Source organism: Mirounga leonina, unplaced genomic scaffold, assembly GCF_011800145.1.
Source record: "Mirounga leonina isolate KUSES-001 unplaced genomic scaffold, KU_Mleo_1.0 Mir_166, whole genome shotgun sequence".
Taxonomy (NCBI): Eukaryota; Metazoa; Chordata; class Mammalia; order Carnivora; family Phocidae; genus Mirounga; species Mirounga leonina.
The window spans coordinates 13954013-14242370 of NW_023270418.1; the positions used below are offsets into that span (position 1 = coordinate 13954013).

Consider the following 288358-nt stretch of genomic DNA (forward strand, 5'->3'; position numbering starts at 1 on the left):
CACCTACCAATCTGGAGTGGTCTGCCTCTTTCTTCCATCTCTCCTTATGCTCTGTGGACAAGAACCAGTTTTGAATTTTACCCAGGAAACTCCTGAGGTTGGGAAACAACAGACACAAACATTCAGACTAGGGCAAAGGCAAGAATACCTTTCATCTAGAAACATGGTCGTAAGGATTGATTTTAATGTCCATCAACTGGCTATATCATGGGTTCCTTAATCACTTCCCCTACTTTGGAATACTTACGTTGTTTTAAAATTTTCACTCTTATAAATGAGTTGAGATAAATATCTCTGCACACAAAGTCTTTTCTGTGGTTAAGATTATTTCCCAGAAGTGCAGGTACAAGGTCAAAGCTAAGAACATGTACTTGGCTCTGGATCCTATCACCCGATGGTTTTCCAAACTGGTCCACTTCCTGTCAGTAGCCAGCAGCTTCCTGACTGGGCTTGGATGTTCTTCTCCACTTGGGGCTGGGTGGGTCCCAGGAAGCTCTATTTTTACCAACCCTCCTGGTGGGATTCTAATGCTGGCCAATTGTGGGAATGCTTGACCTATCCAGTGTCTTCCTTTTCCAGGCAAACATTTTGGATTTTGTAAGAGCTAACTCTTTGCCACTACCTTCAAAAACAAATTCATGAGAGTACCTCCAATTAAACAGAAGTGATTGCAAACACTAATTCATTCAACAAATCCAATAAATGTATATGGGTGCTGACCTAGGTGCTGGACACACAGGGGTATACAAAACAATGTTCCCACTCCCACAGGGGTCACGTTAGGGTGTGACTTGGCAGATAGTACACAAGAAAAGAAATAAAGGAAGAAGGTGATTTCAGAGAGCAAAATATGCTGTGGAAATACCAAAATGGAATAATGTGATAGCGGTGTGGGGACACGGGAGGCAGGTACTTTATGCAGGGTGGTCAGACGTGACACTCCGTGAAAAGAATGATGTGCAGACCTGCCAGGAAGCATTCCGAGCAAGAAAAACTGCAAGCTTGAAATGTAGAAGCAACAGAAGAAAAAGGCCAGCTTCTCTGTAGCTAGGAGAGTAAGGGAAGGGAGCCAGGGTAGGATGATGCAGGCCTTGTAGGTCTTGGTAAGGAGTGATGGTGCTTGCAGTCAGGACACCCTGGTGTGACCGAAGCAAGGGAATGATGTGCCAAGATGCACAGTGTTAAAGGGTCCCTCCAGCTCCTGGTGGCAGGAGGGAGTGGATGGGGCAAGCGGCAATTAAGAGCTTATCCAAGAAACTCCTTCAATTCCAGACAGGAACTGCTGGTGATTTGTCCTAGAGTACTGGGTCTCAGGATGCAGAGAAGTAGAGATCCCAGCTGTATCTGGAGGCAGGGGGATTGGGGTGCTCCATGAGAGAGCTAGTATCTCATGGAGCTTGAGCTAAGAGCGGACATTACAGGAAATCCCCTGGATGAGCAGACTGAAGCAGAAAGTCTTGGGTTTAGCTCCAGACCACCCTGATGATCCAGCCAGGTGACCTCGAACAAGTCACTGTATGGCTCCTGGCCTCACTTTCCAGGGTTGAAATAAACACGTAATATCACTTCTGTTTCTAGCATTTTCCTATCGATTTTTTGATGTAATGTGTTCTACATAGCTCTTCCTTAAATAAGGTTTTGCTGAGTGCCTACTGTATACGAGCATTGTAGTCAGTGTGGGTGGATTAGTCCAACACTCAGTGTCCTCTGTGGAGCTGATAGGCTGGGAGAGGCAGCTGCTAGTAACAAATACTTGTGCAAGGAACTGTGTAATAGCTATTGTGTTTAAGAACAACTAGGGAGAGTGACGGGGGACACAGCTTGACTGGAAGTAATGGAGAGCTTCCCTAAGGAAAGGACACTTGGGCTGAGGTGTTTGGTGCGGGCACTTTTTATTGAAGGCAAATCAAAACCGTCCTAGGCTGTGTCATGTGAACTTGGACTCTGCAAGCCCCGGTCATCTTTATAGTCAGTGCTGGTGAGACAGGTGACTCCAGCCCAGGCCTGCCACAAGGGCCACGTGGCTCTGGGTACATTCTCTCTTGAGGTCAGCTAGTTCTAGTTCGGCAAAGCCAAACATTTTCCCTAGAATCCAGTGTCATCAGGGGGCATATTCTATGGCACGATGTCATGATACCCCAGAGTGAAAGAGGCATCTGGGGACACACCAGGCATCTCGTTCTCTTTCTCTTCCTCCACCTAGGGTTCTGGGAGGGAAGACCAGTGGCTGAGAATCCTGGGGCCGGATTTGGGCCATCCATTTGGAAAATAGGCACCCTTCCCCATTTCCAATTTCAAGGACCATTTCAGGAATGAGTTTCTTCAGTAAGAGGCAGAGAAAAGCATTTCAAGTTGTTCTGGTCATTTTTGGAAGTGATTACTCCCATTTCTCCATCCGTCCCCCGGTCCCCACCCAACTGTCACACAAAGACACAGAAACAAAGTCTTTACTAGGGAAGGATCTTGGGGCTAATGTCCTGTCTGCCTTAGCAGCAGGAGCCAGAAAGTGACCACACTGCTTTCTTTCTCTTTGGAGGATTCTATACAAGCTCTTACTCTGGATGGATGGGATCACCCACTGGCTGGGCCCAGGGTGTTAGAATCCCAGCAACACGGCAGAAGAAGAAAACTTTTTTTTGGGGGGGGGGGGAAGCTGAAACAAGGACGACTAGGTCTCTGTCTCCAGGGCCTGGCCCCCAGTGAATCAAGAAAAGACCACACAGCCCATATGAAGATGAGGGTGCCCTGTTCTCCAATTGATTCTCTCTACTCAGGAATGCTGAAGTCATTTTTAAAAAATCCATCGTTATGAGATATTTCCCTGACTCTGAATAAGAGCCCATGGCTTCACATGCTCCCCCTGCCCCCAGCAAGGCAGTGGGGTGCAACGGTCCAGTGAACAGATTCTGAGGCCAGAGTGCTTGAGTTCAAATTTTAAACCTTGTGACTTCAGGCAAATCATCCTCTAGGCTTAACTTTTCCACATCTCTATATAGAACTGATAAAAACACACAGATCATGGGTCAATTTTTTAAAAATTGTGATATAATCGACAGATAACATTATATTAAACATAATTTTAAAAAAAGAAAGAAAGAGTTGCAGATGGGAAGCAGGACATCTGCTGCCCCTTTTCTCTGTGACCTTGGCCAAGTCATTACATCTGAAGACCCAGGGCCTGCAAATGAAAGAATTCAATAAAACGGACTCTAAGATCCTAATTAGCATGTTATCTTTTCTCAGGAGGGCTCCTATTGGTCACCAGAAGGAAGGTAAAAGCTCCACATTACCGATGTGCTTGTCGGGGCTTCCTTTTCCCTTCCAGCACCTTCATACCACAGCACCCCCCACCCCATGCTTTCCCTAGGCCTCCCAGTATGAGGGGAGCACCTGCTCATGACATACTGAACACCGGTGGTATGAGCCACTCTGGAGACACTTGTCCTGGCTTGCTTTCTTTGCAGATGAGAAAACATAGGTCCAACGATGGGCAGGGCTCTACCCACGGTCACACAGCGGTGGTGGGTCCCAGAGCCGGGACTGGAACTTGCTTTCTCTTACGCTGTTTGCCACACTCACTGCTTCTTCTCTTCTACCCCGTAAGGAGTCGAGCACAAGGGAGGAGGGACCCTTGCATGCCTAACATGAGGAGCCTTGCTTGGAATCGAATGACTTGAGCAAAGGTAGTTGGGAGACCTGTCTAGCTTCCAACTGTAGCCCAAGCTGGCTGTGTTTTGAGTAAACTACCTAATTGCTCTGTGCCATTTCTCCACCTCAACCCCAGAAAGCTTGACTTCCGCCCACCTTACCGAACATTATACAAAAGGGCCCTAAGGGGATAAAGCCTTGTTTTAAACACAAAGCCACTCAGAGGGATGGCTCAGCCCCTGACTTCTTATGGAGGGCGTCTTGTTTGAAGCTTTATGCCCGGTTCCCAGAGTTTTGTGCTCAGCTTTGGCATTTTCTCTTCCAGTGAGCGAACAAAGCCCATTTAGAAACCCCAACCTACCCACCAGCCCCTGGGGTCTAGGCCCAACACCTGGATTTGTGTGGCCCAGAGAGGAAGGTGCCTGCTGCCAGATTCAATGGGCCCATTATGCTCAGCTAATTCCATAGCAGAACACTGTGTCTTTGAGGGCCTGGCAGCAACTAGTCCTACCTGTTTAGAGTCAGTACTTTCTGTTTGCTGGAGGGATGAAGGGAGAGAAGCACACACCACATCTCATCATCGTAAATGTCACTTCGAGTTAATTATTACCACGCACAGTAGTGCTGTAGTCAAACTCTGCACGCACCAAGTGCCCTTCCCGTGGAGGCTGGCGGGCAGCGCATAAGGGGGTCATTGTGTGCGCTGGGCGAGGGAGGGAGAGACGCAGAGGTGCCTATGGATGCCAAGTGTGGTCTCATAGCTCACACACTCAGGAGGGGGGAGGCTGGCACACTGTGCTGACATTTTCTCATTTTCCAAGACAATCTATTTACATTCACTATTGACATTGGGGTACTGTTACTGAAGGTGGAATTTGTGTCATTTGATAAAATAACCCCATCAGCCTAACCTGACATTACAGAACATCAACCAGATCCCACACAAAAACAGTCCCCATCTCTGGCCAGAACCACTTCTTTTGTAGCCAGAGCCGTCCTCCTCCTGCTGGGGAGTCGTGTGGGCCTGTCTGCAGACTGACAGTTGGAGGGAGGGTGTTTCTAAACGCCTGCAAGACTGAAGTTGATGGCTATCAAGCCCCAGCCAGCCTCTTCTGTCTGCCGGAGACAAAGCAAGAATGTTCCCCTCCTGAGGTCTCAGTTTACAGGCTTGTCACACTGGTAATGAGGCAAGGCTCGCCACCTGCACTCCTATTTAGAGGTTCCTCCCAAGACAGTCCTGACATTGCCTTTAATCAGCCCAGCTGAGACTCCACCTGTTTCCACGGCCACCTCCAGACAGAGGGGATTGCTCTAGGGCTAGAAGGCTGCGAACTTGGCCAACTTTGTGGGTCAGCAAACCAGCTGGATAATTTGGCAAGACCAAGAGGATCCTTCTCTCCTAGGAAAATAACGTCTCCCCCCAATGCCTGAAATTCCATTTTTTGTGCCAAGCATTACCCTCTCCGTTGCAATCCTCATCTTAAGTCCAAAAAACTCTGGGAGGGGTAGGAATATAAATGTTTAGCATCGAAATACATTTACCAGACAGAGAACGGTGGCATGAAAATCTTGGTTGTTGGAGGTGGGAGAGCTGCATGAGAAACGGGGGGAGGGAGTTTAAGAAGTTAAAGCACCCGGAGTGCTAAAGAGGGGGTAGAGCACCACAGGCACAATGAGAGTGTTTCCTGAGGGGCCAGAGTTATGGGTCCTTGTTTCCTCTTCCCCCTGAAAGACCAAAAAAAAATTTTTTTTTTCAAACCCATAGACTTTCATGCATACGACTTCATAATGACTATGGCGGACGCTGTTTGCCCATCCAACAAAAGCAACATTCCCCTCTCTTTAGGGGACCACCTTCCATCTTTCATGCCCATGTGGTTCAGGTGAAGCTGACTTCACCCCCACGCTTCACGCCCATCCTTTAGGCCTGGACCGCCATATCGCTGCACCCCACGGTCCCACTGGCTACCTTCACTGTTACATGGACAGGCAGGTATGTGGCCAGTGCTAAGCCACCAAAACTCAAATGTAGGGCTTTTACTGAAGCTATAGGAGAAGAAGAGCCATCTCTCTGCCGGTGGTGCTAAGCTGATGGGAAAGAAGCCCAGACCAGCTAGGGGTCTTCTTACGACGGCACGCGGGGTACCTGCCTGGGAGTGAAACCAATTCAGAGGAGTACAGAACGAAAACTCTCAGAGAGCCATGCTGCTTATGATAGCATCCAAACACCTGGCTCTAGCTATGCCTGCAGCCAGCACAAACTCAGCCTTTTCAGGTGCATGAGCCAAAACACTTCTGCTGCTTCCTTAAGCCAGTTTGAGTTTCTGATGCAACAGAGCAAGTTCTAAGTAGAACGCAGACTTTATCGGATTGCTTGCAGTGCTGCTGGCCCCCCAGCCGTTGGCAATGTTCTTCTCCACCTGATTCTGCCACATTCTAGTGAACGTGGCTCAAACCTGGGCCTTGGTGTACTCATCAGTGAACTGATTACCCAGAGCAATCATTGGACAGATGAAAAGGAGGGAAAGAGAATTACTGATATGGAAGAGCTTTGCTTCCCTTGGAAGAAACATGCTATAGAAATCCTCAGTCTTGTGTGACAAAGGTGGACGTCCCATTTTGTCCTTGAGAGGACTCTGGAGCTTTGCTACTCAGCGCGACGTCCCTGGACCAGCAGTGCGCACGTCACCGGGAACTTGTGGGAGCTGAAGAATCTCAACCTTATCCCAGACCTAGGAATCTGAATGTACGTTTTCACAAGACCCTCGGGTGACTGGTGAACATAGGAAAGGTGAGGAAGCATTGCTCAAGAGACTCCAGAAGGGCAGGGCCCCAGAAACACTTGTATCCATTTTATATGCAGGGGTCTCCTGCATAGTCTCAGCTCCCTTGATTTCAGAAAGTTTGAAAAACACCCATCGCTTCAATCTCCACATTTCACAGCGGGGTAAACTAAGGCTGAGAAATGAAATGACCTGTCCAGGGTCAGAATCAGCTGCTCAGTCAGATGAAAAGCACGGGTTCTGAAAATCTCTGTGACTTTGGCTTAGGCAAAGATTTCGCTACAACACCAAAAGCATGATCCATCAAAAAAATGATAAATGGGACTAGCTCAAAATTAAAAACTTGTCCTCTTCAAAAGATACTGTTAAGAAAAAGGAAAAGACAGTCCATACTCTGAGAGAAAATATTTGTAAAACACCTATTTGATAAAGGAATTTTATCCTTTCAAACTCAATAATAAGAAAACAATCCAGTTGAAAATGGCAAAAATATTTGAATAGATACTTCACAGAAAAAATTATATGGATGGCAAATAACCACAGAAAAAAGCTGCTCAACATCTTGAGTGACTAGGCAAGTGCAAATAAAACCACCATGAGGGGCTCCTGGGTGGCTCAGTCGGTTAGGCGTCTGCCTTCGGCTCAGGTCATGATCCCAGGGTCCTGGGATCGAGCCCCGCGTCGGGCTGCCTGCTCAGTGGGGAACCTGCTTCTCCCTCTTCCTCTGCAGCTCCCCCTGCTTGTGTTCTCTCTGTCTCTCTCTTTCTCTCAAATAATAATTAAAAAAAAAAAAAAAACACAATGAGATACCTGTACATACCTACTAGGTTGGCAAAAACAGAACAACAGACAACACCCAGTGCGGCAAAAAGAACGCAGAAACCTAAAATGTTCACACGTGGCCAGCAAGAATGCAAAAATGGAAAGGCCACTTGAGAAACAATTTGGTAGCTTCTTACAAATGTAAACATACAGAAATCATATGGCCAAGAAATTCCACCCCTAGGTGTTTATCCAAGAGAAATGAAAACTTACATTCGCGTGAAAAAAAAAAATGTATGTGTGAACATTTATGGGCGCTTTTGTCGCAATAACCACAATGTGGAAATGACCCAAATGTCTTTCCCCTGGCGCCTGGATAAGTAAACTGTGGTACATGCAGAAAATGGAATACTCCTCAGCAATAAAAAGGAATGGGAAAAAAAAAGGAAGTGGGTGAATCTCAAAAGCGTTGTGCTGGATGAAGAAAGGTAGGCTCAAGGCTATGCACTGCATGATTCTGCTCACACAGCCTTGTGGAAGAAGAAGAACTATAGGCACGAAAATCAGATCAGTGATTGCCAGAGACTGAGGTGGGGAGAGGTGATTAGAAAGTGGTCATGTTTGTCGCTAGGGCCACTGTAACAAAGTGGCACTATTGGAGTGACTTAAACAACAGAAATTTATTGTCTCGTGGGTCTGGAGGCCGCAAGTCTGCAGTCAAGGTATTGGCAGGGTTGTTCCTTCTGAGGGCTGAGAGGGAAAGACCATTCCAGGCCTCTCTCTTTGGCTTGTAGATGGCCATCTTCATGTTTACGTGGCATTCTCTGGGTGTGTATATCTCCATATTTCCCCTTTTTGTAAGGACACCAGTCCAATTGGATTGAGGCCCACACTAATGACCTTATTTGAACTTGATTACCTCTGTAAAGACTCGATTTCCAAATAAAGTCACAGTCTGAGGTGCTGGGGGTTAGGAGTTCACCGTATGAATTCTGCAGGGACACGGTTCAAACCACACTGTCCTGTCTACACTGTGTGCTCCAGGCATCTGTGAGGGGAAATAATTATTTTTCCAGAAGCCCCAGTTGCTTTCAGCTTTACAGAAAAGGCTATTTTTCTGCTATGTGTATCTATCTATATGCAACGTTCTAGCAAAGCATAAAGATCCCATCACATTGAATGGCCCGTTTAATGAATTGCCCTTGTGGAGTGGGATGAAGCAATACAAAGTGAGGGTTGGCTGGGACTTGCCAAGGTTAGCGGGAGCTGGGCTCCACCACCAGTAGGGAGAAGCTGCACATTTTGCCCACAAGCCTCTGGAGTCTCAGCCCCCACCTGAGGCCACTCAGAGGCCACCTGCGGGAGAGCGAGACAGGAGATCAGACATCTGGATACATGGCAGAAGGGAGAAGGTGGCCTCCTTTCACAGGAGGGGCAGGGGTGAGGGCCTGGCACCACACAGTTCACGGGCGGGATAGGGGGCTATGCGTAGGTTAGAGGCATGCACACCTTGTTTCACGAAGGAGGACAAATATTCAAAGAGGTGAGAGCTAACAAACCTTGGAGCCCTTCCCACACCCATCTCTGGCAGCGGCCCCTGCCCCTATGCATTGTCTGTCTTATTCTGACTTGTAGCTTCTGTGTGCGCGCGTGTATGTGTGTGTAAAACCTAAGTCACCATGTACAGGGATGCCTGGAGAAGAGAAGCCATGTTTCTGGAAGGATCTAGAGCGCAGTACAGCCTATGCCAATTCCCCAGCCCCCAGCTTTCAGGGAAGGTGTTCTCTCTGTAGACAGCTCCTTCTGAACACCCCGACTTTGTCAGTCTACACAGGGACAGTGGGACTGAGCCTGGGAACCGGGGCCAACTGGGGCCGACAGGGAGCCAGCTCTAAAGAAGGGAACTCGGAGCCAATCTTCTCAAGGGGCTCAACCAGGACCCCCCAAGATGTGGCCGAGCCAGGTGAAGGGACATGGAGCTACATGGCGGTGCCCAGGGCGAGCCTGCGGCGGGCACGCTGGCGGGCGGCCGGGCCAGGCCTCCTGAGGGTCTGACAGCCTGGCTTGTTCTTTCCGGTTACCTGTCACAAGTGAGCTCGCTGTTTTGCTAACCTTCTCAGCCTGCACATTTTTGGGGCTGCTCTGTCTAGCTCCTCTTGGGTCTGGCCCCACTCTTTTGTCTCTTCGTGTTTTTATTGCAGGTGCTTTATCTTTTTAATCTCCTGAATTTTATTTCCCCTAATTCCACTTCCTAAGTGGAAGCCAAAAACCCTTCCATTTCTCTGGGCTTAGTTTTCTTGTCCATAAAGTGGGGGTAGGGGAAGGGCGTTTCTTTCCATTAGTTCTGTGTTCAAAGAGCAGGAGGTTTGGACTCAGAGGGTCTGAGTTTTCAAGGTTTTTCCCCCCACATATTTATAGATTATTAGGGACCACGTGCCACACTCTCTTCCTCACTGAGACTTCAGCACAACCCTTCAGGGTGGTATCGTTACCCCCACTTTACATATGAGGTAACTGAGCCACAGAACTTAACCAGACTCCCCCATATCCCATAGCCGGTCTGAGGCGGCAGACAGGCGGCTTTTGAGCACCGGGGTTCATACTCTTTCTCCCCGCAGCTTTACTGAGGTGTGATTGACATGTAACATTGTGTAAGTGTAAGGTGCACAATGGGATGGTTTGATGCGGGTGTATACTGTATACACACTGTGTGTATGCTGTGAAATGGTCACCACAATAAGGTCAGTTGGCATCCCTCACCTCACTTGGTTACGTGTGTGTGTGTGTGTGTGTGTGTGTGCGTGCGGTGAAAAAGTCTACTCACTTAGCAGCTTTCAATCCAGTATTGTTAACTATCATCACCGCGCCGGGCATCGAAGAGCTATCCACACCCCCAGGTTCATTGCAGCATTGTTTCCAAGAGCCGAGACATGGAAACACCCTGAGTGTCCATCCAGGAATGTGAATGGATAAAGGAAATGTGAGGGGCGCCTGGGTGGCTCAGGTCATGATCCCAGGGTCCTGGGATCAAGCCCCGCGTCGGGCTCCCTGCTCGGCGGGAAGCCTGCTTCTCCCTCTCCCGCTCCCCCTGCTTGTGTTCCCTCTCTCGCTGTGTCTCTCTCTGTCCAATAAATAAATAAAATCTTTTTTTTAAAAAAAGGAAACGTGATATATAATGGAATGGAGTATAGGGATATAATGGAATATTACTCGGCCATATAAAGGAAGGAAATCCTGTCATTTGGGACAACATGATTGGAACTTGAGGGCATTATGCTAAGTGGAATAAGTCAGATAAAGACAAATACTGTAAGACCTCACATGTGGAATCTAAAAAGTCCGGACTCGGGCACCTGGGTGGCTTAGTTGTTAAGCGTCTGCCTTCGGCTCAGGTCACGATCCCAGGGTCCTGGGATCGAGCCCCGCATCGGGCTCCCTGCTGGGCGGGAAGCCTGCTTCTCCCTCTCCCACTCCCCCTGCTTGTGTTCCTGTTCTCACTGTCTCTCTCTGTCATATAAATAAATAAAATCTTAAAAAAAATAAAAATAAAATAAATAAGATAAAAAGTCCAGACTCATGGAAACAGAGCGGGTTGCCAGATGCAGGGGTGGGGGTGGGGGTGGGGAAATGGAGGTCAACAGTATAAGTTGCAGGGTTCATACTCTTAACCAGCCCAGTATTTCCAGACCAGTTACACGTCTCTTTTGCTGTGTGGCCGCTGAAGCATCGTTTGGACTCTCTGGGCTGGACTTTTCTCATTTGGCAGAGAGAGACGTTTGCAGGGTTCCTGTCAGAAATACTGAGTGGCCATGTGTGCAAGCCCTTTAGTGGTTAAAGTGCCCACGGTGTTCGCCTTCCACAAGCGCTCTCTGCCCATGCTTACCTGTTCTCTTTCCTTGTCTCCATGTTCGCAGCTTTCTGGGTGATGACGCTACCCTTCCCTGAGCATTCTACGCAAGAAGAGCTAAATGTTTGGAGCTCTAATTACACACCAGCACTGGGCATGCTTTGTTTTCTCTGCCTTTCGTTTAACCTCACAACAAACCTGGGAGGCAGGTGCTACAATTCTCTTCATTCCACAGGTGAAGCTGAGGCACAGAGAGGTTGAGTAACTTGCCTAAGGTCATGCAGAGAGTTGGTGGAGCCGGCACTCAGAATGAGACCTGTCTGACCCATCCTATTACCCAACAATGCTGTAGCACCAAGATGAGGGTGAGGGCAGGGGGGAGGACTGTGGCTGGAATTGGAGGCATCTTATAAGCTCTGCCCATAAGCAAGGACAAGGATTTAAGTTGGGGAAAAAATTCTCACTTACTTTACTTTTTAATAATCGACCCTGTCACCTTTTTCTGTTCACTCATGCTATCGGTCAAGAAGTAGACGTCTCTAAATGTCCAGACACCAGACAGGCGACTCTTACATGAGATTCTGGATGTGAGCATCCAGATGAGTAAGGATGGAGAAAAGAAAACAAGGTAAGTGATTGCTCATAGCCTTTGGTCTGTTTCTGAGTTAAAAACAAGATTGAAAATACTGCTGCTACTGGATTTAGATGTCAGCTCTTCACTTTCAAATCCCTGCTTCGCACTTAGCATTGCCCTGGGCAAAGACAAGGTCCTTAATCAATTGTTCTGGGTGGCTGAATTTTTCTAGCCCTTCTTTCCACCTGCTACTGAGGATCTGAGTTACCTCCATTCTGGAAAGGGAGAAGGCAGAGCCAGGGGGAATGGCCTAAGATGAGCGGTGTGGTGGGCTCGGCTGGGATCCCAGACCCGTGATGCCAGGGAGCACGGGGTGGGAGGGAGTTCCCAGAGCTGAGCAGAAAGAGTCAGGGCCTCTCTCAGGAAAGGCCGCCGCCCCCCCTCTCCCCGCCCCCAAGACATAAGATGGATAAGTCTTGCATCAATACCTGGCCAGTCTGCCCTCGGAGGTGCCTCTCCAACCCCCATCATCTTCTGACTTCCCGACACTCCTTCCCTGACTATTCCCATGAGGCCTTGCTCCCTATTAACTAATTTCTGCTAAGATGTTTATCTGTGACTTGCCTTACATGGACTAGCTACCTGACTGTATTTGAATTCTAATAGAAGATCTTTGGAGATCCAGGAGACAATCATCAAATTACAGTCTCTCAGAAGGGAGGGGCTGAGCCATCACCTAATCCAGAGGTTACAAACTCTCAAGTCTGGGGCAGGCTGGTAAATGCAGATGCCCCAAGCAGGCTCATGACCTTAGGGAGTGGTGACCGACTGTCTGTCGCAGCAAGGAGAACCAGGTGCCCCTCTAAAGACATTCAAATTCCAGCATTTGAAAACACTCTCCAGGCAAAAAAGCAGACACAGCAACAAAGTAAACTAAGCAAATATGAATAGCTACACCTTAAATGTGATGTGGTATCCTGGCTTGGATCCTGGAACAGAAAAAAAGGGCATTTGTGGGAAAACCAGTGAAATGCCAATAAAGTCTGTAGTTTAGCTCAGAGTAATGCACCGACGTTAATTCCTTAGTTGGCAAGTGCACCGCGATTGTGTGAGATGTTACTATTAGAGGGAGTTGGGTCAAGGGTACATGGGAACTCTCTGTCCTATCTTTGCAACTTTTTTGGTAAATTAAAATTATTCCAAAATGATAAGTTTATTTTAAAAAACCAGCTACATCCATAGATGCGATCTATGATTACAGCAGCTGTCACGCATTCACAAAGGAGGCTAACTGTGTCTAAGAGTTTTATAGATTGTTGCACAATTCTATCAGAATCATCCTTTCGATAATAAAATTGTTGTCCTCCTTTTATCGATGAGGAATCTAAGGCACAGGCAGGTTAAGTATCTTGCCCAAGGTCACACAGCTCTACCATGAGGTAGAGCCAGGCTTCTAATCCGATGCACAGTATTTTTCTCCCTAACCAGCCCACCTATCAAGATCAGAGGCTCACGAACATCAACTTGTGACCAGGGGGCAGGGCGGGACTGTAGGGAGGTGAGCGAGACACCTCCTCGGTGCAAAATTGAAGGAGTTCTACTACCTCATACCCATTAGGATGGCTACTATTTAAAAAAGAAGAAAAAAGAGGGGCGCCTGGGTGGCTCAGATGGGGAAGCGTCTGCCATTGGTTCAGGTCATGATCCTAGCGTCCTGGGATCGATTCCTGCGTCTGGCTCCCTGCTCAGCGGGGAGTCTGCCTCTCCCCCCTGCTGGTTCTCTCTCTCTGTCAAATAAATAAATAAAAACTTTGAAAAAAAAAAAAAGAGAAAAGGAAAAAAGAAAGGAACAAGTGTCGGCAAGGATGAGGAGAAACTGGAACCCTTGTGCACTGTGGGTGGGCATGTAAGGTGGTACAGCTGCTGTGGAAAATAGTGTGAAGGCTTCTCAAGAAATTAACGATAGAATCACCACACGATCCAGCGATTCCTCTGCTGGCTAGCTACCAAAAAGAATCGAAAGCAGGGTCTCAAACAGATATTTGTACACCCACGTTTATAGAGGCGTTATTCTCAAAAGCTAAAAGGTAGAAGCAACCCCAGTCCCCACGGATGGATACACGGAAAAGCAAACGTGGTACACACACACACACACACACACACGGTGGAGAATTATTCGGCTTGAAAAGGAAAGAGGTTCTCACACAGGCTACAACATGGATGAACCTTGAGGACATCATGTCAAGTGAAATAAGCCACTCACAAACAGAAATACTAGAGGATTCCACTTAGTAAGGTATCTAGAGTTGTCACGGTTATAAAGACAGGAAGTGAACGCTGGCTGCCAAGGCCTGCGGGGAGGAGGGGATGGGGAGTTGCTGTTTAATGGGTACAGAGTGTTTCAGTTTGGGAAGATGGAGACTTCTGGAAATGGGTTCTACTGTTGGCTCCACAACAGTGTGAATGCACTTAATGTCACTTAACTGTACATTTAAGCTTACACTTACACTTCCCAATACTTAAGACAGTCAATTTTATGTTATGTCTATTTTGCCACAATTTAAAATATAGTAATTTAAGGGGCACTAAAAACCTTGGTCATCAAGATAATATTCTAATGCAATATTTTAAAAAATAAAAATTAGTGCAAAAAAAGAGTCCAAAAGGAAAACACACCAACATTTTAAATTAAGACAGGATCAGGGGCAGTGTTGTATCAAACTACCCTGGAATCTGCCTCAGGAGGAAAAATCAGCAGCACAGATGCCGAAGGACACACTCCCTCGAGAGCTCGTGGGAATCTTAAGGGTAGATGGGCCATGGAGTTCCCCGATATTGAAATACTGAAATATTGAAAAAGCTCCTAGATGATTCTGATATTCAGCATTCTCTGCCCCATCCCACCCACCCCACCCCCCCAAAAAAAGGAAAAGAAAAATTTCAGCATGTATTGGAGAAAACTGAGGTCCAACGCGGTTAACTTGGACTTACTGGAGGTCACAGCTAGTTAGCAGATGAATTCCTGGTGGAACGCCTGGTTGCTCAATGACCTGGTTGCTCAAGGATGCCTCTGGGAGCTGGATGCCCTGGTGTCCCATTCCGGGGCAGTTCCGCCTCAGGGGCCCTGTGACTCAGCTTTGAGGTGCCCTTTTGGACACCAAGACTGCACATCTGTGGCCTGAGCTTTTGGGCAGTTTACCCACCTTCCAGCCCCAGGCTGATTTTAAAATGTGCTTCAGACCTAACCTCCCAGCACCCGGCTGCCCTTTGCCAACTCTCCTGGGAAGTCACAGATGGGGAGGCCTCAGACAAGTTTGTGCAGCAACACCTGGGGTTTAGGTGTCGCCATTAGCAATGCAAATGCAGGGGAGTGTCAGCTGATTTATTAAATGGAGCCCTTGGAACATCCTCATGCCCTACTTGGGTTCATCTGTCATCCCCTCGGCAGCCCTGGGAGCTGGGTGGATGGACTGCATGTGCTAACCCAGCTCCATTAATTTCGTCTCAGGGCTCCAGATTTATGGAGGCTTTTTTCTTTTGGGATCCCAATGATTAGAGTCAGGAGATCCTGTCACGAACCCGGTAGGCTCCCACCCTCTCTCTGCATCTTTTCTTTACCGGGGAGGAGACCATTCATTTCTTTCTTTCTCAGCCCACAGGGTCTGGCCCTGCCTGCTTCTCCGAGGGCATGGGCAGCCCCTCCAGCTGCACTGCCCCCCACCCTGGGCCTTTGTGGTTCCTTCTTGCCGACACACCTTGCCCTGCCCTTTTCCATTCCCCAAGCCCCCGGCCTCTTCCCGTTGTTCAGTGGATCTCAGCTGGGGGTGATTTGGCCCCGCAGGAGACATCTGGCAATGTCTGGAGACACTTGGATTGTCCCAGCTGGGCCGTTAGGGTGGTGTTATTGGCATCTAGTGCGTAGAGGGCAAGGCTGCTACAGATGGTACGGTGCCCAGGACGGCCCCTCCCCCTGCACTGAGACAAAGAATTAACTGGCCCCAAATGTCAATATACTGAGGTTGACAAACCCTGCCCCAGTTCACCAGACCCACTAGCTGTAGCTCAAGCATCACTTCCTCCCCCGGGGAAGCCATCCCTATGGAACTTTGTTGCCGTCTTCACTCCCCACCCCCACCAGATGCAGACCAGACTCTGCCATTTTCAGGGCATGCCCCTTCCTCCTTTAGAGTACTTATCTTAACTGGTCATTATTTTTCTGTGCTCCTGTTTGATTATGTTCATCCCTGTGCTCTAAGCTGCACAAGGTCAGGGACATTGTCTGTTCTCACTCACCTGAGTATCCCCTGAGCAGAGCAAGTTGCTTGATGCATAGTAAGTCCTATTAGATTTATTGATGAATCAATGGATACACCCTACTTCTATACTCCCCATGGAGGACTCACCAGGTTCAAGGCACCCCGGGACTGTTGGACGGAAATAGTTCGGAAAGGGCTCAACTGGTGTATACTGCTGGGAGTTGGGTGTGGGGGGTATGGGGATGAAGGGCTCTGATCAAGTCTCTCCCTCCCACTCCATTTCCCCCTCCCTCTCATACCTCCCCTCCATCCTCCTCACCCTCCCCTTCTCCCTTTTCCCATCCTTACCCCTCTCTCTTCTCTCTCTCCTTCCCTCTCCCCTCTCTCCATTCCTCTCCCTTTTTCTCTCCCTCTATCCTTCCCTTTTTCCTTCCCAATAAACCAAATGGTTGTTGAGCACTTACTGAATACCAGGGATGATTAGGTATCAAGTATATGGTAACGAACAGGACAGACACAGAACTCAACTTCATTGACTGTCAGTCTATTGAGAAGATAGTCATGAAACAAGTTATCACACGTGTGATAAATAAATAAATAAATAAAGGGGAAGGAAATGGGGTTATGAGCAACAAGGCCAGGGGGATCTTAAGCAGGACAGGGAACAGCCAAAACTGATTTGATTTGGACTTCTGTTATGATTAGATTTTAGTTAACACAGAGTCTGGGTTTGGAGCCTGGCTCTCAAGGTTCAGATACCAGTTCTACTGCTCACTATGTGAAATTGAGCAAACTAGTTAATTTGCCTCATTCCTGTTTCTTCATCTATAAACTAAGAATAATATGACACTTACTTCATGGAATTATTGTGACGATTAAATGAACTAATGCATGTAAAGTGCTTAGGACAGTGTCAGACATGGTAAGCACTCAACAGACGTTACTCAATTTCATTAACCTGCATGTTTTTTTCATCCCCCCAGGGAAATAGAGGACTTTGGTTTTTGAAATTATTGCGGAGCCCCTTGTATCAGTTAAGATTAGACTTGACTGTGAGTAACAAAAGACCTGAAGTAAGAGGTAGAAGTTTATTTCCCTTTTGTGGTATGCATTGCCAGCTAGTGTGGCAACTCCACAGTCTTCAAAGTCCAAGAATTCTAGGTTATTGCTCTGTTACCTTCAACATGAAGATCCTACCTCGTGGCCCAGGCATAGCTGCTCTAGCCCCAGCCATCACATCTACATTCTAAGCCAGTTGGAAGGAGGAGGACACACCCTCTACCTAAAAGAACATTTCATGGTAGTTGCACACTTGCTTCTGCATCCATCCTTTGGGCCAGAACTTAGTCTCATGGTCAGGCTTATCTCCAAGGGAGGTGGGAAATATAGTCTTTATTCAAGGTAGCTGCATGTTCAACTGAAATGTGACGGGGAATCTATTGCTTAGGAAGAAGGAGAAAAGGAAATATCCCTTCCCTGAGGACAGTTAGCCATCTTTACCAATTGTCCTGACTTTGCTCTTAACATTGGAAGGGCAGGAAGGCACAGCCCGGTACCCAAAGTATTTCACTGATAACTAATGGTGAATCCAGAAGGACATATAGAACTCTTCTCTCCTTTGGCCTGAAGCTGTCCCTCAGAGTCCGCCTTTGGATTGAAATCTGGAATGGATTCTGACTGAGCCACCTGTTGAAGGGTTTCTCTCCTGGTGCCTTAGGGAACCACTGTCTTCTGGGCAGTCTCTTAATCATACAGCCCCCCTGGGTCCTGGACCCCTTAAACTCACCTACTCTCTTCCTCATTCCGCCTTTTCCCTTCCTTGGCCTTTAAGTCGGGTTGTTCAGCCACTCTTTATCATTAGGTTTTTAGTCTTGTGGTCATTTTCCCTGGTTGGAGGTAGAAAGCCTTAGGATGGCCATACTCCGGAGAGGAGGGTGCGAGGGAAACCAGACCCCAAAGGCCAGCCTCTGCCAGAATTCCTCAGATGCAGATGTGCCAGTTGCATGGGGGTTGCCTCCTTTAGCCCCTCTTGTTGTCCTGCAAGGCCATCTCAGGCTCTTCTCCACCTCGGGGTACTTTAGACAAAAGCCCCCTCTTATTAGCCTGTCCTGGTGTGTGCCTGCCCCAGAAGGACATGGTGGGTTCTCAGCTGTTCCAGAACAGGTTCCCCACTGCCCCTCAGGGACCACTAAGGATTGCAGCTCCGAGTTGAACATACAGCACTATGGAACCCTCAGGATCAATAGACTTTGCTCTTTATCAAGGCCCAGACAACTGCCTAGCCCCGCCAACTCTCGTGTGACCTTTTACACTCAGAGAGGTTGAGTAACTCCCAGAAAGGTAGAGATCTTGAAAGTGGTGGAGCCAGGGCTAGAATTCTGTTCTGATTCCCAGACTTTGTTCTTTGTGCTGTAAGAGTTGCCTCTCACTTCAATGTATATGATTAGTCAATGGTGTGGGGTGGGGGGAGTGAAGAATCAACAAAATTAATGGAACAAGTATTTACTGAGCCTCTACTAAGTGCCAGGCACTGGGGACACAAAAATGAATAAGACACAGCCCTTCAAGAAACTGTTTATGAGGAGTAAGACCCTACTCTGTGCATAAGCATGTCAGTAAAAAACTAGCCATTAGCCAGTCCTCCGTCTATGATCTAGCTTCCTCCTGAGAGTTTCTAAAGCATTTTGGTTTTTTTTCTAGGTTTTTAAAATTTTTATTTATTTTATTTTAATTTTTTATTAACATATAATGTATTATTTGTTTCAGGGGTACAGGTCTGTGATTCATCAGTCTTTCGCAATTCACAGTGCTCACCATAGTACATACCCTCCCCAATGTCCATCACCCCAGCTACCCCATCCTTCCCACCCTCCTTCACTCCAGCAACCCTCAGTTTGTTTCCTGAGATTAAGAGTCTCTTATGGTTTGTCTCCCTCTCTGGTTTCATCTTGTTTCATTTTTCCCTCCCTTTCCCTATGATCCTCTGTCTTGTTTCTCAAATTCCTCATATCAGTGAGATCATATGATACTTGTCTTTCTCTGACTGACTTATTTCGCTTAGCATAATACCCTCTAGTTTCATCCATGTCGTTGCAAATGGCAAGATTTCATTTTTTTGATAGCTGCATAATATTCAATTGTGTATATATATATATATATATATATATATATATATACACACCGCATCTTCTTTATCTACACATCTGTTGACGGACATCTAGGCTCTTTCCATAGTTTGGCTATTGTGGACATTGTCTAAAGCATTTTCTTTAGGTGATTGTCTGTCTATGAAAAGCACCCAAAATAAAGTCAACTGCATAGAACCAGTGACTAGTTCATGCGTTCTCGGACATTTCAAAGAATCGTCTCTGAGCTCTGGAAAATGCAGGACGCCCATTTAGGTAGAAGAACCTCAGATCCAACTGAATGTGTGTTCATGTGGCATGACTATAATGAATATATTTTAAAATTGTTCTTACATTTTGTAATTATAAATTCATATATGCTTATTGTAGAGAGGTTGAAAAATACAGAAGACAATAAAGAAAAATATATAAATGATTTATACTCATAGTTAATGGTTTAGTGTAACATTCTCAAAGTGTGCCACAGAGTCCAAATTCTTTTCATAATAATTCCAAACCACTATTTGTTTGGTTTATTCTTACTCTCTCATGAGTGTACAGCAGAGTTTTCCAGGAGGCACATAATGCATGATGATATCCTTACTCAGAACTGCACAGTTCCTGTGCTTGTGCAGAACTTTGTTTTTCCATTTTCTAATGTTAATTTTGAAATTAAGTATAATAACTATGTATAATTATAACTCACATGAACAACAGCTGTCTGTGATCCTCAATAATTTCCAAGAGCATAAAGGAGTCCTGAGCACAAAATGTTGATGGTTTAACGGTTTACTTTTTCCAGTCTTTGGCCTATGGGTATGGCTAATCATAACAAATTGGCACCACGTCATAGGTATAGTTTGTATCCTACTTTTTCAATTAGTTAATATATTATATATAAATATTTATATAAGCATTAACATATCTTTATGTTGTATCTCCTCAACAATAATAATAGCACTGCCATGAGCTGGGCCCTGTTCTAAGTACTGCACATAGCAACTTTTTGAGATAGGAACTATGATAATTTTTCCATTTTAAGAAAATTAATTAATGTTAATTAACTCACCCAGGGTTATAAAGTTAGGGAAAGACAGAATTGGAACTGGAATCCACACCTAGGTAAACCTAAAGCACAGTATTCAATTGTTGGGATGTTCCAGCATTTATAAATTCATTTTATAATTTTTTAACATTTAAGATTTCAATTTTTCACTGACATAAAATAATACTAGATGAGTACCTGTGAACACATAGCTTTGTTGGGATCTCTGATTATTTCCTTGTAATCAGTTCTTGGAAGTGAACTTATTGGGTCGAGGGAGATACCAATTTTTTCACAGTTTTGAAACATATTGCCAAATTATGTTCCCAAAAGTCGATACCCATTCACACGTCCACCCCAAATACTTGAAGACTGCCTTTCTCACTTCATCCTCACTAATAGTTTTGCAAACATGATAGGCAGAGGAAAGAGAGCGCCTTGCTTTAATCTCGAGGGAAGCTGAACACCATTTAAAATCTGTTTTGGCCATTTAAATTTATTCTAGTATAAATTGTTCATTTTTTATGATCTATTTTTATCTAATGAGATGAACCTGATTTTTATCCACACATTCCTGAGCTTATGCCTCAAAGTGAGTGTTGCCAACATTAATCATCACTCAGAGACTTGATCTGATAATAACACCACTTGATAAAAAATATCCAGAACTCCCTTATGGGACGTGCATGCAAAGTCATTATAAGCCACAGAGGAAAGAGGAAATTCCTCGTAGAAAGCATTATCACTTTTTAAAAAATTTTATTTGTTGTTGTTTTAGCCCACAACACTATATATTGCTTACTAAGCTTATTTACCAAGTTGGAGCCAAACAACTTTTTGGCTGTCTGCTAATATCAAGTCTTCTCTCAGAAGACTAGGAGTTATTACAGAAGTTATGTGTAGTGGAAACTGTTGGTCTTGTCTAATTTCCCTTCACCCGGCTGGTGCGCCCGTCTCCCAGGTGCTGTGAGCAATGCTGCTAATATCCAACAGCTGCCCCTGCCTCAGAGCATTCCCTGCGAACAAGAGTAGCTAAGCCCATAGGTTAGACACCCCCTCGTCCCCTAGAGACAGCCAGTAGGCAATGACTGACATGGAAATACGATAGGCTGACATCTTTGCCTCAAGGGAGACCCAGCCATGTGGTGCAGTTTGTGCTCCAGAACTTTCTGTGGGACCAGACAGACGCTAGTCTTTAGCTGAGACCACATCCATACATGGCTTTTTCTTTTCTCCTACTCTGCTTCCCTCATTTCTTTTCTCCTGAGAGCATTTTTTTCAATAAATTACTTTCATGGGAATCCCCACCTTAAGCTCTGCTTTCAGGGAGGTTTACTTATGACCGTCGGTACCAATAATGGTCATAGGAAAGAGACTCTAAAAATGGGGACCTAGAAGTGAATCACTCACTGACTGGATGAGAGCAAAGAACCTCCCTGGCAGTAGGCATGAGTATTGATAGCCTCTGACATGCTATAGCTACCAGGGGCTAAGAATTCCACTTACGGTGAGCTGGGGGCTGCATTAGTCAGTGCAATGTCTCTGGCATCGGAGAGGTATGGAGCAAAGAGTAAATCTGAGATTGTAGAGTTAGAGGACTGGTGCTAAGTGCCATTGATTCACTGAAGAGAGGAAATGCAAGTATTAAATATAAGTCAGCGATTCAAAGCTGAGAGCCTTTTGCAGCCAGAGGGCAGGTGGAGCTGAAGAGGAAGCCCAGAACTTAACTGTAAGGATAGCAGGGCTTCAGAGCAGATGGAATTCAGAGTTTAGGTGAATGTCCTATGCCAAAGACGGGACCCTGATAGGAAAAGAGTAGGACCCTAAGACTTGGAATACAGATATCTGAGGACATGCACTTGATAACCTTGAACCCCCTTGGCATGCATAAATGGCCCCACATCCCCTTGTCAGAAGATAGATTCCCCCTTCCTTTTTTTTTTTTTTTTTTTGAAGGTAATACTGAGCCTCAAATGAGGCTAGAGCCTTATAAAGTAATACTGGCCCTTCTTAAGGTCATCTACCACCTGCTCCCTCCTGGCCTCCAGACCTATAATTAGGGTCGAATCTCAGCAAATGCCACCAGAAGTGCCAAGCCTGCAAAGAAGGGAGAGGAGTTATATGCCAAAGATGGTTCAAGAACTGGTTACTGTGTACAACAGGAATTGGGTGGGCATGCCTAGGAGTGGGTCACGAGGATGCTGGGAGGTGGGAGCATAAAGGAACGTAAATATGGGTTAAGGGCCTCAGGAGACATGTTTAAGATATGGCTGTGGGAGTTGTTAGTATCTTAGAATAAGTGATAGATTGCATTAAATGAGATAGAGAGGCCAGACTGCCTGGTAGACTGTGGGGAAGAGATGCAAATTCTCAGAGAACTAAGCATGCTAGACTAGGTCATCTACATGGGACTGAAAATCACAAAGTTGACTTTGTTCTTCCATTTACCAACATGAAAAGGAGTGCATTGGGAGGGGCTGAGGGAGGTACCAGTACTATTGAGAAGCTCTGTAGAGGCCAAAACCAGGTTCCCTAGTAGCAATGATAATAATGGTGTCCCAGAAAAGCAGAGGCCAGATGGTAACACTTAACTATCAGAAGCCAGGGTCAATGTAATTCCTGCAATGGGCAGCAACATTGGAATGGCGCCCAGGGAGGTCAACCTGAAGTTATCTGTGAAGGTGGCTAATAGGTCATGTTGTCCCTAGAGCCAAGATAGATTATAGCCAGTAAGAACATTTACTTAACAGGTGAAGTTGAAAGAGATCAAGAATGGATGAACAGAAGCCTAGGGTCAAACCTTCCAAAAGAAAACCAGGGTTTCTTGCCCACACTGCAGACTTCCGTCAATTCTCAGATCCAGAACCCACTGATTGCACAAGGGGTTGGGGTCCCCATGTGAGAAGGTATGGAAGCAGTGATTCACCAGGTCCTTCTCCAAAAAGACCTGTAGGTCTTTTTTTTTTTTTCCTTAAGATTTTATTGATTTGTCAGAGAGACAGAGAGACAGAGAGACAGAACACAAGCAGGGGGAGTGGCAGGCAGAGGGAGAGGGAGAAGCAGGCTCCCTATAGGGAGCCCGATATGGGACTCGATCCCTGGACCCCGGGATCATAACCTGAGCCGAAGGCAGACGCTTAACCGACTGAGCCACCCAGGCGCCCCAAAGACCTGTAGGTCTTTACACAGGTAATTATACACTGGGGAAAGGGAAATATCTAGTTCTTTCAAGTGTGTTGGATACAAGTTCAGAGGTGATCCTGATACTAGAGAACCCAAAGTGTCATCAGGACCCCTTTTAGAGTAGAGACATATGCAGGCCAGGTAATAAGTTGAGCCCCGACCCAGGTTTGTCTCATAGTTGATAAACTGAGTCCATGAATCCACCCAGTGGTCATTTCCCCAGCTCCCAAATGTATACATGGAATGGACATTCTTAGCAATTTACAGAATATTTATACTCGTTCTTTGACCTATAGAGTAAAAGCAATTGTATTAGGAAAGGCCATGTGTCAGTCTCCCCAAACCATACCCTTTGGTGAATTTTGTATATCCAGACACTCTGCCTCGTAGGGGGAAAGGCAGATTGCTGCCACCCTCAAAGACATAAAGGATGTAGGGGTGGTAGTTCCCATTATGTCCTCATTGAATTTACCGGTCTGGCCCTTGAAAAACTGAATCATGGGGTATAACTGTGTACTGCTGAAAACTGAGAATACCCCCTACTTCAGCTGTTTTTCACTAGAGCAGATTAACACATCCTCATGTGTATGGTAGTCAACTATGACCTGGCAAATATGTGGTCTTAAATACCCATCAGAAAGGAGGATCAGAAGCAGTTGACATGTATATGTGATGAACGACAATACCCATTCAGAGTTTTATCTTAAGACCACATTCACCTTCCTCCTCTCTGTCCCAATGCAGTCCAAAGCGTTGTGGACCATCTGATGATTTTGCAGAACATCACCTCTGTCCACTCTATGGACAGCATCATATTAACCAAACCCGATGAGAGGTGACAAGTTCTTTGGATAAGTTGGCAAGATATGTGTGCTCTAATAATTCAGGGACTTGCTACATTGGTGAAGTTTTTAGGGATCCAGTGATTTGGATACGATATAAAATCCACGTTGGACTATCCTATCTAAGGCAAAGGTCAAGTTTTTGTGTTTTGTACCTTATACGACAAAGAAAGCGTCATAGTGCTTGATAGGCCTCTTTGGGTTTAGGAGGCAGCATATTCCACACTGGAATAGTGGGCCATTTATTGGGTGACACAGAAGCATTTCATGGGGATTGACTGAACAAGATATTTATGTTATAGAACACATAGCATAAATCAATAAATCTCTAACACTGTATTTCCCATCTCAGGTTCTCCTTCTAAGGAACCCAACACGAGACAGCTTCTTCCAAAGAGACCAAGTTGTCCAGGGCCAGAAGATGGAAACCTAGCTCTTGGTTCTATAGACTTTTCTCCTGACTGAATGGTCTAGGCATGTTTTCTGCCTCTCTAGGCCTCCATGTTCTTGTACACAAAGTGTGGGGTTTGTGTTAGTTCAGCGTTTTTTCAGCTTCTGCCATCAGATAACAGATAAGATTTATGGGCATGACACACTCCCACGGGTGTGTCTCTGGGTGCCAGTAAGAGAAGCTACGGTTATGGGCAATTCCCAGCAGGCTGGCTGTAACTCCATCCCATTGCTCCCACTCAGAAAAGAATATTGGAATGCAATGCAGTGAAAGGGGGGTAAGATGGTAGGAATAACCTTGGCACCGTTCCAGTTCGGTTTTTGAAACATCGGTCACAATCTATAATACTATCGTTGTGTTTTAAAAATTTCACAATGTCTTGGGGCGCCTGGGTGGCTCAGTCGTTAAGCGTCTGCCTTCGGCTCAGGTCATGATCCCAGGGTCCTGGGATCGAGTCCCACATCGGGCTCCCTCCTCGGCGAGAAGCCTGCTCTCCCTCTCCCACTCCCGCTGCTTGTGTTCCTGCTCTCGCTATCTCTGTCTCTGTCAAATAAATAAATAAAATCTTTAAAAAAAAAAAAAATTTCACAATGTCTTGACAACATGGTTCAGAACTGGTGGCTTCGAACGCTCTTTAAGATTACTTTCCACCTCCGAATTTTTAAATTCTGAGAATGGATCCCCCACAAAAGGAGTTCCAAAGCCTTTCTATAGTATCAAGTGTCACTGTGATACTTGAAGCAAGAGCACTCCTTTGTACACATAAGTTTGAATGTAAGTTGCATGTGTATTTGATACAACCTCACCTATCATGGCTCCTATATATGGAGTCATTCACCCCATATTAATTGATTGCCTACTCTTGTGCTATTTCTAAGATTTTAGAAGGGTAGGTTGGGAGGAGTTGTTTAAAATTCACTCCCTCTGTGGGGACTCACTGAATTCATCTCGAACAGTACAGTTTAATGAGAAAGAAAGGGGTTCTGTGGCCAGAGAATTCTAGGTCAGTTAAAATTTCTTTACCACAGGGGTGCCTGGGTGGCTCAGTTGGTTGAGCGTCTGGTTTCAGCTCAGGTCATGATCCCAGGGTCCTGGGGTTGAGCCCCACGTCAGGCTCCCGGCTCAGCGGGGATCCTGCTTCTCCCTTTCCCTCTACTGCCCCCCCCACTTGTGCGCTCTCATTCTCTCTCTCTGTGTCAAATAAATAAATAAAATTAAAAAAAGATTTCTTTACCACAGTCCTTCTCCAGTCCTTTAGTCCACTCTGTTACTATGCCTTGTGAATCTCCAGGGGAGAAATTTAGTCTGCAGTGTTTGCCAAAGATTTTGAACATGGAACTCCATAGAATAAACGTTTCCAGGAACGCACTTAAGAAAAGTCTGCAATACGAGGTTTCAACGTTTCCCGAGTAATTTGAGATAATACTGCAGTGACACCATCCACGCTGGCTTACCCACCACCAACAGAGTTATGCTCCTGAGTAATTGACAGAGCTGTCTCCTAAATGTCCTTCACTCCCTTCCCCATCCCTTCTTTCTTCGTCTTTAGTCCAGATTCCACAAAAGCCAGCAGTGGTTCCATTCTGGAAAGTGTATTGCTACCCATCTCAGGCACTGACAGACTTTTGTCGGGTAGTGTGGACCAGTGGTCAAGATATCTAGTTCCGGACCTTGCTCTGGCACCCAGTAGAAAGGTGACCAGCGGTGGGAGACTAAGAACCAATGAGAGAGAATAATTAAAATACAAGTGCTTTTGTTTGTGAAATGAGCTGACACATTTTTAATGTTGTTTAGAGATGTAGTTTTAAAAATAAAAGAAATTACCTGTCACACTTCCAGGCACATAGTCTATGAGCTTCTCAAGGATAAGAACCTGGAAAGTAATATTGTGAATGGTCCCATTTATTGAGTACTCTATGCCTGATCTATGCTAAATATTTTACATTCTGATCTTTGTTCATATGCTACCTCCTCAGAGAGGCCTTTCCTGACTATCCTATCTCAGATAGCCCCCATCACTCTCCGTATGCTAATCAGGCTCTATGCTTTATTGAATTATCACCACCCAACATGATATTATTTTTCTGCTTACTATTTGTGTCCCCAACTAGAATTTAAGCTTCATGAGGACAGAGGTTTTAGGGATTTTTTTCTGTGTTGTATCCTTAGTATCTAGAACAGTGCTTGGAACAGGGCAGGCCCTCAATAAAGTATTTATACAAGGAATACATAAATGAATGATCTTGTGGAATTCTAACCACAACCCTATGAGCTAAGTCCTATTATTAGCTCCATTTGATAGCTGAGGAGAATGGGTCACAAAGAGATTAAGTCATTTGCTGAAGGACGTAATAAGTAGTAGAGCCTGTATTCAGATCTAGGTATGACTGACTCATCTTTAGCCACCAGGCTATCCTGCCTTTTAATGAACACAAGCGTTGCTTCTCAGAAGGTCATCTCTGGCCTCTGTGGGGACTCACTGAAATGCAGATTTCTGGGGTTCACTCTGATATATCGACATGAGTGGAGGGAGGTCTGGGGGAGAAGAAGGTGAGGAAAGGCAGAGAAGAGCATCATGTCTGTTTGAGATCTCCATTCCCACATGGACCAGTGTGACCCCTTGGGAGTCCTGTCTGAATTCTTTGAGAGAGAAGGGATGCCGGAGAGGCAGAAGGAGCTGTTTTCATGAGGGGCTCCAGAAGACCTGAGAATCTTGAATGGAATGGAAAACAAATGCCGGAGGACGATCAGCTGGAGACTCCAGGAACCCCTTGGAAGGTGGGCAGCATTTGCTAGGGTCTGAGGTCCCTGTTTAAGCAAGTGCGGGCAAGGGTGCGCTACAGACATGTGAATCGCTTTTGTTATAGTGATTCTATTAGTACCTTCAAATGTTATTTTTCTGCTTCCAAGGTTTCTATTTTCCTTTGTCTGGTTGGGTCTGGGTGGTTCTGCTCCCTTAAGTCTTGCTGGCCTCCTGGGCTCTCATCCTGACGTTAACCAGAGGACAAGATGAAAGTGCAACGTTGATCCTTTCCTCCCTGGGACTACCTGTCATTCTTTGGTGGTTTTAAACAGAAAACAAAACGAAAAAAAGGCTGGAATAAAAACTACATGGGAGGATTCAGAATCAGCTCTGGAGTCCCACCCCTTGGCATCACATCCTTCTGGACATGGGTGAGCTCCAGAGAGAGAAAGGAGGCTTTTGTCCTCCCCTTGGTCCAGACCCAGCCACGTCGCTGTGCCTGCATCCTGCAGTATCACAGGATGTGAGTGAAGTTGCCCTTAATTTCCAGCAGCCGAGCTTGCTCGCAAGCGCCGCACCGCCGCCCCCCCGCCCCAGGATTGAGCTGTTAATTCACCACTCCTTTGTTTACACGTTAGTTAGATGAAGTACACCCACTCAGATTGTGAAACACCATTCATTGTTTTTGGCGAGTTACTCTTTAGGTGTAGTCAAGAAGTCTTATTCGGAGGGGTTCAAAAGTGTTTCATAGCCATGTCAACTCCATAGTTATGGCCCTAAGTAAAAACCTTGACCTGAGAAACAAGTTAAAACTCCCAATAGGTGAGTAAGTAATTAAGCAAGGGGCTGCATTTTATTGTGTAAATTACACTCTATTTACTGTAAAGCTCAGCTTCCAATAACCCTTATAAAGTCCTTACAGGTAATGACTTACCCATGAATAGTGAGTTCTAGGGCTGCAGAACAGAACATGTTTGTCCTTTAAAAGCTCTTGGGAAAGAGAAACTAGATTAAAATTGAAAAAAAAAAAAAAAAAGGCCGTTTTCCCAGTCTCCAGTCATTGAAGGCTTGGCGTGGGTTCAGGGGTGGAATCTTGGTTTTCCCCCCAAACCTCCCCAGGACAGGGTTATGCAAATCTTAGGTGTAGCAAGAGTTGGGCATGAAGTCAATTGGCAGTTTTGGAATGCTTGTAGCATATAGGCAAGTTGGTAGGATATTCTCTCTCTTCTCCTGGACCATTTTGCTTCTCATTTCCCTGGATATGAGAGGCATGTAATCATTGCTGTCAGGCCCACAAGATTGCACAACTCCACATGTGAATATTGCAACCCCCCCAGGGTTGTGTAAAACACCAATCCTTCTTCCTTTCTAATGGGGCCGTTCGTATCACTGCCTGCCAAAAGTGATGTTCATATCCAGCTGGATATTCCCTTCTAGCATTCTTTTCCCACCACCTGGTTCAGGTTAAGTGATGTTTTTCAGCTTGGTCTATTTTTACCTTTTCTTGTTCATCATTCAAAGATAAGACCTTTCAGCCAGTCCAAGGGATGGTGATATGTGTCATCTGGCACAAGGGAGACCTGGGTGGGTGAAAAAGAAAAGAGTCTAAGGTATGTGCCAAAGAGGCTGGGACATTCGTTCTGGAAAAGGTGTGAGAACTGGCTTGTGACAGAAAATAGTAGTTTTGATCCTGGATCTTGAATCTGGTGTTGAGTGTTAATAGACTGAGCTGAAATGAGGGCATATGGCATCATTGGCAGATGAGGAGAAGAGTGATGTCTCCCCTCCAGCCCCACCTCCCAATCGAAATAGGTTTTTTTGTTCTTTCTGCAAGAGGCATTTACTTACAAAAACAGCTGGTTCCCTTAGGAAGGATGTATCCAACTAATCCTCCACATAAATACTTGGCTTCAACACAGAAAATACGTTTGCCATATTCAGCATAAAGCTTGATTGCGCTTGCCTCTAGGACTTTGAGCGAGCTGGGCTGTTCTGCGCATTAGACACTATGGACATAGAGCCTAGGCTACCCGCAAGAACATTTCAAGAGCTAATTAAAATATCTGAGACCTGGGGAAAAAAAGAAAGAAATGTTATGCTTCCAAACTCTGGAAATTGTGAAATCCGAATCTTAAAATGTTTACTGACATCGCTACAAATTACTGCACATGTCAACTTCATCGACTATTAAATTTGATATTCATAAGGATCTCATTACAACGAAAAGCAATGTGCGGATTGGATTTTCTGACTTAAAATTTCTCCTGGGTACCCAACGATTGCTGAGAAATCATAATGAGTGTGAATCAAAGAAGTTACCCGTAGAAAAGAATTTTGAAAGCCAATTTAGAAAATGCCTTTCAAATGTTTTTGCCCCCAAACTGTGATGGATGTGGATACATAATAACATGTTTGATGAGAGCTGCCTAGGACTTACGAGGCTTGAGTGGCCCCATATGGGGGTCACTTCCCCTTCCTGGGATCCTTTTGAATTGTTTCTACAATCCATATTCTTCCACGGACTTAAACCTTTACAAGAAACGTTCCCACGCATCTTGCTTGGTTCTACTCCACTTCTCCAACCATTCCCACAGCAATCGCGCATGGAAGGACTTTGTTGAGTAAAGCATAGTATCCGGCCCTTTCCTTCAAGATGTTCACAGTCGAGAAAGGAAGACAGACAGGAAAGCAGATAAATTAGCATAGAGCGGCCTTCTGGAGGCTTACTATCTGTTGCTTGAGAGGCAGTGTGTTCAATACGTTTTTATTTAATAAGCATTTTCTGTGCATCAGAGACTGTTCTCAACACAGGTGCTATTTAACAGTTTGGCAAATATTAACTCATTTAATTCCCAAAGAAATCCTATGAGGTATTATTATCAGCCCCACTTTACAGATAAGAAATTTGCTCAAGGTCAGTCACACAGCAAATAAGTAGTCGAGGCACAATTTGAACCCAGACAGCCTGGCTCATGAGTGTGGACTGCTGGCGTTTTTAAGGTCAGAACCAGAGGGGTTCATAGAAAATGCTACATCACCTATTGTATGGTGACTAACATAACATAAAAAATAAAAATAAATAAAAAAATAAAAAAAAATGCTACATCACTAACTATGCACAGGTAAGATAAACAGGCATCTCACAAAGGAGATGATATTTGAATTGCTTTGTATCAAACAGGAATTTGCCCAACAGTCGAATCTGGAGTACGGGATTAAGAAATATGTTCCAAAGTAGAAAGAAGAGCCTACGCCATCATCTGTATGTATAAAACAAACAAGCCGATGAGATGATTTGTTTTGGGAGATGAAGATAGTTTACAGGGCTGGAATTTAATTTAATGTGCCGGGGAGGATTTATAGAGAGGGCACTTGAAAGGGAAGCAGGGAAAACATAAATATGTGGGTCATTTTGGGGAATTTGGCTTTTGATCGGTTTTGACTTTGGTCCGTTGAATGTTCGTGGCCTCCCTCCACTTCCACCCTTCCCAAACCACAAAAGAACAGCTTGATTCACTGGATAATGCAGGATAAAAATTTTTAATGTGCATGGAAGGAAAGGACACCGAGTCAAAAGTCAAACAACACACGAGGATGAAATATTTGCACTGCACAGCATGGTCCTTTTGCTCAATGTACTAAGTGTATTTACAAATCAAAAAGGGAACTCCGTGTGGTGACGGATGTTACCTAGACTTATTGTGGCGGCCATTTCGCAACCTATACACATTTCAGATCATTATGTTGTATACCTGAAACTAATGCAATGGTACATGTCAATTTATTTTTTTTTTAAGATTTTATTTATTTATTTGACAGAGAGAGACATAGCGAGAGCAGGAACACAAGCAGGGGGAGTGGGAGAGGGAGAAGCAGGCCTCCCACTGAGCAGGGAGCCCGATGCGGGGCTCGATCCCAGGATCCTGGGACCATGACCTGAGCCGAAGGCAGACGCTTAACGACTGAGCCACCCAGGCGCCCCTGCTTTTTTTTATTTTTTTAAAAAAGATTTTGTTTATCTATCTGACAGAGAGGGAACACAAGCAGGGGGAGTGGGAGAGGGAGAAGCAGGCTTCCCGCGGAGCAGGGAGCCCGATGCGGGACTCGATCCCAGGACCCTGGGATCACGACCCGAGCCGAAGGCAGACGCTCAACGACTGAGCCATCCAGGTGCCCCGGTACATGTCAATTTAAAAAAATAAGGGAAGGGGCGCCCAGCTGGCTCAGTCAGTGGAGCATGCGACTCTTGATCTTGGGGATGTAGGTTCAAGGCCCACATTGTGTGTGGACATTACTTAAACATAAAAATAAATAAAAATAAGAAAAATAAGAAAAATTTTAAAAATTAAAAATGAGAAAAAAGACCAACAAATCAAGAGACAAAGGACATGAACAGTTTAAAGCAAAGGCATCTAAACATTTGTGAAGGCACTCTGCCTTCTTAAAAGAGAAATGCAAAGGCAAGCAGGAGTAAGATATGTCACTGTTGATTTGGCAAAGATCAAGAGGTTTGGTTACCCACTGGCCCGGCCAGGGTTTGGGAAACAGCCACTTTCATACATTGTTGGTAGGAGGATAAATTGGCATAAACTTTATGAGGGTAATTGGGCAGCGTCTCTCAAAACTACACATGTACAGATTTTTTTCACCTGACAATTTCACTCCTAGGCATTTATTCTGCGAGTATAGTCATGCATGGATATGGTGTTGTGCAAATAGGGACATGTATGTTATAACATTGTGATAGCGGAAGATTGGGAGAAAAACTAAATCTTTTTCACTAAGAAACTGGAAGTCCATTATGGCGCAACCATACCATAGAGTTCTTTGCTGTCTTTAGAAAGAACAAGTCTGTCCCATACCTATTGATGTGGCAGAATCTCCCAGATATAGTGGAGCAGGCAAGGTACAGAATATTGGGTTAGGTTTTTGCCATTTGTCTGTGCATGTATGTTTCAGGAAATGAGTGTATATAGGCTTGAATATGCATTAACACTTCTGGAAGAATCGAAAGTAGCTGATAACCCTGGGTGCCTCTTGGGAAGGAAATGGGGCAGCTGGGGAGAGAGGGATTATGAAGATCTATTTTTTATTGTATAAGTTTGGTGTCTTCTGTTTTTTTGCCATGTGTTTCCTATTTTTTATTTTTATATTTTGCCTTGTATTATCTGATTCTTAATTGCTAAGTTTTAAAAGGTTGGTTGCCCCCCCCCCCGCCAACCACACACACCATTGCGTTGTTTTGCATTTGGTAGAAAGATCAACTGATAGATGTTCCATGGATTTAATTTCCCAAAAAACTCCAAACTAAATTATCTTCCCATAAGAGGGCGAAGAAGGAGGAGCTTGACCGCCATGAGCTGGAGCTGCAGGCTGAAGATGGCCTGGGGAGCAACCTCATCGGTCTACCCCTTTGTGCGACGTCAGGTCATCAGCCTTCCCGCAGGACAGGCAGGTGGGAGAGATGGGGTGTCTGGGCGAAGGTGTGCCGCGGAGCTGGTTGGAAGATTTCTGTTTAAACACCCTTCCAAATGTTTGGCTTTCTGTGACTTAAACCCAGAGGAAAAGATTGTGAAACTTCTGTCTAGCCACAGTTTGGGTTACAACCCTGGGTTTATATTCACGAACGCTTTCTAGCATGTAAATAATCATCACTGGCCCAAATCGAAGCAAAGCTTAGTTTTGCTGAAAGGGATGAATTTGTATATCTATTTTTAGTGAAATATCTGGTATCAATGTGCTCTGCTTTCCTAGGCTTATGTAACCACCGAAGGACAGATTTCTTCCCTTAATATGGACGAGTGCAGAAGACCCAAGTGTCCATTTAAAAGAGACTGTGTTTAGACCTCTCAAGGTATAATTAATAAAGAGAACAAAGGATCAAAAATTATTTCAACTGACAAATCCAGGCCCTTCTAATTAGTGACAACTGCCCAGTGGCCTGGCAATATTTTCTTTGTCAGGAGACAGCTCCTAACCTAAATGTTTAAGTGACTTCTCGTTGAGCTGGTTTCGGAGGATTAAGCTCAGTGTAATTTCATCTTTCCCAGGTGTGAGGCACTTGTGTGTGCAGTAATATGATTCTGTCCTGTCAGGGAAAACAGTGTGCCTTTGTCAGCACTGTTTGACAGAGTCAAAGCCCTGAATCATGACCTCACTCGCGGCCGGCCTAAGTCCTATGTGGTTACCACTTGCCCTTCTGCCAGGAGATGCGAGGGATCTGCCTGCTGGCCCGTGGACATGCCAGTTAGCAGAGTGCAGATGATGCATGCCACCAGCCCATCTGGGCTTCAGCAAGCATTTCCTGTCTGATTCCTTTGGAATTTGCTTTGAAGGGCTGACAAATAGTGTCTCTGTTTTCATCAAGGGTGAAAAGCAAAATGCTGGGTCGTTAATTTGTGTTTGCTTCAGCTAGTAGTTAGGTCAGTTATTTTTCTGATTCCTTGGATAATGTTCTCAATAATGGTTTCCTGATCAGTGTTTGCATTTTGATGTATAATGTGGACTCTGATATAAAAAGTATTATCTACCACGTATTAATAAAAATCGCTAACTTTTCTTGAGTTCTAACAAGAGCCAGGGACTGTTTTATGAGCTTACATGGATTATTGCATCTGATGCACACCACTGTGATTATCATGTCCATTTTGCAGATTGGGAAGTGAAGTTCAGGGCAAGTTAAGTAAGCTGACCGAGGACACGGAGCTGATAAGAGGTAGACATGGGATTCAAACCCAGGTGTAGGAGTCCAGCATCTTAGCACATAACCACAAAGTTATCTACTCCAACTTATTATATTCCAGACACATGAAAACTCTGAGACACGATGATTGTCATCCCCATTTTACAGGTGGGCAAATAGAGTCTCTGAGAGCTGAAATAAGCTATAAGCTACTCAGGTCACACAGGTATTAAAAGGCTATGGCGAGCTAACTTGGATCCAAATCTGAGTTCTTTTTTTTTAAAGATTTTATTTATTTATTTGAGACAGAGAGAATGAGAGAGACAGAGAGCACATGAGAGGGGGGAGGGTCAGAGGGAGAAGCAGACTCCCTGCCGAGCAGGGAGCCCGATGCGGGACTCGATCCCGGGACTCCAGGATCATGACCTGAGCCGAAGGCAGTCGCTTAACCAACTGAGCCACCCAGGCGCCCCAAATCTGAGTTCTTAACTCATGAATCATCTGACCAAGAAAGGTGAATCTATTCCTTTCTTGACCCACATGGAGGCACATGTGATAGACAGACAAATGTGGGCCGTATTGCCATTTGTCTGCATGTGTCCATAGAGGGAGGCATAGGAAATGAGAGACAGTTGTACTCTGAGCTGAGGATTATAAAAATTTGTTACTGTAAGTCTTGCTGTCTTATAATAGCAAGGGATAGAAAAGAGTCTTGAAGGATGGAACCTTAAACATTATAGGTCAAACCCCTAATTTCACAGATAGTGAACTATTGCTTCAGAGACAAAAAGCAACTTATGCAAAGTCTCAGAGGAAGTATTGTGGTCTCACCGGAGTTAGAACCAAAGTCTCCTGATCCAGTCTAGTGGTCTTTTACACCTTTTTGTTACTGCAGAGTTTCCCTGAACCTCGTATTGCAAAAATACCATTTCGCACCATTTCTCATCGTGTGGTTTAAGATCAGCCCTGTTCTCTAATGTCAGCACTTTAAAGTTCTTTATCTGGAGTCTTTATACAGTTAGTCCAAACCATATGAATTTGCTGCAATTATGTTTCAAAAAGATTGAATATGGTCAGTGTCTTGTGATTCTATCTGATATGTTTTCATTTAGAAAGTAGCAACTAGCATAGTCAGCCTTGAGTTTAGTAAATCAAGAAATCATGTTCTTTAACTGGATTACTAATTTATCCAAATGTACCCCCTAAACCTGTGTGGATACTTTATAGTCTCTTCTTTCCACCCAGAAAGAAACAGGGACAGCCTGAGAAGACTAGAGGAAGGACTCCATAACTAAGACTTTCCCAAGGCTACCAAGTGGGATTGGCTATTAATGGCCTCTGTGTTCTTGGCAATCAAACTTTAAGAAGTGCCCTAACTCCACCCTCAGTCCCACCAAAAGCAGGCCAAACTTCTTTCCCATACATTCTCATAGTACCCCATAGCTCTCTTTTGTAGCATTAAACTTTTCTATTTACTTGTAAGATGATTTGCCTAATTTCTTCCAGCTCTCTGAGGGCAGGAGCCTGACGGGTGTTGCTCACACTGCATCTCCAGCACTTAGCACCATATCCAGCACATAGCAAATGCTCAACAAATACATGTTGAACAAATGAATGAACAAAAATAAAAATGTAATGCTTTGTTTTATTCCTATCCTCACCATCCAGGAACCTAATGTCCAAATTTTTTATTTAAATTTAAATCCAGCAGTGGAAATCTGTAGAAACATCCCATTTTATCACTGTGATAGGCTGGACTGTCCCATGTCAGCCAATGACCTATACCAGGTAATTGGCTGTGCTCAGAAGGCAGCCCTGGCAAGGACTTAAAATTTCTTTGTATGGTCATGACGCTAATATGGAGATTAACATAAAATTTGGACCTTAAGCTTTAGGGGGCTTTAAAATCTCCCAGCCAGACATCACTATAAACCCCTGTTCCTCATACTTTCTAACTACTGGGGTGAACATTCTGGCACAGATGCACACAGAGCAGGTCAAATGTAGGCCTGGTGGTAAATCTAGCCATGTGAACATGGGCTGGTAGAGCCACTTCGGTAAATGAGGACAGAAATGGAAGGTCCAGTCTCCCCCAGTTCATTAGGGTCAGAGTTAGGACCAACTGGAATATAGTAGAAGATGCTCTGGAATAGATTTGGGATGGGAGGGAGGTCTTAGGAATTTTCAGCCAAACTATAGTCTTCATCCTCCATCACTGACCAAGTCTTCTTTGAGAAGATGATCTGACCATAGAGTTAACCCATAGCCCATCAGTGATTTGGAAAGCCACATTTGGAGATGACCAAGATGCTGTTCTACCTGAATTCCAGAGTGGGAGCTGACATAAAACCTGGTGTCACTATAGGGAATGGGACTGTTAGTGATTGTTTTGTTTGCCTAAGCAAAGGCATAGAAAGAATGAATCTTCCCCAGTTGGAATAAGGACAGTGCAGTATTCTGGGAAAGAACATTATCTGCAGACTGGGCATACTGGAAGGTAGAGTCTTCTCCACTGACATCTCAGTAGGGATTATGATCCCCTCTGCTTATGGAACATGAGAAAGCCAGGTCCTGGGAAATAGCTAAGACAAACTGCTTGTTTGAGAAGCCAACTCATCCAACAGGACTTAAGTAATTGGTCTAAGCTTGGGCTGAAGTTGACAGCAGCACAGCCAGAACTCCCTGGGTCTGTTTTTGTGCTACCAAATTTCTCGAGTGTTCTGTGCATGCTTCTCAAGGTCTTCTCCTTAAGCCTCCAACACCAGGCTTTCACTTTTCAGTCTTCCCCAAGCTGGACCATCTCCCCTTTTGGATCTGTGTTTGTCAATGCTTTCCAAGGTTGCCCTGCTATTTCTTTTAATGGTTCTCTGCTACTATCCCTGCCTGCAAGGTCCAAGTAAGGACAAGAGAAAAATATTTTGTAGTCTTCTAATTTGGGGTGAGTCTCATGCTGGATTTATTCATGTGCTACACTGGCTGTGTGAGATAGAGTCCAATTCAGTCCCAAGTTCTGAGTTGTGAGAGGCTGGATATAGACTTTGCTTCAATTTCCAGCGGTGTGACTGACCACATCCTCTGAGCTAAAGGGTTGAGGCATCTGGGTACCAAATGGTGGCCCTAAATTATTATCACAAATGTCCCCTGTATTGCCCTTCTTCCTACATCTTATCAGAGGGGTGTGTAGTGGAGGACTGTTGGTCTGAGATACACAGACACTGGAAGGTTTTATGAAGAGTCTGTTGGATTTTATTTATTTATTTTTTATTTTTATTTTTTAAAAATATTTATTTATTTGACAGAGAGAGATAGGGAGAGAAGGAACACAAGCAGGGGGAGTGGGAGAGGGAGAAGCAGGCTTCCTGCAGCGCAGGGAGCCCGATGTAGGGCTCGATCCCAGGACCCTGGGATCATGACCTGAGCCGAAGGCAGACGCTTAACAACTGAGCCACCCAGGCACCCCGAGTCTGCTGGATTTTAAAGTTTAAGGACTTCAAGGAAATTTTTTAGAATGCACTGATTCTCCTTTTCACCAATTCATAGGTGTCAAAAAAAAATCAAAATAAAAAACCAAACTTCTATTTATTAAGCAGTATGGACACTTTTCATACATGATCTCACTTATATCCCCTTAAAGGAGACATTTTAATCCCTGCCAAAGTCACATCCACAGTAACCGGACTCAAAATTTATTTTTCTGAAGTTAAGTCCATGTTCTTAACAATATCATGCTATATATTTTTTTTCTTAATCTTACTCTTGACTTTTCTGCCTTCTCTTTTCCTTTTGAAACTCTCACATTTTAAACTGAATGCTATGCTCTTCTGGTTTCCACATACTTCCTCTTTCTCTCTTTCCTTTGTTGGTTTATTTTCTCTCTTCTAGACTCTAGAATGTGCCCCCAAAGCTCAATCTCTCTCCTCACCTTTGGAAAGATCATCTATACTCATGGCTTCAATTAATCCTTCTATGATCTCACCAGATTCTAAGTACCAGGACAACAGAGACCAGATCTGTCCTATTACTGGAAATCTCAAGCATCTTGCAGAGTGCCTGACATATAGTAGGTGTTCAATAAATATTGTGAAATGAATGAATGAATGGGTGAGTCACTGATCTGCTGACATCTTCAGATACTCTTTTCCCAAAGTCTAGACCCATATTTCCAGCTACCTTTTGGATATTTACCATAGTGCCCTGCCATTGCTAATGAAATGGTAGTAAGAGTTTAGTAGAATAACTGACAACTTGCTAGGGTAGCCACACCAGTTGGACTCTCATGTTTTCGCATTGAAGGCAGCTATATAGACTTTCTGTAAGGGAGACTAGAAGGTTAGTTCCTTCCAATGATGTGAGCTCCTTTGGGAGGATGTCAGTGCAGCTACTGGAGTCCTTGCTAAGTAGGCATGGATGAAGAAGGATCACTGGATCCGAAGCAACCAGTAGCTCATTTGAAGGTGACAATATCACCACACTCATTGGGTAAATGCATCCTTGTATTGAATGCCCAGGGAAACTTAAGTCCAGGTCAAGTCTAGGCATGGAAGAATAATGAGCTCACAACCATGAAGAGTCATGATCCTATCAGAGCCTCCAGATCTGTCCCTTGGTTACCTCTTCCTGCTGTGAGTCTTCAAATATTCTCATAAAATTTGGCTGTGAATGCTAAAGTTGGTGGCTGGCCTTAGTTACTAGGGGTGTGGTCCACTGAGGATTTGTTCATTCTTAAATAATTAATCAAACAGTTTGTGGGAGGTATAATCAGAGAGAGAGACTTAGAGGCTGGATGACATCTACTGGCTGAGTCATGCTGTCCACTTGTTTCATGCTTCTATATTATGTACTTCTGGTGGGCGTTACCACATGATCCAAAAATCTGCACACTTCATGCCTGCTATCATGCATTTACCCTCATGCTTCCATCCCTGACCAATCTGATCCCAATTTTCCCATCTTCCTTCTTCCAGGCACCTGATCAGCCAGTCAGGCCATTTGCCACTGCTGATGAGTCTGTATATATTCTAATCCTGGGCCACTTCTTTTGTCCCTGCAAAATAGGTGACAAATTCATCACTGGATACTCTGCCAACTGGAAGAATTTTTGCCTCACCACTGTCTTTCAAGGCCACCCCTGGGTGGGAATAGAGTGCAGCTGCTGGTCATTTTTGGCTTTTATCCATATGCTGAGTTGACTCATGCATAAAGCAAGCCCAGGCTTTTTCTTTCTCTGTCAGTTGGCTATAAGGAATCCACCATGTGACCATAGGTATGAGCTAAGGCGGAAGCGCTCATGTGACAATAATACATGGCACGAAAGGCTGAGCTATCTGCTATGGCAGTTTTCTTGTGATGTTTGACCTGGTCCATGCTTGACCTCAGGTGTTCACTGTTGTCTTATGAATTGTGGCTGGGCCTGTCTGCACTACAACTTGGTGGGTCTGAAAAACCCAGCACGATGATGGATGATGGGTGTTCTGGATGCATGGTCATGTGATATACTACTCAGGGTTCTCCGGAGAAACAGAACCAATAGGAGAGAAACATTGGTTATATATTGTATATGTTATACACACACCCACTCACACACTATATATATATATTATGTAATATATATATATATACACACACACACACACACATATGGAGAGAGAGATTTATTTTAAGGAACCTGGTTCATATGACTGTGGGCTGGCAAGTCCAAAATCTGCAGAATGGGCCAGCAGCCTGGAGACACAAGGAAACATTAATATTGCAATCTTGAGACTGAAAGCAATCTGGAGGCAATAATTTTTACTCCTCAGAGCACCACAATTTTTTCCTTTAAAGCCTTCAACTGGTTGGATGAGGCCCACTCATATTATGGAGGGTAATCTGCTTTACTCAAAGTCTACTGATTTAAATGTTAATCACTTCTAAAAGAAATACCTTCAGAGAAACATCTAGACTGATGTTTGATCAGATATCTGGGCACCATAGCCTGGCCAAGTTGACACATAAAATTAACCATCACCATCAGTGTCCCATAGATAAATTGTACATCTCTACGAAGACCCAGGAGCACACAAAAGTTTTTCAAAAGGCAAATAATTTTCCACTGCAGAAGCCCAGGACTTGTACTGTGACTCTCACAATGAGACATGCCATAAACTATCCATGACATCTTTTCCACCACAGATTCCCAATACCATAGGGTCTTCTGGGTCATGTGGCCCAAGCACCAGGGCTGCCTGAACCACAACCTACAGCTGCTGCAGAATTCTTTCCTGCTCTGGGTCCCAGTCAAAGCTGGTGGCCTTCCAAGACACTCAGTATATAGACTGGAACAGTATTTCCATGTATGGAATATGTTGCCTCTAGAACCCAAAGGAATCTACAAGGCATTGTGCCTCCTTCTTTTTAGTGGGAAGTGCAAGATGTAATAATTTGTCTTTCACTTTGGATGAGGTATCCTAGCATGCCCCTAACTATTGGACCTTTAAATTTTCCCCTCATGTGTCAAGCCCCAGAATCTAGTTTATCTCCCATCCACCGGAACAGAAGCTAGCTACTTCTCGATCCCTCAGCTCATTTAGCATAATGTCATTAATGCAGTGGATCAGTAATATGTTCTGTAAGATACACAGAAAGTCAAAATCTCTTTGGACTATATTGTGGGAGTGAGCTAACACAGCCCTGGAGGAAAGCTCTAACTGTTGCCCATTGCGCATGAAGGCAAACTCTTTCTGATGCTCTTTTCTGATACAGACATCAATGGCTCCATAGTATCCGAGGCCATGTTAATCCTCTCTAGCAAAGATGCTATATCTGGTATGGCAACTGCAGTTGGGTTTGTGATAATCCATTATCATCCTCCAAGAGATCTGCCTAATTTTTACAAGGGCCCAAACTGGTGAGGTAAATGGAGATAAAATGGGGGACCTCCACCTCTGCTTCTTTCAGATCCTTAAAGGTAGCATTGATTTCTGTTATCCCTCCAAAGATATGAATTTGTTTTTTATTGAGCATCTTGGCTGGGGGCAGGACAGGAGTAAGTGGCAGTTTCAAAGACTTCTACTTGGCCTTCTGTACTATGATTGATAGATTTTACCTCACAGGCCAAGGATCCGATGTGGGGGTTGTACCACTACCAACTGTTATCTATTCCAATTATACATTTGGAAATGACCTGTAGGTGGGTCCATGGACCCTGTGGGCCCTCAGTGAGCCAGAACTTGGTCAGCGGTCCATTTATAACTTTGCTCCCTCTGACCTCACTCTAACAGAGGGCCATGATGACACTTTGGGTCTCCAGCTGTCAATGTCACCTCAGACTCTGTGTCTAACAGTTATTGAGTGCTTGGATATATCCCCCTTTGCCAAGGAAAATAAATTAACTCTCCTATAACCAGCTTTATGTCTCAGCCTTACATCCTTAGAATTCATTCCCACAGCACTTCCCTGGCTCCTGCCTATGCCTGTAGCTGGGTGTTGTGGCTTCCTGAGGGTCCCTTTCCTCTCGTATGGGGCCTAGCACAACCTTGGCTGGATTATTCTACAACTTAATCCTAGTTATGTGTCTCATGGCCAGGAGGAGAGGTGGGAGCAGATCTTGGGGGATACTGTCTTGAGAAGGAGTGGCAAGCAGGAGTGCTAGCTCTTAATAGGAAGCGAAGTTGACTTTTGCAGGCTCAGAATGTTCAGGGAATCTGGGAATTAAGATTTTCAGGGACATCAGTGCTGATCTCATTGTTGATTTCCTATCCAACATGCCCAGGTCTGTCCTTTCCTGACAAGAACCTTGACCTTGTGATGGCAGACTGCCTGAGCTGGGAGTTGAACATGTTTTGCATCTCAGATACTCTGATAATTAAAACCTGAGCCTACTCTTCAGCTTTCTGGGTTCTTCTACTGTAGGAGATGAGGGTCTCTTAGCTGCCAAGGGGGCTTCTACCAGTCACTGTTGGCTTCCAATTGTCTGTTAATCACTGTCAGCCTTCAGTTATCCTTTACCAGAGCCATGGTCACAGGAGCCATCCAATCCCACTGTCCATATAGTGACTACCACATCCACAATTTTCAAAAACCTGCAAAACTGTGTATGCTAGTGTTTTCTCTTCCTTGGTCTATTATCCCACTCTACCATCGGTGAAGGTTTTCACAGTTGGACCATCCCCTTGTGCCAGGGACTGTTGGCTCCACCTACTGCTAGACGGGGTCCCCAGTGTCGATGCCGGCTTGGTGATGAGCTTCAGCTCCCCATCTCTATTTTACACCTGCTTTCTCAGTCCTCTCTTGCTGCTCTCACAGGCTGAGTAGCCCAGGAAGCAGACCTAGAGACTGAGTTTAGTGTACAGGGTGTTAATTTGGTAGTGTCCTTGGGATCAACACATACAGAGAGGGTGACCAATTTATTCTGGTTTTCCTGGGACATATTGATTGTAGCACTGAAAATCAAGCATCCTGGAAACCTCCTCTGTCCTCAGAAACCAGGACTATTAGCAAAACTCCCTGTGGAAAGTGGGGTGCAGAAGCAGGGTTAAACAGAGGGATAAGTCAAGCTGTAATGCAGGCCTCATGGCCTCAGCTGACCTCATGGAGAAAGAATTATGTAATTAAACTCACCCATCAGAAATGTCCAGTATCAGGCTGAAATGGCCTTCTTCCTCAGTCATTTGATGTGGACTGCCCTGGGAAGTTCATGGCTTTGGGTGAGCAGCTCTATAGCAGAGACAATCTCTGAATGGAGCTGACAGCTAAAGGCTGTCTGTGGACAGCACTCCTAGGAGCTGGAGCAACAAGTCCTTCCACGGAAAGCGATCCCCGTGTCCAACAAGAATGTATGTAGACATATTCTCATATTTGCGTAACTGTCTGTGGAGGGATGCACAAGACCTTGGTTAACTGGTTGCCTCCAAAGAGAGGAAGTAGACAACCAGGAGAACAGAGTGAGAGGAAGAAATACACCAAGGATATACACTTTTGTACATTTTGAATATTTTTTATCATGTTAAATGTATATGTACCTTGCAAACATGAATTTAAGTTGAAAATCTACTCAATCAACAAAAACATGGAATTAAATTAAGAAATAATTCAAGACCTAAGGATATATAATGTCCTTTTTAAAAAGATTTTATTCATTTATTTGACAGAGAGAGAAAGAGAGCACAAGTAGGGGTAGCTGCAGGCAGAGGGAGAAGCAGACTCCCTGCTGAGCAGAGAGCCTGATGTGGGACTCAATCTCAGGACCCTGGGATCATGACCTGAGCCCAAGGCAGATGCTTAACCAACTGAGCCACCCAGGCGCCTCATGTCTTTTAAAAAAAAAAAATACACTCATTTGACAAATATTTATTGAGTGCCTATTACGTACCAGGATTCTCAAGCTCCAAAATGGAGAGCTAGATAAAACCCCCATACTTATGGATCTAAAAGTCTACCACACCTCTTGATAACCAAACGGGTAAAAATATTTAAATTCTACCAAGTGTATGTTCTTATTTTTCAAGCTAAATCAACATAGCCAGCTGGGCAGCACGAGATGAATGGTAATATTAATAAACTGAGTTGTTATGGAACGCCACCTGATTTTTCACAAAATCTGAACAGTACATCCACCAACACTGGGCTTTAAACATTCATTTTGTTTTAGCCTTAACTTTACCCTTCAATGTTAATATTTATATTTCTTCCTTTTTCTCCCCTTTCATCTTATTATGTAAATTTTTATATGGTCCTCAATCCTTTTCAGAATGAGTGTAGGTGTGTATATTATATATATGGCATATGGGACCGACAAGCCTGAGGCAGACCACCAAACATGTTATCATGTTTGTGGGACCATGACACCAGAGCACAAATAAAAATAATAATACCACTAATAAAAATGCCAGCACGGTTAGCTCTCTTCAGTGTTCACACTGAGCATCACCATTAGTTAACCATTTATTTCCTTAGAATTCCTTTAAGATGTAGTTCTTATGAGGCATTTGCTTCTAGAAGACTCTGTTTTCATCATATTTAAAATCTGATCCCGTCTGAAGCCTCCCTCATGAATCCATTGTTTTATGTTGGGGGAAATTTCTTGGGTCTTCATGTACACCTGCCCCAGCCAATGCAACAAAGTGAAAACACTGACAGCTTGTGAGATCATTAAACCAGCCCCACTCTAACCAGCACCCCCACCCCGCCACCTTTTTTTCTTTGCATTCAAGAATGAACTTCTGTAGGTTTTTCAGCTTTTCCCCAAGGCTTTCATGTATTTCTAAAACATTCTCATTAGTTATGAGAGTTTGCCCTGGTTGCTTTAAAACAATGTGTGGAGAAAAACTGTGCATGAACCAACCCAGCTTCCAAGCCACACTGGGACACGAACAGCCTTTCTCTGTTTGCCAATTCTCTATGAAGTCATGCGCACAGAAGCCTGCATCTCCTCAACATTCAAGTGAATTGGCCTTTCATCTCACACGATTGTGTAGCTTCTGCTCTTAGTCAGACATGGTATCAGTTGAGATTCTGTTATGAAAGAACCCATCTCGAAACAACTGAAGTTTAAAAAAAAAAAGCATGTTTGTTCATCCCTTCTGACTCAAAAGGCTGAAGGCAAATTCAGAGGCACTGCTGAATCCAGGTACTGAAACTCACTATTCAGTAGTGAGTAATGAGTAGTAATATTTCTGTTGGACCTCTATTTTCGTATCTGCTTTTTATGCTTCTCTTTGTGTGTTGGTTTCATTCTCTTCAACTAGAGACAGATTTCCTCCGTGTGGCAGGAAAGATGGCCTTCACAGCAGCTCTCCTTGAGTCAAGAGACTCAAACTTGGAACACTCCCTGTGGGCAGGAGAATGGTGTGCCACAACCACCCAGGCCTGGGTCAGGGGCTGACACCTGCAGGTAGGACTTGGGGACTGACTGTTGTTCCAGAACTCCATGGGGTAGCAGGCAGGGTGGACGTGGGACCAATGAATGAGGAGAACAGGGCAGATTCCAACAGCTTACCACTCCCTGCAAACCACGACCTGAGTCCTGAGGAGGTACTGAGTATAAGAGAAGAGTAGCTGAAGTTAGTTAGAAGATCCTTAGGAAATGTTAGCTAAACAATGGAAGAAAGGGAAGTGATTCTGCTTAAGGTCAATGTAAAATATTAAAAGTGCTAGCTAGCACAAAGGCTGAGAATATAAGTGTCAGTATAAGTCAAGACAGATGAAAGGAATAGAATAAAAGATATATGTTCAACGAATAAAAAAGAAGAGAAACAAGAAAAGCGCCCCCCAAAAAGTGTGTGTAGGGGGGAATAAAGCAACAAATAAAATCTCCTTTATTGATAATGGATGGGCAGAAGAAACTAAAGAAAAGGAGAACACGCAGGAAAGCCTCATTCTCAGGGTGTGAAAGCATTACGAAAGATTCGAAGTCATATTGTGGATTTGGTGTAAGGGTCAAGTTTTCATTTCATATTGGGACTGCAGGTGGTGGTTTGTTTCTTAAGTAAATAGGAAAAATGCCTGAAGAACATGTGAATGGCATTGAATGATTGAAGATTAACAGCTAGAAGTAGTTAAGGCCTGGGTTAAAAATCACACTTACTTGTAAGCGTGGTGAGTCAGAATCATTGTAAATGCAAAAAGGTAATTCTTAGGAAGTCACCGGGGGCCAAAGTAATATCCTTCACAGCAGCCGGCTTTCACAACAGAGTGAGGTTTTTAACAGTCATTCTTGGCTGGGGAGGGAAATTGGCAATGCGCTGTTAGGAGTTCAATTTTGCTTTCTGGATAAAAAGAGGCAAAAGAGAAGATTACAGGAGGTTCTGAAATTTAGGAGAATGGAGGAAAGGAGTCTTTTTCAGAGCATTTCTATAAAAAGCACACAGTGATTGCTATGACATTGATGAACGTAGATTGGAATGAGTTCATTCATTCCATTGTGTGATAAGATCACCAGTTGGAGATGCCATGTGATTAAATTAACTGCGGTAATTGCTGTGAAGAGAATTTAAAGGGCAGAATTTGATCTGACATCCTGTAAAACGAATGGCTTTGAAAGTGCCATTGGAAAGTGTCCCTTAGGTGCAGAACCTTTAGAAGTTTGAATTTAAAACAGAATCAACACATTTCTAAGTTACATGAGACAGAGGTTATCAGGATCCTCATATCCGTGAAAAAAATACTAGAACAAAGTAGGAAGAGCAAAAATGCGCAGACTTACTAGTTAGTGTAAGTTTATTATTAGGAATTGTAGAGAAAGAACATAATTGTTTCTTTAATAGCATCCTAATATTCTAATATTGTGATGTTAATCACCTCTATGAATATTATTAAAATATGCATGCAGTTTTACTAAAATGTCAGAAAGAATATACCTGAAATTGATATAAGGAACAAAAACAGATGTCAACCTAAAAATGTCCCTATGTGCATTTTAAGTCTTGAGCAATGAAAAAATGTATAAATCAAATGCATATAGCTGTATTTGCTGAGAGATATTTGTTCATCCAGGTTGGACAAATGTCACAGACTTTAGAGCCAAAGGCTTAGGACAAATTCTCACCCCTGCCACTCACAGATATTGGGCAAGTTAACCTTTTGAAACCTATGTTTTCATTTGTAATATCGAGGTTTACATTAAAAAACAAGCCTTTTGGGGGCGCCTGGGTGGCTGTCATTAAGCGTCTGCCTTCGGCTCAGGTCATGGTCCCAGGGTCCTGGGATCGAGCCCCGCATCGGGCTCCCTGCTCCGCAGGAAGCCTGCTTCTCCCTCTCCCACTCCCCCTGCTTGTGTTCCCTCTCTCGCTGTGTCTCTGTCAAATAAATAAAACCTTTAAAAAAAAAAAAAAAACCAAGCCTTTTGGGGGCACCTGGGTGGCTCAGTCGGTTGAGCAGCTGACTTTTGGTTTCAGCTCAGGTCATGATCTCGGGGTCTTGGGATGGAGCCCAGCATTGGGCTTGCTTGAGGATTCTCTCTCTCTCTGCCCCTCCCCTCTGCTCTCTCTCTCTCCCAATCTCTAAAATAAATATACAAATCTTAAAAAAAAAAGAAAAAGAAAAAAACAAGCCTTTTTGATTTTCTGCTATGTGTGGGCACAGGGCTATGGGAATCAGTAGGACAAGGTGCTAGTTCCCCAGAAGCTTCTATGTGGGGGCGGATGGTGATAACAGTGCAACCACAGGGCTGTTGAGAAGATGACTAGGAGAGTGGAAGTGTTTGCTAAACTACAAGATTTTATGTAATTATTGTTATTAAACATAGTTAATGAATAAAGTGACTCATAGTTTGCTAATGGGAAGACTCATAAAAATTAAAGATATTTCCATAAGGATATATTAGATAAGCTTTACTGACTCAAGATTTTAGAATCCTATTCTTTCTAATCTCCTTTTTTGTGATGTAATATATGACTGATTTGTTTACCCATAACTCCCCCTTCCAGTGCTGTCCCAAGCAGGGATTTAAGACTTTCCCAGTCCTATCCATTAACTACCATGACCAATTATGTTCATAATATAAAAGCTAAAATGGCATTCATTCTTCCTAGGCTCATTTCTCTTCTGGTGGTACTGGGACAAGGAGGTGAGGCAGATATTTCATTTTATTCCTAATTCCTATCTCCTTTAATAGTTATGAGGCAGGAAGCCAAGAGTCATTCATTCAACATCTATTGACATCTACTTACTATCCTAGGTTTTCAGCCATATCATTTGAAGGATCAAGATTTCCCACCCAGTGTTGGGCAGGAACATTCGGTGCCCTGGGGATGTCTATTTCCTTCCTTTGCTGTATCCTTCTTGTGGTGTCTTTTAGTTCATTTATATCAAACAGGTAAGTTGACAGATGGCCATCAGTGCTTCAACTGGGAGAGCCTTACATTGGACACCAACAGAACTGTGTGCTTCCAGAGAGAACTTATTATACTAATATACTATATTTCCTTGGGATAGGATACTTTGTTTTCTACCCAGTTTTTTATAAAATAATGGAAGCCAAAATGAGCATAAGATTACACACACACACACACACACACACACCTCTTTATATTTAGAGCCTGGGAAAGAAAAGTTTATTAATTGAATAGTTCATTCACACCTAAGGAAAGAGAAGGAATCTTAGCTAGTGAGTTTCAGTTACAGTGGTATTACATCATGTTCAAGTTAACTTAAAGGGGTTGTATATCAGGGCAATATCCTTTTTTCTTATATTAAAAGTGATAGATGCAATGAAACTTGAAAGCAACAATGAACATTTATGAAACCAATGGAAAAAATTTTTGAGTGATTTTAAGACACATTACTCAAATAGTAGATGAATGGTTGTTGATTACCTGGTCCATATCCTCAAGATGGGAAATAGGTATGATTGAGGGCCATATGTAAATACTTAATATTGAAAGAATGAAAAAAAAAACTAGGCTAAATTCACAAATCACATATATAATATTATACTTTATGGGTGATTGAAAGAATTTTTAAGGTAATTTTGACTACTGGAAATTTTCACTTCATTCATTAACTTTCAAACCTAAGATGTAGCTCTACTGTACATCAAGAAAATGATTCCTTAGTTTTGTTTGCAAAGTTGTGGCCCTTCTTGAGATAAAAATGATAAGAAGTAGGAAAGTAAAAGGTACTTAGTAAAAGATTAATTAAACTAATAGAAGGAATAGAATACCATATTTATATTTAAAGGGATAGAAATTAATCACACAGTTGAATAATAAATGGAAACTCAATGCATCATCAATAAATGGTCCCCAAAGAAATTTTGGAAAGTATTAGGTCAGTAAAGCCAAAGATGTTTCTTTGTGAACATATTAAAAGTTCTTAGATTCCTAAGTCCCTAATGCCTATCTCAGAAGCCATATATGCTTTAAGAGGCAAACTCTCTTTATACCCATAAGAGTAATTTATATTACATTGACAAGATAAAGTTAGTTAATGTGGAAAGTACACAGGGCTTACTGAATGAGCTTGGTAAATTTTTTATTTGGGTAGTTTAACCTCTGAATTTTATTTTCTTCATCTTTAAAATGAGGGGTAATAATACCTTCAAGAGTTACTATAAAAACTGGATATAATGTACTTAAAGGTCCTTACTATATATGTCAACAAACTGGGCAATCTGGAAGAAAATGGACAAATTCCTAGAAACATACAAACCACCAAAACTGGAACAGGAAGAAATAGAAAATTTGAACAGACCCATAACCAGCAAAGAAATTGAATCAGTAATCAAAAATCCCCCAAGAAACAAAAGTCCAGGGCCAGATGGCTTCCCAGGGGAATTCTACCAGATATTTATATATTTTTTAAATTTATTTGAGAGAGAGAGGAGGGAGAGGGGCAGAGGGAGAGGGAGAGAAAGAATCTCGAGCAGACTCTGTTTGGAGCATGGAGTCCAACTTGGGGCTCAAAGCCTGACATAGGGCTCAATCCCACGACCCTGAGATCATGACCTGAGCCAAAATCAAGAGTCAGAGGCTTAACTGACTGAGCCACCCAGGCACCCCTCTCCCAGACATTTAAAGAAGAGTTAATACCTTCTTTTTTTTTTTTTTTTAAACATATAATGTATTATTTGTTTCAGAGGTACAGGTCTGTGATTCAACAGTCTTACACAATGCACAGCGCTCACCATAGCACATACACTCCCCAATGTCTACCACCCAGCCACCAAACAGCAACCCTCAGTTTGTTTCCTGAGATTAAGAATTCCTCGTATCAGTGAGGTCATATGATTAGTCTTTCTCTGATTGACTTATTTCACTCAGCATAATACCATCCAGTTCCATCCACATCATTGCAAATAGCAAGATTTCATTCCTTTTGATGGCTGCATAATATTCCATTGTATATATATACCACCTCTTCTTTATCCATTCATCTGTCGATGGACATCTTGGCTCTGTCCACAGTTTGGCTATTGTGGACATTGCTGCTATAAACATCGGGGTGCACGCACCCCTTCGGATCCCTACATTTGTATCTTTGGGGTAAATATCCAGTAATGCAATTGCTGGATCAGAGGGTAGCTCTATTTTCAACTTTTTGAGGAACCTCCATACAGCTTTCCAGAGTGGCTGTATCAGCTTGCATTCCCACCAAGAGTAGGAGTGTTCCCCTTTCTCTGCATCCTCGCCAACATCTGTCGTTTCCTGACTTGTTAATTTTAGCCATTCTGACTGGTGTGAGGTGATATCTCATTGAGGTTTTGATTTAGATAGCAGGAGGGGAAGAATGAAAGGGGGGAAATTGGAGGGGGAGACGAACCATGAGAGACTATGGACTCTGAAAAACAAACTGAGGGTTCTGGGGGGGTAGGGGGATGGGTTAGCCTGGTGATGGGTATTAAGGAGGGCACATTCTGCATGGAGCACTGGGTGTTATACGCAAACAATGAATCGTGGAACACTACATCAAAAACTAATGATGTAATGTATGGTGATTAAAATAACATAATAATAATAAAAAAAGTGTTAATACCTATTCTCCTCAAACTGTTTCAAAAAATAAAAATGGAAGGAAAACTTCCAAACTCATTCTACAAGGCCAGTATTACCTTGATTCCAAAACCAAAGACCCCACTAAAAAAGGAGAATTACGGGCCAATATCCCTTATGAACATGGATGCAAAAATTCTCAACAAGATACTAGCAAATCAAATCCAACAGTACATTAAAAGAATTATTCACCATGGTCAAGTGGGATTTATTACTCAGCTGCAGGGGTGGTTCAATATTTGCAAATCAATGTGATACACCACATTAATAAAAGAAAGGATAAGAACCATATGACCCTCTCAATAGATACAGAAAAAGCATTTGACAAAACACAGCATCCATTCTTGATAAAAACCCTCAACAAAGTAGGGATGGATGGAACATACTTCAACATCATAAAGGCCATATTCAAAAGACCCACAGCTCACCATTGTATATATATACCACATCTTCTTTATCCATTCATCTGTCGATGGACATCTTGGCTCTGTCCACAGTTATCATCCTCAGTGGGGAAAAACTGAGAGCTTTTCCTCTACAGTCAGGAATGTGACAAGGATGTCGACTCTCACCATTACTATTTAACATAGTGCTGGAAGTCTGAGCTTCAGCAATCAGACAACAGAACTAAAAGTCATCCAAATCAGCAAGAAAGAAGTCAAACTTTCACTATTTGCAGATGACATGATACTTTATACAGAAAACCCAAAAGACTGCACCAAAAAATTGCTAGAACTCATATATGAATTTAGCAAAGTTGCAGGATATAAAATAAATGTACAGAAATCTGTTGCATTTCTATACATCATAATGAAGTAGCAGGAAGAGAAATCAAGGTATCGATCCCATTTACAATTGCACCAAAAACAATAAAATACTTAGGAATAAACCTATCCAAAGAGGTAAAGGATCTGTACTCTGAAAACTATAGAACACTTATAAAAGAAATTGAAGAGGGCACAAAGAAATGGAAAGATATTCCATGCTCATGGATTGGAAGAACAAACATTGTTAAAATGTCTATCCTACCCAAAGCAATCTACACATTTAATGCAATCCCTGTCAAAATACCACCAGCATTTTTCACAGAGCTAGAATGAACAATCCTAAAATTTGTATGGAAACAAAAAAGACCCTGCATAGCCAAAGCAATCCTGAAAAAGGAAAGGAACGCTGGCGGCATCATGATTCCAGACTTCAAGCTCTATTACAAAGCTGTAATCATCAACACAATACCGTGCTGGCACCAAAACAGACACCTAGATCAATGGAATAGAATAGAGAACCCAGAAGTGGACCCATAACTATGGTCAACTAATCTTCTTCAACAAAGCAGGAAAGAATATCCAAAGGAAAAAAGACATTGTCTTCAACAAATGGTGTTGGGAAAACTGAACAGCAATGCATAAAAAAATGAATCTGGACCACTTCCTTCCCTATACAAAAACAAATTCAAAATGGATGAAAGACCTAAATGTGAGACAGGAATCCATCAAAATCCTAGAGGAGAACACAGGCAGAAACCTGTTTGACCTCGGCTGCAGCAGCTTCTTCCTAGACATATCATCGAAGGAAAGGGAAACAAAAGCAAAAATGAACTATTTGGACTTCATCAAGATAAAAAGCTTCTGCACAGAGAAAGAAACAATCAACAAAACTAAAATGGGAATGGGAGAAGATATTTGCAAATGACATATGCGGTAAAGGGATAGTATCCAAAATCTATAAAGAATTTATCAAACTCAACACTTGAAAAACAAAGAACCCAGTTAAGAAATGGGCAGAAGATATGAATAAACATTTTTCTAAAGAAGACATCCAGATGGCTAACAGGTACAGGAAAAGATGCTCAGCATTACTAATCATCAAGGAAATACAAATCAAAACTACGATGAGATACCATTTCATATCTATCAGAAGGGCTAAAATTAACAACACAGAAAACAACAGATGTTGGTGAGGATGTGGAGAAAGGGGAACCCTCTTACACTGTTGGTGAGAATGCAAACTGGTGCAACCACTGTCGAAAACAGTGTGGAGGTTCCTCAAAAAGTTAAAAATAGAACTACCCTACGACCCAGCAATTGCACTACTAGGTATTTATCCAAAAGATACAAAAATAGTGATTCAAAGGGGCACATGCACCCCAATGTTTATAGCAGCATTATCAACAATAGCCAAACTATGGAAAGAGCCTAAATGTTTATCAACTGATGGATGGATAAAGAAGATGTAGTATATATGTATTAGCCATCAAAAAGAAAGAAATCTTGCCATTTGTGACAACATGGATGAGCTAGAGTGTATTATGCTAAGTGAAATAAGTCAGTCAGAGAAAGACAAATACCACATGATTTCACTCATATGTGGAATTTAAGAAACAAAACAGATGAACATAGGGGAAGGAGAAAAAAAAGGGAGGGGGACAAACCGTAAGAAACTGATAAAGATAGAGAACAAACAGTGTTGATAGAGGGATGTGGGTGGGGGTGGTCTAGATGGGGGGTGGGTATTAAGGAGGGCACTTGTGATGAGTACTGGGTGTTCTCTTTCAGGGTAGTGAGAAGTTCAAAATATGCCATAATAAATTCACTCATCTATACAAATTAAAATTTGTTGAATTGTAAAATAAAATAAAATAAAATAAAATAAAATAAAATAAAATAAAGGTCCTTACCATTGTGCTTAGGCTCCTAAAAATACAAACTGCTATGATTACTAAAATTGCACTTGGCCTTTCTAATGACATGAATAAATTCATTTTATCCTCAAAACCTTTAGTTGTAAATGAGAAAGTTTTGAGAATAATCATACAGGAAATTAACATAGTATTTATGATAAGAATTGCTTTGCTTATTCTCTGTCTTCTAAAAGTCCAATAATGAAAAACATGTAGAATTTTAAACAAGGAGACAGTGTTAAATAGAAAACCACAGGCCCCAAAACCAAATGGTGTCACTTAGGCCAAATCATCAAACCCGGCTTAATACCTAACCTAATTTCAGTTTCAACCTCCCCAGAAATGTAGTCTTAACTAGTCAGTCAGTTCTGATCAGCATCAATGAGGCAATCTGTCACTTGGACCCTCCCCAACCTGGTAAGACCCACTGCCCTTCTCCCTAAAGAAAGATGATCTTGCCTGAAACAATCCTTTCCTCTTTTTTTTTTTTTTTAATTCAATTAGCCAGCATATAGTACATCATTAGTTTTTGGTGTAGTGTTCAATGATTCGTTAGTTACCTATAACACCAGTGCTCATCATTTGCAAATAGCTTCTTGCCTATCCTTCCTATATGAATCATTTTCATACAACTCCTGAGCTCCCCTCTACTTGCTAAATGGGACACTGCTCAATTCATGAATCGATTAATAAAGCCAGTTAGTTAGATCTTTAAATTTTTCTTGGTTGAATTTTTGTAATTTAACAGTATTAAATGGAGGAAAACTATATCTATTTCCATTTTAAGTCGTTTATTTAATTTTCAGAAAATATACTTTCCAACAACAAAATTACACAATTAGAACTGTGACAGGGCGCCTGGCTGGCTCAGTCAGTTAAGCGTGTGCCTTCGGCTCAGGTCATGATTCCAGGGTCCTGGGATTAAGTCCCTTGTCAGGCTCCCTGCTCAGCAGGGAGTCTGCCTCTCCCTCTCCCTCTCCCACTCTCCCTGCTTGTGTTCCCTCTCTCGCTGTGTCTCTCTGTCAAATAAATAAATAAAATCTAAAAAAAAAAAAAAAGAACTGTGACAGAGTAAGAGATGAACACTTCTTACAACTTATAACCACATAAGAGGATACTTATTTCAGTGATTATGAACCAGAATGTGATGATTTGATGATTATATAGATTATCGGTCAATGAAATAAAGCCAAATTCTCTTTCTGTTTTAAAGAAACTTGGAGGGAGAATTCTAATTGCTTCTCGAAAAATGCTACCAATTGTGAGCCCCATATCTGACCACCTTGACTAGAATCGCTGATGAGATATCGGTTTTTTTCATCCAAGGGGAAGTATTTGAGCAAATTGAAATACAAGATGAAACTCTCCTTTAGGTTATCACTTTACCTTTCTACTTGTCTGGGATATTCTCTGGGGAACTATATTATTTTGAGGTACTTCTCACAAAAGAGAGCTGAGTGAGACAAAACAGCTCTAAAATCAGTTGAGAAGCAGATGATATACTCTCGACTAAAATATGTTAATCCCTTATTCAATCTGAGAGTGAATGGAATGTCCTGCACTTAATGAAATAAAAGTGTTTGATCTAGATCGCTTACCAGTTTAATCCTTCATTTGTAACCAACGTTTCCCCTCCTTATTTAAAGAAGTAGGAATAATTGAGAGAACAACAGTCACAAGGGCATTTGAAGAATGCCTGTTGCCCCCCTGGACAAATATTCACTCAACACCCATGTGTCAGACGATGAGAATAAGCCCTCCCACAGCTGTATTTGTATTCACTTTTGGACCTCAGCTCCTAGCAATCCACATTGTAGGGATCTTAAAAAAAAAAATTAACTGGGTGATACAGACTTCCAGCAGCCATTTCTCCACCTCTAAATCAGGTTTTGCAAATCTTTTCTGCACTTCCAAGGGTGAGAAACACAATGGGAGAGGTGCTACAGTGCAGCAGGACGTCAATGACTTCCTTGCATTACAACTATCTCTAGGATAGCTAAGTGAGAGCTGTTCAGGAGAGAAATTTTATAGGTTGAGTTGAATGCCTTGGGTGCGTTTATAGTTTGAGGCACTGCGGTAAGACATTTACATACTTTTTCTTATATTCTACATAGTTATTATTCTTATCTGAGCTTCAATTTCCTTGTCCAAAAAAAAAAAAAAAGGGACAATACCTACCTCAAAACACCCTTATGAGAATTCAATGGGACTTATAGAAAGAAGGGTAATTAATATTTATTGAAGTATTGAATACCTACTAAAGGTCAAGCTCTGTGGTTTGTTCTTCTACGTACTTTATCTCATTCATTAGCTTCATTTTAAAAATGAAGAGAATGAAATTAAGCTGAAGTAACCAAAACTATAGAACCTAGAACCCAGAACACAAATAGTTAAAATGTGTCAGGCATTTTTCTTGGCTGTAGTGAACAAGACAGGTCTGTCTTAAAGAGATCTTTAGCATAAGCCTCCAGAAAATGTTTGGGGGTGGGGAGGGGGAGGGTGATGGCTTATAGGGAAGAAAAATCAATAGCAGTTTTGGGCCATGATGTGTTTTAGATGCCTATTATACATCCAAGGGGTGAGGAGTAGGAGGTGGAGACAAGTCTGGAATGTAAAGGAGAGGTCTGGGCTGGAGATAGAACACTGAGTCATCAGCATGTAGATAATATTTAAAGCTGTGGCACTGAATGAGATTTCCCAGGAAAAAAGTAAAGACGGAGAGCATGGTTAAGGGCGGACAGCCCTGGGGCCCTCCAACATTGTGGTCTGATAGGAGATACTCAACAAAAGAACCGCAGACATGGCCAATGAGGTGAGTAGAAAATGGCATGAGTCTGGGGTCATGGAAGCCTAGAGAAAAACATTTGAAGGAGGGAATAATCACTAATAATGCTACTGTAAATTCATGCAAAATACAGAGAACTAATCACTAGTTTTGGTAAAAAGTTGCTCTTTTATTCAACAAATATTTATTTAGTGCAACTCTACTAGATATGCTCAAGGGACCAGTGCACGAAACAGACGAAAATCCCTGTCCTCATGGGGTTCATATTCTGGTGAGGGGGGGGAAAGGTGAACAATTAAATCACTGTTAACTGTAAAAGTAAAAACAGGCGGGTATTTTACCTGTAAAAGGTTATTTCGGGAGAAAAAAGAATTGCAATCTGGGACAAACAAGCTGCAGCAAAACCATAGGCATGTGGGGAGGGGGAACAAAGGAGAGGCATGCTTCTTTAAGGAGAACAGGGGTAATTTGGAAAGGCCGTTAGGAACTAAAAGTCCACTGCAGTAACCTGGGAGTTCAAAGTGTGGTGGCTTCTCATTGGCTGAGCTGTTGCTGGGGGGATAAGGAAAGCTTGTCCTCCTCCAGCTGGAGCAGTAGAATAGTATCTACGTGCAAGGTGAAGTCCACCTCTTCCCTTTTGGGTCGCAATTGACTACTGAGTGGTAGGTGTGATCGCTCCTCCTGTGGAAACCTCCTGACTTTATTTTAGTGAGGCTCCCCCTTACTAATTTTCACAATAGCATGCTAGTTGGTTATAAGCACTTTACAACTAAAACTAAAGCAAGGAAGAAGAGAGTTCGGGATGAGGGGAATAGGGCAGGGTTGTGATTAAAAGAGGATGGTCAGGGAAAACCACACAGGTGACATTTGAAGACCTGAATGAGTGGAGGGCATGAATGAGCTATACAGGTATCTGGAGGAAGAGCATTTAAGGGTGGGGAGAACACCTGCCAAAGAAATTGCCTGGAAAATTTAAAGACTCCCTAGGAGACCAGTGTGGCTGGAGCAGAGTAAGTGGGGAGGAGGGAAATTGAATGAGGCAATGGGGGTGTCCAGGGGAGGCTGTGTGGAGCCTTCACTGTGAGACAGGAAGCCAGAGTTTTGAGCAGAGGAGTGACACTGGCTGACTTCCATGTTGACAGGATTGTGCAGGCTGCTGTGTTGAGAATAGACTATTGGGGACAGGAGTAGGGTGCTGAGCAAAGGGTGAAGTAGGGAAGTTGGTTAAGAGGCAACTGCAATAGTTTAGGTGAGAAATGGTGACCCCTGGGCCAAGGTGGTTAACAGTGAACCTGGTGAGAAGTTGAGCGATTCTGGATACACTTGGCATTGAAAGCAGATAGGATTTGCTGATTAGCTGGATGTATAGCCTGTCAAAGAAACCACCAAACATGATAGCGAGATTATGAGCCCGAGCAACTGGAAGGATGGCGTTACCATTAACTGTGTTGGGGAGGACTTCAGGAAATTGGAAATTCTGTCGTGGATATTGTCCTTGCATGAGAAGGGGGTGAAGATCTCTTTACGTGAAGAGGCTAGCCTTAGTGGGAAGCATGGACAGCTCATCATCAGAGTCCCAGCAGAGAGGTGCAAGCCCATGCAAGCTCTTTTGTTTAATTATTTTTTTTAATTTTTTTTAAAAGATTGTATTTATTTTTTGGCAGAGAGACAGTGAGAAAGGGAACACAAGCAGGAGTGGGAGAGGGAAAAGCAGACTCCCCGCTGAGCAGGGAGCCTGATGCGGGGCTCGATCCCAGGATCCTGGGATCATGACCTGAGCCGAAGGCAGACGCTTAACGACTGAGCCACTCAGGCGCCCCTAATTATTTTTTTAATTGAAGTATAGTTGACACCAAATGTTACATTAGTCTCAGGTGTGCAACATAGTGATTCGATAACTCTGTACATTATGCTACGCTCTCTCATGACGGCTTCTATTTTTTCAATGAAATAGCACTCAGGGTCATCAGCCAAGAGTGAATATGCAGGGAGGAGATGTTTGAAGTTTGAAGAGACACTTGTCAAGGAGAGTGAGGGAATGAATGGATGAGGTAGTAAAGTAAAATTCCCTGGCAGCATTAAAAGCCCACTCAACCTTAATGACCTTAACGTGGTTATGTGTTTCCCTTCAGCCACCTTAAGGCACAGGTACAGGTGTGGAGTCAGAAGACCTGGGATTAGCTGTGACCAAAGGTTTGCTGAGTACAATGGAATGAGAGAAAGGGAAAGACATTGAATGTTCAAGGAATTCACTCACCCCATACCTAGGGGTAGAGGACGTGAGAACTACCACTACTTGAGGGGAGAGCCTCGGGGGAAACTGTGTCTTGGGAGAGACAGGTTTCATTCAGAGCAAAAAAGTAAAGGAAGCATTCAAGGAGGCTGGGGGTGGGGGGGTTGTTACTCTTGGTAAATCTGTTTCAGTGGAGTGGTGTGGCCTGATTGGAGGGAGTGGGTCAAGGAACAAGTGAGAGAAGAGTTGACAGAAAAGTGGACAACTCTTTGAAACATGTTTGCTCTGAAGGTGCTGGATGAGCTGAAGGTTGAAGGCAAAGTTTGTGTGTGTGTATGTGTGTGTGAGTTTTAAGATAGATGATATTTTACTATGTTTTTATACCAGTAGAAGAGATCCAGTTAAGAGAGTAAAAAATTGCCAATACAAGAGAAAAATGGCATACATGTGGGGATCCTTGCAGAAGCAAAACCCTTGAGGTCAGAGGGCATTGGATTCCAGGCATAAGAATTGGCCTTAGAACCAACTCGGTACAAGGAAAGTGGCAAAGAAGGCTGTAGGTAGGAAGATTGGTGGAAACGTGAGCTGGAAAGGTTAGTTAGTTCTCTTTGGAATGAATCTGTTTTATCTCTTCAAGTATGAGAGGTTGTCATCTGGTGGGGGCGGGGAGAATGCTGGAGATCTGATGAAAGATAAGGGTGAGGAGAAACAGTCACAAGGTTGGGAAAATGAATTTACTAAGGAATTATAGGAAGTTTGTTTGGCAGGATCGAGTGCCCACCTGAGATCTGTGGTCCTAAACCTGAAGTGAGATCAGTCAACAGAGTTGTGTAACTTTTCCCCATCAGGCCTTGCCGCATGGGTGCAGGTGCCAAGTAAGTGGCTTCACAAGGACTGAGGGCTGTCCAGGTGCTTGTGACGGAGGGAGCACGGCACAAGGGGGTTGGGATGCTTGCCATGGAATGGTGCAAATAGGGGCTGTCATCTAGGCTTCATAAGGGAGGAAGCAAGGACAGGAACGGGGTCTAGATAATGACAAAGGGTGTGACCCAGGAGCTGGAGTGAAAGACCTGGGGTAAATGAACTCAGAGAGTAGAGGACGGGAAACTGAGAGGGGGTGTATGAGATTTAGACTGTGGAGAGAGTACATTATTGATTTTTCTCCCCCAACTGAAAAGAGCCTTCACCAAGTGAAACCTTTATGATCAAGGTGATGTTGCTTTTGGCTACCCTAAAGAAAGCACTTTCTGATTATATCACTGGTTTGGCGAGGAGAGTGGGAATTAATGGGAACTTCACAATCAATTCCAATATAAAATGAGTGCCTTACGTTTTATAATAGGGAAGCCCTACAGCGTATAGGGGAAATCTATAATTGCTTTGACATCAACATTGAGAGATACATTTGGCCTTAACTTTTCACATAAATGTTACGATGCCAATACTAAAATAAGAAAATGCTCATTTCGTAACAAATGGAAATTTTCTCATCAAGTCTATATTATCAGTAACTTTAAAGAATAAGAGGAATTCTCTGGGAGTACACATAAGAAAGGAATTTAAAGGAGAATATTTTGCTGTTAAGGATTTAAAAGTAAACGTTAAAAAAAAACCATTCAGGGGTGCCTGGGTGGCTCAGTTGGTTAAGCGACTGCCTTCGGCTCAGGTCATGATCCTGGAGTCCCTGGATCGAGTCCCGCGTCGGGCTCCCTGCTTGGTGGGGAGTCTGCTTCTCCCTCTGACCTTCCCCCCTCTCATGTGCTCTCTCTCATTCTCTCTCTTTCAAATAAATAAATAAAATCTTTAAAAAAACAAAACAAAAAACCATTCATTATGAAATATTTTATTCCACTGCATTGTCATTTAAAATTACAAGAATATAAGCAAATAATGTCCAATGTCCAAACAGATTCAGGGTGGTCATCTTCAGCACTTAGTGACAAATTAATAGTATCACGGAAATGTTCAATTCATTAAAAAGAATAGTCGAGTTTCATTTTGGTCATAATCAAGATAAACTTTGTGTATATCATTAAACTTTCATTTGTCTTACACGATTCCATTTTCTCCAACTGGAAGCTGTGTAGGATCCAGCCCGACTTTCTTCATTGATACAGCAATATCAAACAAATAGTCATAACACTCACACCTATAAAAGAAAAAGCAAAGAATTGAAGGTCTCAGTGAAACAGAGTTCTCCAATCCTACCAATCACATTTCTCCTCTCTATCAAGCCAACTCTGTTCCTCGTGCATTTTTTTTTTCTCAATTCCAGGCCAAATTTTTCTCCTTTTGCCCCCAGCATTATTAAAACATGGAAAGGAATCCTACTGAATCATGCAATCATATTACATGCTTCTCAGGAAATAAAAGGGAGTTTAAAATATACTACTTACATAAATTTAAGTTTCCTACCATGTGTCACTTTTTGAAATAAGTGTAGCAAATCATTATATAACTTGGGTTAGCTTTATTCTTCCTTCTAGCCTTAAACTTGGAGAATGAGATCTGTATTTCCTTCTTTGTCAAGTGCATAGCGCCTTGCCAAATCATAGCTTGTCCAATAAATATTTCTTAATAAATGAATACATAATACAAATCAAATATCTAGACCTAATAAGCTACTTAAATTAAACCAATCTGACCAACAACACACACCCACACACACACACACAAAATCCTACTTCCTTTCAAATCATAAAACATACTCCATTCCCTTTCACATTTACAGTGTGGTGATTTGTCCCAAATGTCCTGTGATTGTTACTTACATGGTTTTAGCCTTCTCCCAGGTTTCTCCCCAGACGTACATGCCATGACGCCTGACTAGGACCGCGCAGGAGTCTGGGTATTCATTTATCGCACAAGCCATTCGTTCTTTGAGGTCTTTCTCCTCGGGTGTGTTCTCAATAATGGGTACCACTAACATATCATCATACCTATAGGACAAAACAAGCCATTTTTTCCCCATTAAAACAAACGTATTCATATGTAAAGTTTATAATTTTTTTTTCAAGTGACCAGTTAGACATTCTCTTTATTTCTGAAAGCCACTCCAAATTATGGACAAGATGTTGCATGTTATTCTGTATATCTTGCATAAACTGCTGTATCAAAAGACGTCTTGGGAATTTGGCAGGTATTATTCTAAGTATAAGTGGCAGAAATTTGTATAGGATACCAAAACCTAAGAAAGAAATGATCAAGATCATACGAGTATTTCCTTGAAGCAGAGACAATCACAATATTTTCAACAGGAGATGGGAAATGATAGATCGGATAACCAGAAGCATAGAAAGGATTAACAATTTAACTGCTTATTAAGTATGAATTTTCCAAAGATACAAAATCCTTTTCTTTTATCTCTGCAAGACCCCAAAGTGTGTCTCAGGCAAATAAATAAATACAGATGTGGTTTGTGGCACCGGGATAGCAAGAACCTTCTGGAAATAACTCTTAATGGTGTGATAATATTTTCAGAACATTCTCAAGTCTGTGGCATTAGAATTCTTTTACTTCCGTCTTGTTTTCAGGAAATACATGTGATAAAATCGGCATAAATAAGCGTTTTCCTTTCTGCTCATGTTGAACTTAGACACGTTTTCCCTTTTACATGGATTTCTCTTGCCTTTTAATGTAACATCTGCTTTTTTACTACCTCTGTAATGGCCAAACGTAACAATAAAAAAGTTCTAGGTATAGTTTTATCAAAAGTTGCAACTTCAGGACAGGTATAGGTTAAGTAGCTCTCATGTATGGAGATGTTTATTTATTTATTTTAAGATTTTGTTTATTTATTTGACAGAGAGAGACACAGCGAGAGCAGGAACACAAGCAAGGGGAGTGGGAGAAGGAGAAGCAGACTTCCTGCCAAGCAGGGAGCCCAGTGCAGGGCTCTATCCCAGGACCTTGGAATCATGACCTGAGCTGAAGGTAAATGCTTAATGACTGAGCCACCCAGGCGCCCCTTATTATCTCATTTAAGTAAAAGAGAAGTAATTAAAAAATATTCTTAAATATGGAAGGAATGAATTGCTAATCCCAAATCTTTCCTAATATTGGCCAAGAGAATCACAAACATGTATCTCCCTCAAGCCTATACTGAATAGTCAGACATCTTTTTTGGGGTACAATAGTATCACAGCAAAAGAAGACCTGAAATTCAATCCGATCACCCACTTTACAGACAAAACACTAATCCTTCTGAGTTAAATCAGGAACAGAGCCAGGATGGTCCTTTGATCATTAAACAGTTCTTTTCACTCTACCACCGGCGTGTTGCTGCCAGGAGAGAGGACAATTACACTTACATATGGGAACCTCCCCTGAGGAGAATTAGGTATGTATTTGAAAGTTTTTGTTTTTCAAGATGGACTTAAAAAAAAAAAAAAGATATATCTCTGCCTCCTGAGTGGTGATAATGACCCTGTTACTGATTTCCAGGCTCAAAGAGAATTGCAAAGGACATTGCAAAAAAGTTTGTATTCTTTAAGTTCTGAAACATTTAAAATAATATATGAAATGTGTATGTTATGGTGCATAAGAAATGACATCATTCATGACATTCCTTTCCCCCCAGAATTCCGAAGGCTGTGGAATTCTACTGTGCTGTTCCTCTAGGCAGCTGTTCACGCCTCCTTCCGACCTACTTTTATCTCTTCACCAAAGGAATCAAGTGCTGAGGAAATTAATAGCACACATAATGCCTCTCCTTCAAGATCCAGAATGGAAAAGGCAGTGTGGGGCTATACTTTCTTTAGTATGTACACTTTCATAATTTAAACATTAAACTTTTGTAAATAGGTAGTCCACAGTGCTAACGAATGCTGTAGGCATACAATAAATATTAACTAAAATTAAATCATAAGTAAGTTCTTGACACACTAGTTTAAACTTGTACATTCTACGACGTGGAGTAACAATAAGATATTGCTGTCAGAACACTTTAGAAAAACTGGCACCCATTTCCTCTAAGCTAGATAAGGTAGAATCAGGCCCTTTAGCAAATTAATAAGCTCAGAAATAAGAATGCCAATACGTTCAAATGAAATACTTAGCTTGTACCTGAGCACTGAGAACACGTTTCTTCCCATGTAGATTGGCAAATAATTCTACATTTTGGTGGGCTGGTGGATTTATTTGACTTTATCTAGAAGGTTCTATACCATCTATGCCACTTTCCATACTGAAAAATTATAAAAATACAGAGATCTACTTAATTGAAATAAGTGTACAACTTTTATAAATACGAAAATGTTCTAGAAATACTAAATTAAGTCAAGATGAAGTAGAGACTTTAGTAAGGGCTGAAGCTTCCCGGAGACCTAGTGAAGGTGAGGGGATCTTGCTCTCTGGGTGATTCCATACGGAACATAATCTTTCTGTCTCTATAGAAAGCTCAGCCAAGGGTTTTTCACCTTACTCTGACAAATGTTTCATTATTTGTGTTGCTAATAATTTACCAAGTTGGGGTAGGGGAGGAGGAGGGGAGGCATCTGATTTGTGTCACTGAGAAGAAATCTGTATAATAGTAATAATAGTAAGTGGGCTATTATTTAACGTAGATCCCACAACATCTCATTAAAGGCATAGAAAGATCAGTAGCTTCTTTATCAAAAGACAGAAAAATACTTTTCAAATTACTTAAGCAAAAATAGAAAAAAAATACCTATAATACCCTCCTGAAGTACATTTCCTTATTCCTTTGATCATCTCTTGATGGGTAATTTTAAACTCTCGTCCTGGAAAGAGAAGGGTGGCCATGACAGCAGCTTTTGAGTGGGTATGAATCACTGCACCTGCTCCTGGAGGAAGAAAAAAAAGTCACATGCTCAGTGAAAGCAAAATGTTACTTTTTTTTTTTTTTAAGATTTTCTTTATTTATTTGAGAGAGAGTAAGAGAGAGAGAGCACAAGATGGGGGAGCGGGAGAGGGAGGAGCAGACTCCCTGCTGAGCAGGGAGCCTGATGCGGGACTCGATCCCGGACTCCAGGATCATGACCTGAGCCGAAGGCAGTCGCCCAACCAACTGAGCCACCCAGGCGCCCCCAAAATGTTACCTTTTAAAGAAATATATATAAATATATATGTGTGTGTGTATATATATATAAATACATTTATTTGTATATGATTTTGAACTTGTTTTTCTTGGCATGGAATCATTTTTTCTTTTTCCCCCCTCTATACACATATATAATATGTGATTATAACACAATCATAAGTTGGCAATAGACAGGAGGGTAGGAAGAGAGGGAGGGAGGAAGAGAGAAATGGTAATAGAGAAGCTGGAAAGTAAAAGGCATTTAAGCTTTATCCGCATCAGGACAATGCACAATACTTCACACGTGCTCAAGAAATAGCTTTAGATGGTCTGAAGTACAGCTGTAATAATCATGGAGACCATAGTCAAAATGGTACCATTTAATTAGGGGTTCCTCTGTGCCAGGCACTGGACAAATCCCCTTTATATGTTACCTCTTGCTCTTAAGTCATCACGACAACCATAGACAGAAATTCTCTCTCCCCAACTTGATGGTCAAGGAAGTGGGGAGCTTGGAGATGTGAAATAACTTGTCTATGTTCACAGATAGTTGTGGCAGCACTTGGATTTGACTTCAGGGTCAGTGTGACCCGTAATCAGTGAGTTGGGTTTCATAGTGCAGGCCGTGTCTTGGTAGCATAAGGGGTGGTAGGGATTTTAAGGTATAATTGTAATGGATTTACCTAAAAAGGATTTGTATGCTATAAAATTCAGTAATGGCTATTTTTGCAATTGGAAGTTTATTTAGCTTTTTGCTGGGAAAGGGGCTTCATTCTGTTAGAATCTGTTCCTGAGGTTTTGCCCTCTTAGGAGCAGCGGACAAAGTCCAGGAACAGAACATAGCATGATCACAGACTCAATCCTGATTTCATTCAGTGGCTATATTAAAGCACGGTTCTAATGCCTTTATTGCTATGGTTGAGCCAGTTATAATTTTCTATTTTCATACTGTCCTCTAGGTTCAACCTTTCCAGACTGATTTTCTACTGCAAATTCTGGGAATTAAAATAAGACTCCTACTTTTATTGTACAGTACATTTTTTAAAAAGATTTTTTATTTATTCACTTAAGAGAGAAAGAGAGAGAGCACACCAGCAAGGGGAGAGGGAGAAGCAGACTCCCTGATGAACAGGGAGCCCAACGAGGGGCTCGATCCCAGGACCCTGAGATCATGACCTGAGCCGAAGGCAGATGCTTAATTGACTGAGCCACCCAGGCGCTCCTTGTACAGTACATTTTTAAAAAAGAGAGGACCAGTCCTACTAAAGTAAAGGCCACAATTTCCCCTCATTTATAATTTGACTTACTTCTACTACAAGTTCCCAGAGGTTTAACTCTAAACTAGAAGTGGGAATCTGATTGTAAATATAGTATTTAGTCAATTTGACAATCTAGTGGAGTCATACTAGGTTGAAATTCTGGCCCCAATACTCACTAGCTATTTATTTTAGGAAAATCTCCCAGATCCTCTGTCCTTTGGTATATAAAATGGAGTAACAATGGACCTTCCACTAGGCTGATTTGAGGTCTGAATGTGTTAACATATTTAAAGGTGTTTTTTTTTAAGATTTTATTTATTCATTTGAGAGAGAAAGAGAACACAAGCTGGGGGGGAAGGACAGAGGGAGAGGGAGAAACAGGCTCCCCACAGAACAGGGAGCCTGATGTGGGGCTCGATCCCAGTACCCTGGGATCATGACCTGAGCCGAAGGCAGACGCTTAACCGTCTGAACCACCCAGGTGCCCCAACATATTTAAAGTTTTTACACATAGTAGGTATTCAAGAAATGTAACTACAACAATAATTACAATTATTTAGGGAATCTACTCTGTAGCAAATATTCTTTACGTTCAATCCATTTTCTGCCTACCTCTCATTGTGTAAGCATTCATGAAAAGAGGAGTACACTGGCTTTTTTTAAGATTCTTACACGGCGGAGGTCCACTTATGTCCTGTTCATTGATGTCACAAACAAACATGTCTTCAGGCTGTTTATAGAGGGGGAAAAAGAAAAAAAAAAGGCTTATACAATATCATTTAGAAGTGTCCCTTTTCTTGTGTGTGCTAATATATATGTATGCATATTTAACTCCTATTTTAAATATCCATATGTAGTTTCTCTTTGAAACTCTTTAAGCCATTTTGAGAAATAAAAAAATGTTTCTACTAATAAAAATATTCTCAAGAGTTAAAATTCTTCCTTTAGAATTTGAAGAAACAATTGATATGGAAAATTTCATATGTATGTAATAATATTGCTGTTTTCATTCATGTAGCTTCTTAGATTTTCCCTGCAATTTCACAATTATATTTCAGAGAAGCTATACAAAGAAATCATCATTTTGAGATGGGTGCTACAGTTCTTTTTTTATGTCATGATATGAGGAAAAATATAGAGTTGAATTTCTAATCTCCTGAGAAACGTTTTAACTGATACTCAGAAATGTTCACCTCAATAAGGTATATTATTTTAAAGTTCAAGCAGTTAAGCAGATGCAGATTTTTCCTAGTAGTGAGTGCATACTTCCAACTTGTGACTTTCCCTTGCCAGGGCTTATTACAAACTACAATCTAAATGTTTCATTAATGAAGCATTATGCCTTAGCTAGAAGTTAAGTGTGAGATGTTTGTTTTAACTAGCTTTTGAGTCTCCTAAGCATTAATATGGAATGAGACCTCTCAAAAATTTGAAATAAAGTTTTATAACTTTAGATTGGAATAGCTTTGCTATTGTTAAATATGAGCCAGTTTGGTCCATTTGAGACTATCAATGTGACTACCCTACTAGCCTGATAAAGATGCTATAATGCTGCAAAATTATAATCACTTTGTAAAGATTGCACTATTCCCTTGTGCCCTCTAGAGGTTGAATGAGAATTCAAAACATATTAGTTGCATGGAGATTACTTAATCACCTTAAAAAAATGGTTAATAGTTACTTATCAAATGTTTATTGATTATTTAAATTATAACACTATAACCCCCCCTTAAAACTTTTAAAATTAATTCCCTTTCACAAAACAGTAGTCAAGTAGAGAAGAGAAGGCATTTGGAGTTAAGAAGGATCCCTTTAACATACCTGAATCCGTTCCTTTTGCACTCCTGAAGGAGCAATGTAGATTTCATTACTGGTAACACAAAATAAAGAAATTGGCATTTATTTAACTCTTCTGCTTTTGACCAAGGACAAGTGTATTCTTGCAGTCCAATCATCAATATTCTTTATAAATCAAGTCACACAGAAAGCTGCTTGATTTAATTAATGGTATATGCTGTATAGAAAGAATACCAAATTACTGGTAATGTCTTTATAGTGCTGGTGACAAAGTAAAATTTTGATAGTTTTCATATATATTTCTTTATTTCTTTTTACAGTGCAAAATCAAGGATAATCAGAATTATCTGGTTAGGGGAAATACAACTGTGAAAACACAAGTCTTTAGCATCTTTAAGCATGAGTAAGCAGTTTATCTTATTATACATGGAATAGTTATTATAAAATCCAATCAGAAGAAAATATTCTCATGAAGAGTAGATCTCTGTCTTACAAGGGATCGAGTTTAATTTTATTGCTTGAAATGCTCTTCTTATAAAACATGAAGTTCGGCGACCCCTGCTGGACAGTTTATTAAATTACAGCATTAACACAGCTACTTTTTGGGTGGAATATATGCTTCCTATTTGAAAAGCATATCTTTCTTGTGAAAATATTTGGTAATAAAGCTAAAACAACTGCAGAAAGTTAAAAATATAAAAGGCATGCTTACATCTGGAGATCTTTCTGTTATAGAATGTTGTGCTAAGGGAGATGCTATAATATACCATTTATCAGAACGTACTCTCAAATTTGATTTGGAAATTAATTTCAAAATCTTCTCTAAAGGTCCTTATCAGTTTCACTTGCTGCCAGAGGGTTTTAAAAGCTGCCACATACAAATGAAGGAAATCCCAGCACCTGCACGCTCCAGCTTTTGCCCCTGAGCCATGGATAGAGGGAGACTGAATATTAACTGTTCCCCAGTGAAAATGAGGATGATGGCCTATATTGAATCAAGCTATCAATCCTGTTGGGATTATTAATAAACCTATAGATTTGTAACTGACAAAAATGAAAGTTTCTTTAAGGGTCCATTTGTAAACTAAGGTCTACAAAATAAATGCCTGAAAATGGGAGAGAAATCCAAAGCACAGCAAGCTATATCCAATCATTTGTTTTCACAACGACATAGCTCACTTTACATAAGGCTTTGTTGCATAAGAAAACATGGAGTGGCATTCCTCCGGAATCAGTGGAATTGGTAGGGATCATATTGTTAAAAAAGGGCCCTTTGCAAATACCAGGGATCCAAATCTTTTGTCCTTGGGTAACATGGAATCATTTCGAGAATCCTGTGTGGTACGAAGTCAGTGGACTTGTAGGGTAAGTCTTGTGTGTGGAGAAATTTATGCAATCTGGGAACAGACCCAAATAAGTTCAAAACAGCCTGTTGGTAAATAAAATCCATCTACAAAGTGGAAAAATCCAGGGTATTCTGTTTATTCAAATGATTTGGTAATCTAAATCTGTTTTTATTGCTGCCTTTCTGAAAACAAAAATCAGTTTGGACTGATCACCTTGGGTAATTAAAAGATTAGCTAAATAGATTGTGGAAAAAATACATTTTCACCTACAAAGAAGGAACTATCTGGATAAAAATAGGAAGATAATAGAGCCTTTATTTTACAAGGGAAATATGCCAAAGATTAGAAGTGAGGTCTTTACTTGGTGCTGTAAGCTGCAATCAAAAAGCATTTTGAATTTGAAGGCATTAAGTTTTTGAATTTCTTTCTCCATACTCTCTGCTCTTTGACTATTTGGTAAGGAAGAGGACAAAACTCAAGAGTTCATAATATATCTGTGTTCAGTTGCTTCTATTTTTTTTTTTTTTTACTGTCTAGTTATTTTAAAAAATGTAAATCTTACTATATGCCTCAGTTATCTTGTCTACAGTATGGGTTGATTTTCATTCTAGTAGCATGCCATAGGATTAGTGTCTCTGACACACGACGATAACATACCATGAAAACAGGAAATGCTAAATATGAATGATAATGACCCAACCTAAACACAGTGGCTGTTGGGTATCTTGGAATTGCTTATGATTACTGTCATTTTCTTGGTCTTCCATTTCCTCCTTCTGATTTAACGCTCATATGGATCTTAAGGTGTCTTTTATATACATCTTTTGTGACTACACACAAGTAGCATAATCTAGAATGGTATCAGCCAAACCTTGGAATCAGTAAATTTTATATTCCCAAACACAATCTATTGGGTTTATCCTTCATTCCAAATTTATTTGCTTTAAGCTTCAGACAAAGAAAAGCAAAATTTCACTAACAACACGAGAATAACATAGTGGATAAAGTTAATGATGGGGGTTTATGAAGTCATTTAAATATTAGGAAAAAAACTGGACGTTTTACTACAAATTACCCATCTTACTCTGTAAAGCACAAAATTAATAAAATTCCAATGCCATAAAATTGTGGTTGTTTCCACCTGTGACCTCCAGGAGGAGCTCCTTACCCATTAAGAATCTAACTGAGGGCAAAGCATTTTTTGCTTATGATGCAATGTCCCCATAAATTGATTGTAGTGCTGTAAAAACCATTTAATTTTAAAAGGTGCCAGTGAGTGTTTTAGAGTGACCACCCACAATTTCAGTGCCTGGGTTAACAAAATTCTTCTAGAAAGAACACAGTCTTTTATGTCTTTATGATAAAGAATGTGGCTGTTTTTTAAAAGAGCCACTTAGAAAATGGTTATTGTAACTCAGCTGGGTAGAAAGCTCTATTTTGTACATACATAAACTTTCTGCATATGCGAATAAAAAGCAGTTAACTAAAGGCAATGTTTAGAGTATGATTTATCATAAATACAGCTGAGAAACCAAATTACTGGGAACACAACTAAGAGGATACATGAAAATGTTATCTTAGGGCCTTGTTCTGAACAGGTCAACTTGGAAGTTTTGGCAAAATCACCTGAAAACTGGCAAAGTACCGAAATGACACAGGAACACGGGGTGATGGTAAGAGAGGAGGCACAGAGGATGTACGATGTCCCATGAGGAACATGACCCTTCCAGACAGAGGGCATCCCTATACACGTAACTGCGACAGTTAAGGCCCCCTAGTGTTGCCCACAGTTCAATTAATATCCCGTGAGTTACTTGGTAATTTGAAGCAGGTGAAATTTCACTGGCATCATCTTGTGGAATGCTGAAAAACCCCTTTTGTTCTAGATGTTCTGATTAAATTTTACGCTCCATTCCTTTCTAGGAAATGGAGCCTCCTAGAGGGTGTTACTGTATATATTCAGTATCATACAAGTGTTATAGTTACTCAATTTTGTTAAAGAAAGTGAATTAGGATAAAGAAATCAAGTTACTCAGTTTAACATTCAGCCTCCAGACAATACTATTCCTAAAACATTTCAGGAGAAAAAAAATTCATCCTCTTCCGGAAACACTGAAAAGAATGAGGTTCCACAACCTGTATTTTCATTGTTAGGTTATGTACTACCTCATCTTCTTGGAGGAAAGACACTGAATAAATCTCATGAACAATTAAATAATATTCATTCCTTCGGTTTCAGCCAGTCCCTCTTGTTTTGTCCTCTGAGCAACAAAGACCAGCAGGTGCTGTCCATTAGTGATGACACATGATGCATTTAGAAAGGCATATTGCCTGTCTTTTGACTTAATAAAATGTATTTTTTTAGTATTTTTGATGGTTCGTCACCTGTATTTAAGTGACTTTTAAAATATGTCTCTAAACCTTTAAAACAAATCCTGTCCACCTAGAGGGGACCTTTTCTAATTCCAGCCATATAAACATAGTTGGCAACATGTTATTTAACTTTGGTACTCCGAAGACTGAGGACCAAATTATTCTGATTAGAAATTGTGGTTCTTAAACCCTTAGGTATTTATTGTATCTACAATTTCTGCACACGTATTCAGTTATGCAACTATTCATTTCTCCATTTAGAAACTAAATATTTTCAGTATCACATAAAACTGGGCACCAGGTATTCTTTAGACATAACACATATTAGGCTCTTCATTGGGCTACTTATATAGACAATTCCCAAAATGAAATCAGCCCCAAACTTACCCATGTTTCAAGCTAATTCCTCCTCCAGTCCCAGTGACCCAACCCAAATGGTAAAACTGTTTGCAAAGCTCTGGGATCAGGTATCTTGGATGTTCCTTGTCCTTAAAAAGAAGATAATGATTTTTCCAATAGATATTATATTATCAAGTGACTTTTCTAGCTGACATCTCTGTTAAGAAGCCCATGTAAGGGGGTGTGTGGGTGGCTCAATTGGTGAAGCATGTGCCTTCAGCTCAGGTCATGATCCCAGGGTCCTGAGATTGGGTCCTACATGGGGTGAGGGGTTCACTGCTTATAGGGGAGTTTGCTTCTCTCTCTCTCTCCCTCTGCCCCTCTCCCATCCCCCCACTTGTGCTCTCTCTCAAATAGATAAAATCTTTTTAAAAAGCCAATGTAAGGAAGTTTAAGAAAATCTACCATAGAGAAGGTACCATGAGGGAAAATACTATTATAAAACATACTTTGTTTTTAATGTTTAGAAGGTAGATCTACTATGTTATTTTGGCAACCTGAAATTATTCAGAATAGGGCCATTTAGTCCAACACTATGGGACAGGCTGCAAGAACAAGGTGGGGAAACGCCTAGTATATATGTGTCTATTGCAATGGCTGAAACAGTATCTAGTGCTGAGAGGAACATGATTCCGTCTGTCCAGCGAATTTCTTTACACAAAACATCTTATTCAATTAAGTCATGATATACATATGACAGCTATGTATTCATATTCTGTGTTGGCTTCAATTTTATTTTTATTCTAAAATCTTTTTTTCCAGTGATTACATTGTTTTCTCTTACTACAAAAGCAGTATCTACTCACTATGGAATATAATTTCAAGAAAATAACATGGAAAGGACTCACTCAGAAGCAATCATAATGAATACTTTCTGGGCTCATTTTTATGAAGATATGTGTGTACAGGAACAAATGTATGCATGTTGGGATAAATTTTGAGCTTTATGTATTTTTATTGAAGTAGAATTGACATATAACATTATATTAGTGGATAAAGAGTAGATATTTGTCTATATTGTGAAATGATTAGCACAGTAAGTCAAGTTAAAATAAGAGCTTATTTTTATTAAGTTTAATGATTACTTCTTTAGGGAAAAAAAATCAATGTTTCCCCCATTTTTTAAAATGAAAATTAATGAAAACAAAAACAATAATAAAGAAATACACTAAATTCTATTTTTGGCAGTATGAAATACTACTCTTAACTTGAAAACAACTAAAATTACTGAATAAATTTTTTAAAAACATTTCAAATTAAATTGCGGAGCTGGCAAGAAAGTAAGGTTTGACAGTATCCATAAAAGAAACCAGGGTGAATCTACCTGGGAAGGAAGCTCTGAAGTCGTAATTTCCCTGAAAGTATTTGCAGAACACTGGTGAGCTTAAGCTCCAATTTTATAGCTATGCAAGCCACTAGAAACATGAGATAAAACACAGGATGTGCTCAGAATGGGGTACCTGATAGAAAAATCCCTTCACAGGTTTGAGACCAGACAACAGGCTATACCCTCAAGGTAAGGGTGAACAAGACATAGACCCTCTGTGCACAAAAGCATAGCAAGGAAGCTTGCCTAGATAAATCTTGGCACTGAGTAAAGGGGAAAAACATCTCTGAGTCCAAAGAGGATGATTACTGAACAGACCAAATGTTCAGGTATTTAACTGGCTTTCGGAAATTATGGTGTTTTCCAAAATTCACTGTTAATATTTTACATATACATTGTATTTTATTATAAATGATAATTTGATGGAGTAGACTTCAAAATATAAAATTAAGAACATGGGAATGTTAACATTTTTTAAAGTTCTGAATCAACACAGGCTTTGGAGTTAATGGACATAAAGTCAAACCTACATTATACCATTTATTGCTTATATGACTTTGGGTTTCACTTTACTAATCCATAAAATGAAAACATTATGAGGGTTAAAATGAGATACAGTGCTATAGGCTTCCAGGTATGGGATGAATAAGTTTTTTAAAAAAGAGAAAATAATGAAGATAAAGCATCCAGGACAATATGTGACACAGTCAATGTTAGTTTCCCTCCCATTTTTTTTCAGTGTTACATTAGTTCGGGGGTCCAATATACTGTATTTGACAGTTCTATATATTACTCAATGCTTACCACAATAAATATAGTTGCCATTGTTAACATATAATGTTATTACAATATTATTGACTATATTCCCATGTTGTACTTTTCATCCCTGTGACTTACTTATTTTATAACTGGAGTTTTGCCTTCCTTCCCATTCTTAATGTGTTAAGAATTCTTGAATTAAAAATAATAAGAATGCTGTGTTGGCTTTCCTTATATCTGCCCTTATAAAATCTAGCCAGAATTATCCATGCCCTGTGTCACTTGCTATTTCCTTTTTTAGTGATATAAATGATATTTTAATTATACATTAAAGTACAGCTAATGAGAAGACTCCTACAGTCTTCCAATCCTTAAAACCATCAATTTGCATAGCAAGTTGCAAACATTATAGAAAATGGTCTGTTATTATGGGTCTCTCCCCTTTTCCTTTTGTCTTTTCCAGTACTGAGTTATTATAGCAATTAGCCCGCTTCGTGCTACCGGAATAACAATGATAAGGCAGCTGTTGTTAATAAAGTTTCATTCAACTGTTCAAACCCACAAAATTACAATTTCAAGGAAAATAATCACTGAGCAGTGGGAACTAACAGGTATACTGGGTAAAATGCAGTCATCTAAATTGTTCAGAATGGTAAGGAAGAAAATATCAGAACATACATTTCAATAAGAATAGACAAGAAGGAAAAAGGTTAGTTAACATTTACTTCTCCCCTGAATGTCAATAATACTACTTGTCTGTTACTGTTATGTCTGGCTTTTCAATCAGAGTAAAAAGGTTGAAAGACATATCTAAAAATGGATTATAATCAATTTCTTACAGTAGAGGTCCTATACTGTGAGGGAGAAACATTTAACAGTATTTTGTGTCTATTAAAAACATTAAAGTCTAAAAAGCAGTTGAATCAACACTTTATTTTTCCAATTTTTCAATCCAGTTGTTTTAAGGAAATCAACTCTACTGTCACTGAGACACCTGCTCACAGCCAACAATGACTCTAATCCCCTCCCCCACCTTTTCTTTCAATTTAAGCATGAGAGAGACATGTACTGCTTGGACAGAGGTTTTCCTGGGGGACTCTCACACAACTATAAAATAAACGTGTGAAAGAATTATTTAACCCATCAATTAATGACGGAACCAGAAAGATGATACAACTGTGTCCAAAGAGAATGCAAAACACACACCCCTATAAAGTAATCAGGAATCCTAGATTTACAAATAAGGAAAAACTGGACAATATCTTCCAGGCAGCAACAAATTGAATGTCCAGAATACAGCTCGCATTTCTATGACCAATAATCATCTGCACTGTGTCAGCATTCTACAGTTTACAGGGTTGCACAATAGCTCCAAGATGGCCCTAAAACACCTAGTGATCTTTTTTTGCTCATTTCAGTCCTTCAAAATTCTTGACACTGGCCTGAGGAAGGGACTGGATGCAGGCACAGCCACGTTGTCAGCATTTTCTCAGTCCCTGGGCTTTGTTTCTCTCTGTCTCATTCTCCTCTCTGTGCATACTGGTTTTCTTTGCAATTTCACCTCCACTCAGAGCCCTATTTCTCCCTTTCGCCTTCACCATACTTAAAAACTCTTCTTCACGTCAGCTGAGCACTGCCTAGAAGAAATGAGAAGACCTGAAGCTTGGCTTCAGCTATGACCCTCCACTAGCTGAGTGCCCTCAGGCAAGTCAGTGACCTTTTCTGGGTATCAGTTTCCTTACGTTAATAATCTGTATCCGTGATTTCCAGACTTCCCTAGATAGGCCAGCAGTTTGTTGTTGTTTAAATTTTAGGGACTGTCATAAGGTTGCCAAGTTAGAACACTTATTACATTTAACCATCTATTATCACCTTCTTCAAAAAAATGCATTTTTAACATAAAAAAGTAGGGTCATCTCAGAATAAAAGGTAGTCCTTCAAACTGAATGCATTAATTTTGTGAAATTCACTTTTTCATTATCCTGAGTTTTCTATTTTGCAACAGTTGAGTAAAAACTCTTTCAGGGACTCACATTTGGGGAGGAATAAGGTTATCTTTCCCTATTTAGTCTCCTTGCCTACAATTTCTTCTTCCTCTCCTTCTTCTCTAGCTTAGCCTCCATTCTCCTTTTGGTACTAAAAGAATATACTACTTTGATCACTGAACCCCATTCCTCCAATCACAGAATGCACAAATGCCACATCCATAGTCTGTTACTTAAGTCCTTCTGCTTTCTTGCCCCACTTTACCTTTTCAAATATTTTCTTTCAGTTTATGTTTATATAAATCTCTCAGTTCTGTTCAGCCTAGTTGTAGTCAACCTCCAGGATGGCTCTCAATGGTCCCTGCCTCCTGATATTCACACCCCGGTGTGTAGTCCTTCTCACATTGTATGGGGGCGTGCGTGACCAACAGACTAAAGTATAAGGGCAGAAGTGATAGTAGGTCACTTCTGACATGAGCTTATAAAGCACTGCAGCTTCTGTCTTGGGTGTTCTCTCTTGGCTCACTTGCTCCGGGGGAGTGAGCCAGCTGCTATGTGGTAAGGGTACTCGGCCTACGCAGAAGGCCATGTGGTGAAGAGGTGTATGCACAAAAATCAGCGAGGAATGGAGGCCTGCCAACAACCACATGAGCAAGCTTGGAAGTGGACCCTCCAGCTGCAGTCAGGCCTTGAGAGGACAGTGGCTCCAGCAGACAGTCTGACTGCCACCTTATGAGCAACCCTGAACCAGAACCTTGAGCCAAATGCTCCTGGATTCCTAATCCTCAGAAACTCTGTGAGACAGTAAGTGCTTGTGTTTTAAGCCTAAGTTTTGGGGTATTTGTTATGGAGCACTAGCTAACTAAGACTTATTTTCTTGCTAAGCAAGTGCATCTTTTTTTCTTTGCACTGTTAATGCTCATGCTGGATTTTCAATTATCCCAACTCTAGCTATCAGACTCCTGCTTGTAGGCCTTTATACCACACTCCCTACCCACTTCACCTGGGATTCCTTCTGTCATCATCCCAGCAGGAAATGATCACTCCCTCCTCTAATCCTGTGCCACGGCATTTGCTTTATATACTTCTCCTTTGGTATTATAGAGCCTTCTCATTCATTCATTCAGAAAACTTTTACTGCAAGCCCTGAAAAAATGAATATTGAGTAAGATAAAAATCCTTACTCTTGAGAAGCTCACTCTAGTAAAGAAGTTATGAAAGGACAAAGCAATACAGAATACAAGACAGTCCAAAGAAGCTACTGCTTGGGGGGGCAGAGCTAGTGGTGGGAAAGAGCAGGAGTTGGGAAAAGCTTCAGAGAGGAGGGGATGGCTGAGCTAAGTCTTAATGAAGCACAGTGGGAGTATGCCAAGCATTTCCTGGCAATTTGGCTGTGAACTCTTGACCAAGTCCCTGCGCTAAAGAAATTTACATTCTGGAGGGTAGTTTTGAAAAAGCAAAGAGAGGGCGCCTGGGTGGCTCAGTCGTTAAGCGTCTGCCTTTGGCTCAGGTCATGATCCCAGGGTCCTGGGATCGAGTCCCACATCAGGCTCCCTCCTCGACGGGAAGCCTGCTTCTCCCTCTCCCACTCCCCCTGCTTGTGTTCCTGCTCTCGCTATCTCTGTCTCTGTCAAATAAATAAATAAAATCTTTAAAAAAAAAAAAGAAAAAGCAAAGAGAAGAATAAATTATAATAGGTAGGAAGAAGGAAACAAACTAGGAACTTATAGAAACATAGCAGAGATTGACTTGATTGAGGTGGTTAAGGATAGCCTCTCTGGGCACGTGAGGATCTAAGGCCTACAAAGTGTGAAGAAAACAGTGTGTGATAAGTGTGTTTGCATACGCAGGTTTTTTTTTTTTTTTTAAGATTTTATTTATTTGAGAGAGAGCGCGCACGCAAACAGAAGCAAGGCGGGGAGAGACAGGAGAGGGAGAAGCAGACTCCCCACTGAGCGGGGCTCAATCCCAGGACTCAGAGATCATGACCTGAGCAGAAGGCAGATGCTTAACTGACTGAGCCCCCCAGGTGCCCCTCACATGCAAGGTTTTGTGTTGGGGAACAGCAAGCACTCCACCCTAAGAATACAGCAGATGTAAAGGCCCTGGAGTGAGACAGTGCTTGACATGTTTAAGGAATAAAAAAAAGGCCAGGTGGTCCGAGCAGAGTACTGACAAGGAAAGCGCAGATGAGTTTGCAGGGGCCTGGAAGCCATGCTGATGAGAACGGTCTTGCTGAGAGGGAATGGATTCATGGTAGGAGAGACAGGGAGAGGGAGAGAAACAACTTCTGGATGTGAGAGGGGAGGGAGATCCTGAGCACAAGTGGAGGGACTGGGCTTCTTCCATCTTGAGAACTGAGAAGATGGGTTCAGGTTTAGGCAGATTGGTAGGTTTTGTGGTAGAAGGGAAGTTCATATCCAATGTCTTCTATTTTCTTAAGTATAAACAAAGTCATCAGCTGAGTAACAATGTGAGCACAGGGTATGGGAGGTTTGAAAAGATAATAAAAGGTATAAGTCAGTCATCTCAGGGAGTGGGACAGTAAAGTACTGGGGAAACCCAGAATGGTTGTTGGGCAGTGTTAAGTGCCAATCTGAGGCTGACATGTTGAAGATGAAGCGAGGCTGGGCAGTGTAGTTGTGTAGTTTTCTCTAGGAATGCAGCTCAGTGCAATCACAAAAATCATAGTTAGTAGGGTTCATCTTAGGCTGGGGTTTTGCTAGGCCAACTGTATTTGTAAATTAGGTCAACCATGATCTTAAGTAAGAATTGTTTCAATAGACTGGGTGTAGAAGCCAGATCTCAGTGGGTGAAGAAGTGAATAAAACTGAAAGGCAGAGAATTCTAAGGACTCTTTCTATAGTGTTGCAGTGGATAGGGAACAGAAGGGGAAACTAGTTAACATAGAGTTTTCTTTACATGCTAAAAGGTAAAATTAGGGAAAGGGGAGAGATTATGGCATAGGAAAACAAAAGCCTAATAAATAGGTCAATCTTTGCTGAGACAGAGCAGTTGGAATTAGACCCGGGAGGTATTTATCTTAGACAGGAGGAAGAAGAAAGATGCAGGAAAATGTGTAATAATACAATTAATAACAAAAATAGTTAACATTTATTGAATACTTGTTTTAGAACACATACTAAAGGCTTTATATGCACAACTTAGCTTAATCCTTATAACAACTGTGTTACACTAAGAAAGATTAATGTGTCCAAGACCACTCGGATGGCAACTGGCAGAACCAAGATTTGCAAAGGCAGTCAGATTCTAGATGTCTTGTTCTTAACCTTCACATTATAACGTAGGTGGTAACAGGAAGAAATTGAAATTAAGAAGTTCACACCTAATAGCTTCATTTTCTTTGTGATTTTGGAGGCAAAGTCATCTTCAAAACAGGCTTGGAGGAGAGGATGGGGTGAGATGGTGAGGTTTGGGGATAGTCACTTAAGGTAATGTGAAGGGAAGCTCCTCAGGGGGCTGCCATGAGGTGCTTAGGAGCTAGCTGCAGTAGGACTCAATAGTATTTGTATATGTCAAGTGACACCCCTCCATCCCTTGGGGGTTCTGAGTGGGAGGCATTTAAGTAAAGGCAATTATTTCTAATACAGGATGGAGGATCCTATGATAGAGGCTACACACAGAGACCTGTATGAGTAAAAAAGAAAAATCCTTCACCCAAAAAAGTGTGGGCTGAAGGGGTAGTGGTTGGGCGGGGAAGGATATGGCCGTGGGAATGGGTTGCTAGAGTGGAGGGGAGGGTGGAGATCTGATGAGGTCAAGGAAAACAGAGGGAAGGATATTGGAAGACCTTGTGTTACTATAATATCAAAGCACAAATATTTATTATTCAGGGTTAACACATATAGGACACTGTGATAGGTAAGGTATAATTAAAAAATAGAAGCAGTTCTTGGTTTATTTCCCAGCTAAGCCTAGCTCCCTGAAGGGCAGGGAACATGCTCTTGATATAGCGATATACTTACCACAGTGCTTTGTTCAATAAACACTGACTGGATTAAGATCACATCTACATTAAGAAAAGTCCTATATCACAGGTTACAAACTGGTGGCCCAGGGGCTGAACCAAGCTTACAGGAAGTGGTTTATTTAAGTGCATATGCAAATCTGTTGTGAGTGGTGGAGCTGTGGTAACCTGGCAAGCACATTTAGGTGGTAGTCACTAGTCAGCTCAATCTAGACCCCATGGAGGAATACAAGCCCAATGCCATCAGATGTTCTAAAGTTTTAAGTGTTCTCCATTTTGAAAGGTTGGCTCAAATTTTTTATGAACGAGTGAACTAAACATGCCTGTTCACCGAATTGTCTGTCAGCAGTGTTTGGTTTGAGAATTTTCGTCTATTCTCAGATGCCTTGATAAAGGGATTGCTTTTAGACTTTATTTCACCACGATTTATTTACCTGGGGCATTAACACATGGGCTATTGAAACATCTTAGCAACATTCTACTAACAGGTTCCCTTCCTCACCTGCCACACACACCTGCCTAGCTACCTGTCCTGTATCCAATGTCTCCCCCCTTCCCATCCAACTGTCCCTGTCCAGCATTCCATCCTCACAGTCGTCTTTGGTAATCTGGGGAGTTACTTATTCAAACGAGATTGACAAGTATTCTGCAATAAAATCTCCCATGTGTTATTACTTTTTAATTCGGACCTTCAGTCCTAAGAAAGAATAACAGGGGGAATAAGAGGGCTAATTTTGGGGTGGGGGGCTTTCCCTGCCTCTGAAGCAGGGCTTCTCACATTGTATTGTAATTGTTTATTCGTCTGGTTTTCCTCCAGACGCCAGGCCATTTGTCTTAATCATTGCTGTATCCCTGAGCACATTGGTGTTCCATTAAACTGTTGGTGAGTATACCCAGTGAATGAAAAGCAGATGCGGCCCGAGGGTGCATTTTCCTTTGACTCCTGCCCAAGGAAGAAAGCTTCTATGCTCATCCCATAATCACTCTAAACTGAGGCAGGCAGAGCGGGAAAGCGCTGGCTACTGCACACAGCCCCGATCTGGCCACCGCTTCCAGAGCGCCTACTGCCTGCCAAACGTCGGGCTGGTCGCCAAGGGCGCAGAAAATAAGCTCGGGAGCAAACAGTCTTAGCTTCATTTCCACTCAGTGCTTCCCGTTGCCTAGTTTGGCCTTATTGCCCCCCAAAAGTTGTTTCAAAACACACTCGAGATTCCCGGCGCTCTCCTCCGTTATTTCCCCTTTAAAGTGTCTGGCGCCCGGCGCTCAGCGCCCGCCGTCGGAGCCCAGCCCCGGGAGCAGGACCGCGGCGGGGCCGTGGCCTCGGGTCGGCCTGGGGAGCCGGGGCGGCGCAGAGCGGGGTCGCGTCCGCACGGGTCCCGGGCACCCCGGGCCGGGGCCCAGCTCCCGCCGCCGCGTGTCACCAGCGCCTCACCTCCCGGCCCCGCCCCTACCTGCGCGCCGCGGCCCCGCGAGCCGCAGTCTCCCTCCGGAGCGTGACAGCCCGACATGGTCCGGATGAGGAGAACCACGGCCTCCCACCTTCGCGCGGCTTCGGGACCCGCGCTCAGTCTGGGCTCAGCCCCCTCTGTGGTGAGGCCACAGCTGCAATCGGGCGGCGCTGAGGGCAGCCCGGGGGCGGGGCGGACGAGGCGGAAGGCGGGTCTCGGAGGGCCTCGCGGACGGGAGATCCGGAGGCGCAGCCGCCGGGCCGGGAGGTGGGGCGAACGAGGTTGGAGGCGGGACTAAGGAGGGCCTCTCGCCTCGGAGACTCACAGCACCGCCGGAGCCCGGAGGCGTGGCCAACATGACAGGGGGCGGGGCCCGGGAGGGTCTTGATGACTGGGCGATCAGGCTGTGCTGCGGGCAGCCCGTGACAAGGCCGGGAAGATGGCGGCCTCCTGGAGGCTAGGCTGTGACCCTCGGGTGCTGCGCTATCTCTTGGCCTTCGGGGAGTGCCAAAAACTGGGGCTGGTGAAGGGCGCTTCCGGGTGGTGTGTCGGCCGCGGAGTTAGTTGGAGATGGCTTCACAGCACGCAGCGGCTGCGGGGTGAGTGGTCGGGGTCGCTCAGTTGCTCTGTGTAGCTGAGTAATGGGCCTGGGTCAGGGGCTTTTTGATTCAGGCCCATCTGGGTGTGGAGGTGCCCGGGGCTCCCTCTTCCTAAGGCCTTTTCGTGGGGAGGAGTCCGCCGACTTGGCCTAGTGCATGCCGCGAAGGGTTTTCTTGGGAGCTGGAAAAACTCGGCCCCTGGTTGGTATGGCTTCTCTGTGACCTTGCCTCGGAATTTGGGTTATTTGTGACGCGCGGAGACAGGTCCTAAACGCTTTTCCTTCAGGCCGCTTCCCAGTTATATCTCAGGTCCCCCTAGAGCTGTCAAGCTGCCCAAGGTTGCTGAAATTCAAAAGCCACTGGTAGCAGTTCGTATTCATTCTCTGGGCCCATCTCTATGGGGCGATTTTTCTTCCAGGCCTCTCGGGTTGCCCCGCGCGACGACTCGCAAAAGACTTAATTTGTAAATGCCTAGGGCATCACAGACATAGGTCCAGAAGAATATTTTAAGCAAAATATGCGCTTAAAAGAGTGGCAATTTAGGAGGGGAATCACACCAAGAAGTTATTATATAAAATTGGCATTAAGTAATGATGTTAACACTTAATGATATTAACACTCTTTTAGTATTTAACAGGATGCAATATAGTATGCCGGGCATTATTTTTCTTTACATGAGGGTGGGGGGATATGGCTAACATTTTGTGTGAGTGATGTATTACCTGCCAATCATCCTGGCACTCCACAGTATGAATTTTAATATAAAAAATTAGGTGCAGTAGCATTGCTTAAATATTCTGAGCTACCTGAGGCTCAGAAAAAAAAAAATGTTACAAAGAGTCACACGGTAAGATGAGTGCACTGATTTTAAGATTTGGTAATGAGAACAATTTATTTCCGTTTCTTCAGCTTGGTATTTAATAAAATACCTGTTGGAGTAGTAGTTTTTTTTTTTTTTTAAGATTTTATTTATTTATTTGAGAGAGAGAGAATGAGAGACAGAGAGCAGGAGAGGGAGGAGGGTCAGAGGGAGAAGCAGACTCCCTCTGTGGGACTCGATCCCGGGACTCCAGGATCATGACCTGAGCCAAAGGCAGTCGCTTAACCAACTGAGCCACCCAGGCGCCCTGGAGTAGTAGTTCTTTAACTGTGTATAGAATTCCCTGTTTTCCCTTTCCCCATTTTGTTAAATATTGAACTTTTCCTATAGCTCTCAGATATTCCATATGGGGTGGAGCTCAGCCATCTTCATTTTACAAACAACCTTTGGTGAATTTTGATGTTTTGTGTTGGTGTTTGATTGGCTACACTTTGAGACTCACTACCTTAGAAAATCATGAAACAGTACAAGCTCAGTGTTGGAAATAATTTAGGAAGAGTGTTCTTTTTTTTTTTTTCCAAATTTTTATTTAAATTCTAGCTAGTTAACATATAGTGTAATATTGGTTTCAGGAGTAGAATTTAGTGATTCATCCCTTACATATAACACGCAGTGCTCATCATAACAAGTGTCCTTAATACCCATCACCCATTTGGCCCATCCCCTACCCATCTCCCTCCATCAACCCTGAGTTTGTTCTCTATAGGTAAGAGTCTATATGGTTTGTTTCCATCTCTTTTTTTTTTCTCCCCATATGTTTATCTGTTTTGATTCTTAAATTCCACATATGAGTGAAATCATGGTATTTATCTTTCTCTGATTTATTTCATTTAGCATAATACACACTAGCTCCATCCACAGTCAGTGGACATTTGGGCTCTTTTCATATTTTGGCTATTGTTGATACTGCTCCTATAAACATCAGTATGCATGTGCCCCTAGAATTTGTATTTTTGTATCCTTTGGGTAAGTACATAGTAGTACAATTACTGGGTCATAGGGTAGCTCTATTTTCAACTTTTTGAGAAACCTCCATACTGTTTTCCAGAGTGGCTGCACCAGCTTGCATTCCCACCAACAGTGTAGGAGGGTTCCCCTTTCTCCGCATCCTCGCTAACATCTATCATTTCCTGACTTACTAGTTTTAGCCATTCTGACTGGTGTGAGGTGGTATCTCATTGTGGTTTTGATTTGTATTTCCCTGATGCTAAGTGTTGTGGAGCACTTTTTCATGTGTTTGTTGGCCATTTGGATGTCTTCTGTGCAGAAATGCCTGTTCATGTGTTCTGCCCATTTCTTGATTGGATTCTTTGTTCTTTGGGTGTTGAGTTCGGTAAGTTCTTTATAGATTTTGGATACTAGCCCTTTATCTGACATGTCATTTGCAAATATCTTCTCTCAGGGGTTTTCTTTAGACCCAGTTTAAGGACTCCTGCCTCTGGAAACTCACTTAGGCAATCCTCATCTGACGCATCATGACATTTTGCCTACTCCCCTGCACACCGTGAGCAACATGTCTACCTCAGCCTGAACGCCGTCTGTAAGAGGGAGAACACTATATCCCAAGGAAGCCATCTTAGTTTCCTAGTTCCTCCTCCTTTCATGTATAAGGATCCTGGTGATTACATTGGTCCCACCAGGATTCTTTCCCCATCTCAAGGCCAGCTCTTTAGCAACCTTATTCCCTCCTTCAACCTTAATTCCTCCTTGCCATGTAACATAACATATTCACAGGTTCTGGATGTTGGGATGTGGGACATCTTGGGGGGTGGGAGGGAGGGAGGCAAGGGTATTATTCTGCCTACCCCAGTAGCTGACTGTGTTGTTAGGTAGCTTTAAATGATTTGGAAATCTTGGGGTTTTGTTTGTTTTTTTTTTTCCCTAATGCTGAGCTCAAATTTGTCTCCTGACTTTTCACATACAGGTTTTTGTTTTGCCATGGTGAATGCACGTGGCAGTCCTTGAACTATTTGTTCTACAAAGCATGAATTACATGGTGTTGGCTCATTTTTCACTGAGCTTGGTAGAAATTAGCAACTATTCGGTAATCTATAGACTATATGAATTAAGTACACTTACTGAATGATTTCCACATTCATACATCCATCCAGGATCTTAAAGTCTGTCCATGGGAGTCACACTTGGAGTTTTGGTTTCCTTAAATGGTGTTTGTTGGCAACATTTTTATGAGTAATGACCTATGCCCCATGCTTAGCACTGTCTATGAATTAGGAAGTGGACCCTCATCAGCCATCGCGCCACATCTGCCAGCATCATGATCTTGCACTTCCCAGCCTCCAGGACTGTGAGAAATAAATGTTGTTTATAAGCCACCAGTCCCAGGTATTTTGTTTTAGCAGTCTGAAGGGACTAAGACGCTGAGCAATGGGGTCCCTTACTCAGAGCACATGTTCACAAGAAAGGCATACAATTGAACAAAACTTGGTCTCTTCCAGCAAGAAAGAAGTTGGGGGAGTGGGTTTGACTATAACAAGTAGCACCGATCGCTTACTATGTACCATGCACCCTTCTCAGCACTTTACACGACCTAACTCATTTAGTCCTCATAGTGGATAATGCTGTGCTCTGGGGATAGAACAATTTCAGCCCAGCTCTGCCTGACAACAAAAGCCTGTTTCCTTAACTACAGTCCACCTCAGTGTCTGTGGTTGCTTGGCCTTAGCCATCAGCAGAACAGTGCCAGCATGCTGAAGCTTTGTTCACCATATGTATATTGTGTGTGAACACCTCTGCTTTTTTTTTTTTAATTAAGTGAGACATTTTAGTAATAGCTACATTGTGAAATAGTATTTCAGCAGTAGTCCTGGTAATCATAACAGTTTAACAGTTACAAGTCTAGACTGTGTATAAAGGGTGGCCGAACCATTTAAGAGAGTTAAAGTGTAACCATTTAAGGGAGTTAGAGTGTATGTTAATGTCCTCCAATCTGTAAGTTTCTAATTGATAATTGATACACAGTTGACCGTTGAACAACATGGGGATTAGAGGCATTGACCCCCCAACGCAGTTGAAAATCCATGTATAATGAACTTAAGTCCTAATAGCCCACTGTTGACCAGAAGCCTTACTGATAACATAAACAGTGGATGAACACATATTTTGTGTGTTATATGTATCATATACTGTATTCTTATATATATAACTTTTTCTTAAATGTTTTGGTATTTCTAGGCTACATGGTTCATCCATGAGTTTTTTCAAATTGTTGCAGATCTCCAAAAAATTTCCCAATGTATTTCTTTTTTAAAAACCTGAGTATAACTGGGCCTGCAGAGTTCAAACTCATGTTGTTCAAGGGCCACCCGTACTCTTAAGTGTGACCTCTTGTCTTGAGCTTCATTTCATTTGCCTTTTACAGCAAAATGCGTAAATCCCCAAACTTATGCATGTGTTCATTTTTTTGCTAGACTCGTGAGTGGTGGTTTCTTTTTGTCCTGTTCCAAGATTGCAGAATAAATGGATTCAAGTAGAATTTTAATTTTATAATTTAATCGCAAGAAGACCAGTATTGCAAGCTGACATCTCTTGTGTCGTGTTTGGTTTCTCCCACTTAGAGGAAGTAGTTCTGCAGCCACAGACTGGCTACCTAAAGTTCTCGCTAGCTTCCTTACATTTGTACCATTGGATACTACGTGTACGAAAGAATCAGCAAGTCCTTTAAACAAAATGGAGGCAATGGTGATTTTATTTTATTTTATTTTTGTACTTGGTAGGCAATACATTTACTATATATAGCTAATGACCTACTCAATACTTTGCTGCAATCAAGGACTTGCTTGTATTACATGAAAAATTTTAGGGGAGAATTAAGGTTGGCATATTTATAATTCAGGAGAGCTTCCTTGGGAATCTACTAGTGCTGGTTTTTAGGGGGGCACAAATCTATTTGAAAGCTGATAAAAGTTCCACCACTTTTCAAGATAAATGTGTACATGCAAAATTTTCTGTGTGGTTCCAGGAAACTCGTGGATCTCCCTGTAATTTATCTATAAACACTGCCTAGTCTCCAGCCTATTTCCATAAACATTTCTGTCATTTCCTATAGAAAAAAGGGCCACTTTGCAAGGATATTTACCATATCTGAGAACAAGAAATGTATGTTTTTTATAGGGGTTCCCATTATAAACAAATGGCTAGAGAATACATTTAAATAAAGCCTGCAATTTGGAAATCTTGATTCATACTATTTCTTCAAATGGAGTGACCTTCCCTGTGATTTGAAATTTTTCTCATTACTTAAGTGCTACCCTCCTAAGTCTTTCTGTAGGGTCCTGGCAGGGAATAGATGGCAGTCTAAAAATGGCAAATTTGAGGAGAGTTTACTAAGTGACTAATTTCTGTGAATTCAGGGTATAGAGGTGGTATTGTACTAAGGGGCTATTTAGAGCAAGATGCTGTCCCCACTCCTCGGCATGAAGAGGCATGGGAAGGAAGCCGTTGCCAGAGCTAGGAAGGATGGAGCCTGAGGGGAGGACCAGTGGTGGAGGTGTAGTCCTTCAGTTAAAGGATCCAACCAACCCCGGGTGATCCCACAGGGAGGGAGCTGGGGAAATAGATACCCTGACCTTGCTCTCCTTTCTCCCTTCATCTTCTGCTTATGCTGCCCATTGGCTGAACCCAGGTGGATACCTGAGCACAGGGAAGCCTGTTTGTTTGTTTGTTTTTTTAAGATTTTGTTTATTTATTTGACAGAGAGAGCGAGAAAGCACAAGCCGGGGGAACAGTAGAGGGAGAGGGAGAAGCAGGCTCCCCGCCGAGCAGGGAGCCCGATGTGGGGCTCGATCCCAGGACCCTGAGCCGAACCAGACGCTTAACCACCTGAGCCACCCAGGTGCCCCAGGAAGCCTGTTGTTGAAGCACACGCAGTGGTATGGGGAAAGCTGATGAGTAATAGATTTAGAAGGGTAAATGGGAGACGTCTCCCCTACCTTCCTGACTCACGCTTGTCCGTCATTATACTTTATGTTTCAGGTGAGCACTGAAACAACCACGTACTGTATTGTTTAAAAATATGGTGGTTCTCATACTACGAGGGGGGAAAAGAGCGAGTATAATTTTTATACTTGGAAGAAGCAAGTGTGGTTTCCCTGGATTGTGGCCTAAGGGCCGGGCACAAGGGTAAGCACAGGGTCTATGTAACTGACCTGTTGTTTAATGGGATTTTTCTGTAGGCATTTGAACAGCTGAATAGAAATCGAGTCTATAGTTTTTAAGGCTCTTTGGGCACTTTTTATAGGAAGAAAGATTTTCTTTTTGGAACTGTGACATCTTATTTTGATTTTTATTTCACTTGTACTCATGATTAGAGCCATCCCTGTCTCCTGACTTTCATATGGCACATCCAGTCTATCAGAAATTCCTGTTGGCTCTAGCTTTTTTTTTTTTTTAAAGATTTTATTTATTTATTTGACAGAGAGAGAGACAGCGAGAGAGGGAACACAAGCAGGGGGAGTAGAGGGAGAAGCAGGCTCCCGGCCAAGCTCCCTGCTCGATATGGGGCTCAATCCCAATGACCTGACCCAAAGGCAGACGCTTAACGACTGAGTCACCCAGGCGCCTCAAGGTTTAGCTTTTAAATGTAATCTGACCACTCCTCACCAGCTAGCCTGGTCCAAGCTACCACTACCTCTACTCTAGATATTGCAGGAGTGTCCCAGGACATATCCCTACCATCACCCTTGGCCCAGTACAGACTGTTCCCCGTAGAGCTTTGAGTACTGCTGCTTTTCTTTCTTTTTTTTTTTTTCCTTTTCTTTTCTTCTCTTTTTTTATTTTTTATTTTTTATTTATTTATTTTTTTAAAGATTTTATTTATTTATTTGACAGAGAGAGAGATCGCGAGAGAGGGAACACAAGCAGGGGGAGTGGGAGAGGGAGAAGCAGGCCTCCCGCGGAGCAGGGAGCCCAATGTGGGACTCGATCCCAGGACCCTGGGATCCTGACCTGAGCCGAAGGCAGACGCTTAACGACTGAGCCACCCAGGCGCCCTCTTTTTTTAGTTTTTATTTATTTATTTGACAGCACAAGCAGGGGGAGCTGCAGAGAGAGTGGGAGAAGCAGGCTCCCCACTGAGCGTGGAGGCCAATGTGGGGCTCAATCCCGGGACCCCAGGATCATGACCTGAGCTGAAGGCATGTTTAACAGACTGAGCCACCCAGACCCCCCACCCCCTTTTTTAACGTAGGCTTCACCCTGGGCCTACTCATGACCTGAGAACTCATGACCCTAAGTTCAAAACCTGAGCTGAGATCGAGAGTGGATGCTTAACCGACTGAGCCACGCACCCCCAGAGTGCTTCTTTTAAATTATAAATCAGATCGTGTCAGTTCTCTGCTGAAAACCACCAAGACTTCTCATTAAACTCAGAATGAGATCTGAAGTCCTGATTGTGATATACAAGGCACCATCTTCCAGAAATGCCTCTCATTTCTCTCTACCACTGCTAGAATGAAGGCCAAACATTTGGAAGATCTAATGAAAGACCCTAGGTGCCTTTTCAGTCTCTCAAGTCAAATGGTCTAAGTGGATAAAGGAGAATGGGTAACAAATTCATGGGTAGCTTCACTTGGTACTTAAAATCCTATTATTTTAATTTTTCTGTGAAGTTTATAATTGCGACCATCTCAAAGCATGTGCAGTTTTTTTTCTTTCTGTAAATTATAGATTTGCGAACATAAGCCGTTTATGTGGAACTGCAAACAAGTTCAGTTTTTAACTGTGGTTATTTCTCTTGCTCAAAATTTTTTTCATGGTTTTCCATTGCTGTTTAAATAACATCAAACCCATTAATGAGGTATTAAAGTTAAGTTACGATAGTACTGTAAGGTACTATAGACAACTAGAAGGTAATAGTCCCAACTTTTTTTAATTTACATGCTCACTTCTCATTTTAATTATATCCTACACTCCAGCCAAACTAAGCTGTAACTCCTGCCTCCTTCTTTGCAAATGATGTTCCCCTCATCTGAAATATCTGCTCATTCTCTCACCTTGTTTTCTTTGCCTAGCACACATTTTTTAAATTAAAAAAAAATTGTGGTAAAAATACGTAAAATTCACCATTTTAATTATTTTTATGCATTTGGTTCCATGGCATTAAATACATCTATATTGTTGTACAAGCATCACCGCCATCTATCTCTAGAACTTTTTCATCATCTCAAACTGAAACCCCGTGTCCCTTAATACATCCCTTTTCCCCGCTCTCTCCCCAGCCCCAGGTGACCACCATTCTACTTTCTGTCACTGAATTAGTCTATTCTGAGTACCTCCCAAAGGCAGAATCCTACAACATTGGTCTTTTTGTGTTTAGCTTATTTAACTTAGCATAATGGCTTGGGTTTCATCTGTTCTGTTGCAGGTATTCGAATTTCATTCCTTTTTAAGGCTGAATCATGTTTCATTGTATGTCTCTATCACATTTCGTTTATCCATTCATCTGTTGTTGGACACTTGGGTTGCTTCCACTTTTTGGCTGTGGTGAATAATGCCGCTATGAACATGGTGTGCAGGTATCTGTTCAAGCTCCTGCTTTCCATTCTTTAGGGTATATACCCAGACATAGGAGGCCTGGATAAAATGGTAATTGTGTGTTTAATTCTTTGAGGAATCATTGTTTTCCATAGCAGCCTCACCATTTTACTTTCCCACCAACAACACACAAGGATTCCAATTTCTCCACATCTTGCCAACAGTTGTTTTCTGGGTTTTTTATAATAGCCTATCATATTCTAATGCATATAAAGTGGTACTAGCACAGATTTTTCTTTTCCTTTCTTGATCAGCTGGAATCTCAGCTCTCATTGCTTTGCAGTGTCCTATGACATTTTTATCTACTACGCTCTAGTACTTCTATATATATCTTGACTGCCCATTTAAACCATAATCCTTTTGAGGTCAAGATACTGGTCTTGTATTGGTCTAGGGCGGGGATAACAGGAGCCCTAGAGGCATTTACTGAGGGCCTAACTGGCTCATTAGCTTTGATAGAGAATGTTATGACAGCACCACTGAAGATAAAACATTTGCTGATGATTTATTTTAATGAGAGTTTGGTTTTCAAATGTGCACTACAGTTAAAATAGAGATCAAGAATTAGTGTACTGTAGCTGTGAGAACAAGGCCGGATTAGGTAAAGGAGAGAGTAGAAAGGAAGCCTTCACCTTGAGGCCGGGGATGTGAAAGGAACTGTGTGAGTCCATCTTCCATTACTTGAGGAAGGAGTTGTAAAGCAGGATATTGTGATACATCTAGCCATCTCTGGATGTCTGCAGAGTCCCCCCTCTTAACCATTTCTACACCGCCTATCAGTAATAAATAGCTAACGTTTTTGAGACTGACTGACTCTTTGCCAGGCTCCACTGTAAAGACTTTGCATGTGTTAACCTTCTTTAATCCTTATAAACTCTGTATTTTACAGAAGAGGCAGCTGAGGCACAGAATGGTTGAGTGAATTTTAAGTGGTGGATCTATAATTGGAACCTAGGCAGTTTGGTTCCAGTGCCTGTTCTCTGAATCACCATGGTCTGCTGCTGCTTGTTAAGGATTTTATAAAATTAACTAACCATTTCATTAAATAATAAAATATTTACCTTAACACAGTAATATATGCATATAGTTTAAATAGTCAAGTAGTACTAACAATAGTACTATTAGGATACTGCTAGGGTTATAACGATATAGTGGATCTCTCCCTACTTCCCCAGTCTTCTTTCTTATAAGCAATAAGTTTTGTCTCTTAGCTTTGTTCCAGCATTTGCTCATCTCCCTATTTCTGTTTTACATATTATCTGTGGATGAGTGATAGACAGTGCCATCCCCTAGCTTTTCCCTCTCTTGTCCCCATAGTGTAGTTATTTTGCAGGTCGTGGTTAAATCCATATTCAGTATTTACACTCAACAAACGTCATACACAATTTGGGATTGTCGTATATTGTCCCAAATTGTGATCGTTAGCTTTCTTACTTTTTTGCCTTTCCTGACATTGTTGCCTTTTAAATTTTTCTCCAGTTTCTTCTGTAACTATTGCTGATTCATCCCATACCATCTAATAGCTTCTCAGCATAACTTTCTGTATTGTCAGTCACATCAGATAATCTCAGTTCATGTATTTTTGCAGTTTCTGTATACCCCCAGATGTGGAAGTTGAACCTCCATTCTAAAGGTTTGGAGAACCTCCACTCTAAAGATCTTTTTACCTTCTCCAGAGAAACAATCTCCAGTGTCCCAGTCTTCTGTTGAATGAGGGTGGGTTGTTACCCAGCACTGGACTGCAGGAGGGGATTCCCGTATCTGACTGCATCCCAAATAGCATTCACCCAAACGCCCACCCCCATTCCCCAGTTCCAAAGATCCTCAGGACTGCCAGTTCCTGGGCCTTTGGGTAATTCTGTTGTATGAACAGGTGATTAGCCTGGCTTTCCCCGAGCTGGCTTAGGATTCAGCTTTCTAGAATCTCTTCAGTCAATTATTACTCATCTATTTACTTTTCTACTTCCAAATTTGTGTGCTATTATTCCTTCCTTTCTCTCTGTCCTTGTGGGTTTGTGTCTAAAAATAACAAAAACAAAACTTTTTTTTTTTACTTAGTGTTAGATAAGTTTTGGGCAGGGAGTGAAATTGGATAAACTTACTGGAGAAAACTACTAACATGTAGATTATAAGAAACAAAAGAAATAAAAAGCACTTATATAATATCACCAACCAGAGAACCACTTTTGCCATTTTGGAGTATATCCTTTCAGTCTTTGTGTGTGTACAAGCTAAGCAGGTAGGAAATAGATTATGCCACATATAGTGTTTGGGGGCCATCTTTTACCATGGCAAGACCTGTAAATGCTGTTTTTACAAACTATTATGCATGCATTTTCTGTTGTCCTTTGGCATTTTCAGTTTATTCTTACACTGGTAATACACCAAAATCACTGTTTGAATAAAGAAGATGTATAGGACAAACACTCATTTAAAAAAAAAATTTGCTTTAGCCGCCTTTATTCAAAGCTCAGTGTTAATATTATTTTGTGCCCTGGTGTTGATTTTTAAATTAGCTGTACTTCATTGTGCTTTTATTTCATCCACCCTGCAGATGGCAGAGTTGTTTTATTTTTAACAGGTATTTTAAAGGTTAATTATATTTAATGAGTTCTTGCATTGGACAGAGAGGTGATTAAATGAACAGCATCTCTTCCTATTAGAGAAGAAGCAAATTAATGTGAAGAACAGGGAGGCACACTAAGAAGGTATTGGATAATTTACTTCTTCACTTGGTCGATCTTCACAATTTTTTATGTATTTGGATAATAGTCATATAAATGGACGAGAGCCTGATGCTCAAGCAGTATCATATATAAACTGCTGAATTTCCTTAATTTCTTTAGTCACAGTAATGGAACTTAGATCTGTTTCATATTAACCACAAAGCAATTTGTTCTGCTTTTATATTTTAAAAGTTTGCTTACATATATATATTTTTAATCTGGAGATCTTTTAGAATTGATGTATAGAACATCAATTTAAAGGTTTGATATAATCGATTTTACTGAAGTATGAGTGTTTTATTCTTAGGGTAAAAGAAATTCTTTAGGGAACAAGTAGTAGAATTAGATTAGTATACCATATTGGAAGTTGAAGACAGAATTATTCTGCAGAAAGATTAGAAGAGCAGATTTGAAGAAATTGTAGGAGTTGCTTAGAGAAACTTGTGAAATTCAGTGATTGGTGGATTGCTTGTGTGCTTGATGGGACAAGCAAAGCAGCAATGCACTAAGCAAAAAATTTTAATTTATTGTGTCATTCTGTCGAAGAAAAAAAAATTAGGACAGTTCTACTGATTTTGGGGACTCTACTTTTAAAAATCATTGTTTTAAATATAAACTGGGAATATACATTGCCGTAGTCATCTTAAAAATTTTATATATGTTTTTAACTACAGAAGGACAGACTTTATAAGCCATTAGCTATAAGTTGTTAGTTTGCTAGAAAAGAATAAAAGGCTAACATTAAAATAACTACCAAAGAGTTAAATTCTAACTAAAATTTGGGTGTATTTTTGAGTATTAATTGAAATAACTGATATGACCATGGAGAATAAAACACATTGCCTTTATTCTTTTTTTTTTTTTAAGATTTTATTTATTTATTTGAGAGAGAGAGACAGAGAGAGCATGAGATGGGGGAGGGTCAGAGGGAGAAGCAGACTCCCTGCTGAGCAGGGAGCCCAATGCGGGGCTGGATCCTGGGACTCCAGGATCATGACCTGAGCTGAAGACAGTCGATTAACCAACTGAGCCACCCAGGAGCCCACATTTCCTTTATTCTTATTCATAGTTGTGCCAGGTTATTAGTAGGAAATATAATTGGTGCTCATTTCAAGGCCTCCTCAACTTGACAGGAGGAAGGTAGTAGGACAGATGTACTGCTTACTGGAATGAAAAGGGAAGCTATATTTAATTTCTGTAATAAAATTAAAAATATTAGGTCTAAGCCAAAATTCCAAGAAGTCTAGAAAAAAACCCATACTATCTGAATAGAATTGACAATAGCCATAGAGGGCAGATATTAATAATGTGCAGCCTGTCATTCAAAGCTGATATGATTGCATACTTACTTTCCCACTGGAAAAATACATTTGGAAAAGATATGTATAATGTTCCAGTCAAAAGAGACTATACTAGAGTGAAATATGTACCATTATTAGTAAATTAATGTTTATGTTTTGAAGTTATTTTCTGGCATGAGAATCCAAGGGTAGATTGGCTAGATTAATCAGAAAATGCATTGCACATTTTACTTTCTACAGTAAGCTAGTGTAATCAATCAAGAGATAGTACCAAATAAGAGAGATGTCCAAAATGTCTTTCTTTGGTTTTTGTCACTTTCATTTCAGAGTACGGATAGTGATCTATTACAGAATTTTTATATTTTATTGTCATTATTCAGAGAAGCAATTTCAATTCATCCTTGAAGGGTAGCTGTGTGAGGAATGATTATGTCTTTTTATTTTTAAAATATGAAAATTTTTGAGTTCTTGATGTGGTAATTTGGAAAATAATAAATACAAAAGTTTCATAATACAGTCCTTAATGTCAGGAATAATGGAAATGTGAAGGTCTCATAGGTGAGAGATTATAATAAGAGATAGAATCATAAAATACTATGAATTGTATCTTGGCAGCTGGAACCAAGGTATAAAAATACTGAAGCGAGATTTTGTTTTGAAAGACTTGATTTAGTGTTTGTCATAAATTGGAATCTGGACATAGAATCATTGAAGTCCATTTATTTTGTTGCTTTGAAGTGGAACTCTATTTGATATAAATTTCATATGTATGTGATTATGAAATATTCTATCTCATAACACCAGCCTTGAACTTTTTAATGGAAGCAATATATTCGGCCTTTTTTTGAAGCTGTGTTTTTCAAAAAGAGGCTGACCTCTTATCATGGTGCTATTAGAAGGTAAATTTTTTATTTGCTTTTTTTTTTTTTTTAAATCCCATTTGTCACTATGAGCTTAAAAAAATTAAATGCGGAGGCTTGGACTTGCTAAACATTTTGAAGGCAAATGTTTTTATTTGTTTTCTACATCAAGCCATGAGAAAATGAAAGTGGCACATGCAACATAATGTAAGGGATAAGAAAGCTCATTTTATTGTTTTTAAGTGGGGTTAGTTTATCAGGCTTTGAGCACTTTTCATGAATTCTTACAATAAGCATAGGCTTGTTACAGTTTGGATTTGGAGATGTATCACTAATGTTAAGTTTGCCTGTGTGTGTTGTGTTTTCCCTAAATGTACGTCCCGGAATTCTAATTCAGAGTGGAGGGGGTGGGAGGGATGGGGCGGCTGGGTGATAGACATTGGGGAAGGTACGTGCTATGGTGAGCGCTGTGAATTGTGCAAGACTGATGAATCACAGACCTGTACCTCTGAAACAAATAATACATTATATGTTAAAAAAAAAAAGAATAATAAGAAGAAGATAGCAGGAGGGGAAGAATGAAGGGGGGGAATCGGAGGGGGAGACGAACCATGAGAGACGATGGACTCTGAGAAACAAACTGAGGGTTCTAGAGGGGAGGGGGTGGGGGGATGGGTTAGCCTGGTGATGGGTATTAAAGAGGGCATGTATTGCATGGAGCACTGGGTGTTATACGCAAACAGTGAATCATGGAACACTACATCAAAAACTAATTATGTAATGTATGGTGATTAACGTAACATAATAATAAAAAAAGGAAAAAAATAATAAATATAGATAAACTATGGAAAAAAGAAAAAGAATCTCATACTCTGGTGTTGTATGGATGGCACTGCACTGAGGTCCTGCATAGTAGTTTGCATTCTTTTCTACCCATTCAGTATCTTAATGTGCCTGTTTTAGTCCACGAGGACTTACTTTACTAAAGAAAAAAATGCGATAATGTTTTTAAGCCATATTACAGTTATGGTTTGAATTTCAACTAGATGGAGCTGGGAAATTAAATGAAACTGTTGAGGTCATTACACAACACATGAATAATCTGAGGAGAGGAAGTTTTTGAGAGACATAATGCCCAGGTGTTGATGGCCCGTGTTTACCAGTCTCTTCTGCGCTGTGTTTTAACAAAAAATCAGGTGTTAATAATAAATACATGGCTTATTAATGATACATTCATTATTAATAAATCTCATTTATCAGGAGTTAGGAAAGTCATTGTGGCTATTTTTCCTCCCTTATTTTCAAGATATCATGCACTTAATGATTACCTGCTTTCTTCTACATTCAAAATATTCATTGTCAGTAGTAACTAAAGTGGTTTCTTGATACAGGAATTTTTTTAAGCCCAAGGTAGGGAAAGGACTCATTCGGAAATTTGACTGAAGATATGTTCACATGGATTTGAGATGTCTGATTTGCTGTGTTTGAATTTCTCGGTGAGTAGGCTATAAATTTCTGGGTGAGTAGGCTATGAATAACCAGTGATTAATTGATCCATATTTGTAAGGATGAGAAGTAGGGCAGTGTAGTAGAGTATAACCTTTAGAGTTAGGCAGGAGGAATTCAGATCTCTTAATCAGTGACTTGTAGTTGTCTCATTGATGAAATGGATGTGTTGACTTAGAGTTTGGTTTGAGCTCCACCATTGTTGGGGTATTAGGAGTGAAAATTCTACTTTTCTGTCCTTCTTAGAGTTTGGTACCCATTGAGAGAGAGGCAAAAAAGTCAGATGGGGATCCAAGTCACAGTTTCAGTGTGGTGGTTTTGTTGGATTAGAGGATGTGACTTAGATCTGTGGCCTTCTACGTTTGGGCTTCCCAGCATAACCCCATATTTAGACTTTGGGCTTTTGTTTGAGGAGAATTCATGTATATAAAGCAAACACACATACCTTAATTGTTTCCTCACGCCCAGTGGGCCCTGATGGCAGGAACAGAGGTAGGCCTGCTATCTATCCGCCTTTGAAAGGCAGATCCACTTAGGACTTGCACAAGAAAGAGCTGAAAGGAAAATGCAAGTTCCTTAAGGCAGGCAATTCTTTTTTTTTTTTTTTTTAAGATTTTATTTATTTACTTAGAGTAAGAGAGCACGCTAGAGAGAGAGAGAGAGGGAGGGGGCGCCCGCACGAGTGGGGGGGAGGGGCTAAGGCAGAGGAGGGGCAGAGGCAGAGGGAGAAGCAGACTCCCCGCTGAGCCGGGATTCCCAGGACCCTGGGATCATGACCTGAGCTGAAGGCAGACACTTAACCGACTGAGTCACCCCGGTGCCTCGAGACAGGCAATTCTTTTTTTTTTTTGAGATTTTATCTATTTATTTGTCAGAGAGAGCACAAGCAGGGGGAGCGGCAGGCAGAGGAAGAAACAGGCTTCCCACTGAGCAAGGAGCCTGATGCGGGACTCGATCCCTGGACCCTGGGATCATGATCTGAGGTGAAGGCAGATACTTAACCCAGGCGCCCCTGAGGTAGGCAATTCTTAAGAGAAAATGAGGAAGAGGCTGAGGCAGGTATGCGTGCTTGGTGGAAAGAAGACAGAAGCTTCTCTCCAAATGCTTTGGAGATGAAATTCCTTTACCATGAATGTGTAGGAACTCTCTGCTTGAAGTCACAGTAAATTAGTTGTTTCTCAAAGAAAGTATTTAACATCCTTTAACATTAGTGTTCAGTTCCCTTGCTTTTAACCCTAAAATGTCAATGGAAAAAAAGAAACCCTATCCTGTACTCCTCCACATTTGAAATATATTAGATGTGCTTTATAGTGTTTTGCTTTTTTGGGTCAGAGAGTTGAATAATCTGAGGAGAGAATGGGTTCTGTGGAAGGTTTCAGGGAATGTAATTTCTTACTATGGCTACTGCTAGGAGCTGGTATATGCTATTAACTGCTTTATTAGTATAAACTTTATGTGAATTTAGTGTACAGCTGTGTGCTCTTTGAGTGTGGTCCTGGGCACTGGGCGACTTTTGGGAAAGCACATCTGGACAAATATAGAGAGTGTGTCCTTTTTTGATATATATCCAAGGAGAAAGTAGCTGTGTTTCACTGAGGGGTCACCCTGGTTTGAGTCTACCTTTTTGGATACCTAGTTGAAATGTTGTATGGAACACAATCTGAGATTAATTTAACTATGCAGGTTCATTTGCCTAGTCCTCTTTGACTAGGCGAATCTTTTTCTTTCACGACTACCAGCAAGAACCTTTGGTTCTTGAATAGTGTAATAGTAGAGGAAAATAAAAAATACAATCAATTTCTTAAAGTCTAATCTTGATTACTTTGTTGTAGGTTATCAGAGTCCTAGTTTTTTTTTTTTTCTTTTTTTCTTATTTGTCTTTTCCTTTGGTCATTTTACTTGTAAATATTTTTTTGCAGTGACAAATGTGAAGAAGGTGAAACATAAATCAGGTTTGTTTTTTTTTTTTTTTTAATCTTGCAAGCATCTGGCTTGAAAATACACATGACTGGGGAACTATGAAAAAGGAATTGAAAGTATTCCAAAAAGAGTTTTATTTAAAAAAAAAAATGACAATTCTGTGTTTCCATACTGTTTACTGGACACTTAGTTGACCACTTGGGAGTCTTTCAGATTTTGGAATATTTTCTTTCCCAAATTGAATTTGATTTTAACGTATTTGAACTTTCTATTGACACCTCATGAGGTGCTTTTTTTGTGTGTGTGTGTGTGTGTGGCTGATCTTTCCTTTTTCATTTTCAGCTGATCCCATTAAGATACTGATGCCATCACTGTCTCCTACGATGGAAGAAGGAAACATTGTGAAATGGCTGAAAAAGGAAGGTGAGCAAGTACACTACTAATACCTTGTGTTATTTCATCGTTTGGGGGTCTTTTCCAATCAGCTGCATTACACAGCACATGAAATAAATCACATCCTCCGCTAGTTAATCTAAGTTTGTTTAAATAAACTTTCCCGTGGTAATGTATAATGTAGCAAAGGTTTTCTGGGTTCAGCCTGTATCTTTTCACAAGCAGAGAATGGTAAAATATTTTGAGGCTTTTTTTTTTTTTTTAGTTTTAGTTTTTATACTTAGCTTTTAGTGTCAACATCATAAATTTGTTGAGCTCCTTAAGTTAATTTGTGGTTTTATGATGATGCTGTCTGTGTGTGTGTGTTTCCTGAGGCTAAGCAAGTTGATTATAAATTTCATTGGCAAGAACAAATAATAATAATAGAGAAAACTCTCAAAAGAAGAGCAGAAGAGAAGGATTCCAGCCCTACTAGATAGTGAAATGTATTATGCCTCTATAATACAGAGGGACAAAGGAACAATTAATGTGGAGGCATCTGGAGAAGGAGACTTTATATTGCTGGTGGCTGCTCTCTTTTCCTTTTCCCCCCCACTCTGGTCGTTGCCACGTGTTGCGGTAGAGTTACCTTCCCCCGTGCAGGTATTGACTAGGGACAGCTTTTTTCGGCACTCGATGTAGCCGTCTTGCCCTGTGCTTTACTCATTCTGCAACATGTTAAACTTTTGTGGAGGAAAGAGGATGAATCACCAGTCCCTATTAGAGATTACAGAGAAATGGACCAGATGAGTTCCCTGTAGCCATTATTACGCTTCAGCTTGAAAAATGGTGAACCAGGTGTTAAAAACAGAAAGAGGGGAGCTTATGGATGACATGGCTTAGAATGCCATATCTGATTCCAGAGACTAGCCCTGGCGAGGACTTGTATGTGACTCAGTGGGCACAGATGTCATCCAGGCAAATGCTGGTATTGAGTGGTCAAGTCTAGTGCTTGTGAAATAACACTGAAGAGTTTAGGCAGTGGGCAGGAATTCAGTCTGACACTTACGCTGTGATTCCAGGGGATAGAGCCATTCATGGTATCACTTTTGCCAGTGATGACAGATACAAGGATTGGGAAGAAGGCTACAAGTATTTACTTCTGAACCGTAGCCAAATGAGCTTGAGAGTTTAGGAGAAGGCCTCAGTTCTTTGAGAGAGACTGAGGTGCTAGGAAAGGCAGCAAGATAGATTACAAAATGGACCTCACAGCAGGAACTTGGGACTATGGATTAGATCAATAGGCAGGTTAGGAGGTGTGGTACAGTGAGGCTATCCAGATGACCATGACTAGTTACCATGTCTGGTTGGAAGCATTACTTAATTCTGTTCCTCTCTGGGGAATATGTCTTGATCTGTCTCCTTTCCCTTTTATGACTAGCATAGTAATTGGAACACACCCAGCAGCACAGTAAGTAGTTGATCAGTAAATATATTGGTGGGGAAGAGTAAGCCAAAAGCAGGAAATATGACAGGGATCTAAGAGAGCTTTGCAGATGAGGTACTGTTTGACCTGGTCCTTGTAGAATACATGGGTTTTGTTTAAAAAAAAAAAAAAAAAGTGTGAAAGGGCATCCTGGATAACATAAACAATTCAGCAAAATCTTGGAAGTGAGATGTCATGACATATATTTTGGCAATTGTAGGTAGTTCAGGCTGCATTAAGGGCATAGTGTGTGTGAGGTCAGATAGGTTATAGGAAGGATCTTGAATACCAGTCATCAGTTTGTCAGTCTATAAGGGTCTTTATCCTGAAACCAAGATGTATCCACACTCACGGTTATTTTATAGGAAGTGGTTTCTGTGTGCTTTCTTGAGCCTTGTTAGTAGCATTACACTGAATGGAGCAAGCCCTGATGGCAATCTGGTATCAAGAGCAAACTATAAGTCATTTAAGTAGCCCCCTTTGCCCACTCACATTTGAAAAGTCAACCCTGAGGACTTTCAGTCACTATGACCATCTAAGCAGTGGGGTAAGGCTTCTGCTCACTACTGGATAGAAAATTATAAAGCAAATTTCTTAATGGTAAGTAGTGCTTAAATACAAGAAAGGGGACTCATCAGATGGTAGCAGCATCTACAGTGGTGAGTAGGAGTTGGAGCCATGTGCCACACGGGGGCCTGAGCTGGAAGAAGAATAAATGAGATTGGGAACAGGTATTTTTGAGGGGAAGAGGAAGGGAGCAGGGGGAGGGGAAATCAAGAAGTTAGGTTTAGGCTTTGATGTGGTAAATTTGAGATGCCTATTAGACATTGAAGCCCAGGTGTTGAATAGACTATCGGTTGTAGGATTTGAAGTTCCTGAGTGAAGTCTGACTCGGAGATAGAAATTTGAGAGTCATCAGTATATGGATGGAATTTAATGCCATATGATAACAGGCAAATTCATTTTTTTGACTTGAGATCTCTATGGAATAAGAATGCCTACTCCCTTGAAAATTTGCTTTCATAGTCCTGTCCTCATGAGGCTTTGAGGTTCACATCTATAGTACTTGCATTTTCTGGGAACCCACAAGCAGAGGTAAAGTGGTTCTGGGCTGATAATCTTCCTGGGTTACCTGGCAGAAGCCATTATTCTGGAAAAACTCAGCCTCTAGTCCAAGCCATATAAGATTCCCAGATAAAGTCCTACTTATGAAGAATTCACAATCTCAAATTTAATAACAAAACAGGTCTAGATCTATAAGAACTTCAGTTAATTGGAATTACTAGATACATAAAACTGTTTGAAATGACTAAACATGTAAGAGAAGGAATTGAAAATCTGAAAAGAGGCAGACACTCTCCAGAAAGTCTAGGCAGATTTGAAAAGGACAAACAGAACTTCTAAGAATGAAATCTTTTATCTCTAAAATTAGAAAACGAAAAACTCAAGGTTGTGTTAAAGTGTAACTGAGCAAAGAATTAGTGAACAGAAGTTCAACCTGAGAAAATTAGTTTGCATGTAGCCGAAAGAGATAAAGCAGTAGAAAATATGAACAAGAAGTTGAGAGATGGGGAATAATACGAAAATCATCCAGTAATCCAACAGCAGGAATTCTAGGAGGAGAAAGAAGAGAGAATGAGAAAAAGGTAATATTCAAGGCAAAAGTGGCAGAGAATTTTCTAGAATTTGAGGAGGACATAGATCACATAAATGAAAGAGCCAGTGCTTCATTAGGAAGCACTCTGAGCAATTGGCTCTGCATGACTGCTGTCTTTTAAAATAATCACCAGTATCTAAGAAAGTTTCACTTTTACAAATATAATCAATTGGAATGTATTTTTAGGTTTCTTTTTCCTGATGAATTACAGAGCTTTGGCTATTTCCACATTCAGTATGACAGAGTGTTGGTGTCATTACATAATGATTCAGACGCAGAACAGCCTTTTAGGGTTATTATAAAAAGATTAAATTTTTTCACATTTTGAGGCAAGTAGATAAGGATTCTTTGGACCACATTTATCTTTCAGACTTCTAGCTCACTGGCAACCTGATAACTTACTCACATCCATTAGAATAGGGAGAGTATGATGGAGAACCAGGAGACATACGGTCTCATCATTCTGTTCTTTTTTCCTTTTCATGACAATGTGCTATTTTCACATAGGACAAGCCAGGATACGCTGTAAGCCCTTGGAGCATGTTTCCCTGAAGGTTGTTCTTAAAATTGTGTTCTGCCAACTGAAGAGAAATGTTCCTTTACTAATATACTATAAATAATTGAGAATAATCTTAATCTTTGGTGCTCAGTAATTCACCATCTTCTTACTTTAAGTTGATCATGTTCATGATTTCATTGTGATCTTTTGAGCATAACTTCTTTTCATTAACATTTATGTACAGTATGCATGTGACTATATGTCTAAGTATGTCTGGGGCTTGATACATTTATGATAACTTGGTTCAGTCATTCTATATTAAAAACATTTCAATTCTTGCATCAAACCTTATGTATACCATTTTGTCCAGCTGTCTCCTGCAGCTTTTTTAAAACTGTGTTTTAAAAAAAATTGATCTTGAGATTTTTTAATGCATGGTCATTGTTATTTGAAACAATGAGTTTAGACCTTCAGATGTTCAGAGGATTGAATTTTTGTTCATAAAAAAGAACAGTGTTATATCTAATTATAAATTTAGTTTATTTTTAAGGCTAACGATCTTAAAACCTTTAATGGATAGCAGTTCGGTCTTACAAACTTTTAACGATTTCTTGAAAATCGGAGACTCTGTAATTCACAACTGTTATTACTAATGCTTTGGGGGGGTGTTGGGGGGCGTGTTTTAAGCAAAGGTGATAAAGGTGCAGTGAAAGGAACTCTGGCCTGGAAATCACAGTTTGTCTTTTGGGGTTCCCACTCTGCCATGAAATATCTGGGGGTGAGTTGAACTAGTTAAAATCTAAGGTATATTCCTGGCTTTAGAATTCTATGGTAACTCAATTTTGTTTTGTTTTGTTGGAGTCTCGGAAATATGCAATAATATATACATTTCTTCCCATCCTTGTTGATCTAATGATTGTTAACAAAGCAGCTTTATAATGAATAGTACAATACTTAATTTCAGTCTGGGATTAAGTAAGGAGTATGCATTGTAAAATTGGTGGAGAAGACACTTCAAAAGTGATAGGTAACATGTACAATGTCAGAATCTCTTGAAAGGTGAGCTGAACTGTAATTTCACATCTTTTTTACAAGTTTGTTATTTGGAGAGAAAAATGTGCTTCAGATATTTTCAGTTTAATGAACATGGATATAGCTTATTTTTTCATCAATTGAAATCAAATCTGTTAAAATAACAAAGGGAAGAAAATATTCTTGTTTCCCCGCTTTTGTGAGAGAATATTTGAGGGTATGAAAAACACTGTTTTCTCTCTGAGATATTTTAGAGCATACCATGAAATGCTGGAAGAGAAGTTGGTTGAGGTAGTCCCGCAAAGGACTTACTGAGTGTGTGGAACTTCATCAGTGATGTTTGCTGCTGCCACTCTTGATGTTCTCCCCCAGAGACTGCACTTGATGTGGACGTTCCTTCTGTCATGTGACTGGGAACCGCCACTATCTCAAATAGCTTCTGTACAAGTCTTTAGACTAGATCTCATTAATGTGGATTATAGAGGTCTGAAGTAAAACTGTTCGGAAGGAGTTCATCACTGTTGGAAGTGTTATCACGAGGTGCTGTTGTGGAGTCCCATGGGTCTCTGGATTCTGCTGAAGAAGAGCTCCCGATGCCTGTTGTTATTTCTGGGGATTTGTATCCATGTTTGTGGTGCTAAAATGGAAAACTTTTGAAACACGCATTTCATAAATAGCTTCACCATTTTTTTCAGTCTATTACTGTTTTAGCAGCTTTATTGAGGTACAGTTTACATACCATAGATTTTGCTGATTTTAAGTGCACAATTCCATGATTTTTAGTTAAGTAGAAGAGTTGTGCGACATCACCAAAATCCAGTTTCAGAACATTTCTGTCACCTAGAAGATCCCGGGTGCCTGACTGCAGTCACTTCTTTCTCCCATCCCTAGTGTGATCTGCTTCTGGCTCTAAAATTTTGCCTTTCCTGGGCATTTCGTATAATAGAGTCCTATAATGTGTTGTCTTTTGTGACTGGCTTCTACCATTTAGCATGCTGTTGAGGTTCATCCATGTTGTAGCCTGTATCAGCAATGCCTTCCTTTCGTTGCTGAACAACACTGCATCTATGCTTTTTACATTTATTGTTCGTATTTCTTATCATGTTAGGATTTTAGAATTGGCGGGTGCAATTACTGATTGCCATTTTATTTAATAGAACTTTCTGTGGTGATGGAAATGTTCTGTGTCTGCCCTGCCCCATATAGTGGGTGACCCCAAGCCGCATGTGTGTTGAGCACTTGAAAGGCAACATAATAAGATGTTAGGGGCCAGAAGGATGTAAGGGAGGTTAACTTGGCCCAGCCATTTCCTTCTCAAACTGCTACTCCTGCCTTTAGTTAGCTCTCAGGTCAGGACCTCAGATGGCCAAGGAGCACAGTTGCTGGGGGTCTTTGGTCATGCAAATAATATTTTTTATTTGTGTAATGAGGTGAAAAGGGTTGACAAACACTGACTAGGGGCCCCTCCTCTGTCTTCCCACACTGCTGTAAGCCCTCATTGGGTGGGAAGGCCGTGGCCTGCTTGTTTGTACTCTTCAGTTACGTTAAGAACTTCTTGAAGCAGGTCTGTCTGATTTTATTTTATTTTTTTTTTACCATACTGCCTTGTACAATGTCATTTACGTACTTAACTAGTATTTGTTGTGTAAACAATTGAATTATTTTTCTCAAATCATAGCTGTCATTATGCTCCAATTTAGCACTAAGAAGAGGTTTTTTTCTTTAATGTTCTTGGTCTTACAGATAAAAGCTAGCTCTCCCCCACCACTACCACCATATACACCTTTTATATAAAGACTTTTATTCTTAACTTTTGCCAGGACAAAATTATTTTGTTAAAGTCACAGGATGTATTTACTTCATAAACATGACCGTTGTGTTTGATCAAGACTATACTTCATACCCAGAATTTAAAAAGAGAAAGGGAAGCCTCTGTAACTCCAGGCCTCAGCTCCGACAGCCGCCCATCTGGACAAAGGAACCAACGATGATGCTGGCTTCGGTGCTGGGGAGCGGCCCCCGGGCGGGCCTCTGCTCTGGCCCCTCCTGGGGCCCGCACTCTCGCTCCGGGCCCGCTCCACCTCGGCTGCTGACATGCACCACGAGGAGATGGGGCAGGGACGCTACAAAGCTGCCGTCTTCTGCAACACGGGCAGCTGAGGGTCTGTCACCCCCCGCCATCCATGATGCTCTGTCCTGGCTTTTCATTTTCAGCCTTCTCCTTTGGACTACAAACTCTTCTTGTTGTGCTTGTAACCAGTGCTTAGTAGAATGCCTTATATATTAATGTATACTAATTGTTGAATGATCTGTTTGAAGTGAGAGTATGGGATAGGGAGTGAGAATGAGTCCTGGTTCTTAATGGTTCTCAATAACATACCTAATGTTTTTATCTAAAGATGTTGTGAAGTGTTTGAAGATGTATATGAAGAGTTAACCTAACATTTCCAGTTCCATGATCTTTTTTTTTTTTTAACACCTGTGCATTCAAAACCTAAGTAATTTGGTCAAGATTACTTGTGTCAGAGCTTGGAATCAAACCTGTGTCTGAGTTCTAATACTCTGTTTCACAGCTTTTCTCAATTATAGCACTAACTTGTTAATTAATCAAAGCTAAAACTGAGGATATTTAGAATCATCATGGCTTATTATTAGTCTCAAAATTTTCTTTTGGTGTTTACATTATGTTTGATTATTGATAGCTAGTACCTTAGTTTCATAAAATTAGGGGTAATGTGCCCTTATATAATAATGCGATGTTTTAAACTGCTATGGTTTCTGGGGAAATTTCACTGTGTAATGGATTGATCCTTCTCTAGGTTTCTTTCCATTCTCTCTCTCGGCATCCTCATATAGCAAATATATATGTCTGTGTTATGTGAGTAGGTGTACATATAATTAAAACACCATAAAAAGGAAATAGGCTGCCCGAGATATTAACTGTTAGAAGCATGCTACAAATCAAATGTTAGAACCAAACGAAATATAATGATAGTTTGATGTAAACCTTATGATGACATGAGGATTTGTGAAATTACTATAGTTTTTTTCCCTCAAGCGTTTTCAGCGCAAACTCATTATGTGTGAAGCACTAGCTGGAGTCCAGGGTAATGAGGTAGAATGTAAAACACTTAAGATGTGTCCTGTTCCTGTTGTGAAGAAGCTCACAGCCTGGTAAATAGAGGAAAACCCAATTGAAAAAAAAAACAAATAACAGTAGCTACCTAACATTTTAGAATGCAATTTGTGATTCATTTCAAATTAATTACAACTGTTGTAGGAATTCAGGAATAGGAACAAAGTCATCTAGATTGATCGATGGCTGTCTATGGTTTGTTTTTTTGTGGGGTTTTATTTTTTTATCTATGGTTCTTAAAGGGTGTTTGGAATTTGTGGTAGGTGGACACAAGTGATAAAACGTCATCTTACTTTTTTCTTTCTTTTTAAATTTCTTATTGTTATGTTAATCACCATACATTACATCGTTCGTTTTTGATGTAGTGTTCCATGATTCATTGTTTGTGTATAACACCCAGTGCTCCATGCAATACGTGCCCTCTTTAATACCCATCACCAGGCTAACCCATCCTCCCACCCCCCCTCCCCTCTAGAACCCTCAGTTTGTTTTTCAGAGTCCATCATCTCTCATGGTTCATCTTCCCCTCTGATTCTCCCCCTTCATTCTTCCCCTCCTGCTATCTTCTTCTTCTTTTTTTTTTTTTTTTAACATATATTGTATTATTTGTTTCAGGAATACAGATCTGTGAATTTTACTTTTTTCTTATGGGCAGAATTTCTAGGTGTCTAGAAGTATTGCTAGGTGGCCTAGTTCAATTGTTTTTTCCATGGTTACAGAGAAACATAAGGGTGTGATTTTTTTTTTTTTCCTTTTGAAATACACTCTTTTTTTTTTCTTTTTTTTGAAATACACTCTATTTTAACTATGAAAACATCTGCCATTATAAAGAAGTATGTAAGATGATATAATCTGCTTTCTCTGTGGGACGTACAAGGTTCCTTTTGGGTCTGATTTCTGCTTACCTCACCAGCCTAATCTCTCATTGCTTCTCTCAGGTACTATTACCCAGCTCCTCCAAAGTTTCCTGTTCTCTTTTGCCTCCTGGGCTTTGGGTATGTTGTGCCTTCTGCTTGGATCACTGCTTCTTTACCTGATTGTCTTCTCGTCTTTTCAGGCTCAGATTATATATATGTATAAATAGTATGTATATAATATACATAATTATGTAAATATATATATTCTTTTTTTAGGAAGCCTTTCACCTTGCAAAAACTAAATTAGATACCCCTCCTGAATGTTCCTATGGCATCCTAACTTCACCCGATCCCACCATAATTTCCAGTTAATTGTCACTAGGTAGAAAGCAAGCTTCTTGAAGTTAGAATGTTAACTTCCCTTCCCACCCCCCCCCCCCACCCCCGCTGTATCCTCAGTACCTTAAAGCATTTTTAATAAATATTTGTTGAGTAGAAAAATCTCTTCAGGGTTAGTTAGGCCAACAGTCACCTTTTAGGTGTTTCATAAATATCATCTAACAGATAATGTTGATTTCATTAAAATAGTTTATATTGACAGTTCCAGACTGTTTTAACCAAAGATAATATAACCATCTATGTGACCATCTTGGTATACAGGGAAGTAGTTTCTGTACAGTAAACTTCCAGAGCATATTTATTGTAGTGTTTTAGATTTTCCTTCATGTTCTTTTATTGAGTGTGCCTATGAAAACTGCAGTACCAGCTATTTTTGGTATATGTGTGAGGGAGTGTATTTGTATGTTACATGCTTTTCTATACTTGTATTTTTATTCTGGTTTTGTTTTAGGTCTGTCTCTTGTAAGCCACATTTATCCAGATTTTATTTTTTTGTAATCATTTTGATAATTTCTGCTTTTAGTAGGTTGTTTTAATCCGTTTATTACAATTACTGATACATTTGGACTTATTTCTACAATTTCGGTGTGTTTTTTATTTTTTTCTTTTCATGTGTCTTCAGGTGGGTGATAGTTTTTATTTAATGTTTCCTCTGCTTTGCAGAATGCTGTAGATAATATTTCTATTTTGGGGGGTGTACATCATTAATTATTTTGGATACATATTTAATTAAATTTTGCCAATAAAATCTAGAGTTATTTAGCATTTTTTTCTGCCTATTTATATCAAAGTTCTTTTAATGCTTTAACTATCAACTAAACATTTCCTTATCCAGCTTATTTTTTTTTAGAGTTTGAGTTTTGCATTTTTTAAACCCTCAGAAATTAGCTTTTAAATGATTCATAGTTACCATTCTATCAGTTTCTGTAGTAACTTGTTTCATGTAGTCCATGGGTCCCCTCCTGTGTCCATTTTTCTTCTTGATGAACTGCATTTTTTAATAGCTCATCGATAGGTGGTAAATTTTCTTAGCCTTTTATGTGTAAAGAATCTTTTTTTTATGAAAGGGAAGGTGGGAAGGGCAGATGAAGAGAGAGAGAGAGAGAATATATTAAGCAGGCTCCACACCCAGAGCAGAGCCCGACACGGGGCTCGATTTCACAGCCCACAACCCTGAGATCGTTACCTGAGCCGAAATCAAGAGTCAGACACCTAACTGACTGAGCCACCCAGGTGCCCCCCCTTTCCTTTATTCTAGAATGATGGTTTGGTTACATATAAAATTCTAGACAGTTACTTTTCCTCAGCTTTTCGAAGATACTATTCCATTGTCTTCTGACCTTTATTACAGCTTCTGAGAAGTATGCTTTCTGTCATTCCATTGATGTAATCTGGTTTATTTTCCTCTGATAGGTTTTAAGATTGTTTTTATTGTATGGAATTTCACTACAGTGTATCTAATGTGAATTCATACAGTCTAATACTTTTTTTCTGCTTATTTTTTTTTTTTAGTGAAGTATAAATTGAAGAAAGTGTAAGCTCAATTAATTTTTACATACACATATAACCAGGTTACCACCACCTAGTCAAGATTCATAATTCATATTTCCAGCGAGCTACAAGGCTCCCGGTGCCCCTTCCTAGTCAATACATCATAGGTTACAATTATCTAACTTCATTCAGAGCTCTTTCATGTTGAGGATATGTATTTCTTTTCCACTGTAGACAATTCTCAGCATGTATCTTTTCATGTATTGCTTTTCAACTATTCCCTCCAGTCTTCCCTTGGAAAATCTATTAGATAAGCATTGCAGCCTCAATCTGTGTCTCTTACTGCTTTCTTCTATTTTTAATCTTTTTTTTCTGCCTGTAGTAAGTTCCAGGGAGTTCCTTAATGCTGCCTTTATAATTCACTTTACTATGTCTAGTCTAGAATACATCCCAATGATTGTTTCTTTTTATTTCAATGACTATTTTTCATTTCCAAGATTTCTAATTAGGTTTTCCTTCCTATGTGATGTCATTTTGTTTCATTTCTGTACATTGTTTTTTATCTCTTGTTCTTGTGATGGATCTTTTACCTTCATTTATGTTTCTGAACATCCTCAAAATACTTACTTAAAAATCTCTGGCAGGTTGCACTAAATGAATTTCATCTGAAATAAGTTTGTTTCCATTATTGGTTTTGTGGTTTTCTTTCTTAGCATTAAATTTCTTCAAATGTTTTGGAACTTTGTTTGTTTGTTTGTTTATTTATTTATTTAAAAAAGGCTTTTTGTTTGTGTTTCAGTGTCTTCCCACCTGCCCTCCACTTTCCCTTTCCCCACCCCCAGTCTAGGGATTTTGCTATTGATATTGCAAATAGATGCGGTAATGGAGCCAGAGGGTGGCTTGGCTCAGATCCTGGTACTGAGGTAGTGTTTTTGTTCCCTACCTTCCTAGACCTACAGTTCTGGTAAAAGCCATAGTCCTAGTCAGCAGGTCTTGATTGCCCCCTTTATTGGCCTTCTGTTATGACTAGAGTCACTGACCCAGCCCTAGCTTTAAGGGGAGATTCTGATTTGCATCCCTGTCTGCAGCAAATCACTTTTAGTTCTCTTTATTCCAAAGGAAACCACTGCATTCTCCCTGCTAACCTCCTCCCACTCCACCTGTTTCTAGGTTCAGAAACAGCAAGTCAGATCTTGCTCAACATTTTTGAGTTTCCATATTGTTTCTGTTGCACAGAAATGTTTCTTATTTGACCTCAGTTGTGTCTTTGACATTGTCTCTTTTTGTTTAATATGCTTTATTTATTTATGCTCTGCAGTGCCAACAGGGTTTCTGAATTTATGCTACAATGTTAACCAAGAAGTGCTATTAATTGTAAAACTTTTCTCCTCATGGAATAATAGTCAAAACATAATAAAAAAGAAAGGAATAGATCTGGAATTGATTTGTTTGGAAGAGAATATGCATTCATTGCTATTGTTTCTAGAGTGTGATCTCATTATATCTGTTCAATAATCTTTTGTAATTGTTGTTTTTATTATAACAAATGTAGTTTATGTCCATTATAGAGCTTTTGGAAAATACAACAAACCATACATAATATACACACATGCAAACACACACTCACATACACAATGAAAATTACTTGTAATTCCACAGCCCAGAGCTAGGTACTGAATATCTTGGTATTCATTATTCATGTTTTATACACTTAAACACACACTCAAACCCACATACTAACATTCATATTTTAAAAAACCAAACAAACCCAGTCTTGTTTTATAGGTGAAGCTGTGAGTGCTGGAGATGCCTTATGTGAAATAGAGACTGATAAAGCTGTGGTTACCTTAGATGCAAGTGATGATGGCATCTTGGCCAAAATAGTGGTAAGTGTTTATTTTGATTGTCTTCAACGGGATGAAGATCTCTTAAATGTGAAGTTCTTTGAATTAAAGTCACCTTTTATTTTTACCACTGTATTTATAATGTCATGTTATCTGTATCTACATAATATATTTTTATTATTTTTTATTGTATTTATTTATTTATTTTTAAAGACTTTATTTGAGAGAGAGAGAAAGAGAAAGCACAAGCAGGGGGAGGGACAGAGGGGGAGAGAGAATCTCAGGCAGATTCCATGCTGAGCATGGAACCCAACCTGGGGCTAGATCTTACGAACCTGAGATCATGACCTGAGCCAAAACCAAGAGTCAGATGCTTAACCCACTGAGGCACTCAGGCACCCTGTGATTGGCAAATTCTTTAACCTCTATGGGCCTTTTCCTTCATAATAAAGTAGAGATAATAATAATATCTACACCATGGAGCAGTAGTAGAGATTGAGATAATACATACATACTCATTAAGGCTTGTCACCCACCAAGCATCAGGAAATATTGCTACTCTAATTATTATTATAATTACTCACTCAGCTCTTGGTGACCATTAGCCCCTATGTCAATCTATATGTTTATCTAATAATTTGTATTGGTTGTTTGCAACTGAACAATAAGTATCCATTCATGCCTCTGTAGTTTGATTTGTACAGAGACGCTGCATATCTGTTATAGTCCATTGTTGATACGTTTTTAATTCTGAGATGCCAGCTCACCTCTGTTTTGGGAATGGATAACAACACCTTTCTTTGTACATTTTATCCAAAGACCACAATTTGGAATGTTATAATCTAATTAGATGTAGATCTATACACAGTTTTTCACTCGTGTTTCTTACTGAAAAATCCTTTTCCCTTTTTTCATCATTCATATGCAAACAAATCTCCATGTTTTTTACATTCTAATTATCAAACTTCCTTTACTTGTCATCTACATTATTAATAGCCATGTTAAAACACCGTGTTGAAAATACTTCTTGGAGGAAATATGAATGGAAAGCTAAAATTTCTATACCTTCATAACAAGGAAAATGTAATTATTCTCACCAAAAATAGTTTCTTCAACTAGTTTGTGCAGCATTTTGAAAAAGGAAAAGATTGTTTGAATCACCATATGTAATAAACCCAGCTACGTTTTATTGTGTATGCTTTTGGCAAGCTGTGTTCTTGGCCCTAGCTCTGGATTGTTTGACTATGAAAGTCTCCCAGAATTGATAGCTTTTCCCACTTAGCTGCTTCGTAATGCATTTCAAATTGCTAACAGTGTTATAGGTCAGTAGTGCCTATTCATCTGGCCCCTAATGCTCTGAAAAGCTAGGGGGCTGAGGGGGAGATATGATTAATAAGGGCTTTAGCAGCACAAATGGTTACTTCCTTGCCAAAGAAAAGATTGTATGTGTATTTTAGGGCTTTATGGCTTTATTATTATTCCACATGCGTTTTGAATAATAGGAATGGGAGTCTATTCATGTCACAATGTAACAGTTTTATGGAGGAAAAAAATCAGGGTGATATTAGGTGACATCACTGGGGTGTTTTAGTCTTTCACCCCTCCCCACTCTCAGCTCTCTCCATTCCATGCAGGTTACACCTTTGTCTTTCATTGTGGAATAATTCTCATATGAGCACACATAATAAACTGATTTTAATAAGAATACTTATCCGAGATCTTTACTTTCAGAATCAAGGAGGTGGAGATTGATCTTATTAAAAGGCAAGTGATGATATAAAGCTCTAGTTTTTAGCTTGTGCACATTTTTGAAACCATTAGAAATTATTACCTATCTTGCTCTTCATGGAGATTTGTTTGCATAGTCTTGGAAAGGTTTTTGTATTCTTCCTCTCCCCCTGCCCAATTTCATATCTCTTTGTTCTCATTCGTAATTTTTGCATCTGATTTCCATTTTATATAAAATAATACTTATTATATTTCAGTTAGAACCAGAAAAAAGCTTAGAAGTTTTTAATAATGTTAAAGAATAATTGCTGTCAGTGTAGATAATTTTATGATCCATTTCCAGTTTAGTTCAGTTAATGAGAAAATTGTTAAATTCTTATTTAATCACTAGTAAATTGTACAGAAAACCTTAAATTTTTACTCAGGTATTAGTTCATAAGCTTAGTCTTAAATTTATTCAGCAAATTGGACAGCAGGCATTTTAAATGATGTTAATAAAGTAGACTATTAGGATGACATATTTGGGGGTTTTGTTTTGTTTTGTCTTTAGAGGGGGAAGGGGAAGGGCAGATGGAAAGGGAGAGAGAGAATCTTAAGCAGGCTCCATGCCCAGTGTGGAGCCCAGTGTGGGGCTCTGTCTCACAACCCTGAGCTCAAGAGCTGAGCCAAAATCAAGAGTCAGATGCGTAACTGATTGAGCCACCCAGGCGCCCCTATTTGGAGAATTTATTAAAGATTGTCTGGTTTGGCTTCTAACATTTTAGGGTTACTATATGATTTGTTACAAACCAGGATACTTTAGAGGGTGAAAAGGGTGTAGGATATTAAGATTATTTAAACTTACATAAATTTTTGACATTTTAATTTATTGACTGCAAAACATTCATTGATAGATTTTTATTATATTGGTAGACCATTATTTTTCAAAATAATTTTCAAGACTAGAATTCTTTCTGAAAACTAAAATCCATGGATATTAATGCAAAATTTTAAAAAATACTTCCTTTAGGGGCACCTGGCTGGCTGAGTTGGTGGAGCATGCGACTCTTGATCTCTGGGTCGTGAGTTCAAGCCCCATTTTGGGAGAGCTTACTTAAAAAAGAAGAAAATGCTTCCTTTTGTTGATACTCCTAAAATTAAAAAATAACAAAGAATAATTATTTTTGGTACTAGTCATGTTCTTCAATCAATTTCTTAGCTGTATCTTACTCTAATACTGTGTCACTAGTGTTTCTCTAAAGAATGTATTCTTTTCTTTTTCAAGAATGTGTATTTTTTCAATATGATTTTATTGTTAGGTCCCTTTCCCCCCTTATTTTTCATTAAATTGCCTGAGTCACCTTCAAAGATGCATTTCACTGTTCCCAAGTTTATGGTTGAAATTTGACGTTGTGAGACCTTCAATTGATTCCTCTCTGTAGACTATAACATTTTTAATTGAGAAAATAACCCTCAAAGCTCAGAGCAAATTGACTAAATGGGAGATATTCTCAGTTCTAATATTTTCATGTTGAAATGGGTAAATGACGCATTAAAATGGTAAATGAGTCTGTGTTCCCTGTGAATTAAAAGCTAAATGAATTATAACCCAGTCTATATCTTCTCCCCTTTAAGCTTGTTTTTTAAAGTAGGAGCATGATCTTGAACTGCTGTATGATCATTTTGGTCCTGTGAATGCAGTTTACAGATTTGGTACTTGGTGTGCTGAATGCTATCTGTAATGTCAGACTGGATTTGAATCTTGGCTGGATACCTCCTGGTCTTATGATCTTGAGCAAGTCCTTCAACCTTTCTGTGCTTCAGTTTCCTTAACTGTACTTGAATAATAATAGCACTTACCTCCTAAGGTTGTTAGGAGAATTAAATGAGTTGACATAGTGCTAGAACAGTGCCTGGCACTTGACTGCCAAACTGTTAGTCAAGGACTTAATGAGTGTTTTTTCTCCCCCTCTGCATTTTTAACTTGTCATTGATTTGTTTTCAGCTTCAGTGTTTCTTATGTATCTTCCTTTCAGACCAAAGTTAATTTGCATATAAGTTAAAATGTTTATCTTAAAGAATATAGACAGTTTCAAACCGTTCAATGGTTGAAACCATGATAGAAAAGTTTTACTAAGTTTTCTTTTTTTTTTTTTTTTAGATATCTTGTCTTAGAGGCTTTATTAACATATAACGTATTATATTTTACTAAGCTTTCAAACCCAATCAGTCATGTGACTCTGCTCCTCTCCATTAACCGCCGTGCGCGCTCCTTCTGTGTCAGCAGCTTTCACACTGTTTAACTCTTACAGAAGAAACTATTTAACTTACTGATTATTTTTTAACATCACAATCAAAACAGAGTTTTTACCAGCACCTTTAATGGAGTGAATCCCCTCAAACTATTTCTCTGTTGGGAGTTTCTGCTGTACAGATTTTGTCTCTCGACTTCAGCATCTCACATCCTCCGGGGCGCTGGTGAGCTTAGGTGGGCAGTCTTTAGCACATTTGCAGGTGATTCATGTCAGCCTATGGGAATGTCTCTTGTAAAGAAAGAGGCTCTATCCTAGGGGTCTGTGCCTTGAGATGGAGTTCAGCCCGTGCATGGGTGTCTGGAGAAATAGGTGCCACAGGTTTCCCATTTGTTGTCCCATGTTGCTGTCTACTCCCCAGTTCCGCCAGCCTCATGCTGGGCCTTTAGGTGCCACTTTCCAACCCTTACCAGTGGACATTCTGAAGGTCCACTCTTGATCCATGTTGAGTGTTGTTTTTTTTTTTAAACAAAATTTTTATTTAAAATAATATTAACTCATCTTTTTGACATAATAGTAAAAAAAAATGAGTAGTACATAGAACTAAAACTTTTTAGGATGTGACAAACAGCTAAACAAATTGTTCTTGGGCTGTTTAGTTTTTTTTCACAGCTTGTAATTCATTACATGTCCTTATATTCTGTACTCATTTCTTATATATATATTTTGCTTCACTGAAGCATTATTTCTGTTCTTCTCCATCAGTAATTAGTAAACTTACAAAGCTTCCTAATTACCATGACTTATGCCTTATTTATTTTTAGAATAGTGCACATACTAATAAGCATCAAATTTAATGTTAATCAGAAATGTCAAGTCCATTTTAGGAGTTATGTTCTTACTTACAGTTACTATATTAGTGAACATCCTACAGCCTCTCATTCTATTATTCATTAAATTACATCTGTAATGAACTTTATTTAATGTAATTGAAAGAGAATAATAAAAATTTTAAAGGAATGACATTTTCTTCCAGTACTGAATTTAAAAACATTGTCATCTGAAGGTCCCCTAGGGACTTCTCTTACTAAGTAAATAAAAATCAGCCCTTTCTTTAAAAGCTAATGCTGCTGAAATATTTGAAATACGTATGTTTGTTTTTTTAAACTTCAATCTTATTTATCCTTTTAATTGGCATTATCTATGAAAGATTGATTAGCTGAGACACCACCGTGTCTCTGATGTACTTACAAAAATTCATGGGGTTTTATTTCTCAGGTTTTGTAAATAGATACATATGGAAAAATTAAGTATAGGGAAAGACAGAAACCAACATTAACCAGAGTAGTTAACCAATTCTGTTTATATGATGGGATATACTTTTTTCCAGAGACTAAATTTACTGAATACATTTTACATTAAATTAATGTTAGTAATAGGACTAATTTAGGATACTTAATTCATTGTGAGCTCTTGGAATTTCTAAGCTATTATAACAAGAAACTATCTGGGAAAGACAAATAGTTGAAGTAAACCAGTCTCCTGTTTTTGATTTGTACTGATTGACATCAAAAGGAAGATGGTAATGATTGCTCTTATATATTTGGAAGCTGTCAGAGGAGAATTTCTAGATTTTTTTTTCAGGATATAGCATTAATAACTGGGATGGGAAGAGTGGTGAAGGAAGGTATACGTGGGGGAAGGTAAGAAAGGACGGTGGTGGGTAGAAGGAGGAGGCAGGCTGACTTGGAAGCAGATTTTAGCTCAAATTAAGAGATCTTTCTAATCAGTACAGAATTATTTAAACTACTTCATATGGTCACGAGCCTTTCCATCTCTGCAATTATTTTCTTTTTAAAATACAGGTTGAAGAAGGATCTAAAAATATACAACTAGGTTCACTAATTGGTTTGCTAGTTGAAGAAGGAGAAGATTGGAAACATGTTGAAATCCCCAAAGATGTAGGTCCTCCATCACCAGCTTCAAAACCATCAGTGCCTTGTCCCCCACCCGAACCACAAATTTCTCCTGCTGTCAAAAAGGAACACACATTGGGAAAACTGCAGTGAGTATGCTTATTTGGATGCTGATGTTAAAAAGAAAAAAAGAAGTTACAGCAGCTTTTAGGATATTTCAGTCATTATATTTAAAACATCTTTGCACCTTATGTAGGAAGTGGCTGATATTCCCTTTTTTTCTTAGGTGACTGAGGCCTAGGAATGATTCTTTTACTGTCATTGTTCATTCAACAAACAAACAGTTATTGAATACGTGTCATGTTCCAGGTAGTATGAAAGCCCTGCTCACCCGGTGGAGAGCAAAGCAAGTAGTCTTTGTCCACGTTGAACTTGAAGTAGGTTTTAGGATTACAGGATGGAATTCAATATACCAGACTTCATATCATGTTTCTGTCCATGGAATTCTAGTTACCGTAATGTGAATTCCAGTTTTAAATGTACAACTGACATAAAATGGAATTACCATCTTAACATGCATTCCTTTACAACTATATTGCATTTGAGTGTCCGACACAGACTAGAGCTCAATTTTGTCCCTATATAACACCGATACTTAGTAAACACCATTTCACTTCAGCCTTACATAGCTTTAATTGATGGATTCTGAAAATTTTAACAAGTTCATTTATTTAACATTCTCTATAATTATACAAAATTACTTTTTCTTTATAAGAAAAACTTCTTCATTGAGAAAGGTCCTCTTAAGAACCACTTTTGAATTTAAATAAAAATGCAGACCCTTACCATTTTAAAATTTTTTTCCTTTAGTTTACCAGTGTCAGTTCTTGTCAGTGTTTTTGAAGTGCTGAGTTGTAAATTTCCATGTTGATGGGGATATAGAGAAACTAGAACCCTCGTGCACTGTTGGTGGGAATGTAAAGTGGTGCAGCCACTATGGAAAACAGTATGGCAATTCCTCAGAAAAATAAGAATAGAATTACCATATGACCCAGCAATTCCTCCTCTGGGTATATACTCAAAAGAATTGAAAGCAGGAACTCAAGGAGATACTTTACAGCCATGTATAGCAGTATTATGCACAGTAGCCAAAAGGTGAGAACAACCCATGTGTCCAAAATATGCTATATACATACAACGGAATGTTACTCAGCTTTGAAAAGGAAGGAAATACTGACACACGTACCATGACATGGATGAACCTTGAAGGAATTATGCAAAGTAAAATATGCCAATCACAAAAGAACAGACATTGTGTGGTTCCACTTATGTGAGTTACCTAGAGTAATCAAATTGGTAAAGACAGGAATGCTAGCTGCTTGGGGCAGGGGGTGGGGCAGGGAATGGGGAGTTATTGTTCAATGGGTACAGAGTTTCAGTTAGAGAATGAAAATTCTGGAGATGGATGGTGGCAGTGGTTGCACAACAGGTTAATTGTACTTAATGCCACTCAGTTGTATGCCTAAAAATGTTTAAAATTGTAATTTTTTTGTATGTTTTACCACACAGAGAAAAATGAAGGAACAGTATAGTTAGTTCCTTATTGATGTGTTGGATGAAGAGCCATGTGAAAAATTATTAATCAAAATAGAAGCTCTCTCCTTTTGAATATTTACTCTTATTAAAGGAATATTTTGAAATAGTAACTAATTAAATTTGTATGAAAATATTTGGTAGTAAAATAAACCAGATTAGTACAGATTAATTTATTTGTGACTATGGGAATCATTTTAACTTTATTATAAATTTTTATTTTGCTAATTATCGGTAAAACTTGATGTTTTAGGTATATTTGATTCAAATTATGAGTGTTTATTAGTTTCCTTAATCTTCACGTTTTTTTCTTAGGTTCCGTTTAAGTCCAGCTGCCCGTAATATTGTGGAAAAACATGCCCTGGATGCTAGCCAGGGCACAGCCACAGGTCCTCGGGGGATATTCACTAAAGAGTATGTTTGTGCTTTTTGTAACAACCGATTCCATTATTTATCATGATCAGCTTTTTCTGAAAGTATTTAAAGAAGAGCTTATTCAGTGTTAAGATTTAAGAGGACATATACCGTTCTTTTGTATTTTCAATTGCTTTTGTGAGTGCAAAATTATATTCTGTGCAAGGGTTGTTTCAGAGTAATTACAGCATTAGTGAAGAATGGTTCTAATTTGGTAACTAAGCCAGATCCTTAGAAATGGTGATAAATGCAAAAAATTACGTGTAGAGTGCAGAGTGGTGAACCTTTATATTGTTTTACGTTTGTTTGAAATAAGCTTGTAATCACATTTAATTTTTTAAAACCTGGAAATATACTTTCAAAAATAATTTCATTCTTATCTGTTTGGATTTTAGTCACTTGTATGATCAAAGTGATTTCCATATGCAGTTGGCTCTTTTTGGATTTCCTTTTCTGGTCAACTGTCCATGAGTTGGCACCATTGTTTAGTACCACACTCTTAATTATAAATATTTTATAGTAAGTTTTAAAATTTGATCGAGTTATCCTTGTTCTTCTTTCTCAATAGACCAGTTTTCTTGGCTGATTCTTATTTTATTATTTTTCCAAATGAATTTTAAACAATTCATTTGCCCTACTGGTACAGGGGAATGATGGTGTTTTTATTGGGATTGTATCACATTTTACAATTAACTTGGGGAAGAATTGGTATCTTGATGATCCTGAGTCTTCCTATTCAAGAACACTGATGTTTTTCCATTTGTTTACATTTTGTTTCTTTTAAGAGTGTATGAGAACAGATGGCCCCTGCTCTATTGAAACTTAATCAGTGGGGAAGGCAAAGATTAATCCTTTAGACATTTGACTAATGTAAAATTTCTGTAGAGGTATGTGTTATTTTAGAAAGAGAGAGAACAGGGAGAAGGAATGGGGCAGAGGGAGAAAGAGAAAGAGTCTTAAGCAGACTCCACACTGAGCATGGAGCCCAAAGCGACACTGGATCTCAAGACCCTGAGATCATGACCTGAGCTGAAACCAAGAGTTGGATGCTTAACCAACTGCACACCCAGGCACCCCTGTATTACATTTCTATTGGCGGTAATGTTAAATTCTTCAAATTGAGCTAACATTTTAAGGCAATATGCTTATTCCCCATTTACTATCGATAAAAAGTGATCAGTAATACTGGCTAAAATTTTTTAAGTTGAGATGAGCAAAGGTTATAAAACTATTAAGTGGCAGTGCTGGACCAACGGAAATTTCTTTTTTTTTCATTGGGTTATTTTACTCTTCATTAAAGCATTGGTTTAGGGCACCTGGGTGGCTCAGTCAGTGAAGTATCTGCCTTCGGCTTAGGTCATGATCCCAAGGTCCTGGGATTGAGCCCAGCATTGGGCTCCCTGCTCAGCAGGGAGCCTCCTCCTCCTCTCCCTCTGCCCCTCCTCCCCACTTGTACTCATTCTCTCTTTCCAATAAATAAGTAAATAAATAAATAAATCTTAAAAAGAAAGCACTGGTTTATTTTGGGGCATTTCTTTTATGGCGAGCAATCCAGGTTTAATTCTTAGCTAACCTCATTTATCTGTATTACAGCCTTATTGATTTGTTCATCAGACATGTGTATGTGGTTCTCTTAAACACACACTGTGAGTCCTGCCATATTACATGAGTTGGAGATCAACTGTCCTGACCTATGACTGAAAAGTAGTATTCTAGATTGTGAAATTTTAGTTAAAGGGCTTAAAAAGTTTCACTTAGCCATAAAATGTTAAAATTAAGTATCCTCATAGCCAGTTAAGCCTAGTTTTTCCCCCACATCCATCCTATTTGTACCTTGATTTTATTAATCTACCAGTCTATGTTTTAGTAAACTCTCCATAAAAATGGGATAAAGCAACTTTCTTTATAACCAAATAGACTTACCTGTATTTCTGAGGGATAGGGCGGAGAGTCTGTACTTAATTCATTAGTCATTGATCAAGATTTGGTGACATCTTTGGTAAAGTAATCATAGCTGTACCTTAGAAGGATTAATTTTGCATATTTGTAGAAGATACATTGGAGCAGAAAAAAACCTGAGGTTAGGAGATAAATTAATAGGCTTATAAAGTAATTCAGATAAAAGATAAAAAAATGCTTGAATGTAGGTGAAAGAAGTAGAGATTACTGATCTAGACAATGTTATAAGGACAGAATCCAGAAGCTTTCATGAAGGATTGAATGGGGAGCGTAGACCAGGATAGCAACGAATCAAGGAATGAATTTGGGATTCTGGTCTGGACGATGAAATTTTGGCTCCATGAACACAAATAAGGGCTTTGGGAAAGTATTTGTCTTGGTGGAGTGAGTGATATGTTAGCTCTGAAGCCTGTCGTCAGTGCTGACAAGCCCACAGGCATCAGGATCAGTGAGGTGACGGTTACTTGCAGGAGACAGTTCGGGACTCGAGAGGGAGGTTTGGTAGGTAGTAGAGCAGTAGTTATAATTGAGATAATCAGGAGGTAAACTTTTAGAAGGCAGCTTTTCTTGTGTTGGAGGATATCTAGGAGCTGGATAAAAAGTTAAGGAACGTGTGATCTGAGAAAAGTCTTTTGAAGTCGGTTACTAGGTGATATTTTAGAAGGCAGTTCAGTGGTGTGACAGCAGAGGAATGAAATAGCCCTTTCTTCCTTTCTCCCTTCTCTTTCCATATGTGCTTACTATATATATGATGAACAAATAGCACTTTTTTTTAACCTGAATTGAAGTTATAATAGTAATGTAATATTTATTAAGGAAAACGAAATAGTATTGTCTTGCTGCATACCCAAAGGAAGCACTATTAAAATAGAGTTATATTTTTAATATTTTTGCCATCTTCCTCCTCCTAATTTCCAGTTGTCTTTCCTATCCTGATTCTTTAACTCTGCACCGTAAGAGAGTCAACCTTTGGTCTTCAAAATCTGACATATTACAAAAGATTTCATGAGAAAAATCGATCCTGAAGGCATGCATTATTTAGGATTTTTAATTTGTATACTACTAAAGATGCCTGTGTTTTAAGTTTAATATTAAGGTGGACCTCAGAAAAAACTTTGGCTTACTGTCGCCTACAAAAATGTCATCTTCTGATGAGATTGAAAAACTGCAGGCTGAGCTTCCCCCAAAATACCTTAGCACAAATTCTTGAAATTTGGAGGGACATCCTTCCTTCTTTCACTGTCAACTAAAAATGCAAGTAGAATAGAAAAATCAGTTCCAACTGCTGAGGAAGTGCCTCTGATCCAGTGTGTTTATGAAGTAAATCCTCAGTGTTAGGGTTGCTATTTTAAATGTTGCAGTAGAGCAAACATATTGCCCAAACATATTGCTCAGAATGTATGTTGCGCAAAAGCATATAGACTTGACTTTGCCTGTGTATGTAACTATTTTAGGAAAGCTAGTGCTGGGGCCACAGTTAGAGACAGAATACATTTAAGTTCTTTGCCAGTAACCTAACATCTTTTGTGTATCTGTGTCTTAAATCATAGCTGTAGTTAATGTTTGTATTCATATCACAGCATCAAAACTGATAGGTGTGACAGGTGAGCGTCTAGCAGGTTTGCAGTATTTCTTTTTAAAACTAAGTTATAGGGGTGCCTGGGTGGCTCATTCCTTAAGCGTCTGCCTTTGGCTCGGGTCATGATCCCCAGGGTCCTGGGATCAAGCCCCGCATCGGGCTCCCTGCTCAGTGGGAAACCTGCTTCTCCCTCTCCCACTCCCCCTGCTTGTGTTCCCTCTCACTGTGTGTCTCTGTCAAATAAATAAATAAAATCTTAAAAAAAAAAAAAGAAATTATTTAAATAAATAAATAAATAAATAAATAAATAAAACTAAGTTATAGCCCACCCAAATGAATTACTCTTTAAGGGATCCTGGTAAAGAAGGTTCTACCCTGAGTGAACTACCAGGGTATCTTCTGCCTTTATGCAGAAGTGTGACATATTTGTTTTTCTCCTAATTTTTAGAGCTTTTCATGCCCACCTCATTCTTCAAGTAGAATCTGATTCATTATTTCATGGACAGAAATCATTAAAAGCATTCTCTGCATTATAGAAACTAAATTGTTGGCTGTTATTAAACAGTAATTAACATTTATACTTTATGAGGTATGTAAGTGTAAAATCAGCAGTGAAAGTTTACTGTGAAGCGGTGGCCAGAACTGATTTTCTGTTTACTTGGTAATGATTAATGACTTCTCCTTACTTTTATTCTTTACCAAGAGCAGTTTTACCCAAGAATCTTAATTACTACAAGAATGAAACTAAATTGCCTATTTCTTGATAAAATAGTATTAGTTATGCTGATAATGAAATAAAAATGTGTTTAATGTGACCGATCTTTTCTTAAATAGACATATTCAGGCATTAATATTTTAGTATTTATGTTCAGTTGTTATTTTTGTTTGTTTATTTTTAACTGATGCCTGAGAGTAAACTGGTGATCCCCATATAAAGAAATGGATGTGTTTTGGATATGTCACTCTAATGCTAAACTTTAATTTGATTTAAAACCCAGATTAGTAATAGGTTTTATTAGATGTATTGAATTACCTTATATAATAGAAAGGGACTAGTAATGTTAGGCTATGACTTGTAAGAGCTCTTAAAAGCTAAATATCTTTTGTTGAAGGCATTTATTCTGAATCAACAGAAAAATCAGTGCTCATTTTTTAAGATTTTATTTATTTATCGGGCCTTTCCCGACCATCCGTCCTCTTTTCAAAGAGCCCCTCCTCTCACCTGTCACTGATGTCGTTATTCTGCTTTATTTTCTTCATAGCACATCACTACTGTCATTTGTTTGCCTGATTAATATAGACTTTTCTGTGGGATAAAGTGTCTTGTTTCACGCTGAATCCTCAACACCTGCAGTAGAGGAGGTGCTTGAGAAATACTGACTTACACTTAGAATTTAACCTCTTTAAGCCTACTTACTCATCGATGGATTGGGAGTAATAATACCTCCCTCACCGGGCTGGTGTAAGATTACATAATTAACATAAGCACAGTACAGGCTGAAGAGGCTCATTTTCTCCACTTTTACTCCCACTTTCAGTGCTTATCAGGGATCCAAGATGGTTAAACATTTAAGAGTTCTTCCGTCAATCTGACCTCTCTTGTTAAATGTCAGCTCTTTAATTTTGAAACAAGTAAGTTCATTGTTCTTAGTGTTAACTCCATGGACCCCTTTTTGGACTGGGTATAAAGCATGGACTCTCCTAACTAAAAATGGTATCAGTACTATGGGGGGGTTCCTCTAATAATGTGCCCCAGGTTGGAACATGCTTGCCTGGGTCAGTTTTCTATTACTGCATAACAAATTACTACAAACTTTTTCTAGGGATGTAATACATATGTGCAAATAAAATGGCACAATGGGGGAACAAAAAAGAAAACATTTTTTAAATGTAAAATTTTGTTTTTGGAAAGGGTTCTTTTGAATTGTCAGATATTATAATTTTTGCAAAAGCCATTTTGTTTAATAAGAGATTGTATTACTTCATACCCACTATAACTTAGCATAGATTGAAAGCTTGATATATGTAGTAATCTAATTAAATCCTTTTAAAAACTAAAGATACCTTTAATGCAAGTTAAGTCTATTACTAGTTTAGTTATCTTTCATTCTGAATGATGCTGTGGGTTAGGTTTATTTCATTGGATGGTGCTGACAACATATTGAGCAATATAAAATGGTGTGATTTCCTGGCCGTAAAAAGGGTAATTTGCACTAGAAAATCCAATGATTTAGTAAATATCCTAATGAAAGTTGTAACGAACTTGACATTTTCTGAATGCCATGTGAAAATTGACAAGTATAAAAAATAAGACTGTGGTTTAATTTATGAATTGTTCATCTATCAGATGATACCCCCCTCAAAAAAAGACTAGTTTCTTTTTTAAAGATACCTACACCCAATACTTTGATAATTTTGAATTGTTTAGTTTTTGAAAATGTCCAAGTATTGTAGTGGGTGAATAATGTGAATCAGCAGACCAGATAAGATTTGCTTGCTTAACTCAAATCATTCATTTTGCCTTATTTTAGCCTTAACATCTCTCTAGTTCACTACCTTCCCCCCACACCTCATCTCTGCTTTCTGAACATTCTGTTCCTTGTTGCTAATCATGGTTCTCTATCTGTAATCTTCAGGGATGCTCTCAAACTGTTCCAGTTGAAAGAAACGGGCAAGATTACCGAATCCAGACCCACCCCAGCCCCTCCAGCCACTCCCACAGTGCCTCTGCCCGCACAGGCCATACCTACGCCACCTTATCCACGGCCAATGATCCCACCGCTATCAACTCCTGGACAACCTAATGTAGCGGTAATATCATTTGAGTAGATTTGGGTTTTTTTTTTCAGATTTCAGTGAGAAAGAAAACAAGAACCATTACTGTCTCATTTACAAGTGGTTCTACCAGTCCATTTTAGTAGTAGCTGAAAGTGATAAAGAGGAAATACTCCAAATGCTTTGTTTTGCAGACTCCTAGCGCAAACCCGATTTGTTTGTATGGTGCTAACTTCCAAATTCAGTGCTGTATGTGTGTGCTCTGTAATTATGGTACTTTTCATGTAGCTTTTCTTGGGTGTGGTACTATTAATTGGTAGCTGCCACTAGCCCTCTTCTGTGTCTGTTTGATTTTGACTGAGGGAATGGATAGTCTCACTATGAACAACTACAGAGACTGCACTGCTAGACATTCTTTCTCAGATGCAGGCAGTGTAACAGCCCCTTATTTGTTGTCAAAATATTCCATTTTTGCCTCTTTTTACCTCCTTCTCCCAGTATCTTTCATGTCATTTGCTTCCAATCAGAAGAAATGCAGGATAATCAGGTTCATGTAAAACTGAATGGGCACTTAGAAACTAAACACACAAACCTATCCTGCTCTTTCTCATGGAGAGATATATTTCAGTATATTTTAAAATAGTTGCAAACAGTATAAATTTCATGGGAAACAAAATTTTTTAGTGTAAATTCATGATTCATGACTGCACATACAAAACATTTATTTGTAATCAAATCTTACATTTTTAAGAAGTAGGTTATTCAAATTAAGAAGATAAATCTGACTTTGAAATTTTAATGGTATATAGTGAGTATTTATTCTATTTGAACAAGTACTCTGCCAAAATAAAATGTTTAGTTTCCTAAGAAATCACGTGTATTTTTAGCTGCTTAGTTATTATTCTGAAGTGATTGTGATCTGGTCCCAGAATGGAGCGAAGGACAATGAAGGAATCACATGTAGTTTAAGGTCCATCCTGCTTTTGTTAAAGGTTCAAGGAACAGAGTGGAAAAGCTACAGTAGAGTTACAGGAAGATTTTATTATCTCACCTATACTTTATATTGTGAAGTTTTAGGAAATAGGGTACTCATGTGATTTCTTTTTTAAATTAACAATCCAAAATAGAAATAGTTTGGCAGATTATCCTATAAATATATTGAATTATCTTTTTCTACTGCATGCCATTTATAAGTAAGAATTGTCTGTTGTTGGTTTGTTGAATTATTGTATGCTTTGAGTTTTATTAAGAAGTGATATTTGTAATAGAAGCTGCTTACAGGTGGTATGTGTATGTGTCTGTCTCTCTGTCTCTGTTTCACACACATACACACACACGGGAGAATTATTCATGACTTGGAAGATTTCTTTTTGATCATCTTAAACATAGTAACATAAGACAACCCATTTATAACTAAAACATGAATTTTACTATTTTCTACAATCATGTACTATAAAGTTAAAACTCTTTGGATTTCTTGGGGCGCCTGGGTGGCTCAGTCGTTGAGCGTCTGCCTTTGGCTCAGGTCATGGTCCCAGGGTCCTGGGATCGAGCCCCGCATCGGGCTCCCTGCTCGGCGGGAAGCCTGCTTCTCCCTCTCCCACTCCCCCTGCTTGTGTTCCCTCTCTCGCTGTATCTCTCACTGTCAAATAAATAAAATCTTTAAAAAAAAAACAACTCTTTGGATTTCTTATATTCCTCCGTATACTAAGAATTTTTACTAGTACTTTTCCTATATTAATCTTTAATTATTACCAAAAGCTAAATCACTGAGACTAGATTTTAGCTATGGAGTTTGTTTTTTCCACTTCCATATTTATGGCTTAATGGACAAATTGCAATTTCTTTACAGGGCACATTCACTGAGATCCCTGCTAGCAATATTCGAAGAGTTATTGCCAAGAGGTTAAGTGAATCTAAGAGTACTGTTCCACATGCATATGCTACTGCTGACTGTGACCTTGGAGCTGTTTTAAAAGCTAGACAAAGTCTGGTCAGAGGTTAGTAAAGTTAAATTTACTTAATACAATACACATAACTGTCATGAAATCCTTTACTTGTAAAGGCACACTGTATAGCTTTTTATTTCAGTTTCATCATCTGGATGTATTTTAGTGCTAGAGAAAAGAATTGGCTCACTTTTCCTGTAAGAAACAAACTGGTTCCCTAGTACTGAGTAAATCATGCTTTTTGGTACGATACCTGAATAAAGCAGTCCTTATTAACATTCTAGAAAGTACAAAATCCCAAACTTAATGTTTTAGATATTATGTATATCTTAGATATTCCTCTGCTTTATACAGATTTTAATTTTGTATTTATTCTTCAAAGTGAACTTTCAGGTTATGAAATTTGCAGTGTACCTCCCAGCAATCAGTTAAAACTAAGGTTGCTGGGAGACATAACGAATTTTTAGCATGAACGGATGTTTTCTTTCTTTTTTCCAGTCTGTGTGGTTTTTATTTCATTCTCGTGCTTTGTTGTGCTGGCTAAGACCTCTGGTACAGTAATGAATGTTGTGGTGAAAGCGGACTTTTGCCTTGTTCTTGATCTTAGGAAAAACATTCCATCTTTAACATCAGCTGTAGGTTTTTTGTAGATTCTTTATTTTAGGTTGAGGAAATTTATATTCCTAATTTGCTGAGAGTTTTAAGCATAAATGGATGTTGAATTTTATCATATGCTTTTGTGCATCTTTTGAGATAATCTTTCCTTTTTCACTCTGTTATTTTGGTCAGTTATATTGGTTGATTTCCAGATGTTGAATTAACCTTGTATTCCCCATATAAAACTCATTAATCATTATTTTTCTCATCTATTTATTGATCTCATTTTCTAAAATTTTGCTAAGAATTGGGGCGCCCAGGTGGCTCAGTCAGTTAAGTGTCTGCCTTCAGCTCAGGTCATGATCCCAGGGGCCTGGGGTCGAGCCCCACATCGGGCTCCCTGCTCAGCGGAAGCCTGCTTCTCCCTCTCCCACTCCCCCTGCTTGTGTTCCCTCTCTCTCCCTCTGTCAGATAAATAAAAATCTCAAAAAAATAAATAAAGTAAATTTGCTAAGAATCATTATACCTGTGCACATGAGAAAACCCTGTAGTTTACCTTTTTTTGAAGATACTTTTTTCTGTGTTTGTTACCAGATCTCACAGAATGAGTTGGAAATGTTTCCTTCTCCTTTATTTTCTTGAAGAGTTTGGGTAGAATTAGTTTATTTCCTTTCTAATTGTTTGGTAGAATTCACCATTGAAGCTATCTAGGCCTGTGATTTTCTTTGTGGGGAGATTTTTTAACTATGAATTCAATTTTTAAAAGTAAGTATAAGTTCTCTGTTTGTTCTTGAATGAGCTTTAGTAGTTTTTGTCTTTCAAGGAATTTGTTTATGTTATCTAAGTAATGAAATTTACAGTAGTCCCCCCTCATCTGCAGGAATACATTCCAGGACCCCCAGTGGATGCCTGCAACCCCTGGTGGTACAAAATCCTGTATATACTATGTTTTCTCCTATGCATACATACTTATGATAAACTTTAATTTAAAAATTAGACACAGTGAGAGATTAACAATAATAATAAAATAGAACAATTATAATGATATGCTGTAATCAAAGTTAGGTGAATGTGGTCTCTCTGTCTCTAAATATTGTACTGTACTCACCGTTCTTGTGATGCTGAGATAACATGCCCACATGATGAGATGACATGAGGTAAATGACGTAGGCATTGTGACATAGCATTAGGCTACTCGTGGCCATCTGACAATAAGTCAGGAGGATCATCTGCTTCTGGGCTTTTGACCACAGGTGGCTGAAACTGGAAAGCAGAACCGTGAATAAGGGGGTCTATCGTATTGGCATAAAGCTGTTCGTAATGTTACCTTATTATACTCCTAACATCTATGTAATCTGAAGTGATATCCTCATTTTCAATATTAGTAATTTGTGGCTTCTTACTTTCTTGATCAAGCTGGCTGGAGATTTATCAGTTTTATTGATCTCTTCAAATAAGCCATGTTTGATTTCATTAACTCTCTCCATTTTTATAATTTTCTTTTCATTGATTTCTGCTCTTAACCTTTATTCTTTTTTTCTGTTTGCTTTCAGTTTAATTTGCTCTTTTGTTTTCTAGTTTCTTAAGGTGAAAGCTGAGATCAGTATAATAAACCTTATTCCTAACATAAGCATATAAGGCTTTTAAGGTCCCTTTTGGCAGTGCTTTAGATGAATTCCACAAAATTTGATGTGTTTTATTTTTCTTTACATTCAATTCAAGATGTTTTCTGTTTTTCCTTGTGATATCTTTTTTGATCCATGAATTATTTCGAATGTAAGTATAATTTCCAAATATTTGGGGACTTTTCAGCCTTTCTTTTATGATTTCTTCCTTAGCTCCATTGTGCTTAGAGAACATTCTTTGTATGATTGAAATATTTTTAAATTTTTTGAGATTTTATAGTCATAATATGGTCTATCTTGATGAATGTTTCATGTGTATTTGAGAAGAATGTGTGTTCTACTTTTTTTTTTTTTTAAGATTATTTATTTATTTGAGAGAGAGAACGCAGAGCAAGCAGGAGAGAACATGAGTCGGTGGGGGGGCAGAAGGAGAGGGAGAAGCAGGCTTCCTGCTGAGCAGGGTCCTGAGATCATGACCTGCACCAAAGGCAGATGTTTAACTGACTGAGCCACCCAGGCACCCCTCTACTTTTTTTTAAGATTTTATTTATTTATTTTGAGAGAGAGAGCCCATAAGCAGGGGGAGGGGCAGAGGCGAGAGGGAGAAAGAGAAAGAAAGAATCTCAAGCAAACTCTGCACTGAGTGCAAAACCCAACGTGGAGCTCAAAATCACAACCCTGAGATCATGACCTGAGCTGAAATTGAGTCGATGCTTAAGCGACTGAGCCACCCAGATAGGCCCTGAAAAGAATGTGTATTCTACTTTTTTTATTTTTTAAAGATTTTTATTTGTTTATTTGAGAGAGAGAGAATGAGAGACAGAGAGCAGGAGAGGGAGGAGGGTCAGAGGGAGAAGCAGACTCCCTGCTGAGCAGGGAGCCCGATGTGGGACTCGATCCCGGGACTCCAGGATCATGACCTGAGCCAAAGGCAGTCGCTTAACCGACTGAGCCGCCCAGGCGCCCTTTTTTAAAGATTTTATTTATTCATTTGAGAGAGAGAATGGGAGAGAGAGCACGAGAGGGGGGAGGGGCAGAGGGAGAAGCAGACTCCCCGCCGAGCAGGGAGCCCGATGCGGGACTCGATCCCGGGACTCCAGGATCACGACCTGAGCCGAAGGCAGTCGCTTAACCGACTGAGCCACCCAGGCGCCCTGTGTATTCTACTTTCGAGGAGTGTTCTTTAAATGTCAGGTGAGGTTGGCTGGTAGTAGTGTTCATGCCCTTTATATCCTTACTGGTTTCCTGTGTGCTATCAATTCTTGGAAGAAGAGTGTTGAAACTCCCAATTATTATTATGGATTCGTCTATTTCCCCTTTGAGTTCTGTCAGTTTTTACATCATTTTGAAGATCTGTAATTAGGCACATAGCACACTTAGGGTTTTGAAAATGTGTTCCTGATGAATAGATGTATCATGGAATGTCCCTGTCCACTCCTGGTGTAATCTTTCTTACCCCAAGGCCTTCCTTATCTGATATTGATACAGTTAGTCCAACTTTCTTTGATTAATGTTTTTATATCTTTTTATATTTTTTTTTACTGCTAACTTATCTGTCTCTTTATATTTAAACTGACTTCTTGCAGACAGCATATAATTTTTCTTTGTTTTTGTCTAATCCTATACTGTCTTTTAAGTATTTAGACCATTCACATTTCATAATTTTGTCCTTTCTTTTTGCTTTGTACTGTTTTCCTTTGTACCATTTTGTCCTTTGTTTTTACTTGTCCCATCTCTTCTTCCTTTTTTTTTTTTCCCTGTTTCCTTGCCTTTTTTTGGATTGGTTTTTAAGTTTTGATTCCATTTTATTTCTATTTTACTTTTCTCTCTCTTTTGTGGTGGTTTCCTTAAGGTTTACAATATAATTCTTTAACTCATCACAGTCTACCTTCAAATTTTTATCACATCCCTTCATGTGTAATGTAAGAACTTTACAACAGTATATTACATTTTCCCCCTTCTATCCTTTGTGCTGTTGTTGTCATGTTTTATTTCTACCTATGGTGTAAGCCCCAGCATATATGTTTGATGGGTTTTTTTTGCTTTAGCAAATCAACTGTGTTTTAAAGAATTTTAAAAATGAGGGGCACCTGGATGGCTCAGTAGGTTGAGCATGTGACTCATGATTTCAGCTCAGGTCATGATCTCAGTGTCATGAGATCAAGCCCCATATCCAGCTCTGTGCTGAGCATGGAGCCTGCTTGGGATTTTCTCTCCCTCTGCCCTTACCCCCTGGCTTGTGCACTTGCTTGCACATGCTCTCTCTCTCATAAACAAACAAACTGTGTTTATCCTGTTTGGGTTTCTCTCAGCTTCTTGGATTTGTGGTTTGTTGTCTTTCATTGATTTTGGAAAGCTCCTAGCCATTAGTTTTCACTATATTTTCTGCTCCATGTGTTTTATTTTTGGAACTCTGATTATAAATGTTCAACTGTTTGAATTGTCCAAAGCTCTTAGATCCCGTATTCTTTTTTTGTTCATCCTTTTTTTTTCTCTTTGTGTTTCTGTTTGGATAATTTTGTTGCTCTAGCTTCAATGTCACTGACTCTTTTCTCAGCTATGTTTAGTCTGTGAAGCTTAACGAAAAATTATTTATCTTTGATTGCATGTTTTTTTCCCCTAACTCTCCATTGGAATGTTTTTAGAGTTTCCATCTCTCTGCTGATATCCCCATCTGTTCATGTGCATTGTCCCGTACTTTGTCCCATATTTTCCCATACTCTGACAGTGGTTAATCATTTCATGTGTTTGTCCTTCTTCAGAGGGGAATCCTTACCCTTGACATTCAATTCACTTGTTTGCCTTGTAACCTCGACTCCCTAACAGACTCAAGAGAAGTTATGATTTTGTAACTTCTCCTGCTTTTTCCCCTACCCTATTAGGGTGGGAAAAACATTCTCTTGTGGCTTTCTACATCTTAAGAGACAGCAGGACTGGTATTTCAGTTTAAATACAGACTTTGAAGAATTCATATGAAGACAACCTGACAGCTTTTAAAAGTTCAAGGAAATAAATGGAAAGCTTACTTCAGAGAAAATTAACAATATTCAAAAAGTTAATCCTGGAAGCTCCCCTTATAGGTTTTAAGTGTACTTGCTTAGTCATGATACAGAGATCATTAGGGGAATAATTTTCCTGCTTTCTTCCTTTCATGAGGCAGAAGAGAGTACTATTTCAGTGGAGAGATGACTTAGTTTAGTATCTTTTCATCATCCAAGTTTTGTATGTCCTTGCAACTAGGAAGTTTCTAGGGGGTCTCCAAAGAGCCCACATTATTTATCTTCAGTCCTCTTTCTTATATAGTTATATAACATTCTGTAAGCATGTTTACACTGTTTTGTAATGATATGCAAATGAAAATATTTAATATTCCCTCAGAAACTATTTCCTATTCTTCTCAGTGTCACCAAGTCTCCTTACTATATATTTGAAAATTTCCATAATAAAGAGTTAAAAATAAAAGATCTTGAAAAAAAGATCTCCCTTGTACTTTTTTGATTTTCAATGCCTGTTAGAAATGTCATGTGAGAAATTGGACATATAAGTCTGAAACTCCTGATGCATCAGGATAAGAGGTAGCATTTGAAGGAATCATCACCATATGAATGGTATCAAAACCCTGGAACAGAAAGTTCTTGCCTGGGAAGATGCCACCATTAAGAGGAAGGGACGGCGCATCGGGCTCCCTGCTCGGCAGGGAGTCTGCTTCTCCCTCTGACCCTCCTCCCTCTCATGTACTCTCTCTCTCATTCTTGCTCTCTCAAAAATAAAATAAACCTTAAAAAAAAAAAAAGAGGAAGGGACGGAAAATGAGTGAGTGGTAAAGAGTGGAAGAAAACACAGGAGAGTACAGTGACATAGAAGCCAGTAAGAAGAAATGTTTCATGATGAAGAAAGTGATCAGCTCCAGAGTACAAAATGTTGGATATGATGAGGGCAGAGAATTTAGGTGAGCACTGTGGACTCCGGCAGTAGATAGGGAATCATCAGCTGGTGGGTGGTGTGGGAAGTTTTCACTGTGGCTACCTATAGATGCTAGATAAAGTGCGAAGGAGGTTGAGGGAGCCATGAAAGGTAAGCATAATGGGTTCATCAAATATGTCCACATACTTGAATTTATGCAGACCATATCTTTTGTATGTGGTTATCATTAAAATTCTGTAAGCACTGGAAATCCACTTCTATTTCTACTCCTAAAGGGGTTTTAAACAAGCGAACAAAAATATTTATATCTGGAAATCTGGATTAAAAGAACTAGGAATTGGATGAGCAGGTGGTGGTTACTATGACAGTTTGACAGTATTTGGATTTATGGTAATACATCTAATGTCTTTCTGAAATCCCCAGCGTGCCTTTGGAATGAGCTATCGTTCATGTAAAATTCCATGATACTGTAGTAACAGGCTTTGTGTATCTTGCCACATACCGTTGACTAGATCTTGATCTTAAATTTTTTTTCTTGAAGATAGAGAATCAAGTGTAGTTTACATTTTTCAACACTTTCCTACCCACCGGGAAAAGCAAAAGTGTAAATCAAGTGCTTTCATTATGATCAGCTCGGTGGGAAGGGAGGGGACCTTGGCTTTATCTTGAAATCATTATGTATACTGGAAGGAAATTGATTCAAATGGAATCACCATAAAACTAGACAGAAAACCTCATTTTGTTCATTGCACTAGGGCCTGTGCCAACATTGCTTCATCTTTGGCTTTGCTGTATCCTGTTTCGTTAAGTGACAAAGCAGCTCGGTGGTTGTAAATTTTTTTGGTCCACACTCCATTTGTAAAAAATTGCTCTCTCTAGATAAAGGTAGATATGTAGATAGATACAGATATCTTTAAAATGACTGTATGTTACCACTGTTCTAGTATAATCGATATATTATAAAGCATATGCAGAATAAAGACGTTTGAAAAGGGTGAGAGGAAAAAATGAATCACCATAGACCATTTGTGTTTTTAGAGACATAGGAGTTGGTTCCTTTCTTTCTAATTATGGTTATAATGTGCCCTTCAGGTTCTCTTGTATGATATCTGAGCAATTTAAAAGAATTGTAATCAAGGCGCAGAAGTAATCTTTTACATTTATGGTTAATATTATTTATGCAGAACCTCATATAAGTTTTTCTAATCAGGGGACTCTTACTAAGTGAACCAGCAAAAACCTATAATATTTTTATGATAATTTGTTAATGAACAAGCTTGAAATCATAATGGCCAATGTTAAAGTTTCATTATGAGCGCTAATTTTGATACGCTTGGTTTTCTTTCAGATGACATTAAAGTATCAGTGAACGATTTTATCATCAAGGCTGCAGCTGTTACCCTTAAAGTACGTAGCAGACCCCAAATCATTTCGGCTTCTACAGTGGTCTCATGTCTTGGGATTTTCATATGATAAATAGAACTGTCATTTTTAAGTCACAAAAATTGTATAATTTTATTGCTAAAAATATTATATCATTTAATCTCACTCCCTCAGTTTTATAGACGAAACTGAGAATCAGTGGGCCTTACAACTAATTATAGCAGAATAAAGACCATTTATTCAGCAAATACTAACTGATCCCCTGTCATGCGCTGAATACATTATAGGCATTTAGAGAAACAGTAGGAACAAAAGCCTACATGTTCTCTGCTCTCCTGGAGATTATAGTCCAGTTGAGAGAGACCAATATTTGTCAGATAGTCAAAGTGCTGAGGAGGAAGAGAAAGACCCTGCTACAGAATAGGAGGGGTGTCATGGTGCACACAGTTAGGCAAGGAAGGCCTCTCTGGCAAGGTGGTAACTGAGCCAAGGCCTGGAAGAGAGGGTGTGAGCCGCAGAGCTATCAGAAGAATGCACCAGACAGAGGGAACTGCAGACAGAGGCTGGGGAAAGGGGACACTGCCATTCAGATATGGCGCCGGGGATACTGTTTCTGGAGGAAAGAAGGTAGCGGATGAGATTAAACAGAAGAAAGAGAGAGGAGTTACGAGGGCCCCGAAGCCGGTGAAGCCTTGGCGACCATGGAAGGACTGGGGATTTTATTATGAAGGAGAAGGAAGCCTTTGGAGGGTTTTGAGAGAGGACTGACATCCTACTTAAATTTTAAAAAGGAAAAGACTGTTCTGATGCTTTGTGGAAAACAGCCCACAGGGAAGCGGGGGCGGGGGGTGGGGGGTTGGGCAGCAGTGCACTCTCCGGGGAGGCTATGGACGAGGACAATGGTTTGGGGTAAGGTGGCAGCTAGCGGTGAAGCTGGGGTGAAGGTGAGATTTGGGATACATTTCAGAGGTAGAGCCAGCAAGATTTGCTGATAGATTAGATGTGGGGTGAAGAACCAGGACTTTGGCCCAAGCAGTAGGAGGAGTGGAGTTTTCCACTTACTGACATGGGGAAGGTGGGAGAGGAGCAGGTTTGAGGTAGGAGTCTAGAGTTGGATTTGGATCTGAAACCCAGCCTTCCTGCCTTCTTGCTCTGCACCATTTTCTGTCCTGTCTTTCTTTCCGTGACTAGGCTATTTTTCTGGATCACTGAGTGTTAGGTGCTATATTTAATGTATATTTATAAGGAATTTATTTTTATTTCTTGAACAATACAGTAATAGAAGTCATGCATTTTCTTAGCCATTCATATAATGTGTTTGTATGGCTTTTGTCTTTTGATCAAATAATATTTTGAATTATATTAGTGATTTTCTAATTATGAATCATTCCTGTCCTCCTTAAGTGAATTTCTAGTGGTCATTACATTTCATTTCATAATTTTGTATCAGGAGCCATAAGTAATTGTAATTTACATTTTGTGCTAGTTTTGTCAGGCTTTCTTTTTTTAAATCAGTGGCTTCTTAAGTGAATTTGGATTCTTCCCACCCTTTCCTTTCTCTGTGCTTATTTCAGTATTATAAAGGCTTTTATTTCTTGAAGCTTTAAGGAATTCACCAGTAAAAATATCTGAGTCTAGTTCTGTTTTGAGGAGGGAGCCTTGGCAACTTTCTCATTTTTCCCCATAATTATTGAGCGGTTTAATTTTCAGCTTTTTCTTGAATCGATTTTGGAAACCTGTATTCCCAGAAAAATCACTCATTTCATCTGGATTCCCAAACTCACTAGCCCAGAGTCATTTAAATTTGCTTCTTATAATATTTTAATATTATAATCCTCAATGCTGGCATTCTGCTAAACTTTGTCTTGCTTTTATTATTGCATATGGGTGTTCTCAGTCCATTTATATTGTTGCCTTATGTATTCCTTCCGTCATTTCCTTACCTTTAGATTGGAATTATATTAGACTTTGGTTGAAAATATTTTGTTAGGAAATGTGAATGTGTAATTATTATAGTTATGAATATGAATAAGAAGGTTTAAGTGTATGAATTTTCCTCTGACTACAACTGAGGCTACATCCCATGGGTTTTTGTTACATAGCTCTGTAATTACATTTATTTGCCAGATATTCCTCACTTGGGAGGGTTTTTTTTCCTCTTTTTCTTTAGTGTTCTCTATAAAGAATTTAAAATCTTCTGGGGGTTTGGGACTTCACTGTTAATTATTTTGACATAAACGAGCTCTGATTACTTTGAATGAAGGAGCCTTGAGAGATGGAGAAGTGCAAAGAGCAGATGGAAGCAGTGCAGTGGAGGGGCACCTGGGTGGCTCAGTCGTTTGAGCGTCGGACTCTTGATTTTGGCTCTGGTCATGATCTCAGGTTGTGAGATTGAGCCCCATGTTGGGCTCTGCGCTGGGTGTGGAGCCCACTTAAGATTCTCTCTCCCCATCTCCCTCTGCCTGCTCCTCCACCACTCGTGCACGTGCTGTCTCTCTTTAAAAAAAAAAAAAAAACTATGCAGTGGGAGTGAACATAGCAGGACGATGAGAAGCTCAAGTACGGTGGGGAATGCATCTCCAGGGAGTGGTCAGAAGTACAGTTAGGTAGGCTGTTAATCAAAGCAAAGAATTTTTGAGAAGAGAAATTTGTTCGTGATTTCTGTTTTTCACCATCAGTTTCTCTATGATATTTGGCAACAGTGTCGTACATACTGTCTCCAGGCGTTTACTGATTTCTTCTGCTCTTTTCATCCTCCATGTAGTTGTATGTGTGTTAAATACAAGCATGCTCAGACATTTATCATATGTTTATGAAGCCTAGGAAATCTTTCTTAAAGAGGGAAGTCACTTATTAAGGGTTGGATGGATCTCCCAGGGCTGCACTAGGAAATTGGGCTTTCTACATTGCCACCAGAATAGTATGATTGAATCGTTACCCCGTCCCCTCCCCTCCTCTCCTCAAGGCCATCTAGGTCAGCATATGAGACAGGAAGTATAACAAATGTTAAGTGCTTTTTAGCAATCAGGTTTAACAAAGGGAGACCTTTTTTTAACCATGATTTATTGTAAAGAGATCAAAACATGTACATCAGCGTTTCCTCAAGCTTGCTTCAAGAAGCGTGGTATGGGGGGGTGGGAGGATGGGTTAGCCTGGTGGTGGGTATTGAGGAGGGCACATTCTGCATGGAGCACTGGGTGTTATGCACAAACAATGAATCATGGAACACTTCATCTAAAACTAATGATGTAATGTATGGGGATTAACATAAGAATAAAAAAATTAATTAATTAAAATAAAAAAAATAAATTTAAATAAATTAAATTAAATTTAAAAAAAGAAGAAGAAGAAGCGTGGTATGTTTATTCTTCCCGAACACAGAAAATGGCATTTAACACAGAGATCCAAACCATTGTTTCAAACCAAATCTTCATTTATTTGCTTCTGTCTACTATACTCACTTCCAAAAATGCATAATAATGCTATTTTTCTGTAGCCACTTTGGCCTAAAGCTGCTTTTTAAAAAAATTGAGAAAAAAAAAATAAAGCTGCTTCTTTAGAGTAACATGTTTTTTCTGGTTCTGTTTCCTAGCAAATGCCAGATGTTAATGTAAGCTGGGATGGAGAGGGCCCAAAGCAGCTGCCCTTTATTGACATTTCAGTGGCTGTGGCAACAGATAAAGGTTTAATTACACCAATCATAAAAGATGCTGCGGCTAAGGGTATACAGGAAATTGCTGACTCTGTAAAGGTATGTCTTAAATACTATGCTTTCAAAATGTTAGTATTTACTTTCCGGTGAAGTCGTGACATCATCGAGTCACACTATATGGAGATTTTAAGTTTTAATCCAGGTATGACCCACTTTAAGAACATGTAACATTCAAGAGTTCCGGAAAAAACATACGGTTAAATGAGGATCAACTGTATTCAAGTTATAGGTGAATGCTTTATTTCCCAAAGTCTAGAATTCAACTCTAACGATGGTTTTAACGTTAAAGCTGAAACCATATTCCTGTGCAGGTGGTAATGGAAAGACCTCACTGTTCACAGCGTTTTATTCTTCAAAGTTGTTCTATTTTATTCATTTCCTCTCTAGAATTGAGACCACTAAAAGTACTTAATATTCCAGAAGCAAAAGTACGGTTTTCCTGAGTTTCTTTCTTTCTTTCTTTTTTTTTTTTTTTTTAATTTTTTTTTCTTAAGATTTTTTATTTATTTGCGAGAGAGACAATGAGAGACAGAGAACATGAGAGGGAGGAGGGTCAGAGGGAGAAGCAGACTCTCTGCTGAGCAGGGAGCCCAATGCGGGACTCGATCCCGGGACTCCAGGATCATGACCTGAGCCGAAGGCAGTCGCTTAACCAACTGAGCCACCCAGGCGCCCCTTCCTGAGTTTCTTTAAAAGCAGTTTTTATAGCTCTAATTGGAGGAGTCTGATTTTCCCCCAAGTATTCCATTGAATCAGCAGGAACACAGGCAGTAGGTCGGCTCTGACAACCACTATAATTTCCAAAGGTACATTTTGACAGAAGTCTCATGGCTCTTATAAGAGTGTTAGAATTAAAAAATTTTAGGTTCATTTAAGTGATTCTTTTTTTTTTCATTTACCAAAGACCAGTTGTATGTATAGTGGATGAACCAGTTATAAGGAGGAATTAAAGGTAGAGCATAAGATTTCTTTGGAGAGCTGACAGTATATACAGATGCGATAAAGTTGCCCAAAATACATGAACACAAATTAATCTACTTTTAAAAGCACACCCTTGGAATCTTCCAGTTAGATATAATTAAGGGTGACCTTAGTGGAATAGACATTTTTAGGTCTTCACTCCTCTTTGAAAAGATTTGCAGTGTGTTTTTATAGATAAAAATGTAACTTTTTCTTAATTGAGTGGTGGTATTAATTTGACTGGTTCAAAAGTCAAAGTAATTAGGTTGGTTTACTAAGGTAGTTATATGCCTTTTGTTCATCAAATGTTTTCAACAACAATGAGAATTCGTGTATTTTAGTGTTTTTGTGAAATTCAAATGAAATTACATTTAACTATAGAGTTAGAATTTTCATATATATTCTTTATATATTTTTCTTATTTTTAATATTTGTATATTAAATTTTTAAAATTAACCATTCCAGGAAGGTTTCTTTGATTTTGATCAATTTACTAATTCTACTATGATAATACGTAGTCTGTTCCTTGTATCCTGGAAGAACCTACGTTGAGGTGGTAAGGAGGCAGTGTGAGCAGCCTCTCAGCGATGGGAAGGGCAGTCTTAACCCTTTGGAATGTTCCACGGCCTCTGGTGGTCCTCGAGGCTTTCCTCTCATTCCCAGCAATCCTTAAAGTTTACTTCGCTCTGGCTACTCTGTGCTTCCCATTCTCCCTGCTTCTCTCTCCCACCCTGCTGTCTGTGATGAACACTCCACTCTCTGTTCTTAGGATATACCAGCCATTAGGCTAAGCATTTTATTTAATCCTATTAGCCCCACATTATAGTTGAAACCTTAATTTCCCCATTTCAAAATTGAGGAAACAGAGTTATAGTACCTTTAGGAAATTTGCCAAGGTGATGCATCTAGAAAGCAGTAGAAGTGAGGATTTATTTAAATCTGGGCATTTCTCAGTTCAAATGCCACTTTCTTAGGCCTTCCATAGCTAAAGTAGCTTCCTGACATTACCCTGTTTTACTGTCTTTATGCAGTTGATCAGTCTTTGAGGTTACCTTGTTTATTTGTTGATCCTTCTCTCTTCCCTCCTGTCTGACATTGAGGGTCTTGTTCTTGCCATATAACTAATTCTACAAGAGTGCGTGGAAGATCATAGATGCTCAGTGAATTTATATTTTTAATTTTCAATAAAAAATCTTACCAAGATTAATTTTTTAAGAAGTTTGTGGCTCTCTGGAACTCCATCTGTGGACCCAGGTTAGAATACCTGCACTAAGTTTTTACTTCTTGACCCTCACAAGCCTCAGGGATGTCATTGTGTGGTACTAAAGGCATGCCTCAGCTGAGTTCAAGTTTGTATTCCCTAAATATAAAGTAATATAGTAATAAGCCTTAGAGCCCATGTTATTCTTAATTCTTCATTAATTTTAACAGTCTTAAAAGACAGAGGTAAAGTTTTCCTCTATTTACGCAGATTTTTTAAATGAATTAATAAAGAATGTAACGTATTTTAGAAATATTTGCTGGTCATCTTATATTTCATCCTTTTAGCTGGAGGCTTCAGGTAGCTTGTGCTTTGATTTTAAGTTTATATTGCTGGGAAATCCCAGTGAGAATTAGCAATTTTCAAAACCAGTAGTCCTCAGAATTATTCTTATTCCAAGCTTTTAGAGTTCATTGGTAGAAATATCCTGCTGATGTGTTTAGGGTCTACAGAGGTGGTTTTTTTTTTCCTTTTTTTTTTTTAATGTGGGCTTGCAATCCAGTTTTTTAAATGAATGTCTGTGTTATTTGTTTTTAGCCTCGTAACTCAGCAAGATTGTTGAGATCATCTGCCTTTAAAGAAATGCCTTTCAAAGTTCATATGATACATGCCTGTTTATATCATGTGAACAGTCACATTGCTTAAGGCAGAAAAAACACAGTTGTAGATTGTCCTTTCTATTTCTGATAGTCCAAGGACCACACAAGTCTAAGTTCATCTTTTCAGTTTTCATTTTGGATCCAAGTAGTTTTATAAATAACTACATCCAACTGGTATAAATATGTAGTTTTCTCAACTCTCAGAAAGTCACAGTGATATGTTGAGATCATTTTTAGACTTTTAAAGAATGTTTTTATTTTTCAAAAATTAAGTCCTCTCTGGTTTAAAAAAATTCTTTTTAGATTTTATTTATTTATTTGAGAGAGAGAGACAGAGATAGAGCACAAGTGGGGAGGAGAGGGAGAAGCAGGCTTCCCACAGAGCAGGGAACCTGATGCGGGACTCGATCCCAGGACCCCGGGATCATGACCTGAGCTGAAGGCAGACGCTTAACTAACTGAGCCACCCAGGCGCCCAAGTCCTCTCTGGTTTAAAATTTAACAGTTGTCGGGGCGCATGGGTGGCTCAGTTGATTAAGTGACTGCCTTCGACTCAGGTCATGATCTCAGGGTCCTGGGATCGAGTCCCGCGTCGGGCTCCCTGCTCAGCGGGGAGGCTGCTTCTCCCTCTGACCCTCCCCCCTCTCATGCTCTCTCTCTCTCTCTCTCTCATTCTCTCTCCCTCAAATAAATAAATAAAAATCTTTTAAAAAAAATTTCACAGTTGTCAACGGTGATTGTAATTGTACCTATGTAAGCTGTATAGTACCGAAAATTAAGCCTCAGATTTATTTCATCTCCCCAAATGACAATAGTTTCATTTTTCTCTTCCACTCATAAATTAGTTCATTATTAATTTTTCATATGTAATGACTCTACCTCCGTTCCTTTGTTTTTGAAGCATTCAAAAATAAAAATTAACGTAAGTGTGGTTAATTGCAAGTGCAAGTAAAGGAAAATTTAACTACTTAGTGTCACTCTCAGAGTGTCATCTGTCTTTCCCTCTGTCAGTTTTTAGAAATCAGTTTTGCCAATAGTGATATGAAATTACTACATTCTTCTATTTCTCATGGCAGTGCAAATTGGACTAGCTCATTCAGGAAATGCCTCGGCTGTAAATCAAGAACCAAGAAAATGTTTATGTTCTAGGGCTTTATAATTCCACTTCTGAAAATTTATATGAAATAATTGAAAAACCAGTGAACCAAATTAGAACACTGGGGACACGACTGAATTGTGGCAGATGTAGTCTTTAGAATGTTAAGCAGACATTAAAAAACCATTTATAAAGACTAACAACCCAGAAGATGCTTATAATATTGGGAGTGAAATACAAAATTCTACTTTTTTTTTTTTACAACTCTCTGAAGTTATATATATGTATATGTTATATGTAAAAAAGAAGTGAACACTGAAAGGTGAAAACTAATACATTGGTTATGGGTTTGTTGCCATTGGACAACTATTTAAAAGCTACCGGGTTGACAAGAATGGCTTCTTCTAATATTCTGTGTCTTACAAGAAAAGACTCTTATAGACAAATTTCACTGTATCTATAGAAAACACTGAAACATTCTGCATAGTAATGGCGTACAGGGTAATTCTAATACTTGAAGAATTTTTAAAGGGAAGTAATTTTTGTAGAGTTTCGATTTACATCTTCAGCTTCTTAGACTATTTGTGCTCTAACTTGTTCATTTTTTAATTGTATTAGAGACAATAAAGTCAAATCAAGGCACATGAGAGATGAGCATGTATTCTCTACAAATATTTTAAGTGACAAAATCAGGCTGTAACATGGTATTGGTTGTCATGCTGTATTTGTATTTTTCTTTCCCAGGCTCTATCAAAGAAAGCAAGAGATGGAAAACTGTTACCTGAAGAATACCAAGGAGGATCTTTTAGGTAATATTTAAACTCTTAATTATCGGTAGCGTCAAACAGGTATCAGACCTAGAAGTCTGTGTCGATCTGTTTCATTTATTTTTTGAAACAATTTTTTTAATCGAAGCAACGTATCAGGGCTAGTAGGAACCCATTAGGGTTAGCTAGTTAACCCATTCAGGTATTTCAGAATGACATCCAGGTTCTGAAACTTTAAAAATATATATATTTATAAATACATTTATAAACCTCAACTTTTTCTACTTGTGATCTCTTATTTTAAGGTACTTTGGAGGAAAACATTAATACTTAGACCCTTTAGTTATCATCAGCTCTGTTTTTAAGTGTCACTTATACACGGTGTAATATACTGAGTACAGCATGAATGTTTCAAAAAGCGGAGAAACCTGTGTAACCAACCAAAGCAAGATATAGACCATTACCAGCATCCCAGAAGCTTCCCTTTACCCCTTCCTAAGTATCGCCCTTGCCAAGGTAACCACTCTTCTGAAAATCATCACCATAGATTTGTTTTGCTACCTTTTTCTATATTCCTTAGTGTCTGACTTCTTTTACTCAATATTAATGTCTGTGAGATTAACCACATTGCAGTGTGAAGCAGTTTATTATTATTGCAGTATACAGTATTTTATAGTATATTGTATAAGTATGCCAGTATCCATTTTACTGTTGGGCATTTGTCATTGTTGACAGTTTGATGCTATGACAAATAATGGCACCATATTATTAGCATCTTATGGTGAATATATTTGTTGTATAGATCTGCAAGTGAAATCCCTGAATTAAAAGCGTTCATGGATATTGCCAAACAATTTTCCAAAATGGTTATACAAATTTATACTTCTAGTAACAGTGTATGAGAATTCTCATTGCTTCATATTCTCACCAACACTTAGTAATGTTAGGTTTTAAATTGTAACAGTTCTTGGAGTGTGTAGTGGTACTCTTTGTGGTCAGGGAAATGCAAAGCCTTTTGAGTATCTGGTAACTTACCAGATAAAGTACCTGTTGATGTCTTGTGTCCATTTTTAAAAATGATATGTGGGTGTTTATTTTCAAATACACAGACCTTTATAGGATACATATTATTTCAGATATCTTTTCCCACTCTGTTCCTTGCCTTTGGAACTTCATGGTGTTTTTTTAATGAACACAGTTCTGAATTTTAATGAAATTCTATTGTTTTTTGTTTTTTGGGTTTTTTTTTACAGCTGGTACTATTTGTTCTATGTGGAATTATTGCCTATCCCAGAATCATGATGTTATTTTTCTGTGCTATTTTCTAGAAGCTTTATAACTTTTCACATGTAGATCACAATCCATCTAAAACTGGATTTTGTGTGTGGTATGAAGATAAAGGTCAAGATTCTTTTTTTCCCCCTATGGATAGTACATTGACCCAGCATCACTTATTGAAAAGCTTACTCCATAGCACTGAGAAAGTGACTGTGTATGTGTTTGGTCTGTTCTGTGTTCTGTCTTCAGTTGGCCTGTTTGTCCATCCCTTGCTCGATACCACTAAGCAATAACTTTTGATATCTGGTAAGGAAAGTCTTCTAATTTTGTTCACCCTCAAGATGGTCTTTCCTGGCTCTTTATATTTTCAAATAAATTTTAGAATCAACTTATCACTTTCCATATACAGACACATAGATAGGAACCTTGCTGGAGTTTTGTTGTTGTTGTTGTTTGTGTTTTTTGGGTTTTTTTTTTTTTTAAGATTTTATTTATTTATTTATGGAGGGAGAGAGCACAAGTGAGGGGAGGGGCAGAGGGAGAGGGAGAGAGAATCTCAAGCAGACACCGCACTGAGCGCAGATGGATGGCTCGAGATCCCACGACTCTGAGATTATGACCTGAGCCAAAATCAAGAAACCTTGCTGGAGTTTTGATTGGGATTGCATTAAATCTTTTGATCAGTTTGAGGATTCAGTCTTTACAGCATTGAGTCTTCCAGGCAGTGAACATTGTTCAGTTCTTTGGTTCCTATCAGTTCTGTTTTATAATCTTCTATACAGAGGTCTTGCATTTTTTTCATTAGATGTATTTCTTAATATTTGGTTTTTGCTACTTCTATAAACGGTATTGTTTTAAAATTTCATTTTTTAACTATAGCAACCTGTATATAGATATAAAATGGATTTTTATATTGACATTTTTATCTAGTGACTTAGCTGAATTATGAATCCTACTAGTTTATAGAGTCTTAAATTTTCTGTGTACATTCAGTTCATCTGCGAATATTGACTGTTTTATTTCTCTTTTTTTCTTTTTCTTTCTTCTTATATTTAATTATTTCTCTTTCTTGTCATAATCCACTGCCAAGGACTTCCAGTTCATGCTGAATGAATGTTTGTATTAGATACACTGCTTATATGTGTGTTGTTTTTTTGATACTATTGTACATGGTATCTTTGGTCTTTGAATAACTTGGTATAGGGTTCCGTGTCACCATTTTTTAGTAGAGTAAACACATGCTTCTGGGAAAGGGTTCTTTGACTGAGGACATGCCACCTTCAGAGCCTTTTGTTTTCCCCTAGTATTTCCAACTTGGGCATGTTTGGCATCGACGAATTTACTGCAGTGATCAACCCTCCTCAGGCCTGCATACTGGCCGTTGGGAGATTCCGACCTGTGCTCAAGCTGGAGCAGGACGAAGAGGGGAATGCCAGGTTGCAGCAGCACCAGCTTATAACCGTCACGATGTCAAGTGACAGCCGAGTGGTGGACGATGAACTGGCTACCAGGTTTCTTGAAAATTTTAAAGCAAACCTGGAGAATCCTATCCGACTGGCCTAGTCCTCCAAGATAAGAAGTTGGTCTTGGGCTTAGTTTATTGTATAGCTGTTACCAGAATCTACACTATAGGAAAACAATTAGGTATATAAGCGTGAAGTGGGTGAGTTGTTTATTTATTCAAGGTGAACAAGTTTGGCCCGAGTTGTCTTCATTTTCAGTTTGGATTTAGTGGTATAGAAATAAATAACAAACTGTAACTAATAAAAGAGAACATTTGGTTAGATCCATTTTTAACCTCTGGTGCTCGATGTAGATTAAATGTTTGGCTCATTTGAGCATTTTAGACTATTGAAAATGTATGATAAATTGTAAAATTGAAAAATTGTTAGAACTAATTATGTTGAAATTAGAAGTGATCTTCAAAGAGAAGCCCATCAATTTAAGCAGTGGGACCTCACTTTTTATAAGCACTGCTCTAGATATACTTGAACAGTTTAATATGTACAGTTTATTCTGGATAGTAGTAATAAATAAGGATCACATTGTATTAGGGGTTATGGCAACATTATTGAATTTTTTATGTATATAAAGCCATAGGTCTTAGAGTGGTTTCTGTCAATCTTATTTTTTACTTCTATGACACTGTGAACTTCTAAAGAGGAAGAATTAAGTCAAAAATAAGAGAGACCAAAAAATTTTTTTCAGTAATAAACTATAGTTAAAATATCTAGATTTTCTGAAATAAACTGTTCACCTTCATATTAAGTTGGAATATATTAAAATAAATTATGCTATTTCCTACCAAACATTTTAAATTAGTGTTACTTTAAGCACAAAATGTTGGGGGTTTTTAGTGCATTTTAATCAAGTTTGTATTGTGCAATAAAATGTGAGAAAATATAAAAATTTCTATTGTATTTTAAATGTTAGGACAAAGAAGTTTAGCGAAACCTTGAAGTAGGTTAGTAATTTGCTTGGAACAGCTTATAAGGAATTCTACAGGAGGAAAGAAGGAATTTAAACTTGATATGACATTAGGAAAACAATGGATATGGAATGTAAAACTTTGAAAGAGAGTGGAAGGGAGAGCTTATGAAGTAGGCAAGAACTCTCCTTTTTATTCCATCAGTAGTATGAAATTTTCACTAATTAATTGTAAAAGTTCGAAGAATTTATTTCTCTCTTTTAACAACTTTGCTACAGTTGGCAAGTTAACTGTACTGAAATTGGGCAGTTAAATTTAATTAACCAGTCCCAGAAAGGCTTGTGTTGGTATCTCCTGCCGGAAATCACCAGAAAAAAAGACCCATGTGGTACAAGGTGTATGGTATGACAGCACGCTACTTAGTCCTGAACCAAAGAGCTTCTAAAACAATTAGAGCCCCAATACATCCGTTGTTAAGAATATGCTTAACCCAATTACTCAGTTTCAACAAGCTGTTTTTCCAAAGTAGCCTTCAAAACTTTTGTTACATTTACAGTTACACTGAAAATTATAACCAAATGCTATTTTCAAAATAACTTTTATAAGTTACATTGCTTTCAGTTTTAACTGAAATTATTTGTTTTCCTAGGTTTTTTTAAAGATTTTATTTATTTAGAGAGCATGAACAGAAAGGAGGGGCAGAGGGAGAGGGAAAATCTCAAGCAGACTCAGAGCTGAGCTTAGAACCTGACGTGGGGCTCTCTCACAACCCTGACATCATGACCTGAGCCGAAATCGAGTGTTGGACACTTAACCAACTGAGCCACCCAGGTACCCCGATTTTTTCCCTAATTTTTATATCTGAGGAACAGAACACAAGATAGCCATAAATAAGCCTTGGCTTGGAGTTCTGTTCTCCACAGACTGTTGTGTATCAACAGTAATGTATCTGTTTCCCTGTCAGTGAAATGGGTGCTGAGATGCACCGCAGCCTGCTTTATAAAGCTATGAACTGCACAGGGGAAATGCCATATACATTTAAGACATTTTGACTTTTCATGGGTTGACCTTTCAGCTTTTGGTACAAATGCTCTTTCATTCTGACTAAAAGCATTTTCTCGAATATTCATACTGATTATGTAAGGAAATTGCTGTAACACTGATTTGAGAAAGAGGTACAGTAAACTTGGTTTGGGTTACTATAGAGAACAAACTATGTGCTGCACGGGCAGTCTCCCTCCCCCATTTTATTTATTTATTTTTATTTATTTATAAATATATATATTATTCTGTATCTGTATAATAGATATTTATTTGTAGTACTGACAGTTATCACAATGAGAGAATATAAAAATTAAATTTTATATTTATATTCTCATTTAAACAGGGAAAATGAATAAAATATGGGGAGACTTCTAAGGAAAAGGTGACACACATTTCAGTTAACACTTGGGCATGAAAATAAATATCCGTGAACATCAGAATTTATAAGTCAAATGGTCCTGCTCCGATTGCAATTTCTGGTTGACATTTACAGATAGAGTTTGTTCACTATATTGTGAGATCGATATACTGCTCGCCCAGCTCCTTCGTTTGGAACATTCCAGTCCATATAAAAGACTTACATGGACTGGAACAGGTACCTTACATGTGGTGTCAAATGGAACTGTTATTTTTAGAATGTTTCTTTCTTTTTTGCCTTTTGGACTTAATTTCACACTAAATTGTATAGGCCAGGCGTTTGAGCATTGTGTTAAAAGTAAAGCTAGTTTTCCATCCTTTTAATTGAAAGATAGGTGGTGCTGTGAGTTAAGGGATTGTAGTTAGAGTGTGGGAGAAAAACTAAAATGGCATTTAAATCTTCACGTTCAAGGGAAATGGGTCTTCATTACGCACTGCCTCACGATGGACTTTGTCTCAGGTGACGTGAAGAAGTAAAAGAACTAAGTATGTTGCAGGTAAGAATTAACCATTAATTTAAATATGATCTTATTCATGGGACACGTCTGTTGAATTTTGAAGAAGGAAGTAACAGTGCAGAATTGCTGTGAGGTTAGTCTCTGGCCACAGTGTGCAAGGCAGGTCAAAACAGGGCAAGGACAGCGGGCAGCAGGAACCATCTGGATACTTTTGCATTAATGAGAGCGTGAGTTGACTAGATTCTGCACTAGGTCAGGGGATTTTAAAGAAGGGAGAAAATGAAGACTATTGTACATGTCAGTTTGCTGTGGCATATTATGAATATACGGGGCGGGCGTGTACAATGTGGCAAGAATGATGAAATTTCCTGGGCCAGATCACAGTCCCCCACGGCCCGTGCATCGCCAGTCTCCAAAAGGTTAGTTATGTACAGCAGATGGTATATCTCCATTTAAACTTTTTATAAATGGAAAAAGCAGCAGTCTTCCAGTAAAATAATTTTAAATAGTTTTGTGGACTTTTACATTGTATTTTCTAGTGCTTCCATTGGTTTCAGCAGATGGGGACAGGCACAGTGTTGGAGGAAAGGTGTGGTTTGTCTAGACTTGTAATATTGAATGAAATTATAAGGCATAAAGATGTGTTTTGAAAAATGATGATTAGCCTCTGTTAGTAGCCGTCTTTTATTTCTTTGGTCATATGTAAAGCTTACTTTCACATTTTATCACTCATCTGTATTTTTTGCAGCAAGTTCAAGCAGCCTTTTCTTCCTAGGAAAGTGGATACTTTTAAACCTCTAACTTACCCTCTACTACATATGACATATACAAATAAGGAAACCTGGACTTTTATTAAAAGTTGAGAAATTATTCACAAAATCGTGAATTAGTCATGATTTGCCTTTATTCACACATAAAATTTATTTTTTCTGAAATTTCTTGATTTATGAAATTCTTTATTACTAAAGAATTTTTATCACTAAAAATCAGTCTTTTATTTTTTTATTTTTTATTTTATTTTATTTTTTAAGATTTTATTTAGTTACTTGTCAGAGAGAGCGCGTGCACAAGCAGGGGGAGCGGCAGGCAGAGGGAGAAGCAGGCTCCCTGCTGAGCAAGGAGCCCGATGTGGGACTCGATCCCAGGACCCTGGGATCATGACCTGAGCCGAAGGCAGCTGCTTAACCAACTGAGCCGCCCAGATGTCCCTAAAAATTGTTCTTCTGAAGAGAAGGCTGTTGTGATCAGGTGAAATACTAGTCATAGCACTTTATAAAGCATGGAGTATTCTGTAAATGTAAGTTGTTAAATGTTTAATCACATAAATTGCATTTATTCTATACTTCTTTTCAGTGGCTCATCCACAGTCTGTTTGGTAAAGAATGGCATTTGTCAGGAAAGTATAAGATAGCACTTAATAAGTTACTGTCTTCAACAGAACTGCTGGTCTTCAGTACACACTTTGTTGCCCAAGTTTGCACACTTAAATCAAGAACATTTTAGCCTGCTTTCAGCTTTATAAACTACTGTGCTCTTGGTAAAAACTTCATTTCTGTGCCTCGGTATTCTTACTTAGAAAATGAGGAAACAGGAGGGAAAATTAACCATGGTATTGCTGATCTTGTTTAATATCTTCTCAATTCTCTAAAGTACTTGTATCCGACTTGAACATCATCCTTGCAAGGCAGGGCAATGCAAGAAACTCAGAGATGATATCATTTGGCCAGAGGCACACAGCTCAGATGCCACAATTGGGATTCGAACCCAGGTCCGTGCAGCACCCAAATTCAAGCTCGCCACAGTGTGGTATAGAGCTTTGTAGATTGTAGTACTGTTGCTGAGTTAGTTCCTTATAACACATAGCATTTTCCACTTGGAATAACTGAAGGTCCTGCTCCTCAGTCCTAATAGTGATGTGTTTGCTACATGACCACTCTTAAATCAGTTCATAGTTTTTCTGTAGTACTTCTCCTGGTGTCTTTCTGGTAATTGTATGCAGAAAGTGCTGAGGGATTTTTGTTTTTATATGGACAACTCCTGTTAACCTGAAATGCTGAACTTAAGTATTATAACTTCTCCCTCTGAATGGAAGGCTTAGAAAAATATAAACTTAAAACTAGGGGCTTAGTTCCTTTGAGGATAGAAACATGATATATAGAACATTTCACTTTTAATAAATACCTTAGAATCAGGTCCAAGTTCAGAAGCAAAAGTAGTTATCCCATTTTTCCTTTGGAGGCTCCAGACTTCTTTGTTGACAACCATCTCAGTCAGGGTCCAATCCCATATATTGACCTTATCAGTCAGGGACCACTGGTTGCAGTTCACTGTCTGGTAGTGTCCATTGGGTTGTCAAGGCCAGATCTCTCCACATTCGCCAGGGAAATAGGAAGTGGCCCTCCAGGGCACAGGTGAGCCTCAGCCGCTGGGCTGGTATACTGAGGGGGTCAGGGTGCCACAGTGGGTGGGAGACCTAGAGCACATGGTATCTAAATATTGAGAGGGCCATTGGGACATGGTGTTGGGAGAGCCATTCTGGACATATGGCAGGGGCAAAGACACCTGCTTGTTCTTTATGTGTCTTCTGAGAAAGCCTAACATCGTTCTTGCTGTGAAAGGAAAAATGCTTAAAAGAACTGCATTGTTTTGGAGCAGGCACTGAAGGGTAAATTTGAAGCTGAGAGACAGTGAATTAAAACTGGCATAATAAACCCAACCAGAAAGGCTGGGAAATATAATGTGATGTCATTTTTGAAATAACACCAAATAATAAGACAGCTTAGACAGGCATAGCAGTCTATATGAGACCTGCTTTGTGAGTAGAAATCTATCTAAACGAGAGATAATACTGAAAATATTGTCACTTCATTTCAAATAAGTTCCCCTATTTCATAGGTGAGACAGTTATTAAAGTGTGAAACAAAAGTAAAATGTGAAATTCAATATTCATTCAGTAGTGGTGAGCATCTCCTGTGCATCAGCACTGAGTATTTATAGCTAATGGCCCTTACCCTCAATGAGCTTAAACTGCAGATACAGGCAACTCAGTCACTTCTGTATTCAAAGTATATGCATCAGGCCTGGGTTGAGAGGTAGACTTACAGAGCAGGTAACATTTGAAGCAGGTTTTGACTGGTTTTAACCCACCTCCCCTTTGTCTCTGACTTCTCTAATTTCAGTAGCCAAGTATTTAGCACCTTTTATACACCTAATGTACAGGTATCAGCAGTCCATCTTTGTATGGCCTTGACCCAGTACCTGTACATATCCTTCTAGTAACTTTTTAACTCCAACAGAGCTTAGAAACTTAGTTGGAAGGAAAGCTACTCCATGGGGACCGTTCGTGAGCAGAGAAAGCTTTACACCCCTTTACCTGCAAGAAAATGTTCTTGCCAAGGTCATCATGCCTAAAGAAAGTTAAGTTAGTTTAGGAATAAGGGCTTGTGTCCTGTTTAATTGAAATATATTTTAATATTACTTCCATTCCCTTACCTCTTCTCTAACCTCTGCTTTTTGGAAGATGAATGTGCAGATGCCTTCTTTTTTTTTTTTTTTTAAGATTTATTTATTTATTTATTTGAGAGAGAGAGAATGAGAGACAGAGAGCATGAGAGGGAGGAGGGTCAGAGGGAGAAGCAGACTCTCTGCCGAGCAGGGAGCCCGACGCGGAACTCGATCCCGGGACTCCAGGATCATGACCTGAGCCGAAGGCAGTCGCTTAACCAACTGAGCCACCCAGGCGCCGGCAAATGCCTTCTGATAATGGAATAAGTCATCGGCCAGGACAGATACTTCTTTAGGTATCTCCAGGCTCACTGTTTCACATCTCAAGGGACCATCTGTTAAATTTATTTTCAGAGAAACGATCATCTTTGGGCTCTCTGGCTAACTGAACAAAACGACAGGTGCAAGTGAAAATCAAGCTTTATTTTTACCATTTGATATCTTTAATGCTAAGTATCAAATTAGTAGGTTCTGAGGCCAACTTCATTCGCCCACTAGCACCATGCCGCCCCCTCCCTCCCTACCCCCGGTTAACTTAATTTCATTACTTAATACATTATGCAGTCTGTGGGCATTTCATTTTGACACCAAATCATCTATTAATTATTGGGGGGGCGCCTGGGTGGCTCAGTCATTAAGCATCTGCCCTTCAGCTCAGGTCATGATCCCAGGGTCCTGGGATCGAGCCCCGCATCGGGCTCCCTGCTCCGCGGGAAGCCTGCTTCTCCCTCTCCCACTCCCCCTGCTTGTGTTCCCTCTCTCACTGTGTCTCCCTCTGTCAAATAAATAAATAAAATCTTAAAAATTATTGGTAAATTAATAAGAATGTATTTTATCTCAACCTGTTAATTTAAATGCTAATCAGAACTAAGTTTCCAGGTATTCTCTTATACTTTTAATGCTTTGATATAACTTAAGAAGAATGAAAATATGTGTTAAGTTTTATAGATATATCTGTTCCTGAAAGCAGACTCAAACCCTCCTTTTTTTTTTTTTTAGTTTTTTTTTTTTCATTTTTTTATTCTTATGTTAATCCCCATACATTACAACATTAGTTTTAGATCAAACCCTCCTTTTAAAAATTTTAATTTTGGCCGTTTTTCAGAAGCCATTATTCCTTTATGCTGAGAATATATGAGCCTATGAATTGGGCAAAATAGAAATTCAGTATTCATAGGGGGATAGGGCTTTGGTATATGTGTCTCCTCACTTCCTGAAGGAATCCTCATGACTTTGGGAAATATTGGAAAGAATAGCTTCCTAAAATGTTTTAAAAATGGAAAAACTGATAAAAGAAATAAACATATATTAATAAAACCCAAAGTATTTTTTTACTTGGGAAATCCTCTATAGGACTTTTATTTTCCAACCGGATATTTTAATTTTTCTAGTTATTTACTTAGTTCTCGTTAAGTAGATGCGGACCTTTTTTCTCTTCTTCCAACTACACATATGCTGACGATGAAAATATAATGATTCGAATAGCTAACTTAATATATTCCGCGCATTCTTCCGAATGCTTTGTAAAGTATTATTAACTCATTAAATCCTCACAACTGCCTGAGATAGGAATCGGTCCTATCAGTACTTCACAGAAGACACATTAGGTAACATGTCGAGATCAGACAGCAAGAAGTGATGACAGGAGTCAAGGCAGACAGTCTGGCCCCAGAGCCTTGCAAAAGAGTCCTCTTTTTAAAAACGTCGATCTATTAGGAAATTCTGGAGCTTAGCACATGACAAAGACACGAGTTGAGGAAATGCCTCTGTGTTGATATAGTGAAAACAGCTTATTCTTAGTAGCATCTCCTACAGGAATATCATACAAATGAGTCTGGCTAAAGCCACGGTAATCTGATGTTTATTGTCCTCTAGATTTTTATATTAATGAGTGACATGTTCCTTTAATCTTCTGATTCATGAAGGGGTGGTAGCTGATATGCATTAGTAATTGGTCAAACAGGAAGACACCTCCATGTTCTTATTTACAGGGCAAGTTTTTGAGTGATGACCAGAGTTCTTTAATTTTTCTCTGAGATAACAAGTTAAGGGAAAAAAAATATCCTTTTTTTAAAAAACATAATAAATGTCTTTGTACTTGAAAGTACGTCTTCTTTCTATGCAGATACCAGGTAAGATACCAGATACCAGGTAAGATACCAGATACCAGGTAAGTAGAAAGATCTTGATTTTTCCCCGGACTGTTTTGCAAGTGTCTTGGATATGTTTTTGTTTGATTATCACAGTGCCCCTCATCCGTATTATCACCTTCAAGGCTGTTAGTTCAAAATACATAACACAAGGCTCACATCTTGTAGGATTCCTGACTGATTGGATTTCTCACATCTTACCTCCTCCCAATCCCTGAATGTGTGGTCTGACATTCACCAAACACATTCCTTTCATTAATGGCCTGGGGAATCTTGTTGGAGCAGTTCTGTGCCTAGGTTTCAAGAACATACTGATGAAGTAAAAATGTTAACATTCGTCAAGACTCACCCATAACATTATGCTCTCTAGAGGATTTCTGAGACCAGTCTCCCTTTCTGGTGGATAGATATGTGAACATTCGGTAGCAGAGTCCTCTCCTATTTGAAGGTCAGAGAGGTCTCTTTGTGTATTTACATCTGCAATACCATATATTTAAGACACTCAGAAGTAATTGATAAATTGTTAAACACTGCATCTGAGACTAAAGATGTAGTATATGTTGGCTAATTGAATTTAAATATTTTTTTTAAAAAGCAACTTACCTGAAGACTCCTTATCTGTATCAATTGTGGTTTTGTTTTTTTTTTTCATAAATGAAAAATTACACTCTTTAAATGGAGGATGGCTCTTTAGCCAAGGTTTCTAGTTCATGGTACTCAGATAATAACAACAGATATTTGATGGGCTTTTGCTTCTTTTGTTTTTTAAGAGAAAGATCATTAAGGAGAAGGTGAGGTAGGGTAAGACTAACAAATGGAAACGTATGAATGGAATTAAGTAGACACTTAGACAAGACCAGGATTAACATGGACTGTCAGTAATCTGATTTGATTAGAGAGAACAGGCCTTTTTTTTTTTTTTAAGACGAGTCCTTTCCTTTTTATTTTTTAATTTTTATTTATTTTTTTAAAGATTTTATTTATTTATTTGAGAGAGAGAGAGAGAGACAGAAATAGCAACAGAGAGCATGAGTAGGGAGGAGAGGGAGAAGCAGGCTCCCGGCTGAGAAGGGAGCCCAACGTGGGACTTGGTTCCAGGACCCTGGGGTCATGACCAGAGCCAAAGGCAGACACTTAACCAACTGAGCCACCCAGGCGCCCCAGGCCTTTCTTTTTTTAAGAAAACTTTTTTATTTCAAGTTTTTATTTAAACTCTAAAGAAAACTTGAAAATTTTGTGGCATTCTATTTTTCCAACACTAAAGGAAACTCCTTAGTGGTTAGTCTTGGCTATTGACATTGGCCTAAAGTTACCAAACAACAAAACTATCAAGTAACAGAATTTTTTTTTTTTTGAGAGAGGGACAGTATATGAAAGTGGGAGGAGGGGCAGAGAGAGGGGGAGAGAGAATCTCAAGCAGACTCCACACCCAACACAGAGCCTGACTTGGAGCCAGACGTGGGACTCAATCCCACAGCCCTAAGATCATGACCTGAGCTGAAATCAAGAGTCGGATACACAACTGACTGAGCCACCCAGGTGCCCCCAAGTAACAGAATTTTTAAAATTTCTGTACATCTTGGTTTGGTAACTGGGTTTTATTCCACGTTTAGAAAGACGTTTTTAAATCACAAGCAATGACAATTTAAATATGGAAGAAGCCATGGCGTGCACGTGTACTCAGGTTGGTGAAAAGTGGAAATCCTCACTGATCCTGTTGTTATTTACCCCAAACGTACCACAGTTGACAGGAAGATTCAAATTCCTCTTGTTACCTACTTGGATGCCTTCATAGTCCCCTCTCCTCTGCTCCGAAGGAACCATCTGACGTGGCTTCTAGGAGGAGGATATTTATTAGACTGTAGTGCCCAAACTGCCATCTGTTGGGGTTCTGCTTTTTTTTTTTTTCCAGTGGCAAGTGTGGTCAGATCAGCCCAAAGCTGTCCCTCCTTGGAAGGCAGCCTTCTTAGGAAGTGTTGGATTAGGCAGATTAAATTAGCTGCTTTGAATCTTCAGGAAAATCTCTTTTGACTTGTGTTCTTGTACAATTCTTGGTGTTTTTCTTGACAGGAGAGAGTGGTAAACTAAAAGGCTGAGATAAGGGTGTGGACCTATAGGATAGAAGCCAAGGAAGCTGTTCAACCTGTTTTTGTTCTTGGCTTAGGCAGTGGTGTGCTGGGAAATGTTTAACAACTGGCTCTCTGGGGGAAAATGTGTATTTACATATAATCAAATGTAAGTCTATTATAAATTTTACTGAGATACAAATAAATATACAATTAACAAATTGAATAGAATATATAATACTATTAAATACAATAATGTATGAATACATTAGTAATACAGTGCAATAAAATACACAATTCACAAATAATAATAGAACACACAGTCCTCTTTATTGTAAGCTTTTATATAGCTCATTGATTCTCACAGACTGCATTCATTGATTTTATGGAACTCTTTTATCTATAGCCAAACTATGGTTGCAGTTGATGAATAAGTATGATTCCCAGCATGAATGTTGGTTGATATTTTCCTTTACATGAAAGACTAAGATGAAGGTTAGAACAACAAAGACGTATGTTGGAATTTCACTTGTTTGTCAATGAAGAGAGTCACTTCTTTACTGAAATCGGACCATTTTCAGATACTGGAAGAACATTTCCTCAAATTTTGTGCTATTCACAATATACCAGCTATAAATGTGATATTTGTTTTTTAAGATTTATTTATTTGAGAGAGAAAGAGAGAGAGAGCGCACTAGTGGGAGGCACAGAGGGAGGGGGAGAGAGAATCTGAAGCAGATGCCCCGCTGAGCACGGAGTGGGCCAGGGGCTCAATTTCAGGACATGAGCCAAAACCAAGAGTCAGTCACTTAACTGACTGTGCCACCCAGACACCCCCTACGTGTGACATATTTTTAAGTTTAATCTGCATTATTTACATTTTCCCATCACTTTCTTAAGCCTGGAGATAATCAACAATAAATCAAGCCCTGATTTCTAGCTTTTGCCTATTATATAAATGCTGTGATCTCAAACTACCAATGTGATGTCATTGAATGCAGAGTTGGGACGTGCATGCGGCTGCGTACCATTATGTAGCATTCTCCACCACTAGTACAGATACAATAGATGGGAAAAACCTCAAGAACATAGATAATAGTAAATGAGTAGGAGGTGATGAGCTGTGGGTATTATTTTTGGTGTTGATAATTATTTAATAGTAAGCTTATATAATTTAACTTTTAATAAGGGGTTGCAAAATTCTTGAACAGTCTGCTGCTTTTAACAGTCAGTTCTCCCAAGCTGGTACAAGGCAGCTTCAGCACACCCCTGGCTTCCCACCCTCCAACTCCGACCCGCGCTTCCTTAATGCCCGTGGTGGTGGGGACAGGGCAGACATACGCCAATATGCCTTTTAAAATACAGAATCCAGGGCCCTACCCCTGGAGATCAGTCTGAGGCGAGACGTGAAACTACAAAACCCAGACCTCCCCAGGTGATTAAGATGCTTAAGGAGAACTAGGAACTATTCCTTTGACGAGAACGCTTATACTCCAAGCTAGCTCTCAGGGTTTGAGGCAGGAGTCCCACGAACGAGATGTCTTTCTTACCTGGCCTTCTTTTCTGCTCATATATGGTGTCCCTTTGTAGCCCCATGGGGCAGAGGTTAGAGTGGGGGCTTCAGGTGGGGAAGCGTTCACGTGTTTGAGATCCTGTAACTCCCAGGGTATGGTGGCTAGCACCACTGTCTATCCTACGGAAGTCGAAACCAAGCCAGTTTTTCAGTTCCTAACTAGAAATTCGACTGTAGAGACCACTGAAAAAGCAGAACTGGATACGAAAGGTTGTGGGCTGGTTATTTGGAACCATGAGGTCTTTTGCTGGGGTTGGCTACTGACTCATGGGGAAGTTTTCTGTTTCAGTATTCCACACTGCAGATATCTTTGTTTAGTAAAGCCTAACAGCCAAGCATGCTTGACTCTTGTGCTGGTGTGGAGCTTGCTCAATAAAGGAAAACGAATGGTGACCTCCATCAGTTTTCGAAATTAGTCCATGAAAACCTGAAATTCACATGAAGAAGAGATGGATATTTTTCCATAGGGCTTTTTGTTTTTTGAAAAGATCCACAGAAAGTTCCCTAGAAAATACCCTTCACATAGTTTTAACTGGTGCTCACAAAATCCCTATTCATGTATATTTTGTAGAAATACACCTATATACATTACACATAGGAACCTTACCTTTACCGTACAGTATCCAGAACCTGTCATTTTATAGCTGTGAAATAGGAAATGTGGCCCAAATGAGAGGAACTAGGGGTTACATCCGAGCAGAAAGGGTATGTTTGAGGACAGTAACAACACGAAAGACTTTCTTCTTTGCTATGCTGAGAGTCGCTGAGCCAGCAATTTTGAAATCACTTTTGTCCCTGTAACACATCCTGGCCAATGAACTTACAAATGAAAATTGAGGAACCTCAGCTCGAGTGAAAGTGTTAAACTTTTCTTTTAAATTCCTGAGAAATCCATCATAAAACATCTATGTGAGAGGAATAAAATCATGGCTTGTGGTGGAGCAGGGAGCCAGCGGACATGAAACCAGATTAAACTAAGTTCCGCGCACTCGTCACATTTCTGGTATGTATATTAATTAGCTGTACCCAGAATTTCTCAAGCAAAATGTAGAAAGTCAGTGTCCAGAGAAAAAACATGAAAAGAATTTTTCAGGGTTCATTAGGCATCAAATCGTTCCCCTGAGCAGTTTCCAAGCCCTCTGATGAGCCTGAAGAGCATTAGCTCACGGGCTGTGCTACAGAGAGGAACAATAGGAGGTGATTAGGACAGGACTTGAGCCTTTTTTAATTTTTTTTTTTTAATTAAGTAATGACATTTCCATTTGCAAGCTTACTTAAGCTCTGCGACTGTATCATTTCCCAGGGAAAATGTTTAACTTGAGGTGACAGGCAGACTACTTTGGGTCTGGATAACAGAGAGTGGAAAAGGAAGCAAGCAAACCCATGTGACTTGTTTTATTAATTTGTTCCTGCTTCACCTTTGCGCTGAGACATTTTACTCTCTCTTCATACCTTAGCTTCTCCTGCTTGGAAGTGGGTTCATATTCCATGCAGCAGCACTCTTCTGGAAGAGAACCAATGGATCTTCTGGTCCCTTTCCCCACGTTTCCCACCTCTTCCCCTGCCTCCCTGTATTTGAGATGTCACACGTGGGGCTTCCTGACTTTCTCTGCCTCTGCACACACATTCTCTTCCCGTCCCCAAGTGCCATTTACACTGCTCTCCACCATCTGGATTCCTTATTTCGTGCCCTTCTGCAAAGAGGCCATGTTCCAGTGAGGCTTCCCGGATGATCCTGGTACAGGGCCGAGTACAGAACAAGCACGGCTCGCTCGGAGTGGGAAGAAGGTCATGGCTGTAAATCTGGAGAGGCAGACTGGCACCATGAACTGGCACTGAGCCGAGACTAGTCTCCACATGCTCTGTATGCCATCCCAGCAGCCAAAGAGCAGTGTCAGATCAAGCACATGGGGACACAGAATCTTACTAACTTGTGTGAACTTAGCAGAACTCTCATTCTTTCATACATGATACCATTCTGTATTCACAATTCTGCTGTCTCTCCTCTTTGGTGGTTCCTTCTCTTTTTTAAGATAAAGTTCAAATTTCTTAGCGCAAGGGACAAAGCCCTTTGTGATCTGGCCCTCCAGCCACTCCCTTAATTCTGTCCCTCTGCTGTGTTCACATCAATCTACCCGTTGTTTGGACTCTTCCAAAAGAACTGCTACTTGTCCTTTGCAGTTCAGGTCAAGCAGCATCTCTTGGCTTTTGGATGGATTTTCTGGGATCTGCACACCTCTAAATAAATGCCTTGCAGACCCTGGAGCACATACTGCTTTTCCAATCATGACCTGATCTTATTCACCATATTGTGAGCTTCCTGACAGCAGACCATCTCTATATCCCCAGCAAAGTGCCTGCCACATGGTGATTCTTCAACCAGTGTTGGAATGAATAAATGATCTGTTTCATTACTTAGAAATTAAAACTAATGAATAAGAGGAGGGGGGGGAAAGATAAGAGATTGTCTCTGAGTTCTATTCCTAAGGAATTCAGAATTTTAGCACTGTTCAGTGACCCATGAAAGAGAGGCAAGGAAATACAGCCCCCTTGCCTGTACTTGACGAATGCCAGAAATCTGACAACTGACTCAGAGAGTCCTAGGAATATAAAGGCTTGAGAAAGGACAAGCCTACTACTCATGAAGAGCTTGAAATAAAAATTATCATTAAACAAACACTGAGGGAGAGCTGCCTTCAGTAAGAAATAATGCCCTAAGAATGCATCAGGATTCAGAACAAATAAATCTAGGTAAAGAAGAGATTGTATCTAAGGGAACATGTTTTGTTAGCTGAAAATTTAGGAAGGATGATTCATAGTTCTGGGTTACAAAGTACAGTAGGTAAATCAGTGATATGGCAGCAAAGAATCCATAGCTTCTTAAAATAGTGTGCTTTTATCTCGAGGGAAAGAAAGGTATTTCACTCAGTAGGATAGCATGTATGCCGCATAGCCATTTGGTAGAAAAGGTCAAAGAAAGTATCAATGTATAGAACTCTTTCCCAGTTGGCCATAGACCTCTGAGTGACCTCGAGCAGCCAGAAGCTCTATCAAACAGCTCCCTTATGTTGGTTTCCCCCCAAAGGTGGTGTTACCCTGTGGATGTGCTAGATTGCACAAGGATGATTCCAACCTGACTTACACTAGTTCCCAGCTCAGCCCCACCCTGCTCCAAGAGGATTAAAGATGGAAAAGACCCGAAGGGCAGAGAACTAAACATTCAACACTCAATGCTCAGCAATGTTTAAATAAGCACTGAAAAGAGGCCCAGTTCTAGGCCTTGGGCCCTACTGGCAATGAGTTTAGAATCAAGATAGCCTTATGAATTTGCATTACTACCTTTCTGGAGTGAACTGGCAGGAACTCTCCTGGTAGACAGAGTCTTGTTGAGTTTGGGATTTTTTATTTTTTTAAAGATTTTATTTATTTGACAGAGAGAGACACAGCGAGAGAGGGAACACAAGCAGGGGGAGTGGGAGAGGGAGAAGCAGGCTTCCTGGAGAGCAGGGAGCCTGATAGGGGGCTCGATCCCAGGACCGTGGGATCATGACCCAAGGCAGCCGCTTAACGACTGAGCCACCCAGGCGCCCTGAGTTTGGGATTCTTAATGGACCTATTTTAAAAATGAATGAGCACGTTGTCTTTTCTGTGCAAAGATCTCCCGGGGCTAGGGTTGGCCTCGGTGAAAGGTGCTAAGGCACTTGCTTTTGAGGAGGACAGCTGGGACATTGGAATAGGGCAGTCGGAACCTCAGAGTGGCTGTGTTTTCAAGATCCCTGGAGACACAGCTTATTTCCCTAAACTAGGTTTGGGAATGGCTCTCTGCCTGGTCTCTCCTCATCCAGGATCATCTGAATATTTTCTACCCCAAACGGCATCAATACACTGACAGGTCAGTAGGTGGCAAAGAGATCCCAAGCTGGTCATGTTATCTTCATGATTCTAGGCTTTTGCTGGCAGAATCATCCTAATTTATACCACTGCCACGAAGTGCTTGTGTTTGTCTGTGGTAATATATGCCCTAAATAATGCAGGAGAATCCAGCAGGTGGTAGAGAGGGCGCTGGCCGCTAGCTCTGGTCTTGGCTCCTTGGAACTGCTACTGACTGGCAGATAAACTGATTCTCACCTAAACACACACACATCAAGGAAGCTCAGTCCTCAGATCTGCCTATTACCCTGTATCTGTCATGGTTTCTAGAACTTAGCTTAGAGCCAGACTGCCTGAGTTTGTACCCCGTTGCACTGCTACTTCATGACACAGTTTAAGCTACTCAACCTCTTTATGCCTTTTTCCTCACCCAACAAATAGGAGTCATGATTATAATACTTACTCATAGGATTCTAAAGAGAATTGAATGACTTAATACATGGAAATTGTGTGTTAGGCACGATTATTTTTACGCCCTTTGGGAGTGCGTGAATTCTCCGATCTTCAACCTCGCAGTTACAAAGCATAGAACATACAGCTGAAAGAAATATGACTGGTATTATCTAGCCAGCTTCTCATTTGTTAAGAGGAGAAAACTAAAATCCAGAGGAAAGACAGGTCTTTCCCCAAAGTCAAATGGCTATTAGGGAAAGACTGAGAACTAGCTGTCCACAGGTCCTGGGCAATGAAAGGAATAGATTTCCATGGACTAAATTGGACATTTCCTAGATGAACCAGTCTTGCCTGCTTAGACCTTCTGAATGGCCATAATGTGGGGGACTTTATAGTTTAAGAATATAATGCCAAAATCCAAGCGTTGTGAGCTCAGAAGGAGACATAAAGATTTCAGGGGCAACATTAGAAATGGCAAGTGGCCAGAGCTCCCATACTTCGAGGGCCGTGGGACTTTGGAGGTAACTGATGGCTAAGTAGCGATCGAGGGAGGCTGCCTAGGAGGAGCTAGAAGTGGATTTGCCAGCAAGGGCTAAAAATAAAGACCTGTGTGTTGCATGTGCATATATAGTGTGGCAGCACAGTAGTGAAGTTGGCTTCACCAGCCAGCCAGTGACATGGGCGCCTTTATTTTATGGTCCCGTTTCACATATTGTCTACACAAAATCCCCCCAGCCCACCCCAAGACCATGACTGTCCTTGTCAACCCAAGTAGGCATTCTGGCCCCTCTTTACTGCCTCTTCCTCCTTGCAGCATCTGTGGCTCCTTGACGATGCTCAGAGTTCATTTCCGTGTAATCAAACCTGGATACAAAGATCGAGATGGGGCACAGAGGACAACAGCCATGGCAGGAAGAGAAGTATTTAAAATCACCCCTAGAATAAAAGCAGTCCACAGGCCTGAATGGTAAGTGGGGCAAGGGCAATGCTGCTTTTGTGAGGAGCTGTCGATGTTACGGGTTGGATGGTCTCCTAGAGCCAGGGACACAGGGGCACCCCCAGGACCAGAGAGGAGAACGTCTTCAAATCTGCAGAGCACATCATTCCTTTATTTTGACTGCATCAAGATAGTCTCCTCATGGCCCTGAAGGTTGAGGATACCTCTTAACTGTTTCTCTCGCAAGTTCTCAGGAACCAGCAATTGCCAAATTTTGTCAGTTAATTTACTTATTCTTTTTGCCCCACTGAGCCCCAGCCTACTGGGAAGCAAATGGTGTTTTGTTTTGTTTTTTCTAGAATTGATCCTGCTGACATTTTGAAATAGCCCAGGGCAGCCCTGGTGTTGATGACCAGGGTCCTCTCCCTCAGAGGTCAGGACAACCTCCAGTTGACCTGCCTCCCCGCTTCCTCCAACCCCAGCTTCCTTGTAGCTGAAGATGAGGCTGGGTAAGGAAATGAGTAGCCTGAGAAAGCATAGCAGGATGTGAGTAAATTAAAGAATTGGGTTTTTTCCCTTGGGTTTTTAGGCAGAGGGGAACCTACCTACTATAAAAACTTAAATAAAAAGTACCAACATGAATGAATGTAGGGGCAAGCCCAACACTGTGATACCATTTTTGCTCTAAGTGGATTACCCACTGAGGGAATTTCCTCCCTTAAAAAAAAAGGAGGGGGGAGGGGGTTAGAAACTACTGCTTTCACCATTCTACCTGTGCCTAATTTCCCACTCTTCTAACATAGGGCTGTGGACACTAATCAAAGAGAATACTGTCATCGTGCTAGGTGGTTGAGGAAACTAATGATTTGATACTGGAGCCTTTATTTGAAAAGGAAAGCAAACTGCTGCAGTTGACCTGGGCCAGGCACTTGAATGCCAGGCAGAGGGGACCCATAAGGATGAGGTTGCAGTGCAGGAGTAGACCACTCTGTGACTAATGAATGTGGTGGCCTTCGTTGCTCAGAGGGAGAGGGATCTAGCTTTGGAGTTGCCTGCCTCGAGCACTACAAAACCCAACCATTTGGGGCATTTCACCTGCTGACTCTGTCTTGAGGGATAGAGCTGGTGAAATATCTCAGTAGCCCACATTCTAGATCCCTGTTTGTTGAAAGAAGTCAGCCAGCATCCTGACCCTACTCAGGTTCCTGATTACTTTGAATTAGGTGGCCTGGAAAGCCCCCGAGATTTCACTGTCTGATTTCTGGGAGTCAAATGAAAGAGAAGCTTAGCAACAGAATCCCCAAGGAAAATACAAAAGTTAGTAGCTTCCAGGAGTAGCTTTTCGGTGTCTGGACTTAGCATCTACCTGCGGCCAATGCCATTACAAATCATGCCCTTGGTTTGGGGAAAGGCATGGAGGGCAGTGTAACTTTTACTTTCCCTCTGAGGTTTATCTGCCTGAGAGAGATGTTGCTTCTTTTACTGTTGTTGCTTTGAAACACAATTGTCTTTTGTTTTGCTCTTGCCATGGAAACTAATAAATAAAGAGAAGCATGATTTCTTAATGGCCTCCATCTTCAGATGCACTTCTCTGTCCAATTACCTGAGAGAGCAGACAGCTATTTGGAATAAAGAAAAGGGGGGAGGGAAGGTGAGTATTGGAAGCACTGGTCAATATAAGTCTGGAAAACGATGTAGTCTTAAGTCACTTTCTGACATTTGGTGTGCTTTTGTTTGTAAAAGATAGTGTGTGCATTATACTTTTTTTTTTTTAAGAAAATTGAGTTAAATCCAATTATTTCTTGTGTTTTGGCTATCCTTCATGTAGCTTTCTTTAGGGGAATTGTGCACAATTACTTTGACATGGTGTCACGCAGACTCATTCCAATGGAATCCAGTTAGACGGTCCTAAGACTTCTGCTCCAGCTGTGGACATGTGTTTTGATTTACATTGTGCTTGGATGGACCATGTGTATGCTTCGTTCCTGTGGAAGACGTAATTTGCAACAGAAGACTTGGAATAGAAGCATCTTGCTTGCAAAATTATTAAAAAAAAAAAAAAGATTTCCTTATTTATTCCAAAATCTTCAACTACCCTTTAGATAGGTACCATTTCAAGTAGTTAACCCGGTGTGATTCTCAACCCTGGGTCTATAACAGCCTCACCTGGGTGGAACATTAATCCCTTCCACTTCATCCAGGAGATGAAGATTTCATTCCCAGAGACTCCCAGTATGTCTTAGGTGGGGGCCTTGGGATGGATGGATGGATAGATAGATAGATAAATAGATAGACAAAAAAAAAAAACAAAAAACACTGATGATCTTGAGGCTCAGCCATGGTTGAGAACCACTATGTTAAACAATGTGGTCTTTTAAAGGCAATTTGCTTTAATGATAAATAATAGATACACCTAAGGACAGCAAGAGAAGATGCTCACAGAAATAACAAATAATGCCCATGGTCACAAGAGGGCTTGCTTCATGATTATAACCAACTGCTCCCTTATTTCATGGACTAGTTTTGACTTTATATAAAGGTAAGTGCTATAAAACTCTGTAAAATTCCATTATGTTTTTGAGATCAGACACATGGGGCAAAGTCACCTCCAGCTGGTAAAAAAAAAAAAAAAAGGACCACCATTTTACTGACTAAATTGAGGCTCACATGGAAAGCTGGTGTCCATTAGTCCACAAATAAGAAGTGGTTAATTATCTGGCTAGTGGTTGGCTGGTTCCTGGTAAATACAGCCTCAGTTAGAGATAGACCCAAGATTAATGGGGTTGCTCGGCATGTACAACAGATATACAATCTGGTAACAGCCACTTACCCTCTGCTAGCTACCCTTCCCATGCTTTACTAACATCACCTCAAAATACCTCTACAAGGTAGGTGGTATTCCCATCTTATAAATGCGAAAATAGGTACAGACATCTGCCCACCACTGAGTTGGTTGCCGGGATTGGAAATCAGATCTGCATGGCCCCAAAGCCACGCTGCAACCACTACACCATCTGGTCTCATCCCTGCCCTGCAGAGGGGGCCATATTGGAACAGCAAAGACCACGGGGCTGACAGCCAGGCAAGCACTCCAGAGAAATATGACAGACTTTCACACAAGATGTGTTCATGCGACACGTTATAGCAAAAGGCCAAATATTCTTGTAAACAGGGCAGTGATGACTGAAGAACTTTATTAAAAATATTACAATAAACATGTACAGTGGAGTGTTAACATCTGTTAAAGCTAGGTGATTTTATTGACCTATTTTTCTGTATGTTTGAAATATTTCATTGCTCATCATTGTTGGGCGAAGGGAAATGGAAGCAAGCTGATAAGCTCTTCTGCATTATGAATTAATCAGATAGTTTTGCAAAAATTGGACCAGATATTTGCTGATATGACCTCAACAAAGAGAGAAGGTAGGGAAAGGAATGTTTGCTAATTAACTACCAAGGAAAGAGAAATGTGAGAAATAATTAAACCACCTGGTTCTCTGTGTGCCTCCAAAGCCTTCTCCCCATGTATCTCTTCCAGCTAATGGCTGAGAGCAATTAGCCAACAATACATCTAGTAGAAAAGAGATCTTGTTAAGTTTTGAGCTCCATGCCAATTGTGGGTGTACTGTTTTCACAAATTACATTAGTGCTCATGGACTGGAATTGCAGTGCTTTACATATTCAAAATTAGACCAGCTGTGCCCAGTGGTCGTTCGGTCTTTGGCGTGAAACTCAAAGGCAGTCCTTGGCTAGGAGAAGAGTCTTCTGGATTCCAGCAGCTTTTGTTCAACACAGGGCATATCTTATTTACACTTCCTTCCAAGTTCAGTGTGACACAGGAGATTGTGTTTTGATTTTGACTCTTGGTCCATGAAAATCATAAATGAAGTTCAAATTCCTACCTTTGCACTTCAGAAGACCTGGCACATCTCAGCCAATGTGGTTGCATGTGCAGTATATATGAGGAGTAGCCTTTTATGTCTTAATGTGGGCACATTCTTCTTTCAATCCCACCTAGGGTTACGTAGATGCTGAGGCTTCTTCGGCAGCGGATTTGTATCTTCGGGTTTCTGAGTTGTTGGTGATTTCGTGTGACACTCTTCATGGAGAGTAAATGCCAAACGTATTTTGTGCATCTTATCATCATCAATTTGTCTTGAGACACAGAAGTTTAGTATTTAATTTTTCACTAAATGTACACTTTCAGTTTAGTTAAAAATTTATGACTTTTTGTTGCCAAAAGAATTTATTGCAGGGGTGCCTGGGTGGCTCAGTGGGTTAAGCGTCTGCCTTCGGCTCAGGTCACGATCTCAGGGTCCTGGATCCTGCCCCGCGTCAGGTTCCCTGCTCAGTGGGGAGCCTGCTTCTCCCTCTCTCTTTGCTCCTCCCCCTGCTCATGCTCAAGCGTGCTCTCTCTCTCTCACACACACACATACTCTGTCTCTCAAATAAATAAAATCTTTAAAAAAGAATTAAAGTATTGCCAAACAATAAAATAAATGGTTGTAGATTTATACTCTATGATTAATGACAAAATCACTGCACGAGGCCATTATGACTACTCCATAGAAATTCTTCAGTAGAATTGGGCAGCCGCTATTTCCCGCACATAATTCGTAAATCCCTAACCTATGATTTCCATTTTCCTCTGACCTCAGTGAATGGTGGCCTGGCATTGTCATCCATCTCATAGACTTTGGCAAGTCCCGCACACAGCTAACTGCTACATCAAGGGGCCAGCAGGGATGGGAACAGCATCAAACGGGGGTCCCACCATCACTGGAGACCAGAAGGAATTAAATTGTCCCTCACCCCCTCTATCTGAGCTCTTGAATAAGACATGTTAATTATATTGAGTAGAAGCCTGATTCCACTTGCATGCAATTCTGCAACAGGTAAAACTAACCTATGGTGGAAAGAAATCTGAGCATGTGTTGCCTCTGGAGCGTGAGGGCAGAGATGGCTGGGAAGGGGTAGGAGGGAAATTTCTCGGGTGATGGTCATGAACTATAGCTTGGTAGGTTTGGGTTAAACATCTGTATGCATTTGTCAAATCTCAGTGAATGTATACTTAAGATTTGCACATTTCATTGTATATAAATTATATGTGAAAACACCATAATATGCATGATGAAGTATTTGGGGTGATGTGTAGGTAGATAAGGTGATAAGGTAGATTGATGGATGAAGAGAATAGATATATATGTGAAAAAATAAGCATAAGAAAATGGTAATGATAGAATGTAGGTGGTGGATATACAGTGCTCACTATGAAATTATTTCAACTTCTTATTTGCTTGAAAATGTTTATAATAAAATGTTGGGGGATTAAGCAACTTTCATGTGTATAGTGGTCCAGAGGGTAGAAAGGACGCCCCTTGTCTGTTCAGCTGCATCTGTACCCACAGATAACAATTCTCATTAGTATATTTTACACACACACACACACACACACCATATTTAAAGGAGCTACACCAAAAATTTAGCCACAGTTACCTTTGGATGGCAAACCACAGATCTTTTATGTATTTTCTTATTTTTGTTGGCCTATATTTGTCAGTTTTCTACAATGAACATTTGTTTATTATGCCGTATTATAAATTTTCAAAGGTGTTCTTTTTTTTAACTGCTTTTTAATAAAAACAAACATTTTTTTTCCCACTTGGGTAGAAATACTTTATATTGACTTTTGGGTTAACCTCTGCCTCTTGAATTACTTTTCCGTGGAGCATACTTGGATAATTTTTCAAATTGTGGTAAGAGGCACATAACAGATAATTGAGCATTGTCACCATTTTTAAGACTACAGCTCAGCGGCACTAAGCACATTCACAGTGATGTGCCACCATCACCCCCATCCGTCTCCAGGACTTTTTCCATTGTGCACAACTGAACTCTGTGTCCATTAGATAGCTATTCATTTTTCCCTCCCCACCCCCAGCCCTTTTCAACCACCATCCTACTTTCTGTCTCTATGAATTTGACTACCCTAGGTACCTCATGTGTGTGGAATCCTACGGTATTTGTCCTTTAGTGACTTGCTTACTTCACTTACCATATATCCTGAAGGTTCATCCATGTTGGAGCATGTGTCAGGATTTCCTTCCTTTTTTTTTAAGGTGGAGTGATATTCCATTGTATAAGTATTTGCTATTTTGTTTATCAGTTCATCTCTCCATGGACACATCACTTTCACCTTTTGACTCTTGTGAATAATGTTGCTATGAACATGGGTACATAAATAGCTCCTTGATTCTCTGCTTTCAGTTCTTTGGGGTGCATACCCAAAAGTAAAAATGTTAGATCTATCTTGAATTCTTTGAGGAGCTGCTATAGTGTTTTCAATGGTGGTAGCACCACTTTGCATTCCTACCAACAGTGCACAGAGTTGCAATGTCTCCATAACCTTGCCAATGCTTGTCATCTTCTATTTTGTTTTATAATAGCATCCTAATGGATATGAAGTGTTATCTCATTGTGGTTTTGATATGCATTTCCCTAATGATCAGTGATGCTGAGCATCTTTTCATGTGCTTATAGGACATTTGTGTATCTTCTTTAGAGAAATCTCTTCTTTCCAGTCCTCTGCCTATTTTTAATTGGGTTGTTTGTCTCTTTGTTGTTGAGTTGTAGGCATTCTTTGTATATTCTGCATCTTAACCCCTTATCAGATATATAACTTGCAAATATTTTCTCCCATTCTTTGGGGTGCCTTATTACTCTAGTTGATTGTGTCCTTTGATGTAGTCCCACTTATTTATTTTTTTCTTGTTGTCTGTGACTTTAGTGTTATAGCCAAGAAATCATTGCCAAATCCAATGTCTTAAAGCTTTCCCCCTATGTTTTGTTCTAAAAGTTTTAAAGTTTTGGTCTTATATTTAGGTCTTTGACTCATTTTGAGTTATTTTTTTATAGATGATATAAAAAAGGGTTCACTTTCATTCTTTTGCATGTGGATATCCAGTTTTCTCAGTACCATTTATTGAAAAGAATGTCCTTTTCCCATTGAATGGTCTGAGAACTGCTGCCGAAAATCATTTGATCTTCTATGTGTTTCTGAACTCCCTATTCTATTCCATTGACTATTTGTCTGTCTTTATGCCCACCTCACACTGTTTTGTTTACTACAGCTTTGTAATCAGTTTTGAAATTAGGACGTGTGAGACTTCCTGGTTCTTCTTTTTCAAGATTGTTTGGCTCTTTGGGGTTCCTTTAGATTTTATATAAATTTTATGGATTTTTCTATTTCTGGAAAATACATCATTGGGATGTTGAGAGGAATTCAATGGAATGTTGAACCTGTAGATCACTTTGAATGGTATTAACAACATTATGTCTTCTAATTCATAAACACTGGATGTCTTTCCACTTATCGGTGCCTTCTTAATTTCTTTCAGCGATATTTTGGTATTTTTCAGTGTTTAAGTCTTTTGCCTCTGTGGTTAAGTTTATTACTAAGTATTTTATTCTTTTTGATGATATTGTGAGTGGAAATATTTTCTTAATTTCCTTTGAAATTGTTCATTGTCAGTATATAGAAATGCAACTGATTTTTGTGTGTTGATTTTGTATCCTGCAACTTTGCTGAATTTGTTTACTAGTTCCAACATTGTGTGTCTGATATTTAGGGTATCTACATAATCATGCCATCTGCAAACAAAGATAGTTTTACTTTTTCCTTTCCAGTTCAGATGCCTTTTATTTCTTTTTCTTGTCTAATGGCTCTGGCCAGGACTTCTAGTATTGTGTTGATTAGTAGTGGCAAAAGTGGGCATTCTAGTCTTATTGCTGACCTCAGAGGAAAACCTTTCAGTCTTTCACCATTGAGTATGGTATTAGCTGTGGGATTTTCATATATGCCCCTTATTATGTTGAGATCATTTCCTTATGTTGAGGTCATTTCCTTCTAGTCCTACTTTGTCCAGAGCTTTTTCTTTATCGTGAAAGGGTTTTGAATTTTGTCAAAGGCTTTTTCTGTCCTATTTGTGAACATCATTTGGGTTTTCCCCCCTTCCTTTGGTTAATGTAGTGGATTATGCTGATTGTTTTTCATATATTGAACCATCTTTGCACTTCAGAAATAAATCCTACTTGGTCATAGTGTAAAATCCTATAATATGCTGTTGGATTCTGTTTACTAGTATTATGCTGAAAATGTTTGCATTAATATTCAATATTGGTCTATGGTTTTCTTTTCTTGTGGTTTGTCTAGCCTTGTTATCAGAATAATGCTGGCCTCATAGAATTAATTTGAAAATGTTTCCTCTTTTTCTATTTTTTTGGAAGAGCTTGAGGAAGATTAGTGTTAATGCTTCTTTCAGTGTTTGCTAGAATCAACCAATAAAGCCATCTGGCCCTGAGCTTTTCTTTGTTAAAAGGTTTTTGGTTATTAATTCAATCTCTTTTTTAGTTAGGGTTCTGTTCAGATTTTCTACTTCTTCATGATTCGATCTTGGTAGGTTTTGTGCTTCAGGAATTTGCCCATTAAATACAAATTTTAAAGAGGTAATCAATGGTATAATTGGTGAGAAATTTTGCTTTCACTCTTATCCATTCAGCTCCTCCCTTCTTCCACAGGTAACCAAAGAATATTCATTTGTTGGGTAGCTTTCCAGTGTTTTATATACTATTACTATAAACTGAAGATATACCCGTTTTCCCTCTTTCCCTCCCAAAAGTTTTTTTTTTGTTTTTGTTTTTGTTTGTTCAGGGTTTTTTTTGTTTTGTTTTTTACTTAAGAATGTATTATGATGCTCTCTCCATTGTGAGCTTCCACTGTGTGAATGAACCATTACTTTATTGTTGAATGAAATGTCTCTGGATTTAGAATTTTTTTTAAAGATTTATTTATTTATTTGAGAGAGAGAGAGTGCACCAGGTTGTGGGGGGGGAGAGGGAGGAGGGGAGAGAGAATCTCAAACAGACTCCGCACTGATCAAGGAGCCTGATGCAGGGCTCAATTCTGTGACCCTGAGATCATGACCTGAGCTGAAACCAAGAGTTGGATGCTTAACCAACTGAGCCACCCAGGCACCCCTGTATTTAGAATTTTTAAATGACAGAACTGCTGCCTCAGCATTTTAAAGATACTATATCATTGCTTACTGGCATGCGTTGTTGCTGATAAAAAATCAGGGATCCTGAGCCAGGTGCTTTGCATACATTGTTGTTTTCTTCAGTCATCATACAAACCCCATTTTATAAATAAGGGGACCAAGGTTTAGAAAGTCTGACAAGTTTGTTCACAGTCACACAGCCAGTAATCCTGATTGCTCATTACTTTTCAAGTAATCTCTTTTATTTCTGGTTGTTTTTCATTGTCTTTGACATTTTTCATTTTCCTCACAAATTGTTTAGGTGTGCATTTATTTTTATTTATCCTGATCAAGATTTTTCTGTACATTTTCTGAGAACTGAAAACTTGTGTCTTTCTTCAATTTTGGAAATTTCTGATCTATTATCTTTTTTTAAATTATCACTTTATCCCCATTTTCTCTCTTCTCAATTTCTACCTTTTGGAGTTCTTATTAAACAAAGCCTGATACATTGTAAAAATCCAAAAAACACCATTTATATTAGATTCCTGGTGAATGGAATAACCTTTAGAATCATGCATCATGGCAGCCTGATTTTGTATCTGCTGATTTTCTCAATCTAGCTTTCATATTTCCTATCTGTTCCTTTGTATTTGCCATCTGCTCTCTGTGATATAATCCGTGTAGTTTCCTCAGCTCTGTCTTCCAATTCACTAATTTTCTCAGCAGCTCTAATATCCTGTATATTCTTTATTTTATTGACTGAATTTTCTTTTGATTCTTTTGCAAATCTGTCTTTTCTTTTGCTGTACTGTCCTTTGCTTTCACTATGGATCTTATTTCTTCCTTCCTCCATTCTTAAAACTCTTTAGTTATTTGAAACATACTTATTTTTTTTGTCCCTTCTAGATTGTTTTACCAAGTTCAACACCTGAGGTGCTAATTCTTTTGTTTATGAAACCTGATGACTCTCTCTAATGGTATTTACTTACTCACATAGTTTATCATTTTTCCTCTTTTGATGTGAGCTTATCTTCAGCAGAAGGCCCATGTCTGTTTTAGTTTCTGCTTCTAGGGCTTTCAGTGGTTCTATACCTGTTTTATACTAATTCCTTGGGTAGGCTTTTCATCCAACATAAGAGATATAAATTCAAATACCACACCTGTGTTTTCTTTTTATTTTTTTTTTAATTTTTTAAATTTTATTTTATTGTGTTATATTAGTCACCATACATTACATCATTAGTTTTTCACACCTGTGTTTTCTATAGGCTGGGAGTGTTTATATCTCAAGTGCAACTCTTTTCTTCAGCTATGACCTTGGCACACGCCAGGCTTCCTTGATCTGTTTTTGCATTTTTATACAAATAATTGTATTTTCATACAATAGATAAACTCTTGAAAATTTTCATGAAAATCAGTCATCTTTTAAATGCTATCGTAGATGTTTTCAAAACTAAATAATCACCTTCTAAGTGATCCAACAAGTAGGGTGTTATTTTAAATTTAATTTGGTATTGCCCATTTATCTAAGAGGGGAAGTGAATGGCCTATCTTCCTGGACCCTCTGTACCCACACCACCCACCCTCAAACAGCAAGTTCAGCAAAAGTTTGAATGTTCCAGTGACTCTCACCTGTCATTAAAACTCACTGCGAGAAAAACAAGCTAAGGTTTTGGATTTGCAGATGAATTCAGAGGTAGCTTGGGAGTTTGAGATTTTCTAACTGTGGGTCCCCTAGGCCCTCTTTTTTGGTGGGGTTGACAGCTTCTTGTGAAAAGCCAAGATGCCTCTGCTTGGGGTGTGGCTCCCAAATTTGTGTCTGTAAGTGGCATGACTCATTTGTTGGGCTCACTTAATATAAAGTGGTGGGAAGTTGTGGGAAGTGAGCTACTTACCAGGAGAAAAATATAGTACTTTGGGGATTTCTAATGGCTTTCCTGAGACAAGGTGTCTGCTGAGCTGAACCGGCATTAGCACTTTGCATGGGTGGGTTCTGTGTCTGACAGAAGACCTGGAGCTGGTATCATCTGGTGATTTCCACTAGGGAGGAAGCTCACACTGACTGAACACCATGTGTGGGATCCTGAGCCAGATGCTTTGCATGCATTATTGTTTTTTTTTTATGTTCATACAAACCCCATTTTGTAAATAAGGGGACAAAAGTTTAGAATATTTGACAGACTTATTCACACTCACAAAGACAGCAAGTAGGTAATGGAGCTGGGATTTTAAAATTCATTCTCCCTCTGCATCCACGGGGCCTGGAAGGATGTACAATAAACTCATGAATTCACTTCATTGCTGGGAAAGTATGTGAAGGGCTTAAATTAACAACTGTACTTCCTTAAGAAAAATTAAAGAGAAATTGTGTGCGGTGAAGGGAATTTTTTTTCTAGCAAACATTTTTTATCACTTTGTCTGTACTTCCTGTGTCTGATGCTCTGTCTTCCTGGTGAGACTGGGCCCAGCATGAATATTCTTGTGCTCCATAAATCTTACTTGTCTCCAAGAAATTCTCTCCGTCCCTGTACCAGGCTGAATTCTGATGCCCAGGATGAGCCCAACAGACGTCAAATTAGTGTGTCATTTTATGAGTGAGAGCCTCTGAGCTAACTCCCATGAGCCATGACTCACTGGACTTCTAATTATAACTTGTCCTGGCTCCTCAGATAATGGATTTGTCTCAATGGTTTCCAGGGACAGATTAGATCAATCCTGTATTTTGTGAGTCTTGGGTATTCAGCCAACCCATGTTGTTCTTTGTGTAAATGGAGGAGAGATTGACATGCACTCCAGAGTTTGAGTGGGGCCTCTAAAGTTTTCACAGTAACTTAACAATACCTCTTAGCAGGTGTGCCCAGGGTTCAGATGTCAGTGGTAGAGTTTGGTAGTTCTGCTTCAGGTCTCAACACTAGAGTGTACAAGTCCTAAAAGAGCTTTGGCACCACGAGGACATGAATACCCCATGGCCATGATGGTGGTGATAGGTAAACAGACTTTAAACCCCACAGAACCAGCAACTCAGGGAACACCATAGGCAAGAGCAGTGGGGGAAAGAAAGGGCAGAGCACAGCAGGAGAGATAAGATGTCATCTGACCTGCGGAAACTGACAGAAGTCCCATCAGCATATGTGGAGCATCTTTGGGTTACCCTTGGGAGTAACTGGGGAGAACACAAGGGCCTCTGAAACCCAGGCTGCATTGACACCAAGTGCTGAGACTGGAAGGGACCCGAGAGGCTGTCCACTTAATTGGCCTGCTTTACAGACCAACCACAGCTCAGAGAGGCTCAACAGTTTTCCAACATTGCACAGCTAATTAGAACTCACTACTTTCCAGCCCCCCAATTAACACCTTCAATGTCCAATAAATATCCAAGTTTTTTCTCCAAAATTAAAAGATTTTCTTGTGTTTCCCATTCAGTTGACTAAAACTGAAGGAGTGTTTTGGGGCCATTTAAGAAGATATGGACAGGATAATCCAGTGGTATGTTTCCAACTGTAGCAGCTTCAGAACTTGATGCCACGTCTAAAGCTCTGGATCTCTACCATTCATACAGAACTTTTTATAGCATGATCGAAGCTCAGGAGTCAGAGGATGATCCTGCTCTGAGCCCTTTCCCTTTCTGTCCTGCCTATTGCCATTACTTCACCTCCACACCACAGATGCCTTATCAACACCTATCGAATCACTCCCTGGGATAGCTTGTGATGGGGTGAGGGTGAGGAAGAACCTGAAGAAGGGCAGAGGGACCTGGGAACAAGTCTCAGCCTGAGTCAAACTTGAAAGAGACCAAGACCATGTGCTGAGTATAGAGGGTCAGAGTCCAAGTAGAACCTCGAGAGCAGGGCAGAGTTTGAGGGAGAATAGGAACGACCAAGAGAGGAGGGTCTAGGCCTAGAAGAGCAGAGAGTTATCTTTTCTTTCTGGTGTCAATACTCATCAGCTAATTAGAGCTTCCAGAGCAACAGATTAGGGACCAAGCTTGGTGGGATGGCTCTGTGACAGGCCAGTGGTGTCTGCTCTGGACAACAAAGGAAGAGTAAATGCTGTATATTTGCAGTATATGGTAGCATTGCCAAATGGTTAAGAGTGCAAGCTCTGCAGACCTTCTCATCGCTACCCCTCATGACTGGTGACCTTGGACAAGTCACTTACCTCTTCAATTTCTCATTTTCCTGATTTGTAAAATAGGACAAAAACCCATAAATATGTTGTGAACATCAAATGCAATAACAAAGGAACATGGTCTAGAACAATGCCTGAGACACAGTCAGCACTAAATAAATGTTAACTAATTGCAGTGCTATCCCTGCTCTTGGACTATTACCATGAATTGCTTTGGGGTATCTGCGATATGTAAGGATGAGGAGTGCATTTAAAAGGAAAAATAAAATAAGGTGAAAACAGAGAGGGAGGCTCTTAACTATAAGAAACAAACTGAGGGTTGCTGGAGGGGAGGTGGGTGGGAGGATGGGGTTATTGGGTGATGGGCATTGAGGAGGGCACGTGACGTAACGAGCACTAGTGTGTATGCAACTGATGAATCCCTAAATTCTACCTCTGAAACTAATGATACAGTGTATGTTAATTAATTTGAATTTAAATTTAAAAAATTAATAAAAAATAAATAAATAAAAATAAATAAAAGGGTGTTAATTGGACATAGCAAACAGGGTGTTAATTGGACAACTTTTCTCTCTTTTTCTTTTTGACAATATCTGAGGCATTTTGAACCTAAAGTATTTAAAACAAAACTTAAAAGTATGTTTTGAACTGAATGCTGGGGGGGGTCTGGGGGGGATGCTCTCAAAACAATGTGGATTTCATAAAAACAGCCTCTACCTAATCCACATTGGTGCTAAGTATGGGCTTTTGTTTAAACCACTGGTGCTGCTTAATTAGCTTACTCTATGGTTATTTTTAATCTGCAAACTTTTGAAAATCTTCCCCCTGCCCTGGAATTGGGAAATGTGGGGATCGGAGTGAAGAAGCTTTAACCAAGCAGGCTTGGACCTCAGATTGTGTAAGACTTTGCTGTGTACAAAGCAAATAGGGATTGAAGCTGGCTTGACCTCTTCTCTGAACTCCACTTGGTTGCCCTAAGACCTGGCAGCTCACGGGTCCACCACTCACTTCAGGTCTGTCAACCAGAGGCTGTTTGTTGGCTCACACCCTGTGTACTTCAGTCCAGGTGGGCAGGAAGTGTCCTCTCATTCTCTCCTGCCCCTTTACGCTCTCTTGCTAACCAACCTCTCTCTCTCTCATCCTCTCTTATCTCAGCTTACATTCCGGGGTCCACCATTATAATCACTCCCTTGCAAATACCCCCAACTCCCCTGCCTCACCCTGTGCCCTATTCGTCTGGCAAAAGCCCAACTCATCAATGAATCCTACCTTCTACCTCCCACCTTCTCTATGCCTCTATCTGAACAACTAGACATCACAGGAGAAAATCAAGGAATGAAGTTCACTGGTGTCACTTAAAATTCATGATCAAAAGTCTCAAAACAATCCTCCCACTTTTCTCTAGAAGTCTAGGCTTTGTAGTTCCCAGGTGACTATTTTGTACTCTCTTCCTTTACCTTTTCTGGGGGTCCTGCCTGTCCCATACTTCACTAAGAAAATATAAGTGACCAGACATGTCCTACTTTCATTCCCCTAACAAAAAAACTACAAACCTGTCTACATGGCATCCATCTCCTCTTAACCTCCTGTTTCAAAACACAAATTGTCTCCCATTTCACCAAAGACCACTCTCTCCTGCCTCCTCTCTTCTCTCAAGGACTTTGGTGCTTTACCTACGGCCTTCCTTCCTGCATCCCCAATGTTTCCCCTTCTGCCATGTTATTCCCATCATTACATAAATATAATGTAATAGTATTTATCTTAAAAAAACAACAGCCCCCCATTAACCTAACAGCCCCCCCATCAATTCTGCTCTTCTTAGCCAAAATTCCCCCAAATTCCCACATACTCTATTGCATATCTTCCCCTGCTTAAGCTTCAGTTCAGTCCAGACTGCTTTCCATTCCCACTTCTTAACTGAAGTCATTTTTGTGAAAGTCATTGTCAGTCTGTAAGCCTCCTGGGAGCTTCCCCAGGTGTAACCTGAAGCTGGCCTCCCTATGCAGAGGGCAGGAAGAGACCAAAGAAAGAGGCCACCACTCCAGGGTGGAAAGTGGCAGTTTTAATAAGCAAAGGGGACATACTTGGGCAGCAGCAAGATGAATGGACCCTGCTGCTGAATCTGCTAAGTTTATAAAGGGGCCTTAGTTGGCTTCAGTCATGAATATTGCACACAGACACCGTTCTCAACACCACTTCACCATCTTACGGCCGTGTCCTTGTAGCAGCCTCAGGGAGAAGGAAAGGCAAGTGGCACTCACATCCCCCCAGTATCCTAACCCCCCCAGTATCCTAACCCATAGGGTATACAAGGTCAGCCCTGGACCTTTCCTATGGACATACTCATTTCAAGGCGTTAAAGGCTGTCTATGTTGGTGGAACCATCTCTATGTTGATGGCTCCCAAATTCATATGTCCCACTTGGGTGGATAGTTCTCATGAGGTCTAGACTATAATAATATTAACAATAGTAGCAACAGCAAAAGTAACTAAAACCCAACTGTTGACCACATGCCAGGCCTGTTTGAAACGCTTTACATGATGGAATCATTGATCTTCATCACATACCTTTGGAGTAGGTACATTGTAATCCTCATTTTATCAAAAGGGGGACAGAGACAGAATGCTTGTGTGTTTTGCAGTCCACAATTGGTAAATAGTAGACCTGGAATTTTAAACTGTGCAATTGATTTTATCTACTAGACAGAAGTTTTAATGCCTATCCATCCAACGTGTTTTCATGATATGTTGCTCAAGACAGAAATCTGAAAGCCATCTTTGGATCATTTCTTTCTCTCGAGCTCCACATTTAATCTCTTTGGAATTCTTTGCTATTTCAGCTTAAAAATACATCTTGAATCCAATGATTTCTTTTCATTTCTCCAGTCATGACCTAGTCCAGGGTTTGTCTACGTTGGTACTTCTGACATTGGGCCTGGATAATTGTTTGGGGGGCTGTCATGTGCATTTTTAGGATGTTTAGCAGCATCCTTGGCCTCTACCCACTAGAGGCCAGTAGCACACTCTGCTCTCCCCCCTGCCCATCATGACCATCAAAAATGTCTCCAAACACGACTGCCAAGTGTCCCCTAGAGGACTGAATCGACTAACTGAGTTCAGGTCCTCACCCTTTCCTCACTGAACTATAATGATCTCCTACCTGGACTTCTTACTTCAAATTTTATGTGTATTATTATTTTGTTGTCCCCAAAACAAACAGAAAATGGAAATAAGATAATCATTATTCTTGTCTAAAATTCGTATTGCTTTCTTATTGAATTGGGAAAAAAAAGTTTGGAGGTTTATATTTACTTGTATGCTTTCAATCTCCCCTATAAGACTATAGGTCCCATAAAGGCACAGGCCATGTCAGTCTTGTTTACTGGGGTGTTCCTGATGTCCAGCACAAGACCTAGACACAGCCAGTCATTCAGAGAGGCGGATAAATGCACATCACTTAGAATGGTTGAATACGTTCAAAGACTTCCCCCAAAACCCCTGATGATGGAGCACCGTACAATCTTGGGAATACTGATGTGAGGGAGGGAGGGGCACTTAGCCACAACCAGGAGATTAATCAGAGCTGACATGGTTTGTCTTGGAAAAAAGGAAATCCTAGCTGGGCTACCACTGTGCATTCTCAAGCTGTGAGCTAGTTGGTCTCAGGTCAGCCTTCTTATTTCTGGCCCCAGTTACCCACTACTGGCCAAGTCCTTGGGTAGCATGGTTTTCCCCCTTTCAGTTTGTGGTTAGTAACTTGGGGGAAGTACCCCATTATCGGTTCTGCTGGGCCCCACGGCCAGGATGTTAGGAAACAGGAATTAAGTACAACTCCCCTGGAGCCATTTCAACAGCTGTGGTTTGTGCGGAAGTCCGCCTCTCTCAGAGCCCGCTTCAGGGTAGAGGAGATGCACAGCAAGGATGGTGTTTGGAGACTTCCTTCTTGGAGTACACTTGAGCATGCCCTGGGACGCGTGTGCACGCACGTGTGCATGTGTGGGCACTCAGGCGCTTGAAAGTGCACTAGCCATATCTAAAGCTAGGAGACTCTTTAAGCAATATTTAGCCCCATCTTCTCATTTAATAGGAGGAAATTTAGGCCTTGAGAAATTTGACTTACCTAATATCACACAGCTAGTTAGTGAAAGCTGGATTCAAATTAGAGTCAGCTCTCCTTCTACCATATCCAACGGTCTGGAAGTTTCATTTCAAAATACAACATTTGTGTGTGTGTGTGTGTGTGTGTGTTTTCTGATTAAAGAGTAATATGTGGATGAAGATTCAGAACTGCCATCCTGAATGCTCTGGGTTTGGTTAACCCTCGGAAGAACCACTTGCAGCTTCCCCTCCAAGGGATAGCACTTGTCAGCACCCATTGCCAGAGGAAGCCTATCTCTGGGTGAAGTCCCAGCCTTGTCCTCTGACCTCACCTTAACCCTTGCGTCCGTACCCTGTTGATTTCAGCCATGACTAATTAACCACCAGCAGGCCTGCTGGGGTTCCTCCTGCAGCCCATTATCCATGGTCCTGCTTTGGCCACCTGGTCGATCCCTGCCATGACTCTAGTTCCCTTCACTACCCTAGTTCTTGTTTGTTCTGAACACATACGAGCAGGCTCCATACCTGTGGACCCAACCAACCCCTCAGCCCTTTTTATGAAACCTTGCTTATCAGCCCAGAGCGCCCCCCACTTGACCCGTCAAGAGAATGCAAGAGTCCAGACTGACCCCATCTTCCTTGGAAATACTGAGTGGTGTCCCCCTTCCCTGGAAATACTGAGAGGAGTGGCCACCACACAGGGTCCCAGCTGGTTTGTTTTTATTTTTCATTGACCTGTTTGACAACATATTAAATTTTGTGAGCCACATCAAATTTTTGTTGGAAGTGTCCAAGGGAATATTAGATATGAGCACAATGTATTTACTGTGCCAGAATTTGGCAGAAGAGACCAAATAATGTGAGATATGAACTACACTCTATAGCTCAAAGTGGGTCCTTTGAGATAAGGGTATTTCTTTCCTTTTTTTTTTAATTTAAATGCAATTAACCAACATTTTGTACATCTCCAGTTTTTGATGCAATGTTCAATGATTCATCAGCTGCGTACAACACCCAGTGCCCATCACATCATGTGCCCTCCTTCATGCCCATCACCCGGTTACCCCATCCCCCACCCACCTTCTTTTCTGCAGCCCTCAGTTTGTTTCCCAGAGTCAAGAGTCTCCCATGGTTTGTCTTCCTCTCTTATTTCTTCGAGATAAGGGTTTTTTCTTATATGTAAATCAGACCCTTAAAAGATCTGATTGGAGAGAGAGCTATACAAGAAGTGACTATAGATTTGTGTTTTTTTGGAGGAGATTGAAATATATGGTGGATGCTCACTATTTTCTTCCTTCCTTTTTTTTTTTTTTTTTTTTTGGCTCTCCATCTTCCTACTCCCCTTTTGGGGGGATTTCCCCACCCCGATGTGTTTTGTGTTGGTAGAATCCAGTGCCCTACCTCCTCCCGTAGAAGCTGCAAGAGGGAATTTCTGAGTTCTGGCAGCGTGAGCTCGTAACCTCCCCTTACCCAATCAGATGCTCCTCTGCGGGACATGGAGTCTCTTGATCATGGCGTAGGCTGCAGGGACTCACAGAAATATGTTTATCGGCAGAAATGACAGCGACAGCAGAAGGAGGCGATACCTACACCACTGATAGCATCCACAGCATGTCTTGAACAAGTTCTTCCTAAGACCTGATCTTGATGGTGCTTAGTATTCCCTGTATCCCCAGATCTGCTCTAGTTTCTGCATTTCCCCGAGCCTCACTCTCTTGCCTCCCTGGTTTTTCTGTGAACGTCCCCAAACCCTTCCAACAAATGTCTTTTCTGCTTCAGTTTATCCAGAGTTGATTTCTGTGGCTTATGCTCAAGAATTCTGGATCATACAATATAGGGGAGGTGAATTAACCCTCAATTCTCAATGGCACAGTTAAGTCACTGGCTTTAGAAAAAAAAGAAATAGAAACAAGCAAAAAGCCAGAGAAGTGCCTGTAAAATCTCTGCTTTCCAAGGGGATGGGAGGAGTTGTGGGCACCGGTGGCTGTTTTCCTCAGATCTGCATGACCACAAAGATAAAATAAATTGAATGAATGAAGGCATGAATGAGTGAAATCATTCTTTAGAACAGTTTAACTCATCTTTGAGTTTCCTGCCCAGGTGGAGAAGTGGAGTTGGAAATGACTGTACCTACTACTATGAATTTTATGATACCATTTACCTAGGGGTCTTCCTTGGCAGCACGAATACTCTATCTGATCACTGTCTTGAGATGCAGAAGAGAACCGGATTCTAGAAGTCCTGGTTTCCTTCAGCTCTGCTTCCTTCACATGTTCCGGAAGAATGGCATCAGAAAAGGGATCTGAGGCAGCAACAGACCCTGTTTGGGAGGCAGATGAAGGCAGAAGAGAGATCGATTTGCCTCTGGTTACTTGAATCACTATGACTGCCTAGCACTGGGCTTATGTCATGTTCACAGATCAACCCTGAAACAGGCTTCCATACTGCTGGGAAGCTCCTGAGTTTGATGCTAATTCCCAAATATGGCTGAACATGTTGCAGAAGGAACATTAGATCATCTGCAGCACACCATCTGGAGGCCCTGTGGAAAGCAAATTCTTCTTTGAGACCTGGTGACCAGGTAAGCAGACTCCTTGCAGGAACCCTGTCCCAACAGCAGCCCCCTCTAGCATCATTTCAGGGGCAACACCCCATTTTATTCACAGGGGACATTTTACACACCTCCTTTTTGTATGTGTTGGTTTGGTTTGTTCTATTTCAGTGATCTTGTAATGAGCATGCATTTCTAATTGTTCTAGATCACACTTTCTCTAAAATCTCAGCCAAGATAAGCAGGACTTCCAGAGGACAAGAAGGCATTTCCTCTTCTGGAAAATGAAGGTGTGGTGGACTAAGGAATTTCTCCATAAATTCCTCCAGGAAGGCCGGAGCAGAGCTGTTCATCAGCTTTGAGGAGTTTTAAAGGCACAGGTTGCTTGCTCCACATGCTGCCCCCTGCTTCCCAAATAAAAAGCTATGCACACCTTGGTACAGGGGAAACCTGAGGGCATGTGGGATCAGTGTTGGAAATCAGTAGGGAACAGGCTTGATCTTGACAGTAAGGGTGTGGGGGAGTATCCTTAACTAATTCTGAGTCACCAGGAGACCGATTTTCCAGCAGGAGGAGGATCGAAAGAGGTCGGAACACCCAGTTCAAGCTGCTTCAACTTGGAAATATTTAAGAGGGCAATCTGATAGATTTTGCTGCATAGCATCTTTCTCTTTGTGAACATGCACCCCACAGATCAGTGTCTTCAAGGAGCTGCCTTGCATGGATCTGATCAAGGGATAAATATTCTGGTATTTAACATAAAAATCTGAGAACTTTCATCTTCAGCTACTCACATTTAAATCTCTTGCTATTTCTCACTGGGGCTGGGAGAACAAGAGTCAAATTCACATAGTTACCCACTTCAGACAAAATCATGGCTCATTTTTAGGTTATACAGTTCCTGCCCAGGTGGTGACACTAAGATGGAACTTACTGGGGGTACCATCTTGTCTTCACGGTGCCATCTTCTCGGAGGATCTCCGAGTCTTATTTTAACAGCAGAAGTGTTTTCCTCTGTGGACCAAAAGTCTGAGAGGCAGAGAAAGATGGATCCTGAAGGGTCCTAGTTCTTTAAGCTCTGCTTTCTTCAGACTTTTGAGAGGGTAGTCATCAGAGGAGGGATGGGGAGTGAGAGGGTATTGGGAAGATGAGCAGGGAATCCCCCATTAGGAGACTGTTTACGTACGTGGTGGCCCAGACTCACAGAGATCTGGGTAGAGACAAGGGTGAAATAAAACTGTGTTTTGGAAACTGTGGTAAGCAGGAGGCAATGAGTCAGTGCTTACCATCCCCAGAAAGTGATATTGCTCACTGGGGAGGCTTCGGGGCAAAGCCTGTACATGCATCTGGAGGCGGAGCTGGAAAAGCAGATTGGCACCCGGGAATTTGGAGGGAAAGGTGTGGGGAGGAGAGACTGTAAGTGAACACAGCGGGGGTGGGGGGGAACCACACTGGGGAAATAGTACTGAAAATGGGTTCCCGAGGTGGAAATAGCTGTCAAAACAGAAGCAGAACTGCTGCGTTGTATTGTTAGTGAAGGGAGATTTGTAGGTTGTGTGGGAAACCCTCAGGCATTTATTTCATTTTCTTTATGCTTCTAATTTTAATTTCTTTTCAACCCAAAGTGTGTGGAATAATTGTGGTTTAGAGCAATGTAGTCTTGGGAACCTTAGGGCTATACTTAATGTCCAAGTTTAGGGCTTAGCCAAACATAGCATACCTGGAAACAGTCCTTTATTTATCAGTAGTTGAAATAGAAGCTGAGTCACAGAAGTGACGGAAACACATCCGGGGCCTGTCTCCTGCCTCCTCAGTCCCCGGGGTGTTGATGAGCCTGGCCTTTGCCTGCTCAGGCCTTGCAGTCTCTTCTCCATTGACATCCAACCCCCTTGGCCAGAGTCAATACCCTTCACACCTGTCCTTCTCTAGTTGTTGTCCCAGCTATGGGTGACTGCATGTCCACGATTGACTTTCAGAGTCGAGCTACAGGGCTTTCCAGCAACTAATATGTCAGCAGCTCCCCTCACTGTTCTAAACATGGGTGATTGACTAGAGCTCAGTTTTGAAATAGCCACTTTGCTTAAATTGGATTTCATCTGTGCTCAAAGGGAAGAAAGGGGAAGAATCCATCTGGTTTGGAAAGACATGTTCCTCTTCCCCACCTTGTAGTCATCAACTACAGTCACTATGTACTTTTTCTACCCCCAGGCCCTAGTCCTGGAGCGGAGGAAGGAATAGGCTAGGATGGAGGGTACCACTCACTATCTCAGTGGCTCAGAGGCCATTAAAAATAGTGGGGTGGATTTACATCTGTAAGCAGTGGTGGGTCATCCCCTCATTTCCCACACATTCTTGCTATCATAGACAAGACTGTGAGAATGCTCCAGTGTAAGGTGTGCCTGCATCAGGGGAAATCAAGGATGATCCCTGGGGGGCAAGAAGGAAAATATTAGAGCCTCTATTATATTTATTTTAAATTTTCTACTTGTGTGTGTCTGGTACAAAGTGCATTATATATTAGTATATTGGTAAATTTATTCTATCTATCTATCTATCTATCTATCTATCTATCTATCTATCTACCTATCTATCATCTATCTATGTCATCTGTCATCCAGCTATCCATCCTATCAGGAGGTATCTTGAGCAGCATTTTGGAAGTACACATTCCTGGGAGGTTCTATTTCAGTAGGTTTCAGGGGAGGCCGAGGAAACTGTAGTTATCTGACTCATTTATTTTCATTAAGGAACCCTTCCTTAAATGTCACCCTACACGAGATCCTAATAGGTACAACAGATAAAGATGGGACCCCTCTTCTGAAGGAGGCTGGAGGCAACGACAGGGGATGGCCCAACCTTCCTTTTATTCTATCTGCCCTCTGCTCTCCTTGGTCGGCATAAACTCTCACTTGGAAAGCACCATGATAGCTTCTGAAAGATGAATCTTTGGAGGTCAAGTGTTCCATGTTTGAAACTGGACTAACAGAACATGGCCCCCCATTCTCAGGTTTGATGTGGTAGCTGGGTCCCTCTCAGTCTTTTTTTCATGCCATGTGCTAAACACCCCCTCCGAGCCCAGGCTAAGTGAAGGGACGGACACTTAGAATAGACTCCTCCCTGAGGTGCCTTCCCCAGGCTGCTTTCCACTATCCCATGACTGCTTTGTCTTTCTTAGCACAGGGACTTGCCCTGAGTAAGCAGTCCGTACTCACGGACACACGAGTGTTCACGTTCACTGCAGAGGATGACCAGCTTGCTGTAGCAAGCATTTCTCTGATCTTTCAGATTTGCAGTGCGCTCCCTCTGCAGAAGGAGCTTCTGCTTAAACAAAACACAGTCCCATATCCTAGGGGCACCTCACCTTTTAGCTGATTCAGTTATGCTTACATCTGGTTATAATTTCCTTTCTAATTTTGCTGGCGTAAAGATGACCTATTTCCCAAGGGCAATTCACACTGTCACTTATAGAGTTATGTTGTCTTCATGAATAACCGTGAGAGGCAAAATTGCCTCACAGAATTAGGGGGAAAGGTGGGGTGTGGCAGACACAGATACACTACTCAGATCCCCCTTCAAGAAAGGGCTCACCGCCCAGCTGCTGGGACAGTAGCTCGCTCACAGTCTCCTCTGTGAGCAACCTTTGAGCCAAAGCCACACTCTGTCCTGAGTGGCCCCAGTCAATAAATGAATGGGGCCATAGAACAGAGACTTGGCCATTTCTGCCCAATGACAACTTGGATCCAACAGTTGATCTTGCTCTGGAGCAACCTTTTGGGCCAACAGAGACAGTATCCCAATCAGGTGGCTTCCTCCATGGCCATTCTTGTTTCCCACATTTTCTCACGGGTGCTACTCCTCGCCAAACCTTATGCACTCCTAATTCTGTCTTAGCATCTTCTTCCCAGAGAACTGTTACCAGCTGTAACAGTCAGGATATGCTGGATTATGTTGCTATAACAAATATCACAAAGATATTAGTAGATTAATATGAAGGAAGTTTATTACTTTCACCCAAAATCCATTGTAGGTCTGGATGGTTCTCTGGGACATCACATGGTGCCTCAGGTATCCAGTCTGCTGGGGGGTCGGGGAAGGAGGAGGCAATGAGAAGCAAATACAGATTGCAACATTCTCTTAGATTCCTTAAGTCTACAGCTCCCAGCCCCTGGGTGCGAATAGCCCCTGGGGAGGTTCAGAGTTATTGCCAGGGGTGGGCAAATATACACACATGCTTGTGGCATGAATACATCATATGTTTAAATATTTTGAATAATATATGTGTTATTTTTCAAATATATGAATAACAATTCACCAAAACTTACTTTTTTAAATAGTGCATTTTTAGATCACCAGACACCAAAAGTTAAACACACACACACACACACACACATACACACACATCGAGGGAAAGTTTTTGCACTGCAGAGGAGTCCTCATGCAAAGGGCTGAGAAATACTGTTTTAGATGATGTGGCCCATCTTAACTGGGAATTTCTCATATAACTTCTAAGTCAACTTTGAGAAAATCTGCCTGATGCTCCAGTCGAGCAGCTCTAGTTTGACAAATATTGATAGCTGAGGGGTGCGAGAATGGCCGATTTTAAAAGGGAATGGGATATCATGTGGCCTTTTGTACAATCTCAAGCCTCCTAAAAAATGTGCTTATGTATTGTCAACCTGGGATCTTGATCCTCCTGTTTATAGAGACAACCAGGCAGAAAGTATCTGGCTTGGGTTAACCATTTCTGTTTGTTTTGGGACAAGTCACCATGCCTTAACATACAGTAGTTATCTTTGGAGAACAGATATCATGCAACTATGGATTGCCATTTGGGTGAAATCTTACATCTGCAAAAGACCAGCCATCCTGTCCTACACAGAATACAGAGACTCAATCTGTGAAAGGAGAATAGCTTGTCCAAGGTCACACAGGTAAGTGACACACATCTTTCTTTTTTTTAAGATTTATTTATCTTAGAGAGAGAGCATGCATGCGCAAGCAAGCAGGGAGAGGGGAAGAGGGCGAGAGAGAATCCTGAAGCAGACTCCCACTGAGCGTGGATCCTGATGTGGGGCTCCATCCCAGGACCCTGAGATCATGACCTGAGCCAAAATCAAGAGTTAGCCACTTAACCAACTGAGCCACCCAGGTGCCTCAACACCTCTCTTAATGGTAGATAGGAACCACACTATGGATTATGCTTTGAAAGGGGTCAAGAGTTACCAGCTGTAACAGTCAGGATATGCTGGATTATGTTGCTATAACAAATATCACAAAGATATTAGTATATTAATATGAAGGAAGTTTATTACTTTCACCCAAAATCCATTGTAGGTCTGGATGGTTCTCTGGGACATCACATGGTGCCTCAGGTATCCAGTCTGCTTTACTCTCATGACACCTCCATTTCAACAAATGACTCACAGTTCTCACAATAGAGGGAGAGCATGCTGGAAGGTCTCTCACTGAGAATTAAATGCCTTTGTCCATATGTGACACATAGGCTGTTGTCACATGACCCTGTCTGAAAGGACAGGAGAGCTGCATAAAAGCAAGCACCCAATAGCCTTACCACACCAGCCTCCCAGAATGCCAGAAAATTCCATTGGCTATTATCAGGGTAAATTTCAAAAGTTCCCTGAGAGTCTTGTTTAAGTCACTATCACCCAATAGCATATAGATCACGAATTAGCTTACCAGCTTTGGTTTAGTCACTAGAACTTTGAAGGAATGAACAGCTATGGGGGAAACACACCTAAGATCCCTTCTTATAAAAACCAGCCCAGGGGCTGGCCAGGCAGGACAGAATTGTGTGGAAGACACTGGAGAGGCCCTGGTTCTGGGGAGCAATGGTAGCTGAGAGAAGTGAGTGTCTGAAGAAGACTTTCCAAGAGAAGAAGGGGCACTGAGAGACGGTAGAGCTGCTGATGACCAGCTTCCTTGCACTCACCAGTTTGCCCCGGGTTGCCTAGGTGAGCAAAACACCTTTCCAATGTCTGTGGGTGTCATCTGAATGATACCAAGTCTTCTCAAATCTTTGATCTTATTTCACTCATAAGATCTTGCCCGACCTGCCCTCCCTCCCTATCCTCTGAACACCACTTTGAAAAGAACATGTTGCTAGCCTAGGCTATTGGGTTTCCTGTCACATTTGGGTGTCTGCCGGACTGTGCAGATCGACATGGCAGAGATACACACTGTAGAGGGAAGTCAAGTTTGGTTTCAGCATGAACTGATTAGATCCTTGACATTTTCCAGGCTACTACTTCTGTTGAGGTAAACAGCCAAGACTGGGAACTTTGTTAGCATTTTTGAGCTGAGTGTTTACCCAAGTCCTATAAGCCATCTGGGTCTAGGGGATGGACTTGGACATCTTCTCCTTTGAGTTCTTGCACCTTTTCACTCTGAGCTGAAAATATTTATGAAGAGCCACTTCTGCCCGTAGTGGGTATGGGATGTTTACTCTCAGACTAACAAGTGTTACAAATGGGGGTCAGATTAGAACAGAACAAAGCCTAAGGGTCTGGCCAATTGACTCTAATGGATTTTTTTTTTTCTTTAAAAATGGACTAACAGGCATGTGACTTTCTAGTCTGGGACGTGACTTTAGAGTCAGACTGCTTGAGTCCCTAGGCTGACTCAACCACTTACTGATTATGTGGTTGTAGGCAGATTATTTAATCTTCCTGAGCCCCAGTTCCTTTATCTTAAAAATAAGGACAATTGCAAATTGCACCTACTTCAATAAATTTGAAGCCCATAGGGAGCACTTGGTAAATACGAACTGCTCTTGTTTCTGTTGTGCTGGAAAGAGGTCTGGTAACTCGACAACTATGCCCACCGTTGTTACTGTCAGTAATAATCTTACAAGATTGAATGTGACGTACTAGCACGTACTTCAGTTTCTGCATCCATAAAATGGGACCAAGGTTGCTGGCTTTTTCTACCTTAGGGAACTTTGAGATGCATCCAATGAAGTAAGAGATGCCTTGAAACGTGAATATATCCTATGGGGATGGGAGATCTTGTCCAGGCTGTGCAAAGAATAGCAGCAGTGGCCATGGCGGTGGGAGGGGGTCATTGCCCATCCCACGCCACTTACGTTGATGTTGCCTCTGCATGTACTGTGATGGAGGAGCCAGATTCTGTTGGGATGGGTGCGGCTAGTTCTTTCCACGCTGCCTGTGACAGAACCCCATGTTGTTGAGAGCACTACTTTTTATGTCCCACACCTCTCTCATGGAGTCCGAGGTGCTTCTGCTAGAGGTGGTCAATCTCCGAGGTCAATACCAGCACCTGCTTTCCAGCTCAAGGACCACAGGATGAGCAAAGCCAGGTCCTACAGCAGCAATCCAAGAGACCCTCCCACCCTCTCCTATCTGAAGGGTCCTTTTGAGATGAGTTGCTGGGCTGCCCCTGGTTAGGAAATAGTAAGAAGCTTGCATTCATAGAAGAAGGAAGTGGCGGGGGGAGTCACCGATCCTTTCATAAAACCCAGCATGTCACAGCTCCTGTTTAAGGGGGAAGACTCATTTTTCCCTAAGTTGAGAGTATTTGGGCTGGGATATTGGGGTGGAAGAAGTGGAGGGAGAAATTGACCTTCTGTCCAGAGCCAGACAGAGGTTTACATATACAGTAAAATATTTGAGGTTCTCAGTTGAGGGAGAGTTCTTTTGTTCCAAGCATAGAAAAACCGACTTTGGCTAATTTAATCAAAAAATAAATTAAAAAATACACACACACATATACATATCATACCACAGACACATACATATTAGAAGGCCACAGAGTAGCTCATAGAGTCAAATAAAAAGCTAAGGACTCTGGCTTCGTACAGGACAGGAAGCTGGGAAAATTAGGTTGGAGAAATGAATGGACTCCCCATTAGCCAGAGGTCCCTTATGTCACTTTACTCAGGATTCGTCTTCCCCGGGGAGAGTTAATTGACCTTGCTTGGTGCCATGCCAACTACTTGACCCGCAGGAGGTGAGACACCTTGCTTCAGGCTTTGTTAGGAGGGTGAACAGAATGCTGAACAGGCCACAGAACAGATGTCTACTACAGTCTCTGCTTTTCGTCATTAGCCTCGTCACTATAATTAGTTCCCCGAGGCTGCCTGGATTTGCATTCGTCCCAGTGGAGTCAAATGTTTCTGTTTCTTGCATCCTTGATAAAATTCGCCCATGCAAAAAGTGGATGACAATCTTCTCACCCAAGACAAGATCTCTGCCTGGTCCCCCTGGCCCACCTAGAGAGCCGGTGCTCGGGCCTTCCTGAAGAGTGCTACCCGCCTCGCCTTGCTTTCTCTTTAATAGCTCCATGCTCTGGATCGTAGAAGTTTGGGCCTTGCAGCCCCCGGTTACCCAGCCTAACCGTTGTTTAAAACAGCAAACTAAAAATAAGTGTCCCCAGGACCGTTCATGTTGGCAATGACGGTTGGCCTGCCACCTCACCACAGAGACACTTGTTATTTGGGGGTTTGGAAAAGGGAAACACTTAAGTGCTAGTTTATCAGCCAAAAGAAGCTACAGCCAAAAAAACACAACACCCGTCCCACCCACAGACTTCTGGTCAGTGTATCAGCTTACGGGGGAAAGTTTAGCTGTTATAAGTTAAAGACGTAGAGATGTTGCTTTATTTACACATTGGCGGGGGGTGGGGGTGGGAAGGGGATGATGTGAGACAGCAGCTGCCTTTTGGAAGTTTCCAGGGTAACTTTAAAAGAGAACAAAAATGTTTTTGTTTTTTTTTAAGTGTTAGAACATTTGCAAAATACAGAGGAACAAAAAAGAAAAAGTCTGCAATGATGTGCCATATTAATATTTCAGTGCGTCTCCAATCCTGGCTTTTAGATCAGGAGGAAGAGCTTAGGGGTCGATGGCATGGTGCTGACCCTAACTCCTTTCCTGTCCTATCTGCTTGCATGTGGGGACGATGCCCCAAATGAAGTGAAAGTGTCACAGGGACAGTTACCACAATGACAGGTCTTCACGCACACCATTCACAGGCCTCCTTTATGCACTTAATTGTAATGTGAGGCGTTCCCCGTGTTTTGGAATTTCTTTGCCAGGGTCACTGTAATGGCTTTATAACATTTCACCAAATGGCTGTTCCCTAGCCTGTGGAAGCAGGCCCCGACATTGGACATGAAGTATGACAGGGAATGCTGTGACGGACATCTTTGTGCATAAACCAGAGCACCGTCTGTCGAAGAAGAGTCCAGCCTCGCCACCCGTCGGGCGTGAGGTCTCTGCACTGTCCCCAGCTCTCTCTGGTAAAAAGCTCTTCTTTATTGAACAAAGTCTAATGATCCATTTCATAGGTTATTTCAACCCTTTTTCTTCCCTCTTTCCCCTCTTCTCATGTCTCTGGAAGTTATTTCTTGGATTGTTAGCAAGCATACCGGAAAATTAGAAAGAGGACAAAGTTGGTTTTAGGTACTTTTTGCTAAGTAATAGAAAAACATGTGATGAGGGACTTTAAGAGCCAGGGTGAGATTTATGTAAGAAGATCAGACAAGTCTAGATATTGCTTTTAACAATATACCAAGCACTCTTGTATTTTCTCAAAATACAGTTCATGTTGCTATCGTTTTACATGGTTCCGTTAGGCACAAAGTTAACTGTGTGCATGGCAACAGCAGTCATAACTCATATTTTAAGGCAGAGAAAAGAATTTACAAGGCCACATTCTTTTTCCTCTAAAAACATCTAACTTTCCTCTCTTAGGGGCTCCTCGGGGCCCAGATAGTGACGTTATTCCTCTTTCCTACTTCATTTAGCTAATCACCCACGCCTGCATTTTTAGAGTATCTACTAGAACAATGATCAAAGCAGTAACAAGAACGAACGTTAACTGAATGCACCGTATGCCAGGTGCTGGTCTGAGTCTTCGCGTGGATAGATTGACACATTTAATCTTAGCAGAGGGAGGATGTCTAATGCAGATTCCGTGGGACCTTTTGAGGAGGTGGCAGCCACAGGAAGAGTGGGAGGAGACCATTCTGGCATGGGTGGAGGGCCCCAAGTATGGAGGAGCATGGCCTCTTCTGCTGTGGCTGGGGGTTAGTTAGAGAGCAGGGACAGGGCATCAAATCCAGTTGAAAGCATATTAAGCAAGAGAGGGACAAGAACAAATTCTTATCTTAAGAAGACCATACGCATTTTCCACTTGGAGGTAAATTGCAGGTGAAGGGGGGTGTGCTCAGAAGGCGTTGTTGAGGCAATGGATGGTGGTAGCCTGGACTCACGGGCTGCTGGTGGATGTGGACAGAAGTACATGGGCTCAGGATGCATTTTGGAGATAGGATTGACAGAACTTGCTGGTAAATTGCAGAAAGGAGGTAGGATAAAGGAGTAACAAAGGCCAAGTGCTGGGCTTCTTATCTGAGTACCTAGGCTAATGGCGGTGCCATATTCTGTGACATGAAAACCTGGGGAGTAACCGATTCATGGGTAGGGAAATAGAAGGTTTTATTCTTACCTTCATTTGCCAAAATTGACACACTGACCAAAAATAAAGAACACAAAACTAGCAGCTTTAACTCTTTAGTCATTTCTGTGTAGCAAGAAGAGACCAGACAGAACTAGGACTGGGTTCAGACAGACCCAGCTAGGACTGCCTTTTGCAAGTTGTCTGGCTTCAATCAAATCCTCGGCCAGTCACCACTCGATGCTTCAACTGTCTCATCTCTAAAAGGGAATGAATAGCCCGTGTCCCACACCGCTATTGATACAATGTACCTACAGCTCCTAGCCCAGCTTCTGGCACATAGTAACACCACCTAAACCTTAGTTGTAGTTCTTTGAAATAACCTCCACAAGATAATGCTGTTTTATGCAGTAAATTCTTCCTTGTGGGGGTTCCCGTACATGCCTTAGCCTGGGTGACAGGTTATGATCTGGATAAAAAGCACAGAAAGGCAGTGGTGCCCCCACATGTCTTTTTACTCGCTGTCTGAAGTCCCACATCTAAATGTCTCATTCCTTTGGCAGAAGGCTTTTTTCCTTACTGACATACCCACCCAATTTTTTATTATTTACTATTATTATTATTTTTTCATCTTTATTTTAAGTAGGCTCCATGCCCAATGTGGGACTTGAACTCATGACCCTGAGATCAAGAGTCACGCGCTCTACGGACTGAGCCTACCAGGCGCCCCAACCTTTACTAAAATACCTTTACTAAATACTTAAAAAAAAAGAATCATTTAAAGCATATTTGTCAATAATAGACAGTCATCATAATATAGTGATTAAGAACATGGATTCTGGAACCAGGCTGCCTGGGTTCGAATCTCACTTTTGTCACTTTCGAGCTTTGTCACCTTGGGCAAGTTACCTGACTTCTTTGTATCTAATTTCCCTCATCTGTGCAATTGGGACATTAATGATTCCTACCTTATGGAGTTGCTAAGAGTTTTAAAGGAGCTAATACATATAAAACGATGCCTGAAAAATAGGAAGCACTATGTAAGTATGCGCTGAATAAAATACAAAGAGTTAAGGTATTAGAAACAGATGACCTTGAGAAGGCGAAAGAAAGGCAAGGGAGGACTAAGTGGTGCTGGGTCTCTGAGAAAACCAGAGTACGACACTGTGGGCAATCATGACAGGAGCGGACAGCAGACTTTTGTGCTTCTCAGTTTTGTCTTGTCAAGCCCCCAAAGAGAAAACCCCAGCATGACCCCAGTCCCAACTAGGAGAGCGCAGTTTTCCCCTCCTTAGAAGCAGCCTTAATCCGGGGTGGGCTCAGGCAAGGTACCATGCGTTTTTGCTGTTGCTGCGGGCAGTCCGCAGAACTCTCTCCCTGGGATCTGTACAGGGCTTGGCAAGGTGTCCTGTACTCACTGGATTTGACTTGAGTGAGTGATTTTCCTATGGCTTATCAAGGTCTTGATGGAAATCTGGCCCCAAGACTATTCCTCCAAAGCCTCAAGCAGTGGTCATCATTTCTGATGTTATTTAAGATGGACTGGAGAGGCCAGGAAATGTGTAAGTTTCCTTTCTTGTCATCCTCTCTTAAAAGAAAATGTTTGGTGGGCTGTTCTATCTAGATGACAGCTGGCTTTTATCATTAATCTCCAACTGATCAAAACTAGGGACAGAACCTTTTTAGAAAAATAGGGCAGGAAAAAGGTTGGTTAGTGAATCAAACTCTAGCAGAATCTAAGGAATACCCCCTCAATTTTCCCAAGTGCAGTGAGAATGTGGAGAAACTAGATCACTCATACACTGCTGGTGGAGTGTAAAATGGTTCGGCCACTCTGGAAAGCAGTTTGGCAAGTTCTTAAGAAATAAATATGCAACTGCCGTACCACCCAGCAATTGCACTCTTGCCCTTTATCCCCATGAAATGACAAATTAACTTTCACACAAAAACCTGTACTCCAACGTTTATGGCAGTTGTATTTGGTAATATCCCCCAGTTGGAAACAACCCAGATGTACTTCAATGGGTGAATAGTTAAACTGTGGCATAACCACATAATGGAATACTACTTAGCACTAAAAAAGGAATGAACTGCAGGCATGCCTCAAAGTGAGTCAAATGAATATTTTGGCTTCCTAGTGCATATAAAAGTTATGTTTATAGTACACTATAGTCTATTAAAAGTGCAGTAGCATTATGTCTGAAAAAACAATCTATATACCTTAATTACAAGATAATGTATTGCTAAAAAAGTGCTAATTATCATCTGAGCTTTCAGCAAGTCATAATCTTTTTGCTGGTGGAAGATGCCTTGCTGGTGACTGATCAAGATGGTGGGTGCTAAAGGTTGGGGGGGCTGTGGCAATTTCTTTAAGAAAATAACAAAGAATTTTACTGCATCCATTGACTCTTCCTTTCACAAACGATTTCTCTATAGCATGTGATGCTGTCTGATAACATATTTTACCCACGGCTGAACTTCTTTCAAACTCTGCCATTGCCTTATCAACTGAGTTTATGTAACATTCTACATTCTGTGTTGTCATTTCAACTATCTCCACAGCATCTTCCCTGGGAGTAGGTTCCATCTTGAGACCACTTTCTTGTTCATCCATAAGCAGTAACTGCTCATCCATTCAAGTTTTATCTTGAGATTGCAGCAATTCAATATAACAATAATCAAAAAGATTGAAATATTGTGAGGATTACCACAATGTGACACAGAGACATGAGGTGAGGAAATGCTGTTGGAACAATGGCGCCGATAGACTTGCTCAAGGCAGGGTTGTCACAAGCCTTCAATCTGTAATAATAATAATAACAACAACAACAACAACAATAATAATAAATGAGATATGCCTATATTGACACAGCAACAACCTAGATGAATCTCTAAAGAAGCATGTTGAGTGAAAAAATCCAATCCCAGAAGGTTATATACTGTGTGATTCTATTTATGTAATATTCTTGAAATAACAAAATAGTGGAAATGGGGAATAGGTTAGGAGCTGCCAGGGGTTAAAGAAGTGGTTAGGGCAGGAGAAAAGTAGCTGTGGCTATAAAAATATAATACAAAGAACCCTTACGGTGATGGAAATTTTCTGTATCTTGACTGTATCAGTGTCACTGTCCTGGTTGTGATACTCTGCCATAGTTCTTGCGAGGTGTACCACTGGAAGAAACCAAGTGTGAGTGTAAGGGAACACTCTGAATCCTTTCTTAAAACTGGATGTGAATCTACGGCTATCTCCAGATAAAAGTTTAATTTAAAACAAAAGGAGACAGGAGAAAGACTGTTAACTATCCCCGGACTCACCTTGAACTCTAGCAAGACCTAAATAATGCTCTTCAATTTTCCTATATTCCCTGCTCAAAGGAATTTCTAGTCGTAGAAAGACCTGACCAGATGAGAAGTCAGGCAAACGGATGTGTTCCTTGTCACACAGTGAGGTCTTCGGTTCACCTACTGTTTATTAGGTCACTCATTCATTCAGTGAACATTTATGGTGCCCCTCCTATGTACCCAGGACTGTAGTAGGTGCTGTGGATATAAGAAGACAGATAATAGACTCTGTCTGACCTGAATGGAGCTATGTTATAACGACATCATTTCATGGAGTGGTAAGTGCTAAGGATACTGTAGAACAGAGTAATGCAGACAGTGTTAGGGGAGGGAGACTCTTTTGATAGGGAAGTCAGGAAAAGCCTTTCCTAGTAAGTGTTTTGATCTGCGAGCTAGATGATGGAACAGAGCCCTAGAGCTGGGGAGAAGAGCATTGCTGTATTACCTCTAGAAAGGTCACTCTTGCAGTGTAAAGAATACATTGAAAGGAAGCAAGAATAGAAGTGAGGCAACCACTTCACAGGCCATTTTGGTGATGGTTTCCTCAACTAAGGTTTAGCAGTGGAGACGATGGCGCCACTTTCTGAGATGAGAAAGCCTGTGAGGAAGAAGGGAATAGGTTTAGTTGGAAGAAAGAAATCAAGAGTTCGATTTGGTTATGCTCATTTTGATATGTCTTATGTGGTACATTGGGCCACAAACATTGTGCAGCCTCCTTCTTTTCTTCAATCCCAGCCGGTGCTCCATCAGCTCTGTGTCACTCCCCCACATCCAGACTTGAATGGCAGATCATCCTGCAAGGTCTCTTCCTGCATGCCAGCAAGGGTTTAATTTATGCCTACAGGAAGTACGGAGTTAGCAACCTGAAGGTGAACCATGAACAAGGGGAAATGGGAACTAAAAAGGAACCAGTCAAAGTCTTCATTTTTCCCTCTCCTATAGACTACTCAAGGATACAATATCTTCAGACACCTCTTCCAGAGAAGTCCCATATGCTGAGTGAACACAAATTCTGAGTGACCTTCTGGGTCCCTTGGCAGCGTTCTGAGGTGGAAGCCAGGATGGTAATGCAGCTCATCACATCATATCACACCTTCACCTCTTTTCCTTTTTTCTTCTACACCCAATACCTAAGGACTTGCACCTCTCAATTAAACTGTCAGAATCTTAATCCTTCCCTTGGGCTCTGTTTTATGAAGGACTCAATTAAGACAACATCCAAGTGAAGATGTCAATTAAGAAGTTAAAAGTCTAGAACTCAGGAAGGAAGTTAGGATTAGAACTACTAATTTGAGAAACATCAGAAGGTGCACAGCATTTGGGACCATAGGATCATGCAGTCACATTGAGAGAGTGTGTGGATAGAAATATGGGTCAAAGAGCAAACCTGAGGCACTCTGAAGCCTAATGTTCAGAGGAAGGGGTGGGTCCAGCTGAGGAGAATTGAGAAAGAATAGTCAGTGAGGTAGAAGAAAATCTGAAGAGGTGTAGCGAATCAAGGCAAAATAAGGGGAGACCGTTGCAAGAAAAACGGAAACAATCGGGTGGGTCAAAACTAGCTTAGAGGTCTAGTAATGTGTGTGAGAGAGGAGACCATTGGGTTAGGTGCCATAGAAGTGGCAGATGGCTTGATGAGAGCAGTTTCCGTGAGGAAGTAGGAGTGGAGTGGGTCGAGGAGACAGAGGGAGATGAGGAAGTGGAAATAGCTAATATCATAGACAAGTCTTTGAAGAAATTTAAATGAAAACGGGGAAGAAGTAAAGTGGGGAACAGCCCGGCAGTCTGCTTGCTGGGCACTAGAGCTGGCATACGTGTGTGTGGGAGAAGCATCGTGACTGGGATGCCAGAGACCTAAGTTCTAGTCCTTTTACCGCCATTAACCAGCTAAGGAGGCCCTAGGTAAATCAGTTCCCTGCCTGGGCATTAATTTCCTCGTTCGTCAAAGTCAAATATCTCTTGGATTCCTTCTAGCTCAGGAAAACTATGTCCTGTGGAGATGTTGAAGCAGACAGAGAAGGAACAGTGAGTGGGGGAAGTAGGATCCTTGAGATGATGATGAGAGGAAGGATTAACTAAGATGATGCATGCAAAGCACTTAGCACAGTGCCTGACATAATAGGAAGAACATTTATTATTAGAAGTAATAGAGTAGTATTAATAGCAGAAACTCGTAGAACATTGTGGTGCACTGCTCTACTACACAAGAAAGTGCCATTTGGATAAAGAAAGGAGGAGACATAAGGATGGACCAGGCCACGCCTGGCATGGCAGTGAAGATCACACTAGAAGCAACTTGTGGAATGAAGTGTGTGACAGATTTTAGGATGGCAGCTCAAAGCTGGTAACTTGGGCGATGGGGGGCTCCACCAAAATGGAAAGACATTTTACTTCAAAAAATGCTTTCTATCCCATGTAAAAGTAAGGTAGGGATACAAAGAGCCAAGAATGGGCAAGACCACCTCAAAGAAGAACAAAGTTGGAGGACTTAGCTAGATAACAAGATTTTTTATAAAGTGATGGCGCTGAAGACAATATGGCATTGGCACAACAATAGACAAGTGGGCAGAACAGAGTCTAAAAACATAGCCATGTATGTGCAGGCACTTGATTTATGAAAAAGGTAGGACCTCAGAACAGTGGAGAGAGGACAGTCTTTTTTTTTTTTTTAAAGATTTTATTTATTCTTTTGAGATACAGAGAGAGAGAGAGAGAGAGCAAGCATGAGCTGGGGGAGAGGTAGAGGGAGAGGGAGAAGCAGGCTCCCTGCTGAGTCAGGAGCCCGATGTGGGGCTCGATCCCAGGACCCTGGGATCATGACCTGAGCCGAAGGCAGACGTTTAACCCTCTGAGCCACCCAGGTGCCCCTGGAGAGAGGACAGTCTTATCAATAAATGGTCCTGCATCAAATGGATATCCAAATGGAGAAATAAGAATAAAACTCAACTCCTGCCTCATGGTAGGGAAAAATCAATCCTCTGTGGTCTGTAGACTGTAGATGAAATTTTCTAGTGGATAACATAGGAGAATAGCTCTTAAATACCCATAAATAGGACACAAAAAGTACTAATCATAAAGAAGAATATTTATGTATTGAATTTTATTAAAGTTAAAAATCTTAGTTCATCCAAAGATGCTATTAAGAAGGTAAGAAAAATTAAAAAGTCAAGTTACAGAGTGAGAAAGATATTCTGATAACTGATAAAAGGCTCAAATTTAGAGTATATAAAGAACTCTTACAGAAGAAAAGAAAGATACCTCATTTGAAAATAAACAAACAAAAGACCTGAGTAGGTTCCTCACAAAAATAGAATAGCCAACGAACATGTGAAATGGTGCTCAACTAGTCATCAGGGAAATACAAATGAAAATTATATTGAGTTATCATTAAACACCCACAAGAGTGAAAATAATTAAAATGATGAACAATGCCAAGTGTTGGTGAGGATGTGGGGCAACTAGAAAACAAACTTTGCCAGTGGGAATTTAAAATGATATAGCCGTTTAAGGAAAAGTTTGACATATCTGCTACATGTAAACATGACATGTCCAAAACCTGTCAAATCTATTCCCAGATATTTATCTGGCAGCAATGAGAGTTTATCGAAGACCTGCATGAAAACGTTCTTTGTAACATTATTCATAATACCCTCAAGATAGAAACAACCCAGATATCCATCAAGAGTGCAACAAATAAGGACACTGTAGTGTATTCATAGAATGGAATACATACACAATGAAAATCAGTTAACCACTGCTACACTCGACATTGACGAATCTCACACATATAGTGTGGAATGAAAGAAGCTATTTACAGAAGACTACATGCTGTCCAATTCCATTTATATAAACTTCAAAACCTAGCAGAATTCATCTATGGTGTTACCAGTTAGAATAGTGATCCTTTTAAAGAAGGCAGTAGTGGGAAGGGATGTGAGGTGAACTCTGGGTGCTGGTAATGTTTTATTTCTTGACCTGGAAGGTGGGTACATGGGTGTGTTCTCTTTGCAATAACTCAATAACTCACTTAAAGATTGTGTACCTTTCTGTATGGATGCTCTACTTAAGACAGATGGTTTATTTAAAGAAATGAAATTCGGGCGCCTGGGTGGCTCAGTTGGTTGAGCGACTGCCTTCGGCTCAGGTCGTGATCCTGGAGTCCTGGGATCGAGTCCCGCATCGGGCTCCCTGCTCGGCAGGGAGTCTGCTTCTCCCTCTGACCCTCCCCCCTCTCATGCTCTATCTCATTCTCTCTCTCAAATAAATAAATAAAATCTTCAAAAAAAAAAAAAAAACATTTAAAGAAATGAAATTTGAGGGGGAACACTCATTTTAATAAATGACAAAATGTTCCTCCCCTCCTTGTTTCCGACATCACTCCCCCATTCCCCACTGCGTGGACTTCTTGTTCTCATCAAATGAGTCAGTCACAATGGAAAAAATTGAATGGATTTTCACAGATTCTTTTTTAAGTGTAATGTCTTTGTGAGGTCATTAAAAAACACTACCTTCAAATAAAATCACCAAACCTTGCCCTCCCTCACTTTGTGGGTAAGAATGCTAAAATGCTGGGTCTAGGAACAATACTCATCCTGTGATCAGAGGGTGGATGTGGATCAGAAATTCATGCATTCATTCACTTGACAATATTTATGAAGCAACTACCGCAACTCAGATATTATTCTAGGCACTGCAGATACAGCAGTGAACAAAAGAGAAAAGGTCCTGTCCTGGTAGCGATAGAAAATACACACAAAAACGAGCAAATGCCATGCAGAAACATAAGGCAGGGGGGTGTGGGATAGTGGGTGCCAGGGGTAAGGTTTTGCTGTGTGTGGAGGGTGGTCAGGGAAGTTCTCACCCAAAGGTGAGACACCCGAAGGAGAGGACCAGTGGCTATGTGGCTGTGTGGGAGAAAGGTGCCCTGTGCAGAGGGAGCCTGAGATAGGAGGGACAGCTGGGAGGCCAGTAAGGCAGGAGGGGAGTGGGCAAAGACCAGAGCAGAGAGGGGAGTTGAAGATCACGAGGCCTCCGAGGCCAATCTAAGGGCTTTGGGCTTCTCCTCTGAGTGAGGTGGGAGCTCCTAAAGGGTTTTGAGTGGAAAGAATGACCTGATCTGACTTAAATTTTAAGAGTCACTCAGGATCTGGGAGGGAATAGACAGATGAGGGTGCAGGGCAAAACAAGTCATCACAGTGGGACACAGGTGAGAGGCGATGGTGCCTTGGACCAGCAGTGAAGACAGCGAGAACTGGATATATTTTATGGTAGAGATCAAAAGGGTTTACCATTTGGGTTGTGAGACAGAGAGGAGTTGGGGTTTTTGACCTGAGCAGCTGGAAGAACAGAGTTCTTGTCACCTGACATGTGGGTGGGACAGGTGTGGGTAGAAGGTTCCAAAATGCTGTTTGCATGTGCTTAGTTTGAGGTGTCTATCCGACATCCAAGGGGAGATTATAAGGATGCAGTTCGAGATAACAAGGCTGGAACTCAAAGGAGAAGTTGGGACTGAAGATGGAACTTTGGGTGTTGGTGTCTAAAGCCACGAGGCTGAATGAGATCACCTAGGGAGGGGATATAGTCAGAAAAGAGAAGTTGTCCAAGGAATGGCCCTCTAAGATCAGCCCTGCCCTAAATTCTTCCTTCAGCTGCAGGAAGGGGATATCTTCATGCTGGAGGGATTGGCCCCATTTTGCCTGGTGCCAGATGGTTGATTCATTACTGGTGTGAGTGTCCTGCCAATTGGAACTCAGTGGAAACTGACTTTCTCCAGTTAACATTCCTCCTCTCCCTGTCCCCAATTCAGCTGAGGTTTGAACTAGCAACCTAGAGGCAAGCTTCTCCATCCTAGTACAGGTTTGCCAGCAGCCGTGGCCTTCTCCTCTGGTCTTCTCTTTGCCTGTCTACAGGTCCAACCTCGGGTATTCTGCTCTTCCAGAAGAGTGCTTAGTCCCTGGACAAGCAAGACATCCTTTCACACTGAGCTAGAGACTGAGGGCTGGAGGAAGGGGCCCTCCAAGGCAGCAAGGGCTTGGATAGGAACCGTCCTACACATTTTACCCATTAGCTGAAAATCCTTTCATAATGTTTTCCATTCCCCTTATAGTGAGTCATCATCTGAGCAGGGCCTCTGCTAGAAAGTTCATATAAACCTTACAGGATTTGATGGTTTGAGCAAAGAGAAGAAATGACTGATGGGAGCCTTGGAAGGCTGCAGTCAGAACCTCTTGCCATGGTTGCCCTTTATTTCTAAGAGTAGATGACAAGGGAAATGAAGAAGAGTTTGGGGAAGAAGCTCTCGAGTGCCTCCCAATTTTCTCCCTTCCTCAGCTTTACTATCACCTCTCAGGCTCCCTAGGACTTGTTTCAGGGAGCCCCAGCCAAGAAAAGCACCCACAGGAGGGAAGTTGGAGAAACAATAGCAGCAGAGATGGGGTTTATTGACATAAACTTTCCAGCGCCCCATCTCACTTTCCAGAGACACCATCATTCTCCCACCTTAGCTGCCATTCTTTTAAATGATTCTAACATATACTTGGTTTCTCTACCCACTCCTTCCCACTCTCAGTTGATTCTTTTTTGTCTTCTCTCTTCTTCTTTGTGGTAAAGGAACAGTGGACAGACATAGCTAATCCATGGCCTTTGAAGTCCCAGTTGGCGGGTGCCTGTCTCAAGGCCTCCCATTCTCCCTTTCTCTTGAATTCACTAGAGACTCTACTCTTTGCCTTTCTACCCAAGAGGGAAAGTGGTCCAAATAACCCACCACCTGGAAACAGAGGCGGTGCTTATGCAGCTGATGCCCACCTGTTTCAGGATGGGGTTCCCTGAGTCAACTCTGGGAACTCAGCACACAGCAATACAAACTCAGGAGTTTGAGATCCCTTTTCCTCTTATCTTCAACCAGGGTCCTAGAAAACAAAAGTAATTACAATTCACTGATTCTTATAACTGGTAAGAAAGCAACTGTTTCTGCTGTGTCCAAACTCCACCTGCAAACACTTATGGAAGTCAGTGGAAAGGGTGACTTTGTTAGCCCTTCTCCTCACAGTGTTCCCTACTGGGTATCAGGGCACTCCTCAGCAGAACCCACAGAGGCAAGAATTAAAAACAGTCTTTTGTGCTAAGCAAAATTTGCTAAAGACATTGATAGTATTAGGTACCTTTTCTACTCCAAAGAGCTACCTCATAGTTTATGCATCCAAGATTTTCATTCACTCATTTATTCATCTGACATCTTTTTATTGAATGACTACCCAGGTTTGGTGCTGTGTGCACCAAAGAATGGAGAGAATGGAGAATGGAAAGAATGGAGAAAAAGCAGATGTGTCTTACAGTAAAAGTATGGGAGAGGCAAAGAAATAAACAAATACATCCAAATTATTATACACTTTAGTAAGTGTTATGAGATATCTGTGGGCTCCCAGCCCAGAGGGTGAGGTTTGATTAACTACAGGCTAAACATAGAAATAAAGGCGAGTTGCATGTTTTAATGACTTGCTTTTACATGTAACCTAGGAAATATTCTTTTTTAGAGAATCACAGCTGGATTTTAAAATGGAATTGCTTGCCCCTGAATTAGAACATCAGCATTACCCATGATCTCATGAATGCAGATCATGTCTCCTGAAATGCCTTTCAAATGTTGTGGTTTTGCCTCTATGAGGGAAACAAATTGAAGAAATGGCACAGTTGCCCCAACAACAGCCTCTACTGGTTGTCTACCCAATAGCCTCTACTGGTTGTCTCACCGGCCCCCTTTTCCATGATCTCATGTACTGTCTGGGGAGGTCTTTGTGACATTGTCCCTGAGAGAATGGTCTAAAACTCACTATCGGGAACTTGTTTGGAAAAAAAGTGGATAATGTCATCTTCTTAAGAGAGATGATGTTATGAAGGTCCAAAGAAAGCAATGTAGGCTGACACTTTCTCTTTTTATATTACTTCCCTGGACTTAGAGAATGAAATCTATACTGTAGTCCTTTGCTTGCCCTTATTTTAGCTCTGTTTTAGTTCTAGCGAAAGCTCTGTATTTGACCCAGCTTGACACAAATCTCATCAGCACAGGCCTTGCTGACCTCCTCCAGCTCTTTGCCTTTCTTCTATATCACCGCTGACAAATGTAGACTCTTATGGATGGTGCTTTCCCTAACAACACACATCAAGCTGCGCATAAGAGGGATGCCACAGTGACTGGATCATGTTTTTAAGGTTAGTTCCTGAACTGGTTTTCAGTCTTTCCATGTCCACTGTCATATTGATGGTGTCCTTACCACCTTTGCTGCCTACTTGTTCCATCCTGGGAAAACTTTCTATCAACTGATTTGGTCTTCAACCTGCCTGCTCTGCATCTCAGACTTGGACTAACACTCTCCCTTGTGAGCTAGTGCGATGGTCTTTTGTGCTGAGCTGCTCAGCATCTTTTGTTAGGGAGAAGCCATTCCTCTCTCCTCTTCTCTTCTCTTCTTCTCTTCTCTTCTCTTCTCTTCTCTTTTCTTCTTTTCTCTTCTCTTCCTTTCCCTTCTCTTCCTTCCCTTTCCTACCCCTCCCCTCCCCTCCCTTCTCCTCTCCTCTCCTCTCCTCCCCTCTCCTCTTCTCTCTCTCTCTCTCTTCCTATAGGTGCTAAGTCACAGGGTCTAGTATACATCCAGCTGCAAGAGTGGGAGTGAGAAAAATCACACAATTCTAATATGAATCTATCTGACTCTAAAGTTTAAACAGTACATAATCCTATTGGTGAAAACTGGGTGGAAATAGTTAGAGCATGTTTGGGCTGATAAGCTCTGTGGTTGAAAGAAATGAGGAAAGAACCAACTGACCATTGTAGGTAACATAGCAGCCAGTGGCCAGTCCACCTAGAAAGGCCAATGAGGATGGTTCTCCACTGTAGAGTAACTTTGTCTTGATACAATCATCTCTTTTGTATTTCCTGATCAACTATAATTGCATCTAGAACCTGCTGCTGAATTCAGCACTTCTGGGGATGAGCCCATGTCTGAACAATAGCTGTCATCTAAAGAATCTTTTGGGGGAGTGATTATGCCACTAGTTGCCTAGTAGAATATACTGTCGTCAAAGGAACTCTTTTTCTGGACAGGCATGTAACACTTTAAGAAAACCCAATGTGAAAGGTTTAGTAAACTGGAAAGTGACTATCTGCTTTCAAACAGGAGTACCATGTAGCTTTTTTAAACCTAGAACAAAAATAGTACCTGCTGGAACACATTATTTTCCACACAAAAAATTGAGAATAACTCCAAAATAAACAAACAAAACCAAATGAGTGACTCCATTTATGGGAAGGTGGATAGATATATTTTTCCCTATTCTTCCCTGGAGGAACAAGTGAAAAATACAACAAAAAAAACCCTGGACAACATATATCAAAAAAGTTTAAGAAGACTCTAAAATGCGAGAGAAGGCAGATTGTCTAGGAACACTGGGACCCATGGAACAAAACATTGGTGAGTTTTCATCTCATATATTCCAGACTTGGAGCCGAAAAGCTGGCAACCTGGAAATGCCAATAGGCACAGACAAAAAAAGCCACAACAAAAGTCTGCTCCCTCTAGCCGAAATTGTAGGAAATGAATAGCCTAGGAAGATAGAGAACTTTTAGATAATAACAGCTCTACTTTAGCCAAACACCACAAAACAAAAAACAACTATGACCCCACTCCCACTCATAACAGCAAAGATCTAGTGGAAAGCTTAGACTCCACCCTCACTAGGCTGTAGCAAAGCCCCCTAACGTTACACCCCTACCTCCCCAACTCCCTGTCAGGGTGGTGTTAGCAAAAGCTAAGTAGGGAACCAGGACTTTCATCCTGCCAGGTGGTAGTCAGAACCCTATTACAGTATCAGTGGGTACCAGTGGGAAGCCCAGCCCTGCCTCCCCATTCAGCAGTAATGAGGTGCCACCACTGGTCCCCCAAACAGGAGTGGTGTTAGAGGAGGCCTAGTGAAGAATAAGCCCTTCCACTGTGGCTGTGTGGGGCCACTCTTCCTATGGTACCACTGGAGGCTACCTAGGAAACAGCAATGAGACACTCCTACTCCTCCTAACCAGGGAGATACAGGTGAACACTAGTAGGGAGTTGGAACACTCACTTTTGACCAGCAATAATGAGGAGTCCCCCTTGGATATCAGCAGAGGTCAAGTGGGAAACATGGCAGTAATGAGACAGTGACCCTACCCTCTTCTTCTGCCAGAAAGATGTCAGCAGAAGCCAGCCAAGACAGAAGGCTTCAACAAGATCCAGAGTCTTAGAACATTCAAACATCTAGGTTTCAATACAAATCACTCATCACACCAGGAACCAGGAAGATCTCAAACTGAATGAAAAAAGAAAATCAATAAATACCCTCACCCAGATGACAGAAATATAAGAATTATCTGGCAAAGATTGTATGGCAGTCCTCATAAAAATGCTTCAAGGAGCAGTTAGGAACATATTTGAAACAAATGAGAGTATGTAATGTCTCAGCAAAGCAATAGAAAGTCTCAGCAAATAAATAAAAATATAAAGAATCAAATGGAAATTTTAGAACTGGAAAAATATGATACCTGAAATAATAACTCAGTGGATGAGCTTGACAGAAGAATGGGGAGGACAAAAGAATCAGTGAACTGGAGGATGAAGCAAGAGAAATTACCCAACCTGAACAACAGAGAGATATATCCTGGGAAATGCAAAACCAATAGTGAACAGAGCCTCGGGGTTGGTGAGACTGTAACAAAAGATTTAGCATTCATGTCATCAGAGTCCCAGAAGAAAAGAAAGAGAACAGAGATAAAAAAAAAAAAAAAAAAAGTACTAGAGGCTGGAAACTTCCCAAATTTGGCACAAGATACAAATCCACAGATTCAAGAAGCTGAGAAAACTCCCAAGCAAGATAACTCAGATAAATCCACTCTAAGATACACCACAGTCAAACTTCTGAAAACTAAAGACAAGGAATCTTGCAAACAATAAGAGAGAAGCAGTGCCTTACCTACAAAGGGAAAACTATTCAAATGACAGTGGATTTCTCATCAGAAACCATGGAGGACAAAATGAAGTGACACATTTTTCAAGTGCTGAAAGAACTGTCAATACAAAATCTTATATTCTACAAAGATATCCTTCAGTAACAAAGAGGAAATCAAGACATTCTCAGATAAAGAAAAACAAGAGAATTTGTTGCCAGCCTTACCCTGAAAGAATGGCTAAAGGAATTTCTGTAAACAGAAAAGAAATGATAAAAGAAGGAATCTTGGAACACCAGGAAAGAAGAATGGACATGGAAGCATACATATGAGTAAATACAATAGACTTTCCTTCTCCTTTAGAGATTTCTAAATTATGTTCGATGGTTGAAGCAAAAATTATATCATTGTTTGGTAAGGTTCTAAATGTACGTAGAGGAGGGACACCTGGGTGGCTCACTTGGTTAGGCATCTGACTTTGGCTCAGGTCTTGATCTCAGGGTCTTATCGAGCCTCGAGTGGGACTCTGCACTCAGCCGGGAGTCTGCTTCTCTCTCTCCCTCTCCGTTTGTCCCTGTTCATGTGCTGTCTCTCTCACTCACTCTCCTAAACAAATGAATAAAATCTTTTAAAAAATAAATAAATGAAATTTAAAAATGGGGAAATACTTGAACAATTTACCACATAAAATATCAGATACCAAATAAGCACATGAAAAATTTCTCAATATTCTCAGTCATTAGGGAAATGCAAATTACATTATATTGAAATATCACTACACACATATTAGAATGGCTAAAATGAAAAATGTCTGGCCATACCAAGGGTTGATGAGGATGTAGAAAAACTAGAACCCTCACAGAGGACTGGTGGGAATTCAAAGTAGTATAAACACTTTGGGAAACAGTTCAGCTGTTTGTTAAAAAGTTAAACACACGCCTAGTGTGTGATCCAGCCATTCTATTCCTGGATATTTGCCCAAGATAAATGAAAGTGTACAACCATATAAAGACCTAGCAGTTTTATTTTTAATAACCCCAAGGTGGAAACCATTCAAATGTCCATCAACAGGTGTGTGGGTAAACAGTTATCAAATGATTACACAGCAACAAAAAGGAGTGAATTATTGATGCACATTTCAAATGGATTGATATCAAAATAATTTTACTGAATGAAATAAGCCAGACAAGCAAGAATCCAAATTGTATGGTTCTATTCTCATAAAATCCTAGAAAATGCAGAAGGCAGAATAGTGGTTGTGGGGATAGGGTTGAAGGACAGATGGGGAGAGATGGGAAGGAGGGATTATAAAGGAACATGAGCAAATTTTGGCAGGTGATGCATGTGTTCTTTATCTTGATGGTAGTGATGGTTTCATGGGCCTATACATATGTCAAAGTGTATCAAACTGTATGCTTTAAATGTGTGCAGTTCATTGTAGGACAATTATCAAAAATGCACTTTTTTAAAAAGTCTATGATAATAAAGTTTTGACCATCGATTACAATTATTACAGAACTCTACCTCAAGTAGTATTTGTTGAGCATCTGTCTGATACTATCAGCTATAATCAAACCACAGAATAACAGTAATGTAAAAATCTGATAGCTTTAGATTTCTCCCAAAGCCATCAAAATTAATTGTAACACTTGACTGGTTTGAAGGAGTTCAGATAATTATCAAAAAGATAATTCAAAGATACTCTTTCCTGAGAAAGTATAGAGAGTTTTAATTTGGAGGTATAATGGTTATTGGAAATTTGTTATAATGAAATAAAAGAAATAGAAACAATTTTTTAATGAGGGAAGGAAGCCTCCAAAATTAGAACTCTCTATTTAAAATAGTATTTGGCTTACAAAACCTTTAACTGCACTCAACTTTTGAGAGAAACACTTATCCCATAAAGTAAAAGGACATGTAGAACAAGGGGGTCAGACTGACCCAGAGCAGGAACCAGCGTCAATCAACATTATTGACAAGGTTTGGGCAGAGTTTTTTCAAACTTGTTGTCCTTTTCTTATTTAAAACATTATTTTTAACATTCATTCATTAGGTCCCAAAGTACCCTTGTGAATAGGTGGATTTATTCATGCATGTATTGAGTTGCTTGTGAAATCTGCCTTGCATTTTCACACAATAACGTCTTTCCAAGGTCATATTATTACTTCTAATAGCAGCATCAATACAATTGATGTTGATTTTTCTTCATGCTGAAGCACTACGTGGGTAGCCCTGAAACTGTGCCCTGGCTGCTTTTACCTGGTTCTGCCAGGGTTTTTTAATTATCTAAGAGAGAATGGTTTTCTCTAAATCCATAGCTATTATAAGGCAAACCATGCCTAGCTCTTGTTGGTAGTTTCGTTGACTTATTATGCAGCAGTGATAGAAAGATAAAGCTTCCTCAGGTAGAAGAGCAAGGAGGAGACAGAACCAGTCCAAAGCACAGGCAACTAAGTCTTTAAGATAGTGTTTATGGAAAGAAAGAGGGTGGATCCTGGTTGTAGCATGGAAACAAAAGCAGAAGTTGACTCACTTGAGTGTGCTCATCCTCTAGACATGCTGGGACCTCAGAGGCTGGTGGAGGAAAAGAGAAGAAAGCTGGGAACTGCCAGGCCCAAGACTAGGGCACCAAGATTGTAAAATAGGACTGACCCCCTAATGAGGGCATGAAGCAGCCATCAACATAACAAGTAAAAAAGATGTGGTTCCCATGAGCTCCTAGGCCAGCATTGATATCAAGGTGGAAACTTTTGGGCAAAAAGAGCAAGATCACAAGATTTTCTAGATATTATGGTCTGTGGTATCTGGCTCATGATCCGTTTTTGTAAATAAAGTTTTATTGGAACACATGTCCGCTCGTGCTACAGTGGTAGAATTGACAGAGACTGTAGGGTTTACAAAACCCCAAATTTTTCTATCTGACCTTTTAACAGAAAATGTTTGGCAACCACTGTTCTACAAGATGATGAGGGTTGGAGTCAGCATTGTGGTCCCAGTTGATGTGTTTGGTTTAAAGACACACCCTAGGCATGGGTTGAGGGAAAAGAGTCAAACGGTAAGGTATAGACTGGATGTCAAAACCACAACTGAATGCTCTAGAGTTCAGTACCTCAGGTATAGGCAAAAACCAAGGCAAAAATCTCTCCTATTGACAGGACAAACATGGTGGGAATTAAATCAAGAATGAGGCTCAGTAGAATTGTGGAATTCAAGCTTACCTTATTTAGGGAAGATGCCAAGTCTAGGGCAGCGAGTCCAATTTCCGTGACCTGCTGGGAGGTTTGAACCAATGGTCAGTTTCAAGTGCTTAGGGCTCCACAGCATTAGAAGCTAGAAGGCAGAGGCTGCCCCAGAAAGAACTATCAAGTCCAAGTAATTTGGATTTTTCTTCTAAAAAATAGGAGCTATCGTCTCTATTTCCTCTTCAATATGGTAACTTATCCATATATACAATGGAATATTACTCAGCCATCAGAAAGGATGAATACCCAACTTTTATATCAACATGGATGGGACTAGAGGAGATTATGCTAAGTGAAATAAGTCAAGCAGAGAAAGTCAATTATCATATGGTTTCACTTACTTGTGAAACATAAGGAATAGCATGGTGGACATTAGGAGAAGGAAGGGAAAAATGAAGGGGGAGACATCAGAGGGAGAGATGAACCATGAGAGACTGTGGACTCTGTGAAACAAACTGAGGGTTTTAGAGAGGAGGGGGTGGAAGGGTGGATATTAAGGAGGGCACGTACTGCATGGAGCACTGGGTGTTATACAAAAACGATGAATAGTGGATCACTACATCAAAAATTAATGATGTATTGTATGGTGACTAACATAACATAATAAAATAAAATTTTTTTAAAAAGCAATGGAAAGTGGCGCCTGGGTGGCTCAGTCGTTAAGCGTCTGCCTTCCGCTCAGGTCATGATCTCAGGGTCCTGGGATCGAGCCCCACATTGGGCTCCCTGCTCCACGGGAAGCCTGCTTCTCCCTCTCCCACTCCCCCTGCTTGTGTTCCCTCTCTCACTGTGTCTCTTTCTGTCAAATAAATAAACAAAATCTTTTTAAAAAATAAATAAATAAATAAAAATAATAAATAAAAAGCAATGAAAAAAATCTTAATATAAATATGTTTGAAATATTGCATTGGACCTATTTATAATAAAAATTATTTATTGGAATTCAAATTTAACTGGAATCCTTCGTTTTTTCTGGCAACATCATTCCTAAGAAACTGGCCACCAATTTGTGATAAATTAAACTAAATATTTTGACTTCTAGGGCAGCAAGAAATTTCTAGTCCTTTGGTTTCTCCTCTAGTCTTTTTTTGCTTCTCCCTCCATCCACATACAGACTTCTCCTTCCTTACCTCTTTCTAGTTCCTCTACACCACTTCCTTTCCAAGGGCTGTCTGAGAGAGAGGACCAATCGCATCTATCAACACTTCCAAGAATTATAATACGGTTTCAACTGCCATTGATTGAACCAGAAAAGGGCTGAAAACTGAGAAAGAAGTCAAGCTTCTTAACGTGACTCACAGGAAGGAAACCTGGTGAACAGACAGCTGGATGATAGGCTTCTGACTCACAGAAAGGTTTTTTTTGCTAAAGATTTGTAGGCATCCATCACCGTTAGTTTGCTTTTGAGAAACCGCTGAGGTTTCCCTGGCAGTGCACAGAATGCTGTCTTGGTGAAAAAAAAAACCAAAACCAAACAAACAAACAAAAAACACGTGGCTTTAAATTAACTGCTGGGCACTAGATGGTTCCAAACATTGCATTAAAATGGGCATTTGGGGGGCACCTGGGTGGCTCAGTCGTTAAGCGTCTGCCTTCGGCTCAGGTCATGATCCCAGGGTCCTGGGATCGAGCCCCACATCGGGCTCCCTGCTCGGCGGGAAGCCTGCTTCTCCCTCCCCCACTCCCCCTGCTTGTGTTCCCTCTCTCACTGTCTCTCTCTGTCAAATAAATAAATAAAAAATCTTAAAAAAAAAAAAAGGGCATTTGGGGAATTTGTCTTTATCTGAAAGCCTCAGATAAAAAGCAGAAGGCTCTCTGAGGGCCATTACACCAAAATTGTGTTCTGGGCAGATGTTCTTAGGAGAGGCTTAGGAGAAGTCAAATCTGTGTGACTTGCTCTATGCTGCGTTCAGTGGATAAACCTCACCTGCAGTGAAGACGATGTGGGTGAAGATTATGCTCAGTGAGACTTTAGAGCGTGGGTAATATGTAAGATGTAGAAAATATTAAACTGATGTGATTTTACCCTTCCCCCCATCAATCACATCTCTAGCAACCTTTCCACCATGGTGGCAGTGTTGGAGGCCATTTGGGTCTCCCTTCAAGAAAGAATTTGCTGGTCAGCTGTAAGGTGTGTAGTTAGCTTACAGCCTCCAGATATTAGCACCTTAAGATCTGCTTCACCTTTTGAGCTGCAGCCGTGGTCTTCCTGGGGCATCCCCCAGCCAATGGCCGAGCAATAGCTGGGTGCTAGGCCTGGCCATTTCTTTTCAATATGGGCTTCCTCTAATGAGTGACCTGTGTTCCGGAATTCCCCGTTGAGTTGGCCAAAACTTAGAGGGGTCTGAGGCTCTTCCTGTCCAATCTTGCTTTCTCAATCTTTTATCTTCACAGTGTCACTATCCAATAAACCTCCTACCTTCTTAATTCTGTCCTAGTGTCCTCTTCTCTGGGGACACACTTGATACAACCATCACGGCCCCAAGGAAGTGGGCAGGCCAGGTGGCAATCTAGGAAAGGAAAATATATTTTGAGGGGAACATTCTTACCGGAAAGGAAGGCAGGGTAAGGCATACTCTTTCCTGCCAAGGAGAGTAAGGAAATAAGAAGAGACGTGGGAGCAGGGTAAGACCTTTACATATTAGGGTGGCCTCACCTCCTCCTTGGGGCCAAGCCTTGTTGGAGAGGGAACCATGGATGCATTCAGAAAGGTAGGGGGAGACTAACAATATTGGGGCAAGTGACCTACTTTCCCCCATATAACCTGGAGGAGTCTGAAAGCACCTAGGAGAAGCCCCACATTTGTCTTGGCACCATGTCTCCCATGGCTTGAGTGGGACAGGGCAGCATTAGCAGATGGAGGGATCTTGGTATCTCTTTATTCCCACATTCTCTGCTGAGGGTCAGGGATCACTGGCAATGCAGAAGCCTGAGGTTTGGAAATGGAGGCCAGTGAGATCAGGCAGTTTGATTTCTAGGGGCAAGGGCAGTGTCGATGTCCCATGCCATTGCATGCCAATAAACAAACTCGACCAGAGGCAATTGGGGATACTAGCGCAGACTAAGTATGCCCAGAAACTCAGCAGGGGAGCCCACCAACACCAGAGTTCACCATGCTATTTCCCACACCCATAGCCACATAGTAATGACACCTCTACCAACCAGAGACCCAGGTGCTATGTTGGGAGACCTGGGGATAGTGGAAGAGTCCAAGATATGCTGACTGAGTGTGTAAGTCTAGCCTTTTCCTCTAAATTCTATAGGTTTTTTTTTTTTTAAACAAAACAAAGAAGATGCATATTTTTGCATGTCTGAGTGTGTGTGAATTAATTGGTGACCCCGTTGCACTTGAATAAAACATTTCACATTTTGAATTTTTGCCCAAGCAATGGAGTTAAGGAGAGGTCAGGCTTAGCATCTCCTAAGTCATATCTGGACAGCAACTTCCTGCAGAGAACCTCCACGGACTGGATAAATTACAGATCCATGTACGGTGAATATTTGGCTGCTCTCTTGACCACATTTTCCAAGGGATGGGAGATAAACCACGGGTGATAGCCAAGATGATTTTAGGTTGTGTGTGAATACCAGCAACTAGCACTAAATCACACCCAAAGTATCTCATTTCCAGTTTCTCAGCCCTTCTGATCACGTAAGAGCAAGTTTTGGTGGTGTTCTTGTCTGACCTCTTGAGCACTTTCCAGTTCTACTCCTTAACAAAGTGAAAGCAGACTTCAGACTGAGTAGAAGAGCATGAGCGGCCTTCCAGTCCCAGGTTATTTCCCAGGAGACAGCCACTGGGACCCTTCAAAAGAAGTCAAATCATGCCCCTTCTCTTCTTAAGACCCTCCCATGTCTCCTCATCTCACTCACAGGGAAAGCCTAAATCCCTTCAGTGGCGCCAAGGCCCTACTTTGCACTGACACTTACCGTCTCTCCTCCACGCATCCTCTTCCCTTCACTGCAGTGGCCTCTGGTTGGTCTCGAATATTCTTGCCCCAGATACCGGCACAACTCACATCTTTATCTGTCAGGACTTGATTCAGATGCCCCGTTGGCACTGAGGACCCCCTGGTGATGTTATCTTAGATTGCAAATCTTGCAAATCTCTTTCCTCTCCTGCTTTTTGCATGTGTGCACGCGCAATATATTTTCCTTACTCGGAATTTTTTTTTTCTTAATTTTGTCCTTTTTTTAGAAATTTGTCACTCTTATTTCCTGCCTCTCTCACTTGAACGTGTGAGCTCCATGAGAGTTTCTGTCTGTTTTGTGTACTGCTGTATCCTCAATTCCTAAAACAAGGCCTGGGATATAGTGAATGCTCATACTGTATTTACTAGTTGAATAAATGAGTTCTCAGCTTGCTCCTACTTGTTATTGAATCAGGTCTTCCTTCTCCCAATGCCTCGCTTTTTAATTCTCTTTCCTTTCCTGGCAAAGCGAATGCAGATAGAACAACAAAAAAATCCCCACAAGATGCTATAATTCCCCTTTCTCAACTTCATGGAAATTTGATACATATATATATTATTTATATATGTATTTATATTATAGATCTTCCTAGGCTTACAATGAGAACATGTGCTAATAAACCCATCATAAATTGAAAATACCATGTCGAAAAAAAAATGCATGTCACACCCCTAACTTACCAAACACCACAGCGTAGCCTAGCCTAAGTTAAACGTGCTCAGAATATGTACCTTAGCCTACAGCAAAATCATCTAATACAAACCCATTTTATAATAAAGTGTGGACCGTCTCATGTAATTTATGGAAACTGAAAGTGTCAAGCAGAACGGCTGGGGGGGGTCCTGGGGGGCTGTATTTGTATCACTGCCCGCCGTCGGGATTGCGTGGCTGACTGGGCGCTCTGGCCACCCTCCTGCCCAGGAGCACCAGAGAGGATCATCCTGTGTATCCCTAGCCCAGGAAAAGATCAAAATTCAGAATTCCAGACAGGGTTTCTACTGAATGTACATCATTTTCGCACCATTGTGAAGTCAAAAATCATTCAGTCAAACCATCATAAGTCAGGACTCTGTATTTTTTTCCTTCCAGATGGGAGATTTGGGCTCTAGAGTGTCAAGGGAAGAGAATGTGGGAAGTTCTTGGCCTGGCTGGTTTCTCTTCTCCCCTCAGCTCCCATTCATTTGTCTTCCCTCCCTCCTTGCTGCCCCTGCTCTTCTCCCAATCTGTGTGGTGGGCTCTTGGCATCCGCAGATTGCACCTCCGGGCAGGGAGGGCTGAGCCCCAGGCTTGGTGTCCCAGCTTGGTGTCCCAGCACAAGGACTATCTGCCAGGCTCCTGCTTCTGAGGGCTGCAATTCAGGGTCACCGCGATGCTAGACTAAATCACAAACCCAAACCTAGAACCCTGGAACCGAGAGTACCATGGAAGGCCCGGCAGGCCCAGCTCCGCCCAGCAGGCCCAGCTCCACCCAGCTGGCTGACTTGTTTGCACTGTTTCCTCTTGTCACCGCAGCAACGTGTCGGGTTGTCAAGGAGACAGGAAGGAACATTCTGGTGAGAAAGAAGCTCTCCAGAGCGTGGGTGGCAGCAGACAGACAGCCATCGAGGACAACATCCTGCTCCTTGGCTCCGCCCCTCCCCCCACACCCCAAAAAAGCCACACAAGGAGCTGGAATTCGAGGGGCTGACTTTGGAATTCCAGCCAGACCTTGCCACATATACACTCCTTGGTGCCCTTAGAGGAAGAGGTTCTTGCTGCTGGATCTGTGGACTCCTCGAAGCCTTGGGGGTGTATTTGTGGTATAAGAAGGCACCTGGTGTTTTTCAAGGGTCAAAAGAGACTAGTGGCTGAGCTCTTCTGCTCTCCTGTGGATGTAAGGCTGTGATAGGGCCCTTGATCATCATGGAGGCCCCGGGAAATCGGAAGGAGAGAGGTCAGGGCAAAGCTCCGGGACCTGGAATTCCTCCTGTGAGTTCGCCTGCCTTCAGCCGAACAAGGTGCACTGTGGAGACATCCACCCCAAACTCCAAGAAGGAACACTGCCGTCCAACCCCTAACTCTCATGAACACCGAAATAACAGGACCCGATCTGACAAGCCTTTGGGAATACACAGTACTGACATCAGAAGACTGCTAAGCACACCTTCATCTTCACAAAGCTTGTGTCTCTTCTCATAATCATCTCCACATGAAAGGGGCTTCATGTTCCCTATTTTGCAGATGAGAAGACGGTCGTGGAGCCACGTTCTGCTACCAAAAAGTGGCAGGAAAGCGTTGCAAGCCTAGGTCTCATGATCTAAATGTGGGGTGTTTCCCAGCCCCTCCCGGCAGATGAGTTCCTTAAAAACGAGCTGCCCAAGTCGGAGGCCCGAAACCACAGGGCCTACTGATGTGGCTGTGAACTGCGGCTCTCGGGCCAGAAAGACAGAAGCCAAGTGGAAGAGGAACCGCACCGCCCTGGAGGACTTTAGCGTGTCTCACACATGCCGAATATTTACATGTGTTCCCTGCATGGTCTCTATGGCAACTGGCTGAGGTGCAAAAATGCTTGGTTGGTATTTATAAGAGGACAAGAAGAGAGTGCGCCAAGATCCTCTTTTCTCCCAGCGAGCCAGGCTATTTCCAGCCCCTGGCTTCGTGACGTTGCTCCCAGCAGCCATCTGGCATGAAGACCTCCAACAGCCGGGAAGCAGTGCATTAGTCCAATAGGCGATGGAGCCTCACAGGATGGAAGGATCTCATCTCCTGCTCCCTCTTCCAGGCAATTATGCGCGGAGTCAGGAAGGGATTTTGTTATTAAGAAGTCTCAATGGTGAGGAGCTGAGAGGCTGTGGTTTCCAGCTTTTAACCACAACATTTAAGGCGTGTCTCCATTTTTCTTATGGTTTCCAGGGCACGTCATTATCTAATTCTCCCCGAAGAGTCAGCATTGCTTTATGAGGCATGTATATCAATGATGTGCGCTGAGGCATTGAGCCAGCAAACAACATCTTTCTCAGAAACCTCCCTCTTGGGGCGCCTGGATGGCTCAGTCCTTAAGCGTCTGCCTTCAGCTCAGGTCATGATCCCAGGGTTCTGGGATCGAGCCCCGCATCAGGCTCCCTGCTCAGTGGGAGGCCTGCGTCTCCCTCTCCCACTCCCCCTGCTTGTGTTCCCTCTCTCGCTGTGTCTCTCTCTGTCAAATAAATAAATAAAATCTTTAAAAAAAAAAAAAAAGAAACCTCCCTCTTCCATCTGTTTTCCAGCACTGTGTCTTGAAATCGCCCCTCGCCCCCTTTCTAACTCAAACGCTGCATGGGAATCTGTGGGCAGGAACGAAGTCTACGTTGCAACGATGAAAACTATAATTCAACACCACGTATGTGCAACAGAGTATTTTAACTCTCAGCACCCCAGTTTGTGACTTATATGCCTTCGGTGGTGTCTGTTAGTGCCTCGTGTGTCAAAAAACACCATTCTACGTGCTTTGGGAGGAACAAGAATAAAGATGACTCCCCAAGGTCTTACGAGCTAGTTTAGCTAGTTTAGCTAAGCTCTTATATAGCATTGAAGAAAGCATTACACGCTCAAGGTGGGACACATCTATTAAAGCCCATATGCAAATGTCCCAGGTGGGGCTGGGTTCACGGGCAGGTCATTGGTGCGGTTGTCTGAGACTCATGCTTGGGGGCCTTGCTTGAGTTTCACACAAGACACTGCTGTGGTCTTGCATTTCTTAACTGATCTCTGACTTTGTGTTTTGTCAGTGAAGTCTGATGGGACAATGGAACTCAGATCACCGGTGGTCCTGCCCCCCACCCCAGCTGCTCATGACCCAGACCTCACCTGACTTCCTTTTCCCCACCCCATTCCATGACGGCTGCCACCTTCATCCAGTGTGGCTTACCAGGTCTTATCAGCAGGCAAGAGACCCCATTCTCCCTTCTGCTCCCCATAGGAGACCTGGGAGCAGATGCAGGGAGGGATGGGGTGGGACATGCACCCCATGGCATCTTCGAGAAGAGCTGGCAGTGCCACGGTGCATTCCACCTGCTGGGGTCCTCTCATCTACCCCCGGCCGTGTAGCCAGTGTGTGCTGGAGGGTGAAATCTCCTGGGGGGCACTGTGGGTTGAGGGGGCAGGCAGTGTGCACCCTGCTCTTGAGCCCCACAATTCTGTAGCCAGACCAAACCCACTCCTGCGACTCTCTGCTATACAGAGTCTAAGCAGGTCTTGGGTAGCTGTCATAAATAAAGCCAATCCTGACTTCCTACCAGTTCAATTATGGCAAATTAGATTCTGTTCCTCGGAACCCATTTAAACCATAAAAACACCAAAACTAATTATGAAAGTGAAATGCGAGTCCTATGAGGTCACCTCATAAGTACATTTAATATATTTGAGATTTGTAATATATTAATATAATCATGATATTACTATATATATAGGTATAAAGTGAGTTCTGCATCCTAAGCCCTTACAAGCCCTTGTTTATTATGGAAAATCAAGCACAATGTACAATTGACATCATACGTGTGCCTTGTGGGAGATTTTCCTGCAGAGACTGGACTGACTGAAGCTGTGTTCTCTAAACTTGGGCAGACATTTTAGGTGTTGAAAAGTGTCATTTTGATGACGATTTCTTTCAACACTCTTCTAGCTTTGGAAAGGAAGAGTTACAAATAACAAAGCATAAGATTCCCCTCAAAGGTATATTTTTAGCAAAATAACACCTTGTAAATTTTCCTCTTGTGCTCAACAGCTAGGCGGCTGCATAGAAGGTCTGTCCAAGCCGACACACGCTAACTGGTAATCTGCCATGATAGGAGACCAACCCCGGGCTGTGGGCAACAAGGAGGGTGTAGAGATAAATAAGAAGGCCCTTGCCTCTAAGAAAGAAGTGTATCACATAAATTTGTAGCTGTGGAAGGGAGCTGGCCTAGATCTTATGGGTGGTTGGCAGGCCCTTCTTAGCGGCTTATTCCACCCCGAGCACCATATTGTCAGCAGAAGGCTGCTGGCCCAGGCTGACCGTGGACGGGGCTTGATCACTTACAGGCCATTGGGAGTTGCTGTCCACAGCCTGACACATAGGGAGCCTTGCTTCCTGTTCTCTCTCCAACATCCACATTGCTTTTGGAAAAGCGCCACTTCTTGGGTCAACACAAAGATTACTCTGTGGAAGACCCTGGAAATATTAGCTATAAGTAACCAATATTATCGAGGGCTTGCTACATGTGAAGGACCATGCCACAGTCCAAGAATATAGTCCTTCCTTTCGAGGTTTCATGGTAAACTAGAGAAAGTGTATATGTAAGCAAATGACAAAATAAAATATGCATGGAAATCAGGCATGGGAAAGTGACAGTCAAAAGACCTAACCTTAAATCTCAGCTTTGACTAGCTGGCTCAGTGGCTCTAGTTAAGCCCCATAACTTCTCTGGGCTTTGGTTTCTTTATTTGTAAATAGGTTTATGGCTGAGGGGAGAGAGGTTGTCTATCTGGTTTCCTGTTTTAAAATTGCCTGTCTCTTTGAACCTCCTAGAAATAATCTGTGTCCATAGGCAAGATTCTCTTTGTTTTTTTTGTTTTTTTTTGTTTTTTAAGATTTTATTTCTTTATTTGACAGAGAGAGAGATAGCGAGAGCAGGAACACAAGCAGGGGGAGTGGGAGAGGGAGAAGCAGGCTTCCCGCCGAGCAGGGAGCCCAATGTGGGACTCGATCCCAGGATCCTGGGATCATGACCTGAGCCGAAGGCAGATGCTTAACGACTGAGCCACCCAGGCACCCGGCAAGATTCTCTTTGACCTGTGTATGGGTTTTCAAGGGCTGCCATGACAAAGTACCACAAACTGAGTGGCCTACACAACAGAACTGTATTGTCTCACAGTTCTAGAAGCTAGTAGTCTGAGATCAAGGTGTTGGCAGGTTGGTTCCTTCTGAGGGCTGTGATAGAGTCTGTTCCATGCTTCTTCTCTGGTTTCTGGTGGTTTGCTGGCAATCTTTGACCTTATTTGGCTTATACAGCTCTGTCTTTAAGTTCATATGGTGTTTTCCTGGATGCCTCTATGTGCAAATTTCTATTTTTTATAAGGCTACTAGTGTTATTGGAGTAGGTCATATACTTCAGTATAACCTCATCATAACTGTATAACCTCATCTTAACTAGTTGTATTTGCAATAAGCTTATTTTCAAATAAAGTCGCATTCTGAGGGCTAGGAATTCAACCTATAAATCTTTAGGGGACGCAATTCAACCCATAATAATAACAACTTGTTTTACCCTTTTTTACCTTAGAATCCTTGGTCCACCCTTATTCAATACAATAAATCTTTTTCATTTCAGTTGCCAGCTCTAATCAATTGGAGTGATTACCTGGAGTGTTACACAGAAAAGGGTTGTGAACTAACATCCAAGATTAATGGGAAAGGTGATTGGAATTGGTTCAGATTTTTTTTAAAGGGTACAGGATATAAGAAATAGGGGCTTGTCATGTGTCTGCTCACCCAAGGAGCAGAAGACTTTAAAATCCTACTGCTCACTCCTAAAGGAGGGACGTCACCAAAGAGTGAGAAACCTGCAAAAAAACTGCTTTTTTCAGATCTCTCTTGAGATGATCCCCAAAAGGTGGTTGCCAGCTTGCAATCTTGATACATCCAATAATTCTTACAGGGCATTTTAGTCTGGCCTATGAGAATAATCAAATCTGCAGTAGGACTCAGTTAGTTGAAGATGGGAGCAAAGGGAGTTAAACTTTCAGAAAGGCATCATCAATCAGTCTGGGCTTTCTGAATGTTTTCCCTGTTGAGATTGAGAACTTGCTTTGGCTAAAGAGTTGCCACTGGAACCAGATAGGAAATGAGCTTCTGGAAGCACCAAAAATGAATCCCCACTCCCACTCTTGACACCGACTACATCCAAACCACCAGATGATGACAGCTGCTGTAGAAATCTAAGCAAGTGGAAGGATGCCCATCTTGGTACAAGAGCCAAGAGATAGGGAGCAACAGGAAGCTGGTTATCTGTGTCATTGTGGATATAAAGGAAGTACTTTCAGGACACAGAGGGGAAGTGGCTGGGGACCCTAAAGCCAGCTTTGACTCTCCAGGGAAGTCCTTCATTTTTACTTCATCTTCTGAGGTCCTTGAGGAAAACCTCCAGACCAATCAAGGCCAAAGCCTGCTCAACACCAGAGAGTGTTTCAATTGAGGCCTTTGTTTCTAAGATATTCATCTGAAGTATGACTATCACTGATTTGAAACTTTTCCCAACATGCTGGGAATCAGGATCACACCCAGGCACTATTTCAAATGTTTCCCACTGGTGATTACATCCTCTTCCATGGTGTGGTAGGATTGACTGCATTCATGGCCCATTTTCATGCCTCCCTGCATCTCCCCCTTTAGTAGTGTCCTCTCACGCTGATTCTTGGTTTGGTCATGTAATCAACTTTGACCCCAACAGAGGCTTGAAAAGCACTGGTCCATTTCTGCTTACCTTCTTTGACCCTGGCCCTCATCATGAGAACATGCCCAGGCTAGTCTGCTGGAGGTAAGTCAGGAATACATGGAAGAGAGCCAAGTCATCCAGCCAAGGCCATCCTAGACCAGCTACCCCAGTCACCTAACAAACTAACCACAGGCATGTGTGTGAGCCTAGCCCACATCAGCCAAGCCCAACCCAGACCAGTAGAACCACCCAGCTGACCTGTAGGCTTGTGAGAAGTAAGAAATGGTTGCATTTGAAGCCACTCAGTTTGGGGAGTGATTTGTTATGTAGCAATAACTAACTGCTGCATATTATCTCCCATATGCAGGCTAAAGAGGGACAGGAAAAGATTAGGTGTAAGCTGCTGGAATTCAGTCATGACTAGGAAACTCTGATGAACTGACAGGGCAGGTCTGTTAAAAGGTTATTTGCATGAGGTGCCTCCCAGGAGAGAACTCATCCCAAGGGAAGAACAAGTCAAGCAGAGAAGCTTGGCCCAGGGACAAAGACTTAGTCATCAGAGGCTGAGAAAATCCACCCTAGTGTCTATTATTCTCATGGGTCTTCTGGCTTAAGCTCAACGGAGTCTCATCTGACTTATATGTTGGAGGGTACAGGAAAGGTATAGGCAAAGGATTATTTCACAAACACATCTCTAGGACACAAATACAAGCTCTCCAGCTTTGGGCTCAGTGTGGAAAATTGTAGAGCTAAAGCAACAAGAGAGGGTCTACATGAACAAAGCACAAGTTTGGTACCCAGAAGACTCCAGCACCTCCATCAAAGATAGGGGACCCAGAAGAAGACTAAGTCACATCTGTCTAAATCGCTGCCTTAATTCACTATTTCATTCATTTATGCATTCAACAAACACTGAGGGCTATTCAGACTATACCAATTAGGTTACATTGAGGGGAGACGAATGCATTCATAAAGTAGGGTCCCTCCCCATAAGGAGCACACAGACCGGTTTACATTTAAAACTAGGCCTTACCTTGTGCACTCTAATTGATTCGTAATGGCTGCTGAGAGCATTCTATTGAGCATTTGAGAGGTCACATCCTGATTCCAAGGAGTGCTGTGATTGACTAGCAATGTCTGCTTTGGCCACATACTTGTCATCCCGGTGGTTGAGTTTTATGTCTTGGCTCCATAGTAGCATTTAGCTGTAGACCCATGAACTAGGCCTCTCGCATGTATTATATGTAAAATCCATCTGTCACTGCCTGTTCTTGCCTTAGCTGGGTGACAAGGGGCTGAACAGATACTGATGAAGGTGGTTCTGAGTCAGCATTCTTCTTTTATAACAAATGGGTATGATATTTTCTCTCTTATCTATTTCTGCTCCTCCCCTGTGAGTCAGAGATGTAATCCACAAGATGGGGATGAGGTGGAGTGGAGTATGAAGTGGACACCTATGCACAGTGACAAAAATTACTTCACTTTCCTCCAGCAGAGTGATAAAGAGTTTGAGGATGTCAGAGACTGTAAACTAGCCTTGAAAATAAGCACTGAAATATTACCAGCCCATACTGACTTGGTATCATATGGGCAACAAAATAAAGAAAATCCTACCAGTCGAGTTTCTTGTATTTACTCAGTATGAACGTGGTTAATCTCTTGACAGCCTTGGCAAGCTGTAGGAATAGGAGAGTGCCAGGCAGAGCTCCCAGTGGGCATTTAATGAACACCATGGATAAGTCCCAGTAGCTCAACTGAGGAGCTCAGCCTGGATTTGGACGTACAATCCTTGGACAAATGTAGGGGAGACAAAAGGTGTTTAAAGTCACTGTACTAAATTCATTGTTGCTACAAGTCTGTTTGTTTTGTGAACCATCTAGAACTCAAAAGGCCAAGTACTTAGTAAGTATGTAATCGAATATGGCTTTCATAGTCTGCAAGACCTGTCTTCAAATCTCTGTTCTGCTGTTCTCTAATGGTGTGACTTAGGGGATGTGCCTTAACCCATTTTTGTCTGAAAAACAGGGATAATAATAGTACCTATCTCAGGGTTTTTGTTCAGATAGAATGAGTATGGGAAGGGCTCAACAGAATGGCTGGCATATACTAGGTACTCAATAAATGATAGCCATAATTATTAGCGATGACATTCTGGATTCTTTTGGGTATCTTCCACAACCCCCTTTATGCCTTCTCCTTTCTACTCACAAGTGGGATCGGGCTCCAACTCCATGTGGCCAGAAGCTCTGGGCAGAGGCCCTCAGTGGGCCCGGTCTCCCCTCTTCTTCTCAGCTTCGCCTCAAGCCATCCTGCCAACACAGGGTCATGGGGCAGTGCCCATGTTTCCAGAAGGAGATGCTGTCTCTCAGTGGCCCAGTTCCCATTTCCAGGCTTCTTTTGGCATGTGTCATGCCAGACAAAGCCTCGTGTCTGTGAGGCCCAGGCCATTGTGACACTGAATAATGAGAGGGACAGCAGGGGAGGAAGAAACAGAACTCCTGCTCCAGTCTAGGCCAATAGCACCCCGGAAGCCACAGGGACTATTGCCACTCGCCGAGGACAGTGCCTGCTGCTGCCCAGAGTGGGGCTCCAGCACTCGAAGCCACAGGGCCCAAGCAGAGCCACACCCACCAGGCTGCATTGCTGGGCCACCATGATCGGGCCACCTGGCATGGACAGGGTGTTGAGGGACACGTTTTAGAGAGAAGGTTGTGGGAGAGGGAGGTAGGAAAGATGCCTTCTGGTTCTTACTCTCTGGGCTTCAGTTTCCTTTACTGTTGAGGAAAACAAGACAAAGAAACAGTATCCGGCCCATGGTGTGGCTGAACAGGAAAAACGTAGGATTTGATGGACAAGTCTCTCCTTCAACACTTGCCTCTACTGCCTTCTGCCTAATATTCTTGGGCAAGTCCCATAGTCTCTCTGAGTAGCCTCAACTTCCATATCTGTAAAATGGGGACCGTCAAAAGGTTGATGGGCAGAACATATGGGATAGTGTATGTCTCGGTCTTTATAAGGCAGGCAATTATATACACAAATACTTCTTTTGCTTATTTGTCTTTCTGTACCTCCTTTTTCCTTTGTGCTGCCTCATTCCCACCTCTCATTTATTTCCTTTTTTCCCATACTTTACCTTAGGTTAGGGATTTTCAAGATATATCCACCAAAATGCCTCTAACAGCCAAAAAGAATAAAAAGGATTTAGCCTAAAGTGCTCCATGCAAGTGTGAGATTTCATTGGCATTGGATGGTGAATCTTGCGCTCGCCTCCATGATCTGTCCATGTGTAGCAGTGATTGTTCTTGGTTGAAAACAGCAGAGCCCATCCCTGCTAGCTCCAGCAGAACAAGACATTGAGGGCAACTGTGGATTTGAAAGGCGAATCAGAAAGTCATGCTCTCCACACACAGGAAACCTGCCCAACCCCTGTGGCAGGGTCTGCCCCAGTGAATCCCCAGTGGCATCAGCCTTGAACACAAACACCACAGCTCATTCCAGACGGGGCTTCTCTCTCTGATCGCACTGGAGAAGACACTGAAGATCCAGCACTACCCATGTGGAAAATGATACCTCTGCCACCATGCTGCCTCAAGGTCCCCTTCCTTGGATGGCTTTCTGCCAAGTTGTCTTGTGTGAGTGTGAGGGCCTAAGACACGGCCCATAGCCTCGCTACAAGGGAAGATGGAAGAGTGAATTCCAGCAGGACTCTCAGTAGAGGACATTGTCCCAATAGAGTAAGACTGTCAGAACCTAGGAAATGGTCATCAATGGGCCTCATTGATACGTTATATACTTTAACATTTTTTTTTAGCTACCGATCTGTAAGTGAAAAGAATGTTCCAGAAACATATGCCCTGTTTTCCTAAACGTCATGTACCTGTCATTGTCCATAGAATCCCAGGGAACAGGTACTCCAGTTTGAGAAGCCAGGCCCGAGGCCCTCCCAGAGGCATCGCCCAGCCTCATTAGGTGTACCTTCGGTTAAAAATGAGTCATCATACCCGGAAAGAGAGCTCAGTTTCCATCTCCTAAAAGTGGAAGCACGTTTGAAACATTTTGAATAATGCCAGCTATGTAACTGTCCTATTGGGCCAATGGAGCTGACTTCCCTTGACCATCCCAGTCCCACTATGAAGATCATCTAATGTTTTAATTGATGTTGGTTTCCATGGCTTCCTCCCATCCACCCTTTCCTGGGCAGGCTGAGACCCTCTCTAGTGAAGGCTATTCAGGACCATGCAGCACATCTTACGTTCAGTGTTGTTTCCAGTAAAGCATGAAATCCCTCCTCTGTCACAGTCCACGATTCCTCCCAGAAACGGAACCACTGGGAGAAAGTCACAAAAGGGCTGGCATTCTTCTTGGAGCTCTGACTTTGCCTACTTATGCATTCTAAAGTTGCATCATCTTCATTAGCAGAAAGCCCCAAGGCCACAGTTGAATCTCTGCAAGAAACAAAACACAGATTCAAATTTCCCCGTGGCTGAAGGTAGTGGTGTTGGCGCCATGAAGGTTAACGTCTTCTGTGCAAAATACAGACTGACATTCTAAAAGCATGATCCCATCATTGTTTGGAACTGATTCTCTCTTGCAAACTCCCTCCAGGGAGTGGACTCTGAAACCACTGGCCAGATTTCAAATATGTACATGCAGAATGAGAGGGATTTTTCCAGTTGGTCACTAGAAATAGAGCCCAGGCAAGAGCCCTAAAATTGGAAAGTACATTTCATTGCAAGTTTTTCCCCTAAAAATAGATAGTTAGCTTTGCCATGCAAGAGGCAGAACTTGGGGCCCTAGCTTGGGGATAACAGGAAAGCTACCCCAGCTGTCAGGCCATCAGGGTCTGAAACTGGGAGACCTTGCTTCCCTGTTTGTGGGGGACCCCCATCTCCTGAGAGCTGACTCCAAGACCCTGAGCATGGCCCTCCTGCTGCGCAGCCCTGCTGTATTCCACACGAAAGACATGACCCTTCTGTCTCTGACAGTCCTGCCCAGACCAGTGTGCTAGTTTGCCAAAGCTCGTTGTTGGCACAGGTCTGGGGTCATTAATACTACGTGGACTAGCTCTAAGACAAACCAGTGTTTTGGAAGAGGCAATAGGTAGAGACTTAAGGTGGTGCCGGGGTATTTGCTGAACAGACAAGCGTATGGGCACGTGTATTCTCAGCCGAACTTGAAACGTGATGCATGTTTCCTGAGAGCACACCAGACAGGGTGGCAAAGAAGGGATGCAGTTGGCACCAATAAATCACGTTTCACTGGCTTCCCCTGCTAATACACACTTCCGCTCTTCTCAGAGTGTCACTGAGGTATCTCTGGGCTCTCTTAGTGTTTTATTAAAGGGTCTCATAACCAAGCCCTCGTCACTTCCATTTGGTGCCTGCTACTGTCCTCTTGTCTGCCTCTGGCCCCGTCCACTAGAGTCCCATGTCCCTGACTCTTCAGCCAACAGGCACTGGAAGAACGAACGTGCCCAAGGCCACGTCCGTGCAATCAAGACCACCACTCGACTCCACAGCACCGAGCAATCTTTGCTGCTCATAGCTTATCTCTCCCCAGAGCTCTTACATTAAAGTCCATATGGGGTTGGGCTCACTGATACAGCCAAGTGACATCACCATCCTGGATCCAGAATCATCCTGCCCTTCCCACAACGAATGCTTTGTTATCAGGCCAGGCTTCTCTGCTGACATTCTCTCTCCTTAGGATGCCTGGCCCAGCTCTGCTGCTGACTTGCTGAGTGATCTTGGGCAAAGCGTTTAACGTCTCTGGGTTCCAGTTCACTTGTCTCTCAAATATGGGAGATGTGCTAGCTGGGTTCCCGTGGTCCCATCCATTCCTGAACTGGATGGCTTTTGGAGGCACAATGCCTTATCAACCAACACACAAGAAGGCATTACAGACCGCCACGCGCTAAACACTTTCTAGCTGCTCTGTAAGGAGTTACTATTCTCTTTCTTCTCTCTGACAAGAAACAGACCTCTCTGTTCATCACTTTGCATAAAACCCTCCAATGGATTCCCGTCATACTTGGAGAAACTCCAGACTCAGTGGCATCCTACCTTGGCGACATCACCTCATTCTTCTTTCTCTCTGGTTTAATACATTCCAGACGCACCAGCCTTCATTCTGTCCCTGGAACATGCTATGTCCTTTACCCCTGGGCTTTTGCAAGTGCTCATTGTCATATCTGGACTGCTTTTCTCCCAGACCACCCAGGGTTGGCCCTTTTTATTATTATTATTTTTTGAGGATTTTATTTATTTACTTGACAGAGAGAAGGAGGGAGAGAGAGAGCACAAGTAGGAGGAGGGGCAGAGGGAGAGGGAGAAGCAGGCTCCCCACAGAGCAGGGAGCCCAATGCGGGGCTTGATCCCAGGACCCTGGGAATATGACCTGAGCTGAAGGCAGATGCTTAACCGACTGAGCCACCCAAGCATCCCCATTATTATTATTATTGTTATTATTATTATTACTATTCAGGTCCACAGGTGCCTTGTTTAACATCCTTCCCACTCCTCCCAGCTGGTGCCATCCCAGGGCTTAGCAAATTATGGTCGGAGGGTCAGATCAGTTCACACTCATTTACGTACATACTGCCTGCCTACCTGTATGTGTTACAGCAGGGGGGGTGAGTACTACGTACGAGAAGTAGCAACAGAGACCAGATGGCCTGCAAAGCTGAAACTACCATCTGACCCTTCATGGGAAGTTCGCCAGCCCCTACCCAGCCCCCTAGCCTCGTTTATTCACAGCGTCTGTCAGTATCTGAATTGATGAATCAGTCTGCTTCCTTGTTTTCTGTTCTTCTCCCTGCACTAGATAGACGTAAGTGCCATGCAGGCCAATAGACTCCTCTGTCTTGATCTGGGTGCTGCCCTCATTCCTTCGATAGCTCAGCTGGTAGAAGGGAGGACTGCAGTTGACTCCCTGGGTGCTGTCCTTAGTTCTTAGCACACAGCCTGACTCAGAGCCAATAAATAACGGCAGCCCAGATGGATGTAGGTCTATTTCTTTTTGCTTTATTGCAGCAACAATGAAGTTTAGCACGAGTCCTGAGATAAGTCTGACCACCCCCATGGTCACATCCATACCACCAGTGCCAACTGCTTAGCTCCTCTCTGCTGTCACCGCTTACCCCCATTGTCCCTTTGTTATTCTGCTGTGTCATTCAGGACTGCCAGTATCTGCTTACCTTTCCCCCTTCATTTTTTTTTTTTTTAACTCAGATCTTGTCCTCAGTGAAGCCAGCAGCCCTCCAGGGAACAGCTCATCGCTAAGAGTTCAATCCAAGGGCAGCCCATTGCATTCCACTCAGATATTTCGGGGTGCGGCTGAGGTGTGATGGACTCACAAACTCAGATACATTTTTGAGAGAGCTTCATGCTTTCTCATACTTGAGCTTTTCCATTTGGGGCTATTTGAAAAATGAATCCAGGCTCTAAAGAAGTGGAATTCAGGGGTTGGGAGAAGTCTGAATCTAAGGAGCTTTGAAGGTCAGATATGGAGACCCTCATGAGAATCATTTAGTGCTTCCTGAATGTCTGTCCCAAAGCCCACCTGGTGGCAGCTGAGAATGATGCCTTTCCTCAACAGAGAAACCTCACCCCCCTAAATTCACTTTATTTCAACAATACATTAGACACATTATGCTCTATTTCGTAATACATTTTTAAAGGAATAATGATTTGTTTTTCCAACCTTCAAGCAAAAAATCATATGATCCACATTCCATCCTAGTTTTATCCATCCCTGGCCCATCTCCACCTCTGCCCCACCTCCCCCAGGACTATGTCAGTAGTATGTCAGGGATTGGGTGGCTAACGCGTTTATTAAACACACATACAGGGGCGCCTGGGTGGCTCAGTCGTTAAGCGTCTGCCTTCGGCTCAGGTCATGATCCCAGGGTCCTGGGATCAAGCCCCGCATCAGGCTCCCTGCTCTGCAGGAAACCTTCTTCTCCCTCTTCTACTCCCCCTGCTTGTGTTCCCTCTCTCACTGTGTCTCTCTCTGTCAAATAAATAAATAAAAAATCTTTAAAAAACACACACACACACACACGTACAACTACCTTGTGGGAGGAAGGGCGCTGTTTATTGTGGTTTGCTATGGACTTATAAATACATCATTTCCACTGTGGCAGGGGATGCAATGAAATGCAGGTGGAGGGTATTGTTTTGAGATCAATGGCTGTGGTTCTTAGTCACTTAGGGGACAATGACAATTATAAAGATTATGGTGCAGGCTGGCTAACGTTGGAGACCCTAGAAGAGTATTCACAAGGTAAAGAACAAGTTAAACTCTTGGAATATCCGACTGAGAATGCAGATAGAAAATCGGCAAGCCTGTGTGATCTGAAAGGCACAAGGGCTCTGCAAAAGCAAGTAGCTCAGACCCCCATGGCACTGACTCCTTCTCCTTGCAACCATACATATGATTTCATGGAAATTTATCATGGCTAGTTAAAGAAGAAAAGACAATGACAGACCAAGTTTGTGGATGGGTCTACATGGGATCCTGGCACCAACAGAAATGGATGGCCCTTATTACAGACATACTCGGGGGTGGCCCTAAGAGACAGTGGTGATGAGCAATGCCCTGAGTAGAACTTTTGACAGGTCAGGGACTTAGAAAGAGCAGGACTGGAAGATTGATGACAAGGAGGTTGGGGAGAAGTATGTGAATGGATCCTTGGGAACAGGCACACTGTGGGAGGATATCTGTGTCCCATATATATTCACCGAGGGCATTTACTGCAGATGAGGCTCCCAATAATCAAATGGACAAAAGGATCTGTCTGAGGGATGTCAGTCTTTCTTCCAGATGACCCTGTGCTTCCTGCATGTGAGAAGGGATCATGGTAGCAGGAGCGGGTGACATACATGGGCCCAACAACATAAATGTCCCCTTACCGAGGCTGATATAGCTACCACCATTGCCAAGACCACTCTGCCCCCCCCCCAAAAAAACTATTATAAGCCTGTAATGTGGTTCCATTCCCCAGGGACCAACCTGGTAGCAGGATGATTATATTGCGTCCCTTTTACTAGGGAGAAGGCAGGGTTCTGTCCTCATAGGAAAAGATACCTATTTCATTTACAGAATTTTCTTTCCTTACCCTCAATACTTTGCCAGCACTTTCTTCTGGGTTGTGTAGAGAGCTTTCTTTATGAGAGTGGCATTCCATATAACATTGGATCCAAGCAAGGGAATCATTTTAGAGCAAAAGTATAGCATGGGGTTCATGACTATAGAATTAACTGGTGTTTCCACATACCCCAATATCCAGAACGAGCTGGCTGGATGTATTAGTTATCTATTGCTGCTTAACAAATTACCTCAAAACTTAGCATCTTAAAGCAACAAATGTTATCTCCCAGTTCCCATTAGTCAGGAATATGGGCATGGTTTAGTTGGGTACTTAGGGTCCCTCACAAAGCTAGAAGCAAGATATTGGCCAAGACTGTAATCATCTAAAGACTTGACTAGGGGAGGAGTCACTCACCCACATGGCTGTGGGTGGGCTGCAGGTCCTGGCTGGCTATTGGCTGGAGATACCAGTTTCTTGCCATGCAGGCCTCCCCAGAGTGCAGCTCACAACAGAGCAGCTGGATTCCATCAGAAGAAGCAAACAGGAAAGCAAGAGAGAGTGAGGAAGACAGAAGCCAGAGTCTTTGTGTAACCTAATCTTAGAAGTGATATCCCATCCCTTTTGCTATATTCTATTTATTAGAAGCCAGTCACCAGGTCCAGCCCACATTCAAGGGGAAGGGAATACACAAGAGACATGAATACCTGGAAGCAGGGATCATTGGGAGCCACTTTAGAGGCTGTCTCTTACACTGGAAATAATAGTAAGATAGCCTGCTGGTGCCTCAGTTATGGATCTATCTGGCAGGCAATATGCTGTGAGGTTAGGGGTGCTATCCCACAATCTGCAACATATGACTAATAGCCAGCATGTAGTACCACCTCCCCCACCTGGAGAACGCACAGATCTGGAAACCCAGGGGTGGAGGTAAAAGTGTCCCCTCTCACTATTACAAGAAATAACCTACTTAGAAAAACTGTTGCCTCCCTTCCCTGCATCCTTGAGCCTAATAGGATTGGAGGTCCTAGTGCCCAAGGGTAGAATGCTTCTCCCAGGGACCACAGTTATGGTTCTAATAAATTATAAGCTTGAGCTTGCTGCTGGCTATTATGGGAACCTCATATACCTGAACCAAAAGAGAAGAGAATCACTGTATCAGTAAGGAAAATTGGGCTGATGCTACACAAGGGGGTTAAGAATGACTATGCTGGGGCACCTAGGTGGCTCCATCGTTAAGCATCTGGCTTCAGCTCAGGTCATGATCCCAGGGTCCTGGGATCGAGCCCCACATCAGGCTCTCTGCTCAGCAGGAAGTCTGCTTCTCCCTCTCCCACTCCCCCTGCTTGTGTTCCCTCTCTCGCTGTCTTTAGGAAAAAAAAAAAAAAAAGAATGACTATGCTTGGAACTTGGGGGATTCCAAACATAGAAGACCAGGGGCATCTCCTGGCACTCTTTGTCTTTTAGTCCTGATCATTGGATAACTGTGGCATCCAAATGAAGAGAACCCCACCCAGGTTATGGCAACCAAGGTTTGGGTCACAAAAGGTAAAGGACTTCATGCAAACATGGTGCTGGGAGAGGGCATGGAAAGCATCGAATGGTGGTAGAAGGAAACTATAATCATTACCTTAGACTTAATGGCTAGGTATAGAATTGGGGTCTGTAGAAGCTAATTTTATATGAATTGTTTTTTTGCCTCTACTTTCTTCCATTACCTTATAAGAAAAACTCTGGTTGGGGTTAAACTTTTAGATCTCAGGTGACAGTGTGACAGAATTCATCACCTGAAATGATACAATCTTGAGGGACTTGGAAGATGCTAGGCGACAACAGGGCTGAGTTGAATAGCTTTGATTTATTTCTATAATCACCTCTACCATTCTCCATCTACCTGTCTCTGTGCCCTGTGAGACTGATCTCTACAGACCACATCAACTGGGTTTTCTCACCTCTGGCTTCCAAGGGGCCTGGGCAGGACCTGGTAGGGTGGAGAGAGATCAATATCCTTATTTCTTCCCTGAGTTCTCTTCATATTAGGTTGCAGATTGGTAGTGATTGTGCTTTGCATCCAAGATTGGCTTTCTGTGTCTTAGTTTGGGCTCCCTTGAAAGAACACCTGAGAAAAGAACTTGAGTGTTGGTGGTTTACTTGGGAGTTGGTCCCAGAGAGCAGGAAGAAGGGAGAAAAGCCAGTAGAGGGTTTATTCATAATCTGGTTATTGCCATGGACAACTGGAGCTCAATCACTGTGGGGACTCTCTGAGGAACTGCTAGCATGTGCCTCGAAATAATTTCCACAGAGGCTGAGGAGTTTGGCCATTTATCCATTGAATCCTATTCATTACTGATTGAAATTGCTCCTAAAGCACAAATTCCATGAATTTCTGTGTTTCCACCTACCTGTGTTGACTAAGTGACATTTTGCACCTTGGAGAAAGCCAAAAGCAGTGAAACAGAGAAATTCTTTGAATAGTTTCTCTTTGCTCTTGTTGTGGGACCCTGGTAAAATGTATGGAACCACCCAACACGTGGTGCTAAAGCCTGGTGGATTGAGTGTCTAGGGTATAGTATGTCGCTTCTCACTCTCACAGCTACAGGACCCCACCCCGGACTGGCTTCTTCCCTTTCCCCCTTCAGACTTAATCATCCTCACACCTTCTTGCCATTATAGTTCCCAGGGTGCTTCATTATCCCTTGTTTGTTTCCTTTCTAAATAGCCCTTCCTGAAACTCTCTTCAATCATCCTTTTGAGTGGCCATTTGTTTTGTGCCAAAACTCTAGCAGGTAGAATGAATGAGTCTCCAGAAGTGAACATATAATGAGCCAAAATCCAGACAACTAGTCTAGACTAGTATTTCTGCAGCCATCCGCCATGCACATATTAGTTCCTTATTGAAATGTTCAGAGCCACAGAATCCATTTTCTGGATCCTTAAAATCCAGAGACCTTGGGAAAGCATTCTTCATAACAAGAAAACACATGCTTTCTTTCAGAACCAGCATGCAAATTCATTATTTAAAAAAAAATTTTCTGTATGATTTTGAAATATCTGAAGAGTAGAATTTTTAAGGAAATGAAAGTTATATAATGTTCAACATCCTAAAACTAGCTAAGTGGACATCTATCACTCTGTTTGACTATGCAGTGTCTCAAACTCTTTGCTGTGTTTGGAGAATTCCCCATCTTGTGACTCTTGATGGAAGGGAGAGACTACTTCCCAAGCTCCTCTGCAGCAGAAGCATTTGCATGTGACCTGGGCTCTGCCCAGCAGGCACACCCGTACCACGCTTTGACCAGAGACAGGGCCAGTGAGGCCAACAAATAGGAATCCTTGTGGCAACAAGGGAGGGCATAGGAGCAGCTTCATCAGTCTCCTCAAAGCAGCAGTGCCCCAATTAGCAGCAATGCTCATGCCCAGCAATGGAGGCAGAAGCGGCCAAGGGCCCAGCACTGGCAGAGGAGGTGTCTGGTTGAGACCAGTCTGGGCATGATTTTGTGGGTTGTCCTTGGCTGTGTAGATTTTAATCCTGGTTTACTGGCACTTGGAGAGTTTTGTGAGTTTATCAATGCTTTTTAAACCACCCCCCTCCTTTTTTTTTCTTTTTCTTTTCCTTTTTCTTTTATTTCTTCTTTCTTTCTTTCTTTCTTTCTTTCTTTCTTTCTTTCTTTCTTTCTTTCTTTCTTTCTTTCTTTCTTCCTTCCTTCCTTCCTTCCTTCCTTCCTTCCTTCCTTTCTTTCCTATACTAGCCAGAATCAATGTCTGTATTTTGCAAATAAGTACCGTCAAGTAAGAAGGATGTTTTCACTGACAGCTCTTTGCAAGTATATAATGTCTTATAAAAGTAATTATTAGATTGAGTAGTGGAGCTAATAAGGGTAAAACAAATAGTGGTAGCCATGCTAAGTGCAAAGTTGTCCGTTCCACTCAATTTAAAAAGCTTTATTACCATGAGGATCGTTTATATCATATATGTGCCTGTGTGTATATGTATGTATATGTGTATGTGTATATATCGCAACCAGGGAATTATTGGTTAATGAGGTCTGTCTGTGTGGAAGACTGTAGGCTATGGCATGTGTTCTACGTAGACCACTGCTAGGGGTTCTGTTTTCCTTTTTGGGGAAAAGGAGGAGCTCCAGATGATTGAGGAGTTACAAAAGGTCATCAGGCTCCTTACTTCAACTACCATTTATTCTGTGCTTCCTTGAGATACCAAGTCGGATTCTCCCACTTCCTCTATAAATTCAATGTGTGTGTGTGTGTGTGTGTGTGTGTGTGTTGATATTTTAGGTCATTCCTCCTGCATACACTCCTTCCTCCATCTCCTTCTACTGCTCACAGTCACAGATGACTAGAAGTCCTCCCTCTTCTGGAAAACTCCTATTAACTAAAGAATAAAAATAGGGAGAGATCAACATGGTGCCATGTCTATACAAGGTACTTACACATTCGCTTCCACATACCAGCTCAACACCGAGCATTACATTCTCTCTTGCCCAAACATTCTTTCTTCTTCTTGTCCCTATACAGTGCTCTGGTTGGATTGCACGATTAAGCAAACTCAGTCTATTGAAACCCAAAGTAAGAAGGGTCACTTTATCAAGTTTAAAGGCCTGTGTGTCTTCATCTTCAACTGAATCATGCACTCAACTACTAGCGGCTAGCGTTTGCTAAGTATGATACCCGTGATGGTTGTTGTTATTGATGAGGATTTACAAATCTACCCCAGTAGTTCTCAGAGTGGGGTCCCTGAACCAGCAGCATCCACCTCATGGGGGAACACATTAGAAATGAAAATTCCCAGGCTGTACCCCAGGCCTGCTGGATCAGAAACCCAGGGCGGGTTGGGGGATGGGGGGAGCAAGCCCAGAAAGCCATGTTTGCACAAGTCTCTCATACGTTCTGATGCACACTCAAGTTTGAGAACCCCTACCCTAGAACTGTGGGTCTTAACTCTGGCTGTCCTTTAGAATCAGCTGGGATGCTCTTTCAAAATAACAGAGGTTGAGTCCTTCCACCAACAATTTGAATCACAACCTCTTGGGGGGAGGCCCAGGTGCTGGGAGATTTCAAAAGCCTCCCCAGTTACTTCTATTGAGAACCATTGATCTAAACACTTACATTCAGTAGAGTCATGGATTGTAAGTAGCTCTAGTACAAAGTAAACTGTGACAGCATTTTAGCACACAGACACAAAAAAAAAGGGTTACCGATAAGTAAAGAGTAATATATAAATAGTGCTGGCTGTTATCAGAGATACATTTCCAAAGTACTGGTTTGGTACCATTAAATTTATTTCGTGTCTGTGACAGCCTAGTGCAGATCTACAGCTCTCTGCTTCATGTAGCCACTCAAGATGCCCAAGCTTCTTCCGTCTGTGGCTCCATCCTCCTCCAAGTCTTTGGAGCTCTTCCCATTCAGCTGACTGATGAAGAAGAGTGAGGATCTCAGGTTATGTGGCCCCCTGGACTTCCTGGGAGGGTGTGAACCCAGAAAGAAGAAACCAAGAGGTCACTGGCAGGCAGCCCTGTTGCATCATCTGTGATTTTCTTCAAGTGACCATCAGCAAACATCTTGAACAGATGAACTCCAGTTTGGAAATAGATGGACTATGCATTCTCATTATTAATATATGGACTTCCCATGCTTTTCAAAAAGAAGGAAGATGCAGAAGTTATACAGTTGGATATTTAAGTTGGATAACTTGGATACAGAAAAAGTGTGAGTGTTTTGGAGACATAGTAAAAATAGCAGGTTTTGAAGAGAGAGTCAGAATAAAGGAAACAGGAGGAGGAGACTGTCAGAACCTTCCAGAAGTCATGGAGAAAGTAACTGTACAAGTCTAGAAATAACTGAGATGTTTAAGATAGGAAAGCAACCTGACAAATATGTCTGTGAAGGTTTCCATATACACATTTATGTACATTCAGGCAAGCTCTCTGTTTGTGGCGGGATGTGCTGTCTCTCAACTGTGATAATTGCTTGGCCTCGGAATCTGCCAGAGCATTTGTGTGAGTTGTCTTCTGGGTCATATAATGGCAAGCTGGGGGCAGCCATGAGGGGCTGTGGGTGGTTAGGAAAAGCAATGGTTCTGTGGGAAGCTGGGAGTTTTTTATGAATCTTTTGGTATTTTAGGCAAACCGTTTTAAGAGCTGACTTTTTCAAAGATGTGTCAACAGAGGTTTCAAAATTGGCCAGACATAATGGTTCCTAGGTCTAAGGCAAGTTAGTTACATCTCCTGGAATCAGAATTACAGTGTTCTTGCATTCACTGATTCAAGAAAACCATATAAAGAAGCTAACATTTGCCAGGAATTGTCATGCTCTGGGGATGAACTCGTGATCAACACAGAATGGTGGGAGACCCTGCCTTCCCTGAGCTTGCAGTCTGGTGGGGATTGTATATGAGTAACTGGGTCTCACAGTGTAGCGTGTTAAGTTCTTTGTGGAGTCTTAGAGGATGCCCAAGGTGGCACTGACCTAGTCTTTGGAAGGAAGGGTGTATTGGTTATAATTGTGCTTGTCTACAAATAGGAGACTCCACTCCCCCACCCTAACCTCTTTTCAGGGGGAAGAAAACAGCAGGTTTAATAACTGGGAAGGTTGTATTTCCAGAAGTAGGTGGTCCGGGGTTATATGGCAGCTCTAAGATGCCACCAGGGCCTTACTCAGTCGTTCTTAGCATATGGATCATGTCCTCATGGTTCCAAAATGGTTCTTAAAGTTCCAACATCAATTCTACATTCCAGGCAGTAAGAAGATGAAGGGCACATGGCAAAACACCAGATGAACCTGTTGGATGTTTTCCAGAATCTCAATCCAACACATTCTTATCTTTTTGGCCACGACTGTGTCCCATGGCTATTCTAGATACAGCGGTGGTAAGAACTGTAGTTTTGGTTTCACCAACTCAGACTAAACTGGACTTCTGTCAATCCAGAAGTGACTATGGGGAGTCAATTACATCAATTGGTCCAGGGGGGCAGAGTACACGGAGGAAGAGGGCACATGTTCCTTGTCACTGCCCCCGGGGATTCCTCTGATAGTTTTTGCACTTACGGGTGACCACAAGGCTGGAGCAGGTTGGGGGGAGGCCTGAAATCACTTCCCCCTCAGTCCTATCATTTCAGGCTGAACCACCCCCAAACATGTTAAGTGCACTCAGTGTTGGGATGCAACAGTGAACCAGAAAAATTCCTCACCCCCAGGGGCTTCACACTCAGGGAAGGGGTCAGGAAACACAATCATTCACAGTTAAAGCACTTCAATGTGTTTTCACATCATTCTTTCCAGCAAACTCTAAGGGAAAGCAAGTGTGTGGTTTCATCATTTGGATACAGAAACAGAAGGCCAGGAGGGTAGACATTTGCCCAGGGCCAGACTGCTGGTTAAGGGCGAAGATTGGACGAGGGGCCAGGGCTTCTGCTTCCCAGGAGAGAGCTGTCTCCTCTCCAGAGCCTTGTCCTGCCCTGGGTGTGGAGACCTGCAGGTTGCCAGGGGTAAGCAGCACTGAGCTGAAGCCTCACCCAGGCAGGAGGGAGGAGAGGTGAGGAGGACGTGCTGGATGGCAGGCATCAGGGCAACCATACATGTTACATGAGGCCCACCACCTGTTCTCTCCAGCTCTTACAAGAGCAAATAGTGGTGTTTTCCCCCATGATCAGAGGCTTCAGGAAGGAATTCCCAGGCCAAAACCTGCAGGGATGACATCTCCCTGGACTAGTTCTCCTTTCTCCTCCATCAAGCCAGCTGGTTCCTTTCCCTCTGTGAGGAGTTTGGGAAGATTGGCTTTATCACTACAAGGTTGGCCTTTTAGCTCTCCCGGGGCCTCCTTGGCCATCAGTAGCCTGTCTGCTGGGTTCGGGGTGGAGTCGCCCTGAAGCACCCCTTGGGGAAGTGAGGCCTGGCCTCGCCCCACCCCCACCCCCACCCCCACTTTCGCTTTCCCTTCTTCCCTTCCACCTGGGGCATTTGCAGGGTTTCCCTCTTCCTGCCGAGTCCTAGCAGCCATGGCTTCGATATTAGATGCTAAAAGGAACTTTCATGCTTCCCCCATGGACCAATGCCTAGGTACTGCTTGGCACCATGGTGGGTCTTTAAGGAGGCTTATGAAGGTGGCTTCTGGGCTGTGTCTTTCCACCAGAGTTTCTGCTGCCTGCCGTGGTCTTCCTGCTCCTCCTCAGGCCTATGTAAGACTCAGGACCCAGTTCAAGTTTATCTCCTTTGGTGGGTCCTCCCTGCCCCTTGCTTGCCCCCTCCTCCATTACGCATCATAGAGTGGGAGGATCCCTCTAATGGCCCATAGGTCTCAAAGCACTCAGGCGCCGGCCTGGTACAACGCATGGATCTGTTTATATGTCTGTCTACTGGTCAGACTCCCCCTGACTATGAGATCCTTGCATTCTCCAGGGCTAAACCAGTGCCGGGCACTTCGTAGGCCCTCAGGGTTACCCCATAGGTTAAATCAAGGACACATTATGGTGCAGATGTTATAGAACCATGGGGCAAAGGCCTTTGCCATGCTCTTGAGGTACCTTAAGCTAAAGTAACTGCCAGGTGGGAGAGAAATAATAATGACGCATTGATAATACATGCTGAGCACTTAATAGATGCCAGGCCCTACTGCAGGCTTTTTGCATATAACATCCCACTGAATGCTCCCAATAACCCTATGACCCATGTGCTCTCCCCAGTTTGCGCTCGAGGTAAGAGAGGCACAGAAAAGCTGAGTGACTTGCTCAAGGCCCCACAGCCATGAAGTGGTGGAGGATTTTGACCATGGAGCTCCAGCCATTGCCCCTTTACCACGCAGACCGCATCTTTAGGTCCCGGCTCCCCACCCTCCCTGCCGCTCGAGAGCCTGTATGTAACACGGGCGAGATATCCTCATGTGGATCACAAAAAGGCAAGACACAGCCTGCCTCAACCCTTAACGCTCAATCCGTGTCCAAATCAAATGTGGGAGTGAGAGGCGGGAAGGAGCGCTGAGGACAGGAGAGGAGGGCGGGTCTGGAAAGCCTTCCACAGAAAAGGTGTGTCCTCATCCAGCCTGGAAGGGCAGAGGGCCAGGCCCAGCACTCCCGGCTGACGGATCGGCTGTCCCTCAGCGACCTGCCCAAGGTGGGAGACTCGCCACCAGCTTCCAACCCCCGAAGGAGCAAGGCGACTCCTGTTTATCAATCACCTGTCCACTGAGGTCAGATCTGAATAAGACATCGCTTTGGCCTTTGGAGCAAGGTGGTCCTTTCTGCCCTATTCCGAGAAAGCTAGGAAACACGAACCATCTGGGAAGGGCTCGCTGTCACCCACAAATGTCTCCCCCCCATTCTGGTGCTGCCACGCTCTCTGCCACCATCAGGGAGAGATTTGGAAATGTTATCCCTTCCTCTTCAAGATGAAAAGAGTTTACACAGCCATAAAATGCTAAAAGCATCAGGTTCCTTATCTCAGTGGAATTTCCCCAGAACAATGTCTGGCCTGCGGCAAGTGCTATGTAAACATTGTTACCAGGATCCCATTTTACAGGTGAGGGAAACTGAGGCTGGGAGAGAGGAAGTGATCTTCCCCAGGTCCCACAGCCAGTTGGTGGCAGAATGAAGATCCGATCTCTGTGACATGGTCCTCCAGCTTCAGGGAGCCTGATGATCCCCGGTGAGGAGGGATCCCCCCTCCTTTCCCCTCTTCCCCAAACACTGATACTCCTTATCCTTTGGACAGGACAAACAGGTACCTGGCCAAGAGAAGTGAGAAGATGATGAGAAAGAGGGTCCCACTTGCTAGCATTCTGCCATGCACCAGACCATCAGGTCGGGGCTCAGCAAACTTGTTTCTATAAAGGGCCAGCTAGTAACTGTTTGAGGCTTTGGGGGCCATCTGGTCTCTGTTTTGACTACTCACCTCCAAGGCTTACAGCATAGGGCAGCCACAGGAATACGTAAATAAAAAGGCGTGGCTGTGTTCCAATAAACTTTATTTCTGGACTCTGAAATTTGCGTTTCATATAATTTCCCTGTATTGTGAAATATTACTCTCCTTTTAATCTTTTGCAGCCATTTAGAAATGTAAAAAATCCTTTCTCACCATATAAAAACAAGCGGCAGGCCAGGTACCTGAGGCCAGTAACGTGCTGACCCAGGATGCAGAGGTTAGAGTCAATTCATCCTGCCTGCACCTCTGAGACGCATTTTACACATGAGGAAACTGAGGCTTGGCGGGGAATGGGGGTGCAGGGCGGTGGGGGTGGGGGGTGGTCCGTAACCGGCCCAGGTGACAGCAGATGGGAGAGCAGAGCTGGGATTCAGGTCCTCTGCTCTGCCCATCTGCTCCATGATGCCCTCAGAGCTGGTGGCTTGGGTTCTCTCTGCATTTGTCACCACCACAGGAAGACAGTGTAAGACCCACCCTTATGGGACAGGAGACACTGTCCTAATAGAGGTGCCCCTTCAACATGTGATGGCCCTCTGGGGAAGCAGCGTCTACCAGCCAATATTCAGACAAGTTCCAGCCAGGACAACAGGCAGGCGCCATAGTCCTGACTTGGTATGTGGCATGGGGCCACGCTTCTATCTAAACAAACCCTCACTGAGCAACGTGGCACTGGTGACGAGGCTCCCCATTCCCAGGGCTGTACTCTGCAAGAAGCTTGGGAGATTCACACGGCATCACGGAATGATCCAGAAAAGGGGTTTGGTCTTGAGGACATCATAGCGGGCAAGTGGCAGAAACCGAGAGTGAGAGGTGCATGCCTGCAAGGTGAAACTGGACCACGAGGTTTCCTGGAGGGTGTGGCCCGGGACTGGGAGAGTTCCTCAGAGGGCCCTCTGGCCTTCATCATGCCCTTCCCCGTTCTCCACACGTCAGACCGCAGGCTGGCCTCTGCCTCAGCCCGCCAGCTGGCCTTTCCTCGCCAGGGCACCCCGGAGACCCAGGGGTGCCCTAACCCTGAGCTGCGGTTCCCACACTGCCACAGAACCGCGGCTGGGGCTGCCTGTCCTCAGGTCTGAGCTTGTTCAGAATTCACCAGAAAGGAAAGCACCACGCCTTGTGCAATGAGTGCAGTCTGTTCTGGTAGCTTCTGCGAGCCTGCCCGGGGGAGGGTGACTGGGGACCCGGGTGTTTGTCTGTTTAGTTTGTGTCTTTTTAAAACGGTTGTTACAGAAATAAACACTCTCAAAGTAGAAAACTTAGGAACTATGGGTAAGACAAAAGAAGGGACACGTGAAAAACCACCCGTAAGCCTGCCTCCCAGAAGTAAGTTTGTTTTACTCGTCCTTCCAGTCTTTTTTCTGTGTGTGCGAGCTTCTTACCCAAAGGGGACTGAGGATCAATTCTGCTTGGGGAGCTCTCTTTCTTCTTCATTTCACACTCTAGGGTGAGCCTGTTTTCTTGTCAAAATACATTTTTCTTTGCTATCACTTTTGCCCAACATCCGTTTTTGGCAAGTCCTCTTTCAAAGGTGTGTAGCCCGTAGATTGGGGTCTCAGGTCCCAACCGGATCTCAGGATCCAGCCCTTTTTAGGTAAGAATGCTGGGGCGGGCTCTGTGGTTTGGAGTAATGGAAATGCCCCAGGCTCGCAGCCGTTTGCAGCAAGAGCTCCTGCCCCAGCCACACCCTACCTCATGGAGCCATCTTAGACTAGTCACTTCACCCCTCTGGGCCTCAGTTTCTTTACCTATAAAACGGGATGGTCGGATTAAGGGCTTTGCCAGCCCTAATGCTCCATGACTAAGCACTTGAGAACTCACAGGATTCTAGAAGCCTCTGAAAAATGTTAGCTGCTGAGAGGAAGTTGCTTCTCCCCTAGCTCTAGGCTCGCTAGGCTGAGGGTCATGGTCCAGAAGATCTGAAAACCCCTCTGGGGTACCCAGTGCCCTGTGCCATGGGTCCCAGGCCTCCAGGGGCCGCTGGGTTCTCTCCACCCTCCTGCTCCCCATCGGCGCCGAGAGGGAAGCACCTGCTGCAGGGCCCTTGGCCAGGGCAGTACAGCCGGAACCAGTGGCCACCGGCTGTCAGCCACATTTTGAAACACAAACGAAGTGTCTGGGCAGAAAGCACAGCCTGGGCCAGGCCTGGGGCCACACTTGGGAGCTGGTGGGATCTGGGAAGGGCCTAGGAGAAGCCTCCTTGGGTGGACAGGCCTTCTCCACCCCCTCATCCCAGCACCCCGCCGCCGCCCGCCCGCCTGCTCCTTGTCCTCCTTTGCACCTGATGGGAAATGTGGTCTGGTTTGGAGAGATCCTGCCGTGAAACTTGGAAGGCAAGGCAGCTGCCATGTGCAGGCTTCAAAGGGGCAGGAACACCGTGAAGTAGAAGCAACAGAATCCCTCCCCCAGAGGCTCCGACCGTTGGCCTTCCACCTTCGTTTGCAGAAATCACCATCACAGCAACAATCACAGCAACATCGCTGCCTCGTAATCTGCATTTGCTCTGCGCTCAAGCCCCATGTTTCCCTCGTTTCATCTGCAGTCCCCGTTAGACAGCTCCCCGGGGTGAGGTCCAGCTCTTATTAGCCCCATTTTACAGATGAGGACATTGGAGCTCAGAAGTGGAGCACTTTGCCCAAGCCTCCCCCGCCCACTGAGTTACAGGACTGCAATTAGGCTCACGACCGTCTGCACCTGAGCTTGCGCTCTTAGCACTCCACCCTTCCAGCTCCTCGAACTCCGTGCTCAGTTGGTTGGGATTCTCCCGCTGCAGTGGCAGCTTTTTCCTGAGTGCAGACATTCCCAGAGACCTCACAATTCTATTGGTTTCAGGCAGCCATGTGCCAGGTCCCCACCAGGTATGTGCCCCAAATGTGTAAGGCTTGGTCCCCCAGCTGGAAGTATAAAATTTCATCGATGAGACCAGGGACGTAGATCCTGTGGTCCTAGGATGCATTTCTCTTTCTCGTGGTATCGTAGAAAGGGTGCATGTTTTTGAGCTCTGCCTACTGCAGTTTGAATGCCACCTTTGCCATTTACTAGCTGTGTGACTCAGGGCTAGTCTCTCACCCTTTCTGTGTTTCAAGTTGCACATCTGGTACAACAGGGATAATACTATCCTTTTTAATTGTTGACTCTTAAGGACTAAAGAGAATGTATATAAAGTACTGCGGCAAAGTAGATGCTTAATAAATGTTAGCTATTGGGGCGCCTGGGTGGCTCAATTGGTTAAGTGTCTGCCTTCGCCTCAGGTCATGATCCCAGGGTCCTGGGACTGAGTCCCGGGATCGAGTCCCGGGATCGAGCCCTGTGTCGGGCTCCCTGCTCAGTGGGGAGTCTGCTTCTCCCTCTCCCTCTGCTTGTTCTCTCTCTCTCTCTCTCAAATAAATAAAAATCTTTAAAAAAATAAAGAAATGTTAGCTATTGTTATCACGACTGAAAGAATAGGGTCCCAAGTCAGATGGCCTGGGTTTGATTCCACCTTATCTACTTACCAGTTACATGACCTTGGATTGTTTACTTTACCACTCCAAGCCTGTTTCATCCTCTGCAAAGTGGGGATAACTATGGGACTGTTGTGAGGAATAAATGAATACACACATATATCAGAGGAACAAATACTCACTAAATATCTACTAGGTGCCTGACATATATTAATTGCTCGAGAATACTAATTTTATTATTAATTAGCATCATTTTTTCATGATCAGCATCATTTTATTACCATTAACATTGCTATTAGTCCTGCATCTGATTTGTGGACTCAAAATCACCTCACTGCCTCTCCTAGATGATCATATTTCTGTTCATGGAACTACATGTTTAAGTCATCAATTCACAACCTCAGAATCATTTTTAATTTTTCTTGCCCTATCCACAGTCATCCCGTCCTGTCTGGAATGTTTCTTCCGTTAAAATTCTCTTTTCCATTCCCACTGATATTGTACCTTCTCAGTCATTTATACCTGATGTGAATGAGTGCAGCAGCTTCTTTCCTGGGAGCTGTTGTTGATGTGGAGAGAAAGAAAAGACAAGATGGCAGTGGACACATACTCTTCCACATTGGCCCTCCTCTGCTTTGTTATTTCAGGTAGAAACATCCAAAATTTCACCTTGAACTTGGTTCTATCTCCTCCCTTACTGAAAAACAATCAATAGCTCCCAGGCCTGTTATTTTACACACAGATTTTTGAGGCTGAGATTCAAGACTTTCACAGTCTGGCCCGAGCCTACTATAGAGGGAGGAGTCATTGGGACTGACATTCTACCTTGCATTTTGCCTAAGCAGTTATTTTATCCCATTCATGGTAGCTCCCCTGTCATTGACTGGTTCAGGAACAGGAAGTCCTAAGCCATTTTGCATCAGTGGGATCTGAGGAGAGGTTTGTTCAGGTCTTCTTGAAAAGAAAAACTATTCTTTTCTTTCTCCCTTTGAACATGAACCACCTAACCGTGGATATAGTTGGAAGCCGTCTTGCAGCCATCTACTGTGTCTGCCTGCGAGTACTAGAACATTCCACCTTACAGTCTGCTCATTTGCCTCCTTCACTGGATGGCATATATTCCATGGAGGCTGTTTCCCTTTTATTATCTTTGAATCCCTTAGTCTGGAACCTGGTATGCTTAGTAGATACTTGTTGCATGATGATGTGGAATTCAGTACAAATGATAACCCATTCTCCAATGATGACAACAAAAATAATCATTGTTTTGTAAGGCAGAAAGGGATAAGATCTTTATGTGCTGAATAGTAAGGGAAGGATCCTTAGGTCTTGAGATGTGTGTGCCCCCAGTGGATGGGTAGAATTTAGACAGGTGGGGCTGGTGCGAATTCCTCCATGGAAAGGGCCAAGCAGATGCAAGGGACCTGTTTTTCAGTTCCTCTGGCCACTGCAGTGTTGTTTGACGGGTTCTCTGCACCTGATGGGAAATGTGGTCTCAGTAATTAAATTCCTGTAGGTGGAAGAGGAGCAAAATAGGTTTTGTCCGAGTAGAAATGACATCTTTGCTTTTTTGTGTGTGATTAAAAGTGGCAGTTGGGGACGGCGTGGAAGTTTCTTGAGATGGTTCTCTATAAGCCCAACCCAGTATGGGGGGTGCTGGGGGCAGCGGAGGGATGTCTAACTTATCACCACTCTCCCTTTAGGTATCCCAGGCACCACCTCTGATTCAGTGGGCTTAAGTGTTCTAGGTTGTTATAAAGGAGTTTTTCCTCATAAGGTACTGTGACAGACACACTGGGATATATTCACCAACAATCTCGTTTTCTTTATGGCCGCACAAGAAAACTACCTTTCTTGGACGACTTGCATCCAAGTGCTGCCACGTGACCACGTCTTGCCAGTAAGATGCAGGTGGTGGTGATGGATGCCACTGCCAAGCCTGGCTCCTAAAACAGTCTGTGCAATTCTCCCTGCCCTCTCTCGGCTTGCTGTCTGGCTGAATGCAGAGCTCTGCTGCAGGAGAAGACTCTGAGGAGGGTTTAGGGCACGGCAAAGCCACCGGGTGGAAGAAACCTGCATCCCTAGCTTGGAGGAGATCAGCTCGACCAAAAAAATCTGCATTGAACTTTGTATAAAAAAGAAATAAAGCTCGACTGTGTTAAGCCACTAAAATGTTGAGGGTTTTTTCTCTAGTTAGCCAACCCTGCCTAATATGGGTGGTAAAGAGAGGGCTCAGCAAAATCTCTGGGCCTAGGTAGATGGCAGTCCTACCCCCCAGATGACCAGTAAGTGACAGGAAAGAGACCTCTACCTGATGGCCAGGAGAAAGACAGTGAATAGAGGCCCTCACCACTGGCAAGGTTCAGTGTGCCTTCGACTGGCAAGGGGCGGTTTCGCCCAATTTCCTAATGTTGGCTGCAGATGGTCCTCGCTGGGCAGAGCCTGGGCAGTCTCTGGAAGCTGACTCTGCTCCTACTCTTAGGGTCTTTTTTTTTTTTTAATTTTTTATTGTTATGTTAATCCCTATACATTACATCATTAGTTTTTTGATGTAGTGTTCCATGATTCATTGTTTGTGCATAACACCCAGTGCTCCATGCAGAGCATGCCCTCTTTAATACCCATCACCAGGCTAACCCATCCTCCCACCCCCCTCCCCTCTGGAACCCTCAGTTTGTTTTTCAGAGTCCATCGTCTCGCATGGTTCATCTCCCCCTCCGATTTACCCCCTTCATTCTTCCCCTCCTGCTATCTTCTTCTTATTATTCTTTTTTTTTTTAACATATAATGTATTATTTGTTTCAAAGGTACAGATCTGTGATTCAACAGCCTTGCACAATTCACAACGCTCACCGTAGCACATACCCTCCCCGATGTCTATCACCCAACCACCCCATCCCTCCCACTCCCCTCCACTCCAGCAACCCTCAGTTTGTTTCCTGAGATTAGGAATTCCTCATATCAGTGAGGTCATATGATACATGTCTTTCTCTGGTTGACTTATTTCACTCAGCATAACACCTTCCAGTTCCATCCACATTGTTGCAAATGGCAAGATCTCATTCCTTTTGATGGCTGCATAATATTCCATTGTACATATATACCATCTCTTCTTTATCCATTCATCTGTCGATGGACATCTTGGCTCTTTCCACAGTTTGGCTATTGTGGACATTGCTGCTATAAACATTGGGGTGCATGTACCTCTTCGGATCCCTACATTTGTATCTTTGGGGTAAATACCCAGTAGTGCAAGTGCTGGATCGTATGGTAGCTCTATTTTCAACTTTTTGAGAAACCTCCATACTGTTTTCCAGAGTGGTTGCACCAGCTTGCATTCCCAACTTAGGGTCCTATTATATCCTGATCCTTCATTCAGGCCTCATGGACCTCCTCCCTAACAATCCCCGCCCCCTCCTCTGCCTTTCATTGTGGTGGATAATGCCAAACCACCATCCACAAAAAGTCAACTTGTTGAAAGTCCCATCGACTGTTTATAGGGTGGGAGCAAGTGCCTATTTCTCTATGTACTATTCAGCACTGCGTATTATCAAACTGTAATGTAAAAAAATTTTTATTGTGGTAAAAAACGTGTAACATAAATATCACCATCTCAACCATTTCTATGTGTTTGGGCCAGTGGCATTAAGCACATACACATTGTGGTGCAACCAATCTCTAGAATTTTCCATCTTGCAGAGCTTAAACTCTTCACCCACTGAACAACTCCTCGTTTTCCCCTCCCTGGAAACCACTACTTTACTTTCTGTTTCTATGAATTTGACTACTCTAGAGACCTCACATAAGTGGGACCATACAGTATTTGTCTTCCTGTGACTGGCTTATTTCACTTAGCATGATGTCCTCCAGGTTCATTCATGTTGTAGCCTGTGTCGGCTCCTTTCTTCTAAGGCTGTGATATATATATATATGATATATATATATCACATTTGGTCCGTATTCATTTATTTGTCATTGAACATTTGTGTTCTTCCACCTTTTAGTGATTTTTACCATGCTGCTATGAACATGGGTGTGCAAATATCTCTTCAAGATTCTGCTTTCAATTCATTGCCTTTATACCTACAGGTGGAATGGCTAGAACAGATGGTAATTCTATTTTGAATATTTTAGGAACTACCATACTGTTTTACATAATGGCTGCACCATTTTACCTTCTCACCGATGGTGTCACAAGGGTTGTGGTGTCTTCACAGCCTTGCCAACATTTGTGATGGTAGCCATCCTAACGGGTGTGAGGTGACATTTCCCTGTAGCTTTAATTTGCATTTCCCTAAGGATGAGTGAGTGGCACTGAGCATCTTCTCCCGTTTGTTGGTTTAATATCTTTAGGTTTATATTCACATTGTTTCATTATATTTAGAGGTCAAAGAGGAACTTTTAAAGCAGTGGTGAGATGTTTCTACTCTCCAGTCTTACAAGGACTCCCCCAGCTTTGCGAACAACTGTTCAAGTCTGGAAGGAGTTATACTTCAGGGATGGGAGGAAAGGCTCACGTTCTGATGGTCACGCTCATGGGATACCAGGTTTACACAGTACTCTGTAGTCATACACGCTATCTCAACCAACATAGCAGCCTTGCACGGTGCAGAAGGCAGAGGAGATGGAGGTTCAGAGCTGAGAACACAGAAATAGAAGGAGACTGTGTCTTTAAAATCACAACCACTGAAACAAATACCTAGTGATGCGCAAGAGACATGGCTGGCTGCCCACCCAACATCCGTTCTCCCCTCTCCCTTGGGTCAGAGCCCCGGTTTTCTTAGTGTGTTCACCCCACTTAGCTACGAACAGGTCAGAGACAATAATGGGGGCTCCATCCTCTTGCTTAGAGAGTGGTTTAGTAATGGCCAACACAAGCAGGACCAGTGTTAGGGTGAAGTCAACGGGCACTTGACAGAGCAGAAAAAGAGAAAGACCCTGAGTTCAATATCACTGAGTAATAGCGATAATACCACCCTCTTGTCATGTGAAATAATAAATCTCCATTGCTTGAGCCAATTTGAACAGGGATTTTTGGGTTTTGTTTGGGGATTTTTGTTGTTGTTGTGATTACTGACATAATCCTATTGCATGATAGATGGAATTATAAATTGACAGAAAAGCAGTGTGAAAACATGATGTAGGGGCCACCAATGTCCGAGCTGCATCCCTATCTTGGGGGTGCCAGCTGTGGGCCAACACTGTGCCAGGGACGGAGACTGTTCCGGGGAGTCCTGGGGAAGGCCAGGAGAGCAGGAGGGAGAGAGTGGGTCCAACCATAGCTGTGAACAGCAGTGCAGGTCCAAATGGTGAGACTAAACCTGTTGTCATCACGCCCAGCAGGTCAGTATGGGATCAAATATCAGGTCCAAAAAGAAACCTATTGTCCCCTTGCCTGATATTCCCATGCCGAGGAACTGCAGCTAAAAACACTCCTGGCCTCTCTGACCACCCTTTGTGTCCTCCTTTCTGACAGCGAGTTTGGAGAAAGACCGAACGTTCTCCACGCAGCTCCTCCAGCATCTCCTCCCTCTCCCTCCCTTCCCGATGTGCCCGCCTGCAGCAGGGTCCCCTCCAGGCTCCCAAAGACTCCCCAGCAAGTGGGGGAAGCCTGAGGGTGTTTCGGGGGGTGCTGCAAGTTCATCCCAGGGGCAGTGTTTGAAAGTCCCCTGTGGCTGCATATTGAAGCCATATTCTTTTCTTCTGCTGCTCCTGTGAATAAAGCCAGTATCTTCACTTCGGTCTACCTGACTCCTGAGTAGACTTTCGGGTTGGTTCTGAACTCAGGAAGGAAGGCAAAAGGCACACTTCATTAGACTCCTATACTTTGACCCAAACCACAGAATTAGTAAGTAGTTAATTTTTTTAGAAGATTTTATTTATTTATTTGGGAGAGGGGCAGAGGGAGAAGGAGAGCCACATGGTGTTGAGTCAGCTTAGTCTAAAGGAGCAGAAAAATAGTGAGGGTGCAGGAAGAGTCATAGCAGCCGTGGGTGCACCCTCGTAATAGCTAAAATATATGGAATATACGGTATTTTATTTAATTCTGTCCTCACTACAACCATCTAGATTAAGGATTATGTTTGCCTTGTTTTACATCTGAGAAAACTGAGACTTAGAAAGGTAGTTTGTCCAACGTTACTCAGCTAGCAAGGGCCAAACCTAGGTTTTTAACCCTATGGGGACTCCACTCTTAATACTAACTTCATATTGCAATCAAACTGTTCCAACTATTTTCATTCCTGATAACTTTTTAAAGAAAGAATTCAATGGAAGCAAAAAGTTACATGCATAAAAATTTCCATTAGAATGTTCTATATAATTGTGACCAGAGGAAGCAACTTAAATGTACATCAGCAAGGAAATATCAAATATACATTAAACTGTATCCAAACAATGAAATGCTGGACATAATTTTAAAATAGTAATTCTGGAGGTGCCTGGGTGGCACAGTTGGCTAAGTGTCCAACTCTTTGTTTGGGCTTAGGTCGTGATCTCAGGGTTGTGAGATCCAGCCCCACATCTGGCTCCATGCTCGGTGTGGAGTCTGCTTGAGACTCTCTCTCTCCCTCTCCCTCTACCACCAACTAAATAAATAAATCTTAAACAAAATAATAAAATAGTAATTCTGGAATGTATGCTGAAAAATGAGCACTACAGAATAAATGCCAGGGGGAAAAAGCAGGAGGGAGAATGGTGTGTATACCACGATGGCAATAGTTAGAAAAAACCTCAACCTGCCCATATGTGATCCAAAACTGAAAGGAAAATATGCAAGAGCAAAATAACTTTTAATAACAAGTGAAATATAGGTGATTTTTTTCTTCCTCCCAAAAGTATTTTCAACATTGCAGAGGCACTACCTTGTCAATAAAAGCAGAACAGATCTGCATGGGGCACTGCAGTAGAATCACACTGGTGGGGAGAGGGGTCACTCGGCATATTTGGGGGAACTTAATGTGACTCAGCCTCCATCCGACCTGCAGTTATTAGCCTGCCCTTGAGAAGGTCAGTTGCACTGGATTCTCCTCTCCTGCCCCCAGGTCTCCTTTACCTTGAAGCAGACACTGAAGTCACATGTGCAGGTTGCTATAAGCGTCCCACAAGGACAAGAAACTTTGGCCCCGACTCCAGACAGCTTGAATCCTAAGGCTCCACACCGTGGAGAGTTTCTCTGGTGATGTCACCGAGACGTGGGCAGAGAAGCGGGCAGGGCAGGACAGGGGAGGAGGCGGAGACATAGACACCGTAAACTTTTCTAGAGGAAATGAGATACAAATTAGTAAAGGGCAGGAAAGAGAAAAACAAATCCTGAGGTGCTGGATGATGGTAAGAGACTTTCTCAGATGGTTCGGAGAGGAAAAAGCAGTCCATCAGCAGGGTTCTACAGTCTACGGTGGCCCTCTGTGCAGTAGAATGAACAAGGGCTTTGACATGAGGCCAGGTTCCAGTGTGACCACGGGCAAGTCACTTAACCTCTCTGATTCTCAGATTTTCTAACTTTCCATGACAACCGTCATTCCTACAACACAGAGTTCAGTGAGATGTCCTGAAGAAGCCCTTCTCCTGAGAACTGGGACTTCCCTTGTTCTCTAAGTCTCTCCCGTGGAAAGGGGGCTCTGTAACCATTGAGACAGCAAAGCATTCCCTGTGCCCTCCATGCCCATCCTATGCAATAACTTCCTGTCATTCTGCCTTTCTCTCTAACAAGGGACCAGAGAAGCCCATCACTGCTTCTTAGAGGAAGAGAGAAGAGTGAAGCAGAGCTGGGCGGTGACTGCACCCCAGAGCCATCCTTCTGCTCTGAGGGTGAGTTTCCAGATTACGTGCGATGAGAATGGAAACACATGAGAAGTCTAAGTTGGGCCACCAGGGACTGACACTCCGTGGGTGGGGAAGAGAAAGGGACAAACCCCGGCTGAAGGTGGGCTGATCAAGGTGAGGGGAGAGAGAGTGAAGTTTTAAGGAAGAAAATGTAGGGGAAGCCGGTCAAGACACAGGAATGAAGGGAGGCGGGGGAGAGGTCAGGCAGGAGGAAAGGGAAGTTAAAAGGAGGTAGAGTGAATGGGGGCTGAGAAAGACATCCTGCCCACACCATCCCCCTGTGCCCAGCGCTGGTGATTACGAATGCAGCTTTAAGCGGGGCACGCACCGGCTGCTGGACGTGGACCTGTTTCCCCATGAAATGAGGCAGCGAAGTACCATTGCTGGTGGATTTATCTGTGGAGATACATACCCCTTGTCCTGGGGTCCCCCTGCCCCCCCCCACTAGCCTGGGCCAGAATAAATGTTTCCATCCTTGAACAAGGGCAAGCCAAGGCTTGAACAGTGCCAACCATCCTTGGTGTCACCCCATCTGGACGGGGAAAGGGGACAGTGGTTGCTTCTGAGAAGTCCAGATTAGGTACGATGAGGACCAAAGCCAAATATGTCTTCGGTCCATCCTCTCTTTCTGGGGTTTCCCTCTGGCTTTTCCTGAGTGCTCAGAGTTCCCATGCCTTTGCCCCTCTGACCATCACTGGGCCAAACTCGCTGGCGAGGAATGGTCTTCAAAATGTATTGACCCAGAGGCTAACGTGATCGAGAGGGCTGTAGAAGTTCAGATGGTAGACACTGGAGCATCAGTTGGCTGGCAGAAGAGGGGCTGATAGAAACTTCTCTGAACAATGTCCTATGGTGGCCCTGCCTCCTGCTGCCCAGATTTTGTCAGCCTCCCCCGTGTCACTTTTCAGAGGCCACCTGACAGGCCATTTTACAGCACTTGTAAGAAGGGACCATATCCCCTTCAGCCCCCATTTCCCATAGGACTGGGGTCCGTGAGGATGGGCGGCACTTCCTTCCTAGTTCTACTGCAGGCAGAACGGGTCCACCCAGTGTGTGGTGGAGACTGCCCTCAGGACTAGGGTGTTTCCCCAGAGATGATGTCACAGCTACTCAGGGTGTGCGTGTGTGTGACTGCGCACGCCCGTGTGCACACGCGCCCACGCGCCCAAGCACCTCAATACGCCGGTTATGTGGATTGCATCTTAATTTATTTTTCAAATATTACATATACAAACCTCTAGTGGAGAAAATCTGAAATCACCAATAACGTAGTAACAGTATTGTAGTCATGTTATTTCAAAGGAGCCCTTATCTTTTAGAGATACATATTAAAATATTTACTTATAAATAAGATACGACGTCTGGGATTTGTTTCAAAATAATCAGGTGGTGAGGAAGGAAGTGGGAGGTGCGGATAGATAAAATGGGCCATGAGTTGGTAATTGTTGAAACTGGGTGATGGGTGTGTGGAAATTTATTATACTACTTTTCTAAAAAAAAAAAAAAAAGAGTTGTCTGTGGTCAAATAATTTTGGGAAAAACTGCATACCGTGGTCCCCTCTTACAGTGTGTATTAGTGCTAGAATTTATGTTGCTAGAGAATAGGGACTACAAGGGTGTGTTGACCACAGATCCACAGTGCCTAGCATGGTGCCCGATGCTAGCAAACCCTCAAGAAATGGGTGATGTGTGAATAAACAAGGAAAAGCACTTACAGTAAGGAAACCTATTCACCTGTTTTAACCTACTGTTTCCCAAACATATTTGCTTATGAAAAGCCTTTTATTGAGGAGTACCTTTATATTAAAATCTCTCTTTTTTTTTTAAGATTTTATTTATTTATTTGAGAGAGAGAGCACGAGCAGGGGTAAGAGACAGAGGGAGAGGGAGAAACAGACTCCCTGGTGAGCAGGGAGCCCGATGCGGGACTCGATCCCAAGACCCTGAGATCATGACCTGAGCTGAAGGCAGACGCCTAACCGACTGAGCCACCCAGGCATCCCTATATTAAAATCTCTTGAAATTAGTATTTTGGGAAATGGTCTCAGAGCAGTTTATAAATAGTATTAAAACCAGTCTCACAAGGTCCCAGCGAGTTGGCAGAGAAAGCCACAGTGTTTATAGTCTAGGACTACATGGACCATTTCCTGCCTATAAACTGTGCTCAAGGTCCCACCCAGATGGCTGGGTTTGGAATCAAGATAGCCCATGTTGGCAGCCCATTCTTTTTCTTTTTGCCCCAAACCTTCTCCTAATGTCTGCAATTGACCTTACCCAATATTCAAGTGGAAGACAAGAAGAAAAGTGAGCAGGGCTCTTGGAAGGTGGTGGCATGTTCAGTGAATGAGGTCAGCTTGGTGTCTCCTTTCTCATGGCTGTGGCATCGTAGGTGAAGTAAGCCTCGGGAAAAAGTGAAGAAGCAGATACAAACCTGGGTGTCTACTTGAGGAAGTGTACATCAGGAGAAGAAATGCAGGAAAGAACTCAGAGGAAGAGCCAGGGAGGAATTCAACTCCACTTTCTCCCCCTTCCCCTGGATCTACAGCGGGACTCCATTTCCCAGCTTCCCTTGCGATTAGGAGTGGCTAGAACCCAGTTCAATGAGTCCTGAATGAAAGTGATGGTCACATACCGGGCCTGGCTCATAAAACCCCCACAAACAGTGCTCCTCCATTCTCTTTTTCCTTCCACTGACTGAATGAGGAAAGACCCCAGCAGCTTTGGAAGTCATGTGTTGAGAATTACAGAGCCTCCATCAGCCTGAATCACCCCACGATCCTATATATCCAGAAACCCTTATCTTATGAGTATTCGATGATTCAAAAATAAGCTTCTATGTATTTGGGCCATTATATATTTCTTTTTTTTTTTAAGATTTTATTTATTTGACAGAGAGAGACACAGCGAGAGAGGGGAAAGAAGCAGGAGCAGAGGGAGAGGGAGAAGCAGGCTCCCCGCTGAGCAGGGAACCCGATGCGGGACTCAATCCCAGAACCCTGGGATCATGACCTGAGCCGAAGGCAGACTCTTAATGACTGAGCCACCCAGGCGCCCGAGCCATTATATATTTCTGAGTTAATTTGTCAGTAGCTAAAATTAGACCACAAGATACAGAAAGAGAAATCTATCTGAAAGGTAGAATGAAAAATGGGCTAGGGCAGTATCTATAAGACCAAGAAAGGATAGAATTTAAAGGAAGGGGGAGTAAAAATAATAGTAACTACATCTGGGTTTGAATACCTAGAACTTGAGACATGAAGAAGTTGACTCGGAGACGGTGAGCTTTTGAGGATAATTTTTCTCTTTGATTAAAAGAGAGAACTTATGATGAAAGATCCTTTTCTTCTTGACTACCTCCTTTCTTCTGCTTTGGACATTGTCAAGTGAGGATTTAATGCCTGGATCTGCAGCAACTATTTTGCGACATGAGGAAAAATCATTGAGAAAGGGAGCTGGCATGTTAAGAGTAGTACAGAAAAATGAACAGATTTTGTGTCTATAATACTATCATTGAGCTACTGAACCAACCCTGGAACTCCTTTATTTCTGTACTTTTTGTTAATAAAAAAAATAAAGACTTTCTTTTTAAAAAATAATAGTAACTACAATTTTTTGGACCTACTCTATTCCAAACCCTATGTTAAGATAAACAGATATATCATTACATTGTATACTTTAATTGTCACAATAATTTCACAATAATTATATAAAACATTAAATGAGTAACTTAAGCTCTAGGAGGTTGAGTGAATTGTCCAAGGTTACATAGCAAATGAATAACACTCTTTAGCATCCAAAGTAATAAGTTTAAAGAGCCAGATAAGTGCAAAGACCCTATTGTAGACTACTAGGTGGGGTTGGACTAAGAAAAGGGAAGGATTTAACAGCAGGTTTGGAGTGGGGAAGATGGAGCTGGAAGGTGACCTTCTAATAAGACTATCTATCAAGATCGCACTCAGGTACCCCTTCTCTATAGAACCTTTCTGAGCCACACCTGGTCAATCTCACTACTTTTTGAGCTCTTTTTTTACTGACTGCTCCCCAGCCAGTTCATTACAAACTGCATGGGAGGGTTACTGGACTTTCTTTAAAGTTGACTTACGTGCTGGATTTTTACTGCTCGGTGCTTCTGCACATTTAGACTCATGGGAGAATTACCCTCCCTCAGCTCCCTTGCAATTAGATTGGGTCATGTCACTGGTTTTAGCCAATGGCATGTTAGCAGAAATGGCATGTACTGTTTCTGTGCCAGAGCGTTTAATTGCTGGCATAAGATCTTCTACTGTTCTCTTTCCCTGATGCAGCAATTCTGTTAACATGGAGATGCCGTGAAATCAAACCCCTCAGAATCACTGAGTTACTGCTTGGAAGACAGCTGCCTTGAAGAACTGCCTGGACCCACAGGAGACTTAGCATGACAAGAAGTCACTTGGAGGATTGCTTTGAGTCACTGAGATTTTAGTGATGTTGTTACTGCAGCATAACCTGGGACTAACCTGACTAATACAACTTAATATTCCATCCCGATCAGAGATGGCAGATATTGATCAATGAGCCTTACCATTGCCTCATCTTGCAGATGTGACATATATTCTTAACGCATCACTGAACTCATACCTCCAGTGAACTGTAAAACTTCGGAATCTTCCTCATCAGAATGACCTAAGCAGTCACTACTGGTTAATCAGCGCTGGAACGTGAAGGAAAACCCACCAGAATCCTACCACTGAAATCAGCACAGAATCCAAATTCTTACTGTGTACTGCAAGGCCACACAAGAGCGAAAGCTTACCCTCCTTTACTATCTCCTTTCCAACCACTTAACTTGCTCGCTCACTCGCTCACTTAGCTCCAGCCCCACTGGTCTTTTCTCTTCTTCAAACACTCCAAGAATATTCTCATCTCAAAACTTTACATTTGCTATGTCCTCTTTTTTGAAAGTGTTTCTCTAATGTTTTTATATGGCTCAAATGTTACCTCCTCAGACTTTCTTATCCACCTTATTAAATGCACCTTGCACCCTCCCCCAACTTCAGTGACAATAAAACACTGTGGGATTTTTTTGGTTTGTTTTTGTTTGTTTGTTTTTATTTTTGTTTTGTTTCGTTTTGCTGTTGGATTCCTACCACTTAGAGTAGTACGTGGGGCAAAGTAACTGGCCAGCCCCAATCTAGACCTTAATCATTTTGAGGAGAGAGGGTGGGTCCCGTTCCTCTTTGGTTTTTCCTTGGTGCTTAGTCCATGTAATGTATACAGTAGAGGTCCATTAAATTCCTGGTGGATGGTTAGAAGACTTTTATTTCCCTTCATATCATGGTAGGTTCATGTCTATGTCTTTTGTCCTTCCTCCACCACTCACACACTCAAGATGTCTCTTCTTTTTCCTTTCCCTTCCCTCACCACATCCTCTCCCAATTAAGTTCAAGTTTCTTTCTCACCCACGCCATGCCTTCTAAAGCCGCAGTCTACTGTGGCTGAGCAACAGGATCCGGCAATAAAACGGGTTTTGGCCTGGCCTCACATCCAAGTTCAGTACCTATAACCTTTTCTGCAGGAGTTAACACTGAGCACCATCCAGACTTGGCTAAAGCGTTATGCCCATACATCGGAGCCCAGAAGTTTTACCCTTTGGGTGTTTTGAAGAGAAGCAGCTGTTACCATTTGCTGGCTGGAAGGTTTTGCTTTTGAAATAGTCTATGAGGCATGTTCAGGCAGAAGGGCTTTCTGGAGAAGGCCTGGGAAGACCCACTGCTCATTTGAATTGCCATGCAACTGTGGGCAAATCATGAGGGATGCCTAGTTTCTGTAACAGTGAAGAAGAAATAGTTGCATTCTTTGGGTATAATTGGATGATAAGGGGGAGGGTTTGTAGATGAGGTCAGGTAGTAAAAAGAGCATGGAACTTAGAATCAGAAGATCTGAGATTTAGAGTCAGAAGTCCTGAGTTCAAGACCCAATCGTAGGCACAACCCCCAGCCATCTGAGCCTCTCCTTACTCTCTTGTAAAACTGAGTGATGCCCTCCTACATTCATCAAGGCTCTTTGGTTGCAACAGAAACCAGCTTAAGCTAACACAAGGAAATAAAAAGGGTATGTTATGAGGACGTCAGGGTAGGTCACAGAAGTCACAGGCAAGAATGCAGTCAAGTGTCAAGAATGGACGAGGTTTCTACATAAAGTCACACACCACTGATTCAAATTTCATCTTCAGAAATTCACATTTTTAAATTAGCTACCACCAAATTGTGGGACTTGACCTATTGGCATACTATCTTAACTTCCAAAGCTCTGTAGAAGACCATTTTGCGCCTGACATGGACACATCTAGAATCCAGAGGCACCTTGGCCCCCTTGGCATTTCTAGGGTGCATCAGCCACACAGATCCCCTTATTTGCTATAATTTGAAAGCCTTAGTAATGAAAAAGCCTCAGCTCTGTAATTACACTTGGTTAGCTCGAGACTAATTAGTCATTCAATGTCATTTATGTGTCATGAAGATTGCTTCCCAAATTGCCAGTTTATTTAGACTTCACTAATAATTATTTCACAGGAGTTTTTTTAACCACTGTTCATTTGCATGTGTAGAACTCACATGTTGAGAGTGAACTAAGAATGGATTTTTTTTTTTTTGGAGTTAAAGTTAAACAGGAATGGCACTTTATTGTACCTTGTCAGATCGCTCCTTCTACGGTAAGCAACCCCATGCAAGAACTGAATGTTGTCCCTTTAAAAGCGTCTGGTGGCCTGCTGTGTTTATAATCCTCAAGTCCCATGATTCAGTCCCACCTCCCAGCCTTGCTCCACACACTCCTGCTCACATTTGGTTTAGATTTGACTTTTCTTTGCTTAAGAAGAACAAGATTTATTACTAGTCAGAAGCCAGCAGGCACCCACATTTAGGAAAAATAAATAAATGAATCCTAGTCTGCCAGAGTGAACCATGCTCAGGTTCCACTGGGTCTTCTGAAAACGGTTACACAAATTAGATCCTGCTGCTTGCATGTATCTAGAAAGTGTCAGCTTGTCCAAATGCTTCTATCCTTTAGCTCATGTGATTCCTGAAGTCACCCTCTGAAGTGTTTTGGGAGGAAAAGGAACAGGTCATTCATGCATTATTTAATGCTTTTTTATTGAGAAAGGTGTATCTGCCAGAGACAGGGGATTGTCAGGAACTGAGAGCTGGTATTCACAGTGTCTAAGACAAACAAGTCCCTGTCCTCAGGTAGCTTAGAGATTGAGGGGTCATTGAGCCCTCCCATGATGAGGCCTTCTTTCACTTACTACCCACAGCAGACTGTGAGAGAGGTCTTATTAACCTCATTTTGTAGATGAGATAACCAAAACTCCCAGAGGTCAAGTGACCTAACTAAGGTCATCCGGCTGATCAGGGACTGAGCCATAGCTCAGATCTGGGCTTCCTCAATCCACGGGCTGCCAATTGTGTCCTGAATTCTTATCCAATAGTGTGACCTCATGTCAACTTGGATCAATTTAAGGTCTCTTTTCCAGTTTCCCACATCCCTGGGTTGGGCTTAGAAAGGTAACTGGTGCAACACACAACAGATACTGAGCCTCTCAACTTAGTAACTTTAAGGATTTAAACTTTATAGAGGCTCTAAGTGGAGCAGGGAATGTCTTTGTGAGACTGGGGGTCTTGGTGGGGGGGTGGCGGTGGTGTCTGGGTAGGAAGAGGATGACATGTTTCCTTCAGAGAGGTGGTCCAGGAATTCCCAAAGGTTGGCCTTGACTCAGTCAATCGCTAGGTCAGTTTGAAATGAGTCACTTGTGGCATGGGGGCAAACAACCTCAGTCCCTCACTAAATTATCGGGAAGCAGGCCCACAAAGTATTTCCTCCTGGGAGAATAATCCTAATTACAACCCCTAGAATTTGCATGGCCCTCTAGAGTTTGCAGAACATGTTCACACCTGTTACCTCATCTGCTGATTATTAACTGCACAGAGGCCAAAGGGACCAAGGTTCGAGAAGACCGAGTCAAGTGGTCTTTATGTATTTTTTCCAAAGTCACCTCCTTTGTCAGAATGAAATCTCACACAGTAGTCTAGTGTATAAAATTGATGAGATTGGAAGTCATCATTGGGATGGGGACGGGGTGGGGGGAGGCACAGCCCACGCTGAAGCCTTTGCTTGGACCCCTGCGTCTGTTCCTGAGGGGTCTCCCAGGAACCTGCAACTTCCATGAAACCCAAAGAGAAACAGTGTTGCAGTGAACACCCATCCCATTTCACTCGCCTCCTCTGAAAAAAGAGAGCTGAAGGCCCGGGAGCTAACCAGAGAAGTCCAAGGTCAATCCTGAGCCAGTGCCCTCTCCTTGCAACTCACCAGGGCTGCTTTCTCAGGTGGGTAGAGTCTGAAGATCTTCCTGGGGGCCAGTGTGCACCCCGGTGTCTCAGGAAGGTGTCCTCTTGGTGACAGACATCTCAGCCACTACTTGCCCGCTTTCCAGGTGGGGCTCGGGGTCACCCTGGGAATCGTGGAGCCAGCGGCAGAGTGGTTGTGGAGTAGGGCCAGTAATCTGTCAGCCCCAAACACTCTCCCTGGGAATGCAAGCAGAGCAGCCTGTAGTCAGGCAGGCTCTCCCCAACTCAAAACCTTTCGCGGAACTGGAGAGTGGTCATTATTGGCTGAACGTTTGTTTCCCCCAAATTTACATTTTGGATTCTTTTTTTTTTTTTTTTTTAAGATTTTTATTTATTTGACAGAGAGAGACACAGCGAGAGAGGGAACACAAGCAGGGGGAGTGGGAGAGGGAGAAGCAGGCTTCCCGCGGAGCAGGGAGCCCGATGTAGGGCTCGACCCCAGGACCCTGGGATCATGACCTGAGCCGAAGGCAGACGCTTAACGACTGAGCCACCCAGGCGCCCCATACATTTTGGATTCTTAACCCCCAGTGAGATGGTACTTGGGGGTAGGGACTTTGAGAGGTAATTAGGTCCGGGGGGTGGAGCCCTTATGAATGGGATTAGTGCCTTTATGAGAAGGACACGGGAGCAAGCTTGCCCCCTCCTCTGCCCGGGCTCAGTCTCAGTCTCCGTCTCTCCCTCCCTCTCTCCCTCTCCCTTCCTCTCTCATTGTCTCCACCCCCCTCTCTGTCTCCCTCCCTCTCGGTCTCTGTCCCTCCCCACCACGTGAAGATAGAAGACAACCATCTGCAAACCAGGAAGAGTGTTGTCAGCAGAATCCAGCCCTGCTGGCCCCCTGATCTGGGACTTCCCAGCCTCCCGAACAGTGAGAAATAACTATGTGTTGTTTAAGCCCCCCATCTGTGGTATTCAGCTATGGCAGCCAGAGTGGGCCAAGCCTGGCCAAGAGCAATTCTGTAAATGTCCTGAGGGCTACCGGCTGGTTGAAAGGGAACTCTTACTTTAGGTGTATCTTAGCACAATAATAATAGTAGGAACAATAATAACAGCAGCAGCAACAACAACAACAACAACAATAATTAAACTTATATTGGCTCCCTATTTCCTAAGGGTCAAGTTCAAACTCCCGGGCACAGTCAATGACCTGAGCCGGGGCCACCTGTTTGCTGTCCTCCTCTCAACATCTTCATCTATTCGAATATTCAAGCCACTGTAAACTGCTCTCCATTGCCTGAACAAGTCATGTGCTTTCACTTTTCTGCACTCACTCACAAATTTGCTTTTAGTCATAATAACAAACACATCTATGGTGCTTACTATATGCATATACATACATATATCTAGGGCTTAATAAGTGCAGGACGTTTGAGTCATTTAATCTTCCCCAAGTCTATGAAGTAGATACTGTTATTTAACCCCATGTTAGACATGAGACAACTGAGGCACAGAGAGGCTAATTTACTTGTTTAAGGTCACCAAGGCAAGGTATGAAGCCAGGCACTCTGGCTCCTGAATCCTTGCTATTAGTCACTGCAGAGTACTGCCCATGGATGGTGGATGCCTTGTCCTTGCAGTTTTTCTGAAGAATTCCTCCTCCTCCTTTAAGACCTGGCTCAAATATCACCTCCACTGTGAAGCCCCCCTGGTGTTCCCCCAGGAAAGGGTGGGACTCTCTTCTCTAGGATGGCTAGCACTCTGCTCATGGGTATTTTGCAGCGCATTTCCTATTATGTGCTAACAGCCGGCTTGTGAGTCTGATTCTCTACCAAACTGTGGGGCCCCTGAAGATAGGGCAGATCTTACTTATCTTGATACCCCTGAGCACTCACTACATGTTTGATGAATAAAGGATGGCTGCATGCACTTTCTCTCAATTTTTCAATTTCTTCCCATAAATAACAAAATTAAAAGGGAATTGCTCTGGCTCAGAAATTCTATAATGGCTCCTTCAGGATCTTGCCATGGTCACTGACAACATTACCTTTTTCTGTGTACCCCAACCGGGCAAGAAGGCCATTCAGCTACACTTTTGGTGGTCCACATCAACAATAAATACTGCTTTTGATTTTCAAATATGAAATCACCATATGTTATAGGTAGATATGAAATTATAATGCAAAGAATGATTTTTCTAACTCAAAATGCCTCTCCTGAAGAATAGGACAATCTTCCTTCCCTTTCTGAGATGTATTGGTTAGGATGGAGGAGGGAAAATGGATTAATGTTTGCATAGATAGGAGTCTAAACAGGAGCAAGAGAGGATGGGTGGATGTATGGTGGATGTGAGGTTGGAGAAAATGGTGAATGGATATGTGGATGATGGGTGGACGGCCGATGGATAGATCCACTGATGAACCAATGTGGCTGGCTGGCTGGAGAAGAGGACAGTACATGGATGGATGTAGGTTTATGAAGACACGTGGAAAAGGATGTATGGGAAGGTGGAGGAGCAGTTGTATGGGAGGGTGATCAGAAGAATAAGTGGTTGGATGGATGGGTGGATGATTGGATGGATGGAAGGGAGGAAGAAAGGATGTGTGGTTGGATAAGTGGATGGAAGGGAGGATGGGTAGATGTGTGAGCCCTGGAGGGGTGTGAGGAAAGATGGGTAGACAGGTGAATAGGCAGGTGGAAGGATGTTTGGGGAAATGAATGAGTATGGGTGACTGGATGGATGAATGGGTGGATGGACCCACGTGCCAGCCTGGGACTGGAAGCTGACACATGGGTTGGAGGAAGGAACTAGCAGCCCCAAGATTGGTCATCCTTAGCTTTCTCTGAGCAGCCCTGATAAAAAGCAAAACTCCACCAGAGCCAGGAGAACTTCACTTCTCTTTCAGGGGAAGAAGGAGCTCGTCCTCTCCCCCTGGGAAGAACCACAAACTCCTGACCCCTCCTGCCCCCCGTGAGCACGGGAGCACCCCTACCCATGCAGGACCTCCTCGCCAGGAGGCCATCTCTTCTCCCAGAATATCCAACTGCCTCTGAAACCCAGAGACATCACTCCCCAGCCCGATTCACAGAGAAACTCAGCAGAGAGGAGGGGTCGGAGGCTGAACCTGAGGCGGCTAGGTTTCCGGACCCAGTCATCCCCCTTGAGGGGCCTGAGGCCGCCCTCCCAGCGGGCGGGGAGCAGACACCGGGGCGTCCCGGGGCGCAGGGGCACCCCGGCCCTCCGGGCGCCCGCCCAGGCCGCCCCCATTTACGGTCTCGGGCGAGCTCAGGGCGGGGGCGGAAGGGCCAGCGCAGGGGAGGGCTGCTGCGTCTTTAAACCTCTGCCGGCTGCTTAGTCACAGCCCCCTCGCTTGGGTGTGTCCTGCGCTCGCTCCCTCCTCCCTCTTAGGTCACTCTTTCAGCCCTTGAATAAAAACTGCACCCAACTTCCCAGGCGCCCTCATTGCCCAGCCGGACCCCCAGCCCCTGATAGGTTCGGTCCGGCCCGCTCGCCCCGTGTTCCGCCGGCCCCCGCCCAGCGCACTGGACCCTCCGGCAGCCCCGCGCTCGCTCTCTCGGTTCGCTCGCACCATGGACAAGTTTTGGGGGCGCTTAGCTTGGGGACTGTGCCTCCTGCAGCTGAGCCTGGCGCAGATCGGTGAGTGCCGCGGGGGGCAGCAGGAGGGAGTGGCCGGGGCAGCCCGGAGGGACCCAGCAGCCACCTGGCTGAATTGGCCCCGGGGACCGGGGGCCGGAGGCGAGTGGGCGGCGAGCCGCGTGGATTTGGCTCAGGAGAGCGGGGCTAGGATTTGCGCTAAGCCCTTGGAGAGTGTGCTGGGGGGAAGCACCGTTTTGCTGAAAGGAAAAGAAAAAGAGCGAGGAAAAGTTGGCTGCGCAGGCTGCCGGCGCGCGGTTTGGGGTGAGGTCGCTGGGGCCGGAGCACAAGGCAGAAAGTAACTGTACTCCTGGGTGCGCGCAACCGGTGTCTGGACGAACAGGCTCGTGCGCCCAAGGGCGCTGGGAGCCTGGCTGGGCTGTGGCCGGGCAGGGCCGAGCTAGGCGGGGCAGGGGCTGTTGGCCAGGTGGCCGGAGAGATGGTGGTGGGACGGCTGGTGGCAATGAGCTTTCCAGAAAGGGGTGCGGGCGCCCTGCAGCTCCCCACTGCGCCTGGGTTCCAAAGCTCTTACAGTTGGCTCCAGTCACTGCCTATCCAGCACTTGTGGGAACTTGAACCAGCTCTGTGAGGTTCTGGGTTTCCACGAGGTGCCAGCCTCGGGCAGGGACTGTGAGGAGGAAAGGCAGTGACTGAGCCAGCTACTCAGTCCTTGCAAACCTCCTGCTTCTGCCAATCAGTTAGGGGAAATCCAGACAGTAATGTGGCTCACATTCCCTGCCTGGCAGCCTCAGAGCAGGGAGGGGAGCCTGGGCATCGGGGTGGTGTTAGGGACCCTGGAGCTGGGGCTAACAGTACCCCAACCAAACAGGGTCTGTATCTTCAGTGGCTTTGGAGTGGGTGGCGGCATGTTAGGTATTCTGGTGAGATTGAACTCCAAGCATTCCTTCCCTTTGTCTATATGCGTACAGATAATTACATGGCTGATTTGCTTATTGCTAGCAAAATTGGTTTTTCTTTTAAGAAGTGCCAGCTGGGTCATTAAGACAGCTCAGCCTATGGTTAATTCTACTCAGCAAGTATTTATTAAACCCCACTCTGGGGTACCAAGAAAGTAAAGACACAGTCTTACCTGGGTACTTTAGGCTGGGGCTAAGTGAGGATCGAAGATTTAGATTCATGAAACAGAAATAAAAATGATGATAATAATCATACTAATAGAAGAAATGCCAACACCAGCCCCCGTTTGCTGTACACTTTCACGGTGCTGGGCGCTGTGCTGAATCTTTACAAGCATTAACCTTATTTTATGCTCACGGTAAAGCAGTGAGCAGTGTCCTATTACTAGCCCTGTTTTACAGGAGGGAAACAAACCGAGGCTCAGAGAAATTAAGTAACTTGTCAGTTTTCACACAGCCAGAAGGATTGGTGCGCATGTGAACTTAGGTCCATGAGCCTATGCTTAGTGGGAATATGTTAGACTGTATGTATGGCCCAGACATACTTGGAAAGAGTTTGGGGACAGAGGGTTGAGGTGGACCAGAGGCCTTCGAGGAGGCTTCCAAGGCGAACTGAGCTCCCAACAAGCCCTTGAAAGGCAAAAATGCTCGGGATGCCAGAGAAGAGAAAATCTGGGGTGCAGGGAGAGCCCTGGGTCCGCCCTTCCCTGGGAGCTCCAGGGAAGTTTCTTTGTGTATTACCTTCCAGTGATGTCTTCTGCTTTGTTTCTGAGGATCCTGATTTCTGACTCCTTCCAACCAGTCTCCCTGATTCTTCTGAAGGGCCCCATCCCCAAATATTTGATGCTGTCCTGACCCTTGAGGTTCTCCCGGAGACCAGAAGGCTCACTCCTGCCCCGCGTTTTCATGGTCCTTTGGGGCAGCATCATTTGGAGGAAGCATGAAAAAGTGCCAGGGGCTTGGCTTTCATGTGCTTATAACGTTGTTTGGAGGGAACTGAGACTTGGAAGGGAGACGTGACTTAGCAGCTCCGCTGGGCAGGGAGAGAGGGGAAGGAGGAAGAGGAGCTGGGGCGGGGGTGTGGGCAGTACCTTTGCCCTAGTCCCCCAGTGTGGGGGGTTAGTAAGGAGGGAGGCCCCCAAAAGACAAGGAAACTTTGGAAAGGAGCAAAATTTGGGGAGGAAGAAGGGCTCCATCCTCCATCCGGAAAGCAAAAAATAAAGAAATGGCCAACATTGGACCCAGAAACTAAGTTGGAGAATAGACACTTTGAATTCGGTGTCATATGCAGGGGGAAGAAAGTGGCCCTGGGTACCGGGGGTGGAGGGCAAGGGGATGAGCCCTCCCACATTTCCCCTCCTCCTCTCCTCACTGCTTGGGAATTGTGCCCCTGGTGTTGAGAAAGAGGGGTGCATCTGAGAGCTCCGGAGCTTGGGGGTGGCTGGGGGCCCTTCTGCTCCCTGCGAGCATGAGAGACCCCTCTTCCTGGGAGTCAGGGCTTGGGCTTTGTCTTCCCAGGTGGAGAAGCAAGAAATCCATCACTGCTGGGGTTAACATCAATTAATTCAGTTGTTCCCCAGATAGACATTGGGCATCTTATTTCCTGCCAAGGCTCAGGGCCAAGTAGGTGTGCCTGAGGCTGGCAACCAGTAGGAAAGGGTTCCATTTTCTTCCAAATTGCCCCACGCAGGAGCAGCATAGGCAGCATGAAATTCTTAACTTATGACAGATCCCCTTCTATTCATTCAAGAAATATTTCTTGACTCATTGCCGTAGACTCAGCAATGGGGACTCCAAGGACCATTTAGAGAAACCCTCCTTTTTCCCATGGAGGAAACAGATCCTGAAAAAGAGGGAGGGGTGACTTTCCCTCTTGCAGACAGACTGAGGGCCAGACCTTTTCCAGCCACGGGTCTCTGAAACACCCCTATCATCCAGGACGGTAATGAGCGCCCCCTCCCCGCCCCACCCCTGCAGTGGACAAAACACTAGTTTCACACCTTAAATGCTACATTAAACATTCACTACATTTTTTATTTTACCCTACAATATATCCAGTTTGAGTTTAATAAAAGAATAATGATATATACTTCTTACCACAAAGCAAAGTTGCTTCTCGAAGCCTCGCACTGCTACGGCAAGGAAGAGTGGTAAGTCCCAGGAAATGCCATTTAGGGAGCATCAGCTCTGTGCCAGGTATTCAGCCAGGGGGGTTGAATATGTTCTTCTATATAAGCCTCATGACAGTCCTGTATATGGTTAGCACTTTCTTAACCCCATTTTCTAGATGAAGAAATGGAGGCTCAGGGAGGCGGCATGACAAGGACACACAGCTAGTAAATGGTGGAGTTGGGGTTTCCCGTTGTCTAACGTTGGAGTGTTAGACTCCAATGCTTATGCTCCTTTGATTCATTACTTGGGGAGTTGTGTGTGTATGTGATTCCCTCCCTGTCCCATGTGACCAGCTAACGTGAAGCCTGGTGTGAATGGCTTCTCACTCCCCCACCTGGCAGGCTGTGGACTCTTGGCTGCCCTACCCTGCCCTACCCTGGACTGTGTCTCCCCAGGCTTGGCCACAGCTGTCAAGAGATGCCCAACCTAGTTATTTGTTACTAAAATAAGTCAATTGCCTTATCAGAGTTCAGCTGCCCTTCTAGACATGCTCTCATTTGCAGGCTTGGGAAAAAAGGGAGAGGCTGCTCCTCATCTAAGAGACAAGTTAGGGCAATGCCCTCTGCCTGAAAATTAAGGAAGAACCCCTGCAGAGTTCCTCACCCTAACCTGCAAGCAATTTAGATGCATTAACCCAGCAGGACCCTCATCACACGCTCCGTGGAGGCCCCCGGTGTTTGGCAGGTTGTACGTGGCCCAGCGAGGGAAAGCCTTGAGGACCCAGGTGGTGGGCTGACGTGGTTTTCTACAAAAGTCAAGGATCTTGAACAGAAAGCCAGTATGGAGCTCGAGGTGATAGGCGACCACCCAAGTGAGATTTCAAATCAGTCTATGGTGTCCAGGCTGATGGTTCTAAGCTGGGGTTCCCTGACACAGTTGAGGTGGTGGGAGGTAAGCTGGGCTTCCCCAGCAGTGGGTCCTGGCTGTGGCTAGGGCTGGGCTCTGCCAAGGCTGTGGCTGGGCTGTGTTGGGCTGGGGCTGGGACCACTCTGGGCTGGGGCCGGGGCTCAGCTAGGGCTGAGACAGAGGCTGCAGTCTCCCCAGCCCCTCAGTTCAGCCAGCTCCACCCAGAGCCTGAAAAGGAAGTGACTCTTGTGCAGAGTGAGCAGAAGCATGGCAGATGCTGTCAGACAAAGCATGGTTCTCAAAGGGGATCTTTTCTGCTTCAGAAAGAAATTCTGGGGGATTGCACAGCAAGAAGCTGATGACTCAATTTCCTTTGTGTCTCTGCCATTTAATAGGAAGCACACCAGTGTTCTTTAGAATCATCAGGGTAGGCTACTGCCTCCTACCTTAAATTCGAACCCCACTTTTCACTCCCTTGGTAAGTTGAAGTTTTTCTTAAATTGCGTCCTCCCCCCAAAGCTGGCCATCAAGGGTTTGGGAAGCCAGACCAACCTGACAGTGTTAGGAAGGGGTGTTTTCTAGTTTGTGGTTGTGGAATCTGGCTTGGCATGGATAAAGTGATTGTGCATGCCAAATTTCCCAGGAAAGTCAGGATTTCCAATGTGCAAACACTCTACCAATTGACGCATAGTATATATTTTGACTAAGGGTCTCTATATTTTTCTACCAATGAGTGTATGGCTTCGTGTGATTAGGAGTCAAAAACTTTGCAAGACGTTTCACATAAATGCATTCACAGCTTTACAATGCCTTCATCAGTCTAGGGTCCGATTAAATTGACATTTGGTTCAGAAAACATGCAGAAATATTGGGGAGCAATATTTCATATTCCTCTGCTCTCCACTTCCTGATCACCCCACTATGTGAAGTACCAAGACAAGCTACCTATTTGATTCTTGCTGGCGGGACGTAGGCATACACACATTGTGGGTGTGTTTGTAAGTCTTTATGTGTCTGAGCCCATGCATCTACCCCTAATTGCTGGTCAATCCTTAAGCATGTATCAGGTGTCTTCTGTGGGTCCCACACTGTGCTGGGTACTACAGGGGAATTGCATGGATGAGACTGGCACCTTTGGCCAAAAACCTTGTGGTTTTATGTATAGAACACAGTGCACCTGACTGACAGGCTAATGGCATTGTTGAGCTGACAACCCGCAAGGAAGGCTGGAGGAATCAAGGGAGAAGAGGTGGCAGTAAGAACAAGATAGGATTTGAATCTATGAAGAAGCGGGAATGGAAACAGGGTGTGACTCTTTCTTTACCCTGCTATTTATCTACCCACTCTCGAATACGTTAGTTAACCAGCCTAGAGAGTCAACAAACATTTTCGCAGTGCCCACTCACCGCGCCAGCTAGGTAGGCACTGGGGGGCTCCCTGTCAGAAGGCCACGGCCCTCGCCCCTGAGTAGCTAGCGTGCGATGTGCTATGTGGTTTCCTGGGTACCGGCTGGCCATGTATCTCTGGCTTCCACATACTAGATTCGGGTCGTGCACTGCCCCACTCAAGTTGGGACAACCCCAAATGCCTCCAGACATTGCCAAATTGGTGGTGGTGGTGGGTAAAGTCACCTCACGTTGAGAATCTGGGGTCGTAGGATGGCAGCCACTCTAGTAAGCTCACCTCTGACAATGTGGTATCTGCTTCTCATAGGGCCCCATCGGGCTAGTAGGGGCCCCCTAGCCTCGCAGGGCTAAAATTAATTAGCCTTGAAGCTGTGCAGTAAAATCATGCAGGGAAGCCTTTTTCACTTTGGGGGCCAAGGGGCACTAATGACTTTCTCGCTTCTCAAAGGGGGAAACCCCAAAACCCGACATGCTCTCTCTTATCTGTCTTCTAGCACTGTGGGAGCCCCCTGACATCAGGGATTGTGTCACATTCGTTTCGTGTGTGCGCGGTCCCAGATCCAAGGGTTGGCCCTAGTTCCCAGTAACTGTTGAACTCAAGTGAATATCCAGAATACAGAAATAACCTGATCCTATATATGGAGGCATGCTGGACCGCATATGTAAGACAGCAAATAGGTCTGTGTGTATCTATGGTAACAGTGGTGACGGCTGTTTTGCTCAGGCCAGGGGTGAGAACGGTGCTGGGCTGGTCAGCTGCCCACCACAGGGCTCATGTTCGGTCTGCCCAAACAGGGAGGTCACCCATCTATTTGTGGTTTTGGTGGCTGCTTGCTGTGGCTGGGGACGTCTGCCTCAGGACAGGGTTACTAGCTTCTGGGGCCAAGAAGGGAGTGGGAGCCAGGCAGGATGACACCAACCCCCAAATTTAAGCCTCAAAATAAAACCCTCCCCAGCAGCGGCCCACTTGGAGGTCTGGTTATTTTGGAGATGCTGACCTGAGGTTGGACTCCTTGAACACCCCTCTGATCACCCCCCTCCCCCACCATGCCTGCTTTTGGAAGGTGGTGGCAGCTGGGAGAGAAGCCGAAGAGCTTCACAGAAGATTCTCACCTTCTCTGTGGGTCTCCTGCAGCTCAGGAAGGGGCAAGGCTGCAGCGAAGTCTGCTGTCTGCTGGGGAGCCACACTGGCAACAGTAAACCGTGTCTCCTCTCTGTAGAAGCTTGCCAAGTCTGGAGTTGCCCACAGCTGGGGCAGGTCCTGCCCCCCTGCCCCAGGGATCGTCTGTCCAGGGACACTCGGACACAGGGAGTCAAACGGGGAATGAAGGGATGGGTTTTGTGGGGGAAAAGACCATCCCGAAGCCAGATCTTCCTGAGCATGGTATGCTCCGGCTGCCTGGGTGTGTCCACCCGAGGCAGGTGGCCCCCCTGAGTGCAAGTGTGGGCAGACAGGTCCTGAGTCACCGAGGAGGCGATTTGCAAAACTCAGGCCCCAGAAATCTTCGAGTCTTCAGCTTTTGAGAGTCAAGGTTAATTGCAAAACTCCGGCGGGGAGAGATTATTCCCATTTGCTCTGGTGTCACGGCGAGTCTCCTCTGGAGGAGTCTGTCAGTTCATCTTCCTTCCCCACAACCTTTCTTGACAGTTAGAGAGAGCTCTTGTACCCTTTGCGCTTGTTTCTTTGCAGTTAGTTGTATATTTTTGAGATTACGATCGGCACAATTAGTAACGACAGTGAATACTTAGAGGGCGCTAACCCCTCTGTTTCCTAGATACTAACTTGTTTAATCCATACACCAACTTTCTGAAGTAGTGCGATTATTATCCCTGTTTTACATATGAGAACACTGAGCCATAGAGAATTTTAGTAACTTGTCCAAGGCCACAGAGCTGGTAAGTGATGGAGCTGAGATTCCAACGGAGGTGGTTCAGCTACTGGGTCCAAGCTCTTAGTCACTGCATTACTGTGTTTCTCTCAGTATGTGAAGATGTCAGAGCCCCCCCCGCCCCCCGAGAAACCCGAGTGGTGATGCCTGGTAGTCCTCTGGTTGTTTTCATAAACTCCATTTGGAAATCAGGTGTGGGTTGGGTCATAAGGTCCACAGAGCTAGTCTTGCCCTCCCTTTCTCCAGATGATGCCAGAGGAAGGGGATGGAATTGCAGATATGAAGGAGAAAGAAGTTGTCATGGAAAATTCTCCCCATTCATACTCTGAGCAGCTCATTCATTCCGATTCCTGGATAGAAGTTTTGCTCTCTTCTATGTGATGGGAAGTTGGGGAAGGGGGTAGGATTGAAAAGGATGGTGGATCGAGTTGTTTGTTCATTATCACTTCATAACTTGGTACAAGAGGTGGAAATTGCTAATGGGGGGTTTCTCCACCATCTAGGACTTTAGCTCGTGAATGGGCAAAGCTGGAAAAGGGGTCAGTCAAATAGCAGGAACGTGTTTGCCCTCAGTGCAAGGGTCCTTGGCCCCAGGGCCTTCTCTCTACCAGTTAGAATGATGAGAGAGGGAGGGAACTGAAAGAGGAGGCCGTCAGGAATCAGGCTACACTCACCCTGGCATAAGGAACTGAGCAAATACTAGAAGTGGGCCCTTCTTCCCAGCCCTTGCTTAAACCTAAAGGTGGCCTGGCTTCTGTGTGGCCCAGCAGATGACTTGTACATGGGGAGGTGGGGGAGATGGGCAGGGTTTCCTCTGGGTGCTTTGCCTGAGAAACAAGCCACCTGGGAAGGGTGGAGGCAGAGCCCCCTGGGGACGTCTGCCTCATCTGTGGGCCTGGGCTCAGAGATTCATCACAGATTCCTTACCCATTTGAATTTCACTTGAGCAGGTCTGCAGGGCCTTCTAGGACCCACACACCAGTCACGGATCTAGGCAGCATCTTTTACCACTTCCTTTCTCAAAGAGAACCTGCCGAGGTATTAGAGTGATGACAGTAAAGCCTTGCAGGTGTTCGTCATTATGCAAATTGAGATGCCAAGGAGAAATTAACAATGCCACGCAACCAACACCTGGTCTCCTGCCTCGGGTCTAGAAGGTGGTTTCTGCGCAGGCCCCTGGCCCCAGTCTTCACACGCCCCAGAAGTACTAAATGAGGATCTCCTATCTGCCTGTCACAAATGTTGGCATGGCTGAGCGTATCCGGCTCAGGAAGCAGAGTCTAGCAGAACTAGCTGCACACTGTCTTACAGCCTGCAGGTGACCAGGTGATGTCACTGAGCCAGCCCCAGAGCCACCAGTTGGTTGCACGCTCACATTTTCCTGCAAAGGGAAGACAAAGGTTCAGGTACCGACAAGAGTTCAGGTACCGACACAGAGGTAGACCAGACATTGGAGAGGGAAGTGATGCTGCCATAGAAATCTCTTGCCCTGAAGTTCATCTTGGCTGTGGATCTTCTGTGGCCGGACAAGTTGTCTTCCCAATGTCAGCCTTAGTGGGCAGGTACGTCCCTCCGGGCTCGCCAGAGTGACTTTTACTGGCCTCTGTTGTCTTGTTTCTCTCTGATAATTCATAAAACCCCCATGAGCATATCTCTAGCTAGAAGAATGAAGTTTAAGGGATGCCTCTGGGCTGTGTATGGCCATCTGTTCTCTTTCGCTGGTGAGCAGCGGAGCTCCTTAGGGAAAAGCTCACGTTTTATGTACATCATATATTTTTGTATTGCGGCAGCCACCAATTGTCAGTTCCCCAATTATAGTAGATGCTCAATAAATACTGGATGACTGACTGAATGGATGAAATTTCTAGATTTGGCAAAGCAATCTTTATCATTTGCCTTTTGTGATTTTTATAGATTCTGGCTAATTCTTTTTCACCCTTTTTTTTCTTTTTGATCTATAGAAACCTTTTAATTTTATTTTTTTCTAGTGTCTCTTTTAGTGACCCTCAAACCTCCTTGAAACTGCTTTTCTCTGCATTCTCCCTAATGTGAGTATATCTTTCTTGAAGTTTGACATGTCAGGCAAGGCGGGCGAGGTTCAGAGCTCATTAGGTTTTGTCCAGTAGAACAGGGATCTTGATTTCCTCTAAGTCAGTCTGCTTCTATGCCCCAGCACTTCCTTCCAAATCTGGTCTCCTATATAAAAAAACCCAAGCCTCAAAATCATATTCTCAATGACACTTAGAGAAAAGACATTGGCTTTGGGTCACTCTGTTAAAAAAAGAGGAAGTTGTTTCTTTCAATGGTTTAAAAACCTTCCATTCCAAAGATCACTTGTGTGGAATCAGAGATTTCGCGTGGTGCACTGGTAATGAGGAGGTTTGGCTTTGGAGGAGGGCTGTGTAGAAGGAGTAATGGCTGTGGAAAGAACCAGACCTGAGGTTGATTCCCCTATCTGCTGCTTCGGAGTAGTGAAAGCTCAGACAGTGTGCACACGTTAAATGTCTAGAACAATGTTTAGCATGTGGTGTCTCGTGCTAAGTGTCTAGCACTTAGAGGTGCCTCGAGAATAGAAATGACTATTATATTATTCTATTTTACTTTGCTGAACAAACATTTCACCCTTATTTACCTCCAATTTTCCATGTATAAAATGAGAGGGTTGGATTCTAGTTGATCTGTAAAATCCTTTCCAGGCCTCATGTTCTATAAATCCACCACTCTGTGGGCCACGAACACCTAAGCCTCATAAAACTTAATGGAAAGAATAACATGACCATAATGCAGTGCCCAAAAAAAAAAAAAAAGTGATGCCTGGTTTGTATTAAATGTCAGAAGTGAATTATTAATCCATGCCAGAAACAAATCTATTGACCCAGTTATACTCTAAACCCCAGTGGGGAAGCATGATTCTTAGGAACAAGGTGCTTTGTTCAGAGGATTCAATTGAATCCTCTCAACCACTTGGGAATGGGCAGATGAAGAAGCTTGGGCCAGAGAAGTTAGAAACACGTCTCAGTCACACAGCTAAAACTGCAGGAAGCCAGTCCTGGGATTACCTGCAGGATCTGAATGCAATACCTTTTCCATAAACTGTACTTTAAAAAAACATTCCTTCAAGTGATCAGAAAAGCCAACCTGTGAAGAGGAGAAAAGATTATGTCCTTTACTCTCAAAGCTCCATGAGTAATGTGGATTTCTCAGCTTCCCTTAAGGGAATGCTGTAGCATGTTGGTGCAAAATGAACCAAAGCAGTGTGTAGAGGGTGAGCTGTAGTATCTTATGGAAAATAACTAGGGTGGCCATGAGAAGCTAAAAAAAAAAAAAAAAAAAGGCAAACAAAACAAACAAATATATTATATATATACCAAGGCATTGGGCATGGCAGACCTTTGAGATGGCAAGTTGCTGGTTCTACTGAGAACATTCCAGATTCCTGATAAAATATTTATTTCTTTTTCATAAACCCAGAGAAGCTCTTTTTGCTCAGGAAAAGGAAAGAAGGAAGGATGGGAGGGAGAGAGAGAGATCGAGAGACAAGGAAAAAAGGAAGTCCTAAAGATGGCACTACTTAGGAGTTTGCCAAAGTGGGTCAGGGACTAAATGCCCTGTCAGGGTTCTGACCTTCTGTCAGTCCCTTAAAGTCCTTACTGAGATCACATCCATCCTGGGTGTGCCCATTTCATATCCGTTTGGGATCCGCCAACCAGAAACTGAAATAAAATACCAGAAGGGCTCTGTTCTCTTGTACGCAATGCCCTCAATTATCGCTTGGTCATCGCGCCTCCAGCCCATCCCGTAGACACCGCTTCTAGGAGAAGTGACAACCGCGTACAGCCCGGCGGGGGTTTGCCATTTCTCCCCCTTAGTCACAGAAGGACTGTGGGCAAGATTCGTCCCTCACGGTTTGCCTGTTTCTCCAGTTGTAACATGGTGATGAACTCACTAATTCGGCTCACTGAAAAGTGTAGTGTGCCTGGCACGGTGAAAAGAAGCAAGGGAGGTGGAAGATCTAGTTTCTGTCCTCAGAGAGCTTATGGTTTGGTGGGAGAAAAGTCCAACAGGGAAGGAACCCTACAAGATGACGTATCATCAAGTGCCGGAAGGTGAGGAAAGGCGGACAGCTCTGTGAGCGGCAACTGTGGGGGCTTTGTGCAAGGAGTGGGACTTGAGGATGAGGTGGATGAGGGTGGGAGAGAAGACGGACGAAGAGGGGGAGAGGAGAGGGCAACCCACGGAAGCGCGGAGCTTGAGCTGAAAGTTTCAAGGGACTAGGAGGCCCAGCTGAGGAACAGTGAGGGATGACGTCGGGCAGATTCCAGGTGATCAAGTGTCAGTGGCACCATTGGCAAGATCCGATTCTTCTGCCCCTGAGAAGTTCCCACGACACCCTCTTCGGAGCTGCTAGACAGAGTTCAGAAGTGGGGCACCTGCGGGCACCTGCTCCCGCCCTGCTTGGGATAAAACTCGGGCAGCTCTGGCTGGGTTGGGGAGTGGCAATTGAAGAGACTCCCAAACAAGCCCTGCAGCCCCAAATCCAGCAAATAGATCTCAGCTTACACACATCTCCCATCGATTGCTAGAGGCTGCCTGGAGGGCTGTGCTAAGAAGCCAAGCCTTGGCTCAGCCGCAGAGGGTGCCGTGATCCATTAGTGATGTCTGCCACGGGCACGGGCTGGAGGAGTCAGCACTGCAGCACAGCCATACAGTACAGTACCGTTCTGGTTTTCCTTTCTGGTAGCTGCCTGTAACTGGGACGTTAGCCACTCAAATCTAGTGAGCAAGTCATTCTGTAGACTCCACCTCCTTCCAGAAGCGTATAAATTCAGTCTCTTACCCAGAGGAGTTCGGTGGCTTGAGCCTTCTCCTAGCATTCATTTGCACTGTTTTCCCGTTCACCCCAAGTGAAGTTAGATGCTGGGAGCCAGAATCTCCTCTGTTTGAACCAGAGCCAGGCTCCTTGGCAGAAGGCCCCTTCTCCACATCAGCTTCTCCGTCTGCAAACTGAGAAGACAAAAATGATGCCTCACCCATGGGGGTGATAGGAAGAATAACTAGCTGATGTGAGTAAAGCCTTTGAAGATGAAAGGGTTGTATGTGCACGTTAATTACAACTTTTATCAGCCCTGGAGCCTCTGCATTCTCAGCTGCCACTGGGGGCTCTTCAGGGCCTCCCAAGTGCGAAGAGCACCAGCATTCCACAGACTGGCCCTTCTGGGTCCAGCTTGCAGCATCCAAGTCAAGTAGGCTGGATTCTGAGCTCAGGCTGGTAAGCCCATCCTGGGACACTCAAGTTTCCCCCTACTCATGCCCAAGAGAAAAAGCAGCTCACTACCTGGGCAGGTAAGATAAGATAGAACCAAGGTATAAACAAAAGGCTCCACCAGGAGTCTACTAGAAATAGCCCCCAGGTGAGATTAGGATACTGTGCTCTAATTCCCACCCTGTCAAAGCCTAATTGTGTGACCTTGGGCTACTGGCTTTATCTGTCTAATGCTTCAATACACTGTGTGAGCCACCTGGGGATAATAATCCCTCTGCCTCCCCTGGACCTCTCCACCTTTGCCTGCTGGTGTGAAAGTGTTTTGTGCTGTGAGGCAAAAGCACGTGATGTGGAACCACAAGGTCCTATTATTACCGGAGGTAACTTTCACCTTTATCTCTGTCTCCCATTGCTGGTTGACCCCAATCACTGAAATTGTATTCTTCGGAATGTTCACCAATCTCTTCTGAGCTCCCATCCCCTGCTGGGCAGTGCTTATCTAGGAAGACCTGCTATGTGCTCAGGCTTCCTGGTTTTGCCATGTCCCGAGGTGTGCAGATGCAGTCGAGCTGGCAGGGGCCTGCGGTGCCCTGTCAAGTTGAATCACAGTGCCCTTGCTAGGGTAACTCAGTAAAAGCACTGGAGGCAGGGGTGGGAGGGGTTTTAGAGGCTTTGCTAGGGCTTAGAAAGTGCCGGCTGGCCTGGGCCCCTACAGTAGCACCAAAGTGTGGATCCAAGGAGGGAGGAAAGGAGAAAGGGAGGGAGGAGCCTAAATGAGAACTTATCATGGGCTGGTGACTCGAAGCCAAAGACGATGGCATGTCAGAATGGAAAAGGATGCTAGAAATTCTGTAGAGCACTTGTTTATTGGACAGATGAGGGAAGGGCGTCTCAAAGACTGTAAGTGACTTGCCCCAGGTCATGTAACTAGCTAGAATCAAAACCCTGGTCTTCTGATTCTTGGTCCCGTACCCTTTCCATTTCGTGCTTTGAGATGAGAGAGGGAAGGCACTAAAGGAGACAAGGCTGGCAAGAAGACGGGCGGACAAAGAGAGGAAGCTAAAAGGGTACCGCGTTTTGTGGCACAATGGGAAATGGTGTAGGTGTTTACACGCTGTTGGCACCTTTATTGTACTTGGACCTGGTTTCCTGTGCCATACCTTGTATATCCATATTTGGTGTTCATCTCGATCCTTTTTGACTTAATGAGCGTTTGGAAACCAGAAAGCCCAGTGCAACCCGGTCTGGCTTTTGCCCAGCCTTTCTGAGCAGTTCTGTGAGCTGAGTCAATAATCAGTGGTTTTCAAATGATTCATTCGTTCACACCACACGTGTTTATTGAACTGTAACATGTGCCTCATGTTCTGCCAGGAACTGGGGACACAGTTTCTACTCTCATGGAACTTCTAATCTAGCTGGGAAGATGGAGAGTAAACAAGTGGTTATGCCCTTAGGGAATGCCAGGGGTGTATGTTGCGAGAGGAAGCAGAGGGTCTTTGAGAGCCTGTCACAGGGAGACCTCATCTGATCGGGAGCATCAAGGGAGCCCGGTGGGATGAAGAGCAGCAACTGTGTTTACAGGATGTCCCCACCTCCTTGGGGGCCCTTGTTGTTGAACTTCTCTACCCCACCAGTGCTCGGGACCAAGAAGCAGTCTGGTGGGTGGGCTCAAAGCCCACCGGCAACTCCAGCCAAGGCTGCCCCTCTTCGGGCTGCCTCACACTTGGCTCACTGAGTAAGACAGCAAGAAAAGAAAGTTCTACTCCTCAAAATTCTGAAAGCGCTGGCTTATCATGTCTGCCCTGAAATAGACAGTGGTGAAAAGGAAGCCATGAGACCCTCCAAGCTGGCTGAGACTTTTATTTATTTATTTATTTTACTGAACGAGACTCTTAGAAGTATGTGTTGGGGGAGCAAAGGAACCCAAATTCTGGGAAACAAAAAGTGTCATTTGATGTCAGAGTTATTTTAAGCCATGGGAAAAAATTCATAATTTACTTAGGAATCTTGGATGTTAAGCCTGGGTTTAGGGTCAGATCTCACTGATTTTATTAGAAGTTTCTTGGTCTTTTTTGGGGAGCACTTTGTTGATTGGAGCTTGGGCTCCAGTTTTGATCAGTGTAGTGTGTAGGGAGTGATTTGCAGGATGACTTCCAGCAGTCATGCAGGTGTGTCTGTTGGGTCTGGGCAGCAGGAACGGGCAAGAACCCTGGGGTACAGATGTCCAAACGTCTGGCTACAAGGACCTCACTCATTTATCTGCTTTGTTGCCGGTAACTTCTTGGAGATGACCTGATGATGTGTCCCCCATGTAATTGCTATCTGTCACATGTTTCTTGGTATACCCATATCAGCACATGCCACCTGTATATCTCTGGAAGTAACAGAACAATGAAAGAGAAACCCTCATAAAATGCCATATCCCATAACAAAAAGTCTAGAGGTAGGACAATTTTAGGAGCTCAATGATGTTATCAAAGACCCAGTTTTCTTCTAACTTTCCACTCTGCCATGCTCATCATCTTCCTACAGGTTAGCCTGCTCTGTAGTCTGACATTGACTCCCAGAGTTCCAGGCATCCTATGAAAAAAACAACAGTATCCAGCAGCAGAAGGAGGAATGCTTATTTACAATTTTCTTCTAGAAAATTGGAGGAATGGCTTTTCCAGAAGTCCTTAATTGACTTCCCTTTACTTTTCATTGGAAGAATGGGGTCACATTCCATGAAATGCTCATGCAGAGCCAATCATTCTAGGAGAACTCTGACCACAGTGCTTGATTTAGACCAGTCATGATTCACCCACTGGAGCTGGGAGTTGGGGCCTCACACCCCCCAAAGCACAAGTTCAGGATTTTGAACAAAATCAAGATTCAGTTAGGAGAAGTTTGTTGCATTAATAACAATGTCTGTTACAGTGAGTAAGGCCCCGGAGGGTGTCCACCCACCTGGTACAGTTGTGGTTTGAGACTCTATGTAAAGAAAAAAAGCAAAACTAAGTTCTTGTGTTCCTAAGCCACACCCTCAGCCTTTTCGTGAGAAGACACACTTAATGGATGGAGTTCACATGGGGGACACACTGCATTTTGAGACTTAGATGACTGTGACTTATACTCAATCATAATAGCTGTAACTTCATCCTTTTCTCTCTCCCCCAAAAAGCGTATGGGGGAATAACCTTAAAACTGTTATAATTTATAAGAAATAATCAATTGTTGCGGGCGCCTGGGTGGCTCAGTTGGTTAAGCGACTGCCTTCGGCTCAGGTCATGATCCTGGAGTCCCGGGATCGAGTCCCACATCGGGCTCCCTGCTCAGCAGGGGGTCTGCTTCTCCCTCTGCCCTCTTCCCTCTTGTGCTGTCTCTCATTCTCTCTCTCTCAAATAAATAAATAAAAAATCTTAAAAAGAAAGAGAATCAATTGTTTGCATACTTGAGCACTTTATTATTAGAAACTCATTACTGCAACCCATCTCGGCACCTCTGGAGCTACACCATGCATGAGGACCACTAATCTGTAGTGATCCATTTTAAAAGAATGACTATGACCTTGAATGAGTATCTCTTCCTGTAAATTATGAGATGATCACCCTCAAGGGAGACTGCTAGCTTCCCTTTTCTATAACTACACTCCTAGAGTGTTTTAATGTGTGTGAAGTGTTTTCAGCTCCATTATATAACCCAGCCCTCACATTAACTTCATGGTTAGCATTATTATCCTCCTGTATAGGAGACAAGTTTAATGACTCTCTTAAGGTCAGATAGCTAATTAATGCAGATTTGGGATTTGAACCCTAGTTTTCTACTCCCGGAGCTGATGTCCATGTCACCACATGGTGTTGGCTTCCAATGGACCTGACTTCCTTTCAAGGAGTCTGAAATTGACTCTTGAATTTTATATTAATAATTGCTCTTTCATAAGCAGGAAAATGCCTTCCTAATAGTTTCTTTGAGTCTGAAGTTCAAGGGTCTAATATCTTAACATTTTAATAAGCCCAAAGATGAACAGGAGGGTTTTCTGGGATAGTACTCTGCCTCCATGCTGCTAGCTCATGAATCTAGTGGTATGGGAGGGAAACTTTGGAATTTTGTTTGTTTGTTTGTTTTCCATTCTTTTTTTTTTTTTTTTTCACCCAATATCATTAAAGGATTTATGATGACTGCATCCAGGGAAGAGAAGCCCAAGGGATGTTTAATCTGGACCTCAAGCATATGGTCCTTTCTTACACGGGAAGGGGACTGCTTGTTTTTGGTATCTAATGATGAAAGAGCTAGAGCAAATGGATTCTATTAAACCAAATGATTTATGGCTTATTCTGAGGGTGAATTTCCTGACCATGAGGCTTGCTGAGCATGAGACTCACTGGCTAGTTCCCAATCCACCTTCAGTTCTCAGCTGAAATGTCATTTCCTTGGAGAGATATCCCTTGGGGATAGCAAAGGTCTTGGAGAAGAAAGGCTTCCCTTTGGACTAATCACTCAGCATCCTGTACTTATGTTACAACATTTATTGTGTCATGTTGTTAACTTGTTTAATGTCTGTCTTCTCCTCTGGGCCATAACCTCCACTGGGACAGTGACCTTGCCTACCTTGCTCAGTGCCCTGGTCCGCATGCCCAGCACATGGGGGCTGAATGAAACCTTGTTGAATGAATGAAGTTGGCTGGAATTCTCTTTTCTGAAGGCCTGTATCCACTTCAATGTTGGGTTGGTTTTGTGGGATTGTGGTTTACCATCATGGATTCAGGCTGTAATCTCTAAATTTGACTTAAAAAAACAACAACACTGTCTGTCTGTCTGTCTGTCTGTATCTATCATCTTTATACCTACCTATCTGTGTATCTATCTACTTACCTGCCTGTGTATCTATCTATCCATTTATATATCTATCCCTTATCTATTTGTGTCTCTATCATCTATTGAAAAATCTTTCTATTGGAATAGGAGACAAGCGCTTAAAAGCAAAGGAGGGTCAGCAAGCATGCCACATTTCTCATTCTCTCCTTCATCTTCATTCATGGTGCACACACCCCCAATTCCCACCTCCCCTCCTTGGCTGGCATCATCCAGTCTCATCCATGATTTCCTGCAAGGGCACCAAAGGGAAGCTGAATATGTGGGATGTCTGGCCACTCAAGGTGGATGTGAAAGATGAGGGGGAAACACTTTCCGTTTAAGCATAGGAAAAATAAGGCAGGGCTCCGGGGAAGCAAGGCTTGGGTCCTCTCAGCTCTTCTCCCTGTGGCTCCCTCTGGGACATAGCTGGAGAGGCTCTCTCTCCTTTCAAACAAGTGTCACCAGATGAGCCCCAGCCTTCCTAAAGGATTGTTTCTCAGTCATCAGGAAATGTACCCTATTATCTGTTTGAGCTTCCTGTCCTTTATATTGTTTGGGAAGCAAAAGTCAACAACCATGTTTATATTCTGCATTGTTTGCATTGTTAAAAACTGGAAAACTAATTTGGTTTCTTCTCCAAATGAGCTTCCCATTCCTTCTGGAAGACATTCAGAAACAGACTTCACTTCCAACAGGCCGACAGGAAACAGTGTCCCTTAAAGCCAGGTTTCTGACCTGCTTCTAAAGGCTGGCTTTGAGGATGTCCACTCCAGTTCCCAGGGTTCAGGGCCCGAGGCAAGCACAGGCTGTCAGGGATGACCGGGGGAAGTTGAGTCTGGTGTCCTGCCACTCAGAAAGCAGTGTGGGTGCCAGAGGTTGGCCTCGGTTGGAGCCCTGCTGCTTACCAGTTATGTGGCCTTAAGCAATTTACATACCATCTCTAAGCCTCAGTCTTCTCATCTTTACGATGGAGTAACAATACCTACTTGTCGGGTGGTGTGTGGATGAATGCAATCATTTGCGCGAAGCCCTTGACAGAAGCACTGGCATGAAGAGAGCGCTCATCAGTAATCCTTGTGATCATTGTTATGATTAGACCTGGGACCTCTCCACCACGCAGCCCTCACTTCATTCCTGCTGCCCTGCTTGAGAAATGCTTCCTGCTGCCTTTGGAAGGTTTTCATTCCATTTCTGGGCAAAACATCAGCCAGGGGACTCACATTTACTTTGAGGAGGAGGGCACACCAGAGAGCTGACCCCCTCGTGTGCTGACTGGAACGGGCCGTGGCTGAGCCAATCCAGCAGGATGGGATGTTCCGGGAACCTTGGCTAATGCGGTAGCTGGTGAAAGCGAATGGGGAAATGTACCGCAGGTCTGGTCTTGCCTCGCAAAATGACAGTCAGCCTCCCAGGCTGCTTGTCTCGGCAGGATCAGCCTCTTCCTGCCTTCGGTCCAGGGAGCTGGTGGTGGGGCTGTTGGAGGAGGTGGTATTTTCCTCCCTCTCAGGTTGAAGCGTCTTGCAGTGCTGTTCTCCAGCCTCACAGTATGGAAGGGCTCTTAGGGGCAGTTTAATGCAGTAGCTTCCTTCTCGTTCTGGAAATTTGGGAGTTTCCCAGAGCCCACTTCCTCCGCAGAAACCCAAGCTTGGAATTTCCTCATTGTGGATGAGGGGAAAATTCAAATGCATGGAGAGAAAATTCTGAGTGCATAGAGTGTCTGGCCATCAATTACTTGGGGGAGGGGTTGCTTCTCTCATCTCCAAAAAGACCTTTAATTGCCTTTAACTGCTTAATTCTGCCATCCTCTAAAGAAAGGAGATCTGGCCACTCCCAGCCACACCTGAGAAGTGACTAAGGCTCTTGCACCCTTTAATGGGAGCATTTGCATTTTTGTTGGATTCTCGGTTTGCTTTTAATTTCATGAGAGTGTGACTGTGGACTGTTGTTCGGGCTGAAACAGAAGATTATCAAAGCACAAATGGTTTTTCATGGTGTAAGGACATCATAAGTTAGAACCTAGGGATGTCCACGATGTCAGGGAGAGCTGGGGCCAGTCGTCCAAGATTTATGTCCCTGTGGGAGAAGGAAAAAGACTGACATGTACTAAGCACCTGTTAGGAACCAAACCCAATGCTGCTGCTTCATGTATATTTACTATGTAACTCCCACAGACTCCTCCTTGAGGTATACACATAGCAAATATCCACTAAGTAAATGATTGAGTGAATTTTCATCAGAGCCATTTTACAGGCTGAGAAACTGAGGCTCATAAAAGCGAAGGAACTTGCCTAAGATGGCTCAGCTCTTACGTGGTGGGGCTGGAATTCAATCCAGAGCTCCCTCTCCCTTTCAACATTATACCACGAGCTTCCACTCAGCTTTATGGGGAGTTAATCCTGTTCTGCCATCCCCAGGGTCTTGAAAACTCAAAGCATCTCCTTTTCCCAAGAGTCTGGATTTTTCTGGCTCCTTGAAAATGAAGGGCCTTGAAACAATTTAGAACTACCGGGAGCTCTAGGAGGTGGTGGGGACTTCGTTCTCTTCCTTTTTGGCCGGGGCAGTGGGACCTCCAAGACCACCAAAGATCGGGGAGCGCCTCGCCTCCCACTTGTGCAGGTGGGGGCTGCTGAGAGTGCCTTGCTTGAGGATTGTCTCACAACTGAAGAATGGTTTGAATTGGCCCGTGACACTGAAATTCACTGTAGGGAGCACTTGGGCTGTTTGTAGTAATTTGGGAGGAGGGTCTCTAAGGAAATCAGTAATTCTGCTGTTTCTCTTAATTGAAACCATTCTTTCCCTCCAGCTTTGATAGGGTAGGGTCTAATCTCTGTGCGCTGGAAGCGTTTATTTGGTGTAATCTGAGAGCAGGATGCTGGTGACACTCTCTTGTGTTGTCTATTGTCTCTGCGGGCCATGCACCCTGCCTGACGCATCACGGTCACACCGCCACTGCCTGGATTCCAGAATGCAGTGCTACTGTCCCACAGGCAAGAGGGAGCCACTCAGGTTCCTGGGGGAATTCAGGGGAGCAAGTTAGAAAGAAGCGTAGATTTCTTCTAGAGATGGGACTGGGTCAGCTGGGGACTTAGAGGTCACCAGATCCAAACTCTTCCTTGTCTGATAAAGAAACTGAGGCCCAGGCAGATAAAGTGACTTCTCCCAGGACTGACAGCATATCAGGAAGAAGCCTAGTTCTAGACCCCAGGTCACTGGACTCTTGGCCTAATGCTTCTCCCACTAAAACCAAAGGGACATTTATGGGACACCGCACTATATATCAGACAGTGGGGATATAAAGATGAATTGGGTGTCATCCCAATGGACCCCACTTTGATATTATGGCTTAGCATCACTTGAGCAGTCTCCTTCCGAAGATGATGCTTTACAAACAGACTGTCGGACAGCACACAATTATGTAGAGGAAGAGCCATGTCTCTGGATAATTAGGCTCCTGGCTCCTGGTTAGCTGGAAGTCCCGAGCAGTTGTCACCAAGGATACAGTGGGCGGCTGACCAGTTAGTTAATCAAGAATGAAGTCAGAGTAAGAGGCACTTTATATTTGAGCTACGCTAAATACACTTTAATGATGATTGGATAATATTGACCAAGTACCAGGCACTCGGCTAGGTGTCAGTTCCGTTGCTAAGTGTTTGGTGATTTCCTCATTTAATCCTTAAAAGCACCTCATGAGGGAGGCATTACCTTCACTTTAGCAGCAAAGAAACTGAGGTTTAAAGATTAAGAAAACGTGGGGAACCTGGGTGGCTCAGTCGGTTGAGCGTCTGCCTTTGGCTCAGATCATGATCCGGGGTTCTGGGATCAAGACCGGCATTGGCATCGGGCTCCCTGCTCAGCGGGAAGCCTGCTTTCCCTCTCCCTCTGCCCTTCCCCCCCACCCCGCTCGTGCTCTCGCTTGGCTCTGTCTCTGTCTCTCTCTCTCTCAAATAAATAAATAAAATCTTTAAAAAAATAAAAATAATAAAGGTTAAGAAAACGTGGCGAGCCTAACATCCCACGAGAGCCCACGCTGGGACTTGGAGCCAAGTCTTTCTAAGATGAAAGACTGCGAGCACACCCACTATGCCATCCTCCAGTACCACAGGGTAAGTCGCACCAGTGCTAGGTACCAGTAACTATAAAATAAGGGACGCCGGAGAAGCCGGGTGGCTGGGAGGTCCTCATAAGCTTCAGAGGGCTTGCGAGCAGACCCATCACTGTTGCACTCTGAAGGCTGTTCCGTCACTGTGTTTGCTTTGCCTCCTTGAAGTTGAGGCCAAGTGCTGGAAGAGACAGGTGCACCCCACTTCCACCAGCTCTGTCCCCAGCTTAGGACCCCAATGGAACTCTCATCTCAGAAACCAGATCATTCAGTTGACACAGACTGTGCCTTCCAAGCTTCTCTTGTCCACCTTACTAAGTCCAAATCCTAGGGACATCTCTTATGGACCCTAGAAGGCAAAGATGAATTCCAAATCCAATTTTATCTGTGTGTGTGTTGGTGGGGGGAGGGGGAAGTAGTATTTCCTTTGGCTGGGTATCTGATCACACCCAAAGCCCCATAAAAAATGAGTAAAATGCATCCTAAGTTTATAGAAATGCCAGACCACACTGCCTGACAAAGCAGCCCCCGTCACGCTCTATTTAAGAACCCCCTTTTATTTTTTATGAGGCACTATTAGTACCCAGAATTGCCTTATCTATATATTAATCATTTACCTATATACTGTCTGTCTCCCCACACTAGAAGGTAAGCTCTTTGGATGGCATGGACCTTGTATGTCTCCCTAGCTCCCAGGGATCATATCTGGTACATAACACTTGTACTTTCTAGAAGGTGTTTTGAATTCACACCTTGCACCATGCCCTGGGGATACTAATGGTGATTTGGGAGGCCGCCATCTCATAGGAAGAGGCTCAGTTGTCCTTACCCTGATGTTTCTAGAGCACTTCTTAAACACCCGTCGTGAAAGGAGCTTCGGCCTTCATTGGGTATGGTCTCTTGCCATGTCTGATGGCCATTTATTTTAAAGAAAATCAAGTCTTATTTCCTTTGGTAACTTCACAGAAGGGTCATTTGTTACTTCCTCCACTTTTAAGGCTCCTGGATCTGTGTATGGGCCCTGTTCCTTAAAAGCAGGAAGTTGTCTTTGGCCCACCACAGCTGAACATGAAATGGTGAAGATTTTGGTCCAAACCCCGTGGCTTGAGTCAGATTTAAAAGCTTGTCAGAGGGCGCCTGGGTGGCTCAGTTGGTTAAGCGACTGCCTTCAGCTCAGGTCATGATCCTGGAGTCCCGGGATCGAGTCCCGCATCGGGCTCTCTGCTCGGCAGGGAGCCTGCTTCTCCCTCTGACCCTCCCCCCTCTCATGTGCTCTCTCTCTCTCTCATTCTGTCTCAAATACATAAATAAAATCTTAAAAAAAAAAATAAATAAAATAAAAGCTTGTCAGAAATAAGTTCTCTGGAGCCTGGCGTTCAAGACTGGCATCTGTTGTTACAGATGAGATTTCACAGATTGAAAGCCTAGGAAGAGGTGTGAATTACAAGCTATTAGCTCATGGAGCAATTGCAATTGTACCGATCCTGGAAATCTGTTTGGCCCAGATTTTTAAAAAATATCCCCACAATCCAGCCTCTCCCCCCATAAGGCTTCTGCTTTGAAACATTTGTGTTACTCTTAAAAGCATGTGAATAAACAGGAGTAGGGTTCTTGGACTGGGAAGGAGAGCCTGCCTCCTGTGTGTGCACGCGCATGCACACAAACATGCACACACCTTCTCGTTTTAGCATCTTGAGACGGAGACAGAGCCAGCGATAGAGAAGAGGGAGACAGAGTTGTTAAAATGGTTAGGTTAAAGCCCATCAAACTAAGGGGTATGTGAACTGTCATGGGAAGAGCAGAGCTAGTCACCTACTATTGCAGCCAGGCGGAAATCGAGTCCGTTCATCAAGCCTGTCCTCTGCCTGTGGTCCTGGCGTGGTCAGCTCTGTCTGGCGCACAGGCTTCCTAAGTGCCAGGGCAGGATCGATTTTTCTGTGAAATTTTTCCCAGCTCATTGGGTCCATGAGTTACCCCCTTTGGAGGAGACAGTAGTAAGAGCCCCCGTCCACCAGGTCTATCTGCATGACACTAGCAAAAATTAGCCCAGTGGCATGCAAACTCTCTGGCAAGAGGTGTTATCCGGAAATTGGCCTGGAACTTCCTCAAGTTAATCAGTGTGGCGGCTAAGAGACAAGGGGCCAGGCTGCCGGATCCACCCCCCGTACAAACGTGGGATGGGTCTCTTAACCCCTCTAAAACTCAGTTTTCTTATCTGCAGGATGGTTCGATGCTAATAATAGCATGCATCCCATACCTTTATTGTGGGGATTCGATGAGACAATCAGTGTGAAG

At 42.3% G+C, this 288358-nt stretch overlaps 3 protein-coding genes and 2 long non-coding RNA genes across 18 annotated transcripts in view; 4 read left to right on the forward strand and 1 right to left on the reverse strand.

The window, feature by feature from the left end:
• Positions 1-59932: 59932 nt before the first annotated feature.
• On the reverse strand, positions 59933-81028 carry APIP (APAF1 interacting protein). 2 transcript variants are annotated; one of them, XM_035012552.1, is made up of 7 exons: positions 80830-81028; positions 71308-71408; positions 67226-67274; positions 66017-66134; positions 63774-63909; positions 60877-61044; positions 59933-60254 (listed from the first exon to the last, which is right to left on the reverse strand). In XM_035012552.1, the coding sequence occupies exons 1-7, from the start codon at positions 80884-80886 to the stop codon at positions 60155-60157; spliced, it is 729 nt and encodes a 242-aa protein (XP_034868443.1). In that variant the 5' UTR covers positions 80887-81028; the 3' UTR covers positions 59933-60154. The 2 variants fall into 2 exon arrangements, with proteins under 2 accessions (XP_034868443.1, XP_034868444.1); XM_035012553.1 differs by lacking the exon at positions 80830-81028 and having other exon boundaries at positions 59944-60254; positions 67226-67418; positions 71308-71397.
• Positions 81029-81231: 203 nt separating this feature from the next.
• On the forward strand, positions 81232-146599 carry PDHX (pyruvate dehydrogenase complex component X). Its single transcript, XM_035012554.1, has 11 exons — positions 81232-81425; positions 98512-98592; positions 110884-110984; positions 116767-116966; positions 118726-118824; positions 124999-125173; positions 126990-127137; positions 134581-134639; positions 138208-138366; positions 142988-143052; positions 145593-146599. The coding sequence occupies exons 1-11, from the start codon at positions 81266-81268 to the stop codon at positions 145849-145851; spliced, it is 1506 nt and encodes a 501-aa protein (XP_034868445.1). The 5' UTR covers positions 81232-81265; the 3' UTR covers positions 145852-146599.
• A 1552-nt stretch (positions 146600-148151) lies between these two features.
• On the forward strand, positions 148152-154936 carry LOC118015759. The gene is made up of 2 exons (XR_004680695.1): positions 148152-148674; positions 154265-154936. It is a non-coding gene; the product is annotated as an uncharacterized LOC118015759 (long non-coding RNA).
• An 8291-nt stretch (positions 154937-163227) lies between these two features.
• Positions 163228-176666, forward strand: LOC118015758. 2 transcript variants are annotated; one of them, XR_004680694.1, is made up of 3 exons: positions 163228-163734; positions 165017-165727; positions 175650-176666. It is a non-coding gene; the product is annotated as an uncharacterized LOC118015758 (long non-coding RNA). The 2 variants fall into 2 exon arrangements; XR_004680693.1 differs by lacking the exon at positions 175650-176666 and having other exon boundaries at positions 165017-167952.
• An 87721-nt stretch (positions 176667-264387) lies between these two features.
• Positions 264388-288358, forward strand: part of CD44 (CD44 molecule (Indian blood group)) — an 87283-nt gene continuing 63312 nt past the window's right edge. For 10 of the 12 annotated variants that reach the window (XM_035012555.1, XM_035012560.1, XM_035012557.1 and 7 more), the window contains exon 1: positions 264396-264641. In XM_035012555.1, coding sequence (XP_034868446.1) covers positions 264575-264641 — 67 coding nt within the window. In that variant the 5' untranslated portion in view covers positions 264396-264574. Of the gene's footprint in view, positions 264642-288358 lie in introns of all 12 variants that reach the window. The other 2 variants (XM_035012563.1, XM_035012566.1) reach the window with 2 other exon arrangements.

Excerpts from the sequence above, each read along its gene's own strand:
- APIP (XM_035012552.1), bottom strand. The coding sequence starts at position 80,886 with ATGTCGGGCTGTCACGCTCCGGAGGGAGACTGCGGCTCGCGGGGCCGC. Across the intron at positions 66,135-67,225 it reads TGCAAAAGGAACGGATTCAG|CCTGAAGACATGTTTGTTTG; the intron begins GTATGTTAAAGG and ends CTCTATAAACAG. Across the intron at positions 61,045-63,773 it reads ACTTCAGGAGGGTATTATAG|GTATGATGATATGTTAGTGG; the intron begins GTATTTTTTTTC and ends TTTGTCCTATAG.
- PDHX (XM_035012554.1), top strand. The coding sequence starts at position 81,266 with ATGGCGGCCTCCTGGAGGCTAGGCTGTGACCCTCGGGTGCTGCGCTAT. Across the intron at positions 116,967-118,725 it reads CACACATTGGGAAAACTGCA|GTTCCGTTTAAGTCCAGCTG; the intron begins GTGAGTATGCTT and ends TTTTTTTCTTAG. Across the intron at positions 134,640-138,207 it reads CTGCAGCTGTTACCCTTAAA|CAAATGCCAGATGTTAATGT; the intron begins GTACGTAGCAGA and ends TCTGTTTCCTAG.